The 268,727-nt window shown below is 53.2% G+C and overlaps 4 protein-coding genes across 20 annotated transcripts; 2 read left to right on the top strand and 2 right to left on the bottom strand.

Moving 5' to 3' along the window:
• Positions 1-8,921: 8,921 nt before the first annotated feature.
• PRKAB2 (protein kinase AMP-activated non-catalytic subunit beta 2) lies at positions 8,922-29,110 on the top strand. The gene is made up of 8 exons (XM_074960883.1): positions 8,922-9,139; positions 13,866-14,044; positions 14,894-15,060; positions 16,333-16,426; positions 17,643-17,763; positions 23,471-23,604; positions 24,378-24,446; positions 26,383-29,110. The coding sequence occupies exons 2-8, from the start codon at positions 13,883-13,885 to the stop codon at positions 26,458-26,460; spliced, it is 825 nt and encodes a 274-aa protein (XP_074816984.1). The 5' UTR covers positions 8,922-9,139; positions 13,866-13,882; the 3' UTR covers positions 26,461-29,110.
• Positions 29,111-29,769: 659 nt separating this feature from the next.
• PDE4DIP (phosphodiesterase 4D interacting protein) lies at positions 29,770-183,297 on the bottom strand. Of its 16 annotated transcripts, none has more exons than XM_074960872.1 (49): positions 183,037-183,297; positions 165,174-165,229; positions 159,659-159,879; positions 155,401-155,511; positions 136,380-136,456; positions 124,987-125,110; positions 122,821-122,993; positions 122,016-122,133; positions 101,603-101,722; positions 98,838-98,957; positions 98,504-98,596; positions 98,122-98,337; positions 96,610-96,768; positions 96,122-96,235; positions 95,689-95,826; positions 94,660-94,839; positions 93,807-94,001; positions 92,543-92,689; positions 89,687-89,768; positions 88,938-89,029; positions 87,474-87,590; positions 86,635-86,772; positions 86,157-86,269; positions 85,117-85,244; positions 72,182-72,264; positions 71,610-71,833; positions 58,559-58,946; positions 57,536-57,713; positions 56,979-57,098; positions 56,121-56,553; positions 55,218-55,453; positions 54,394-54,445; positions 53,551-53,783; positions 50,513-50,653; positions 44,483-44,674; positions 42,324-42,572; positions 41,876-42,007; positions 40,957-41,076; positions 39,487-39,634; positions 39,060-39,184; positions 36,998-37,207; positions 36,776-36,883; positions 35,257-35,483; positions 34,563-34,706; positions 33,818-33,956; positions 33,125-33,171; positions 32,608-32,659; positions 32,115-32,147; positions 29,774-30,934 (listed from the first exon to the last, which is right to left on the bottom strand). In XM_074960872.1, exons 1-49 carry the CDS (start codon positions 183,267-183,269, stop codon positions 30,789-30,791), a joined length of 7,425 nt encoding a protein of 2,474 aa, XP_074816973.1. In that variant the 5' UTR covers positions 183,270-183,297; the 3' UTR covers positions 29,774-30,788. The 16 variants fall into 16 exon arrangements, with proteins under 16 accessions (XP_074816968.1, XP_074816970.1, XP_074816969.1 ...); XM_074960880.1 differs by having other exon boundaries at positions 56,979-57,095; XM_074960877.1 differs by lacking the exon at positions 183,037-183,297 and adding an exon at positions 174,537-174,725 and having other exon boundaries at positions 29,775-30,934.
• Positions 183,298-197,328: 14,031 nt separating this feature from the next.
• Positions 197,329-208,376, top strand: PHGDH (phosphoglycerate dehydrogenase). The gene is made up of 12 exons (XM_074960866.1): positions 197,329-197,584; positions 198,426-198,577; positions 199,784-199,849; positions 200,999-201,053; positions 201,147-201,245; positions 202,180-202,312; positions 203,038-203,186; positions 204,102-204,254; positions 204,682-204,814; positions 206,254-206,381; positions 206,920-207,148; positions 208,033-208,376. Exons 1-12 carry the CDS (start codon positions 197,447-197,449, stop codon positions 208,185-208,187), a joined length of 1,590 nt encoding a protein of 529 aa, XP_074816967.1. The 5' UTR covers positions 197,329-197,446; the 3' UTR covers positions 208,188-208,376.
• Positions 208,377-211,604: 3,228 nt separating this feature from the next.
• HMGCS2 (3-hydroxy-3-methylglutaryl-CoA synthase 2) lies at positions 211,605-244,166 on the bottom strand. Of its 2 annotated transcripts, XM_074960864.1 has the most exons (10): positions 243,951-244,164; positions 241,824-242,278; positions 239,084-239,209; positions 226,284-226,448; positions 224,969-225,137; positions 219,474-219,644; positions 217,417-217,523; positions 216,465-216,590; positions 215,189-215,313; positions 211,606-212,340 (listed from the first exon to the last, which is right to left on the bottom strand). In XM_074960864.1, exons 1-9 carry the CDS (start codon positions 244,061-244,063, stop codon positions 215,207-215,209), a joined length of 1,539 nt encoding a protein of 512 aa, XP_074816965.1. In that variant the 5' UTR covers positions 244,064-244,164; the 3' UTR covers positions 211,606-212,340; positions 215,189-215,206. The 2 variants fall into 2 exon arrangements, with proteins under 2 accessions (XP_074816966.1, XP_074816965.1); XM_074960865.1 differs by lacking the exon at positions 219,474-219,644 and having other exon boundaries at positions 211,605-212,340; positions 243,951-244,166.
• Positions 244,167-268,727: the final 24,561 nt, after the last annotated feature.

The following is a 268,727-nucleotide window of genomic DNA, read 5'->3' as shown; positions in this document are numbered from 1 at the left end:
GAATGGTACTGGATGACATCATTAAGGCCATGTCTACACTTACAAGCTTACATTGCCGCAGATGTACCGATACAGCTGTGCCGCTGTAAGATCACTCACGTAGCCGCATTATCCCGATGGGAGACAGCTCTCCCATTGATATAGTAAAACGAGCTCAATGAACAGCAGTAACTATGTCGGCAGGAGACGCCCTCACGCCCAGCATGAGTGCTTATGCTGGCAAGACTTACATTGCTCAGGGTGTTTTTTCACACCCCTGAGCGATAAAAGTTTTGCCAACATAGGTGCTAGTGTAGACATGGTCTAAGAAAGAGATAATTTAAGCTGAATACCTGAAAGAACTTGCAAATGGCAAGCTGTTAGACCAGGGAATTGTTTGTTGTTATTTATTCATTGATTTATGGTAGCACCAAGGAGGCCTACTCATGGACCAGGATCCCATGGTGCAAGATGCTGGAGAAACACAGAACAAAAAGAGTTTATCAGAGGAAGTGATGAATGCATAGACTGGACAAAGCAATAGAATTCCTTACATGGAGTGATCCTGCACGTGCAGCAGGATGGACTGAATAACCTGAAGTGTCCTTCCCACAACTTCCAGTTGCAGTGCTAGCACATTCTGTGTGAGAGGAAATAGTTCTCTTTTCTCCTGGCAGCCTACTGCCCTGAGGAAGGTCATCTCCTGCCCAAAGAGATCTTCACATTTCTTGTATTTCCCTTGTGCCATTCAGGTTTTTCAGCCAGCACCCAACCTTCAACGACGACCTGCCAAACCGCATTATCTCAGGCAAGGTGCTAGTAAAACCAAACGTCAGGGAGTTCACCGAAACCAGCGCCATCTTTGAAGACGGCACCAGAGAGGAGGACATTGATGTGGTTATCTTTGCTACGGGATACCGCTTCTCTTTCCCCTTCCTCGGGGATTGTGCCAAAGTGGTCAAAAACCAGGTCTCCCTGTATAAATTTGTCTTCCCTCCTCAGCTGGAGAAGCCAACTCTGGCTTTCATTGGCCTCATCCAGGCTTTGGGAGCCGTCATGCCCATTGCTGAACTCCAGGGTCGCTGGGCCACACGTGTGTTCAAGGGTACGTGAACAAAAATGCAGGAAATAGTCTAGTGCCTGCTAGACAGAGAAAGCACAGACATTTCCAAGGAAATCCTAAAGCCAGTGCTGTTCAGGTGGACAACCTGCCATCTTGCAACATTTCCGCTGCTCTCCCTCTTTCGTCTGCTGTCTTCCTACTGAAAGGTGGTCTGGTTATGTTTTTTGCTTCTTTGTGACGCATAGAGGCCAGTTTATTTTATTTTGGAAACTTTCTGTGAAAACTGTCACCTCCCCCCAAAAGATCATTTCCAGCTCTGCTCTCTGTGTACTCCTGCACCCTTCCTCTTTGTTGGTGCTGGAGTCTGGCTAGCTTTCTCTTACCCTCTGGCTGCAGTTACTTTGCACTTTTCTCGCGCCCTCTCCTTTGCACACCTACTCCCAGCTCCCTGCCTTTTGAAGTCCAACACAGCCTTGATGGGGGCAGGAGGTGCTGCTGAGGGTTCAAGAGCCATTACTCTCTAGGGTTTATTTGGGGGCAGGGGAAGAGGGAGGAGGCACAAACAACTCTTTTTTTCCTCTGGGGCTCTTTATCTTTTCTTTGTTCCTCTTATTGCCCAGGAGCTGTTGCCTCTGTGTCTGAGAGCACTTCATGGATCTCCCTTCTGACTTGGGCTTCTCTTTCCTAGGGCTGAACAGATTGCCTTCAGCAAGTGACATGCTGGCTGATATTGCCCAGAAGAGAGAGGAAATGGCAAAACGGTAGGAACTATGACGTGAATCAGTAACAGCTGGGCATGCTGGGAAGGCACCAGGGCAGTCAGCTCTCCACCCACTTCTGCCTATTTCCCTGCTTCACTTTTTGCTTCCCTTTATCCCCATGAGGACCTTTAGCCAACAAACATTGCATTTCATGCACCCATCCTCGAGGTCTCCCGGGGAAGTATGTCCCATCACAGAGTGAGTAAGAAGCGGGGTCCTACTGAGCCCCAAACAAGGAGAAATGATCTGTGTGAGTAGGTTTATCCATCTGCCCCAAATATTCTTCCCTCTTTCTTGTTAGAGAATTCTATCCCTCACATTCTGCCTTGCTGCCACCACCTATTCCTCTCTCTCTCTCCCTCCTGCATCCCACATTCCCCTGCCTCCCTATAGTTTTCCTATTTGTTGCCCTTTCAGCACAGAGGCAGCTGTCTTCACTTAGGACACTATATGGCTTCCATTGTTCCCAGTGGGATTGGACCTGCTGACCCTCTTTACTGGGAGCAGCCTGTACCTCTTGAGAAATCTGTAAGGGGAATGATGGCCATCTTGACTGAGGGCATTCTTTGGCTTCAGTCACACTGAAAATAATGGGAGAAGGCAGATATATTGAATATATATTGAAAATTGCTCACATCAAACTCTCAGTCATGAGGTCATAAAAACCTTTAAACCCCAATTTCCTAAGAATATTACACACCTCATGCTAAATTTGCAAGTGTTGACAACTCTGTGGGTGGCTGGGTGTTAATTTCCAGCCCTTTTACTTTGCTGTTAAGCAGTCCTCAGGATTGTGCAGCAACTTAACTTTTAGGAGGGTTGGCCCTTCAGCTCTACTTAAACACAGAGGGTTGAATAATTTGGGGAAGCTCCAGGTAAAGATTTTAAGTAGAAGGCCGTGTAAGGTCTGAGGCCAAAGTTGCTTTAGAGAATGTATCCAGCTCTTCTAAGGAGAATGAAGTACAACTCATCCCTATCCCACACAGAAGATCAATGTGCCACTTGTGTCCCAATTACGGCCCAAGAGATCTCTGTGCAGGGGTGAATTTCTCTGTCAATGAACAGAAAGCAGTTCTAATCTTTGTAATGAATGGGAGTCATCCAAAGGAGCAAGAGTACATCAGCATCTCCTTCTCCTCACATTTTAGAGAGGGATAGAAGCTCCTTACCCCTCAGGAATGTCATTTCCTGGTCAGTGCAGTTTCCATTTGACCACACTCCAGAGACACTTGCACTTCTTTCTCATTTCAGGTATGTGAAAAGCCAGCGCTATACCATCCAGGCGTATTACATCCCGTACATGGATGAAGTGGCCTGCCTGGCAGGGGTCAAGCCCAAACTCCTGTCTCTCTTCCTCATGGATCCAAAGCTCGCCATGGAGGTTTTCTTTGGCCCCTGCACCTCATACCAGTATCGCCTGAGAAGGCCAGGGAAGTGGGACGGAGCCAGGGAAGCCATCTTGACCCAGAGAGAACGGATCATTAAACCTCTGAAAACAAGAGTCCTAGATGATTATACAGGTACCTTGGTGCCTTACTACCTTCAGATTTTTCTCATTGTTGCTTTAGTTGCTGTAACTTTTGCTTATTTTCCTTGGTCCTTTTTTCCCTTCTGACAAGTGTCATTTTTCAAGCTGCGAGTCCAGTTCATGGTTTCCCTTCTTTCCTTTGCATTCATATGGGCAGACTGGACTATGGTGGGCACCTCTGAATCTGTCTTCTGTGTAGGGTAAACTTGCTCTAATGCAAATGCAAAGTCTGCAGTAAGGGTGCACAAGGCCTGTTAAGTCCCATTCAAGCCCTGTTTTGGAACCCCACAACAAGTGACATAATAAGAGGAAATCCCTGACCATTCCCAAAGTCTCCAGTGGCCTGGTTCAGGCAGTGTGACTGGAGATCAAGGGGCAGGCTGACATCTTTGCTGGCAGATTCATAGTTGGCTGGTTGGTGTCCATGGTGAATCGAGTCATGGCTGATTCCCAGCCTCAAGTGCAGGAGGGGCTTGTGGGCTCTGTTGTCTTCTAGTTCTTATGCTTGCTACAGCTTCTGGGTGCTTAAGCATCCTGGATCAGAGCAGGGCTCCAAGTCAATTTCAAGCGTCTGCCTGAGAGAACCAGAAAATGGCTTCCTCTCCATGTAGCTGAGAAAAACAACTCCCCCTCAGGTGCTCTCTTGGGTCCCATTGTCCCTCCACAGAGCAACCCACAGCCCAGTCCACCCATCACTGTTGTGTGTGCTCTCCAGCAGGCAGGCAGACTCAGTCGCTATGCTGTGCTTCTCCCTGAAGGAGCTGCATCTACAGTCCCATGCTGGCAGGGGCTACAGGTCACTTTAGGGTGGAATTAGGGACAAGGGTGTCATGGAAGGCAGCAGCCCTCAGGCCCTGGGGGAGCAGGAGAAGCTCTTGGAGCCTGGCCTGAGTTAAGGCTCAGTAAAGACTCGGTGCCTCACACATGGAAGAGATGGAGCCCTGAGTAGAGGGAAGGGTCTGAGCTCTATAGACCACAGAATCCGTCTAGGAAGGACCTTGGCTCAGAGTAGGTTTGTCCCAGCAGCACACAGTTATTCAAGCAAAGCTAAAGCAAAAGTCTTGCTGTTGTTGTTATCTGGATCTGTTAAGTGTGTTTAATTTGGTCAGTCTGCTTTTCTGAACACACTTCCATTACTTCAGCCTGACCAAGTAAATCTCTCTGTTTATGTGTGATCCTTGCATGTGCCCTTCCTAGGGAAGCCCATAAAGTGTCGGGCTCGAATAGTTGGTGTGTCTACAATGCTTGTCATGTGGTGGTCACAGCTACTAACCATATACTTTGTGTGTGATGGCTCATGCAACCCTCATTCATGCCTATCTGGGACAAAGGAGGGATGATAGTGAGATTTTTTTGAGGAAACGAAATGGCTCATTGCCATCATCAAACACGCTTAGTCTACTAAGGACCATTGCCAGCCAGAGTGATCTCACTAGACAGTGTCCTATCAGGTGTTGTGAGGTTCCCAGCTCAGGTGCAATCCTGTCGATCCACAAATCGCTGGGGCTGCCCCATGGGTGGCACTAGTTAGGGGCAGCGCATGCATCCTTTGGCACATCGATGGACAGCAAGGGAAGCTTTTGTCCATCTTGGCAATGCTGCTTTTGCATATAATGAGCAACTAAAGAAAAGACAGATCTTTGCGAGATTGTGCCATTTCCCACAAAGCCAAACCACTTTATGCTCAGGCTGAAGCTCAAATAAGAACATTTGTGTTTTTTGACCTTTTTGATAAATGATCTTCACAAAGACACCTTGAAACCCACTCAGAAGTCCCAGCCTTTGAAGTTCCTGGTTTCATTCCTCTTCAACTATCTTGTCCCAGATTGATACAAAGTACAAGTGTGGGAACTGTGGGAATATTCTTATGAACAATAGGTGTGACTCAGCTTACCCAATCATTTTGCATTGCTTCTTACTGAGTATGAAGGGGTTAATTTCTCCCTGGGGACAAGGTTGTAGATCACATCAGCCTGCCTAGAATGGATTGGAATCAACACAGGTGAATGGAGGTCCCTGGAGAGGCAGCAGAAGCCCCAACAACTGAACATTAACTTTCAATGGCTGGCATCCAAGGAAGCTGAACATATGACCACAGCACAGCTGCTTCTGGAGCCACAGGGGCCAGGTGTTAACAGTGTGTGTCTTAGTTTGCTGCTGCCCAGGCCAGACACACATGACACAGAGGCTGAGACAGACTCCAGGAGGCCTTGGAACAGTAGGGCAATTGCTTTGGCCAATATATACTGGGACTTAAACTTTGCTTTACCCTTCTAATGTGGACTCTTAATTGCTGTTCTCCAGTTGACTAATAAATGCTTTCTTGGTTTTGGTAAAAGGCGACCCTGCAGATACTTACTAGCTATATTGCTGCCTGAAGATGTAACATCTCTAACAGGCGTCTGAACTATTTTGGAATCACTAGAGAGCCAGGGTGAGAAACAAGAATGCTGTAGCCTTAAGTTTCAGGGTCATGGGGTTGTCCTTGTAAAAAGCTGTGGCTAGGGCCTAGCAAATAATAGGGATACTCCCACAGAGACTGTATAATGGCTGAGGCATCAAATCCCCTGTAAACCCAGGACTATAAACTAGGCCAGGTCTCGAGGGTGAGGTGGCATCCCTGTCAGGGACCTGATTTAAAAAAAAGTCTGCCAGGAAGGGTCTTAGGCCAGGTCTACAGTAAAAAGTATACATCGGCATAGCTACATCTCTCAGGGTGTGAAAAATCCACCCCCCCCCACCCCCCGAGCAATGTAGCTATGTTGCTCTAAGGCCTGATGTAGACACCACCTGTCAGGGAGGTTGACTAACCACAGTGATGGAAGAACCACTCCCAATGCTGTGGTGAGTGGCTACATTGAAGTGCTATAGCAGCCCAGCCATGACTATGCCACTGTAGCAGTTAAGTGTAGTAAGAGCTATCTGGCTGGCAGAGGCTTGATCCAGATCCAAGAGTTTAATGTGGGTAGGCCATGGGGAAACAACAAGAGGTGATGCCAGAGTGAGTGACCTTGCCTGTCTTGTTACACAGGTTCACGCTTTGAGGGTCTTACTAGGTCCTCAGCTCCATCTGGATACACACATAGCAGTGGTGACTAGGAGCACTCTTCCATCTTTGACTGCCCTGGAGGTTGAGACCATAAGTCTTATAAGCAAACCTTGCCACACACTTCTTCCTCCAGAATGGGTTACTGCCATGAACTTTACTTGGGGATTGTACTTGAAGACCACTCATACTTCACCTCTTCCAGAAGGGTCCATTTAGTGAAACTTCTCACAGATTACATATCTCTGCAGATTACGGTTGATTTCCAAGTGCACATCAAGGCGTTCACAGCTCGAAACAGACCTCCTCTTTGGGTGGCTGGCTACCTCGGAGTGTGAGTCTGAGGACCTGGAGCCGACAGGGTGCCGTTCTCAGGCAGGTTTCCCCCATGTTAGAACACATGGCTCCCTGCCGGAGGTGGCAGAAGGTGACTGTGTTCACCTAGGGGGCACACTACCAAACCTATCTTCTCATGCTATGCCCAGGGAGGGCGGGGTGTGGAAGAGAGAGGAAGGCTCAGCCATGGGGATGATGCCCCGAAGCGCTCAGTGGTGCTGGAGACTGCAAGCTGCTGCAGCAGCGCACAGCGTCTAGGGCCCAAAGGGATGATGGCCACCATCTAGTCTGACCTCCTGTGCGGCACGCACCAGAGAGCGTTCCCCAAGGCAATGGCTAGTGCCAATTGGCAGAGAAACACTGTCCCTTGGCTGTACTGAGAGGTGGGCTGGCAATTCCAGGCAGCCCTGAGGGAGCAGGTCAGTGCAGGGCTGTCCCTAGCCATTTTGGTGCCTGCTGTGCGGGGCCCCAGGCCTCTGCGGGGCGGGGGAGAGGGGGAAGGCCGGCCACTTCCTGTGGGAAGTGGAGTGACCCGGCCCCAGCCTGCTCCGCTCCCCTGGCTCCCAGGCTTGGGGGGGGAGGGGGGAACTGGCCCCCAGCACTCGCCAGTGGCGCGGCTGGGAGCCAGGGAAGCAGAGTGGGCTAGGGCCGGGTCACCCTACTTACCACCACCGGTGAGTGAGGGAGCCCAACCCCAGCTGCAGTCCTCAAGGGAAGAGCTGGCTGGAGTGGGGGTGGCACAGGGGCGGGAAGAGGCGGGGTGAGGGCAGAGCAGGGGTGGGGGCTTTGGGGAAGGGGTGAAGTGGAGGCGGGGCGGGGGCAGAGCAGAGACGGGAAGAGGCGGGATGGGGGCGGAGTAGGCATGGGGGCCATGGGGAAAAGGCGGAGTGGGGTCGGAGGCTTTGGGGAAGGGGTGAAGTGGAGGTGGGGCAGGGACAGAGCAGGGGTGGGAAGAGGCGGGGTGGGTGCAGAGCAGGGGCGATGGCTTTGGGGAAGGGGTGAAGTGGAGGCGGGGTGGGCGCAGAGCAGGGACGGGGGGTTTGGGGAAGGGGTGAAGTGGAGGTGGGACGGGGGCAGAGCAGGGGTGGGAAGAGGCGGGGTGGTGGCAGGGGCTTTGAAGAAGGGGTGAAGTGGAGGTGGGGCGGGGGTGGAGCAGGGACGGGGAGAGGCAGGGTGGGGTGGAGCAGAGACGGGGGTTTTAGGGAAGGGGTGAAGTGGAGGCGGGGCGGGGGGCAGAGCAGGGACGGGAAGAGGCGGGGCAGGGGCGGGGGTTTGGGGAAGGGGTGAAGTGGGGGCGGAGCAGGGGTGGGAAGAGGTGGGGTGCTGGCGGGGCAGGGGGTTTGGGGAAGGGGTGAAGTGGAGGTGGGGTGGGGGCAGAGCAGGGATGGGAAGAGGCGGGGCAGGGGCGGGGATCTGGGGAAGGGGTGAAGTGGAGGTGGGGTGGGGGCAGAGCAGGGACGGGAAGAGGCAGGGCAGGGGCGGGGATTTGGGGAAGGGGTGAAGTGGAGGCAGGGTGGGGGTGGAGCAGGGGCGGGGGTTTGGGGAAGGGGTGAAGTGGAGGTGGGCCGGGGGCGGAGCAGGGACGGGAAGAGGCGGGGTGGGGGCGGAGCACGGGCGGGGGTTTGGGGAAGGGGTGAAGTGGAGGTGGGCCGGGGGCGGAGCAGGGGTGGGCAGAAGCAGGGTGGGGGCCATGGGGAAGGGGTGGAGCAGGGGCCGGAGCAGGACGCAGCTGCGTTGGGCACCAGGAATTTCTTGGTGCCCGACACGGCTGCATACTCTGCGTATGGGTCCGGACAGCCCTGAGTCAGAGCGAGTGCGGACAGGGGGTCTGCCCCCTCACACCTGGCCCAAATGCCTGACTCTTCCCTTAACCGCAATGGCCGCCCTCGCCCGTTCGTCACCTCACCCATTATTTTCAATCGGGGTGAAGCCACGTTGCCCCCGGTTAAGATGGCCGCCCTTTCCCGCGAGCGTCTCCAGGGTAAGAGGGCGGCCGCCCCCGCCCTAGTAAAGATGGCTGCCATCTGCCATGGGTTGCAATGTGACTGAAGCCTCAAAGAAGATGGCGGCTGCCCCAGGGGGTGGACTCCGAAAGTCTTTCCTCTCCAGCGCCGCCCTCGGGCTGAAGCGCAGACCGCCCCGGAGGGGGGCGGGGGGGCACCCGCACGCCTTACTCTCCGCTCGTAGAGCCATAGAGATGCCCCCCCCCCCGGGCAGATAGAGTGTCCGTTCCAAGAAGTAGCGCGAGCGGCCGTCCAAGGTTATCGGCGTAGAGCCAAGTCCCGCTTCCTGCCCTGGCCATAGAGGAGCCGGTGGAGTCGGACAGAGCGTCTCCCAGCCCGGCCATAGAGTGGCTGCCGGCCGTCGCCGGCTCGGGGGCGTCTCGCCATTTTAGAGGAGAGAGGCGGAGGCCGAGCCGAGGCCAGGTACTGGGGAGACTGGGCCCCCGGGGGGGGCCGCGGAGCCTGGTGCCGGGCGGTGGGGCGGAGCCGCGTTGGCGGGCGGCTGTGAAGCTGCTGTGCCCGGGGGGTGGGGGAAGCCCCCCGCCTGCCCTCCCGTGTTGGCGGGGGTGGGAACAGGCCCCCGGGGTGTCACATTGCGAACAGGTGCAGATGAAGCCTTGTGAGGGAGCCGCCCCTCACCTCCCTGGTGGCCAGGCCTGGAGGAGGGAGGTTGGCTGGTTGATGAAGCTCTGACCTGGGGTATGAGATAAGAATCAATTCTCTGCTCTACTCCAGACTGGGTGTGTGATCTGGGGCCAGTCCTTCAGTCTCTCTGGGCCTCCATGCCCCACCTGGGATTGCCTTTCCTCACCTCACAGGGGGGTAAACTCATTAATAACAATCCCTAGCCCTTATCTAGCATTCTTCATCACCTCAGAGCACTTTGCAAAAGTGGTCAGTAGCTTTTACAGATGGGGAAACTGAAGCAGAGAGTGGGGAGGTGACTTGCCCAAGGTCACCCAGCAGGCCTTCAGCAGAACTGGGACTTGAACCCAGGTCTCCTGAGTGCTTGTGCTGCTTAGATACCAGTGTGATCGGGGCTGTAAAAGCAGGTAAATGGAAGGAAGCTCATCCATCGATATAGGGCAAAGGGGCAGGTAAACGGGTGTATGGGGTGGGACAGTGCTGCAACCACCTCCTGCTACTTTTGGGTGCTCAAACTGAGATACCTTGAGCCTGACTTTAAGAAGTGCTGCACTTGTACAGATGCCTCTGGGAGCTGCAGGTGCTCAGCATCTGAGCATCCAGCCATGTTTCAAATTAGAAACCCAAATTTAGGCCTGGTCTACACTTCAAAGTTTTGTTGGCATAACTATGTCAGTCAGGGGTGTGGTGGTTTTGGTTTGTTTTGCTGACATAGTTATGCTGGCAAAAGCTTTTGAATAGATGCAGTTATAGATGCCGAAAAGTCCTTTTGAAAGTATAGCATGTTTCATTTGAGGAATCACGATAAGATATAGCTACAGAAGAACTTTTGCTAGGATAAACTGCACTAGGAGGGCTGGCCAGTATAACTGTACCTGTATAATTACACTAGCAAACCCTTTCTAGTGTAGACAAAGCCGCAGTTGATATGTCTGGAAATGTTGGCCTTAAGCTTTCTGAGTCATTCCTGTCTGGTAATTGTGGTTCATGGTAGTTAACCTTTACTTTTATCACAGCAACTGGTGCTCCATAAAACATTCATTCATCTACTTCTGGGCACTATAGTGAGATCTAAGTAAATAGTGTTTGTAAGGTGGTATATAAGGGTAAATAGTATTAGGACTAGTCAGGGGAAGAGATGGAAATAGAATTCAGGACATACTTAGGAACTCTGCACAAGCTTGTCCTCTGTGTGAGCTTTATAACCTGCAGGTCAGGGCTACATATGCTTCCTAGATCCCTGAAATTGGTATGTGTTCAGAACACCAAGAAATGTCCTTACACTGTAAATACCTGAAAACAGCACTTGAGAACTAAATAGTCCTCACCAAAACAGGCTGGAGGCAGTTGTATGTAGAGACTATTAATAACAAAGAAGGGATGGACTGACTATTAGAACAAATGTGGCTTTACTAATCTGAACTGTTTTGAAGTTATGCGGAGTCAAAAAAATAAAACATTTCCATCTTGGACCCTGTATCTCCTGAAAAATTCTGCCTTCCTATAAATTAATTCCTGTGAAATTTCCAGTAGGATTAGATAGATTTGATGAAGTTACTGTCAAAATCTAGTTTGGTGGAAGTCTTGCTTCAGTCTTAATCCTGGAGAGACTAGAATTTCTCCCTAAATTGCAATTCATTGATTGGCTTTTTGGTTTGTTCCCCCCTTTAAAAGCTTTGTAATATCAAAGTGAGAGTTAATGTCCAAGGATGCTCTTAGGATGCTTGAACGTGGCGAGTGCATATTGTTTCTGTGTACAATATCCTATTACAGCTGCTTGTTCCTGAATTGTCTTGACGTGTGTTTGACTACAGGTCTATGTTCTCTCATTGCTATTTGTTGTTGTTGTTGTTATTGTTTGTTACATCAAGTCATGTAATTGTTGTTTACCAGCTATGTAGGTAACAAAATTCACTTGCTCTGTAGGATGATTCAGCTAAGTCTCTTAAAGATAATAATAATATCAGTGTTAGTCTGTACCTTGTCACTTTCTATAAAACTACATAGTAAAGTGGGTGGGGGTTTTTTGCTTTGTGAAGAAATTTAAAGATTTTTGTTTTTAAAAGATAGTTTTCCCTAACAACTTAAATGTAGCTTCTCTTCAAAAACTCCAGTGTCAACGTGTAACTTTGTCTTTTCTGCAAAGCTCTCTCCAAATAGTGAAGATTTTAATTTTGTGAGGAAAGCAACTATTCACTACAGGTTTCAGAGTAGCAGCCGTGTTAGTGTGTATCCGCAAAAGAAAAGGAGTACTTGTGGCACCTTAGAGACTAAGTACTCCTTTTCTATTCACTACAGTAACACCAGTAATAATACAGTATTCCTTGCTTGCTGTCCCCATGACTTGCTCTGCAGGTCTGTGATTGTCAACATAGTAGAATTCAAGGCATGTGAATGACACTGTAAAATTAACTAGGTAAAGCAAAAATTCTGTAGTAATTAGCTGTTGGGAATCTGTGTGATGATTGTCAGAGAACGGAAGAGATCTGTGCAACTTGCTGAGCCTGCTGGGTTTCTTACAAGAAGATGTGTTCCCCTCATGTTATCTGGACTGGTGATCAGTTAGGTCATGCCAATCCTCGACTCCGGGAGCCATCCTTACCCTGCTCCACTGTGAGAACCCCCACTCCCACGCTGTTCCACGCACAGCCTCTAGCATGTAAGCTGCTCCCAGCTATGTGAGTGATCACTTTTGGCCAGCCACTGCTTGGATTGTGCAACCGAATGACACTAGCCAATATCTCCGGTCCCAGACACAACCCTAGGAACCTCCATCTTGCAGTGTCCAGTTATGCCCGCTGAATGCTGCAAGCTTATATGAGTTTGTCAATTTAACAAAGGCTTGTTATCCCAAGTGGAGTCTCTGACATGCTTCAAACCAAACACACTGCTTCAGGTAGAACAAACAAACTTATTAACTACTGTCAAGGCTGATTCCCCACTCTGGCACTTCGAGTGCAGAAGGTGGAGGCCCACAAGGATTCTAAAAATTAATACTGGCCACTCCAGGCTTGTATTAAACTCCCAAGGTTACAACTTCTGTCTGACCTTGGACTGGTAAATGCTGCCACCACCCAAGCGCAGAACCCCTTTGAGAGCCCAGGAAGGCGCACTTGAGAATTCCTTCCTGTGGGGTACTCTCAAGCCCTTTCTCTCTCTCTCTCTCTCTCTCTCTCTCTCTCTCACACACACACCCCCACCCACCCACCCCCAAGTCCAGGGAAGAGCTGAGAAAGAAAAACAAAGGAAATCAGCTGTTGCCACTAGCTAATTAAACAACATGTGCACAAACCTCGTAGGACACAAAAATCCAATTCTGTTCTTAAAAAAGGTAAATTTTATTAAAAGAAAATACGTCTGGGTACTCAGACTATTGCGGTTAGCACAGAGGAATCCTCAAGCTGTAAAGAAATAAAAGAGATAAACCTAATCACGTCTTCCTAGACTTTTCCTGATCTACTTACATATCTGGGGTTTCAAATTAGTAGTTTCTAGGTATGATACTGATGGGTTTTCATACCTGGCCCAAGCTTCTTACAACATAACTGCTGCTCTGTCCCCTTCTCCCTGGGAGAACAACCACAGACGGACAAAAGGGAAGTTTTTTCTCAATTTAAAAAAAGTTCTAACCTTCCCATTGGCTCTTTTGGTCAGGTGCCCACTCACTTCCTTTACCTGTGCATAGCAGCGAGACTTTTAACCCTTTACAGGTAAAGCAAGTAGAGAACAGCTGCTAAGAAGGATTTTATAGCTGGCTGGGTGTCCATAAAAGGGAGCTGTCCTGTCCCCCCCTTCATTTATCATGAATACAAAAGAGAGATTTTAAGTGATTATAAGTCAAAACAGTCAATTTTGCAAACCGCTTTTTGCTGTGGTTCAGCTCCTGTCCTGAAACTGATGTTGGTGTGGCTGGTAAATGATTAGTAAATGCCCATGGTGTATCAGCATCCCCATCCTTTTATAGTAAAGCTTCTCATAGGCACCACGGTGTTGGCCAGGACATTGCAGCTAAATTCCATCTTGGGTAATTCCATTCTGTCTCCTTAAAGTCTCCTTGTAATTTCAATTAGGCACAGGATTCTTCTTCCCTACACAACAGTTTATAATGAGAAGTGTTGCTGCGGGCTGTCAAACAGCTGCTACCTTCACTCTGTGTGGCTGTGTTTTCTTGCTGGGTGTAGGGTTTCTATGTGCAGTCTGCAGAGCCCTTTGGAATCCTTCAGGGTGAAAGATGCTCTAAAAATACATCTCTGTTGGCTGTGGTACATAATTATTTTCAATTAATGCAAAACTATTCTAGTATTCTGGCTGGAAATTCCACTAACCATCATGCAAATAATTCATTTGGCGGAAGTGTTTTGTTGCTTGAAAAACTTAAATGATGGATTGAAATCAATCTACGCTGACATGGGGGGTGGGGGGTTGGAAAACCAAGAGATCTCCCTTCGCGCCTGTGGGTGTGTAGTGGGCACTGGGGCATTGTGTTTTCTCCCCTCTCCTTCAGTCAGGTGCAGAGCTGCCATGGGAAACACCACCAGTGATCGACTGTCTGGGGAACGCCATGGTTCCAAATCTCACCGCTCCGATGGAGCCAGTAGCACCCATTCCACGAAGGATCATCCCCACAAGATCATGGTGGGCAGCACTGATGACCCCAATGTTTTCAACACCCTTGACTCCAAGGTATGGGCTGGCCTTTCTGTCCTATTCCCCATCCTTACAGGATTATAACCAATGATACAGGTCACCATATTGGCAGCTCTGCTGAGCTCATTTTCTAGCAGATCTGAGTCAATGACATTTGTCTTTTTTTTTTTTTTTTTTGGTAAGTGCCTAATTACCTTGCGATGTGTACAATACACCCCACTACAGTTAGTGCCTAGGGGTGATACAGTGTGTATAGAATGCTCTTAGTCAAAGGGTAGCAGGAAAAGGGGCCCATTTAGAAGAAGGTCCAGAGAATAGAGTGAGAAGAGGACACAACGCAAAGGCTGTCATTTAGCTTGGACAGAGAAACCAGGAAATTACTTGGGCACGTCCTCAGCTGGGGTAAATTCTCTCAGCTCTATCGTCTGAAGTGGAGCAATAATAATGTAATGCCAGGTGCAGTGCTGCATCTCAGACTCCAGAGTCTAGGGGAGAAGGGGGTCATCCTCATATTGAAGACAGTGCATAGATCAAGGAATGTGGGAACGGAAGCATTTGGATTCTACAGCAAGGAGGGCTGTGTAAGTGCCTAGATCCATGAGGTGGCAAAGGGGTCTTGTGACTTGGACACAGAGGTTGTTGGTGAGGGCAGTGGAGAGGAGGGGTGAAGTGGAGAGGAAGTCAAAGCACTGGAGTAGATGTTGGGGGAGGCAACAAATGGGGTAATCTGTGGTGCATTTTGGAGCTGGAAAATCTGCGCTGCTCCTGCTCTGATGTGTGCTGAAGGGCTATGGGGAAACAATGTGACTGGAGAGCCAGCCCTGATCCCTGCTGTATCTGCACCTTGGCTAGGCTGTGGGATGGCTCTTTGTTTCCTTCATGCAGCTTGCTGGGGAGAAGGAGTTTATGTCATGGCAGCATGATCTGGAAGAGTCAGTAAAGCCTTCACAGCAGGCTCGTCCCACTGTCATCCGCTGGGCTGATGGAGGCAAGGAGGTCTTCATCTCTGGGTCCTTCAACAACTGGAGTGCCAAGATCCCACTCATCAAAAGGTATTTCCTCTCTCTGGGAAGCCTTTGCATGTGCAAGTCACAATAACTTGAGGAAGAGGGGTGATAAATTATTTAACCAAAGTGTTTTATATTTAACCAGTTCCCTCTACTAGATTTCTCACTGTTCTTTGGGGCTGTGTTCCTTAGCTGAAGTATGGACTGGTGAATTTTTATGGTTTTATTAGCCAAAATAGCTTTGAAAACCAACAAAATTACAGCAAGTGAAATAAAGTTGGTTATAACGTCTACAGTGTCAAAAACTGAACTCCACTTGAGACGTTGCTATCTTCAAGAAGTAATAAATCAGTTCAATTAATTCAAGGACTTAGTCTTGGTAACAAAACCGTGCTAACTTCCCCAGTTCTATACCAATCTGGGCAGATGATTTTTCAACATGGAACTACAGATCGTTGAATATGGATTCTTCCAAGTATATCTTCCAGTGGCATTATGGGACTGCTTGGGGCAGTCCAAGCGAAACAATTCTAAGGTAGAATTTAGAAATTTTGGCAAGTTCCTTAATTATCCAAGCTGTGCCACAAGCATGCCCTCATCCAGTGCATACATTTGTATGTGTGTGGTGTTGGTTCAGGTTGTGTGTGAATGTACAGGGTTAGCATGGGGCAGGTGTGGGTGGGTGGGGTAGGATTGGTCTGTGATGTGTTGAGATGTCTCTCAATGCGGAGTGTCTCTTAGCACAATGGTTCTCAACCAGGAGTACACATACCCCTGAAGGTACAGAGAGGTCTTCCAGGGGGTACATCAACTCATCCAGATATTTGTCTAGTTTCACAACAGGCTACATAAAAAGCACTAGTGAAGTCAGTGCAAACTAAAATTTCATACAGACAGTGACTTGTTTCTACTGCTCTATATACTATACACTGAAATGTAAGTATGATATTTATATTCTAATTGATTTATTTTATAATTTTTGTAAAACTGAGAATGTAAGCATTTTTTCAGTAACAGTGTGCTGTGACACTTGTGTATTTTTATGTCTGATTTTGTAAGCAAGTAGTTTTTAAGTGAGGTGAAACTTGGGGGTACTCAAGGAAAATCAGACTCTGGAAGGTTGAGAGCCACTGTCTTTGCACTGCAGGAATTCTGTCTGTGCTCTCCAAATCAGTATTGTGTGAGCTGAGCTCAGGCACTAGGAGGCTCGAACTATCTGGGACCGTTGCTGTGTCCGGTGACCCTGTGGAAGAGCAATTTCTGCGGTGCTATTTCTGTAACAACACTGTGTCTTGTTCTTCTCCTCTCTCCTTTCAGCCACAATGACTTTGTTGCTATTCTGGACCTGCCCGAGGGTGAGCACCAGTACAAGTTTTTTGTGGATGGCCAGTGGGTTCATGACCCTTCAGAGGTAACTCTCAGCTGTTTTCTCTCCCCAGAGACAAAGTGAGTGCTCCTCTTAGGCTCAGTATGCTGCCTCAGCGCTGCGGAAATGTAGTGTGCACCCCATGCCCTAGGCTAGTTCAGCCTCTCCTCCCTGCTTCTGCTGTAACATTTTCTTTCATTGGCTAGGATGGTACAGTACCAGCAGCCCTCACCCTGCTTTGACTCGTGCGGCACTGATTGTCCCTCTCTATACTCTGGTAACACGTTGAGGCTTTTTCACCCCATAAGCATTTCTGTGCATGTAGCTAATGGAATAGCTTTGTGAGCCTCTCTGCATCCATCGCTTGATTCCATGTCCCAGCCCCTTGCTTCTTAGGACTAGCATTACACCAGATTCCTCCCTGTGGCCTTGAGTCCCTCATGCAGCAGTCTGGGTTTGAAATTAAAATTAAGGCATTTTTCTTTAACATTGCCTGGGCAGAGGTGCAGAGAGCAGGAAGGGATTGGGGGACATTGTAGGGTGAGGAGGCGTAGGGATGGGAAATAAGATACCAGTTCCACTGATTTATTCCTGCTGGGGCCTAGCTCCATGCTCAAACAGATCATGTAACCCTACTCTAGATCATCTGGTGACTCTCAACAGTGTTAAAAGGGGCAGTTGGGGACCAGAATTCCTTTCAACCAGTTTCAGTGTAACCATCCAGACTAGGGCATCTGGTTCCCTTAGTCTTCTCACTCAGAGGTGATGCCTGCAGCTGATAAAGGGGCAATGTGACAAGCATAGTAATCTAGTTATCTGCTGGTAGGAGGATGGGCCTACAGAAGAGGATTATTAAAGCAGAGTGTGGGGGTGGAGTTGCATAGATTGCCTAAAATTGAGAGTAATTGGAAAGCGAAAGGGTGTGAACAGTGAGAAAATGCTAATGAGGCATGCCTGTGAGCCCCTGTATTTAGATAAGAGTCTGAAACTTCTGCATCCCGGAGTCTAGCAGGGCATTCTTCAACATAGTGTCTCTTGAACCTTGGGCAGCTCTTGTGGGTTATCTGCTCTACCTCTGCCTCTTGGTTTGACACACGGATGGGTGATGTATGTGCTACTGTAGCAGGGGGATAGATAAATGAGATGTATGATTGTCCATGTGCAGGTGGGGGAGAGAGGGCTGGGAAGAGTGTGAGTGTGTCAGTGGGAAGGGGATGTAGGTAGGTAGGAGGTAGATCACTGTCTTCACTTTTCATTTCAGCCTGTGGTCACCAGCCAAATGGGCACCATTAACAATCTGATTCACGTCAAGAAGTCTGACTTCGAGGTATTTGATGCATTAAAGGTGGATTCTCTGGAGAGCTCAGAGACTTCGTGTCGAGGTAAATTTCTCATGGCACTCCGTGCATGCTGACATTGACTGTGACACTGCCTCTCTCCTCCTTCGAGACTTGCTCAGAGCTCCTATGACACTGATTTCACCGAAGGGGAATGAGCCCCTTGAGTTGGAACTCCAGCTGACAGCTGCGTGGGTGCCTGACATGCAGCTGTGAGGAGTAGTGTTTGTTGTTATATTGCACCATTTCCCAAGGACCCAATGCTGTGCAATGCACACACTCTGAAGAGCTTGCTGCCTGAGTGCCTTGTAAGTGCGAGTGATTTAGTTGTCTGATCTGAGCCTTATAAGTGTGAATGGGGAGGTCAGTTGTGTGAAGGTGCTGAGGTGCCAGAGTTTTTTAAAACTGAAATCTAACACACTAGATTTGCCAATTTTAAGCATTATGGCAGTGTTGGAATGGAATTTAATTAAGATAACCCCTTTTTAGTGAGTCCAAGGAGCACTGGCTTACTAATTTTATCACTTTTACCTTGGACAGGGTTTCTCCAACCAGGACACCTGGTGCTTTTAACCAATTGGTAGTTTATTAATTCACCCAGAGCCACATAAATGGACAATCAACAGTTTATCAACCAAATGTAGATACAAGCAATAATTTAGGCATGTACTGAACACAAAATACGCATGCAGTCATGTAATTAACATAAACCAGTGTGAGGAACAATACAAATCACCAAAATTTCTTCTGATATTTTCTGACAATCATCAGTTATCAATTCTTTAGTCTCTGTAATACATAGATATTAAGGTCAGAAGGGACCATTATGATCATCTAGTCTGACCTCCTGCACAATGCAGGCCACATGATCATGCTTCCGGGACTTCTCCAAGGAGTAAGGGTGCACTGGTCCTAGGGCACACTGTGGTCACTGCTATTGGAATTGTTTGGTATGAGGGGTTCTAGTTTAAAATATCAAGCGCAATTGCCTAAAGTTGTTTTAAGTCTCTTAGGCCAATTTGTGGAGTTGACAAATGGGAAAATACATATCACATTAGCTCATTAAATGCCAAAATATAGTTACTTGAGGTCTCACTAAAAAGAGTGTGGACCTAACAAGGTAACTCTGTTATTTATGCTAACAAGCAGAAAGAAATACAATCCCTGAAATACAATCTCATCATTTCTTAGTCCGGTAACCCTGGGGTCGGGGGGAGTCTTTTCCATGCTGTCGGTCCAAGCATCAGTAGCACTTCTGAATTCTGCAGCTTCTTTGTGGGTTTAGTCAACTGCTTTGTCCTGTAACCCTGGAGAGGGGGGTGGGAGAGAGTGTCTACAGGGGTACAGCTAGCTTTGGGTACTGTGACCGGGGCCCTAGTGGGGGCCACCTATGGTCACTCAGTTAGGGTGAACGGCAAAAAACGGGGCAGCCAAACCCCAAAAAGCTGGTGGATATTCCAGTACTTAGATTTACCAAGCCAGCATAAAACAGCTTTTTTATTACCTTACTAGTTACTCAGATGTCCAAACAACACAGTTCCATTAAAGTGATCCAGCCTCAGGCCTCCATCCAGGTACCCACGTCAAATATGATGGAAATTTCTTTAAATCTTATTTCATCATATAAAAGAAAAGGTTCTACCAATCCCAAAGGATTGGACACATTACCTCCCAGATTAATGAATGTTTCAGATCTTGCCCAAATACACGCTACGGCCAATTCTTATTAACTAAACTAAAATTTATTAAAAAACGAGAGAGAGAGAGAGAGAAAGTATGGTTAAAAGATCAACATACATACAGACATGAGTTCAATTCACTGAAATGCAGATTCATTGCAAAGATGGTGAGCTTTGTAGTTGCAAATAGTTCATAGGTTATAGTCCAATGTCCAAATCTCACATTCAGGGCATACCAGCATAACTGGGACCTCAGTCTTGCGACTCGAACTTCCCCTGACGAAGCCTAAGTAGATCTGAGATCACAGAATCAGGACCCAAGGATCTTTTATACAATTTCATGTCCTCTTTGACAAGTTGGGATTTTCTCGGGGAACAAAAGGTAATTAGGATGACTTTGAAGGAGGTCCATCACCAGTACTTAGCTATATGAATTAATATAAGGCCATTTGCTTGTTCCTCCACCATTCACAGTACATTTCAAAGAGAGATGAATACCAGGATATCCCGTGTTTACAATTCATTTAAATGATAGGATCTTCTTTTGACCTCTGAATGATCAGAATACAGCATAGACAGGAACTGTTGATTACATTGTTGACCCTACTCATACAAAAACACAAACATTATCTTCCCCACATGTCTTCTATGGGTTATTTATTTGGCAGGATCATAGAATCATAGAATATCAGGGTTGGAAGGGACCCCAGAAGGTCATCTAGTCCAACCCCCTGCTCGAAGCAGGACCAATTCCCAGTTAAATCATCCCAGCCAGGGCTTTGTCAAGCCTGACCTTAAAAACCTCTAAGGAAGGAGATTCTACCACCTCCCTAGGTAACGCATTCCAGTGTTTCACCACCCTCTTAGTGAAAAAGTTTTTCCTAATATCCAATCTAAACCTCCCCCATTGCAACTTGAGACCATTACTCCTCGTTCTGTCATCTGCTACCATTGAGAACAGTCTAGAGCCATCCTCTTTGGAACCCCCTTTCAGGTAGTTGAAAGCAGCTATCAAATCCCCCCTCATTCTTCTCTTCTGCAGACTAAACAATCCCAGCTCCCTCAGCCTCTCTTCATAAGTCATGTGCTCTAGACCCCTAATCATTTTTGTTGCCCTTCGCTGGACTCTCTCCAATTTATCCACATCCTTCTTGTAGTGTGGGGCCCAAAACTGGACACAGTACTCCAGATGAGGCCTCACCAGTGTCGAATAGAGGGGAACGATCACATCCCTCGATCTGCTCGCTATGCCCCTACTTATACATCCCAAAATGCCATTGGCCTTCTTGGCAACAAGGGCACACTGTTTAACCCTTTCTAGCCATGCGTCACAGGTACATACAGTAGCCTCAGGTTTATATGCCTTGTTTTGGGGTCCACTGGAGGAGGCCAAAACTTTTTTTTTTTTTTTTTTTTTGACACTGGCCAGTCTTAGTGCTCAGATTTCAGCTTTTGGTTTCTCTGCCTCTGTTGGTATCCAGTAGATGGTGCCTGTATATAACAAATATCTTCAATCTCTTTCTTATTGGAGGCTTTTTATGTTTGATTCATTTCAAATAATGCATTTCTGTACTAACCCAGACTATTAACTGGAATTTCTCCCTCTTCAAGCGATTTCTTTTAATATTCCAAAGTTACACGTTGGGGAGTTGCTATCTACTTTTTTGGTCACAAGCTTCCTAGCTGATCTCAATTTGTGTTCTACACGCGTCTCTGGTTCTTAATTTCCAGTCAGATGGGAATTCTCACCACATGCAAATCATGAGAATTTCCTGTCTAGGAACTCTCCTTTCCTGGGAACTGTGCAATTCAACCTTTAGTTTAATTGAAACTCCCAACAAGATGTCCCCCTGTGGTGATGTGCATATTGATTTCCATGCTCTATTGCTCCATGAGGAGGCTCCAGTTTGGGATGTGCATGGGGGTGCATGGTGGTAATCCTGGTCACTGTGGAGATGAGGGAGAATAGGGTGATTGCTTCCTGGGTAGGTAAGCAGAGAGAGGGCTATAATAATAACCTATTATCAATATATATCTAAGGCATATTTGACATCTATACATCTTACAGGCCTGCTGGGACCAGAAGCTTCCATTGTGCATCAGCGTCTGGCTGGTTTAGGATTAGAGTTAATTGTTTTAGTAGTAATCTGTGTAGAAAACCTCCCACTTTCTTTGTGCTCACATTGCAGCAAAGATCACTGGGTTACCTCTCCAGATGCCAGCTGTGCTAGGTTGACCCAGGATCACTGACTGGTAGTTCAGTCGTGCGTCAGGGAGTCCTGCAGCAGCGAATCATGTAGATTAGGGGTAGGCAAACTTTTTGGAAACCTGATGTGGTTTCCAAAATTGTATGGAGAGCCAGTTAGGGAAGGCAGTGTCTCCCCAAACAGCCAGGCGTGGCCTGACCCTCCCCCCCCCCCCCACTTCTCGGCCCCTAATGGCTCCCCCAGGACTCCTGCCCCATCCACCACTCCCTGTCCCCTGACCACCCCCAGACTCCCCGCCCTAACTTCCCCCTGCCGCCCCATCCAAGCCCTCCTCTTCTTCCTGACTGCCCCCCCACCTCTGGGATCCCTGCCCCATCGAACCCCCCTGTTCCCTGCCCTCTGACCGCCCCGACCCCGGATCACCACCTCGAACTTCCCTGCTCTCTATCCAGCCCCCCTGTTCCCCGCCCTCTGACTGCCCCAACCCCAATGCACAGCCCTGACCACCACCTCGAACTCCCCTGCTCCCTGCCCTCTTACTGCGCTCCCTGGAGCACTGGTGGCTGGCGGCGCTACAGCCGTGCCGCCCAGAGCACCGGCTCAGGCCGCAGCTCTGCAACTGCGCTGCCAGGTCGCCCAGAGCGTTGCGCCAGCGGTGCTGCACGCTGAGCCTGCAGGGGAGGGAACAGCAGGGAAGGGGCCGGGAACTAGCCTCCCGGGCCAGGAGTTCAGGGGCCGGGCAGGAGGGTCCCACGGGCTGTAGTTTGCCCACCTCCGATGTAGATCATTTGAGAAGCCCATCTGCTGCTGCTGATACATCTTATACAGCAGTGGTTTTCAAACTCTTTTTTCTGGGGACCCAGTTGAAGAAAATTGTTATGCCCGCAACCCAACAGAGCTGGGGATGAGAGGTTTGGGGTGCTTGGGGGGGCTGGGGCAGGGTGTTGGGGTGCGGGAGGGGGTAAGGGCTCTGGGCTGGGGATGGGGGGTTTGGGGTGCAGGAGGGGCTCTGGGTTTGGGGGAAGCCTCAGGCCTGGGGCAGGGGATTGGGGTGTGGACTTATCTCCGGTGGCTCCTGGTCAGCAGTGCAGCGGGGGGGCTAAGGCAGGCTTCCCGCCTGTCCTGGCACCATGGACTGCACTGCACCCTGGAAGTGGCCAGCAGCAGGTCTGGCTCCTAGGCAGAGGTGCGTGAGCCTCTCCACGCAACTCTCGCCTGCCGGTGCCTCACCCTCACCCCTCCCCTGGCCAATGGGAGTGTGGAGCCGGTGCTCGGGGCAGGGTCAGCGTGTGGAGCCCCATAGCCCCCCTGCCTAGAAGCCGAACCCGCTGCTGGCTGTTTCCGGGGCACAGCGCAGTGTTGGAAAAGGTAGGCACTAGCCTGCCTCAACTGGGCAGCACCCCCGATGGGACTCTTAACGTCCCGGTTGGTGGTGCTGACCAGAGCAAGGCAACCCAGCGTGTTACATGCTGCAACGCATGATTTGAAAAACACTGTTATAAAGAGGCTTGTGCTAGAATGGGAAATAAGTGCAGTGTGACTCTCAAATAACCCCGTCAGTGCAGCCCCTTAGTATGGTCCTGGCACCTAGATATATCCCCATTGGAAGCCACTGCTTGCAGAAGGTGTTGCCAAGGCCATGGAGTTGAGATGTTCTGTTGCACGTCTGCTCTCTTGGACTTGCAGCCCAGTGCCAATCCAGGGTTAATTAAAGAAGCCAGTGCTAGAAAGACCCTGCTGCGTCCCTCTAGTCCATGCCTGGGGGCCTCAGCAGGTGTCACTAGAGCTTTGTCCAGACTCACTTAAATTCATTTCAAGTGATGAAGCTTCTGACACTTCCCTTCACATCTCCTTGGTGTTTTGTAGACCTGTCTAGCTCCCCACCAGGACTCTATGGCCAGGAAATGTATGTGTATCGACCGGAGGAGCGCTTCAAATCCCCACCCATCCTCCCTCCTCACCTCCTCCAAGTCATTCTCAACAAGGACACCAACATCTCTGTGAGTAGCAGCCTCGCCCTCTGAGTGGGCGCATAGCTGGGTGTGGAGCAAGCAGGGGAGTTTGTGCTGAGCGCTAAGAGGCTCTGCAGTAAGAGCGAAGGTGGCCAAAGGGTGCCCCCCCAAAGTTTTGCAACATGTCCTGCTGCAGTCCTCCTACCTGTACAGCCTGAGGGCATCATGGATCTCAGCATGCAATACTCCACGGGTTCTCAAACTTCATTGCACTGCAACCACCTTCTGACAAAAAAAATTAGTACACGACCCCAGGATGGGGGACCGAAGCCTGAGCCCGGCCCCCCCCAGCTGGGGGGGCCAAAGCCCAAGGGCTTCAGCCCCAGGTGGGGGGCCTGTAAACTGAGCCCCGCCACCTAGGGTGGTGGGGCTTGGACTCGGGCTTTGGCCGTGGGCCCCAGCAAGTCTAATGCCAGCCCTGGTGACCCAATGAAACGGGGTTGTGACCCACTTTGGGGTCTTCTATCTCAATCCAAGCAGACAGCCCTCGCTGTGTACTGGTCAAAGCAGGCTGTACCTCTGCTCTGTGTTGGCTCCTTGTTCTCTCTGGTGCAAAGCCTGGGCTCCATCCTTGCTCTAGACAGTAGAACATTGGTAAAATCCAGAGTGTAAGTCTAATGTCCACTGAAATGACTGATTCCTGCACACCCTAAAATGGCCTGGGGTTGGTGTTTGCGAGTTGTTTCCGCATGGAGAGCCTGTCTGGCTGCTGCTCCCAGTTCCCATTCGCCTCTGTAAACTGACCCTTCTTCTTGTTCCAGTGTGACCCAGCTCTTCTACCAGAGCCCAACCATGTCATGCTCAACCACCTCTACGCACTCTCCATTAAGGTAAGTGGTGGTCACACAGCGGGGTACCTACTTCACCTGTGAGGGCCTAGGAGAGGCTCCTGCTTTTATGATCTTCCCCTGCTGCTACAGGGTGTTGTGATGTGTGGCCCGGAAGTCTACACGGCAATGAAACGGATGCACAGCCTGAGCTGGCTGCAGTGGGCCAGCCGCAGGTTTGTCTTTGCTGTGTAGAGAAATCCCGGAGCGCTTCTTCAGGTCTGGGAAAGGTACTCGGAGCGTCACTGCTAAATGCAAAGTGGAAGAGATTGTTTAGCATAGGTAGCATATATTGTAAGGGACCATACCAGATAGAGTGGCCTGTTAATATCCCTGCAGTCATAGGACAAAAAGAGGGGGTTAAGTGGGCTACAGATTGTTGTAGTAAGTCCCTCTGTTGAGGGAGCCAGGGGGCACTGAAGCAGTTGGCATTGGCAAACTTTAGTGGTTCAAGGTGGACCAGGGTGTAGGACCGTGGAGACTGATCATGGGGGCTGGAGAGGCAGTGGGGCTCCCTAGCCTGCTGTCTAGTCCAGTTCCAGCCTGGCTCCCTCGTTCCACATTGGCCTCTAACCTTGTTCTACTCTGTCCTTCCTATTAAAATCCACTTTTCAGAGTGTGTAACTGTCTGAATCCTGCTTACGTACAAATCGCATCGCAGCCTGAGTTATGGAGCTTCTGGGGTAGCTGGCATCTGCCCACCAGCCAAAGGGATTGTCAATTACAGGTTAATTTTGTGGGTTTGTTTAATGGGCAGACACCCCTGGCAATACAGAAACTGGCAAACAGGCAGAGTGCCAGCCCAGAGCTGAGTGACTGAGGCAGGGCAGGAAGCTGCAAGGCTCACTCTGGGATTGATGGTGAGGTGCGTGCGGCTTTGGCTTCCCAAAGTCTGTCCCTGCAGCTGGCCTAGCTGCTGTTGCTGCGCCATAGGAGGGGAGGAGGCGAGGCGGCTGGGCTGGGGTCTCTGCCGTCACCCTGGGTGGCTGGGGTTGGAAGGGCTGGAAGACCCTGACTGCTCCCTGCTTGCCTTGTGGAAGGTTTTCACTATTGCCTCTGAGAACAGCACTTCTCTGGGGCAAGAGCAGCAGCTTCAAACACGGCTCTGTCGGTCTGCCCAGCTCAGTCTCACATGGGCTCCACTGTCTTCCTGAACTCCCCAGCCCCTCCCACTGGTCCCAAGTGCCTGTTGACCCCTGCTCATCACAGCTTGCAGGTGCCGTGCTTCGCTGTCACTTCCATTGATACAAGGCACAAGGTATTTCCAGAGACTCCATTTGGGGTGAACCGATGCAGAACGTTTTGGGCAGCTCTCAGGGAAGGTTCTCACCTGTCCCACCCTCACCGGCGCTTGGGGGCAGGGAGGCAGAGCAGCCTGGCACTCTGCCTTTGCACCCCCTGCGGGGGAGTAGGGAGACCTGCCTGTGTTTAGTTAAATAGGTAACCGATTCAGCGAGACTCACTGTGCCGATAGGCATTTTCCCAGGATGTGTAGTTTTTGTCAGAAAACTTCCAACAGCTCTAGTGCCAGATGCTGCTGCCTTCCAGCTTGCCCAGAGCACTGCTACCAGACCCTCCTGTCATCCACAGCCTCCTTGCATGGCCATCAGGGTCTAGCTTGGAATTTACCTCCAGGGACTTGTCTCTGCTCGTCTTTCTGTGCCGCTCTCGGATTCCTCTGCTCCTCTAGCACTGACCTTTCTCTCTGCCTTCTTGCAGTCTAGACAGCACAAGAGCAGTCTCTGCAACTGCTGGTGCTAGCAACAGCTCCCTGTTCTCTGTCTCAGTGACTCTCCTCATCTCGGATCTTGGCTAGGAGCTGTCTCTCCGTCCCTTCCCCTTACTACATCTGTGTAACTGTCCCGGCACTGTGATGTATCCTGGGGCCGTGGTGCATCTATGATCCACACAACTAGCACTCAGCTCTGTTCTCTTGCAGGATGGCGTAATGGTGCTCAGTGCCACTCACCGCTACAAGAAGAAGTATGTCACCACTCTGCTGTACAAGCCCATCTGATCATGTGCCTCGCTGCGTAGCACACGAGGAATGCCACGTTGTCTGCACACACTGGGCCATAGGCCTACGAAGAACTGGTGGTTGGCTCTAGCTGAACCTGGCAGGGGTAGAAGGGGATGAGCCCAGCTCTGCTGGGTGTCTGAGCTATTCCCTCTGTATTCTGTTGGTGAGATTTGATTTGACCCTTTCATAGCCTCCCTCTGTGGGGTCCTCTGGCTTTGCTGAGTTCCCTGGCTTGGCCTGCTGCCTGGCTCCCTGCGGGGGAGTCACAGCAGGGAAGGAGCTGCTGAAAGCTCTTCCCCAGCCCCTCTGCCTGTAAAGGCTTTGGCCAGTTCCTCCAGCAGTTGCCTGCGGTGGGGCAGAGCCATGTCACTCTCCCTTTGTACCCCATGCCAAGGCCCTCCAGAATGGCCTGCCTCGGGGCAGAGTGCGGGGGGTGTCTGCACCTGAGCTCTGCAGGCCTGGGCTGGCTTCCTACCTCCCTGCACTCAGCTGATGGGACTGGAACGTGCACCTGGCTCCCCTGAGCAGAGACCAGGGTTAGTTCCAACACCACACACACACTGCATCAGAGGATTCGTTCCAACCCCCCTTCCTCCCTCCCCTCCCCCCACCACATACACACACTATCCTGCCTGCCTCAGGCATCACCACCCCTCTCGAGCTGTGGGCCTAGGCCCCAGAATGCTGAGCCTTGACTTCTGTGGGGCCAAGAGGTGAGAATTTCCCAGGTTTAGGCCACAGCAGAATGGCTCAGTGCTGCCCTCCCCTGGCCAGTGTAGCACAGGAACTGCAGCTGTGACAGAGCAATTAGTGCCCCTGAAAGGAAGAGCCTGAGCTGCTGAGATGTCTGTCGGCTGGAGCCTGGGAGCTCTCGCTCCTGCTGGGTCCATGGCCTTTGCACAAGCTCTCACATATGTTTCCCAAGTGCCAGTCTGGATATTTTGTGGGAAGAACTGCAGTGCTAGTGCCCAGAAGCTGCCAGGGCTGCTCTGTCTGGGCAGGAGGCTCTCACATGCACCGGGGTTCTTGGCCTGGAAGCTGATCTCACTGTTGGGACAATAGTCTCCTGCCCCATTGCGCTGAAGTGGCTGGTTCCATCTGGGCTAAGAGCTTTCCCAGTGCAGCCTGCCCCCCACTGAGCCCCTTCTCTCGCTCCTCAGTGCAAGGTTCTGCCACTGCCTCAGGCTGGTCTCCACAGAGCTCACTGGCTCTGCAGCCCTTCTTTCTGGGGGGAGCACTGGCGGCTGAGCTCAGCCTCCCTGGTTCACTTATCCTGAGGAGTGTTTAGTGAGTGTCATTGTCACAAGCCCTTTGGGTGAAGCCTCTGCCAGGTTCAGCTATAAGCTTGCGGGTGTGGGGGGGGAGAGGGCATTGCCATTGTATGCAGTTGCACTTTACCAGTCACAAGGAGAGCACTGGCTCCCAGTCCTCTTGGAGTACCTCCAGGGGAGGGGGGGGTTGCTTTGTGTGATGGTGAGATGCACCGTAGCAGCTTCCAGCGGGGCCACAGCTCTGCTGGACCCTGGAAGGGCCACAGATGCCTGTGTGGGAGGCCAAGCTGGACACGCAGTAGCAGCTTCTGCCCAGCCCAGTCACACCAGCGTGGCCATAGTGCTCACTGACCAAGAGGGAAATTTCTGCTTAGAGGGGAAAAGGAGGCAGGGCCAAGCCTGTCCTTCTGGGGCGGCTGCCTCTTCCCCCTTTGGGGCGGGGAGGACGTGGCAGTAAGGGCTCGCTGACAGGTCAGCCCAGCACTGCTCCAGTGCTGGGAAGGGCAGGCACTGGCTCTAGGCTATTGATTGATTAATTATTGCTCTCTGTGCTGCGGGGCCTGGTCATTGTTAGGGCTGGTGCTACCGCTCATGGGTAGGAGAGATGCTGGCTGCCTCAGACCACACCAAGAGCCAGACGGTCAGCTTGCTCCCTGATAACTGTCCTTGTGAGCACCTGTCAGCTGCAGGGGGCAGAGGGCCAAGCTGAGGCAATGCTGCCAAGCTGTATGGGGCTGCTGCTTTCAAGGTGGAAAGCCCAGAGTCTGGGTGTTGTGGCCACTTAGCTGCCACTCTGCAGCGAGGCATTGGGGTTTGGCTAAAGGAAAGGGCTTGGACCAGGACATGCTGGCACTGGCTCCAATTGCCAGCCCCTCACAGTCCCCTGTCCTGGAGGCAGTCCCCAGTCCTGGTGCTAGGGTCACACACCCAGGAGAGCTCAACCTACCACAAGGGGGAAGCAGCTGAGCCCCTTCTCTTGGCCCAGGCCTGTAGCACAGCAAAGGAATGCAGAGTGGCTGAAACAGCTGGGGGCTGGTGGTGGAATCCCCAGCATCGAGCTGAAGGCACCCCCTGGTCCCGGTCCTGCCCGGCCCTGCTGTCAGTGCCTGTGCTGTAGCTCCCGGCTGTGCTTTCCCGCGGGAGCTGCAGCAGATGCACAGGGCTAGTGACGCTGTAGGGGGGGAGGTTCACCTCAGCCCTTTCTGATAACAGCCCGGAGAGCTGTTTACTGCTGAACACAACGGCTGGTAGCTGGGGCAAGGGGGCTGTCAGACCTGGGGGTGCTCTCATGCCCTGGGTTTGGCCTGCTGCTGGCTCTGGGATGGGGGTGCAAGCCTGGGTTTGGGGTGGGAGGGACACTACATGTGCCAGGCTCCCTTGCTGATTTGATGTAACTCGTAAAGCCAGGCTAAGGCGTTGGCCCAAAAATGTGACTAATAAAGTTTGTTGCAGAGGTTGGAGGGACCTCCTCTGTGCTGTGTCTGCGTGTCAAGGAAAAGGGGCTGCACCAAGGACCCAGGCTGGCCATTTGTGTGGTTTGAGATGGCTGGCCCCTGGCCTGTACTAAGCCAAAACTGGCTGTGGGTGTGTCCAGTATCAGGGCTGGGGCTGCCCCTGTGAGCACATGCCACACACTCCCCTCTTCCTGCCAGCATAGCCTTATGCAGGTGCTGCAGGGAGGCCGTGCTTATGCAGGGCAGGTCACTGCAGGGGAAACTCAGCCAGACTGGGGCAGGAGGGCAAGCTCTTCACACTGGTGTCCTTGTCACTGTGCTGATAGTGCACCCCTCTCCCTGTGGGAATGGCTAGGTGTGCGGGGATGTGACAGCACCCTTGAGGCTGCCTGCCCCTCAGCAGCCTTAACTGGCAAAGCTGTGGGAGCAGCCTGGGCTCCAGTGGAAGGGGAGTTGGGTTGGGTTGGGGGGGAGGCAGCATCACTGACATGCCACTATTCATTAAGATCCTTGAAGGCCAAAATCTACAGTAGCCAATGGGCAAAAAAAGTTTATTGGGGACTCCCCTTGAGAGGGAGCCCTGCATTTCTTACAACTTCATTTCTTCTCAAAGTTGGAGCCACTTTGGCCACATGGGGGGCCTGCCTTAGCCCATTCCCCCCAGGTTACACTCAGTCACTATATACATATCCTACAGCAGAGACTCACCCCAGACAAGGTTGGCCAAGCTGGGGGGGGCCCTTTCCAATGGTGCTTTACAAATGGTTCCCACCAAAGCAGGCCTAAGCTGGGTGTGTCTCCCATCAGTGCCCCTGGGGGGCAGCAGCAGCAGCAGCAGTTCAGCTCTGGCTAACAGGGATTTCACACTTTGGTCATGTTGCCTCAGAAATTGCTTATCACCAAATGAATGGGTGAAGGTCCCAGCACAGAAGTGTGAAAGCACCCTGACATCCCTGCTACGAACTGGTTCCAGTATGAAAGCCCTGCAGGCAAAGCTATGCTGTACTGCCAAGCAGCAGAAACAAGCGCTGCTCTCTAGGGCTTGTTTTCCTCAGAGCAGGGTGGATGGAGCCTCCCACCCCTACAACAACAGTTGCATCAATAACCCGGCTTGGGAGGAAAACAGCTCACAAGCAAAATGCTCCAGGCCACATGAGCAGCACCCTGCACCATCTGCTGCTTGCATGGACTCAGCAGCTGGCTGGAGGCCACCTGCCCTGTCTCCCTGGCACAGGCAGTGGCAGAGTACCGGTCTAACACACACGCATGGCTGTGAGGTTCCACAACAGAGGGAGTGTGGCAGCAGGATGATAGGCCATGCTGGGGGAAGAGCGAAATCACAGGGAAAGCAGCTTCGCCAGTTACCCCAGATACATTTCCTAGCAGTTTAACAGTGATTAATCAAACGAGCATGGCTCGCTGGCCGTGCGGTACGAGACAGGTCTGGTGGTAGCCCAGGGGCCAAGCCTAATACAGTCTACGGCTCGCTTCCATGCAGAGGGGTTCAGCGCCAGAGCCACACACCAATGTGGGCTCGCTGTGGGGGCACAGCAGTTCTTGCTGGGCCCTGCCCGGGAGCCATCTCAGCCAGGCTTGGTGCTCAGGAGCTGGGAAGGTGAACAAAGCAGGGCCAGCTCTGGTCCTCCTGCCGCTTTAGGGTGTCTGGGTGGTTCCTCTTCCTTCTATGTTCCCGGCGGGCCAGGATCACGTGGCTGGGGTGCTGGGACAAGCCCACCGGGATTTCCCCTGGAGAGAAAGTACAAGCCAGGCTGAGGATAGGGAGCGGTCAGCCATCAGACGCTACCCTCCCCCGCCACATGGGGCTAGGAGCCCAGACAGGCTGGCACATCAAACCAGCACCACTGTAGCAGCTGGCATCACTGGGCCTGCTGCAGCATCATGGGTGCAGGAGGAAGGGGTGCCAGACTGGACAGAGGGATGGCAGGGACAAGCCTGCAGAGCAGCACTCAGGACGCTCTTGCAAGCTGACTATGCTTCCCCAGGCAGCCCCCCAGCCGTGAATGCCCTGCCAGCTCTCCCCTGCATCCAGCCACACTCTCTGCTGCAGCCAGCACTCCCCACAGCCCGGCAAGTGCTGCCATTTCGGGACAGTGGGCAGCTCTGCACCCGGTGGCCACAGAGGAGCAGCAGCACCAGCATCAGGCTGAGCTGCCTCCAATTCCACAGCCAGCCACTCAGCTATTTGCGCAGCGGGCAAAAAGCCTCCCCTCCCTTCCTTTCCTCCCTCCCCAGTTCCCTGCAGGAGCATGGGCGCATATGTGAGGCAGGGGTGCCCACACCCCAGACACAGCCCGCACACAAGAGGGGCAGGACCCTTCCCCCTAGGAGCTCCGCAATCGGAGGCTCGAGGTGGGCCGTAGGGGCTCCGCGCATGCCAAGCCAGGCCTCACCCACAGCCCTGTCGGTGCTGGCACTGTATATTTGCCGGAGCTAGAATTTTGGGGTCTGTTTGACTGTTATTCTTATGTCCTTACTAACAGATGTGAACAAAGCCATTGTGTGTTGCATCTGCCCATAGCCAGATGCAGTTTATAGCATAATGGGCAAAGATAAGGCCTAGAGGTAAAGCGTTGGTGGGAGCTCACTCCTCTCCCAAGCCAGGGTCAAACAACCAGGCAGGAGGAGAGGTGGGGGAGGAAGGGGTAAGAAACACTAAAAGCCAAAGAAATGGTGACCCTGGCCGGTGCACCACCTCACTCCCTACCCCTCCCATGGGGTACAGAAGAGGTGGTACCGAAGGCCCCAGACTCACGACCCTCCAAAACGGAACATGACCATAAATTGTAAGGGGTGGGACCAGGGGTGCGCACTAAGCCTGCTAGGGCAGGGGGCACAAGGGCAAAGCCTTACTGGTGGACACAGTGTGGATAGGCTTGCTTGGTAACCCCAACAAACATCACATTACCTGCACTTTGGACTCTGGCCTTCTGCTTTCTCTCTGCGTGAGAAGAACCAAGGGAGGGTGAGGGGAGGCCCTAATAGCCCCCACCCACTCGTCACATGGCACCTCAATCCAGCCCCTCCCTGGCCCAAAGAGACCCACCACCAGTGTGTGTGGGGGGGGGGGGACACACCTCCCAGGGGAACAGGCCTTCCTCTAGCGCTTCCAGCAGCTGCTAGGCTCTGGGCCCTGCCCACGGCAGAGCTGGGCTGGGGCTGCAGGCATCCTCACCATGGGAGCTGGGCAAGGCCAGAGGCTCTGCCCAGCCAGGGCGGTTCAGCGCTGCACTGACAGTGCTTCTTGCTCCTCTGCCTCGGCCCTGCTCCCATCCCACAGCCCTGGATGGCACCTGCCAGACCCCGCTCCCTGCCCGCGTGCCACACAAGGAGGACAGGCCCCTCCATCACTCTGCAGAGCGGCCCTGCTGCTCACGGGGTGCACCAGCCTGGGCCGTTACCTGTGCTGATGGAGGGAGGAGATTTGACAGAGGAGCCCTGGGGCTTGCTCTTCTGGAGAGACTCAGGAGAAAGAGAGAAATGGGGTGAGAGACCCCCCTGGGGATGGGCTGAGACCCCACCCCCAGGGACAGGGCAAGAGAACGAACCCACCTGGGGATGGGGTGAGAGAGAGAGAGACCCCTGGGATGGGGGAGGGGGAGGGACCCACTGCAGGGGTTGAGGGAAAGGATGGGACGGAAACGCAAGGCCCCTGCACCCCGCTCAGGCTCCTCCCCCTCAGTCTACACACCACCCCCACCAGAGCCAGAGCTCTCATTCCCCCCCATTGGCTCTGCTCCCTTCTCCCTCCCCTCCTGCCTCCCTCCTCCCGCTCAGCCTGAGCTCAGCCCTACCGCACTCCCCAGAGTCAGCTCAGAGCTAGGACCCTTCTCCCCGCAGTCAGGCACCCCCCTGCCAGCCTCAGTCCCCTTGCCTTGGCGTTGCTGCCTCCCCTGAGGAGCCCTGGCCCTAACTCACCTCCAGGTTTGTCCTTGCTTTCCTCAGCACGGCATGAGTTTGGGTCACTGTAACAGAAAGCGGGTGGGGGGATCAGAGAGGACACCGCTCCCTCCCGACCCCAGGGAGGGGCTGTCAGGGTTGGCACCGCTGCAGGGTGCGGGGGCACGGTCGTTGCAGGATCCGCCAGCGCAGCAAACCCCAGCTGGCTCCAGCTACCTGAGCAGAGAGCAGCGTAGCCAGGCTTGGCCCATGCTGGGCCCATCTACTTACTGTGCTCCCCTGCTCCAGCCCTATGGCCGGGGGCTCCAGGGCAGACAGGACCCCAGCAATGCCAGGCTATACCTGATGATAACAGCGGGTGGGCGGGGACAGAGGGATGATGGGGCCAGCTGGCTACCAGGCACTGGTGGGGCCACCCTGCAGTGTCTGTTCATTATATTTGGTTTGCATTGGAGCCATGGCCCCTGCCACAGGATGGGGATGCCGGCCTGCTATGACTGACCCGTGTCAGGTGGCTGGGTGAAGGCAGGATGCTCCCAGCCCTCCAGTTGCAGACTCCATGCAGGGCCATGTTCTGGGCCCCTTCGGTGGCAGGTGCTGGTGTGTAATGACGGACGCCGAGGGGAGTGGGGACACTCTCTGTGCCCACCATCGCCATGGCTATGCCCACATCCCGCCCCACCCCCAGGCCCGTCCCACCAGGGCACCTACAGTGGCTGACGATGAAGTGCTCCATGTTGTCCTTCAGGCGGCAGGTGTCCTGCAGGCGCTCAGCTGCATTTCGGAGCAGATTCTCCTGCTCAGCTAACCTGGCCCTGAGCGCCAGGAGCTCGTCCTTCATTGCCTGCTCCTGGGCAGAGATAGGGGCACAGTCAGCAGGGGCCATGTGCCTCTGCAAACCACAGCCTGGCTCCCAGACACCCTGGGGCAGGCGCTTGCCCCCTCCCCTGCTGCCCAGGGCCGTGGCTCAGCATCCCAAACAAGGTGGGTTAGTGTGAACTACCGCAGCCTCTGCTGGAGGACAGACCCTGCTCGAGGAGCCACGCGCAGGGAGCCGGGGCTAGCCCCTTGCTCCAGCAGGACAACAATGCGCAAGCCTCCCATACCTATGCAGACAGAGCAGTCCCCTAGCAGCTGGCAGCAGCAGGCCCTATGCCCTGTCTGGGCTGGCCCGCAGTGTGCCAGACTGGGCAGAGCGATGTGTGATTGGGATGGTACCGCCCGGGCAAGGAGAAACATCACCCAGCCCTCCCATAGGAGCACCCAGTGGAGGGCTCCCCGCACCCAGGAGTGCCCCATCACCCAGGCAGGCTCCTAATCCCCATCGGCTCACAAGCTGCCTGGACAAGCCCTACCCTCCCATCTGTGGGAGCCTCTGACTCTTGGGGGCTGCCTGGGCAACCATGGGGGAGACATTGGCATGATCTACGAGGGCTGCCAGGAAGGTGCCACTCACTGCGGTCTGGTGCTGGGCCAGGCTGGGGGCTGCTGGCAGGGCTCCTCTCCAGAAGGTGGCAAGAAGGGAGGCGCACCGCTCCAGGAGCTGACGCAGGGCACTCGTGGCACTCAGGAGCTGCCGGACGCTGCCCCGCTCCAGGGCCTGGCGGAGGAGAGAAGACTTGTTGCAGACACTGCCCTGCAGCACAGTGGTCACAACAAATGCAGAGCCCCGATGCACCTGGCTTTCACAGGAGGGCACTGCCCAGCACAACGGCCCAGGTTCCCAATAGCCCGTTGCCAGGCTGGCCCCCTCTGCGCCAAAATAGCTCTGAAATCAGTCCCAGAAGTGATGGAGACAGGTCCCATCTGGCCCCCTTCCCTGGGGCCAGTGCCTCCACCGCCCTCGCGCTCTGGCCAGCCTAGCAGTAAATGCCCCGTCTCGGGGCACCCAGCTGAGTCCATCAGGCAGGTGATGGTCTCTCGTGCACACAGGTCGGGACAGAGCCCCATGATCCTTTCCAGCCATCTCCAGTGCCCCCCAGAGCCAGCGTTCCCCAGGAGAGCTGGAGGGAGCAGCCTGAAACGCTAGCTCCCTGGCCAGGACCACGAGCGGCGTTATGCAGGGCTGTGCCCGCGTCTCCCCTGATCCTTCCCTTCTCGACAGAGGGCTCAGAGCAGCCTGGCCCTTCCCAATGTCCAGGGAGAATTACCTCAGTGCCACGGGGCTCCAGGCTGGGCATGGTTAGAGCTGGCCGCAGGAGAGAGGCCATCTGGTGGACCATCGTTTTGCCCTCCAGGATCTGCTGCTTCAGGGCACAATAGTCATCAACGTGGCCAATGACCTGGCACCCGCCTTTGCTGGCAGACCAACCGCTTGTGGTGTCTCCCGCCGGTGCAGGGCCACTCCTCCTTGCCAGAGGGTCGTCCATGGGCAGCTCTGGAGCAAAGAGGGGTCAGCACTGCTGGTGTCCCTGAGAGCCCATCAGGGCTGCATTAGCCCAGCACCAAGAAGGGGGTTAGCACCAGCATGTACATGGCCTAGGCTGGCACTTCCCTAGCCCCTCACTCCCCATGTGCCCCCAAACAGCTTGTTCTGTTTGTCCAGGCTGTCCTAGGAGCAGCAGGCCACAATTTCCAGACATCACGAGGGAGGCTGGGTGCCCCCAGTTTTGGGAGCCCAACCTGAGCCACCTTAGGGGGGCTGATTCCAAGCAGTGCTGGGCCCCCGTCCTCCCAAACCCATGACCCTTTAATGTAGCTCAGGCTGGACTCCTGCAGTCACTAGCCATCTCTGAAGCTCTCGACCATGACCTTTCCCGAACATGCAACCCGCAGCTCTACATCGCCCCAGCCCTCACATCGCTACTTCTCCAGGCGGCGCGGGGCCAGCTCTCCTAGCCTCCTCCGAGCTCAGCCCCCCGCTCGGATCCCGCCACACGCCCAGCTCTGATGGGCCACCAGAACGCCATGCTGTAGGGCTCCCACCGAGAACCTGCCACCTGCAGATTCAGCCTCTCTGTGGGGAGGGAGGGGTGCCCGCTGTGGCTCTGTACTCCCCTGGTTCCCTGCTGGCATCCCAGCAGCAGGGCACAGCTCGAGATGCCCCGTGAGACATGGGCACAATGCAGCGTTCACCCAGGGGAGGGGATAAAGAGAAACACTTTCGTGCCTTGGCCTCATGACAAGGGGAGTGTGAAACTCAGATCCAGGGAACAGGGGGTTGGGATGCCGCTTGCAAAATGGGCCCTGCATGCTCTTCAAATCCAAGGCTCCCAGAGCCATCTCCCCAGGAGGTGCTGGCCTCTCTCTGCTCCCTGAGGAGTCTCTGCCTCAGGCCTGGAAGGTCTCTCTAGCTCAGTGGGTTTCAACCTCTGGCCCGTGGACCCCTGGGAGCCACAGACTATGGCTAAGATTTCCAAAGAGGTCCATATCACCATTCAAAACATTTCAGGAGTCCATAAAGGGTGAAAATCACTGGGCTAGCTCAAGCAGGAATCCCTGGGGGAGGGTCTCCGGCCCATGCTATGCAGGAGGTGGGACAAGATGGTCCCTCCCAGCCTTAACACCTTGAGTGTGACCAACCAACTCCCTCCTTTGGGCTCCCAGCCCCAGAGCGCTCCAAGCGTCCCGCCCTCACTGCCCATGGGGCCCAGCCCGAGCCGCCCGCACTCCAGGACCCTCCACAGCGGTGGCCCCGCTCTTCCCCAGGTGAGGGTGTGCATCCGTTACCTTTCATCTGGTGGGTGAGCGGGGCCGGAGCGCTAAGCAGGGCTGGCGGGGAGAGGGGAGCTGGGGAGCTCATGCCAACATCCCGAACTGGAGGAGAAGAGCTGGAGTCTGCAAAGGCGAGATGACAAAGGGGCCATTTACCAGGTTAATGGCACTTCGGCCAGGCATCAGGGCACCCGAGGGGCCAGCGGGGTCCAGAGGGGCTGGTGCAGCCTCTTTTACCTTGGAAGGGCTGCCAGTCGGGTGTAGCCTGGTGTGCAGCGCAGAGAGGGGCAGCGCTCCCCTCCGGCTGCTGCCGTGCCAGCTGCTGCCTCAAGGCGCTGTTCACCTGGATGCCACGCAGCAGCTGCCTGCGCAGAGTTCGCACCTCTGCCAGGAGGGCGTCCAGCTCGCTGCTGGGAGGTGGTCTGCGATACACGTCTCTGCTGCAAGCTGCCAACACACACAGCTGCTCTGTCACCAGCCGCGCCTTCCGCTCCCTGCATGCTGCCCCCCACTGCACCTGCACCCCCATGGATCCTCTCATCCCTAGCCACCAAGGGTAGTGAAGGGCAGCCCTCAACCAGCCCCGGCTTAGCATGGCGACACGCTGGGGGCACGAAAAGGCTGCTCAGTGTGCTTGGCGCCTGGCCACATCAGCATGGGGTTGAGAACCACCAGGGCGGTGAGAAACATGGCAGGGATGGGGTCACTAGCCCAACCCAGCCCAGTCACTGTCCGGGGGACAGAAATCCCAACACGCTGAGGTCTGGAGATGCACAGCCAGGCCCCCAAAGGACCCGAGCTCTGCCCCGCAGGTCCCGGCTTGCACCTCAAGGGTTCAAGGTGTTAATGACCATCCCCCCCACCCCCGCATATTCCACAAAGTTCCCAGCAGAAACCTCAGCTTTGTGCTCAACACCACACGGGGGTGGGGAGCACAAAACCCCATGGGTCTGGAAATCAGCTGTAGGTCCATGAGCCTGGCCCTGGCGGGGTCCCCAATGTAGGGCCTGTGCTGGGACCCCTACACCAGCTAGCAGGTGAGTGACATCAGCTATCGGGGCACTCGACCTCAGATCCATTGTAGCTGTCTGGGCATCAACCCACAGGCCAGTGGCTGCTGTAATGTCTGGTAGGCGCAGAGGCTGTTTGCCAGGGCAGCTTCTGGACAGTGTGGAGTGGGGAGGGCGGGGCAGATCCTGGACAGCATGGAGTGGGGAGGGCAGGGCAGATCGTGAACAGGGTTGGGGTGGGGCAGAATCTGGACAGTGTGGAGTGGAACAGGTGGGGCAGGGCAGATCCTGGACTGTGTGGGGGTGCGAGAGGTGGCACAGATCCTGGACAGGATCGGGGAGGGGAGATCCTGGACTAGGTAGGACGGGGAGGGTGGGGAGTCCCTGGCTCACAGGTGATCTGGGTGGCAGGTGTGGGGTGGGGGAAACCCCGGGGGAGCTGAGCTCAGGCCCAAGCAGTGCAGGAAGCAGCTTCCCTCCCCGCACCTCCTGCGCCTGGTATGGGGCATTCTGCTCCCCACCTGAGGGACCATCTCTGGGGGCTCCCCACTGTAGGCAGGTGGGACCTCACCACCACGGGGGACAGAGCATGGGGCCCTAGGGAGCTCAGGGGACAGGGATGGAGCTGGCTACGCCCACCATGGCCTGACCCCATCCCATGTCCCTGTCCCTGCCCAGAGTCTGGCAGCTGGCTGGCAGCACAACAGAGCCCACAGAAGCCTGAGGAGGGCAGCCAGGACACCCACCCCAGCACCAAACATGGTGCCTCCCACAAGGGGACAGCGGGCAGGACAAACCGACCCATGGACAGAGCTGGTTATAAATCCATGGGGTTGCTATGATGGCCAGGCCCGTGGATTCCCAAGACAAGCCAGCCCTGCAGTGCCACCAGGCGTGCCGCCCTGCCGCTGGGGCAAGGCTGGGTGTGTGCCCCCTACCGTCAGTGCCGCAGAGCGGGCCTGAGATGGCGCTGTGGGGCTTGTTTGGGAGGAGGACAGTTGGTCAATTCAAGCACACTGAGACATTGGGCCGCGCTCTAACCAGTAGGAGGTGCTGCCCCCGCTCCGGAGTCAAGGGCTGCACTGAGCTGCTCCAGATGGGCTTCCCAGTGCAGAGGGGGGCCTGGGCGGCAAGGGGGACAGCAGGGCCCTCCGGAAGCAGGGCTCTGAGGCACTTGAGATTCATAGATATTTAGGCCAGAAGGGACCACCATGATCTAGTCTGACCGCCTGCACAATGGCAGAGCTGGCCCCAGCGCAGCAGACCGGGCAGGACAGGCTGGCACGTACCTGAGGGAGCCGCCTGGGAGGAGCCGGAGAGGGTCTCGTGGACACGCAGCTCGGCGCAGAGGGCCTGGCAGAGCCGCTGGTTCTCCTCACACTGCTGCTGAAGGCGTGGCACCGTGTGCGCCAGCCTGCGGGGACAGAACAGCCGGGGTCAGAGGCACAGCCACCCGGCCCCCCCCACACACACACACGCGCCCCTCTCCTGCTGACCCCCCCGTGATGTCACAGAGCGGGGCAGTGACATCACAGCCCTTAGCAATGGTGTCATGACAGGCCCCAGTGGGCCGGGACCCCGTGCCCCCGGGATGCTGCTCAGCTGGCCAGGGGGCCAGCCTGCGCGCGGTGTGATCGTGGCCACACCCCTTACAGTGCCACGCCTCAGGGCTCCGAGAGGATGGGTCCCAGGGCTTCACTCCCACCATCACCTCACCTGCGGTTGTTCTCCTGGAGAGCCAGCCGCTCCTCCTGCAGCTGACAGCTGCTCTGTCGCTGCTCTGCCAGCTCCTCTGCCAGCATCCGGTTCTCCGCCTCAGCCTCCTGCAGCCTACAGCGCGTGGCCTCATGCAGCCGCTCCAGCTCTGGGGGGAGAGCCCTGTTACCCACTGCCCCAGGGGAGGGAAGAGCCCCATTACCCGCCACCCCGGGTGGGGAGGAGAGACCCCCGTTACCCAGGGAAGGGGGAAGAGGGGTGTGATGAAGTGGGACTGTTCTTAATGTTTCCTCTGAATAGTGTGGGGGTGCCTCAGTTTCCCCTATGCAGTTCTTAAGTATCTAGGGGGTGGGATAAGGGTGTATGATCCTTGCAGAGCCCTAGAGAGCAGGTGTGTGCAGGGGTCTGGACACAGAGAATGGCCGACACCCTGTTTCCTGGCAACTGATGGCCTGGCCCTTCCCCCCTGCAAGGCGAGAGCTAAATGGTTGGAGAACAAAGGAATCAGGTGACCTCCTGGCCCGGGAAAGGGACAAAGCCCAGAGGAGGAGGGGCTGGAAGGGGAGTCAGTTTGGGGCAGTCAGTGGAGACATGGAGTGAAGTGCAGACATGGTTGTCTGGCTCACTGCCCCCCAAAATGGACCAGGCTGAGGGGTCCTGCTCTCTGCACCTACAAGCTCTGTTTTAGACCGTGTTCCTGTCGTCTAATAAACCTTCTGTTTTACTGGCTGGCTGAGAGTCATGTCTGACTGCGAAGTTGGGGTGCAGGACCCTCTGGCTTCCCCAGGAGCCCCGCCTGAGCGGACTCACTGAGGGAAGCGCACGGAGGGGCAGAGGATGCTGAATGCTCCGAGGTCAGACCCAGGAAGGTGGAAGTTGTGTGAGCTGGGTGTCCTGAAGACAGTCTGCTCATAGAAAGAAGACTTCCCCAGAGTCCTGACTGGCTTCACAGGGAGCAGTTCCAGAGCATCGCCTGGGGACTCCGTGACAAGGGGAGAGCCGCATTACCTGGCAGCTGGGGGGCAAAGCCCAACAGTAACAGCTAAGGTGGTGAACGGGGAGGGGAGGGGCCACGTGCCTGGAGTAGGCAGGGCCCAGTGCCACATGGCAGCACATCTAGGGCGCTTGATGCCCACAGAGGTAGGACTGTGCCCAAGGGGATGGCACCTGCCCATGCATCAGGCCTGCTCTCCAATCTGCATCTGCAGAGCGAGAAGCTGTAGGAGCCGCAGCCGCCAACAGGCCCTGATGGGGGGGCGGATCAGGGAGGCCCCTACCAAAGAAGCAAGGCCCAGCTGGGTCTGGGGGTCTCCTGCGGTTCTGGGCCCCCAGGAGCAGGGTCTGCTCCACACGTAGAGAGAGCCCAGATCTAGAGCCGGGGCTGGCACTGAGCGAGCTGTCCTTGGGCTGCACCTCCTGCAGAGGTGCTTGTGCCAGGCAGCGTGCAGCTGGCCACCCTCTGCCCCCTACCTCTGGAGAGGTGAGCGAGCTGGAGCTGCAGGCTCTGGTTCTCCTCCCGCAGGGCTCGGGTCTCGCTGCTCAGTGGGGACGCAGACTCCAGCCCCTGGATGTAGATGTTGGTGGGAGACCCTGGAACAGGAGCAACCGTGACATCCGGGGCAATGCTGCCAATGCTCCCTGCCGGAGCCCCTGGGCCTCTCCCAGGGTCTGCACCAACTGCCCACTGCTGTGTCCCGAGGCTGGCCATGGCCAGCCCTCTGGGAAGCCCTGGGCACTCCACCCCAAGGCTGGCCACCCACCCGCCCACGCTGAGCAGGAGGAGAGAGGATGGAGCGGCTGTGGAGAAGAGGCAGCTCGGCCCCATGAGGGTTCCCCCGCCAGGATCAGGCCCTGGGAAATGGGGGCAGGGAGCGGGGTACAGAGAGCTGAGCCCCAGCCAGATCCCTCCCTCCCAGGGAAGCAGGTGTGCCCGCCCACCTGGGGGTTTGCGTTCTAGAGACTTGAGCGGACAACAGCGCCCTTGAGCCCCTCCCTGCCCCACACCCTTTGGGTACTGGGGTTGCCAGGTACCCCACCCAGATCCGCATCCTGTGATTTTTGGGTACAGGGGTTGATGGGTTCCCCTCCCAGGATCCCTGCCCTAAACTCTCTGGGCACGGGGGTTCTGGGTTCTCCCCCCTCCAGATCCCTGCCCCACACCCACAAGGGGGGGTGCTGGGTTCCTCCCCCCGCCCCGGTCACTCCCCCACACTCTCTGGGCACAGGGGGTGCTGGGTTCCCCCACCACCTGTCACTCCCCCACACCTTCTGGGCACAAGGGGTGCTGGGTTTCCCCCCCCACATCTTTCCCCCACACCCTCTGGGCACAGAGTGTGCTGTGCCCTGCCAACCCTGGGGGAATGGAGCACCCTGAAGTCCCGTCCCGTACCATTGCCCTTGGCGGTGGCAGCGAGGCGGTTCTCCAGCTGCTCCCGCAGCCGATCGTTGATGCAGATGGACTCCTCCAGGCGCTGGCGCAGGCTGCGGATCTCTGCCAGGTGTCCTTCCAGCAAGTCAGCACCTGCAGCCGCCAGGGGAACAGAGAGCTGGGTGGGACGCCAGGGCTCAGTCGGGAGCAGGCCAGGAGGGCACGATGCTTCCTGAGCACCAGGGTCACCTCCCTGCATGGGCTGGCCCCTGTCCCCCGCGGCCCAGGGAGCAGGACGAGGGTAAAGGAAGCTGGTTACAGAGACAGGCTGGGGCTGCTACAGGACAGAAGGCACACGGCCCCTTTCACACCTCCCTCAGGACACCCACCAGACCATGCTCCCTACGAAGGCACAGTTCTGCCCTCCCCCAGCCCATGGTTCCTCCCATCCCCGCGGCACGGCTCTTACCAGTCAGCTTGTGGCTGGCCGGATACCCAGAGGGTAAGTGCCCATAGAGGGCCCCCGTGTGAAGCCGGGCCCAGAGGGGGTTGTTCTCCGGGAAGGCAGCCCCTGCTTTCCTGTCCAGCTGGGCGGAGCTCTGCAGCGGGCGAGACTGTGGGGCAAGATGGGGAACGTGGAGACAGCGGGAGGTGCTGGCTTCCCCAAAGTCGCTGGCCAGTGGCACTGGTTTGACTGGTGGTGCGGCAAGAGGTCCCCCTAGATAGATGTGGGCAGAGGTGGGTCCGGGGCCCACAGAAGGGCAGGGCTGGGTGCCACCCCAGGGATGAAGGCAGGACCTACCCCAGAGAAACTGCCCAGAGGAAGTGCCCGGACAGGAAGACTCCGAGTGCACATGCCCAGCTTAGAGCCACTCATGGCTCTGCTGAGCGCCACCCAGGGACGCCTTCCCCACTTGCCCCAGGCCCTGGCTCGTCCTGGCAGCCCAAAACACTCCCAATGAGACACCCCAGGGAGTCCCCCAGTGCTCACAGCCTCCCCACTGATGCAGGACCCCAGACAGACAAGTGTGGGTCAGAGCAGTGCATCCATCTCCCCTGTGCTGCCAGCCAGGGCCTGGACTCCCAGGTTGGGGGTTGAAGTATTTGCTCTTCTTGCAGGCTCTTTGTTGGCCCACTGGCCATAATCCCAGGGGCAACCTCAGCAGCCCAGATGGTCAGTGTCTCTGCCCAGAGGCCTGTCTGCAGACCAGGGCACACTCACAGATACAAAGGCCAGAGGGGACGATTGCTACTGTCCGTTCTGCACTGCTCCATAGCCAGGCCAGAGAGCCCCCACGCCACCCCTGCATGAAGCCCAGAAGCCGGAGGAGTGCTGTGCCCGCTAGGCCCCGTTCTCAGTACAGCCCACTGGCATCCAACAGCAGCGCCCACGTCACACCAGTTGGGGCAGCCGACATCCCCGCTGTGAAGTACAATGCCTCGTGACACGCATGCCGCAAAGCGCCGCAAGCTGGAGCAAGCCGTGGCACCGACCCACAGGGCACTGGCAGGCACCAAGTTGAGCCAACACACTGCCATGCATCGGCGAGGGCTGGGGACGAGCAGCAAGAGACAGAGGCCAGGGTATCGGGCCAACAAGCCAAGAGCACGCAGGGAGCCCGGCGCCTTCCCAGCCAGCCAGCCAAGCGCCAGCCTGCATTGGGGTGGCATCAGCATGGGGCTGGGCAGCTTGGAGGAATCGGGGAAAAGGGAGACACCCAGGGTCAGTCCGATCCAGGCCGGCTCAGCTGGGATATGCCCCTGCAGTGCCTGTTAGGTGAAATGAGTCAGGGGGTCTCAGCGCAGATCCTAGTGACCCTAGCCAGCCACCCCACCTCAGCCAGCACCAGCTGGCCCCACCACTGGCTGTCTTGGCAGAGGAGCCAGCTGCTGAGCTGAGCCCTGCCAGAGCCAGGCTGGGCACACGGGCTGGGGCTCCTTGGCAGACACCAGGCATCCCTGGGCTCTAGCATCTCCAGGAGGGTTTCTCACGTCCTGCCGCTCCCTAGCCTGAAACCCACTCTGCCCAGCTACATTCAGGCCTGGCATGATTCCTCCATGCACTATGGGGCTGGAGGATCCCTCTCTCAGCTCCCCCCCCCCCCCCCCCAGTCTCTGCACTATGGATCTGTAAGGGGGGAGGTCCCTCTCTCAGGTCCTATCCCCGCTACCCAGTCTCTGCACTATGAATCTGTAAGGGGGGGGGGAGGTCCCCCTGTTAGCTCCTATCCCCCCCCCCAGTCTCCACAGTATGCAGGAGGGATCTCCCCTCCAAGTTCCCAGCCCTGCTCCCCCAGTCCCTCTGCATAAGCAGCTTCTCCCTTGCTTGTCCTGGAGCTGGGAATGACTATTTCTCCAGTCTCCTCCCCTCTGCAGTGCCCACCCCCCAGACACCTGCCCCCTCCCACCTCAGCCTTGCTGGTGCCAGTGGGCCCAGGCCAGCTGATGTCTCTCTCCTGCTTCCTCCCTTGGGTGGCTCCCTGGGAACGGGGCTGCAGCAGGAGCAGCTGGTTGGGTGAGGACAACGTGTGCCCAGGACAGACAGACAGAGCAGGCATGGGGGGCTGCGAAAGCCATGCAGAGCCACATGTCAGGGGGAGGCAGAAGAATCAAGCCAGAGGCGCTCACTTTCTCCCAGCTGCTTCTGCAGCATGTGCAGCTCCTGCTGCACCTCGGCCAAGGAGAAGACAGGCGACCCGCAGCAGCCCAGGAGAGCAGGGGGGGCGGGAGGAGGAGGGCCGAAAGGCAGGAAGGAGGACGGCCCAGGGGCAGGCGTCAGAGGGACGCTCAGTGGCTTGGACAAGGAGTCAAAATGCAACCCTAGAGATGGGAGAGAGAGCAGAGATGGGGAGAGAGATTAGCCAGCCTAGGGGTGCAGCTGGCACTGGGGGTGCCTGGAAAATCCAGCCACTTGGGTGAGGCAGCAGTGCACCCCCCAGGACCGTACCGGCCCCCCGACAACTGGGGCCAGGCCGCACCGCGGCCCCCAGGACCGTACCGGCCCCCCGACAACTGGGGCCAGGCCTAGGATTGCCAAATTTCTGATCGCACAAAACCGAACTCCCTAACCTCACCCCTTCCCCAAGACCCCTCCCCCTTCCTCGCCTGCTCAGTATATTCCCCTTCCTTTGGTGGCTCGCTCTCCCCCACCCTCACTCACTTTCACTGGGCTGGGGCAGGGGGTGAGGACTCTAACTGGGGGTGTGGGCTCTGGGGTGGGACCAGAAATGAGGGGTTCAGGGTGCGGGAGAGGGCTCTGGGCTGGGGCAGGGAGTTGGGGCAGGGGAGTGAGGGCTCTGGGATGGGGGTTCAGGTTCTGGGGTGTGGCCGGGGATTGGGGCACGAGGTTGGGGCGCAGGCTTACCTCCAGCAGCTCTCAGTCAGCGGTGCAGCGGGGGGGGCTAAGGCAGGCTTCCTGCCTGTCCCGGCACCGTGGACCGCACTGCACCCCGGAAGCAGCAGGTCTGACTCCTAGGCAGAGGTGCGCAGGCAGCTCTGTGCGCTGTTTTCACCCACAAGCACCGCCCACCCCAGCTCCCATTGGCCGGAAACCAGCCAATCGGAGTGTGGAGCCAATGCTCGGGGCGGGGGCAGCGCACAGAGCCCCATGGCCTCCATCCTAGGAGCCAAATCTGCTGCTGGCCGCTTCCGGGGCGCAGTGCAGTGTCAGAACAGGTAGGAACTAGCCTGCCCTAGCGAGGCAGCACTGCTGATGGGACTTTCAAAGGCCTGGCTGGCAGCGCTGACCGGAGCTGCCAGGGCAGTGGCGGATTTAGAGTTAGTGGGGTCCTGTGCTCACCTTCATTTTGGGGGCCCCTCCTTGGGACCCAGCCAAGAAAAAGAACATTTTCTCATTTCCCGCCAGCCCCCGTTTTTCATTCTTTTTTTCTTCGTCTGGCCAGAAGTTAGGATGCAGGAGGGGGCTCAAGGTTGGGGCAGGAGGTTGGGGTGTGGAGCACTTACCTGGGGCAGCTCCCATTTGATGTGAGGGGTGCAGGTGGGAATGTGGGGGGGGGGGTGTAGGAGCTCCCATTTGGTGCTCAGGGTGGAGATGTGGGGATGGGTGTGCAGGAGTCAGGGCATGGGGTGTGGGGGGACTGGGTATATGTGGTGGGTGCAGGAGTCAGGGGGGGCAGGGTGCCAGAGATGTGAGGGGGTGCAGGATCAGGGCAGGGGGCTGGGGGTGCTCCCAGCCCCCTGCCCTGAGCGTCTCATGGCAGAGGGTTGGGGGGGTATGTGTAGGGGGAGTGGGGGGGTCCTGCCTTTGCTCCGCCCTGCCCCGATTCCACCCCCTTCCCCAAGGCCCTGCTCCCGCCTCTTCTCCACCTCCTTCTCTGTGCAGGGTCCCTTTTCGACCGGCTGTTCTGGTCAAAAAACGGACACCTGGTCACCTTAGCCAGGCCGCACTGCACCCACCAGGGCCCTAACGGGGCCTGGACGCATTGCACCCACCAGGGCCGTACTAGCCACTCAATGACTGAGGCCAGCCCACACCGCACCCCCCAGGACCCTACCTGTGCCCCGACAACTGGGGCCAGACCGCACCATGCCCACCAGGGCTGTTCCAGCCCCCCGACAACTGGTGCTAGGACACACCATGTCCACCGCAGTCAGACTGGCCCCCCAACTACTGGAGCTGGCCACACTGTGCCTCCTAGGGCTGTACTGGCCCCTGACACCTGAGGCAAGGCCAGGCCATGCCATGCCCCCCTGGCCATACCGGCCCCTCAACTCTCAGGGCCATACTGGCCCCCCAACAACTGGGGCCAGGCCGTGCTATTCACTCCACAGCCATACTGGGCCCCTGACAACTGGGGTGAGGCCGCACCATGCTTCTTGTGGCCATCCTGGCAACCAGGGGGAGGCCATGCCGTGCATCCCATGGTCATCACAGCCCCCCAACAGGGCAAAAACACTCCATACATCCCGTGGCCATCTCATTCCCTCCCGCCACCCCAACCAGGGGAGGCCGCTTTAGATTTGGTTTTGATGAGTAGTGAGGACCTCATAGAAGAAATGGTTGTAGGGGATAATCTTGGCTCAAGTGATCATGAGCTAATTCAGTTCAAACTGAACGGAAGGATTAATAAAAATAAATCTGCAGCTAGGGTTTTTGATTTCAAAAGGGCTGACTTTCAATAATTAAGGAAATTAGTTAGGGAAGTGGATTGGACTGAAGAATTTATGGATCTAAAGGTAGAGGAGGCCTGGGATTATTTTAAATCAAAGATGCAGAAGCTATCGGAAGCCTGCATCCCAAGTAAGGGGGAACAAATCATAGGCAGGAGTTGTAGACCAAGCTGGATGAGCAAGCATCTCAGAGAGGTGATTAAGAAAAAGCAGAAAGCATACAGGGAGTGGAAGAAGGGAGGGATCAGCAAGGAAAGCTACCTTATTGAGGTCAGAACATGTAGGGATAAAGTGAGACAGGCTAGAAGTCAAGTAGAGTTGGACCTTGCAAAGGGAATTAAAACCAACAGTAAAAGGTTCTACAGTCATATAAATAAGAAGAAAACAAAGAAAGAAGAAGTGGGACCGCTAAACACTGAGGATGGAGTGGAGGTCAAGGATAATCTAGGCATGGCCCAATATCTAAACAAATACTTTGCCTCAGTCTTTAATAAGACTAAAGAGGATCTTAGGGATAATGGTAGCATGACAAAGGGGAATGAGGATATGGACTTAGATATTACCATATCTGAGGTAAAAGCGAAACTCAAACAGCTTAATGGGACTAAATCGGGGGGCCCAGATAATCTTCATCCAAGAATATTAAAGGAATTGGCACAAGAAATTGCAAGCCCGTTAGCAAGAATTTTTAATGAATCTGTAAACTCAGGGGTTGTACCGTATGATTGGAGAATTGCTAACATAGTTCCTATTTTTAAGAAAGGGAAAAAAAGTGATCCGGGTAATTATAGGCCTGTTAGTTTGACATCTGTAGCATGCAAGGTCTTGGAAAAAATTTTGAAGGCGAAGGGAGTTAAGGACATTGAAGTCAATGGTAAATGGGACAAAATACAACATGGTTTTACAAAAGGTAGATCGTGCCAAACCAATCTGATCTCCTTCTTTGAGAAAGTAACAGATTTTTTAGACAATGGAAACGCAGTGGATCTAATTTACCTGGATTTTAGTAAGGCATTTGATACCATGCCACATGGGGAATTATTAGTTAAATTTGGATAAGATGGGGATCAATAGGAAAATTGAAAGGTGGATAAGGAATTGGTTAAAGGGGAGACTACAACAGGTCCTACTGAAAGGTGAACTGTCAGGCTGGAGGGAGGTTACCAGTGGAGTTCCTCAAGGATCGGCTTTGGGACCAATCTTATTTAATCTTATTACTGACCTTGGCACAAAAAGTGGGAGTGTGCTAATAAAGTTTGCAGATGATACAAAGCTGGGAGGTATTGCCAATTTAGAGAAGGACAGGGATACCCTACAGGAGGATCTGGATGACCTTGTAAACTGGAGTAATAGTAATAGGATGAAATTTAATAGTGAGAAGTGTAAGGTCATGCATTTAGGGATTAATAACAAGAATTTTAGTTATAAGCTAGGGACGCATCAATTAGAAGTAACGGAGGAGGAAAAGGACCTTGGAGTATTGGTTGATCATAGGATGACTATGAGCCGCCAATGTGATATGGCTGTGAAAAAAGCTAATGCGGTCTTGGGATGCATCAGGAGAGGTATTTCCAGTAGGGATAAGGAGGTTTTAGTACCGTTATACAAGGCACTGGTGAGACCTCACCTGGAATACTGTGTGCAGTTCTGGTCTCCCATGTTTAAGAAGGATGAATTCAAACTGGAATAGGTACAGAGAAGGGCTACTAGGATGATCCGAGGAATGGAAAACTTGTGTTATGAAAGGAGACTCAGGGAGTTTGGCTTGTTTAGCCTAACTAAAAGAAGGTTGAGGGGAGATATGATTGCTCTGTACAAATATATCAGAGGGATAAATACCAGAGAGGGAGAGGAATTATTTAAGCTCAATACCAATGTGGACACAAGAACAAATGGATATAAACTGGCCACTAGGAAATTTAGACTAGAAATTAGATGAAGGTTTTTAACCATCAGAGGAGTGATGTTTTGGAATAGCCTTCCAAGGGAAGCAGTGGGGGCAAAAGATCTATCTGGCTTTAAGATTAAACTTGATAAGTTTATGGAGGAGATGGTATGATGGGATAACATGGTTTTGGTAATTAAATATTCATAAATAGGCCCAATGGCCTGTGATGGGCTATTAGATGGGGTGAGATCCGAGTTACCCAGGAAAGAATTTTCTGTAGTATCTGGCTGATGAATCTTGCCCATATGCTCAGGGTTTAGCTGATCGCCATATTTGGGGTCGGGAAGGAATTTTCCTCCAGGGCAGATTGGAGGAGGCCCTGGAGGTTTTTCGCCTTCCTCTGTAGCATGGGGCACGGGTCACTTGCTGGAGGATTCTCTGCTCCTTGAAATCTTTAAACTACGATTTGAGGACTTCAGTAGCACAGGTGTGAGGTTTTTTTTGTAGGAGTGGTGGGTGAAATTCTGTGGCCTGCATTATGCAGGAGGTCAGACTAGATGATCATAATGGTCCCTTCTGACCTAAATATCTATGAACCCCATGCTGCATCTCCCACGGCCTCCTCAGCCCCATGACAACCAGGGGACAGCCACACTGCACCTCCAGCAGCTGTCCCTGCCCCTACCGCCTGCGGCCATCAGGGCTGGCCCTGGTGCCCAGGTAAATCCGAGCAGCTGCCCTGCAGGAAATGGAGCTCTTATACCGGGGGCCAATCGGCTGTGACCCCTGCCCGAGAGGGAACATGGCCCTAAGCTAAACTGAAGCCGTCCCTCATCACACATCCCCCCATCGGTCCCAAGCTGCCACCCGCACTCCCGCAGGTTCACACCTTGGCATGGGGCGGCCTGGCAGGAACGCCAGCTCTGACAGAGCCCTGCAGCTCTCACACTCTCTGCACCCACCTAGCAATCCCCTACTGCTTTTCCCCAGCAATGGGCCAGGCCCAGTCCATCCAGGGTTGGGACGCTGCTTCCGAACAGCCGCGCAGAAATCCCACAGACGCAAACTCCTGCTTGTCCAGCCAAGGTGCAAACCACAGCTGGTATCTGCTCCCGCCGTGGGCTCCAGCTAAGCCCCTGCCCCAGCTCCTGCTGCAGACGGCAGCCTGCTAGCAAATGGGGCACCAAGCGCCACCTGTGCCAGGCAGAGCCTGGCCAGGGCGCCAGTTACAGCCAGACTGGGCTAGAGCCACGATCACCTCTCAGGGTGACCAGCCCCCAGCCACTCTGTCCGTGCCCCCAACCATCTGCAAGGCACATTCTCACCCACAGACACTCCCACAGCCTGGCTCCCTGCCCCCATGCCTTCCAGCGCTGTTACACCCCAGCCCTGAGAAGGGCACGGCAGCAGGGGAACCCCCAGCAAGATGCCACCAAGTTAAAATTCTCCACTCATGGTGGGCCAATGATGCCAAGGAGCCAGCCATGGTGGAGCCAGCTTCCACCCCTCTGTGAATGAGAGGTGGTTGGAGGGGAGCAGCTTCCACCCCTCGGGACAGCCCCTCCAGGACTGGCCTCTGAGCTCTGCTATCCCCGCCCGCAAAGCCATTATCCCTGCTGCAGCCCTGTGGCGGCCCGTACCTGTGCGTGTCTGGCCACCGTCCATGGGATGGTGCTGTGAAGATGGCCCGGTGGGGAAGCCTCTGATGGACTCTGCTGGAGCCTGGTGGGGTGCAGCGGCAGGGGATGGGTTGGATGCCAGAGCAGCGGGGTGAGTGACGTCTAGAGACCCACAGGTGAAAGAGAAAGGGTCATGTCAGAGAGCCGACACCACAGTGCAGGCTCATGCACCAGCGCCCAGCCGCATCCCTGGTGGCTGGGGCAATAGCCACTGCAGCGAAGGCAGGCATAGTACCTCGACGGGACCCTCGCCCTGGGGAGGAAGCGCGTGACCCAAGCTCTCTAAAGCAGGTGCAGAGAGAGGAGACCGGACATAACACAGCCCCCGGGCCAGCCAGCCGGCGTCTCTGCACTCTCCATAGAACAGCCCCTTGCTGACCTGAATCTGAATGGGCTGGGGAAGTGGGGTATTTCCCCGAATTCCTACGGCACCCCAGCACAGATGGGAGATGCACACGCATGGCCAGAGCCTGCCTCATAGACACCCGCTTGCTGGCCACAGGGAGCGGGGCACATTGGACAGCCTGGGCACCGCGCCGAGAGAGGTTCTGCGTGGAACCCTGCAGTGGCTTCCTGGTGACACTGGGCAGGCTGCTCAGAATCTCTGGGCCGGATCCTGATCCCAGTTACACTGGTGTAAACCTACAGCAAGCCCCCTAGCTCCAGCAGAGCCATTTCAGAGTCACACTAAAGTCCAAATCAGGCCCTCCGTGCCTCAGTTTCATAATATGCAAAAAGGAGACCACATAGCAGTACACCTCTCCGCGGTGTGTATCTCTGATCTATAGGGCTTCCCCCCACCCCGAGCCTGGCTATGGAAAAGGGGCCGGTGCTTCAGCTACGAACCCCCCACAGCAGGCCCCTGTCGACCGACTCAGGCTGCGGGGCTCTAACACTGCGGTGTAGATGTCTGAGTGTGGGTGGGGTGGGCCCCAGACTCCTCCCCACTTGCGGGGTTTCCATTTTACAGCCCCACAGCCTGAGCCCCATGGGCCAGCTGCGCGCATCTGCAGCCTGGACATCCCCACTGGTACGCAGAGCACAGTCCCTTTCGCAGGGGAGGGGGGAAGAGGACTCAGCTATGCCTAATGGGGCGTGGCTATCAAGAGGCCCAGCAATTGGGAGGCAGCTGTGGGTAATCAGTGTCCCAGCAGCTACTGCCAGGGGATGGGCCATCTAGGTGCCACCAGCCAAGTGCGCCATTGGGGTGTGGCTTGTGAAGCCCTCTAGCTGTCCTGCACAGCCCCTGCTGGTGTGCTCCAAAAGGTGCCTAGTGCATGCAGCCAGAGGCCCCTTTAACGCGCACTAGGTACCTTTTGGAGCACACCAGCAGGGTCTAGGCAGGGCAGTCGGAGTGCAACGCCTTTTAAAAGTCACAAACCCTCTGGCCTGCTTTGCCGTGCCACATAGACAAGCCCCAAGAACTCCTCCATCCCCTTTGCTGGCTTTGCAACTGCCGACAGCCCAGCCTGTCCAGCGTGCTCCCTCTCCTAGCGATACCAGTAACCCCTGAAATTCTGAGAACCAGACAAAACTACCATGGAGAGAGCCAGCTCTCCAGGCTTTCTGTGTCCCACTCTCTGTCCACTCTGTGTCCTGCCGCATGATGGAACCCAGGCTGGGCTCTCAAAGCTGGAGTGCGCTGGTAATCAGTTCACTCAAGCTATTTATCACATTTGTAAAGGCTACAGGAGTTCCTCCCACAGCTCTAGCCAGCCTGCAAAGTTTGGTGGCTCCCCCAAGATGTTAAGTACCTCGTGTTAATTGGCAGTCAATTAATCATCGCCAGGTCCAGAAGTCACTGAAGACAAGTGCCACCTCCTTCCCTCCCAGCCAGCTTCCCTGGTGTTTGGGGGCAGCTCTTCACACAACCACACGGGAGAAAAACAGTATTTTATAGGATAACGTGGTTGAGTGGCAGGGGACTCCGGGGCCAGAGGCAGCCAGGGAACAACTTCAAACAGCCTCGATTCCAAGCTGGCAGCATCCCGAGAATTCACAGACGTCTGACAGCACCTTAAGGTGCTTCAGAGGAAGGAGCTGGAAGGGTCATTATGAGTGAGGCGGTGCAGCTGTGTCACTGTCGTGCTTACGCGGGAGAGCACGCTCTCCCGTCAGCATAGCTAATCCACCTCCCCAAGAGGCGGTAGCTGTGTCGGTGGGAGACACTGCGCTGTCTACACGGGAGGCTAAGGTCAGTATCACGACGCTGCGCAGAGGCGTGAAGAATCCATGTATTTATACCAACAGTGTCTGTACATAGACCTGGCCTGAGCCAAGCGTCAGTCCTGCCCAGAAGCACAGAAACCCCCCTAGAGGGAACATCTGAGAGCGTAAGTAACAGAGAACCCAGAGAATGATATGCAGGGATTGGGGCAGAGTGAGGGAAAACCCCAATAAGTGCCATCAGCCTTCAAGGGCCACACACCTGCACGTGGCTCCCTTGGGCTGGCAGTGAGACAGTGCCCGTGCGCTCTTGCTACGTACATACAGCCTCAGGAAGGGTTCTAGTTCCTTCCCCAGGATCAGTCCCTCTCAGGGGGTGCAGGGGAGGAGTGAAGAGGGCTCAGCTGTGCCCAATGGGGCGTGGCTGTGACATTATCCAAGAGGCCCAGCCAATTGGGAGGCAGCTGTGGGGTACCCCAGGTACCCCCGTTGCTCTCAGCGGCCCTGCACATGCCTGGATCCTTTGTGACCCACTGGCCTGGTGGGGAAGGGCTAGTGTGCTGCGGGGTGTTATTTTTGCAGAGGCCAGTGGCAGATGGACTAGCTGGGATGGAAGTGTCATGGGGCTGCCAGAATCAAAGACTCATCCCCTGTGGCCTGGAGGTGAGCCCTGAGACACTGTGGGGAAGGGACCAGGCTCGGGACACTAGAGACCGTTCCTGTTGCATGCCTTGGTCAGCCCGGAGAGTGCACAGAGGGCTCGGGGCAGTCTCCCCATTCTGTCAGCCCCTGCCTGGACACAGTCCATGGGATACAGAATCGCCCAACTTTACCTGTGAGGCGCTGGGACGGCCGCTCGCTGCGATCCCCCTGGAGCTGGCTGTACTCGCTGGTGGCATCCCCGTCGGAGCAGGCCTCTGGGCCGTCAGACAGGAAGGAGGTGCTGCTGTTGGAGCGGGGTGACTCAGAGAGGGCACGGCTGCTGGATGGGGTCTCGCAGCGCTCCTGGAGCTTGGCCTGAAGGGTCTCAATCATCCTCTCCTTCTCCCGGAGCTCCTTGCTCAGCCTGGGAGTGAGCACACGTCAGCCCCACATCTACACGTGCGCACAATGCACATGTCCCATAGTAGGGATGGCCTCGCACAGTGCACTGAGCCTGTGCGTTCCCCTGCCCCCTTTCTCTACAGGGTCTTATGGCCTTGTCTTCAGCACACCTGGCTTCCCACTCACTCTCAAGTATCTGGGCCATCCGCCCACATGGGCCCCTTCCTGCTCTCATGAGGGTGTTCCTCACTAGAGACCCCCGCACCCTGGAGTGAAAGTCTTCAGATGCCCTGTCCCAGAGTCCTGGGCATGGCCAGGCCCGTGCACATAGGGGCGCAAAGGAGACAGCTTTGCAGGTATTAGCCTACGTGCCACTAGCCAATGTCTCCCTTGGGCTGGGAATGGGCTCCACCGGCCTATCTGCTCAGTCTTACAGGGCTAGTAGAGGAGGGGCAGCCCTGCACAGCTGGAGAGCCCCAGGAGGCCCTCAGACTCCCCTTTGCCAGCAGCTGGTCAGCGAAAGAGAGGCCGGTGCCCTTTGCTCTGCAAGGCAGCCTGAGCCTCATGCAGTGTGGCAGGCATCCTGCCAGAGCAGACATCCCAGGGCTCCCTGGAATCACCCGTGTGGTTACCTGAGCACCACGAATTCATGTCCAGTTTTATCCTCCACGTCAGAGCGATCCCCTGAAAGCAAAGCCAGAGGTTCTTGTCAGGGGTGGAGGGCGGCACAGCACCAGCTCCCCTTCGGCCCCCATGCCAGAGCACAGCACCCTCCCTCTGTGACACCGAGAGACCATGCCCCCGTCACCCAGAGACCATGCCCCCCTCCGCCCAGCACCACCGATGAGGACAAGGGCTGGCAGTCTGACGGTGTTGGGGCCTTCTGCCCCCTGCGCTCCAAGCCAGCCATCCTCGGAGGAGTGGCCAGGCAGCTACGCTGGACCAGGGCAGCACTCCATGCCAGGGGGTAACCCCCCTCTCTGTGGGACCCTGGCCCCCAGCCAACTCTCAGCATCTCAGGCCTCACCCTCCGGCTCTGCCCAGCAACACCCTGACATGGGTGGGGCGCTGGAGAGATACAAAGGGACCTTCCCTGGCATGTGCAGGGAAATGCTGTTGTCAGCCAACCATGAAGACAGCAATTGCCGGAGGAGGGCAGATGGGGCTAGCGCAGTCTCCGACCATGGGACACACTAGTTGCTGCAGTGGGCAATTATGAGATAACATGCCCTTGAGGGACTTTCCTTCCAACCCCGGTCATTCCCCAAGGTAGGCAGGCCTATGTCCCATCTCATGTAGTCTTAAGATTAGCCCTGTAGCTGCGGCTGTTCTCTCTCCATATAAACATTCATCCTTTGGGGAATCCTCCTAAGCTCCTGGCCTCAATGAGATCTAGTGGCAGTGAGTTCCGCCAGCTAGTGGTGCCCCCAGATCGGCATGTTACTCAGCCACGCACTGCTGTTCAGCTTGCTGCTCAGCCTCTCGGCCAGCTGGCCACCTTGGGCCAGGTGCTCCCGAAAGCTCTGGCCCATGTAGTAGTCGATGTCAGTGCCTCGGAGAAGCTCCTCGAAGGATTTGACGGTGTCCCTGAGGTGCTGGGTGAGCAGGTGACAGACGCTGTGCCCCTCCCGCATCTTCTGGCGCAGGTGAGAGAGCTCCCGTGCTTGGGCCTGGATCAGCGAGTCATATTTCCTGCCAGGGGAGAGGGCAGGAGAGTTAGCCAGCCAGAGGGGGAAGTTAGCTGGGCAGAGAGGGCGTGGGGAGGGACGGCACCCCAGCTTGGCTGCTCTCAGACCGTCTCTCCCCAGGGCAAGCAAGCTGTCAGAAGAGGCGCCGGCCTCATCTCCAGACAGCTGAAGCCTCCACAGCCTCTGGCCTGTGCAGCAAAGGCAGGCAAAGCAAGGCCGAGAACAGTGCCCTGCCCGCCCAGACACTCAGCCTCCTGCTGGCAAAGGGCCAGGCCCTGAGGTCCCTAACCCTGAGACACAGGCCCAGGCGGGCGGGGGGCAGGTTCTGAAGGATCCCTCAGCGGCTGCCCGAGGGCACTCGCTCCGGGCATGGCTGTGGAGAGCAGAGCCCATCGCCCGGAGATGCTCTCACCGCCCCAGTGGTTCTAGCCATGCTGAGTCCGTGCCAGGTTGTGCCTCCCCTTTCTGGGCCTTTCACCCGCTGCCTGCTGGAGGGGAGGATGCCAGAGTTAACTGACACCTGCCCTGGGTGCATGGCCCACATGGCCAAAGTCTCAGCTGCTGTAACTCAGCATCACTGCCTGGAAGCCATGGCCAGCTCCCTCCAGCTGAGGGTCTGGCCCGGCAGGCCTGTCCCCCTCCACCTGCTCTGGAGTCTATCTCCTCCCTACCCTGGCCAGATGGCAGAGCGCAGCTCCTCAGGCAGCACCCCTCCTGCCCGGGGCCCAGGCAGCTGGGCCTCCAACAGGGACACCCTGTGGACGAGCCATTTGAGATCTCTGCTAGCCTGGAGCGCAGGGGGGCAGAAGGCCCCAACACCATCAGACTGCCAGCCCTCGTCCTCGTCGGTGGCGCTGGGCACCAGCTTGCGGAGTCGCTCAGCACCCGAGGCGTAGTCACTGGTGCTGGAGAAGGAGCGGGCGCGGCGCTGCAGCCTCTGGAGTGCCTTGTTTGAGTTCTGCAGCTGCACCTTGAGCTCCCGCACATGCTGTTGCAGAACAGCAACATCTTCCGACTGGCCCCAGCACAGGCCCTCCCGCGGCCCCAGCTGGCTCAGCTCCTCCATCAGGCCGGCCTTGCTGAACACATCCGGTTCCTCGCACTCTGGGGAGGGAAAGGAAGGCCTGAGGTCTCAGGGTGCCTAGCCCCTGCTGCTGGGGATCTAAGCCCCATGGAGAGATGGGCCAGAGGGATTTGGGGGAGCAGCTTTGGCCGTAGGGCTCCTAGGAGAGCAGGAGAGCCACACACAGGCCTCTGGCGGGGGGACTGCCTGGCACCGGGGAGCCCCGGGCAGCACTGGGCTTAGGGCTGGGTAGCATCACTGCCACTGCAGAGCACCAGAGAGATTTTCTGTAGGTCCCACAAAATGAGCAGCTTGTTTTAAAGCAAACTGCCAGTAACCAAGTGGTGAGGGTGACTGTGCCGGTGGGCTGCTGGGCACGGGATGGCACCAGGGGCAGAGCTCCAGGGACTGGGCCCAAAGGCTGCCATCTCCCCCGAGCCCTGCCCCCTCCCCACTTGCTCCTTACCAGGGCTGGGGGTCTCCTCCCGGTCGGCCTCATTTTCACTCCTCCCACACGTCTCGTAGCCCAGATCCTGGAGGTCCACCTGCACCTGCTTGTTGTCCTGCTGCACCGAGGGCTCGCCTGCTGGGGCAAAGAGCCAACATGGCAGCCTTGGCCTCTGGCATGAGTCCAGCGGGCCTAGGACCCCATAGGGGCTCTGCTGCCTGCTGGGAACACGCTGCCTCCTATCTGGGGCAGGGGCTGCGTTTGTTCAGTGTTTGTGCAGCGCCCAGCATAGCAGGGCCCCAGCCCAGGGATAGATAACTATAGTGGAGTCCCACAGACCAAGGGCCCCACTTGTTCTCCCTTGGCCCCAGACAGGCGACTGCCGCTCCACACAGTACGGCTCCATTCCAGACTTCGTCTGTGGTTCTGGATTTTCTCGCCCGCCTGGCCTCAGACCAGCTCCCTGGGATGCAGGAAGGACAGGACCCTGACTGTCCCCGGTGCAGAGGGAGAGGGGACCCCAGTGCAGCTCTCCCGCCACCCACCCGCCAGCACCAGGCGTGAGACCGACTCACTGAGCAGGGTCCTGTACTGCTCCAGCTGCTCCGCCTGGGCCCGCACTGTGGCCTCTGACACGGCCAGCTTGTCCTGCAGCTCCTGGTTGCGCTGCCGGCACTGAACCAGCTGCCCCGACGGCCCTACCCCGGGCTCCACCAACCGTTGCCAGCTGCCCGCAGGGCTGCCCTCCATCTGCTGGGAAGGAAGGAAGCAGTGACACGGCCGCTGGCCAGCCCCCTCAGCTGATGCAGCTGGAACAATGAGTGTGAGTCACCTTACTAACCCCTGGCCTTTCCCTCCATCGCCTTCCTGCCCCACCCATTCCCTCAGGCTGCAATGGGGTGGCGAGCAGCCCCAAACACAGTACAGGCACCCAGGACCCACTGCCTCCCCTCACCCGCCCGGTGAGAGCTTGGGGTCCAGAGCCAAAGCTGGGGGCAGAGTCACTGGCAATGAGACAGAAGAACAGAGTGCACAGACAGACAGGGGACAGGGCACAGAGGCAGCAGACAGACACATGGACAGGGGAGGGGGCACAGAGGAGGCAGACAAATACACAGACTGAGGACAGGGCACAGAGGCAGCAGACAGACACAGGGCATGGGGCACAGAGGCAGCAGACAGACAGACGGGACAGGGCAGAGAGATGGCCCACGGGGGCAGCCTCTCCTGAAAAGCCGGCTGCCCTGGCAGATGCAGACGGGGAGCAGGCTCTGTGGCAGGTTTGAGCTCTGCAAGCCAGGGGGAGTGAAGGCAGCTCTGCTGCGTCATTCTGATCACTGGGAAGGAGCCTGGGCTGCACCAGGTGCTCGTATTGCTCTCCCTTTCCCCCAGCTCGGCTGGCCAGGGAAGGTGGCATCAGGTTCCCTTTTACTGCAATGGCTTCTAGTTCAGGGGCACCCAGGGCTGGCTCCATCCCTTTCCTGGCATGGGAAGCCAACAGGCAACCAGAGAAGGCTGCCCCCTGCTGGCCAGGGTGAGGCTCCTTGCTGAGGGCTGAACCCTCTCCCACTCCCAGCCCCCTCAGCCAAGGGAGTTACCTGGCTTATGCCCCTGGGGGCTTGGGGTGGTCCCAGTTCCACCGCCTGGGACCCAGGGCAGGGCCTCTTTGCTGGGTCCTCCTGGAGCTGCCCCTCCAGGGCTGGGCGCTTCCCGGGTGCCACCCCCATCTCTGCCCGGAGCTGGTCGATCTCCGTGGCCATGCCGGTGATGAGCTGGGGCGGAAACTTGCTCTCGCCCTCCAGGCAGTTCAGCACCAGCTGGTCCTTGAGGAGGGTGACGACAGTCTCTGAGCTCTGCAGCTTCTTGCTCTGGGTGTGCAGGGCCTCCCTGGTCTCCGCCTCGTCCTCCCAACCCTCTGACAACGGGGCTTCCCCCAGCCGCTCCTTCAGCTCGGCGGTCTCCAGGCACAGACTCAGCAGGGCTTTCCTGCAGGGGACACAGGGGCTATCGTCAGCATGGGGAGCCTGAAATGACCCAATCCCAGAGCAGCTCCCCACGTCTCCTCCCCACAGATCCCCCAGCCCAGAGAGGGCTGGAGAGTTCCTCTTGCCCTGTTCTCTCCAGACCATTGATTGCCCTCCATGCTGCGTTGGGAGGGGCACTGGGCAGCTGCACGCCAGGCCAAGTGGCTGGCAGGACTCCTGGCCATTCCCAATGCCCCTGCAATGATCATTGCCTGGCCTGGCACCTGACCGTATCCCCATTCTCTTCGCATCTCTCCATTGGTTCCCCCGTCTCCATCACACACAAACCATGGTCCTCCTTTTCGCAGCCTCTCCCCAGCCACCCCATCATCCCAGTCAGCAGCGAACCGTCGCCTCCCAGCTCTGCTGTGCCCAGGGCAGCAGCCGCCATCGCCCACGTGTTACATCTGTGCTGCCCCTCGCCTGGGAGACGCTTCCTCCTGACCACCTGCAAAATCCCCCCCCAGCTGCTTTTGAACCCTCCCTTCAGGATCCGCACTGCCGTGACCCCTGCAAAGAGCCGACTAGCCAGGTCAGCGATGAGTGGAGCCCACTGCCCAGTTTTGTCTCACTGGCTCCTGGTTCTCCCCAGTCTGTGTCCAGCTCGTGTCTCCTGTCTGATATGTAGCTTTGCCGCTCCGAGGGGCAGGCACTGACTCTGTCTGTGTCTGGACAGTGCCAGCACCATGGGGGCCTGGGCCACCACTGAGCTCCTAGGTGCTAGCACAATACAGATAGTAATGAAGGGGAGCCACATGGTGCCCGACAGGGAGCAGCTGGAATCCCTCCCCAGGATGCACCCCAGGCACAGACTCTGGCCCCTCCGCACTCCACTGAGGGCCCCACCCTCCTCCCAGCAGCACAGCTGGCTCTTGGGTGCAGACCAGCCCCAGCCCCTCCCAGCCCCAGCCCACCTCTGCCCCCACATGCCTTTTGCCACGGGGACGTGCTAGGTAGGAGAGCGAGGTTGCCACACAGAGGGGTGGCGCAGTGCATGGAACCACTTCCTTTCTCCACTGGCAGCGAGAGGTGGAGCACAACCAGGTCGGAGCCAGGAGAGAGGCCCATGCCCTCTGGAAACTTCTTCAGGATCAGGAGGCTGTAGTGCAAACTATGGCCCAGGCCCGCAGGCACCGGAAGAGAGATGCGCTGTGCAGACGTCCACATCGCCCTCTTCTCTGCAGCCACTGCCCTGGGCCTCAGCCCATATTGCCCTGCCAGCTCCCTGTGTCTCCCCTGCCCACAGATCCTCCCATTTAAATTGTGATTCATCCCCACCTCCCTCCCCAGCTGGCCAGGGCTCTACGGCTGTCAGCTGGACATTGCAGGACACTCTCTGCCAAGTCCTTGGGGGTTTCTGTGACCCGGGACATGCTCTGCCAGGCCCCTGTAGGTTCTGTGACCCAGAATGCCTTCTGCGGTTCTGTGATTTAGGCCATGCCATGTTTGGAAAGCTTTAGCCCATAGCTAAGTCAGGGAAGGGGGAGGTTTCGCTGATATAGGGGATGTCTACACTGCAGTCAGACACCCATGGCTGGCCCGTGCCCGCTGATTCAGGCTAAGGGGCAGTTTAATTGTGGTGTAGAGGCTCAGGCTGCAGTCCAAGCTCCTAGACCGTCCCACCTCGCTGGGTCCTAGAGCCCAGGCTCCAGCTCAAGCCCAAATGTCTACACTGCAATTAAACAGCCCCTTCGCCCCAGCCCCTTCACCTGCATCAGCTGGCATGGGCCAGCCTGGGGTGTCTAATTGCAGTGTAGACATCCCCTAGTTAAAGCAGTGAAACCCCTCTAACATGGAAAAAGAAAAGGAGTACTTGTGGCATGGGCGCAGTTATCCAAGGACAACAGGAACACAGTCCAAAACAGAGCTTGTGGGTACAACCAGGACCCCTCAGTCAAGTCCTTCTGGGGGAGCAGGGAGCTTAGACCCCAGCCCTGGGGTTCCCTGCGTTCCTCCACCCAGCCCCAAACTGAAAACTAAACCCCCCCAGCAGGCTCCCTTCTGCAGCCTCTGTTCACATTCCTGGGCAGAGGTGTTACCTCCCCCTCCACCTCCTGGCTCAGGTTACAGGCTCTCAGGTCTCCCATCCCCAGGGCACATTCCCAGGTCAACACTCCCCCCTCCCTGCTGCGTCACATCTCTCCCCCCTTCGAGACTGAACTGAGGGGGGTCACTGTGACCAGTGACCTGGGGAAGTTCGGGGCCCCCTCTCCGGGACAGTGCGTCCGCTATCAGGTTGGCACTTCCCTTCACGTGGACCACGTCCATGTCGTAATCCTGCAGGAGCAGGCTCCATCTCAGGAGTTTGGCATTGGCTCCTTTCATCTGGTGCAGCCAGGTCGGGGAGAGTGGTCGGTGTACACGGTGAAGTGTTGCCCGAAGAGATAGGGCTCTAGTTTCTTGAGGGCCCACACCATGGCCAGGCACTCCTTCTCGATGGCCGCATAGTGTTGCTCCCGGACTGGCAACTTCTTGCTCAGGTACACGATGGGGTGTTTCTCCCCCTTTTCATCCTCCTGCATTAACACCGCCCCCAGTCCCGTGTCTGAGGCGTCGGTGAACACCACAAAGGGCTTGTCAAAGTCTGGGTTTCCCAGAACTGGGCCACTGACCAGAGCCTCCTTCAGCGCCCGGAAAGCCTCCTGGCACTGCTCGGTCCAGATCACCTTGTCTGGCTTCCCCTTCTTGCATAGCTCAGTGATGGCGGTGGCTATGGTGCTAAAGTGGGGCACAAATCTTCGGTAGTATCCTGCCAACCCAATAAAGGCTTGGACCTGCTTTTTGGTGTGGGGAGCAGGCCAGTCTCTGATCACCTCCACCTTGGCTGGTTCCAGCTTTAGGCGGCCGCTCCCCACCCGATGGCCCAGGTAAGATACTTCAGCCATCCCCACCTTGCACTTCTCCGCTTTTACAGTCAGCCCAGCCCCCTGGAGTCGGTCCAGCACTTGTCTAACCTGGGACACATGGTCCTCCCAGGTCTGGCTAAAGACACAGATGTCATCAATATACGCCACGGCAAAACTCTCCATTCCCCTCAGTAGCTGGTCCACCAGGCGCTGGAAGGTGGCCAGTGCTCCCTTGAGGCTGAAAGGCAGGGTCAGGAACTCATAGAGCCAGAGGGGTGATAAAGGCCGATTTCAGCCAGGCATCTGCATCCAATGGCACTTGCCAGTAGCCCTTTGTAAGGTCCATGGTGGTAAGGTACCGAGCTCCTCCCAGCTTGTCTAGGAGCTTGTCAGTCCTGGGCATGGGGTAGGCATCAGATACAGTGATGGCACTGAGCTTCCGATAGTCCACACAGAACCTGACTGACCCGTCCTTTTTGGGGACCAGCACCACCAGCGAGACCCAAGGGCTGGCAGATGGCTGGATCACCCCCAAAGCCAGCATGTCCCGGACCTCTCTTTCCAGGTCCTGAGCAGTTTTCCCTGTGACTCGGAAGGGGGAGCATCTTATCGGGGGGTGCGACCCTGTCTGCACCCGGTGGACAGTCAGATTAGTGCGTCCAGGCTAGTTGGAAAACAGCTGTCGGTACGGATGCAGCACCCCCCTGACCTCAGCTTCCTGGGCAGGGGTTAGCTGATCAGAGAGGGGAATTGTTTTCAGGGGGAACCAGCTCTGGTCCCAGGGAATAGATCTACTAAAGGGTCATCTCCCTGCTCCTCCCACTGTCCACACACGGCCAACACCACATTCCCCCTGGCATAATATGGCTTCATCATAGTCACATGGTACACCCGGCGGTGGTGCGCCCGGTTCGACAGCTCCACCACATAGTTTACCTCATTGAGCTGCTTGACAACCTTGAAAGGGCCCTCCCAGGCAGCCTGTAGTTTGTTCTTTCTCACAGGGATGAGAACCATCACCTATCCCCGGTGGTGTAGGCACGGGCCCGCACCGTGCGGTCATAGCAGACCTTCTGCTTCTTCTGGGCTCTGGCCAGATTCTCCCTGGCTAGGCCCATGAGTTCAGCCAGTCTCTCTCGGAAGATCAGGACATACTCCACCACTGACTCTCCATTGGGAGTGGCCTTCCCCTCCCACTCGTCTCTCATCAGGTCCAGGGGGCCCCTTGCCCTCCTTCCATATAACCGTTCGAAAGGTGAAAATCCGGTAGACTCCTGGGGCACCTCCCTGTACGCGAACAGCAGGTGAGGTAAGTACTTGTCCCAGTCCTGCAGGTGCTGGTTCATAAAGGTTTTCAGCATCATCTTTAGCGTCCCATTGAACCTCTCCACCAGCCCATTGGACTGGGGGTGATAAGCTGAGGCCCAGTTGTGCCAGACCCCACATTTCTCCCACAAGCACCGGAGCAGGGCCGACATGAAGTTGGACCCTTGGTCTGTCAAGACTTCCTTGGGGAACCCCACTCGGCTGAAAATGGTCAGGAACGCATCTGCCACAGTGTCGGCTTCAATGGAAGCTAAGGGCACTGCCTTGGGGTAGCGGGTGGCAAAATCTACCACCACCAGAATGTATTTCTTCCCCGACTGGGTCGTCTTGCTGAGAGGCCCCATGATGTCCATGGCCACCTTCTGGAAAGGCTCCTCTATGATGGGCAAAGGTCTCAAAGCCGCTTTCCCCTTGTCCAGGGCCTTCCCCACCCTCTGACAGGGGTCACAGGATCGGCAATACTGCCAGACCGTGGTAAAGACCCCGGGCCAGTAAAAGTTCTGCAGCAGCCTCTGCCGGGTGCGCCGGATTCCCTGGTGCCCTGAGAGGGGGATGTCATGGGCCAGGTACAGGAGCTTGCAGCAATACTTCTGGGGGACCACCAGCTGCCTCTTGATCCCACAGGACTCTAATTCCCTTGTGGGATCCCATTCTCGGTACAGGAACCCTTTCTCCCACAGGAACCTCTCCTGGCAACCTCTCTTCATGGTCCGTACCACACTGAGGTCGGCCAGGTCCCTGAGCTTCCGCAAGGAGGGGTCTTTCCTCAACTCGGCCTGGAACTCAGCGGCTGGGGAAGGGATGGGGACCGGTTCCCTTTCATTGGCCGGGTCTGAGGCCACAGCCTCTCTGAGCCGTGCCCCTCGACGCTCCCTCCCCCACCAGGGTAGGGTCCTGCACCTCCGGTGTGGTACCCTCCCCAAGGTCAGGGTGCAGTGCCCCTCGCTGGCTCTGGCTACGGGTCACAACCAGGGCGGTCTGGGGCTTGCTTGGCCAGTCCTCTAGGTCTCCCCCCATCAAAACCTCAGTGGGCAAATGGTGGAGTACCCCCACATCCTTAGGGCCCTCCTTGGTCCCCCATTTCAGGTGTACCCTTGCCACGGGCACCTTAAATGGGGTCCCACCCATCCCCGTCAGGGTCAGGTAGGTGTTGGGCACCACCCGATCTGGGGCCACCACCTCGGGCCGGGCCAGCGTCACCTCTGCGCCCGTATCCCAGTATCCATTGACCTTCCTCCCATCCACCTCCAGGGGAACAAGGCACTCTCTCCGGAGGGACAGCCCCGCGCCCACCCTGTAAACCGAGCACCCTGAGTCCCGAGCATCCAGCCCTCTGGCTGAGCTGGCCGGGGGTACTCTTCCCTCCTGAGCAGGTGGTAAACTGGCAGCCCCCTTGCCTGGGTCGTCTTCCCCTCGTCCAGCTGGGTCCCTACCCAGTTAACCCTGGGTAGGTTGGGTCTGCTCAGTCTGTCCCTGAGCCTGGGGCACTGGGTCCGTACGTGGCCTCTCTGGCCACAGTGATAGCAGCTCAGGTCACGTTGGTCCCGAGCGGGTCGGAGGGGCCCGATGCCAGGCGTTCCCCTTTGGAGGGGTTCTCCCTATTTCCCCGCTGGGAGGTCCCATGGTGACTCTCTCCCTGCATCGGGGGTGGGGGGGCTGTTCTTTTGGGACTCCTCCCTGCTACCCCCTGACCGACTGTTCACAAACTCGTTGGCCAGCTGCCCTGCATGCTGCGGGTTCTCTAGCTTTTTGTCCACCCACCACAGCCTCAGGTCGGATGAGTACTGTTCATACAGTTGCTCCAGTACAATTAGGTCAAGCAGGTCCTCTTTAGCTTGGGCCCCAGCTGTCCACTTGCAGGCATATCCCTGCATTCGGTTGACCAGTTGTAGGTATGTGACCTCAGGCATTTTACGCTGACTCCGGAACCCTCTCCGGTACATCTCGGGGGTCAGCCCAAACTCACGGAGCAGGGCCTGTTTGAACAGTTCATAGTCCCCTGCCTCCGACCCTGTCATTCGGCTGTACACCTCCACGGCTTTGGGGTCCAGTAAGGGGGTGAGAAACTGGAGCCTGTCTGCAGGGTCAACCCTGTGCAGCTCGCAGGCATTCTCAAAGGCCGTCAGGAAGCTATCTATGTCCTCCCCCTCATTACGCTGGGACAGGAAGCACTTATCAAAGCTCCTTGCAGTCTTGGGTCCCCCCGCACTCACCACAGCCGGGGCCCCACTGCTCCTCAGCCTGGCCAGCTCCAGTTCATGCTGTCTTTGTTTCTCCTTCTCCTCCTGCTCATGCCTACGTTGCCTCTCCTTCTCCTGACGTTCCCTCTCCTTCTCCTCCTGCTCATGGTGACGTTGTTTTTCATGATCCTCCAGCTCCCTCATTTTCATCTCCCTCTCCCATTCCAGCAGCATCCGCTCCAGCGATGGGGAGCTCCGCCGGGAGGATCCCCTGCTGGCTGCCGGGGTCAGGGTGCCCTCGGTATTCGCCGGGCTTCCCCCAACCCCTCCCCCAGGCATAGGTAGGAAGGGTCTCTGGATGTCCTCGGCAGCAGTCTGACCTTTCCCAGCCCGGTCAGGCCCCAGGGCCCACGCTGCGTCCGCCGGGCAGCTTCCCTCCGGGACAGGGATTGGGTCATCCAAGCGATCCCTCTCCTCCAACTGGGCAATCAGCTGTTCCTTGGTGGACCTCCCAATGCGCAGCCCCCTCTGCCTGCACAGCTCCACCAGGTCACTCTTAAGGCGTTTAGCATACATCTCCCTGCTGGCCACTCGCAGGCCTGGGCAGCTTTCTACAGTTTCCAGGAAAAACCCCTCATGTGCCAGTCCTTCTTGAGGTCACCACCTCTTTGCTAGGGTCGAGCTGCAGACTCCTCCACCCCGGGACCGCTCACTGCAATCCCCCGGGGGACGCTGTTACTGCAAAAGTCCTTCTCTCTGGTCACACACTCCCAGGGGTTAACCGCCCCCTGAAACCGTCTCTCTCTGAATCTTCAGCACGCCTGGTCCCTGTCAATCCCCCTTCGTTTTACTGTTCCCCAGTCACTTACTGCAGGAAGCGCTGTTCATGGTTTGCAGTAAATCCCACCTCTACCACCAGTTGTCACGGAGTGTGGGGGGGTCCAGGCCCTGCACCCCTCTTCCTGGGATTCACTGAGACTCTCAGCCAGCCAGTAAAACAGAAGGTTTATTGGACAACAGGAACATGGTCCAAAACAGAGGTTGTGGGTACAACCAGGACCCCTCAGTCAAGTCCTTCTGGGGGAGCAGGGAGCTTAGACCCCAGTCCTGGGGTTCCCTGCGTTCCTCCACCCAGCCCCAAACTGAAAACTAAACCCCCCCAGCAGGCTCCCTTCTGCAGCCTCTGTTCACATTCCTGGGCAGATATGTTACCTCCCCCTCCCCCTCCTGGCTCAGGTTCTCAGGTCTCCCATCCCCAGGGCATGTTCCCAGGTCAACACTCCCCTGTCCCTGCTGCGTCACATCCTCACAGACATCCCCTAGTTAAAGCAGTGAAACCCCTCTAACATGGGCGCAGTTATCCAAGGATAAGGAGCTGTGTAGCTTATTTCACTTGGCTTATTTCACTGAACCAGAACACACCACGCCAGTGTAAGCACAGGATAACTGTGGCCATGCTGGACAAGAAGAGGGCATTATAACATCTTCCCTGACTACTACAAGGGGCAGTACAGTAAAGGCCCAGTGAAAGTATAGCTGCCCTACTACTGCCTCAGTGTGAACTACTGAAGGTTACTGGTTTCAGAGTAACAGCCGTGTTAGTCTGTATTCGCAAAAAGAAAAGGAGCTGTAGCTCACGAAAGCTCATGCTCAAATAAATTGGTTAGTCTCTAAGGTGCCACAAGTCCTCCTTTTCTTAAAGGTTATTGGATATGCTTGGCAGCCAGGAGGGGTAGCAAGCCTAAAGAAAAGGCTCCTAAGGGGTGCATTGGAAACTGCTTTGGGTGGAACTGGATTAGGAGTTGGAATACTGGATGCTACTAACCTAGAGGTATTGGCAAACAATGGAAATCCCATCAGTGCATCCTTATCAAAATTAGGAATGGGGCAACAATTATTTTCTAAAATACAGCCAGTATGGCAACAGCAAGGTAAAACGGATTTATTACTTTTAGCAGAGGCTATGGGAACTGTGATAAATGAAGTGGGGGGAGCTCCCTTTTATCAACACCCAGCCAGCAGCTGTAAAATCCCTCTTTGTAGCTGTTCTCTAATTGCTCTACCTGTAAAGGGTTAAAAAGTCTCACTGCGATGCATACATAAAAGGAAGTGAGTGGGCACCTGGCCAGAAGAGCCGATGGGAAGGCTAGAACTTTTTAAAACTGAAACAAGACTCCCCTTTTGTCTGTCTGTGGTTGTTCTCCTGGAGAGGCAGACAGGGAGCAGCTATGCTGTGAGAAGCTTGGGCCAGGTATGAAAAATCATCAGTATCTTACCTAGAAACTATTCATCTAAAACCCCAGATATGTAAATGGATCAGGAAATGTCTAGGACAGAGGAGGGGGCAAACTATGGCCCGCGGGCCACATCCAGCCCACAGGACCCTTCCCTCTGGCCCCCAGGCAGCGTGGTGAGCGGGGCGGAGGCTAGCCCCTGGCCCCTCCCCTTCTGCTTCCTTCCCTCCCTTGTAGTCACAGTTCCCCCAGCACCTGGGCAGCGTGGCTGCAGCTCCGGCTGGGCGGCAGGGCTATAGCGGGGCCAGACCTTGTGCTCCAGGGCAGCGCGGTCAGGGAAAGTTCCAGCGGGGAGGCGAGGAGCAGGGGAGGGTTACAGGGGGGTGGTCAAGGGGCCTGGGCCCTGCTGCCAGGGACAGGGGCAGAGCAAACCAGGGCCCACCTCCACCTCCAGCAAGCTTGGCCCCTGTCCCCAGCAGCCAAGCCGAGACAGGGAGCGAGCCCTGCCTGACTGCCAGGGAGAGCAGCCAAACGAGCAGGGGAAATGCACTGGGAGAGGACTGAGCCCCCCTTTCCCCTACCCCACAGGTAACATGGGGCGGGGAGAGTAGGGAAGTTTGGACAGGGGGCGGGGGACCCCAGAGGGGCGATTGGATGGAGAGGTCCCAGGGGGGATGGTCAAGGGGCAGAGAGCAGGGGGTTTGGATAGGATGCAGGAGTCCCAGGGGACAGTCAGGGGTGGGGAGCAGGGGGGGTTGGAGTTCCAGGTGGCTGGGATGGGGGCGGGGGCCTTCCCTACCCGGCCCTCCATACAATTTCTGTACCCGATGTGGCCCTAGGGCCAAAAAGTTTGCCCACCCCTGATCTAGGAAGACACAGTTAGGTTTCTCCCTTTTATTTCTTTATGGCTCGTGGATTCCTCTGTGCTAACCCCAGGTGCTTTCGTTTTGCTTTTAACCTTTAAGCTGGACTTCAAGAAAGCGATTCTTGATGCTTAATCCTTGGGAGTTTTTTTTTTTAAATCTAGCAAAAGCCTAAATTCCCAGATGTATTTTCTTCTTTTTTTTATTAATAAAATTTACCTTTAAGAACAGAGTTGGATTTTTGTGTCTTAAGAGGTCTGTGCACATGTTGTTTAATTAGCTGGTGGCAACAGCCAATTTCCTTTTTTTTTCCTTCTTCTTCCCCAGCTCTTCCCTGGAGTGGGGGTGAAAGGGCTTGAGGGTACCCCACAGAAAGGAATTCCCAAGTGCGCCTTCCTGGGTTCTCAAAGGGGTTTTGCCAGGGCCGCCCATATTGGGGGGGGAGAAGGGGGGCAATCTGCCCCAGGCCTTGGGCCCCGCAGACAGGGTGGGGGCAATTTCGGCAACAATTCGGCGGCGGGTCTTTCAGTCCCTCTCTTCCTCAGCAGCGGCACTTCGGCGGCAGCTCAATCGCTCCGCTTCAGCCTTCTGAGGCAATTCGGCGGCGGGTCCTCCTGTTCTCTTCTTTCTTTGGCGGCACGACTTGGGTTTTTCTTTTTTTTTTTCTTTGCTGCTTGGGGTGGCAAAAACTAACTTTTTTTTAATGGAAATTGCTTTGGCCCAGGCCCTCTGAATCCTCTGGGCGGCATGGGTTTTGCACTTGGGTGGTGGCAGCATCTACCAATCCAAGGTCAGAGAAAAGCTGTAGCCTTGGGGGTTTAATACAAGCCTGGAGTGGCAAGTATTAATTTTTAGAGTCCTTCAGGGCCCTCACCATCTGCACTCGAAGTGCCGGAGTGGGGAATCAGCCTTGACAGGAACAATTCAAGAAAATGTGTCCTTAGCATTAGCCTGTACACAGGCCCAAGGAATAAGTCAGCAATTGGTTGTCCAAATGATTCGGGAAGGCAAGCAAGGAAATTTGCTTTTGGAAATAAAAAAGTTGTTGTTAGAAAAATGTTACAGGATGGGAAAGACAATTAATGGTATGGTGCAAATTGGTAAACTTTACACTGAATAAAGACCAAATGGTTCTAAGAACACCCCTGTCTAACTACTGATATATATCCGGCGGTCTAACTACTGATATATATCCGGCGGTACCTGTAGGAATCCCGCTAACAAAAAAATTTGGTTATGTATTCCGCTGATCATCATTCCTGGGCATATAAAGAACATCAACAATGGAAAACCATTGACATGTTTCAGTGTGTGGCCCATGAAAATTTGGGATGTGTGTGTGAGGATCAAAATTTACAAAAAAGAGATCAATGTTTTTATGCTCAAACCAAAGGGACCCAAAGATGTACATTTGATATATTCATTGAACAAAAGTCAGCTGTTATATATGCAGGAAGGGGATGTGTTTGTGTTAGGAATCACTGTGCAACAGTAGTAGCATAGTATAAGGAATTGTATTTTATGACTTATTTAGTTAATAGATGTTTTTGCACTATTACAAAAATTGTAAGTTGTGATTTTGAATACTATGTTTCCTTGTGGACTGTAAACTACTTAAAGTTTAAACCACAGTTGTATCACAATGTAACACACCTGTAACCTTAGAATTGAGGTTCATATAGCCATGAATAAGACCATGATAAGGAAACTGTTGGCCCATCCTATGTTATATTCACATCTACAACATGTTGCGCAGACAGGAAAGCAAATATGTATTGAAGTACCGCATGATAATACAAAAGTCATCCAGGTGCTGAAAACTATTGTAGATGCAGGAGATCACTCTTGCTGGGAAACACTGTTAGGGTGGTTGCCTTCTGCAACTGGTATGCTAAATATAATGGTTCACCCCATTGTGGTGATCATTGGAATCCAGTTGGCTCGAATAGTGAGCATAATAGCTTTGGCTTGCTGGATGAAGAGAACTGTTCAGAGAATACAGGAAGCTGGCATACAAAGTCAAATAAGGCCCTTGTTAATTATACCCAGGAGGCAAGATCAAGCTCAACAGGTCTGAGTGCTGGACTCCTGTAATAGTAATGATGACTTTGGTAAAAGTGTCATTAAGGGGAGGATTGTAAGGTCCAAGGCCTTCTTCTACAGTAAGCAGCAGCAGCCACATTAGGAGAGCAGCAGCCATGAGCTAAGAAGCAGAGAGTCACATCTAAATTACATAAAAACAATGTGAAGGGCTGTTAAGGAGGCTCCTATCCTAATAGTACCAACCATCACCAGACGAAGAAACAGATCTTAAGAAAACTTTGTTTGATGCATTCTGCCTGGCAAGGAATCACTTATCAACAGCTGTGATTGTGAAATCTCTATTTCTTTATTGTTTGACTTTACAGTCCCCACTTCTCTATTGTTTATCTGTAGGGTCCCTGTCTGGTTCTTTGATTGTTTCTGTCTGTTGCATAACTAATTTTACAAGATTTAAATCAACTAAGGTGGTGGGGTCTGATTGGGTAAAGAACTGTTTTGTAATGGGCTAGGATGGGTGAAAAACACTGTTCTGTGGGACTTCAGTTTAAAATGATTGGTTAAGGCAGAGCTAAGCAGGACTCAAATGTAACTATATAAACTGGGGTCCAAACAGAAGTTCTCTCGAACCTAACCCCAAGACACAGCCCAAGATCAGAGCTGCCACACTCCAACACCCTGCCAATCACACTGTGCAGAAGCTGGAGTCCCCGGATGACCTGATCCTGACTGGCCACCAGGAAAAGTTTGTCTGCCTTATTGGGAGTGGTGAGCATTGTATGCTTAGCATGTGCATTCTGTTTTGGTGACTGTTAATAAATAGAGGTTAAGGCTATTACTGTGTAAGGCTCTTTCACTGGCAACAGGCCGCACAAACCCACAGAAGATTAGGCCCTGAGCCCTAGGAAATGGTTATAGGCAGGTGCCTTTTGCCGGGAGCCCTAGGAAATGGATAAGGGTGGGGGTGCCAAAATTAACTAGGTTATGCCTTGAGCCCACAGAAGGGTAACAGTGAAGTGCCCTAAAGTGTGAGGGTAACACAGAGTCTGTACTCCCTCCTTGCTCTGCAGCCTGATGCCCTCACATGCTCTCGTGACCCCAGGCTCTCATGCCCAAATTGCATCGGCCTGTCCTACCTGATGGGAGAGAGAGATGAGAAACCAGCTTCCTCCATCAGAGTCTTCAGTTCCCACAGCTCCCCTACCACCTTCGCCTTCTGCTCCAGGAGCTGCTGGTTCTTGGCTCTGACGCGGAGGAGCTCTGCCTGCAGGCTGCTCTCCCTCTCCAGGGGAGCCAGGGTGAGGAGATTGGGTTGCGCTGCCTTGGCCACCGGGCTCTTCTCAGGAAGCCCTTGGCTGGTCTGGAGGGGAAGCATGGTGCCATAGGACAGGTTATTGTGAAGGGCTAATGTATCACTGAGCTGCCTGGGGCAGGGCTGGACGGTGCCCAGGGAGGCCTTTAAAGCACTGACCCTGGAAGCTGCACCCAAAGGCCTTTGGTTCCTGCTGGATTTCTTCACCAGGCCCTGGTTCTCAGCTGGTCAAAGCAGCCAACCTGACTCCCAGCTGTTTAGCAATGAGCAAGTCTCACGTCAGCTGCACAGCTCCAAGACAATCTGCCCTGGGTCCTTCCAGGAGCTCCCCTGGCCACCCCACTCTGGCCGAGCTCTGGCAGCACCTCAGCAGAGCGGCGCATCTCTTGGACTCACCTGCTGGCTTGCGGCTCTGGGCGGCGCCTCCCCCTTGATGCCTTCAGCACTGACGTCCCCGGCGTACTCCCGTCCAGGCTGACCTAGCAGAGACACCAGGCTGTGAAGCACTCAGAGTGAGAACAACCCAGGCTCTTCCAACCTCATCAGCGTTCCCGCTAGCCCAGCCGCTCTGCAGGCACCCAGTGTGGGGAACGCCGCCAAGACCCCACAGTGGCTAGAAACAAAGGACTGAGCCAGGCCACTTGCTCCCACCCTGGGACATGGCCCCACTCCCTCCCTGCGCCAGGCACCCCCACATGGCTCTGGAGGCCAGTCCCTGTCCCTGTGGGGATGCTGCAGGGAAGTCTACCTGCACTTCCCGAACTGCCTCTGGGCCTGGAGCAGCAGTATGTGAGGCTGACCCAGCCCTGCCCAGGAAAATACCCACCCCAGCAATCTGCACCCCATGGTGCCCTCTGACACAGCCAGCCACCGGCAAGCTAGGCCCAATTCCTGGCTTCCCAGAGACTCAGGACCACGGGCCCTTCTGCAGGAGATGCCCTGTGCGCATTCCTGCCCTTTCCCAGCAAACAAGAGCTACATGCATTCCCGCCCCGCCCCCACACAATGCCATGCATGAGGCCCATTCCCACCCAGCTCCCTGCAGTTCCCCCCATGCCTGGATGGCCTCTCCTTGCTCCAGGGAGCCTGAGAGGGAAGGCATGCAGCTCCCAAGCTAAGTTCCCTGTAAGCTGCATGGCCGTGCTGCCACACAGCAGCCTATTTAGCACCATGCAGGTGCTCAGGGAACCCTCCCAGGGACCCGCCGTGGCTGGGAGAGGGGCACCCTTCCCCGGTCCAAACCTAGCCCGACCCCCAACCTGCCATGGCTGGGGCGGCACTCCAGCCCCAACTATGCCACAGCCTGGACCTGCCCTACCCTGGTCCGAATGTGGCTGGGGTGGCGCGGCCCGGATCCAGCCATGGCCAGGGTGGTGTTTCGTGGCCCGGACCCAAATGTAGCTGGGGCAGTGCGGTGTGAACCCGGGTGGCTGTGCCCAGATCCAGCCGCAGCGGCCCAGCCCAAAACTGTCACAGGGCACCCTTCCCAAACCCAGCCCCGGCCCAGACCTGCCGCTGCTGGGGCACCCCACTCTGAACCTAGCCCCGGCCAGACCTGCGGGGGCCAAGGGAGGGGCACCTATCCTGCAGCCCCAGGCCCAGAGCTGCCGTGGTGGGGAGAGGCAACTTCCCCCCCCCCAGCCCAGGTGCACCCCAAACTCCTCATCCCCAGCCCCACCCCAGAGCCTGCACCCCCAGCCACAGCCCTCACCCCTAAACCCAACCCTCTACCCCAGCCCTGAGTCCCTCACCCCCAGCCCCACCCAAGAGCCCATTCCCCCAGCCGGAGTCCTCACAGCCCTGTACCGCAACCCTCTGCCTCAGCTCTGAGCCCCTCACTCCGGGCCCCACCCCAGAGCCCGCACCCCTAGTTGGAGCCCTCACACCCCTGAATCCCAACCCTCTGCCCTAGCCCTGAGCCCCCTCCCACACTTGGAACTCCTCGGCCCCACCACATGAATTTTGTTATGTGTCACACATCACCTCCACACTGGAGCACATCACAAAATTCATTCCACACATGGGTGGGAAAAATTAGAGGGAACACTGCTCCCAAGGCCCTGGGGAGGGTGCTAGACAGGCAAGGACTCCAGTGTAGCACACGCTGCGGTGCTGCAGACCCAGGGACACTGCATGCCCTCATTACAGTGCAATGACAAGCAGAATAAAACTGCAGGCACAGTGATCGGCCAAGAGGGGTCTGGTCCAAAAGGCAGAGGGGAAGTGATGAAGGTGGGACCCAGTGGGACCCCAACCGAACAAGCTTTCCAATAACCCTCTGGGTCAGGACTGGAGCTATCAGGTGCTACTGCAGTACTAATAGAGGATAATAATAGTGTTACAAGCTCTCTGCTCCCTGGTGCCCTCACCCCAGACAGCTTACCACACAGCCAAGGGCTTCTCTCAGCCTCCAGGCACTCTTCTGCCCAAGAGCACCAAGCCTCACAACCACCAAGGCTCCGCCAGACTCTGCTCTGCCTGTCAATTGTGGTTCCTGACACCGGCTGCCTAGAGCTTGGCAAGACCCATCAGGACAGGAAGGGAAAAGCCAGGAACTGACAGGTCACCGGCTGGTCCCAGGGCAGCAGGAGCCCAGCAACAGGCCATTGCTGGGAGTGAACATCTCAGAGAGGTCTGGCGTCAGCCACAGGAAAGAGCAGCGCTGCGCCTGGTCCTCAACCGGTGCAAATTAACACCACTCCACTGCGTTTGACAGATCAACACCGACTCCCACATGCCGTGGACCTGGCTCCGCCTGCTCCAATTTCAGCAGCAAAGAGAGAGATTACAGGGCAGAGTGAATCACCCCAGCACATACCCAGCCATCTGAGCATCAGTGCTGCAGGCCGTCCATCGCCCCAGGCCGGATCGCCCACAGCACCAACAGCACTGAGGGCAGAGCGCTGGAGGGGAGTGCTGTCCTTGCCATGCGGCTGACAGGGCTCTCTTCCATCCACAGGCTGGCAGAGCAGGGTGCTGGCAGCAGAGCGTGGTATGGTTGCTCTGCTTTAGTCCTATTGACTCAGGCAGAGCCAGGCTGCCTCTGGCCTATCCCAGGGTCACGGCAACCCCAGCCTCTCATGGGGTATCACTGCGAGGGGGTCAGGGTCCTCAGCCTCCCCCAGTCCCTGGCTGTTTCTCAAGTTACAAGGTGGGGAGCCCCGGTTTCTTGTATTGGAGGCTCTCGTTCACCAGGGCTCACTCCCGGGGTCTTTGCTTTTGGAAAGGGGGGTGCAGCTGCTCCAAGGTTGGCTGGAGATGGTTGTGCCCCTCACCCACCTGCCCTTCCTAGCCCACCCAGCAGAGTCCCCAGCTTCTCAGGGGGTTGCACCCAATAGCTGGACCGGGGGGCAAACACACAGAGTAGTCTCCAGGCTCTGACTCCCTCTGCCCCACTGCCCGCCCTGGCTCTCAGCATGGGTGCGGGGAAGTGGCCCCAGATTCTTCTATGGATTGTGAGGAGGGCGCAGCAGGCACTTCCAGCCCCAGAACCGGGAGGTCAGACACAGGGCAGTGTACAGCCCCACACCACAGAGGGTGCTGAGGGAGACACCCTTGTCTGTCCCACAAGGAGGGCCCAGGGCTTTATCTGAGCCTAGTCAGGGAATATGTTAATGGGACAGGAGACCCTGCGACCTGGGCGAAGCACTGCGGCTATCGGGAGTGGCCTGGTGGGCAGCAGGGCAGAGCCACCCCCAATGGCTGGAGCAGGGTGGGACAGTTACCTCTGCTGACCATGGTATGCCAAGCGCTCTCCATTCCTTCCCACTCCCACTGGACCAGAGCTGGCCAGTGGGCTGCCAAGTCTGGGATCCACCCTCTGTCATTAAAGCAACACTGGGGATTTCAGGGGAAGACAACTCCTCTCACACAGCACCTGGCTAATTGTCAGTGCCACACATGGTGAGAACTGCTGCCTGGCCACGGCAGAAGCTAAATTGATGCCCTGAAGCATGAGATTTGATTACATTTATTTTAGCTCCTTGTCCATAAACTCACAGATTCTAGACTCTGACATACAGGCAGTGAATTCAGACACTGTGTGAACAGAGCTGTTCTTTGCTCTGAATTTAACACCATTTATGCAAGAACCAGGGTTTTTTCCTGCTATGTGAGGCAGAATGAGCAGAGGGACCAGTCGAGCTTCTAAATTTCCCTTCACGATGTTCAGTATCTCAATCGAGTCTTTTCCAATCCTCCATTTTCTCCCCACCCAGCCGTCTTTGCAACCTGTCTTGGGACGGGCACCATTTCAGTTAATCTTTTTCTTACAAGTCTATCAAAGCTGAGCCCAGTTCTGTCCCTGTTCCAAGGTACTCATGCATCCTAGTTCACTGTACACTGGCCAGGTGCCCTCTGGAGCCACCTCTGACAGCTTCTCCATTCCTATCCTCAGAGGATCCCATCAATTCAGAGACCATCAATAGAGCTGAAAAATCCAGTCTATTTCGTTAACATGCCTTGCCAGGCACTTCCCTTCTGCCTTCTAGTGTTATTAGCGAACTCCCCCAACTCAGTGCTCTGCTGCCTTTTCCAATCAGTCTATTTCAATGGTTTGCACTCCTTTGCTTCCGCTAGAGTTACAGTTGCAAAAGTTTCCACAGAGCTCCCGGTTTTCACATGCCCAGAACTTTCTGCAGCAGCCATTCTTCATGCTGATGGAGAAATCCTGGCTCTGCTGAACTCAAAACTGACTTCAACAGCATCAAGATTGCACCATTGGTCTTGGCATTGGACTATCCTCTCCCCCCATGTTTTAATGTGGGCAGAGCCCCAGAGGGAGCTTTTCCATATAAGAGTGTAAGTAAAATACACTTTTCAGACTTCAAGGCAAACATAAAGAACAGCCGTAGCAGCTCAGACCAGAGGTCCATCTAGCCTAGTATCCTGTCTTCCAATATTGAGGGAGTGAACAGAACAGGACAATTTACTGAGTGATCCATCCCCAGTCAGCTAGTCCCAGTTTCTGGCAGGCAGATTTAGGGATTATTTAGGGAAAATTCAGATGGCTCTTGTTTGAATCAGGGCTCCAGCAGCCAGTGCTGAGCACTGTCCAGTTGAGGATGGACTTGCCATGTATTCTGGATAGGCCAAGTATTTCACAGACAGCCTATATTTAGAAATGGTAGAGAGAGGTTTTATTACAAAACATTCAGTGCTATTTTTATCCTTCCATGCTAAGGCACTTGATTCAGACCTGCTGCCCTCTGCACTAACTTGCCTATATACTTGTTTGGAGGGATCCATACACAGCAGGACAGACACCCAGGAAGGTACATGTGGGTGCCAGTGAGTTTAATCTGTCTCCCCACAGCTCCGATTTATGCAGTCTCTCTCAGCTGGCTGTGGGCTGCTGTGCAGATCAAACCTGCCTGAGCTCAGAGTATTCTGACCGCCACATCCCTTCTTGCTCCTCACATACCCCTAGGCTGGGGGATGAGAGGGGAGAGCAAAGGTCCATAGCTGGCCCTGCACTGGGGGAAGCCCCTGGGGGCTTCCCCCCCGACTTGCCTTCAGACCCCCATGTCCCACTGGAGTGGCACACAGGAGCTGTAGCAGCCAGGGCCCTAAACCTGTCCCAGGATTCCTGCTGCTGTTTCAGTGGAGCAGTGAGGGACCATCTCCTCTGTTCCATCACAGTCATATAGGCAGCGCCTATTCTCACTGGTGCTTTCCAGCCATTTCAGATACAAACCTGTCTGTCTGCCCACTCAAGTCCCCCACTCTTTTTTTGGCATTACACTTTCCCCATGGCTCACTCCCATGAAATAGGCGGGACTTAGTTTGCCCAAGATGCATTAGAGTTGCATTTTCCAGATCAAGTCTTTGTTTAAAATGGCCTGTGTGCCATTCTAACAGCAGCTGATTTTCACACAGCCTGCCAGTACAGTATCACTGCAAATTTCAGGGTCATTTCCTGCTAGTCCAGCTCATTCATAAAACCAGCCCTAACACTGATCATTGCAGCACCCTACTAAGAACCACCTCCCAGCCCCACGTGCTGCCGTTTCTACCTTTTGGTTCTCTCTGTGCTAGGGTCCGACCCATGCCAGCTACTACAGTTTAGACGTAGTTGTTACCAGCAGGACTCTGCTGCAGTTTCTTTGAGCAGTGAGAACTCTCTCTCTCCCTCTCATACCATATAAGTACAGCCTGCTGCAGTCTACCTGGGGTATCGGACGTCTCTAAACAAAGTGCTATACCGGCATTCTGAGGATTCATTGCTTGAAATCCCCCCTGCTGCTTATTGCTCTTGGTTTCAATATCCCTTCCATCTCTACAGATCTTTTTTCTCTTAATATCTGGTCCAACATTTTGCTATGGAAAGAAGTTGAACTTACCAGCTGGTAATTGGCAGGGCTGCTCTCCTTTTCCTGACTTGGAGATTGGATCCACACTGGCTTTTCACCATGCTTGTTCAAATAGTTAGCCGTGATTCAGTAAACTCGCTAATTTCCCTGTTAGTCTAGGTTGCAGGTGACTTGGACTCACTGGCATATTCTGCAAAGCATTCCCTCTCTGCTCTGCAGCGATCACTAATTATCAGAAGGGTTTCCTTTACTGCCTAATGGGCCAAACAAGTTTACATAGTGAGATTTTAAAAAGCAGTTTCCTAGTGCCAACATTTTCCTTCCCCTTCTCAATACTTACTCTAATTTATTTGCTCCCCTAGTGTATTAGCAAAGCCCTCTTTTGGCTAGCCTGACATTGCTCTGCCCTTCTGCAAGCCGTGAACAAGCCCCACCCAGCATCTCTTTGAACTTCACATCCTGGAGCAGCCCTTTGCAAAGCTGGGGGGGGGGGGGGGGGGGGACACGTCCTGTTCCTTGCACTCTCCTGCACGGGGACAAGCATCATTTGCACTCTGCCAGGTTCCCCTTCTGCAGTGTCCCTATGTTTGCTCTCCTGCCCAGCCGCACTCAGGGAGCCTGATCCTCCTCAGGGCCCTCCTGTAGCCAAACCTGAGAGAAAGAGCCTCTGAATCAGCTGCATTACCAGGGTCTCCCCAGTAATTTCCTCTGGGACCCCAAGCAGGTGGGGAGCATACAAGGCCCTCAGTGTAGTCTCCCTGGCTCCTGGGCCTTAGGAAAAGGTGAGAGCTCTCCCCAGCTCAGCGCATTTCAGGATCAAGCCCCACAGTGAATATTCGTATCTTCACACATCATTCCCTTCTGACCCTCAGCCAATACCAGCCAGCCCTGACGATTTACTGCACTCAAGCTTCCCCTTTAGTGGCTTCAGTCTTTGGCAAGGCCGCACTGGGATGATTTTCACTATCATTGTCTGAAGAGTCATGCCAATAAATGCACCTAATTGCGATGCTTTCCCCATTTCCACGACCCTTGGGAACGTGGGGTCCCGCACCCAGGCAGCCTGCTGGCTTCCTACCACTATGACGGCTGTTTCTGGCGAAGAGCAAAGGGGCAGTATCCTGCTGCTGGGGCTAGCGAGGTGCTAATTTGGCCCCACTCTTAGAGCAACCTCAAGCCTCTCCTAAGCTGCTCCCCACTGTCCACATCCTCCAGGGGCCACTCAGTAGCCAGGAATAGCTGGAGGAATACGCTGCTTTGGTCACACCCACTTTAGCACAGGGGAGGGGGGGCTGCAAGAGGGCACCTGAGTGAGCTGCTACATAGGTTCTCTGCACATTGGGTTTTCCTCCTGCACAGAGGGGAATGCCCAGGTAGCCAATTAAACCAGCTTTATGAGCCTTCGGCACCTCCACCGCACCCATGAGTCAGGCCCGTAGATTTTACTGGTTTTCCTGTGCTTCTGCAAACTCTCTGCACCTCTATTACAGTGTCTTAGCTAGCCTCCCCGCAGAGCTCACCACCTGTCCAGGCAGGCACAAATATGGGGGTCTAAAAAGCAGGCAGACAGGGTACCAAATTGCTTTGCAAAACCTTGCCCAGCTGAGATTGCACTTGTAGCACCTAACAGAAGAGGACTTAGAGCGGTAGTAGCACAAGGCTTGTTCTGCTCCCATCCATGTCAAAGGCAGCAGGAGCAGGCCCAGTTTTGTGATTTCCCTCATCTCTTAACATATTTGGACCCTTAGAGCAGTTTTAGCTGGTGCACATCAACACAGCTCCCCTGAGGACAATGGGGCTGCATGGAGGCACACCAGCCAAGCTGGCCCCTTGTTGCCAACACACCCTGGAAACCTGCAGTGCACCAGTTGTGTCCTTCTGAAATTAATAGGCAGCAGGTTTAAAAACAAACAAAAGGAAGTATTTTTTCACACAACACAGTCAACCTGTGGAACTCCTTGCCAGGGAATGTTGTAAAGGCCAAGACTATAAAAGGGTTCAAAAAAGAACTAGATAAGTTAATGGAGGATAGGTCCATCAATGGCTATTAGCCAGGATGGGCAGGGATGGTGTCCCTAGCCTCTGTTTGCCAGAAACTGGAAACAGGCGACAGGGAACGGATCACTTGATGATTACCTGCTCTGTTCATTCCCTCTGGGGCACCTAACATTGGCCACTGTTGGAAGACAGGATACTGGGCTAGATGGATCTTTGGTCTGATGCAGTATGGCCGTTCTTATGTTCTGGCCCCTGGGATTTTTAAAGCAATAGACCTTGGTCATCTCCAGTATGGAGCAATCTTTCCATACCATGTATGGCTGCTTTTTATATAGCACAGCTCATCCTCTCCAGCAGCCTAACCTAGCTCTCTCACACAGCCGGGAGTCAGGGTCACCCAATGGCATGAAATACTAACACCACTCACCTCCTTTTACCAAGCCAAGTATTTCAGCTGACTCAGTTGAAGTTTTAAGCTTCCAGCATTAGCATAAAGACACTTCATACCGAATATTGCCACCGCCTTAGTCTGAACCCCATTGAGTTGCAACCCTGCTTTTGGGGGGAGGGGATGGCTGGGGACAGATGGGTGGACACCAATGCTTGTCTCAGAATATCCTTCAGATTCACTCTCTCTGACACGCGCTGAGACCCACCCATACTCCAGTGAAGTGCTCCTTGGTTGGGACTCTGTCTGCTCTTATTTAGCACATCCATGAATGACTAGGGAAGAGCAAACAGAGCTGTGACAGACCCCCCCAAATGACAGCAACTGGGGGGGGGGGGGGAGATGTGGCCTACGCTCCAGAAGAAACAGAAATTACTCAAGAGGTCCCTTCTGAGGTTAAAAACATTGTCAGGAAATAACTCAAGGGGAGTCAGTTCTGAGAAATGAAAAACAAAGACAGCTGGAAGGGAGAAAAGTATCTAGTGGGAGATTATGGCAATAGGAACACAAAGATGTGACAGGACAGCAAGCCAGCGATGAGCGTGCGATGGGGCTGCAAAGGAAAACCCAATGGGATTGGGAGCTGCATGTGCAGAGCAGGGAGGTATGGGACCCTGGTGTGCATGAAACTAGCCTATTGTGTTTGACAGAAAGTGGTGAGTCATTAACAGGCAATCATAGGAGAGAACTGGAGCAAGGAGACAAGGAATGCAGCTGAGCAGGGCGCTGGAGACATCTCTGCAGCTGGGGCTGCCTGATGCCCAGAATAATGGGGCCTGAGCCTGCTGTAAAGGATTCTTTGTACCAGAAGAGCCCAATATGCACTGCTTATTTAGATGACAAAAAAAGGGGTAACTTGGTAGAAGTCTACCAACACCTAAAGGGTGCAAAAACCCTGCGGAGAGGGGAATTATCCAGGCCGGGGGAGAAGCAACAGTTTTTTAAAAAGGAGAATTGAAACAATCAGGAAGACAGGTCTGCCAGGGAGATCTGTCCTTAGACCATGGAACAGACTTCCTGGGACAGCAGTCCCATCACTGCTGGTATTTACACTGGCCTGGACAAAGCGCTGACACTACGTCACAGGGAAGAACTCCAGAGAGGCTCCAGAGGGAGAGTGGCAGTGGATGGGCTAAAAATAACCTACCAGGTAACTGTTAGGTCACATATTTGGTCCCTTCTGGCCTTGGAATCTATTAATCTCACCATCTTTGCCATCTCTGGACCTAATTCCCGTTGCCTTGCACCAGTGTAGCAAGTGTAAATGCTGCCTGAGTGCGAAGCATGGTACCCCCATTCTGGCTGGCACAAGAGACTTTAAGAGCAGTATGTACTGATAGGGGTGGCTACAGGTAACAGACAGACAGACTCTGGAGAGAGCACCTTTTAACAAGGAGACGGCTTCTCTGGGCCAGTGGGTGAGCTAGTCAATGGACAAACTGTTTATTTGCAGCTACACAGGAATGTTTAGACTCCACCGTCTACCTTTGCAATGGCTTCTGGGATAACCAGGGAACCAGGACTGGCACAAGAATCAGGGCCTGCATACTCTGCTCCCCCCTGCCCTTAGGAGATCACTGTTGGCTGCTGGGAATTCAATTTTTGATCCAAAAAATGGGGAAGGATCAGAAGATTGGAGAAAAGCAAATGCTCCACCATGTCCCCCCAAGGAAAGAAAAGGGATCTGGCCATTCTCCTTCTGTACCCAGAGAGTAAAATAATGAAGGATGGGGGAAACCACTACACATCTCTCAGCTATCAGAATCATGAGCAAGCAGGAACCGTGCATTGGTACATCAAGATTTTGCCACACAAAGCCGAGTGCTTTTTTCACTAGGCTCAGTGGCTGAAGGGGATGTAGCAGACATGCTATATTTGGACTTTATAAAGCATGCAATACTCTCTCACATCATCATACTCTTAGAACTGAAGTCAGCTTTGGTGTAAATACTAGCATGTGGATAGAAAGTGGTCAGAAGGGCCATCCAGAAAGGTTAATGACAGATTATGCTAACCCACACAATAGCAGTGCTGGACGGAGGGTGCAATGGGTAGGCTTAGCTACAGCCTATCTTTATTTATGCTGGGAAGGGGGGCACAGGCAGCACCGGAATGAAATTCAGATGAAACTAAAATGTGGGAGGGGCAGGAGGGAGACATACTCCAGGCAGAAAATACACGGTTCAGAGGATTGACGACCTAGTGGTTAGGGGACTAGCCCAGGACTGAGAGAACCCTAGTTCAGTCCCCTGCTCTGCAACAGACTTCCTGCATGACCTTGGGCAAGTCACTTAATCTTTGTCAGTTCCCTAGCTGTAGAATGGGGCTAACAGTAGTGCCTGACCTCCCAGGGAGTTATGAGGACAACTATGCTAAAAGGGTTTGTAAAAAAATCCTTTACATAGAGCTAGGAAAGAACTAAACTCATACATCTGGGGGAAATAGTCCAAACCCCAGATCCAGGGTGTGCTGGGAGGCCAGGATGCTGAAAGAAGCAAATCAGACACAAGGCTGCAGTGTGACAAAACTGGAAAAAGAAAATGCAGACACAGCTCAGGGCTGCATATGTAAAAACATCATCACAGCACTGTCCATGAGGCCATGCTGATTCAACTTCATTCTGTTCCTGGGCACATTACCAGATACCGACAAAGTGGAGAGAGTCAGTTCAGAGAGGGGTGACAGAGTTAGCAGGGTACTGGATTGATAAGGAAAGATTAAAAGAGCTAAATCTGTCTGAGATGGCTAAGGGGGAACACAACAGTAACATCTGCAGGGTGTAAACAGCAGAGAGAGAGGGGAGACAGCGTGATACACAGATATATCTAGGATTGATGGGATGAAATTAAGAAAGGGAAAATCTAGATTAAATACTAAGATAAACCTTCTTGGCAATGAAATGTATTAGGCTGCGAAAGCAGCCACCAGAGTAGCAATGGAATAGCTCTCTATCAGCACATTCAAGCAGTAGTAAACACGCATTGGAAAAGTCCTGAATTGGCCGGTGGCAGATGGCCCGGACACACTTAACCAGGGCTTTTCCATCCCTGCCTAGACTCAAAGGTGGAAAGCACAAAGTAGGGAAGAGGGTTAAGACACATGAATGGTTTTATCTCCTCCTGACAGAAGCACGAGAGCTGCTCTATCCCTTCTACATGAATGAGGCAGTGTGCAGGGAACAACGACACTGAAGGGAACTGCAGCTCCTCAGCCCTGGCTGTTATTGCTCACTGTTGAGAAGATGGTCCATATCAACGTGTAAGAGAGGGAAAGTGGGTGATTAAGTGATGTACTGGATCTCATCCCACCCCTGCTCACAGAGAACATAAGAAGTGGTAGATTTCCCCTCTGCCACTCATAAGAGATGACCACTGAAAAGCTGGTGTGGGAAATACCTGCTGGTTTGGCTCTCCTGGTTTAGAGCAGTAGGAATACCTTTATGAAAGAGAAACGGAGACCCTGGAATAAACACTGCATTCATACCCACTTGCAAAACAGCACAGAGCCGCATGAGCCCAAAGGGGTCCTGCAGCTTGACCTCAAGTTTTCAAAGCAGTGGACTGGAGGGACCGCACAAGCTGAGAACATGGAGCAGAGGCATCATGTCCCATGCCACCCTGATAGGAACATGCCCTGCCAGGTCAGACTGGGCTTTATCACCCTAACCCCCCCCCCTCAGCCCTTTTGTCTTGAGGGCTGGGAACTCTTTCCTTTTGCTGCACAGAGGAGCTTGCGGACCATTACAACCCACGGAGCAAAGCTTAGCCCAGGAGGAATGAGTCACGTTTCAAGGCTGGCAGAGAGACTGTCTCAACCACAGAAACGGAAAAGATTCCAGTCAAGGGTTCCACATGAGCTGGATCTGACTGTAGCCTAAAATGGGTCATTTCTTTGTTAGGCCAAGAGACAACATCAGTGATATAGCAACTACCAAAAAAGGCCCTGGTTGGCCAGGTAATCGGTGACAAAACAACCATTTCCCCCCTCTCTGGCTGCCACTGTCCTTGTCAAAGGGCCCAGCTCTGTCTGCAAGGGAGAACATGCTTCTCCCCAGACACTTTGCTTTCTCTTTACTCTGCCATGCGGTTGCAGAGGTAGCTGTTGTCCTATGAGCAGCACTTAACTGACTGGGAAAGATTAGGGGGAAAAAACAAACCAAAAAAAACACCCATGCATTTGTGAGATAGCACAAAACATTTAAAATCGCTTTCTTAGGGAGGGAATCTTTATTTGGCCCATGGGGAGAGGAACGAAGGGAGGAGTAGGAGAAAGATGGAGGAGGATCAACTAAAATGGAATGACTCAAATGTGCAAATACATTTCATAACCTCCCCTGAAGGGCCAGAAACAAGTACATAGACGAGACACACGTGGGTTGCATAGATCGCCATTTCCAAGGCAGCTCTAAATGCACCACTCCTATCGTATCATTAGTAACAAGTCAACCCTCCCAGAGTCAGTCAGCCAGGCTTGCTCTGTTAGTGACCAGTTTCCATCCAGGGCAGGTGGCAGGGTGAAGGCCAGAGCTCAGAAGGCATGCTGGGGTAGGACTCTCACACTCTGCTGTTCCCCACCTCCAAAGGCGCCTAGGGTCTCCAGCCTGCGCAAATGCTCCATGCTTCTGCCAAGAGCCTCTTCCAGTCGTCCACGGAGTGCCTGGGCCCTCTCCAGCTCAGCCTGCAGAGTCTGGCCTCTCTCAGGGCTAATTAGACATGTCATACAGAAAGGGAAGAGGGTTAGACAGGCTTCACAAAATGTCCACATCAGTAAGGATGCAGAGCAGTGGTGGTTAGACGTGAGCTAACACTTACTCAGAGCACTGCTCATCAGTGCTCCAAAGGTAGATCCAGCATCGGCCTCTTCTGCTTCTCTTCTAACTTTTACCAGAACCAGCTGCAGGTGCCGGGCCCCAGCACCTCCCTCCCACATGGGTCAGGCACAGACTCCTACACCCACGGAGCAGTTCCCCCAGACTCACTCCCAATCCTCTGGGAAGCAGGGCAGGGACGGTGGCTTCCTGGCCATCGCTATTTATCACCACTGACCCAGGTACCAATAGAAACTCTATGTGCACGTGGCTCCTTCAGCCCCGCAAACTGCTCAGCTCCCCACCACCACCTTGGAAGGCACAGGGTTTGCACGGTGGAGGGTAGCAACGTCAGTTACGCTGTTATGGAGGGGAATGACCTGGACAAACCACTAGAAGCCCCAAGCAATTTTCAGATCAATGATTTAACAAAAGGGACATGTAGCCTCTCAGATGTCAGGAGACAAGGCCAAAGGAGCAGGAAGAAATCAAGAGGAGAGAAGAGAGAATCTGAAAGGAGCATTAGAGCTCTGGGGTGTGATTAACTCCTGCTGTCTCGCCTGCCTCGTGTGATCTCCTCTGCCATGGGAAGGATGCTGCCTTTAAATCAGCCACTCCCCAGCAGCAGCCCACCGAATAGTTCCCTGCTCACACCGGGTCAGCCCTTCTGCAGCCTACACAGGCTCACGGACATGCTAGTGCTTCAACTTTTCCCATTGAACAAGTCCTCCGGAGGGAGTGCAGCTCCAACACCTCGCAGGACCACATGGGCAGCGACAGCACAAGAGCAGCCCGAGGGCCCCCTACCTGTTTGGGTGAGTGTGGAACTTCACCAGACTGCTGTACAGCTGCCTTTCTGCTTGCAGAGCTTCATTCAAACGACTCCTCTCTGCCACCAGCCCTTCCAGCATCAGCAACAGCTGGGGAGAACGGAGGCAAAAAGCAACAGGCAGAGGTAGGAGCTCAGCAAGGCCTTCACCCCCACCTAGACACATGTGAGAGGCAGAGTCCAGCCAAGAGACTGGAGTTGGTCATGTCAGGGACATGGAAATGAGATGCTGACCTCTGCCCTTGAGGGGGATCCAAACCACCTCTCTGTGCCACAAAGAGGGTCTGAGCCCCTCTTACACCTGCACGTACACTGGCACACTCCCTCCCAGGCAAAAGCATTACAGTGCAGAACTGGCAATAGAGAATTAACTAACTGCAGGAACTGGAAACAGGCCTCAGCCTGCGGCCCATGAGATATCCCCTCTGCGGGAGATTCCATCAGAGCACATGCTACCTGTTGCCTTCTGTTCCCTGTAGCCTCCTGTCCTCGTGACTCTGCTGTGACTACTTTCTCCCGAAGCACCAGGACTTCTTGGGTCAGTCGCTCCACAGCTGGGATTTCTTCAGGGTCAACCAGCTGCATCTGCAGGTCCTGAAAGCCAAGGAGAGCAGAGCTGGCTGGAGATCAACAGGAGACACCTCTTGAACTTCATACAAATCAGTGGGAGCTGGAGTTACAAAGGTCCCTAGAGACACTGGAGATTAGGGTCTCTAACAAGGGGAACTCCTATCCCTTCCAAGGGTGAGCCAGATAATTCAGAAAAAAACCACATTCAGGCGGTGTGCGGCACCAACGTCCCAGAGCAAACCTTACTGTTGCTTTGTGCTAACAGGAGCCTGGCTCAAGACTCCAGACAGGATGCAAGGCACCCTGCATGCTCCAGAACTCCTAAACAAGGTCCAGGATGCACAGCAAGGGTACTCCAGGAGAAATGAGATCACCAAATGAGCATCTGGGCAGAATGCTGGGAGACTCCTCAATAATGAGATGTCATAACGAGCCCTGGGTTCCCAACTCTTCGTGTTTTACAGGAACCATGGAGCGAGGCCCAGGATGCCAAGCCCAAGATGTTACAAGATCCATGCACGAGACCTCGACTACAGCTCAGGAGTCTCCTCATGCATCCACCTCATTGCTGATCTCTATGGAAACCTTGCTTCCTGGTTCTGACATTTTACAGTACACTGGAAACCAGCTAGAGGGCTCGAGGTGGGGGGAACTGGAGGTTCTTCACTAGCATCCCTGGGCAGAGATGATCAGAGAGTATGTCAGGAGAACTGTAGCGATCCCACCTTTATAAGGTCCTCTTTGCTCTGGATCTTCCTGGTCAGGGACTCAATATCTGAGGCCTGCACCTGCAGCTCCTCCTCCTGTGCTGTCACCACAGACTGAAGAGAAGAGAGCTCCAACTACAGAGCAGAGACCACAGGGTCAGTGAAAGCTCCGCAACCCAGACACATGCCATAAACCCTCCATGTCACTGCTCCAATCATCCCACCCCCATGCCCCTAAGCTGTGGTGCTGGCCAGAGTCGTGAGTGACCTTTACTCAGTGCAACACTACTACACGCTGTACAATGTCTCTGAGTCTAAAGACAACATTTCTGAGAAAGGCAGAGGAGGGCCAAACTGGCCCAGGAAGGAAACTTACTTTCAGTCTCATCAAGTCAGCACTGCAACCCCATAACCAGACCCTTTGTTCACCCCTCTATCAAGAGACGTGCCTGTGGAGTTGATGGTCCCATTGCCATGGAGATTAAGGACCAGCGTCAATCTGTCAGTTTCATGACTATGACACCACGTGGGGACAATCCCTAGTCCAGTGGTTCTCAACCTATTTATCATTGTGGACTGTGCTGGGCTGCAGGTTGAGAACCACAACGTGCTCTCCCACAAACCTCCCTCCACAGATCCCTAGGTCTAGTGCCTCCCGCCCAGAGATCCCTTCACAGAGTGGGGCCAAGAGTGGAGCCCTGGGCAGGATGGCAGTGATGCCAGACCCCGCTGTGCAGGACCGGGCATCAGCCCCAACCCTGGACTCGGCCACGCGGGGCTGGGTTGTAGGGCAGCTGGTGGCAGCCCGGACCCCAGCCCTCCCCAAGCCAGCCAGCAGCCCCAGGCCCTGGACCCCACCAGGCTGGTGGGCAGCTCCGGACCAGCTGGACCACTGCGCTGGGTGGCCAGGCAGCCAGGAACCTGGACCCCATGTGGACCGGCAGCCCGCTGGTTGAGAACCGCTGCCTTAGTCAGTAGTGAGGCATAAAGGTCGCTACACCGGAAACCAGAGCGTCCCCAGGATAAAGCATGGGCCAGCTACTCACAAATGTAATGATCTAGATGGTTTCAGTTTAGGAAATAAGCTACCTCTGGGGTGGAACACAGCAGCAGTTTAACAGTACACTGCTCGTGACAGGACGTGAAAAAGAAACCTATATCCAACAAAAATACAAGAGGACATAGGGAGGCTGAATGTAATAGCCAGAGATGGAATCTGACTAGGACAGCAGGGCTAGCACCTTCCATTCCCACGCAGGGTGCTACAGGGTCCTCACCAGAAACCAAATAATAATTAAGACTCCGTGCTTCCAGGCTCCTTTGTGCTGGGCACTGTACAAACACTGAGCGAGAGACAGCCCGTTCCCCACAGGGTGGGAGTATGAACACAGCATGGCTGTTCGAAAGCAGACCAGGCTGGATTTGGTCTTGAGTGAAATAAGCCTCAGACTCCAGACGCTCAGGGTCTCTCCACATACTCACCCGGCTTTCCCTTTCCTTTCTTGCCATTAGCTCCAGTTCCTCTCTGGCATTAACAAGCTCCTTCTCCAGCTCGGCAGCTGTCTCCAACAGGCCTGGAGAGGAAACCACAGCCCAAAAAGTTACACTAACATAGGGCTTGAATCATTTACCAGACACACCCTGGTTTTCTAACTGCAAGCGTTAGAAACGGAATCGCTTTCCAAATTAGAGCTCAAATCCTTAACAGAACTGGATGGAGATGGATTTTTCAGCCTTTTCTAATGCTCCTGCTCCCATAGTGATCCTCAACTACCAGCCGCCCCAGACAGAGTCCATTCCCATTCCCGATGCCCTCCCCTCCGGAGTCCAGTGGCCCCAGCCCTGGGAAAATTCCAAGTATCCCCTACCACCCTCCCAGATTAACTGCACTCCTCCCAGTCAAGGAGGGCAGGACATTCTGATTAGCCCAGTGATCAGAAAACACCAGCTCCCACTCCCACACCAACTTCCTCCACTCAGCACTGGAGTCCAGAACCCGTCAGTGATTCCTGAGCACCAGTCTCCCATCCCAAATCCAAGCCACAGTCATCGAGTGCCTCAAGTTTTATTCCCAGTATCACACCCCTGGGGAAGGACGACTCCAGTCAGTACTCCTGGTTAGAGTTCTTTGGTGTCTTTACAGACTGTTTGTCACATGAGACAGTTCTCCCCATAGCAAAAGCCTTGTGTCATCTTCGTATGGACTGGAGAGAAGCTGCCGCTGTACTGACCTTTCTCCATCCTGAATTTGCTGTCCTCTCCCTTGGAAATTCCGGTAGTGGTAGCATTCCCACAACCTCCTGGCAGTAATTCCTGAAAACACAAAGCGATTCCTGGTTTTACCCCCTCAGAGATCACGCTGTGCACCCTGCACAGTTCAGGACCCCCCCCCCCCCCCTCCAGACCTCACCATCCAGTGCTAAGACCAAACACGACACATGCTCACTGGTGTCACAAAGACCATTGGCCAAATGGGGTTTTCAGTTATGAGGGAGCTGACCAGAGGACTGCAAGTTTTTGGGGATCCCAGAACCCAGAGGAATGGAGGGAGACAAGCACAAACGGAAAGCTTAAATCTGGTGTGACAAACAAGCCTGGGAAGTCAGGAAAGGGACTCCAAAGAGAGGCGTCCAGAGCAGGAAAAGGAAGAGAGGTTCTTCGCCACTGTGTTTGGGTTAAACCAAGGGGGACTACGTAGCAGGGACACCAGAGAAGCAGCTGCAGCAACAGTGCAAGAGATGATCTGAGAAAGCACTACGGCTTTAATAGCTAGAATGAAGAGGAAAGGATGAACCAAAGCTGCTGTCATGAAAAAGCAGCAGGATTTAGCAATGGTCTGGTTGCAGGAGGCACACAGAGGAATCAAATATGCCCACAGGCTGCATGCATGGGCAACAGTGCCGGACCGGGGGATTTTCCATGATGGGTAGCATTCTTCCAAACACCTGCTAAATCGGACACTCTGGAGGTGCTGACAGTGAGCATGACAGTAAAGGTTACAAAGCCACTCCCAAGTCAGCCCTGTTTACGCTCCCCCAGAGCCCTCTGAGGAACTTCTCTGGGCTGAGCCATACTAGCTAGCTACGTAGCAGAGATATTTCTCTGTGCAACGCAGCATCGAGAATTCAGAGGTTAACAGTGGAGCTCAGCCCAGAGGCACAATTCTGGAAAGGTTAAGGAAAGTCTTTCCAGCTCATTGTGAGATACTGGGGAGTGGAGACAAACCACCAATTGCCTACTAGCCCCTTCTGGCCTAAACTCCATGATTCTAAACTCTATGACATGTTTTACAACTTTAAACAAAAAGTAGATGTTTGTTCACCAAGAAACAACTGAAATGGTTCCAACAAAAGCAGCCTGGCTCATGCTCAGTGACAAAGAGTATGACGTTGCTCTCCATAATGTTGTATGGAAATATGCTTATGAGTATAAATATGATGTAACTGGAATATGCTTTATGCAAAAAGTCTCTTGTAAAGTGTCATTGCAAAGGTTATAATTTACTGTGTGTTACTGAGTGTGTTCATCCTATTTGTTTGCATGTATTATTTCTATGTCTGGAGTTAAGAGAATAAGATATAAACTTGTATTACTGATGTAAACACATTAAGTGGAAGCCTTTAAGGGTGCTTCAGAATCAAAGCCTTCCTGTGTTCATGTAAGCCAGCCCAGGAAGAATGGTGGAATCCATCTTAAACCTGGTGCTTTTCCATTTAGAAGGAGGGGTGGGGATCCAGAGACACAAAAGATTCTCGCCTTGTGCCAAAGCTATAAAAGGGGGTGGAAGAGAACAAAGGAGACGGCCAGTCATGAGAAATCCCCTAGTTACTACCTGAGCTGGAACGAACAAGGACTGTACCAAGGGAAAGGACTGGGCCCAGACTAGGAAGGAGTCTAGTCTGTGAAAGTAGCTTATTGGAACATCTTTGAGGGTGAGATTTTACCTGTAAAGAGTTTCTTAATGCATTAGGCTTAGGCTTGCATGTTTTTGCTTTATTTTGCTTGGTGACTTACTTTGTTCTGTCTGTTACTACTTGAAACCACTTTAATCCTACTTTTTATACTTAATAAAAATCACTTTTGTTTATTAATTAACCCAGAGTAAGTGATTAATATCTGGGGGAGCAAACAGCTGTGCATCTTTCAGTGTTATAGAGGGCGGACAATTTATGAGTTTACCTTGTATAAGCTTTATACAGAGTAAAACAGATTCATTTGGGGTTTGGATCCCATTGGGAGCTGGGTGTCTGATGCTGGAGGCAGGTGACCTGCTGAGCAGTTTTTGGTTAAAGCCTGCAGCTTTGGGGGCATGGACCAGACCTGGGTCTGTGCTGCAGCAGGCTAGCGTGTCTGGCTCAACAAGGCAGGATTCTGGAGTCCCAAGCTGGCAGGGAAAACGGGCTCAGAGGTAACTTCAGCTTGTCAGGGGACAGTCCCAAGGGGGTCTCTGTGAGAGAACCCATCACAAAGGGGTTCCTAGCAAAGCGGATTTAAAAACACTTGACAATTGAGGATGAAATAATTAAATGTGGGTACATGCGACAGGCTCTGCTAAGAATTAGCAGGCTTAAAATTAGTTCTTCCTGCTCCCAGCCAAGGCTGGACCATGATTTTCTGGGAGGTAGATTCCCCCCCCCCCCCCAGCATCCTTTTTGGGGCTCCAATACTGCCCACACCAGCAGTGTCTGCTCTCAGCAGATCTGTGGAGAAGGGGCTGCTGAGTAACTGAGAAAAAGCTGTGGGATTCAGATCAGGATGTTCTGATCTCAGCTGGCCTCCCCTTAGCAGGGAGGGTCTTTTTTGTTTGTGCCTAGCACAACGGGGTCCAGGTCTATGAGTGGACTCCTAGGCACTATAGCAATACAAATAGTAAATATCAACAGCTGCCAAGGGCCTCCATGTGACACGCCCAGTGCTCAATCACTCCTCCCCCCCCAAGTGCATCTCATCACCCCCTTCTGTTATCTCTCTGCATTTGCTTTCTTCCCACAGGCCTCTCTCTCCCCTCTGCTGCTACAGCAATCACTTCTCTTCCCCATCCTGAGGCAGCACGCAAAGGACAGAACAATCCAGTGCACAATTCCTACTTGAAAGGGCTGCTTGTCTTTCTGGAGGAGGAGCCTGCTATCAGCTGCTAGGTTCTTCCCCAGCTCCTTCTCCACCAGCCGCTGGCGCAGGAATTGTACTTCACCACTCTTTTCTGTCAGAGCCTTCACCATCTTCTCGGCAGCCACCTGACGCAGCGGGAAAGCAAGGTGAGAGAAGAGAAGCAGAGGTGACAAAGAGTTAGGTCTCAGGTGGCTACTGGCACAAATCGTGGCCCTGACTCCTTGCTCTGGCAACATAAGGACAGATTTACCGATCACTTGCTGCTGGACGGAGATCAGGAGTCCCAAGCCAACCCTAACTGGAGACTTTGCTATGGGCTTTGTGGCAGCACACACAACAATCAATGCTACAGCACTGCCATCACAGCCCCCTGCTTTCACTGACCCAGCCTTTGCTGCATAACTTTTCAGCAGTGCTACCAAACCTTTGACTGGGATGGTGAAAACTCACCCATGGCATGGGGGCTGTGGAGTGCAGCAATATGGGAGGAGGCCTGGAAGGACAGAGGGGATGAGGATAGAAGCTGGAGGAGAAAAGGGAGGCAAATGCTGTGAGGAGATAGCTGGGAGCTTGGCTTTTTAATCCTGTTGTTAAAAAGGGAAATTCAATGCAAAACTCCACTGACATTTAAAACTGACCACAATGCACAGAACGCAGGCAATGCGGAGGGTAGTGCACACAATAGTCCTGAGTACTAGTTTGACTGTTAAATACAGCTAATATACAATGGCCAGAGCTCCCCCCATGCTGCCCCTCCACCCTTCTGATTCTATGCAGGGCAGATGGCTCCACCCAGCTCTGGGGAAGGGCTCCAGGGTTCATCCTTCCCATGACTACTGGCCAGGCAGTGATGGTACGTGTGCACACAATGCCCTGTGAATGTGTACAAGCCGAAATGTGCACACCTTCCTCTCCCCAACCCCACAATATGCACATGCAAACCCTGATCTGGGTGCACAAGAAGTGCCCCCAGTTTTCACAACGTAGGTCTGTGGGGCACATGGACAAGCAAATGCTGCTCTATGGTAATAATTCTGAGAATTTCCCACAGACAACACGTTGATATTTTTAACCTTACTCTGCATTAACATGGGCAAGTGGGGTGTTTTCACTGTTATGTGGTTCTGAAACATAAGACACTTCCTGCAGCTCCCCGAATGGCATCATAGACTGCAGACCAGTTTCCACACAACAGACCCATCACAGCCACGTTGGTCGGCGGCTGCTCTGAGCACAACTCACTCGGCTTCGCTGCTCCCGGGCGCTCACGGCTTGAAGCAGCTCCCGAAGTTCAGTCTCATGCTCTCCAGCCTGTCTGTTCCTGTCACTCAGGAGATCCTGCAGCATCCTCTCCTTACGCTGGAGACGCAAGCACAGCTCCTCCACAATCTCGCCCTGCCCTGGGCCCAGCTTGCAGAGCAAGGTTGCTGTGAGCTCCTAGGGGAAAAGGAGGGAGAAAGGGGTTGAAATGTTCCATCTCCATGCTCAGAGAAGCCTGGCACTTTGGGATGAATGGCTGTGCGGCCTGGGAGCACCCCTCTGATCACGTGTAGTCACCTTCAGAGAATCTACGCACAGCAAGCATTTATGCCAACGCAACATTGCGAGGGCCTGCCAGGATTCCAGGGAGCAGCTTTCCTGGCTCGCCCCCGCTCTTCCTGCAGCACATATGGAAGGGGCTGGGCCATGCATGTCACTCAGAGGCCGATGTGCCTCTGTGCTTCCATTCTGTAGGGAGAGCCTTTGCTTCCACAAGCTGGCAATTGCTGGTGCTCTCAAATTGAGGACTATGCTAGTTTAGATATTTTTACATCGCCTCTGATGTGCTCCCTCCTCTGCACTGCGGCCGAGAGCACAGAGATTTAAAAAGGTGACACACTGGGGAATCTCCAAGAGGAGCAGAGCAGGGCTAAGCGTCCCACCCACACACACACCCCCCACCAAATCAGGGTAATGAGTCTGACACCCCCTCCAAGGGGAGCAGGATGACACAGTGGCATTGAGTGAGTGGCCCAGAGGCCTGGCAGTAGTGCTCAGGGATCCCACCCGAAGACGGAATGGATGGAGGCACTGCAGCAGGGAGCATGGGCCTTACTTCCACTTCCTTGTTCCTGTCATGCAGAGAGGTCTGCAGCTGCTGTATTATCCCCTCCTGCTCCTTCTGCCAGCAGCTGGATTTCACCTCGACTTCCTCTTTCAGCCACTGGAGGTTCTGGCAGGTTGCCGACATCTGCTCTAGTTCCAGCGCCTTGGCTTTCAGCAGGCTCTCCATGCTCTAGGGACCAGAAAGAAAACCAGGAACACACTGAGGCCCAAGTAGTTTCTTGTGTACTTAAGTAAACAGGATTGAAACTATTCAGTCTCTTCTACCCTTTTGTGCAGCCCCAAACAGCCATTACATTCACTCCCTAAGGAAAGTTTCCACCTCAGCATCCAGCTGAGAAATGCCACATGGAACAATTAGTTTAACCACTTCCTTCCCCAGATGCAGGAGGCCATCAGAAAACTGCCTCGTGTGGAGGGATGAGGATGTATGCCAGCTAGTATGCTAAGCAAACACTCACCAGAGAAAAGCCAGGAGAATGAATAAAGGATTAGCAAACATGCCTTATAGTGACAGACCCAAGGAGATCTATTTAGTTTAACAGAGAAAGTTAAGGCGTGACTTGACCACAGTCTATAAGTATCTACGTGGGAACAAATATTTAATAATGGGCTCTTCGACCTAGCCAAGAAAGGTCTAACACCATCCAATGGCTGGAAACTGAAGCTAGACACATTTAACCTCGAAATAAGGCATAAATCTTTAACAGTGAAGCTAATTAACCATTGGAATGATTTCCCAAGGGTCATGGTAGATTCTCCATCACCGACCATTTTAAATCAAGATCTTTTCTAAAATTGTGGGGCAGGTCTCTGGCCTGTTTTATGCAGATCAGACTAGATGATCACAGTGGTCTCTTCTGGCCGTGGAATCGATGAGGCAGCGAAAGCACTAACATAAGGGGCTGGCCACACCAATGGAATGAATGCTGTGGCAAGCTGAGTCAGGAGCTCTGGTGATCACCGACACCATACGTGCACTGCACAGGGGACACTACGCCAGGGAGGGGCTCACACTTACATGAATGGTGGCCTCATTGCTGGACAGGACGCTGCGCAGTCTCTCCAAGTCGTGCTCCCGCTCTCTCTCAGAGAGATGGAGCTGTCTCAGCTCTTGCTCTCTCTCTTCCACAGCAAAAAATTTTTGATCTATTGCTCGCTACAGGGAGAGAAAAGGAGACGTAGAGGTCATAGAGAAAGACTCCCTTGCGTGGGGACAGCATCCTGAATTCTCTCGCCATGCAGTCTACTTCACACTAGGTGGGAGAACTCAGCTCACTCTATGGGGGTGGGAAAGTGGGGACAGCCCCAGGGAAAGGGAGAAGAGGGGATACCAACCCGGGCAAGGGAGGTCAAAGCACAAGGGATGCTGTGCCTACCCACCCCCACAGGACCCCAGGGACTGAGCTCAGGGAAAGGACAGGGAAGATTGTGCTGGAATGTCCTGTGCTTACCTCTAGAGCAGCATCTCGGTCTTTGATTCGCTGCTGCAACTTCTCCAACATAGCGTCAGTCACCACAGGGTTCTTCTCCAAGCTCTGCCAACACTGCAGAAGTTCCCGGGATTCCTGAAAGGGCCCCATAAGCACACATCAGCACAGACACCAACATTACTGAGCCAGTGCAGGGATTTCTGAGGTCAGAGCAAGGAAAGGTCAGAGAACGTCTCTCTGACCTCACTCTCCTCTCCCCATACTCAAAGGATGGCAGAGTCCACAGGTCAGGTCAATGTTATTCTGTCTGATTCCCTCCCCAGTTAGGGCTCGCTAGTACGACTCAGCCCCAGGTACAGGTCCCTCCCTGTGGCTGTAGCCAGAGGGTCGCCCTCAGACTCCAATCTCTCTGAGGACAGGCCCTGGAGAGCTGCGCATGGTCACATGGTTGCCAGCACTCAAATACCAAGGTGAGCCTAATCCCTGATTCGCATCATTTTTCACCTCACCTGCAGAAGCTGTTCTTTGTGAGCCAGCCTCTGGCTCAAACGCTGAACACGCTGCTCCTGGGCCCGGATGTCACAGCACCTCTCCCCCTCCAGGGTCCGCAGCTGCTGAGCCTTGTGCTGCAGCTCTGCTTGTACCTGCTGCACAACACCGCGCAGCTCCTGAAAGGAAACACACTTCTCATTTCTTTGCCATAAGATGCTCACTTCCCCACTAGAAGCCAAAAGGCTAACAGGAAGCCCTGTCAGTCAGTCACACCAAAGATGGAGACAGCCTCAGGAGCTGCTGTTATCCTGTTAAAAATAAGGAGTCTGGTGGCACCTTAAAGACTAACAGATTTATTTGGGCATAAGCTTTCGTGGGTAAAAAACCCACTTCTTCAGAAGCATGTTATCCTGTTGAATCTCACACGGTAAAGGGCAGGCTGGGCTGCAGGAGAGGATACCACAGGTTCAGTAGAGTTCAGATGTTATAGGCTGCTGTCATTCAGATCAGAAAACTGAGAGCCTGACCTCCTTCCACAGGAGATGGGGATGCTAACCCTTCAGCAAGCATATGGATGGAGCACCGATGAATATCTCCACGTGGTTCGGCTTATGGAAGCTAGGCTCAGTACATGTGTAGCACACATATAGATGGAGATAGGATTTCCACAGCTGCATGGACAGATGTCAGTGTGGACCGTGGCTGAGTATGTCTCAAATTGGGGGTTCCGATTCCCTACCTCCATTGCTATGGAGTTTTATACATTTCCACATAGACACATCTGATTACTTACCTACATGCTGAGTAGGAGTTTTGTACAGCACAGCCACCAAAGCAAACTTTCAAATATTTATTACTTCTTTGAAATTACACAGAGACATTTAGTGATTTTTAAACTCTAAATCCGTCCATCTCACCAAAGTGACCAGCCACATGCCTCTTTAGTTCTACGTATTATTTTGTGCCCAGCGCAAGAACAGTGCAACTCTTAACTTCTTCAGAAAGTCACTATCAAAGCGGGTCCAACCACATGAAGTTTGGTAGTGAAACTGACAAGCAATTGGAATTAGGGTTCTGCACTCAATTCCCTAACTGCACTTTTTTTCCCCCGCAAAGTGAAAATTTGTTGGTGACTGCACAACTTTAAAACTGATGAAAACTTTCAACCTCAACTCTGGCTAGAAGAGGGGATTTAAAAAATGGTTTTTAAGTCTACCCCAGCTAATCCACTGAAGAAAGAGGAATACAGCATCACAAAAAGAAACAGGACATTTGTACCAGTTAAAACATACCAGTAAGTGCCACTACTGATCCACTGTATTCAGTCTCTGCACTGATTGTGTGCACGTACTATTGAATGTAAGCTAACACAAATTAGACAGAGAATGCACAGCACAGTACCCACTTAAGACATTCAGCTAATATAAGCATCATGAAGGTCATTGGTTTGCGTTCTTCATATGCAAAAACGCTTTACTGTCATTTGCATGTGGCATCAGGCCATGCTCAACTGCTGAAGCATGCCATACCTGATTGTGTTTCCACGACACCTCTTTCAGCTGCTGTTCCTCCTGCACAGCAGCCTCTAGAAGCTGGGTAGCTCTCCTGGCTTCAGCCAGTTGGTGTTCTTTCTGCCGCTGACCCCTCTTCAGCTGCTGTATCTCCAGCTGGGTGCAGAAGAGCGTGTTCTGCAGATCTAGCAGTGCCATGTGCTGCTGCTGGGAAGGGGATAGGCCCTCCGAGGTCTGACAAGAGAGAACAGAAACGTGAGAGTGTTTAAGCGTGAGCTCACAAGAGCTGTTCAGAACAATGAAGGAGCCTGTGACAGTGAAACACCCAAGGCTTTCCAATTTTCTTTTAAAGGCAAAGGCCCCTCACTTCTGGGGGATGGAGGGGCCCACAGGGAAGTACCTGCAAATGTCCAAGCTGGCTTCTATGTAACATGTCTCGTAGTTTGGCCATGGTCTCATTCTGCCCTTCAATCACATGATACAGCTCCTCTGTCTGCAAGATAGGGGATAGGACACCCAACCGTTAGCAAGCCCCACACCCCAAGGAGTCTTGGGCACAGATTGCCTCTGCCTGTTGTAAGTGCTTTGACAGAAACAAGTCACAGGAGAAATGAGCAAGGTCCAAGGATGACTGAAGGGTTCCTTCTGAATTGCCGCTAGAATAGCATGCTTCCCTGCATCCACATTTCCTATACAAGGGCACAGCACCGGCCCTCCCCAGCAGTGCTAGTTACCTCACTTTCTTTGCTCTTCAGGGCCTCATTCAGACTCTGGATTGTACGATCTTGTCTCTGGGATGCTTCCTGGACAGATTTTAATTCAAAATTCATCTCATTTAGCTTTTCCTGCAGCAACTGAACACACAGAACACAACGGTTTAGTTACCAAGCCCAAAAGGTCCTCAAATTGCCCCCAAGAATCCCTCCACACCATACTGAGTCCACAGAGCCCAGAGGTTCCTCTTTATTTCCCCAGACCAAGACCAAAGTGGCTCCCTCTGAAGTCTGGCTCTGCTGCTCCTGATCTGGGTGGAGAGAGTAGCAACAAGGCAATGCAAGGCCTTCCCTTCTTTCACAGGGACTGAGGCCAACTTCCAGCCACAGCTGCTGACTCTGGGGCTAGAGCACCCATGGGGGAAAAAAATAGTGGGTGCTGAGCTCCCACTGGCAGCCTCCCCATCAGCTTCCTCCCACCACCCCAGTGCGCCCTGTGGATCAGTGCCTCCCCCTCGCTCCCCATGCCTCCCCCCGCCGCAATCAGCTGCTTTGCAGCATGCAGGAGGCTGGGAGGGAGGGGGAGGAGCGAGGACATGGCGTGCTCGGGGGAGGGGACTGAACTGGGCAGGAAGAGGTGGGGCAGCGTGGAGCAGGGGTGGGAAGAGGCGGGGTGGGGATGGAGCCTTGGGGGAAGGGTGGAGTGGGGGCGAGGCCTGGGATAGAGCTGGGGTCACGCAGCCTCCGGCACTTTGGAAAGTCAGAACCTGTGCTTCCAGCCCCCAGTGATCCAGTCTGAGGGAGGGGCTGGAATCCTGGCCTCCAACCCCATGCATCTCAACACCTTGCGCATCCTCCCGGAGAGCCCTGCTTACTTTGTCTGATACAGTCTCCAACACTCAGCTGCCTAATGCCATTCCCAGTTTCGATTGCTCATTTCCCCAACCCTTTCAAAAGGGGAGGAGAGGTTCCAGCCCTTGGTACTCCTAGAGATCTGGAACCTCCAAACAGAACCCACATATCCCAGAGGCCACTTCCTTTCCCTCCAACTCACCCAGTACCGCTAGAGCATTACAGCTACATATTTACACTCTTCCTCCCTTTCTCCAGGTAGCACCCTCCATCCAGCCACTCACTCTTGCAGCAACTGCCTGGATTTAGGTAACACGATACTCGAGCAAATGCATGGTCCATCCAGCCCAGTGTCCTAGCTTCAACACAGTGAAATCCTCCCCAATGAGTCAGGACCACCTCAAGCTGGTGCAACACCCATGCTCTTTATTCCTGTGTCTGGTCCCCACCACCAAGCTCCAACTATTTACAGAGTATTTACAGGTTTGGCCTAGCACAGGCCTCCGTGGCAACAGGGTAGCAGGCTCCTGGCTCCTTCTGAGCCTACTCTCCCCTCTTGGCCTCCGCCCTGCCCTCCGGACTCACGGCCTCCCAAGCATTTAGCCCCTGTTAATGAGGCTGGCAGGTGGGGCCAGTTTCCAGGCCAGTCCTAGCTAGTTACCCAGCCCCAACCCATTTCCCTGATTGGGGCTGGAGTGGCAGGTGCTGATTAGCGGTTCCCCTGCCACACAGAAGTTTTGCAACATCATGGCTGGAGGGGAAGGTTGGTTTATGCCCTGAAACATGAGTGCCAAAGCACCTCCTATGTTTTCATCCTCACTAGTGTAATAGAAGATAAATCTTTCTCAATCCTGCTCAATTGCTTCCATAACAGCATGTGGAAGTGACTTCCACAGATTAAGTTGCTTAATAAAAGTGTTTATTTTAATCAGTTTTAAATGTTGCCTTTTAAACATCTTTTATTATGAGAAGGTAAATATCTATAATGGCCTTGATACCACACTCATTCTCAAATACTCCCAAATGACCATCTCTATACTGCTCATTAATTTATACACCTAGCACATTACCTCTTATTTGGCTTCTTTTGAAACTAAATTGCCCTTGTCTTTTTAATTTCACACCCCTAATCATTTTCACTGCTGTTCTCCAGACCTTTCTCTTTTGGAGTTATTCTTCCTGAGCGAGGCTGGCCAAACTGAACTTAAGTGTTCCAGCTATGGACGACAACGGATTTATACAAGGGCACCGTAACAGACTATATTTAGCAGTGTTAAGAAAGGGGTGGTAAAACACTTTGCAATTTTGCCTGCTGCTGCATGCTGAGCAGAAGTTTGCATGGAGCTGTTCACAATGACTTCTGTGGTGTTTTCCTGATCAGTTACAGTTAATTTACAGCACCACAGTGGGCATATATAAAACCAGCTATGCCTTCCCATGTGTATTCATTTAACCTGGCCATCTTCTTGTTCAGCTAATTTTTAATTCATGCCCTTTAAAGGACGCTAGGGTGGGCCCGTCTGCAGGCTGACCTCCTTCACCCCACACCAAAAGGAGGCCAGCTGTCTCCATGGCAGTTTCCCTCTCTTTGCCTGCAGAAGGCTCACCACAGAGAAGCAGTAGCCAAGAAGCCAGAGTGGGAGGGGCAGGCAGTGGGTGGAGCTCAGGGATGTAGGCATCTTTCTTCCAATGGCTCTATGGAGTCCCCCTGGCATGGGGGAAGGTCTTTCAAACACTGCTTTAGAACTGGCATAAGGAAGGAAGCTGCATAGCATAGCTATAGGAAAGGAAGCACATCCTAGCCTTGTTGAAGGCCAATAGCACCATCTCAGTTTGTGCAACTTCCAGTGCCTGCGATGACCCTTCATGGCTATTGCTAATTAAGGTAAACGAGAATCCTCAAGAAGCTGAACATGCTGCCAGTGAACAAATACCTTGTTGGTGGAATTGTACTGCTGGATTTTGTCCTGCAGCTCAGCAGCGTGCGATTCAGACACATGCCCACTCGCCACAGAGTCACACTGAGTCAGCTGCTGATGGTCCTCAGGCAGATTCTGGAGAGACAGAAGAGAGGATGGGTGGCCTGAGTCCTTTCTTGGTTTCTATTGAGTGCTCAGAGTGGTGGTGGCCCTCCTAACCATAGGCACCAACTCTGTGGGTGCTCCGGGACTGGAGCACCCATGGGGAAAAATTGGTGGGTGCTCTCCACCCACCAGCAGCTCCCCGCCCCACTACCCCAGCTCACCTCCACCTCCTCCCCTGAGTGCACCTTCCCCACTTCTCCCTGTAGCGCCCAACGCTTGCTGCTGCAAAAGAGCTGTTTCGCAGCGGCAAGCGTTGGGAGGGAGCAGGAACGCAGCGCGCTTGGGGAAGAGGCGGGGCCAGGGCGGGGATTTGGGGAAGGAGTCCAATAGGGGCAGGGAGGAGGCTGAGTTGGGACAGGGACTTTGGGGACAGGGTTGGAATGGGGGCGGGGCAGGGGTGGAGTCGGGGCGGGGCCAGGGTCAAGCACCCAACAGCGCCGGAAAAAGTTGGCGCCTATGCTCCTAATGTGGATTTCAAAACATCTGCTCCTTATAGCCACCTTCTCAACATCCTGCCACCTGCACCTCCACCCTCTCTTGCTGCATGTCTGGCTGATCCTTCAGGGACCTCCTCCCCTTCTAAGGGTCTGTTCTTGGCCCACCGTTCTCACTTTACACCCTCTCACTGGGTGATCTCATCTGTTCATACAGCTTCAACTACCATCTCCAGCCAGCAACTCACCAGTCTACTTCCCCCACTCCAATCCCGTCCCTCCCGTGTGCCTAGCGGTCAGCTTAACATGGCCGGAGGTGAATTTAGCTTCATTCTGAAACTCCCTTCACCTTAGACCACCACCAGTTCCTCAGCATATAACCCAGGATAATCGCTGCCTCCTCCCTTGCCGTCACACCCAGCCAGTCCTGACACTTCATCATCAGGACCTGACCTTTTCTGTCCGACCTAACAGCAAACACTCTTGTTCAGGTCCTTACCTCCTGTCCCTATTACTGTAATCTCCTTCTCAGGGGCCTCCCTGGCACCCACATCACCCCCCTCAATCCATCCAAAATGCTGCTGCTACTAAGATCACCTTCCTCACCACCAGACTGGAACCTATTTCCCACCCTCTTTGAATCACTAAACTGGCTCCTGTCTACACAATGTCCAGCCCAAGATTCTTGTAATCACCCTTCACGATTCTCCATAACTTAGCTGATCTCCTTCTGCACTCCCCATGCACTGCACTGATCTCCTCCTTCCACTCCCCGTGATGCCAACCTCAATGCCCTACTTTATCCACAAATATCATTGCCTGCTCCCACAACATGCATGGAATGCCCTTTCTAAGATGATTTGTGAGGCCAACACTTCTTGTTCGGGTCTCCCCACTTGCTTCTGCCACTAGGCCTGAAAAAGTTAGCCAAGACAGACATCAATTTACTTGGAAAGCAAAGAAAAAAAAAAAATCACACCTTCCTTGTCGCAGCATTCTGTGTGCCAGCCAGCACCCGCTGAGTAATCACATAACAATCTGATTGACACTTCTGTCATCGCCCTCCTTAGTGTCTCACTCCTTCACATCAAATTAGGCCTGTAAGCTCTCTAGGGCTGAGTTCAGACCCATTCTGTCTGGAAGGTGAGAAGCACGCTTTTGGCTATCAGCAGCAATAGTAAACAATGGTTATCAGGGAAAATGCAGCCGCTGCCCAGATTCACTATTGCCTTCCTGCTGAAGATTTGAGAATGCCTTGGCCAGACTTTCTGGACTAGGAGCAAGGAGACAACAAAGCCAGCTCCAGGCATCCCTACACACAGCTCACATGGCAGCTCACTTTAACTAGCTCTATTTCACTGAGTTTTCCTCTCCTATAACCATAGGAGATGGGTCGCTCAAAGGAGCGGGTGCTTCCCCAGCAACAGCAAGCATACAGAAGCCCTGAATGCCTGGGGGCAGCACACCGCTCTTCAGCCTTTGAACACTGGGTATTGTTTTCTCTCTGCTGACTGATTTTTGGTTCCAACCTTCTCCTGCTCCCCCCCCCCCCCCCCACCGCAGCCCCGTTCCTTCTCACCCTCCTGGTCCAGTCTGATATTCTTCTTTGCCTTCCTCCTTTATTCCCCACTCCCCGCCTCATATTCTCACCCTCCCCCTCAATGACCCTCTTCCCCTTCTTTCATCCCCCTCTTCCACTTTTCTGCTCCTGTTTTCTGCTCCTGCACCCCATCCTCTCATTTGCTCTCCCTCCATTCTTCTATAATAAGCTAAAGGGGGACAAAAACTGTACCAACAAGTCTATGACTAGCACCACCCTGACCACTTTGCTTCAATGCGATATTCCTTCCCCTCCCAAGCCTTTAATTTTTCCCAGTTTCAGATGTAAACTCTTCAGGGCTGGGAGGCTGGACCCTGTGTTTGTACAGCAAACAACATGGTGGGGAAATGATCCTGATACATGGCAATATAAATAAATCAAATAGCAAGAGCTGCAGAGGCACTGCTGCATTCTGTCTCTGGGTTGCAGTGAGATACTAAGCACCAACATCTCTGGTAGATTGGTGAGAGTGTACATGACCTCTGAAGGATGGAACAGCACGGACTGTGGGCTGAAGAGCAGAAAAGGGGGGAAGGAACCTTAAGGCAGCTCTGACAGCCAGAGATGACCCATATTCTACGAGGAGGCTGTTAACAAGAGTCACGCTGCTGGGAAAGCAATACAAGGAGCCCTCTGCATTTGAATAATAAAAACCTAAAAGTGGCCCAAAGCACTGACTGCAGTCATAGCTAGATGAGATCAGCTAGCTGCTGTGTCACAGCTAGTTACTGGTTAGAAAATCAAGAATTACTGGCCACTTGTTCTTCAGTCCCTCTGCTTTTGTAAGAGCCTAACATCAGGCCCCAAATAATAGATGTGAAAGGTTTAAAACAGATCATTTTGGCTGAGCTTTGAAATTTGGTCTAGATCTAGTCCTCAGGAGGGACAAGAGCCTTTGCTTGGTTGACAGCATATTTAATGCTGTAAGCAATGGGGCCAGCAATCACTTCTGAACAAGTGCCAGGGACTTAAGGTTTTAATAAAGCTCTGCACTCTGACAACCCTGCACATTGTTCTACCTGGCCTGATCAGGAGCCCCTGAGCACAGACAGAGGCTGCTGCTAGCACATCTTACAGGAGGCAAACTGTAACTTTTTAGTTAGGCTGCTGAAAAGGCACAAGGAAAAGCATAAATTCTCCTTCCTCCCCAATTACATTATTTTTAAAAATTAAAATATTTGAATAATTGATACACACTAGGAAATTTAAAAAAAAGAGAGAGAGAGCCATGACCAACTTAGAAGAGCCAAGTCGTGGCACTTAGGATCTGCCATCCTTAATTCTTCATTACTGGGGCACTACTGTACCAAAAACAGAATCTCTGCACCCCAGAATTTTTCTACATTGGCATTTTCTAAGTTCTCCCCCACAGTGCACCTGCAGCAGGGGCAGCAGCAATAGCAGCGTTAGCATAGATTGCCCACTTGCTTTTCATAACCACCATGTTGTCTAACCCTGCCAAGAGCAGGTTTGCACAGAACAAGGGTGAAAGCACTGGCAGCCAGTTTATGCCAGCATTGTTGCTACTGCCTCTGGAGCTGCAAGGCTGAAAGCGGTTTGACATTTTGCAGAAAATGCCAGTGCCAACCAGGCTTAAGAAGTCATCTGCCTATCAGCTCTTAATGCTCCGAGACATCCTAATTGCGATGAATGAACCTAAAAAGATTGCTATTCTAGGCAAGGAACAAAGACAAGAAGCCTATCAGCTTCTTAGGGCAATGCAACTCCTGTGATCAGCAGACTTCCATGTTAATGGAATGAACACAATATCTGGTTCTTGAAGAGTTGTTTTCATACTGGGGAAAAGAAGAAAAAAAACATTTATACAACAACTATTTACTTTGCTGGCAACTGACTTTCCATTTCTAGCATAAAAGCCATCTAGAGTGTGAGTAAGAGCTTTCTCCTTCTGCCAGATCCAGCACTGAATCCTTGAGTGTTGGTGATACCATGGCAACAAAATGTTAAGAAATTGGAAGTTGCAAATTCAACATGATGAATCACTGCAGAAACAGACATGTGACAAAGGCTAGAGTTTAGAAAAACCTTTGTAAATAACTCTGAGATGTAACAAAGATGATAAGACACGAGAGAAAGCCAAGCCATTTAAATCCATATACAAATTAACGTTTGTTCCACTCTTTAAAGATGTGCATTAAGAAAAAAAAATCTTATTAATACTGTACAAATGTCCCCAGTAATGAAAAATGACCAGTCAGGGATATAGAGACTATAGAATAGGGCAGAAGCTGCAGCACCGTTCCTCACTAGAAGGTTTTTCAGGTGGTGTCAGCAGGTCTTCAATCATGAGCTACAAGTGGATTGGCACTGAATTTGTTGCTTTTGTCAGTTTGTGTTCCTGCATAGCACAATTTCTACCCTGTCAATAAAGGCACGTCATAGCTGATGCAGAAAGAGTACAGGTCTCTGGAAAATGTCAGACTAGAAAAAGAATCAGCAGTGCTCTCTGAATAGGAAATGTATCCACTGGCTACAGTTGCCATAGTAATAAACAAGCATCTTTCTAGTCCCAGAGGCTAGCTGGCACATTAGACAGCACTAAGACTGCTAATGTGAATGCAATTAGACTGACATGGATATTCCTGAATTGAAGCTGACTAGGGCTTTCTATTCATTAACACAGTAGTAAAGTAGTTACAGGTGTAGTTTTCTGGCCACATACTAATCAGGATTTTAAAGCCTGGCAAAACAGAGAAAATCCAGAGCTATATGTGGACTGGAATCTACACAGCGGGCAAGACACCTGGAATTCCTCTGAAAGCAGAGTCTTCAACTCACAGGCTTTTGGTGGCATCTGCCACTAATCACTTGAACTTTTTAAAGGATCAGGAGGCAAACCAACTATCTAGAATGCCAGCCCTAAAATCATCCACTGAAGCAAATCCATCTCAAAGATGACAGTCTCTGTAGGTAACATACCAGTGTACTCCTGTGTGCTGTGTACATTTGAGGACTGATCCTTAGAGGGAGGATTATAGTTTAGGACTCTGTCTGAGAGGAGGAAAATTCCTGATACATCAGAACAGAGCAGTTATAAAGGCCAAAAGAAATCAGCACTTAGAAGAGGTCTCTGGCAGCTTACAATTCCCTTTAGTGGAACTTACAAATTTAAACCAAGTTATAGAGAGTAGCAAGGGAAAATAAAGTAGCAGTATTTGTTTGGTAGGAAACTAAAGGCAAACTAAAACTCAGACCCACACTAGTATACAGTCTTTGGAAGCAGCAGTAGAGAGAGATGTGAAGACATCAAGCCCCAGAGGGCTCACTTCTTCAAAACACAGCAGGGAGACAATACCTGATCATGGAAAAGGAACAGACTGCATAGAGGGGGTACAGTTAAATAGTTAATAGGCAGCGACCTATTCCTAACCTGAGTTTGGCTACACTTAGCTATCCATATGATCTCAGCACATCTGAATCCACAGTGGTCTCAGGATCAGTATTTTTTTTAAACTAATGTTGTACATTGACCTCTACCTGTACCCGAAGTGGCAGATAATCGTCACAGAGATCGTCCCACAGCTCCTGCAGGTCAGAAAGCTCCAAGGGAAAGTGTTTTGTGGCTGTACTGAGGAAACCAGAACCAGCATTCACTGAGCCAGGAAGAGCACTTCCATCCACCAGGTCACGGCTAGGCTTGGAACATGGCATGATGGATTTCACTGGGATAGGTAACCTGCTCCCTCTGGGACTCTGAACAGGCTTGTAGTCAAAAGCTTTGATCAGGCTAAGGGCTAGCTCCAACCTATTCCCATACAATGACGAGTTTGGAGTAGTACGGGCATCTGAGGAATCATCACACTTCTCACTCCCTTTTACACCTTTGTCTGCTTCCTCATCCTTCTGTCGTGGAGGGCTGACCTCCACTGTTGCGTCCAAGGATTCAACAGAGGACCCAGGAGTCCCCTCCTCCATGCTTTCTTCTTCCACAGGCACCTTGGCATTTCCTGAGTCAGCAGTTATAGGTTCACAAACAGAGGATTCCTCATTGCATATGCTAGCTGGCCACCTGGTGGAAGGCCCACAAGAGATACTCCTGGCCACCTTTCGTGGGACTCTGCAAATCGCTTCATAGTCAGCATCTGCAACACGTAACACAGCACAGCCATGGCATCGCCTTGGGCGGTTACCCACACTCTCCGAAGCGTGACAGCTATGCGATTCTAGGATATGTTCGTCATGCTCTGTCCAGCATTCAAATCCAGAATAGGCAAAGTCCTCCTGAAGAAGGGCCGTGTATCTGATATCAGGCAGGCCAGAAATGTCCACAGTCACATCCCCAACAACTTTGTCATCAATACCAGAGTTTTCATTATTCCTCCTGTACATGCTGGCAATGCAAAACTTGAGGCGATCCTTCTCCACCAGCAGCTTCTGTAAACGCTCAATGGAGAGGGCTTCGATGCGAGCGATGACCGTGTCAAACCTGTAGATGCGGTCCAGCATGAACGCACATTTGCTGCAGGCAAATTCAGCTTTGCCATCTCGGCAGAGCTCCTTGCCCAGGACATGGGAGAGAAGCACCTGCAAGTTGAGCTTGGCAGCCGTGTGGAATATCCAGCGTCTCTGGTTGCCACAGAGCTCCCGGGCGCAAATCCGGCAGATCTCCCTCATCTTCCTCCTTAGCACCCAGACCCACACCCAGGCCTGCTGGGGGAGTCCTCCCTGCTCACGCAGTAGATCTCCTGGGGGCATTCACTGGGACCCCCATATCTCATAGGCTCCCCCCACCTTGGGGATCCCCCTCACCTCACAGGCTGACTCCAGGGATCCCTGACCCCACAGGCTGCCCCCCACCCTGGAGATCCCCAATCTCACAAGCTGACACCAGGGACCCCTGACCCCACCTTAGGCTCCCCCTGGCCCCCCAGGCTGACCCCCTTAGGGAACACCCTGATCCCTCAGGCTGTCTCAGGGACCCCTCAGGCTTCCCCCAGAGTCCCCCTGACCCCACAGCCCTTCCCTTGGCGATCCCTGACCCACCCCGCCTGTGGCTCGGGGCGCGGCCCGAAGCGGGGCTGGGCAGGGCGCGGCCGGCCGTGAGGAGGCAGCAGCCCGCCACGACACCTCCCGCCGCCCGCGAGGCGCCTCCTGCCACTGAGGCTCTTTGATTACGGCTCAGATTTCAAGATGGCTCCGCCGCGCATGCGCGCCCGGCCGGGATTTCTGGGAGTTGTAGTTTCTATCCTCCGCTCACAGCCTAGTAGCGCCTGCGCAGAGGGAGCCGCGCTGTAAAGCGGGTCAAAGGATGGTACAGTCTCCCCCTACCATCCGCCCCCCGCCCCAGTTCTCATGGGAGATTCAGCACAAAACCCAGCAGCCAAGAGGATCCTCAGTGCCACACAGAGAACCCTCCCTCCCCACAGCGCTCCCCCGCCTGAGCAATGCCCTCTGCAAACCAGTGACCCCACTGCACACCCAGCCAGTGACCATGCCATGCAGTGCCACCTGCCCTACCTTCCTGCAGCCAGGGCCTCTCACCACCTGCTGTGCCAGCCACCCACAACTCACCAAGTGTCCTCACCCGCTGCCAGCCACCAGCCACTGTGTGCCGCGGCACTTCCCACCTGTCGCCCAGGTACACGCACATCACCAGCCTCCTGCTACCAGCAGGCCCTGGTACCACTCAACCCACACGTCAGTGCCAGCCACATGTTCCACCATTGCGCACACCCCCAGCACCAGCCATACTTACCAATGGGCTCCTCACTCTACCCAGCATCACATGCGGACAGGAGTTGCCCAACACTCAATCCTATGGGCTGCTGACCACTACCTACCAACCAAGCCCAACCAGTACCAGCCCCCTCCTGCCAGGGCTCCAGCCAACACATCCAACACCCTGCAGCACCTATATCCACCTGCCATGTACCCCCCACCTGCTCACACAGCTCCCTGTGCCACTATCCCAAAGCCCTGCACAATAGTAGCACCCACTCTATCCAGTACACTGCCACTTTCAGAGCTAAAACTTTAGTCGTTCAGGGATGTGAAAAAACACACCCCTGAGCGACAAAAGTTTTAGTGCTGAAAAGCACCAGTATAGACAGCGCTTTATCACTGGGAGCACCACAGTGCCATCACGGGGGGGTGAGAGTGGGGGAGAGAGGACCACTGCTGCAGACGCGCAAGCCGCATAGGTGCCAGGGCGGAAGCCGCAGTCTTGGAGAAGTCCCTCCCTTGATTCCCTGCTGACCCTCAGCAGCGAGATATCTTCTATAATGATCACATCCTGTGGAAAGGATGGGGACAGGAATGATTATCAGCCCCTCCCCCCCCCGCCCCAGTGCTGGATCTCCCCAAGAGCCACGTGCCCAGTGTACAGAAGGGTCTGGGAAGACTGATTTATCCTGCCCCTGCGGCTACTCACCATTTGGGGGGTCTTGTGGCTCATGTGTGCTTCCCTGGGGTCAGCCAGTTAGTGACAGGTGTGTGAGTACTTGCTGTGTTTTAAATCACTGAATCAGTGTTCTCTGTGTTGTAAAAAATACTGCTTCTGTAATATGTTGTGTTTAAACTTCACAGAGATGACCTTGGGAGCCTAGCCTCCCTCTTTGTTACCAGTGGCTGAACGGCTGCACAGAATTAGAAAGCAGCCAAGAACTAAGGAGGACTTTCTGCATGATGTTACAATGCACTCCACAGGAATTGAAGGAGTGGCAGGACAGCAAGAAGAGGGACTGAAAGGAGAATGACAGGTTTCAGAGTAGCAGCCGTGTTAGTCTGTATCTGCAAAAAGAAAAGGAGGACTTGTGGCACCTTTGTTAATCTCTAAGGTGCCACAAGTCCTCCTTTTTTTTTTTTTTTTTTTTTGAAAGGAGAATGCGGAACACCAGAATGAAGCCACGGAGCCGCTCTTAAAGGTTATGGAGCTACAAGCAGACATGCTCCAGGTGATACTAGCTCTTCAAACCGAGCAGCTCTGCGCCCACCCTCCCCTGCAGCCGCTGTCACAACTCTCTTTCCCATGCACCCCCCAGACACCGCTAACACACTCTTATCAACCTCCTGGCTCCAGTCTATATCCCTGGCATTCCACTCCTCCCCCATCACAGTCCAGCATTGCGGACTCCCACTATTCACTGCACTCAACACCCATCCCTCTGCAGTTTGGCCCTGAAAAAGTACAGTACCCGCTGCATTGTACTCCAAAGGAGAAGGTTGGATATGATCCCTGGACATACACAAATCTTTAGCCATCCTGGGACACCCCTTCCCCCATCCTCCTCACTGATGATGGGTTTTTTTGGTTTGCTTCTCTCCTCCAGTTGTTGTTTTTTAATAAAAGAATTGTGTTGGTTTGAAAGCAATCATTATTTTATTAATTAAAAGCAAAAAGAGCCCTGCAAAGCAACATACAATTATGTTAAACCCACATATTGCATCGTCGGCACCAATCACCTCCTAGCATTACAAGCACTGCACTCCCGAGCACAGCAACAAATATTAGTGCCTTTCAGCTTCAAATTGCTGCCTCAAGGCATCCCTGATCCTTGTGGCCCCGTGCTGCGCCGCTCTAATAGCCCTGGTCTCTGGCTGTTCAAACTCAGCCTCCAGGCGCTGAGCCTCTACAGTCCAGCCCTGAGTGAAGCTTTCACCCTTCCTTTCACAAATATGATGGAGCGTACAGCATGCGGCTATAAGCATAGGAATATTGTCATCTGCCAGGTCCAGCTTCCCATAGAGGCAGTGCCAGCAGGCTTTTAAACAGCCAAAACCACATTCAACAGTCATTCTGCACTTGCTCAGCCTGTTGTTGAACCTCTCCTTGCTTCTGTCATGTTGCCCCATGTATGGCTTAATAAGCCACGGCATTAAGGGGTAGGCAGGGTCTCCCAGGATCAAAACGGGCATTTCGACTTCCCCTATGGCGATCTTCTGGTCCGGGAAGAAAGTCCCTGCTTGCAGCTTCTTGAACAGGCCAGTGTTCCGAAAGATGTGTGCGTCATGCACCTTCATGGACCAGCCTGTGTTAATGTCTATGAAACGCCCACGGTGATCCACAAGCGCCCAGTGAACAATTGAGAAATACCCCTTGCGATTAATGTACTCAGTAGCTAGGCGGTCTGGTGCCAGAATTGTAATATGCGTGCCATCTATCTCCCCTCTGCAGTTAGGGAAGCCCATTTGTGCAAAGCCATCTACAATGTCACGCACATTGCCCAGAGTCACGGTCTTTCAGAGAAGGATGCAATTAATGGCCCTGCAGATTCCCGTCAACATGAGTCCAATGGTAGACTTTCCCACTCTGAACTGATAAGTGACGATCGGTAGCAGTCTGGAGTTGCCAGCTTCCACAGTGCAATCGCCACGCGCTTCTCCAACGGTAGTGCAGCTCTCATTCTCGTGTCTTTGCACCGCAGGTCTGGGGCGAGCCCATCACACAGTCCCATGAATGTGGCTTTCCTCATCCAAAAGTTCTGCAGCCACTGCTCGTCATCCCAGACATGCATCACGATGTGATCCCACCGCTCAGTGCTTCTTTCCCGAGCCCACAAGCAATCTCATGGTACAGCTACTACGCGTGGTGAGATCAATGTCACACTCCTCTTGCCTTTGTAGTTTAAGGAATAACTCCACTGCCACTCGTGACGTGTTGGTCAGAGCAAGCAGCATACTGGTCAACAAAAAGAAAAGGAGTACTTGTGGCACCTTAGAGACAAACCAATTTATTTGAGCATAAGCTTTCGTGAGCTACAGCTCACTTCATCGGATGCATAAAAGTGGAAAATGCAGTGAGGATGTTTTTATACACACAGACCGTGAAAAAATGGGTGTTTATCACTTCAAAAGGTTTTCTTTCCCCCCAGCCCACTCTTCTGCTGGTAATAGCTTATCTAAAGTGATCACTCTCCTTACAATGTGTATGATAATCAAGGTGGGCCATTTCCAGCACAAATCCAGGGTGATTAAAGTCACTATGGAAGCAAAGAGAAAAGGAGTACTTGTGGCACCTTAGAGACTAACCAATTTATTTGAGCATAAGCTTTCGTGAGCTACAGCTCACTTCATCGGATGCATACTGTGGAAAGTGTAGAAGATCTTTTTATACACACAAAGCTTGAAAAAATACCTCCCACCACCCCACTCTCCTGCTGGTAATAGCTTATCTAAAGTGATCACTCTCCTTACAATGTGTATGATAATCAAGTCGGGCCATTTCCAGCACAAACCCAGGTTTTCTCTCCCCCCCCCACTCCCCCCCCCACACAAACCCACTCTCCTGTTGGTAATAGCTTATCTAAAGTGACCACTCTCCTTACAATGCGTATGATAATCAAGGTGGGCCATGTCCAGCACAAATCCAGGGTTTAACAAGAACGTCTGGGGGGGGGGGTAGGAAAAAACAAGGGGAAATAGGTTACCTTGCATAATGACTTAGTCACTCCCAGTCTCTATTCAAGCCTAAGTTAATTGTATCCAATTTGCAAATGAATTCCAATTCAGCAGTCTCTCGCTGGAGTCTGGATTTGAAGTTTTTTTGTTGTAATATCGCAACTTTCATGTCTGTAATCGCGTGACCAGAGAGATTGAAGTGTTCTCTGACTGGTTTATGAATGTTATAATTCTTGACATCTGATTTGTGTCCATTTGTGTAGCTCAGGAAAGCTTATGCTCAAATAAATTGATTAGTCTCTAAGGTGCCACAAGTACTCCTTTTCTTTTTGCGAATACAGACTAACACGGCTGCTACTCTGAAACCTGTCATACTGGTCAACAGTTTGGGATCCATTCCTGCTGCCCAAAGAGGCAGGGTGCGCAGTACACAAACCGTTGACAGATGGCGCCAAATGTGGAAGCACAGGGATTGCTAGGATGCGAAGCAATGCATCAGGGGGCATTGGGACAGGACCCAGGATGCCTTGCAACCCCCTCCGCCTTCTCACAACTCTTAGCAGCAGAAGAGAAATAGATGCTCTGTGGGATAGCTGCCCAGAGTGCACCGCTCTGAATACCGCTGCAAGTGCCACAAATGTGAACACGCTATTGCAGGCAGCTGACACACAACAGCGGTTTCCCGTCAATGCTCTCTGAGCGGCGCTGTAACTCCCAGTGCTGTAACTCTGCCAGTGTAGATGTGCCGTAAATGTAAGACAACAAGCAGATGGATACAGCAGACAAAGGGGAGAGTGTGACCCAGGGATCTCTTGATGCCAACTGGCAGTGGACACAGGCGATGCACTGGATTCTACAGGGATCCCTGTGTCAGACACATGCACAATAATTCACTAAGGGGTGGTATGTGAGGTCTCTCTTTCTCCCCAAGAGCCCACGGGTCATCATAATCATTGCAAAATGTGTGTACGGATAATGTTTAAGGAGTTAGATAACTGTACTGAAAACTGTTCTTAAAATCTGGGAGGTGAGGCAGGTCATCAGAAGGTGACAAACCTCAGACATGTTTGTTACAGGCAGGAAGTGACAGATGCTTATCTCTGCGTCTGATCAGGTATGCCTGTTCACCTACTGAACCAAATGCCAATCAAGAGATTGTGAAATCTTCATGAAAGGAAACATATAGGAAGAGAATGGATTGTGGGGGTATAGCTGAGGGTGCAGAGACACAACCTGGATCTTTCATATGGGAGGCAAGCTGACAGCATGACATCCTATGAATGGAAGATCACAGCCAGTGCTAGCTGTAAAATGTAGGAAAAATGCCTTTTGCTCTGTAAGGCATGACAGTAACTAGCTAAGCATCAGGGGGTAGCTGTGTTAGTCTGTATGCACAAAAACAGCAAGGATTTATTTGGGCATAAGCTTTCGAGGGTAAAAAACCACTTCTTCAGATGCATGGAGTGAAAATTACTGATGCAGGCATATATATACTGACACATGAAGAGAAGGGAGTTACCTCACAAGTGGAGAACCAGTGTTGACAGGGCCAATTCGATCAGGGTGGATATAGTCCACTCCCAATAATTGATGAGGAGGTGTCAATTCCAGGAGAGGCAAAGCTGCTTTTGTAGTGAGCCAGCCACTCCCAGTCCCTATTCAAGCCCAAATTCATGGTGTTAAATTTGAAAATGAATTTTAGTTCTGCAGTTTCTCTTTGAAGTCTGTTTCTGAAGTTTTTTTGTCCAAGTATGGCTACTTTTAAATCTGTTATAGAATGTCCAGGAAGACTGAGGTGTTCTCCTACTGGCTTTTGTATGTGACCATTCCTGATGTCCGATTTGTGTCCATTTATTCTTTTACACAGAGACTGTCCTGTTTGGCCAATGTACATGGCAGAGGGGCATTGTTGGCATATGATGGTATACATAACATTAGTAGATTCGGATTTGATAGCTGCTTTCAGGATTTGATAGCTGCTTTCAACTACCTGAAAGGGGATTCCAAAGAGGATGGCTCTAGACTGTTCTCAGTGGTAGCAGATGACAGAACAAGGAGTAATGGTCTGAAGTTGCAGTGGGAGAAATTTAGGTTGGATATTAGGAAAAACGTTTTCACGAGGAGGGTGGTGAAACACTGGAATGCGTTACCTAGGGAGGTGGTGGAATCTCCTTCCTTAGAAGTTTTTAAGGTCAGGCTTGACAAAGCCCTGACTGGGATGATTTAGTTGGGGATTGGTCCTGCTTTGAGCAGGGGGTTGGACTAGATGACCTCCTGAGGTCCCTTCCAACCCTGATATTCTATGATTCTATGATTCTAGATGTGCAGGTGAATGAGCCCCTGATGATGTGGCTGATGTGGTTGGGTCCTCTGATGGTGTTGCTAGAGTAGATATGGGGACAGAGTAGGCAACGAATTTTGCTACAGGGATTGGTTCCTGGGTTAGTGTTTCTGTGGTGTGGTGTGTGGTTGCTGGTGAGTATTTGCTTCAGGTTGAGGAGCTGTCTGTAAGCGAGGACTCGCCTGCCTCCCAAGGTCTGGGAGAGTGAGGGATTGTTTTCCAGGATAGGTTGTAGATCATTGATGATGCGCTGGAGAGGTTTTAACTGGGGGCTGTACGTGATCGCCAGTGGTGTTCTGTTATTTTCCTTGTTGGGCCTGTCCTGTAGTAGGTGACTTCTGGGTACCCATCTCGCTCTGTCAATCTGTTTCCTCACTTCCCCAGGTGGGTATTGCAGTTTTAAGAATGCTTGATAAAGATCTTGTAGGTGTTTGTCTCTGTCTGAGGGATTGGAGCAAATCTGGTTGTATCTTAGGGCTTGGCTCTAGACAATGGATTGTGTGATGTATCCTGGATGGAAGCTGGAGGCATGTAGGTAAGTATAGAGGTCAGTAGGTTTCCGGTATAGGGTGGTGTTTATGTGACCATCACTTATTTGCACTGTAGTGTCCAGGAAGTGGATCTCTTGTGTGGACTGGACCAGGCTGAGGTTGATGGTGAGGTGGAAATTGTTGAAATCCAGGTGAAATTCTTCTATAGCCTCCTTCCCGTGTGTCCATATGATGAAGACGTCATCAGTGTAGCACAAGTAGAGGAGGGGCTCTAGGGGACGAGAGCTGAGGAAGTGTTGTTCTAAGTCAGCCATAAAAATGTTGGCATACTGTGGGGCCATGTGGGTACCCATAGCAGTGGAACTGACTTGAAGGTATAAGTTGTCCCCAAATCTGAAATGGTTGTGGGTGAAAACAAAGTCACAAAGCACAGCCACCAGGTGTGCCGTGACCTTAGCAGAGATACTGTTCTTGACAGCTTGTAGTCCATCCTTGTGTGGACTATTGATGTAAAGAGCTTCTACATCCATGGTTTCCAGGATGGTGTTTTCAGGAAGATCACCAATGCATTGTAGTTTTCTCAGGAAGTCGGTGGTGTCTCAAAGATAGCTAGGAGTGCTGGTAGCATAGAGTCTGAGGACAGAGTCCAAATATCCAGATAATCCTGCTGTAAGAAATGCCTGAGATGATGGGGCGTCCAGGGTTTCCAGGTTTATGGATCTTGGGTAGCAGACAGAATACCCTTGGTCGGGGCTCTGGGGGTGTGTCCATGTAGATTTGTTCCTGTGCTATAGCAGAGAGTTTCTTGAGCAGATGGTGTAGTTTCTTTTGGTAACCCTCAGTGGGATCAGAGGATAGTGGCCTTTAGAATGTGGTGTTGGAGAGTTGCCTGGCAGCCTCCTGTTCATAATCTGACCTGTTCATTATGACTACAGCATCTCCTTTCTCAGCCCCTTTGATTATGTCATCAGAGTTGTTTCTGAGGCTGTGGATGGCGTTGCGTTCTGTACGGCTGAGGTTATGGGGCAGGTGATGCTATTTGTTCACAATTTCAGCCTGTGCACGTCTGCAGAAGCACTCTATGTACAAGTCCAGTCTGTGATTTTGACTGTCAGGAGGAGTCCAAGCAGAATCCTTCTTCTTGTAGTGTTGGTAGGAGGGTTCCTGTGGGTCAGCGCACTGTTCAGTGGTGTGTTGAAAATATTCCTTGATTCGGAGATGACGAAAGTAGGCTTCCAGATCAGCGCAAAACTGTATCATGTTTGTGGGGGTGGTGGGGCAGAAAGAGAGTCCCCAAGATAGGACAGTCTCTTCTGCCAGGCTAAGTGTGTGGTTGGATAGATTAACAATATTGTTAGGTGAGTTGAGGGTACCACTGTTGTACCCCCTGTGGCATGTAGGAGTTTAGATAGTTTACTGTCCTTTTTCCTCTGTAGAGAAGTGAAGTGTGCATTGTAAATGGCTTGTCACATTTTTGTAAAGACCAGCCATGTGGAAGTTTGTGTGGAAGGTTGGTTTTGTGTGAGAGTCTCCAGTTTTGAGAGCCCATTCTTGATCTTCTCCTGTCTGCTGTACAGGATGCTGATCAGGTAACTAGCTAAGTACATCTAGGTTCTAGAATGCGTGTTATTATTTTATATATAACCAGAATACTCCAATACTTCTACTTGCTGTCACTTGAATCTCTAGCCTTTGTTAAATAAAACCTGTACCTGTTTTCACTCTAATCATGTCTAAGTGCTGGGTGTGAAGCGGCATGGTGATCTGAGGTGGGACTGGTAAGCTGGGGTACACTGCTTCTTTGGGAGCAGCGCATCGGTAAATCCTGTGAGGGGCCAGTGAATCAGGGGCTGGACATTCCAGGGAGATGCTCGGGGGTTGGAGTGTGCCCACCGCTAACCTGGAGAGAGAGATCAGGGCCTGTGTAGGCCTAGAGGGCGTTACTTGTGTTGCTGTGGAAGGTGGAGTTGGGGAGCTGGCCTATGGCAGGTAAAGACAAGGCCTCCTCACACTAATGGTAGGTGGTAGCCAGGTATCTCAAAGCCCTGGATACTTCTGGGGAAGCATGATAGGGAGCATAAGGAAACAGTGAGACAATACTGGTCAGCATGAGATAGAAAGGCCTCAGCACACCGGCTGCCTAACCCCTGTTGGGTTTCTCGGAGGCCGTGGCAGAGTGGAGTTTGACGGAGGGGTTTGGAGGACAGTGAGTGGGATGCTCCTCCCAAGCGGAAGGGTCAGTGCGGGAGAAAGCATAGAGGAGCCTGTTGAAAATGTTTGAAATGGGCAATGGAGATGGGCCCCGCTCCTGGCACAAAGGCTGGGAATTGGTCTCTCAGTTCTGTGTAACATAGGGGTGTTGTGATGTGGACTCTGGCTATGCACCTCCAGACTCATGCCAAAAAGGCCACTGCAGAGCACACATGAGCTGATGCAGGCAGGGTTCAGGCTGAACAACTTAGTGAAAATTAGAAAAAAAAGTTTGATAAAAAACAATTAACGGCAGAGTAACAAATCAGCAACCCCACAAACCCGAGTACGCAGCCATGGAGGAGACAGGAATCCAAATGAGGGCCCAGTGATTCCAGCCTTTTGTGTACAGAGAGGAGGAGGAGGTGGGGTAATGGACTGCCTCACCTGCTGAGGGAAGAGGCAAGCACAGGGACCCAGATTGGTTGCCCTTCCGCAGTAGGTGGGGTAATGGATCGGTCAGGGTCGAGTCCCCTCGAGGTAGGCACGGATTTCCCCTGGGGGCCCATAAACAGCTCAGAGAACTTGTAATCTACGGGGAAGACCCATGGAGTTGGCAGATCAGTGTGCCAGCTGCCAAGGCACAACCTGTGCTCTGGGGCACCAAGCTGCTCCCACACTGTGCGACCCAGCAGGACAGGTGGCGCCTCACTGCAGAGCACGGAAGCGGAGCTGCCAAAGGGAGGCTTTTTCATGCCGTGTTTTTAGCAGGCAGAGGTATTGCCTGCCTGGGGTCTGGCAGAGGAGGTGCAGCCTGCACCCTGCTGTAGCTCCCCAGCTCGTGATTGTGCTCCAGGCTCGAAGCTTTCATAGGCCCTTTTGTTTGCAAAGAAACACTCCACATGTAAACACAGCAAAATAGAGATGCTGAACTGATACAGGTTTATCCACACAGCAGGAGCCCTTAGCTCAGAGAGCTGAGCTTTCGGGCCTGTAGTTGGTGTCAGGTCCTGGGCCAGCTGGAACCAAAGATCTCAATGCAAGAGAGGCCTTGAGGCATGGACCCCTACCTATCTATAGAGTTTTCTACAGCACCCATCACCTTCCTAATGAGTGCACCACCATCAGCAGCACCAAACACCCACAGACTCATCTTAGAAACTGGAAGTGCCAGAGGATTAGCGAACAACAATGTTGCTATTAAGAGATAAGAAGAAGCTACATGGTTCAAGCTGACCCCAGTAGCCCTGGGGCCAGTGGTAGCCAATACAGCGATCCTGGGGAAGCAATATCCCTGACAAGGACAGGCTGCTGGAGCAACAGGGGGAGCTAATGTTCCACAGCAAGAACTGGTGTGAGACCCCAGCTGCCAATCACTCACTCACACACACTCACTCACTGACTCACTCACACACACACACACACACACACACACACGGAACCACAGTTGGGGGACCTGCACCAGCCATATGCAACAGCCCAGGCCCAAGACAAGGGATCTGTTGCAATTAGGATCTCCAATATGTCCATTTCCTTACAAGCAGCATTTCAGCTGCCATTATTAAAGGGCTGCGCCTCCTGGTATTTTGACATCAGCAGGAATACCTCAAACTGAAGAACCACAGGTGAGTTAATTCCTAATATCAGAGTCTTGTATTTGTGCATTTGCCAAAAGATTTCTGAGTACCACTGTCAAACCCTTTCCAGGAACACAGGTCAATCAGGATGGAGAGTGTGGAGCCCTCCCAGGTGTTCCATATGTCCAAGGTTGTTAAATCCCAATTCAGCTCCAAGTCTGATATAAAATATAAACACGTCCCTTTCCCCCAGGCACCACCAACAGAAATCTACATCACTGATCAGTAATAGTTCTGTGCATATGCCACATCCGCAAACCCAGGTTCATTTTCCCTCCATCCTTGCTGCTTTGGTGTCTCTGTATCCTCGAGAGAGCCTGGGCCCTCTTCACTGATGTTGGGGCTCATTCTCTGTTGCCCTTCCCACAGTCTCTGTACCTTAGGATGCAGGCAGTGAAGTTTGCCTAGGAGTAACTGCCCAGCATAAGCCTCCAAGAATGTGGCTTTGAGGAGGCAATATATTCAGAGAACCCCATCAGCTGCTGGTTAGTAATCTAGTTTGATCCCTTCATGGCACTGAAAGCCTTACTGATGCTTGGAGCTAGCTTTTCAGAGGGTATTTTAAGACCTCAGTTTAAAACTGCACATGTAGGCAATAATTAGGAAGAGCAAGAAACATTACAGGATTAGACCATAATTCTCTACACATTATGGTCTAATTCTGTAATTTTTCTCTTTTTTTTTTCTTTTCATAATTGTAAACAAGCCACAATGCAGCAAGACAACCCCAGATATACCAGGGATTGGAAAATACAAAGTTATTACAGGCTTATTAGCAGTTGCCTGGCTACAGTTATTATCAAGGTCTTCTGATTGAAGCTCAGCAGTTTAAAGACTGAATTCTGCCCTCAGTGACACTTGAGCAATGTTAGACGGAGGGTACCGGAGGACAGAAGGCACAGCTGCCCTCGGACCGAATTCCCATCTTTTAGGGAAAGGCACCATTCGCTGCCAAGCAGGGGAATCTAAAGATTTCCTTTGAGGCGGTCAGGAGGCAACTTCCAAACCAGACTATTACATGCATTTCACTTCAGCACTGGAGCGACGAGGTTTGGTTGGGCGTGACATATTTACCAAATTGTCTTGTTTTTCCCTCTACTTGTCAGTTTCAACAGGGTTGGTTTTTGGGTGGGTGAGTCATTTGTTGCCTAAATATGCCAGGCAAGGATTAACCCCCCCAGAAAGCAGGTGTCCTTAGAAACTGGCTCCAGCCTTCCCACTAGGAAGTCTCAGAGTGCTGCTACCCTAGAACTTGCACCGGGGCTCCCTAAGGTGTAGCTATAGGAGAGTCACTGGTGTGGCCTTTGCTACCGCTGGCTCCAGGCAGCAGGAATTACAGCTTGGAGTGTTTGTTCATCAAAACGCAAGGCAAGAACTGCCAGCCCCAGGCTCCATCTAGTTCAGCCTCTGACAGTAGCCAGGAGCAGAAAATTCAGCAGAAGGTGCAGAGAACCATGGGGAGGAGAATTATGGACTCGCTCAGCACCGGGGAAGTTCCCTAGCTGTGTCAGTTAGAGGCTGGTTTATGTTACGAAGCAGGAGGGTTTGTATCCTTTGTACAGCCCATTGTAAGAGGGTTAGAAAACAATTCTACCCTGCTGCCTGGTCCACACTTACCAGACAAACTGAGCCAGTTCACTTCTGGTGCCACTCCACTGCGGTCACAGAGGGACAACTGGCCCAGTGCCTCCACCCAGGTCAGTGGGAACTGGTTTTAAAGCAGTCTCCTAAAAGGGGACTTGTGGACAGGGAGGGACTGGAAGAAAAGGCCCCCAAATCATGGCTACTCTCCCCCACCCCCCGCATGCGCGCGCGTGCGCACACACACACACACACAGCCTTATGAGTTAAATCCAACCTACTGAGTGATTTGCTAATTGATGCACAAAGTGTGACCGGGGCCCCAGTGCCAGGTTTCCACTGGCAGAAAATAGATTTGGCTTCAATGGGCTGAGAATAACAATAAAGAACACAGTGCCACCCAGCTCTTATCAGCCCAAGATTGCAAAGCCCTTTACAAAGGAGGCCAACACCATTACCACCATTTTACAGATGGGGAAACTAAGGTACAGGGCAGGGAAATGACTTGCCCCAGGTCACCCAGCAGGCCGGTGGCAGAGCTGGGTCTAGAGCCCAGGAAATGGCCCAGCTACATGTGTAGCAGGGACACGCTGGGAGGCCTCAGATTATCCCCTGCACAGCTCCCATCTCACCTGCACCTCCATTTCTCTGGGCTCCTCCAGACGCTGCAGCAGGTTCTGCTTCTCTGTGGCCAGCAGCTCAATGAGCTGCTCTCTGGCACTTAGCTCCTGGATCAGCTCTTCAATGCATCTGCCAAGGAGAAAATGGCTTAGTTACCTTGGTTAGAAGAGGAGGATCTCCACTAAAGGGCTCTGTGCTCAGCACAGGACCCAAGGCGGCTTCACATCACATTTGCAGAACTGATTCTGGGGCCAGCCAGGGTGTGGGCCAGTCCCCAGAGTAAATTAGAGCAGCCTCAGGGTTGCTCTAACTTACAGCTGACAGCTCCCAGGCCAAGGGGCTGTTCCTGGAACAGTCTGGAGTGTAGCGACCTGCCGGCTACACACCTTCCCCCATCCATGCCTCTGTGCTGGAGGTGCTGCGAGGAGCCGGGGAGTGCACAATCACTATGCTCTCTGTACAGCACCCAGGGAGTCCCCTTATGTGGCCTAACCCATCCCACCCAGCCAGTACCACCTGCTCTGCGACCACCTGGGTCAGCCAGACTCTGCCCCCTAGCAGGATCCACCCGGGGGCTCACTGAGCCCTGACTCTGCTGGATGCCAACCCCCACCCCATCCTGTGACCCTGCTCACCCAGGCAGTGACTGGTCCTGCTGCCATGCGGCCCAGTGTGGCGCAGCAAGCTCCACTCTGGGGTCTCCGAGACAAGGATCGCTCTTCTGAACCCCCCAGCTGGGCTGCCTGCTCTGTGGGCAAGGGGGCACGAGCCAGGAAGCAGCAGAGGCAAGTCAATGGAGTGACCACAGCTACCTACTTGTCCTTCTGGGCCAGCGCAGCACAGTGATCATCATGCAGAACCTGGGCTCCTCTCTTCTCCTCCTCCTTGGTGAGCTTCTTCAGCTTCTCGGTTAGCTCCAGGCAGTGTCCCTTCTCAGCCTCCGCCAGTGCTGCCGTCCTCTCCGCCTCGCTCTTTGCTAATCTGGCCTCCTGGGGATGGAACGTGACATGAGCAGGGATACTTGCGCCACCCCAGGCAGAGAGCCACAACCCCACTGGCTTGTGAGCGGAAGGAAAAGCAGCAATACCAGTGGGTGGCTGCTGCATCCAGTGAGACCAGACGTGCTCCCTCCTGTAAGCTGCAGCGTTTGGGCGGAGGATGAAGGGCTGGGCCTATTGACCTGAGCTGCTGTAAGTGATGACTGAATGGGGGCCACGCTACAGTCGCTAACAAGTGATGCATCAGTGCTAGCATTCATGGGACCTGCAGCTGACATTAACGTTCAAGTCCCACCAGGACCTGCACTACAACCCATCCTCTTCAAAGTCAGCTTCAGACTGTCTCTGCGAGGAAGGGGCTCCCTGCTGAACTGGGACTAAAACCCAACAACTGCATGCCCTGGAAAAACCCAACAGCTGCGTGTTCACTCGGAGTAGGCTTACTGGGCATCTGCTAGGGCTCTGGGACTCTGCAACTCGCTCCCCACCTCCCCTCTGAAACAGCCTGAATTAGATGACATGCTGCAAATGACACCTCTTAGAGAGGATGTGAGCTCACGGCTGGGGTACGAGTGCTTCCCACAATGATGGAGGGCTTTCTGGAGGTGGCTGTAATGCCACTGGGATACAGCTGTGTTGCTAATAACGTGTTAGGGTGCCCAGAGCTGGGGCTGGGCAGCTTTTTGTTGTTATTTCATTCTAAAGAAATAATGAAGCCCCGCTTACAATGTACCATCCCTATGGGGCCACATGGGGAAGAGCGGGGGATACTGAGCGCAGGCTGCTGGTGAGACAAGTGCAAATTCCTCCCTGCAAAACACCATCAACTCCTCCCAGGACACTCGCTGCCTTAAATCCAAGAGAAGAGAAAAATCACAAGAATACAAAAAAGATTTAAAATCCCTCCCCTGTGATTTTAGGTGCCTCTATCCTTTTCACTGCAGCCATGATCCCCTGCCTTCATTTACAAAACCTCTTCACTCCAGTTCTTTGTTTTAAAACACAAGGAAATTAAGTGAAAAATAAAAAGCCCTATGTGACTATGATGGGAAGGTTAAATGCAAACAATGCCATAACAGCAACAAGGAAGGTTCTCCTAGGGCCAGCTGCGCTCCCATGGTATGGATTACATCATGGCCAAGATGTTCAAATATAGGGTGGCTCCTAAACCTAGATGTAGGCTCCTAAAGAGGTGGCCTAATTTGCAGAAGTGCCAAGCGCTCAGCAGCTCCCATGGACTTCAGCTGCATCTGTGTAATTATTGTATGAAGGAGGAAGCTGCGTATCTTCACTAGAACTGATGGAGTCATCACAAGTCTGTGTCCATGACCCAGGGGAGCCTCCCAGAGATGCCAATCTCTGCTCCTGTCGAAGGAGACAAGAGCAAGGACAACACCAAGCTAGGAGGGGGAGGCTACGCTGACAGGCTCTCTTGTACCAGGACGGCAGAGCTGCCCTTCCAATGGAAAGAACAGGAGGTAAGGGTCAAGGGCCATGGAGCCTTGCGACTGGTTTCTAATACCCTGCAGATAGCCACCCTGGGGGCCTGGCTCCCTTACCCATACGCTGTGGGAAAAGAGAGAACCAGCCGGAGGGCTCAGAGCTCTGTCTGCTGTAGATACAGAGGGAATAACCAGCGGGAAGGAGAGCAGCTGGGGCCTCGGATTTGTTCCCAGTTTCCCGTGGGCTAAGGGGAGTCCCAGGGGACCCTGAGCTCCATTCCCCATAAGCAAAGAGAAGTCACAGGGGCCAAGAGTCCTGCTCCTCATGTCCCGTGGGGGCCTTGCTGTGGGGCCCAAAGCCCATCCCATATGGCAGGCCCAGAAAAACTGAGCCCCCTGGGATTTGGGGAAGAAACTGAGACTCCAGAATGGGCAGAGGGGGCTGGCAAAGAGAGACGGGTCCCACTTGGCCCTGGGCGGCTCTGTACTCCTCTTCCATGGCCGATGCCGCACAGCTGGGGCGCATGCCCCACCCCACTCACCTCCTGCAGGAGCTGGATCTTGTTCTCCAGTAGCTCCGACACATGCTCCGTCTCCTGCTGCCTCTCCTCATACCGGCGCTGGAGCTCTGCTTCATTGCGACTGGTCACGTTCTCGGCAGCTGCCCTGCAAGACATGGCACCCACCTGTCAGAGCAAGGGGCAGCCCTGGACCGCCCAGCGGGGGCTGGGCTGCAAGTCAGGCTGTCACCTCGGCTCATTCCACTCTGTCAGTGTCACAAATGGGGCTCAGATCTGGTTCCACCCAGCACGGCTCTGGGAGGCCCCACCTGGTGCTAGCAGCACAGGGAGAGCTAGGGCAGACCAGCATGTACAGCCACACACCCACTGCTGCGCTGAGTGGGGTGAGCATGGGAGGAATAGCAGGGGCTGCTCTATTCCGTCGCTGCACCAGGGCCACAGCAACAGCTGCAGACTGCAGAGAGCTGAGCGTGGCCTGCTGGTCCCCAGCATCTAGAGAGGGACTGGGGGGAGGATGGGACACTAAGCCAGCTCCCAAAGGATCTGGGCCTGATTCCGCTCTGCACCAATTTGATGGCACAGAATCAGGCCCCGTAGGCTCACCTCTCCCCAGGTGGGGAGCCAGGTTCCGGATCTGAGCCTGGTTCCAGCTTCAGGCAGTCAGGTCTGGGGCACGCTACACAGACACCAGACGATGTACCAACCCCTCTGACCCATTCCACTCTGGCCCCCACAGTGCAGGCAGTAGGAACAAGGAAGGTGTGAGGAAGCAGGAACACTGAGGCCCCAAGCAGAGTGGATGGGCCTCCTGAGCATCACACCAGCTAGCCCTGGCTGGGGAGTGGCGAAGAAGAAGAGGAGCAGGGGAAGGACCCTAGCATTCTGGAAAGGCACCTGTGAACCAGAGGGGACACACTTTCCCCGACTCTGCTGCTGCCGATCATAGCAGGGAACTAATTCTGTTCTGGGTGGGGGCAGCCTCCCCTCACTGTGCAATGCTCCTGGCATCCCAGGTACTGCATGCTGCCGGGCTGTCTCTCCATCCCTCTTCCCTGCCATTCCAGCCAGGTTCCCCTACGGCCCCCACTGCTGCAGTATCCTTCTGCCAAGAGCAGCAGTACGACCTGTGCACTCCCCTCCTGCAAGCTTAAAAGGAAATCCAGTGTAAGCTTTCTGGGGCAGAGGCTGTCTTTCCATTCTGTGATTGCCCAGCATATAGCACCATGGGGCCTTGGTCCCTGACTACAGCTCTGGGATGCTACTAGGTTTCCATTCAGTTGCCTGCCAGGCTGGGATAGAAGGGGTGCAAACATTGGATCTATTTGATTGCCTCCCTTTTCCGATACTCTGCCTAGATCACTTGTCTTTCCGGACTGTTCAGAGCCATGTCTTCATATGTGTAGTACCTAGCATGACAGGGCCTCGCATTCAGATTGGTGTCTCTGGACTCCACTGTAATATGAATATTCAATGGAAACAAAACGTTTCCTTCTCTTCACCCACCTAGATCTGAATTCAGAATTTCTTGTTGTCCCCTGTTATCTCCGTCACCAGACTGAGTCACCCCTCCCCATCCTGCTCACAGTGACTGCGACATCAACCGTTCTCCTGGGGGCACAGCGCTCAGGACATGGCAGGTCACAAATGGAAAGGGCATATTTTAAAATGGAAAGGTGACTGTCATGTGAGCAGCTCCTCATCCGTGGGTTCTATTCCTGCTTTGGTGACTTCTATGACACTGACTTTTATTTTTAAATACAAAAGCTTTGCGAAGTAGCAGGGGTGGGGGAGAGAGTCACAAGCTGAAAAGCCCATGGGATCCCATCCTGTTTGCAAACAGACTGTGCTCCTGTCCTATGCGCAGAGTCAGGGATGTGCCCCCAGCCAGCACAGGAATCTCCCTGCCCTCTGGGAAACAGGTGGTGCCCGATTATTTTTAGTTTACAAACAGCTGTGCTTGCTCATGCTGCGTCTAGAATGTTAAACAATATCAGCCTCTAAGCCTGCGTCTCCCTGCCTCCATTGAGACGTACAGCACATATTCAAACCCTCTCCAGTGCTGACAACTCTTGGGATTTTGGAATGAGCATGGGGAGGGGATCTTCAAGCCCCAGCTCCTGGAGTCAGGTGATTACATGAGACCCTCAGCTTTCATGCAGAAAACAAAGTAAGTTATGTGTCCTCCTGGTTGCAGAGAAAAACACAAAAATGTGGCCTGAGTCAACCCTGAAGACTCAGAAACTAGAAGACAAAGAAACCCAACCCAATATTTGTTATTGTGAAAATATCATGATTTCTAAGCCAACTGCGTGATTTTTGCGGGGGAGGGGGAGGAGTGACTCATGATTTTTCAGTGCTTGGAGCTGGCACTACTGCCTCACTCTGCCGGTTCTCCTAGTCCTAGTCCTTCCTGGCTGGGGATGGGCTGAGAAAGGGGCCTGCAGGGAGCCTGGGAAACACTCTTTCAGGGACAAAGGCCCCGCTTACCCAGGGCAGGGAGATTAGCAGGATGCCTGATGCACTGAAAAGCAAATCTCTGTTAAACAAACTGCTTGGAACACAAGCCCACGGAGCTGCTCTTACAGGATCTAAGCCTGGACGTTATTTCTGGGTGCCTGAGGGTCCTTTGCCTGTGTTATTCAAAGAGCACGTCCAGTCATGGGGGAAAAAACTAGACCTGAACGTAAAAGACTCCTCTGCGTGATGCTGTGCAAAAACCACCTCCAACAGGGGCACGAGAGCAGCTCTCCTGCAGCTGAGCTCCCCTTGGACAGCTTCCCAGCTCAACAGGCCCCTTGCTGGGATGTGTCGTTACCCCCGCACACCCCTCCATGCGACCTCATTGGTAGTTTTAATTCCACATGGATGCCTGCACTCTTCAGACTGAGCTACTGTCATCAGCGAATCTCCCTGTCTGTACAGCAGAGCACAGGCTCTTGGAAAGCAAGGCCTCCATCTCAGAGAACGAGATCCAAACTCTAACCCAGGAAACTGGCTGGGGTGTGAGCAGGGCCCTAGAAGCACCAGCCAGGTCTCCCTGGACAGCCCTTCCAGGCGTCAAGAGCGCGCTGCTCTAACAGCATGACCGAATCCTGCCTGACCCTAGAGGGATAGAGCAGGGCTCTCAAACAGCAGCACCTCTCCCTCTGCAGGAGCCAGAGACATTCCCTCTTGGCTCCTCGCAGCTGAAGAAAAGCCCCCAACCCTCCCAGCAAGGGCAGGGGCACGGGGGAGAAGCCAGGAGTGTGCACCCTGGGCTTCCCACCAGGCAGCTGCCCTTGGACCTCTTGGCCACCTGTCTTGGCTAGTGGGTGTAGTCCTTTGGCTAGCAGGCATCTGGTCGAACCAGTAAAGGTTACAGACTGAGATCTGGCCCACGTGTGGTGAACAAGGGGTTAAGACAAAGAGCGATAGCTCAAGTGAGGGGGAGGGGTCTATGGAGGTGCCAAAGCCCCAGGGATCAGTCCTGTGCAATTTGACGCTGGAGACCCAGATGGCACTGAATGGAGTCGGGCTGGGGCAGGGATAATGCAGAGGCTAGAAACATGAGCTGACAATCAAAGCACAGATTTGGCTGGCACAAGGCAGCTAATGCACCGAGGGGAAATGATCGGGAAATGATCGGTGGGAAGAGACCGCGGCTGAGCACAGAGAGCAGGGGAGAGGGCCGCAAGGGAGACTGAGGTTGCAATGTGATATGGCTCCAAAAAGCCAGCGCTGGAGACAGCCTGTCCCTCAGGACTCTGGCACCACCACACCCAGAACAGCACACCCGCCTCTAGGCTAGCCAGCCCAGGACGTGTCTCAGGTCTCCAACAGGCTTTGACTCGTGGGGGCTTACCCACTCCCTCCCCTCACAGCCACACCGCTTTCCAGGCACTACTTCAAGCAGAGCTGGGGGTGGGGTGTCACACCTCCAGCCGCGGTGCAGACCTGCCCTATGGGGGTCAGTCTCCAGCTGCGAGGGGCTCCTAAGGTTGGGCACAAGGGGCGTTACCTGATGATGATCTGAGTGTTAGTGCTAACAGCTGGTGGGGGCCCCATTTCCAGCTGGACCGGAGAGGGCAGAGTGGGAAACCTCTCTGAACCGGCAGGAGGCCGGCCTAGCTGGCTCGCTCGCTGTAAGGCTCAGCACATTCTGCCACCCAGTCAAAGTATTTCCATTTTCAGAGCAAAGTAATCGTCGCTAATCAGATACTGTGAAAAATCTCCTTGATGTTCCTGCCTGGATGGTGTTTCTATAGCCCCCTTTTCCCCCCTCCCCCACTTCTCTGCTTTGCCCACCCTGCACACTTAGCTCCATCCACCCCCCTTCACGTATCTGATGCACCAGTCTCACACGTACCGCTCCAGCTGCCAATGCATGTCTACACTACGAAAGTACTCTGATTTTACAGAAGTCAATTTTGGGGAACAGATTGTATAAAGTGGAGTGCATGCGTTCACACGAAGCACATTAATTCGGCGGTGTGCATCGTTGACATTCCAAGCGGTGCACTGTGGGTAGCTATCCCACAGTTCCCGCAGTCCCCGCTGCCTACTGGAATTCTGGGCTGAGCTCCCAATGCCTGATGGGGCCAAAAATTTGTCATGGGTGGTTATGGGTAAATGTCGTCAGTCAACCCTCCCTCCCGCCGTGAAAGCAACAGCAGACAATCATTTCACGCCCTTTCCCCTGGATTGCCCGAGCAGACGCCAGAGCACGACAAGCATAGAGCCCGTTCAGCTCACCGCAGCAGTTATGACCATTGTAAACACCTCGCGCATTATCGTTCAGTTTATGCAGAACCAGCACCTGAAAAACCAGGCGAGGAGGCAACAGCAGTGTGGTGATGAGGACATGAACACAGATTTCTCTAAAACCGCGGTCCCCAGCAATTTGGAGATCATGGTGTTACTGGGGCAGGCTCATGCCGTGGAACGCTGATTCTGGGCCCAGGAAACAAGCACAGAGTGGTGGGACCGCATAGTGTTGCAGGTTTGGGATGATTCCCAATGGCTCCAAAACTTTCGCATGTGTAAGGGCACTTTCATGGAACTTTGTGACTTGCTTTCCCCTGCCCTGAAGCGCAAGAATACCAAGATGAGAGCAGCCCTCACAGTTCACAAGCGAGTGGCAATAGCCCTGTGGAAGCTTGCAACTCCAAACAGATACTGGTCAGTCGGGAATCAATTTGGAGTGGGCAAATCTACTGTGGGGGCTGCTGTGATGCAAGTAGCCAACGCAATCATTGAGCTGCTGCTATCAAAGGTAGTGACTCTGGGAAATGTGCAGGTCATACTAGATGGCTTTGCTGCAATGGGATTCCCAAACTGTGGTGGGGCTATAGACAGAACGCATATCCCTATCTTGGTACCGGACAACCAGGGCAACCAGTACATAAACTGAAAGGGGTACTTTTCAATGGTGCTGCAAGCGCTGGTGGATCACAAGTCCCTGGGCGATGCTCTGGAACTGCTCCCCATGAAGCCAGTCAGGACTCTGGGGCAGTCGCCTTTCTGTGAGCAGACTGTCTTCAGGACACACAGCTCACACAGCTTCCACCTTCCTGGGTCTGACCTCGGAGCATTCAGCATCCTCTGCCCCTGCCCACAGCGAGTCCACTCAGGTGGGGCTCCTGGGGAAGCCAGAGGGTCCTGCACTCCAACTTCGCAGTCAGATGTGACTCTCAGCCAGCCAGTAAAACAGAGGTTTATTAGACGACAGGAACATGGTCTAACACAGAGCTTGTAGGTGCAGAGGACACGACCTCTCAGCTGGGTCCATTTTGAGGGGCAGTGAGCCAGACAACCACGTCTGCCCTTCACTCCATGTCCCAGCCAGCCCCCAACTGAAAAACCCTCCAGCCGCTCCTCCCCTGGGTTTTGCCCCTTTCCCGGGCCAGGAGGTCACCTGATTCCTTTGTTCTCCAACCCTTTAGCTCTCACCTTGCAGGGGGGAAGGGCCCAGGCCATCAGTTGCCAGGAAACTGGGTGTTGGCCATTCTCTGTGTCTAGACCCCTGCACACACCTGCCCTCTAGGGCTCTGCAATGATCATACACCCTTACCCCACCACCTAGATACTTAAGAACCGCATAGGGGAAACTGAGGCACCCCCACACTATTCAGAGGAAACATTAAGAACAGTCCCACTTCGTCACACAAGGGACGTTTCACCAACATCAACATGGGATGGCCGGGAAAGGTTCATGACGCTTGCATCTTCAGGAACTCTGGTCTGTTTAAACGGCTGCAGGAAGAGATTTACTTCCCAGACCAGAAAATAACCTTTGGGGATGTTGAAATGCCTATAGTTATCCTTGGGGACCCAGACTACCCCTTACTTCCCTGGCTCAAGAAGCCGTACACAGGCACCCTGGACAGTAGTAAGGAGCTGTTCAACTATAGGCTGAGCAAGTGCAGAATGGTGGTAGAGTGTGCATTTGGACATTTAAAGGGTCGCAGGTGCAGTTTACTGACTTGCTCAGACCTCAGCAAAACCAATATTCCCATTGTTATTGATACTTGCTGTGTGCTCACAATCTCTGTGAGAGTAATGGGGAGACGTTTATGGCAGGATGGGAAGTTGAGGCAAATCGCCTAGCCACTGAATACGCGCAGCCAGACACCAGGGCGGTTAGAAGAGCACAGCAGGAAGCGCTGCGCATCAGAGAAGCTTTGAAAACCAGTTTCATGACTGGCCAGGGTACTGTGTGACACTTCTGTTTGTTTCTCCTTCATGAAAACCTGCTCACTTGGGGGGGGGGGGGTTGCCTCTAAATTCCTCTTAATGCCTCTAAAACCTGCCACCCGCCCTCCCCCCTTTGATCACAGCTTGCTTGCAAAGGAAATAAAGTCACTATCATTTAAAAAACATGTATTCTTTATTAATTGATTATAAAAATAGGGAGATAATTCACAAGGTAGCCCGGGTAGAGTGTGGGAGTTGGGTAGGAGGGAAGGAAAAGGCCACTTTAAAACTTCTTGAATGACAGCCTTCCATTGCTTGGGCTGTCCACCGGGGTGGAGTGGTTGGGTGCCCGGAGCCTCTCCCCCACGTCCTTGGGCGTCTGGGTGAGGAGGCTATGGAACTTGGGGAGGAGGGAGGGCAGTTAAACAGGGGCTGCAGCGGCAGTCTGTGATCCTGCTGCCATTCATGAACCTCCACCAGACGCCGGCGCATGTCCGTTTGATCCCGCAGTAGCCCCAGCGTTGCCTCACGCCTCCTCTGATCTTCCTGCCACCACCTCTCCTCACGTTCATCGGCCACTTTCCTGTACTCTGCTGTTGTGTCCCTCCACACATTCTGCTGAGCTCTGTCAGTGCCGGACAACTGCATGAGCTCAGAGAACATTTCATCGTGTGTGCGTTTTTTTTGCCGCCTTTGGGACGGAGGAGGGAGGCTTGAAACATTTGCAGCTGCTGGAGGAAAAAAAGGGAGTGAAGTATTTAAAAAGATACATTTTATAGAACAATGGCTATACTCTTTCACCGTGGTCGCATTTTGCATCTTATATTGAGTGCCTGCGGCTTTGGTGTTAGAGATCACACACGCAGTGCTGGGCAACAGAATTCGGTTTGCAGGCGGCCATGGTAAGCCATAGTCTTTCGGCTTCTGCAACCGTCATAACAGCAGCGCCCTCCTCTCCATACCAAGCAAAGCACGTTGAGTTGGCCATTTAGTGCCGCTGTTTTCCTGTTAACGTGCAGCAGCAGAAACCAAACTAACCCCCATCCCATCCAATTCTCTGGGATGATTGCTTTACCCCTCACCCCACCGCGTGGCTGGTATCAGGGAAGATCCCTGCTAGCCAAACGCGAACAGCTCAGCATCAATGCCCCTCCCCACCCCCAACCCCCGCCATACCACGTAGCTGACTGCGGGCAGGATTTCTTTTCAGCCACAGGCAAACAGCCCAGTAGGAACGGCCACCTCTGAATGTCCCCTTAATTAAATTCCCCTATTTTAACCAGGTTACCATGAACGATATCACTCTCCTGAGGATAACACAGAGAGATAAAGAACGGATGTTGCTTGAATGCCAGCAAACACCGGGACCATACGCTGCCAGGCTTTGTCATGCAATGATACCAGATTATTTGCTACTAGCATGGCGTGGTAAAGTGTCCTACCATGGAGGACGGAATAAGGCTGCTCTCCCCAGAAACCTTCTGCAAAGGCTTTTAGAGTACCTCCAGGAAAGCTTCATGGAGATGTCCCTTGAGGATTTCCGCTCCATCCCCAGACACGTTAACAGACTTTTCCAGTAGCTGTACTGGCCACAAATGCATCCCAAGTCCTCAGGGCTACTTAATCATTAAAAAACGCTTGCTTTTATAACATGTATTATATTTTAAAAGGTACACTCACCAGAGGTCCCTTTTCCGGCTTCGTTGGGTTGGGAGGGTATTTCAGTCAGGGTGATAAAAAGATCCTGGCTGTCGGGGAGAACGGTGTGCTGTGTGCTCTCCTCAAGCTCGTCCTCCTCCTCCTATTCTTCCCCGTCCGCAAAATCCTCAGGCATGACGGAGAGTACCCCATCATCGGAGTCCACGGACAGGGTGGGGTAGTGGTGGTGGCCCCCCCTAGAATTGCATGCAGCTCAGTGTAGAAACGGCATGTCTGGGGCACTGTCCCGGAGCGTCCGTTTGATTCTTTGGTTTTCTGGTATGCTTGTCTGAGCTCCTTAAGTTTCACATGGCACTGTGTTGCGTCCCTGCTATAGCCTCTGTCCCTCATGGCCTCGGAGATTTTTTGAAATGTTTTGGCATTTCATCTTTTGGAACGGAGTTCTGATAGCACGGATTCCTCTCCCCATACAGCAATCAGATCCAGTACCTCCCGTTCGGTCCATGCTGGAGCTCTTTTTCGATTCTGGGACTGCAGGGTCACCTGTGCTGATGAGCTCGCCTGGCCAAACTGGAAATGAGATTCAAAAGTTCCCGGGGCTTTTCCTGTACACCTGGCCAGTGCATCTGAGTTCAGAGTGCTGTCCAGAGTGGTCATAATGGTGCACTGTGGGATAGCTCCCGGAGGCCAATACCTTCGAATTGCGTCCACGCTAACCCTAATTCAAAACGGCAATGTCGATTTCAGCGCTAATTCCCTCGTTGGGGAGGAGTACAGAAATCGGTTTTAAGAGCCCTTTATGTCGGAAAAAATGGCTTCGTTGTGTGGACGGGTGCAGGGTTAATTCAATTTAATGCTGCTAAATCTGACATAAACTCATAGTGTAGACCAGGCCTGAGTTGCTATTAACTCTCCCCTCGAGTGCTGCAGGCCTAGCTCTCACTGCATAGAGCTTTACGCCCCAGGACAATGGAAAGGGCTTTCATCAGCTGGGAGGCAGAGCCAGGTCAGCGGGGAACCGGGGCTGTCCACCAGGATCCCTTTCCCTTCCCCTGTGCCCTGCTCCCACAGTGGTGGTGGGCTGGTGGCCCAGTGCAGGGCCCAGGGGAGCGCTACGCTGAGAGTCTGCTGAGCAGGTGGCTCAGAAAGATCCACAAGGCACGTAGGCTCTGTCCTTGCAGGTGGGGGCCATGCTGGGGGGTGCTGTTGCTTCATGCAAAGAACAAGCATTCGGGCTGCACAACGGCGTTATTTATGTTTTCCGATTGCACAGCTGGAACCAACAGCAGCCAGAGCCCAGAGGACAGTGTGGCCTGCCCTGCCCCGGCACTGCCTTGCCTCCCAAGACATAGGGTGACCACTGGGTCCTGCAGCCTTACACAGCACCAGCGGCCGCTCTGGGCACAGGACTGGGGAATGGTCTGGCTGCTGCACAGGAGGAGGGCAGAGAGCAGGTTGGAGCTGGGTTTGCTTGTCTCCCCCTCTCAGCATCATGCCCTGAACAGGGGCGGCAGGTTTGTAGAACGCTCAGAGCAACCCCCCCCCTCCGCCCCCGCCTAAGGCTCTGTGAGGGAGTTTGGGTTGGGGGAGGAGGTCTGGGGTGCAGGCCCTGGGTTGGGGCAGGGAATTGGGGTGTAGGACGGTTGAGAGGTTGGGCTCTGGGATGGAGTCTGGGGTGCAGGCTCTGGGATGGAGTGTGGGTGCTGGGTGCAGGCTCCGGGCTGGGGCACAGGATGGGGGTGCAGGATGGGTGGAGGGGTGCAGGCTCTGGGAAGGAGTTTGGGGATGGGAGGGACTGCGGAGGGAGGGGATGCAGGCTCTGGAACGGAGTTTGGTTGTAGACTCTGGGCTGGGGTAAGGGGTGGGGGTGTAGGAGGGAGTTTGGGTACAGGCTCTGGGAGGGAGTTTGGGTGCAGGAGGGGGGTGTGGGAAGGGGGTGGGGGTGCAGGCTCTGGGATGGAGTTTGGGTGCTGGGTGCAGGCTCTGGGCTGGGGCAGGGCCTGGGGGTGCAGGAAGGGGTGAAGGGTGCAGGCTCTGGAACAGAGTTTGGGTGCAGGCTCTGGGCTGGGGCAGGGCCTGGGAGTGCAGGAGGGAGTGAAGGGTGCAGGGTCTGGGAGGGCGTTTGGGTGCAGGAGGGGGTGTGTGGGAAAGGAGTGGGGGTGCAGGCTCTGGGACGGAGTTTGGGTGCTGGGTGCAGGCTCCGGGCTGGGGCACAGGGTGGGGTGCAGGATGGGTGGAGGGGTGCACGCTCTGGGAGGGAGTGCGGAGGGCTGGGTGCAGGCTCTGGGACGGAGTTTGGGTGCTGGGTGCAGGCTCCGGGCTGGGGCACAAGGTGGGGTGCAGGATGGGTGGAGGGGTGCACGCTCTGGGAGGGAGTGTGGAGGGCTGGGTGCAGGCTCTGGGACGGAGTTTGGGTGCTGGGTGCAGGCTCTGGCCAGGGGCTGGGGGGGAGTTTGGGGGCCGGAGAGCGGGTGTGGGCTCGGGGAGGGGACTGCCATCACATGTGGCTTCCTTCCTCCCCTGCTCCCCCACGCCATAGCCTCACTGGGGCTGGGGGATGGGGCTGCCCTTTGCCCAGTGTTTGCAGGAGTGGTGGCGGGGGGGTGGGGTGGGGGGGTGGATCACAGGGTCAAACACTGCCGAAGCCCCAGCAGCTGCTCAGGTGAGTCAAGGAGGTTCACTCCAGATGTCTCCTGCCTGGTGCCAGGAGAGGGCTGCCAAGCACGTGTGGGTGCCTCCTCCCCCTCCCGAGGTGCAGTAGCAGCAGCAGCTGCCTCAGCCTGCTGCTGGCGTTGCTCTTGTGCTGTGCTGTAGCTTTAGGGCAGCGGAGGCCAGGGAGAACCGCGCTGCTTTCACTCAGACAGGGGTGCTCCCGGGGCGGACCCTCTGGACCCGGGGCTGCTCCAGGCAGGGCCGGGGGAGAGACCCTGCTCCAAACATTGGTGGAGCAGGGCCTCCAGCCCTGAATATTGCTGGAGCCCGGGCACCACAAGGGAATATAACTCACCGCCCCTGGCCCTGAGGATGAGCATCTTTGCAGGGCTACAAGGCTTTGCCGGCTGCTTATGGACAGTGTCACTTACCAAGCCTTATCTAGGGCCTGCTGCTTCTCCTGGAGCTCTTGCTTCAGACTCTCCACTTCCACCTTCAGCTCGATGTTCTGGGAGGAGGAACAGACAGGCAGTTACCCTCACACCCCCGGTGCTCCCTGGCCCTGCCACTTAACCTCCAACCCTGCCCAGGGCCTAGGGACCCCCAGCTCCCATCCCTTCCTGCACACAGAATCATAGAATATCAGGGCTGGAAGGGACCTCAGGAGGTCATCTAGTCCAACCCCCTGCTCAAAGCAGGACCAATCCCCAACTAAATCATACCAGCCAGGGCTTTGTCAAACTGGGCCTTAAAAACCTCTGAAGAAGGAGATTCCACCACCTCCATAGAAAACAAATTCCAGTGCTTCACCACCCTCCTAGTGAAAAAGTTTTTCCTAGTTTCCAACCTAAACCTCCCCCACTCCCCAACTTGAGACCATTACTCCTTGTTCTGTCATCTGCTGAGCCATTTACTCCATCCCACATGTAAGCAGTTCCTGTCAGAGATGCTCCATCACCCTGTTCCTGGACAGCCAGGTCACCCGCAGAGCAAAGGGCCTGGGTTAAGCATCTCCTCTCAGCCCCTTGTCTCCCAGTCACAGAAGCTGGTTGCCTGGAGGGGAGGTTCTCCCCTGCAAGTCTCCTGGCTACCAGACACAGCCATTGGGAGACTGTAACAAATCTCCCACCTTCTTCCTTGGTTGGTCCCACGGAGGCTGCTTTGGGGTTTGTCCAAATCCAGCAAACCAGCAATCCCAAAACGCTGACTTTCCCAGCACCCCAGCTGGCTCTTCAAGACCAAAACATCTCTGCAAGCATTTATACCAGGCTCCTTGCTACCTCCGCTGAGCAGCTAACCCCACCACCACATGGGCCTGATCCAATACAACTATGCCCACTGACTTCGAGAGGCCTGGATCAGGCCCCCTCTAGGTAAAATAGGGCCTAGTGTCTCCCGATCCCCAGCAGCTGGGCTGTTGTCCCCAGCACAGCTGTCTCCAGAAATGGAAGCTGAAGGAGTAAGTTTCATGTTTACTACAAAGCAGCAAAACCTGTGGTCTAAACACCACGTGAGCAGTTTCTGCTGCACCTAGCTACACTGACTGCACGTGGATCCCCTGCAAGAAGGGTGGACAGCTGCTGTCGCTCTCCTGCCCAGCCCTGGAAGGAGCTCTGTCCACACCCCCGCTCCTGGCGAGTGGGTCAGACTTCTTCGGGGGTTGGACAGGAGACCGGTACAGTAGCTGCAGGCGACTCAGTATGCAGCACTCTTCCCCTGAGTCAGAGCGTCCTGTAGCATGGCGCTAGGTGGCTCCGTGCAGCCGGAGGGGCTGGCTTTAACGAGAGACAGCATACAAAACTCTTTCCATTTATGGTCACGGGGGGGTTGGTTGTTTTTCTTATAGCCAGGGGAAGGGGTGAACCCCAGCATCCTGGCCAGTCTCCATTAGGGACCCTTATGTCCTGCTTCCCTAAATCCACCCAGCAATTCTCACTCGATCAGGGGTCCTCAGGACAATTTTTTTGGTGGCCTCAGAGGGCAGCCACCAACTCTTGCTGGTGGCAGCTCTCACACTTTTTCCTAAAATACTTAATTAGCTTTAGGAAAAACAAATAAATACGCACATGTACACGTCCAAATCATTGTAGTTTATTTATTGCTCGCTAGTAAGTCTGCTGTGAAAAGTGATACTGGTATGTTTGTTAATATCACTTTTCACAGCAGACTTACAAGCTAGCAGTAAACATCTTACTTTTCACAACAGACTTACTCAGCCCCAGCAAGCCTGGGGACAAATTAAGCCCTGGATGCGGGGTCGGGATAGGCAGCAGGGGCCAGGGGCGATGGAATTGGGAGGGGCTGGAGGAGACAATGCGGGGCCAGAGCCCGAAGCCCCGCAGCCAGAGCCCGAAGCTCCGTGGCTGGGGGATGGGGATGGAGCCTGAAGCCACACGGCCAGAGCCCGGGGCCCGCTAACATGCAACCAGAGCCTAAAACCCTGTGGCCAGAGCCTGCTGCACTGCCACCCCAGGGGTGAAGCCCAGAGCCTGAGCCCCACTGCCTCCAGCACTGTGCCCACCTGTCTCCAGAGGGGGGGCAGGTCCCAACCCCTGCTTGCAGCCCCAGCAGCCAACACCAAGGCAGCTGATCCAGGAACAACAAAGAAGGGGAGTGGCCGCTGCCTTTCCCCCACCCCCAATCACAGCCCAGGAGACTGTGGCCACAAGAAAAGCTCATGGTGGCTGCATGCAGCCACAGTGGCCACATTTGAGAAATGCTGCACTAGACACCCCAGTGCCTCACTTTTGAAGATGGAGATTTGTCTGGGACACCTCCCCTCCCCATGCCAGACCCACACGGTCCCAGATGAGCTGGACAGGCTGGTTACAAGAGACAGAAGGTGCAGTACAGAAAAAGGCCCCTGCAGTGCGCTGGGAGCAGCCTGCCCCATTGGGTGTCTGTGCTGTTTAGTTAATTTCCTCCCACAGGGGCAGGTCCCTACATTCCCTGGGAGTGAAGCTCCCCTTGTTACCTGCAGTTCCCGCGGCTCTGTTCTCTCCAGTCCCTGCTCTCATAGTGCCTCATCCTGCCCTGCTCCCACCTGTTCCCTGCAGCTGCACCCCGGGCCCTGCGCCCTGGAGCTGGTGTGGTGCATGCAGCGAAAGACTTGACGTTCTCATGGATTCTAGGCATAGCTGGGGGGAGAACATGGGGGTGCAGTGCACTAGCTGGCATGGAGCTATGCTACTTGGTCTTGGAACGGGGTCTGGAAAGGGGACAGGAAGAGGGAGTCGGGGAGAGGTTCGATAAGTGTTTCGCATGGATGAATGCGTGCAACACATCCACACCCCTCCAGTGACTGGGGGGAATCCAGAGCAGGGGCCCAGACTGCACTGTCAGCCTGACTTTCCACCCTTTCACACCACAACAAATTTTTTCAAGGTGCTACATGACCCAGTTGCTTTTGAGCTGCTGGTCTTGGGGAGGGGAGCAGCACGGATGGGGGCAGCTGGGCCTGGGTTTGGCCCACAGGTGGGTGGTGACAGGCCCCGCCACTCACGGAGAGCACGAGTGGGTATTCATGGTGCTAGTAGAAAACACTTGGCCCATCCCCAAGTTCAGAGTAAGGCAGGTTTGGCTGTAGACGAGCATTCACAGCAACACAAAGGGCCTCTGCTCTGACAGCTGGGTGCGGGCAGTGTGGGGATCTTCTCGCCCAGCCACTCTGGTTCCCATCCCCTCCACAGCACTATCCTCGCTGCCTGCACCACGGCCCACCCTCCCGCACCACACTGGGAACACACATTGAGCCAGAGCCATCAGCTGTCACAGGGCTCCAGTGTTCCCGCGCTACGCCCTCACTTGCTCTGCAAGGCCAGGTCAGGACGAATGACTCAGCCCTCCAGTATGGGGCTCTGTCTTCCCATAGGGGGTGCCTGTGTTAGGGCCAGAGCTCCCCCGCTTCTCCCAGCTCCTGAAACACTAAAACAGCCCCCAGGCAGCCAGGGCACTGGATTAGTGGTTGCTGGGAGTCTGCTACCTGCTTCCCTTGCTCAGAAGCCCCCAGGCTATAGTGCGCAACTAGCTAACAAAGGGCAGGAGAGGAAATTTTTGCCTCTGTCCCTTGTTCACACCCTGCCTTGCTTCCTGGTAATTCCAGTCAAGCCACTTTTCTTTCCTCACCTAACAACGCCAAAAGCAGCAGCCAGGCACAGAAACTTTTGACCCAGTGGTATCTGAACCCTATATCACATGGATGAATGATGCCACCACATGGATGAATGATGCCACTCCTCCAGTGTGTTGCACCCTCTGCTCAGTCCCAGACTCGCAGCATCCCCACTTATCCAGCAGGCACCAACTGGGCCCAAGAACCAGACAAGTGATCAAAGAGATACAGGTTTCAGAGTAGCAGCTGTGTTAGTCTGTATCAGCAAAAAGAAAAGGAGGACTTGTGGCACCTTAGAGACTAACCAATTTATTTGAGCACAAGCTTTCATGAGCTACAGCTCACTTCTTCGGATGCAGAGATACAGGCTCTCAAGTGGTTTAGTAATGTAATGACCAGACAACGCAGGGAACCAGCACTGCCAGATCACTATCTCAGAGCCAACCCAAGTCAGTGTTAAAAGAAAATTATCCCCCTTTGACAGCCAACATCCAGATTGGACTACTACCACCCATGTTGCAGTGCCAAGGCAGGGCATACACTCTCCAGTCCTGACCGTTAGCTAAATAGCCAATCACAAAGAGACAAACACATGGTTTAGCTCCAAGTCACCCCTTCTGGGCAGGGTTTAGCATCTACGAGGCTGCTTTAACCCACCTGGGCAATAATCTCTGGCTACACTCTCTGGCCTGGCAGTTTTGCAGGCAGCAACCTTACAGCCATAAGAACAAAGGCTACAAGCCCCAGAGGATTTTGTGAGAGCCCCTCCCTGGGCTCTCTGAGCAGCACCGAGCCCTTGTCACTCTCCCTAGGAGGCGCTGAGTCCCTGATTCAGCTGCAGCAAGTCAGCTCCCAGCTGGGAGCAGCCTTTGAGCCCAGGCTGTTGTCTGGTGCAGCAGGGCCTCCTCCTAGCATACTGCTGGAGAGGGGGGCGGTCTGGGAGGCTCCCCTCCTGGAGGGGCCAAAGGATTGCACACCCAGAATCTACTCTCCCTTTACACTGGTATAAATCAGGAGCAGCTCCATTAAAGTCAGTGCAGTTACCCAGTGTAAACCTGGGAGAAGAGGTTCAGGACCCTAATCAATCCCATTATAAGTGGGAAATCAGTGCGGCAGGGTGTGAGGCTATCCACACACTGCACAGCAGCCCCTTGCCCAGAGACGCCTGGCCTAACCCAGTGCCCAGGGACTGCTTCCTCCCCCGTCTACCTTTCCTCCCATTTCGCTGGGTACTACCGGAGCTGCTACGATTCGGTGGCTCTGGGGCAATATCAGAGGACAGTGTCAGCAGCCACGTGCAGAGTCAGCAGGCTCCCCCGAGGTGCAGTGACCTTGTAGGAAGGAATCACCCTCCTCCCTGTATTCCCCGGCCGGCCAGGGGAATATGCTGCAGCCTGGCAGCGTGCTGTCACTCAGTATTTCCTACGCCCAGGCCTTACTCAGTCTCTCCAGCAGCCAAGGCCCCCAGGGCCCCGCCTGGAACCAAGCTGCAATAAATGAAGGTGGGGAGCTCCCTTTTATGGACACCCAGCCAGCCAGTAGCTGTAAAATCCCTCTTAGTAGCTGTTCTTTAATTGCTCTACCTGTAAAGGGTTAAAAAGTCTCACTGCGATGCATACATAAAAGGAAGTGAGTGGGTACCTGGCCAGAAGAGCCGATGGGAAGGCTAGAACTTTTTAAAATTGAAACAAGACTCCCCTTTTGTCTGTCTGAGGTTGTTCTTCTGGAGAGGCAGACAGGTAGCAGCTATGCTGTGAGAAGCTTGGGCTAGGTGTGAAAAATCATCGGTATCATATCTAGAAACTACTCATCTAAAACCCCAGATGTGTAAGTAGATCAGGAAATGTCTAGGAAGATGTGATTAGGTTTCTCCCTTTTATTTCTTTACGGCTTGTGGATTCCTCTGTGCTAATCCCAGATGCTTTTGTTTTGCTTGTAACCTTTAAGCTGGACCTCAAGAAAGCTATTCTTGATGCTTAATCTTTGTAGTTTTTTTTTAATCTAGCAAAAGCCTAAATTCCCAGATGTATTTTCTTCTTTTTTTTAATTAATAAAATTTACCTTTTTTAAGAACAGAATTGGATTTTTGTGTCTTAAGAGATTTGTGCATGTGTTGTTTAATTAGCTGGTGGCAACAGCTGATTTTTTTTTTTTCTTTCTCAGCTCTTCCCCAGAGGGGATGGGGGTGAAAGAGCTTGAGAGTACCCCACAGGAAGGAATTCTCAAGTGCACCTTCCTGGCTTCTCAAAGGGGTTCTACACTTGGGTGGTGGCAGCATTTACCAATCCAAGGTCAGAGAAAAGCTGTAAGCTTGCGAGTTTAATACAAGCCTGGAGTGGCAAGTATTAATTTTTAGAGTCCTTGCGGGCCCCCACCTTCTGCACTTGAAGTGCCAGCGTGGGGAATCAGCCTTGACACAAGCACTTTGTCGTACACCGGCCCTGGTAAAAATAATGTAGAGCGGCTAGTCTGTCCGAGAGAAACCCTGAGTGCTGCAGTGGGCCAGTCGTTTCTCTCTCCCCCCTGCGGCTGGGGTTGGGCAATTCATCTCAGCAAGAATGGGCACTATCCCAGGCTGCAGTGGGAGGCTCCGGCAGAAAGAGCTAAGGAGGGGTATTGGCTCTTCATCACAGCCTCCAGCTCACTGACACGGTGGTATCACACTGCCTCAGGCAAGAGCGAGAGCAATCCCAAGCTGCCGTCCTTCAGAGACGATGAGCTGGCTCTGCCCCGGGAGAGGACTGAGTCTAGCCCAGGTTTTAAATAGCAAAGGGGGATAAACACAGGCTGTAACGCCCCACCACAAACAGGGATGGACAGCCAGGGCCGTGGGGGAGCTGTTGGGCAACGCAGACCCGCTGCAATGCCCTGCAGGGGTGAATCCCCGCTGAGCTGAGTGCTCTGGGGCACACAGGCAGGAAAAGGGCTGAAAGCAAGCAGACACCATGGCAAGTTATTAAGCCACCAGTCTGCTGCCCAGCCAGGATGCCTGCTTTGGAAAAGATACATTTCTCACTCTGCCTCCATGTACAGCACATGGATATGGCAAGACTCTGCGACACCCAGCCGCAGTCCTGCACAAGGGGATCTACACCCGAGAGGGTTTATTATGGCACGTGGCTCACATTCATCTGTCCCCACAGAGATTGCTGAGCATCTGCAACTCCCTAGGGACCCAGATAGTTCTGTGCCCCACGTGCCTGTGCACAGCGGCCTGCATCTCCCTTTTCCCAAATGCAGCAACCCCTTGCTAGCCCCCCCGGCCCAAGCTAGACAGCTCCGCTTCCTCCTTGACACTTTCCACCTTTCAGACCCTCACAGCTGTCTAGTTCTCCCTCAGCCACCATAAGCCAAGCCCTGCCAACCCCAGCATCCTTTTGGTGGCTCCTCTCCGAGCCCCTTAGATTTTGCATGTACCTCTCCAGCATTAGAGTGGAACATACCACTCAGAGGGCACTGCTGCCAGGGTGAGCTAGCCCCTTTATGGGGGTGAGAGGGGTGTGGCTCTGGTTTTGCTCACCTCCCCAGGTGAAGGGGATGAGAGTACAGGGGTCACGTGATGGGGGAGCATGTGGCTGAGACCAGGGCTGCCATGGGAGATAGAAGGACAGCCTGCAGGGGCAGGGGAGACAGCAGATTTAGGAGTGCTACTAAAGAGCAGGGGGAGCTGCTTCAAATGGGCTAGAGAGAGGCCCAGGCTGGCTAGGAAGGCCAGGAAAGGGAAACAGGGTGGTTTGGGCTCGAGGGCGGACAGCCCAATGGTTTAGGATGCCATTGCAGGCACCACAGCAGAGGGAGGGGTCTCCTGCTGCTGCCAGTCCATGAAGTAGGGCAGACACTTCTACCAATGAGGGGCAGGAGGAGCTGACGGGAGTCCAAAGCTCACCCCAGCAGACAGGCCCCAGGCTGTCATGGAAGAGGGCAGACCCTGGGAAGATGGGCTGTTCCTGAAGAGCATGTTTGTGCTACGACTGGATTCCCTTTGTTCACTCCTAAGAAGTAAGCTCCACCTTGGCTGGGACACCACAGTGCTGCTGCTAGAGAGCTGCACCTCCCCTCAGAGCCCCACAACAGCTACAAGCCTCTGAGTGACTGACAGGGGATGCCGGACCTGATACCACTGCTTCAAGGAGCGTCAATAGCTATACTTTTTTAGTCCAGTTTTGTACCAGGCAGCTCTCTGCCTCGGTTAGCAGCATCTAGATTGGCCAATGCTGTGCGATAACCACCTTGGGGAGCAGTATTACAGCCTTGGTCTCATCTAGCCACAGCCAACAGCCATGTGCATCTGAATGTTCAGTGGGAACCTATTACGTGAGTTCATTCACTGTTCCTTTATGTGCTTCCCCCCGAATCTGTTTGTCACATCCACCTGGGAGCTCTCTGGGGTGGCCCCGTCTCTTCATAGAATGCCAGCACATGAGAAGCCCGGCCCCTAGACACCACCACCATTCTGCTAAGGAGAGACTGGCTGCCCTTGGTTCCTTTCAGCTGTCTGGTGTCTGACGGAGTAGTGAAATGCTCACATCAGCAGAGCACGCGGAAAGTCAGCTCTGGATCTGAGACGCTCTCAGCGGAGCATAGTAACACACAAAGCTGGCTCATGAGCCATTGAAGCCAGTGAGCAGGATTGGGCTCCATGTGCCCCAAAACAGATCGGGGCAGATGTATTTCACCCCATCCCACCATGCTCCAAAGCAGCTGAAGTTGTCAGAGACAGGGCTAGCTGGGCTTCGGGTCTGAGCAAATCTGGTACCTCTGAGGTTCCAAAACAGCTTGTTATCCAGCTTGGGACAAATGCAGGGGCTGCCACTTAAAGCAATGGCAGAACCACTCACACTTGCCATGAGTTACTGGCTTATCTAGGATGCTCATCACCATGGTATCGGGCCACTTCAGGCTTAGCGAGCTAATCCTCTGGAGGCTAGGAAAGGGTTATTATTCCTACTCAGAAGATGGGAGGCAGAGAGATGGGTGACTTGCCCAGGATCACAGCCCTGTAGCATGGCTGGGAATAAATCCCAGACTGTCATAGGGCAGGGCCCTTTCTCAAGCTCACCCTCCATAGGTGTCTTAGCCATGCTAATGGCGAGATGGGGTGTCACCAGGGGCCACTGAGTCAAACTTGCCCCTGTCTGCAAGCCCAGCACTGTAGCTACATGTAGTTCTGTCTCTGGCTGAAGATTTAGACTAGCCTGTCCTAACTGAACAGGTGATGGTCAGGGTGCAGCCGCCCAAGGGAAGAACAGAGGGTCCAAACCCCAAAGAATAAGCAATTGAGTCAACTGGCTGTATACAATGTTGCTGTGTATAAAAATGTCAAGGAAGGTCTCTTCTGAAAGCTGGTCAAGTTCTGCACTTGACAGCCCCAGAGATGCATAGACGGCCTGTGGTCATGAATCCATGTATCTGGTAGATATCAAACCATGCTCCTAACCTGTGCTGCAACGTTCAGCCCCACCTCTCCATGGGAGGTAGTCAGCCTGGCAGCGAGGGGCTGCATCCCCAAACAGATGAGACTAGCTCCTAGCACCAATGTCAAGGCTAAATCCCCACTCTGGCACGTCGAGTGCAGAAGGTGGGAGCCCGCAAGAATTCTAAAAATGAATACTGGCCACTCCAGGCTTGTATTAAACTCCCAAGGTCACAGCTTTTCTCTGACCTTGGATGGGTAGATGCTGCCACCACCCAGTGCAAAACCCCTTTGAGAACCCAGGAAGGCGCACTTGGGATTCCTTCCTGTGAGGTACCCTCAAGCCCTTTCACCCACCCTCGGGGGAAGAGCTGAGAAAGAAAAAACAAAGGAAATCAGCTGTTGCCACCAGGTAATTAAACAACGTGCACAAACCTCTTAGGATACAAGAATTCAATCCTGTTCTTAAAAAAAGGTAAATTTTATTTAAAAAAAGAGAGAGAGAGAAGGACAATACTTCTGGAAACTCAGGCTATTGCTAGATTTTTTTTTTTTAACGGGAAACTACAAGGATTAAACACCAAGAATAACTTTCTTGAGGTCCAGCTTAAAGGTTACAAGCAGAATAACAGCACCTAGGGTTAGCACAGAGGAGTCCATAAGCCATAAAGAACTAAAAAGAGATAAACCTAATCACGTCTTCCTAGACATTTCCTGATCTACTTACTTATCTGAGGTTTTAAATGAGTAGTTTCTAGGTATGATACCGATGATTTTTCATACCTGGCCCCAAGCTTCTTACAGCGTAATTGCTGCCCTGTTCCCTCTCTCTGGGAGAACAACCTCAGACAGACAAAAGGGGAGTCTTGTTTCAATTTTAAAAAGTTCTAGCCTTCCCATTGGCTCTTCTGGCCAGCTGCCCACTCACTTCCTTTTACCTATGCATCACAGTGGGACTTTTAACCCTTTACAGATAAAGCAAATAGAGAACAGCTACTAAGAGGGATTTTATAGCTAACTGGCTGTCTGGGTCCATAAAAGGGAGCTCCCCCCCACCCCCACACACACCTTCGTTTATCACAACTAAGAATTGTACGACCCAGGAAAAGACAAGTGATGTCCCATTAAAGCTGATGGGAAAACACTGACAAACTCTGACACTGAAGGTCTTGGAAAACTAAGACAGGAGGGAATTGCCCCCACCATGAATCACCACACAGTGTGTGAGAAAGGCCAGGGAGTGGGTGGAGGGGGAAAGGGACATGCAAACCCTGTTAAAAGGAAAGGGGTGGAAGTAAAAGGTAACCAGCACTGAGGGCCAGACTCAAAGGAGGGGCTGTCTGTGAACAGTGGGATCCCTCCTTAGGACTCGGGGGCATGCTGAGAAGCTCAGCAAAGGTAACTTGTATGAGAAAAGAGAGTTTTATCTACTGTGAAGTAGAGTTTTATCTACTGTGACACCTGAGGCTGCAGCTTTGGTTGTTTTCTGTGTAGCCTGTCTGTGTTCTTGTCCCCTATCTATTTCAGCTCTGAATCCGGGGCTGTTCTATTAAATAACCCTTGTGTTTATTTTAACCCAAGCAGGTCTCTGTTGTGCAAACTGTGTGGTGTGTGCCAAAGTGAACTGATAACTGGGGGCCAGTTTCACTCCTGCCGGGGTGACGATCTAGAAGGGAAAAGGCCGTGTGTCTGCTAGTTAAGAACTCAGGGTGGATGGATCTGGGGGGACTGGGGACCAGAAGGGCTGTTGGAGGGAACTAGGCTGCTGGAAGATCAGGTGGTGAGACCCTCATGCCTGGCAGCCAGCTACTGGTATCAGGCTCTGAGCCAGAGCAGCACAGCATTAAGGCACCCAGGGTTACAGGGCAGGTGGACAGAGACCCCCTGACTGCTCAGGGTGATCCCCAAACTGTCCCAGCATGAATGGGACTCATGCCAGCATTGTCAAAGCTGGATGTCTAAATTTAGGCATCTAAGTGACTGACTTAACAGAGGAGCCCAGCCACCCCCACATTCAGTCAGGTCACTGATATGTGTCTAAATTTAGTCGCCGCTGTTCAGACCAATGACTTAAGGGCCTGATCTCGGCTGTGAGCCCCCGGCTGCGTCCCAAGACACGGAGACAGGCAACACAAAAGATCTCCAGGAGCAGTGGGAGGGAGACACCAGGCTCTGTCCTCAGTCTGCTTCCTGCCTGCTGCCCACCCAGTCCACCCCCGAAAAGCTCTCCAGTGGGGCTGTGAGGGGAGGGAAATGGGGTGACACCCCAACTCCACCTGGACCAAGGGCAATCACACCCACAGCCCCCCTCTGGCTACAGCTCTCGGGGGCAAAATCTCAGCCACACTTATGCATTTAACAGTTACAATGAAGAAGTGATTACACAGATTACAGATCACTGTCACAGATGCCTGGGACCACATGCGGGGTGATGGGGAAGGGGGTGTAAACTACACCCAGCAGGCCCCTGAGTCTAAATGGGTGTCACGTCTTCACCTGCCCCCCCCACCAGTGTAAGGCCCCCTAAACACTCACTTGGACTTAAACTCACAAACATCACAGGGTGTAACCTACACTCCGCCTCGACACATCACTGCTGGATTTAGCCCACTGGGTGTAAAGCAGCAGCCTGGAGCCTCCATTAGTGACTCACGTGCCAAGGCGCCAGCAGAGAGGAATGTGGCAAGAAAAGCAACTAACAGAAGGGGACAAGAATGTGTGAGCTCACCCAGCGCAGCCTCTCCGTACACTTCCTCCTGGCTCCATGAAGGGCAAGTGACAGGCTCCCTTGAACATTCTCAGCACTACCAGGGGCATACGCAGGGCTAAGAGAGTTTGAGCTTGAGCATGTCCAACTCACATCCCCACCTCTCTCAATGGGTGACCCTTTTAGAGAGTTCAGTGGTTAACTTGCCAACAGCATTACAATTTGGATTCCCTCCTGCCCTCTACTGCTCTGACTGAGCTACATTATGTTAAGAATATAAGAATGGCCCTACTGGGTCAGACCAAAGGTACATCCAGCCCAGCATCCTGTCTTCCAACAATGGCCAGTGCCAGGTCCCCAAGAAGGAATGAACAGAATAGGTAATCATAGAATATCAGGGCTGGAAGGGACCTCAGGAGGTCATCTAGTCTAACACCCTGCTCAAAGCAGGACCAATCCCCAATTTTTTCCCCAGATCCCTAAATGGCCACCTCAAGGATTGAACTCACAACCCTGGGTTTAATAGGCCAATGCTCAAACCACTGAGCTATCCCTCCCCCACCAGGGGATGGATCATCAAGTGATCCATCTCCTGTCTTTCATTCCCAGCGTCTGGCAAACAGAGGCTAGGGACACCATTTCTGCCTATCCTGGCTAATAGCCATTGATGGACCTATACTCCATGAACTTATCTAGTTCTTTTTTGAACCCTGTAATGATCTTGGCCTTCACAACATCCTCTGGCAAGGAGTTCCACAGGTTGACTGTGCGTTCTGTAGAGAAATACTTCCTTTTATTTGTTTTAAACCTGCTGCCTATTAATTTCATTCGGTGACCCCTAGTTCTTGTGTTATGAGAAGTAGTAAACAACACTTCCTTATCTACTTTCTCTACACCAGTCATGATTTTATAGACCTCAATCATATCTCCCCTTAGCCTTCTCTTTTCCAAGCTGAAAAGTCCTAGCCTTATTAATCTCTCCTCATACAGAAGCCATTCCATACCCCTAATAATCTTTGTTGCCCTTTTCTGAACTTTTTCCAATTCCAATATACCTTTTTTGAGATGGGGCAACCACATCTGCACACAGTATTCAAGATGTGGGCGTACCATGAATTTATATAGAGGACACATATTTTCTGTCCTATTATCTATCCCTTTTTTAATTATTCCCAGCATTCTGTTAGCTGTTTTAACTGCCACTGCACATTGAGTGGATGTTTTCAGAGAATTATCCACAGTGACTCCAAGATCTGTTTCCTGAGTGGTAACAGCTAAATTAGACCCCATCATTTTATATGTACAGTTGGGATTATGTTCACATCATACACACACACAGAAGCTAGATAAAACCATCAAATACTCTTGCTGGAAAGCCGTGATGCAACACGACCTTATTTCTTAGAATTCAGAACAAGAACACACAAGAACTCAAAAACAGAGAGCAACAAAGCAGGCTGCTCCCTACAGCAGAGAGGCACAACTCACCCCACCTTGCTCAAAGCTTACTTCTGGGGGAATTCTGCACCACTGCGCATGCACAGAATTCATGTACCCAGCAGATTTCTTTTCTTCCTGCAGAAAAATTACTTTTGACAGGGAAGAAAAGGGACGCTGCAAGAGTGGTCAAGCGCCCCTCCCCAGCAATACAGGTACATTGTTTCAGGTGCCCAGAGAATCTGGCAGATAAGTAAATCACTGCGGGGGAGAAGGGGGGCTGGGGATGCCCCAGCCCTGTCTCTTATCCTGCATCAGGCTCAGCTGGTAGTCCCGGCTGGGCTGAGGAGGATGAGGAGAAGCAGCTGGGGCTGGGTCAGAGCCACCCACAGAAACCTCCCTTGGGTGCAGGAAGCTCTGCAGTCCATTCCCACCCCCCGCTGCTTCCTGCTCCTATCACTCCTCAGCTGTGGGGGGAGGGGTCACTGTACCGGGAGCTGCTTCCTGATCCGCCCAACCCCCATGCATCTGAACTCCCCCATATCCAGACTCCCCCCACCAAGCCTCTCCCCCACACACCCAGAACCCCCGTACTGAGCCCCACACACCCGAACCCTCACCCCACTGAGCCTCAACCCCCACACCCAGACTCTCCTGCTGAGCCCCATCGCCCTCTGCATCTGGACCCCCATGAAGCCCCACCCCCCTCATCTGGACCGCCCACCCCTGCACACAGACCACCACCCCTCAGCCCCCCACTGAAAACCCCACCCCAATAAGACCCCCCCCGCGCCTGGATCCCCACCTCACTAGGCCCCAACCAGCTGCATCTGAATCCCCACCCCACCAACTTCCATTCCCCCAGCATCCAAATCCCCCCACTGAGCGCTCCACACCCAGATGCTTGCTGCCAAGCCCCATCCCCCCAGACCTTCCCGCTGAGCCCCTACCGCCTTCACCTAGACCCCCCTGCAGAGTCCTTCTGTCCCTGCACCTGGAACCCCCCAACAAGATCCTGTGCATCCAGATTCCCCACATACCAGGAACCCCCACTGAGCCACCCGCACCCAGATTGCCCCACGCAGAACCCTCTCACTCCACACCTGTGTCCCCCCACACTAAGCCACTCCACACTTGGATCCTGCCCGGCTGAGCGTGCCTGACCCACACCTGGTTTGGGGGCCAGGGCTGGACATGCATGCAAGACTCTGTCCTTCTCACTCACTATCTTGGTGCTCTTGGAACAGAAGGGCAGGGCCCAGGGGTGTATCTGCGGCAGGCCTGGCTTTTGCACTGTATCAGGGTTGGATGCAGGCTCACCACTGAGTCCATGTCCCGGGGGGTAGGGGCTTCAGGGTGATCTCCCACCTCTCTGTGCTCCCCACTACAATGCTAGAGCCTCCATATTTATTTAATGACAAATAAAATATGCAGAATTTTAAAATATCGTGGGCAGAATTTTTATTTTTTTGGTGCGTAATTCCCTCAGGAGTAGAAGCTGCAAACTAACTGCAGCTAGGCTCAGATCGCACGCTTCCCTGCAGAGCGTCCAAGCCTGCACGCGTGACTGGAAACTTGCCCAAACCCCAGCTTTGCAAACCCACACAAAGTGACAGCTTGATATTCCAGCATGGTCCCCAACACACCGTAAGCCAGTCCTAAGTTGTGCAGACCCTGTGGTTACTACAAACCAACTCTCTACCACTGGGTCCCTGATGGTTGCTGTAGTAGAGACAGGAGCTGCCCAGAGCAGTGTGCTCTTCCCTGCCATAGCCACTGCTTAGTTCTCTACCTTAAATGTGAAGCCCAGGAGCAGCAGTTAGCATACCCTGAGCTGCCTGGCTGAACACCCCAGCAACACTTACTGCCTTGGGAACAGAATGTACGACTCCAGCTGCCTGCCCTCCAGAGCAGAGATCAGCTGTTCCCTGCACAAAGCCCAGTGTCTCCTATCCGCCTTGGCCTCCTCCTGGTTTTTGGCCACATAGGCCAATCTTCTACCTGCTGAGTGGGGTCTGTTGGAAGGGGGCCAAGGTGGGCTGACCAGAGCTGGGTGGGAAATGGCTTTCCTGTCTCACAACAGTTTGAGATTTCAAAAGAGTTCCTGTCCTGTAACAGGACAAACCTGGGACCTTTTGAAGTTTTTTGATAATAAAAACAGAACAGTCCAGGGTCAAGTCCCTGTTCCAAATTAGGCAGAGCAGGGATTTGAACTTAGGTCTCCCATATTCATGCTTTAACCCCTGGGCTACTATCTATTCCAGGGTAGGTGACTATTCCTCTCCCCTCCAAAAAACCCCCATCTCTCCTGGCCCTGGGAAACCTTTCCCCCATGAACGTTTTCTCAAAACTGGTACATTCCAGTGGACAGTTTAGGTTTTGACAAATTGCCATTTTCCAACGTGTCATTAATAAATTCCTGACCCACTCTAGCTGAGCTGGGCTAACGCCAAACGTACTTAGCACAGGTTTGGAGCGCTGCTGCTGAAGGTGTCCCATACAGCGTTAAATGTCCCACATTTGCTACATCGCATTAAAGGTCAGAAAATGTAATTGCATGGGAGGCAACTCAAGGGACTTCCTGGCACGATCCCACCTGAACAAGGGCACAGCCTGCTCCTGGAGAGTGCCTGGGTGTGCAGTGAGGTTCTGCACACTCCAAACATCAGATGAGCTACTGTGCACTGTCGAACTTGGACCCATCTTCCTGCCCTCTGGGCAGAGCAATGCGCTGGCACTCAAAGCCCAGATCACACCGCGTTCTACCAGCTGCCATGCTGCAGGCTGTGGGTAATGCTCCAGCCAGTTAGCTCCACACATCCTCCCAGTAACCAATCTATTTATAACTCCAGCTACCTGGGAACAGCAGGCGGCTCCCTCGCCATTGGCTGGCAGCGCCTGGCCCATTTTGCCTTCACTGTGCTTTTCACACACTGGAGGCAGAGGAGAGCTGTCAGCACTTTGCCTAGGTCTCCCACAGTGCAGTGCACATCCGCTCACATGCAGGGATGTATGTGCATGCACATGAAAATATGTGTGCAAGGGTGTGAGAATGATGGCACTGACACACCTCAGTGCAAGTATGCAAAGACTTAACGGCAGTGTTTGTGTGCACAGGGTGTGGCTGCATACAGACAGGCAGGAGTGTGTGGATGCATGTGTGAAGGTAGCCCTTTGTGTGTCTAAATGTACTTATGCATCTGCGCATACTCGAATGCACACGCACAACGGGTAAGCGTGTGAGCAGATGTATGTGTGTGAAATCAGAATAACTACAGCTGGCTGCAGTGCAGAATGCGCTAGCTAAGCATGAGTCTGTTTGCGTTCTCACCCCCTTTTCCAGTGGCTCACAGCTTTCTCAGCCAAATTCCTTTGAGCTGAATTTTGCCACACTTCCCCCTCCCCCATCTCAGATCCCCTGATCACTGTACCTGGCTTTGAGCTTGTGCATACAGCGCCCAATCGTGACTTCTTTACCTGGGGCAAAGTGGGGGTTGTGGGAGTGACCAACACTGGCCTCCTGAAATGAAAGCGTGTTCTAACCTTCACCATGGAGAAACTAGCATTCTTCCCTAATGCCAGGAAATACCCGATATAACAACATGGCCAAGTTCATGCTGCTGCAAAAACCTTCCTTTCCTACATGTCTTAGCTTCAAGGAGCTTGATTTTTCAACCATAATGATTAAGTGAGAGTGGGACTTGCCTTACCAGGCACGCTTCATTTTCTTCTTTCCTTCTGCTCTTGTCACTTAAATGTGATGCGGGGCCCGGGGGGGAGAGTATGGATGGATTAGACTAAGTATGAAACAGTGGGCTGGCTTGGTAGGGCTGCACAAGGGTTAACAAGGTGAGGGATCACCCATACTGTAACGCCCAGGTCTGGGTTATCTTCCCATCCGAGTCAAGGATTTGTCTCTGTCCTGCAAGGGGCCACCAGGGGAGGGGAAGGGAGCCCAGAGTTGGGAAAGTCCCTGTGTCATACTGGGGGATCAGTGTGTACCTGCCTCACACACCCGTGTTGTCCCAGGACCTAGCCAAGGCTGCAGTGAAGGAAGCTGAGGAATGTTTACCCCAGATAAAAGGAGGGGTCACTGCGGGGATGAGAGAAACCATCTGCTGTCTTTTACTGCGCTTCTCCCCATGGCATCGGAGCACCCAGAGGGAGTCTCTCGACTGGCGAGGACTCTATCTCTGATCACCCAACCACTCTGATCCGTGGGGCCAGAGCAGAGTCAAAAGGCTTCTCTTCCGTGCACCAACAGCTCCTGTTACACTGACCCTCTCCCTGCCTAATTACACAAACAGCTGCTCCTTATTTTTCTTGTCAGCGAGAGCAGGGAGGGGACATCCTGGGTAAGGACATTATCAGCGACAATGGTAGGGCCGGCCAGCACAGGGGCCTGGGGCCCAGCACAGAGACACCGACTCTCGCCATACGTGGTGTTACTCTTAAAGCCCCAGCTCCTGGAGTCGTGTGAATAGGTGAGACTCTCAGCTTTTGCTCTTAGAAATAAGACTCTAGCCCTGGTGCTTGTGGAGAAACACAAAGAATCGGCAAATTTTTTAAAATCCCAATTCCTAATTTTTAAAAAAATCAGGATTAAGCCACTGGTGGATTTTTGGGGGGCCTGGCTCATGACTTGGAAACCCTTGGGATGGGCAATACCGACAGTATGAACTGCATGGGGGGAGCAGTGAAGGATGGCTCAGGAGCCGGGGCAGCATGGACCAGTGATAGACGTGGAGCAGAGAATCAGTGGGGTGGGGGCTAAATGGGGACAGATCATGGTGAGAGGAACAAGGGGGCTCTGGATAGAGGTTGGGGGAGGGTGGGTCTGTGCCTGCTTTCCTCCCATCAGGCCCCCACCAGAGACAGCTGTGGATGGAGCTGTGGAGAGGGGCTGTTGGGGGGAGGGAGCTGGCCCTCGGGGTGTGGGGGGATCCTCCACTGGCTCACAGAAGCACCCAACTCCCTGAACCTTCAGCCGCATCCCCTGTATTTGGTGGCTCCCCCATCGCTAGTTTATGGGGATTTTTGCAGAAGCCCAGAAAGGGCTGATGGGTGTATCAGTGCTGAGTCCCTGACATCTCCAATTCCCACCCCAGTGCCCAGGCCAAGACACAGCCTGACACCACCCTCCTGCTCCCCCAGCGCACGCACACACCATACCCTGGCACTGATCTGAGGGACTGGCTAAATAAACCCCTCAACCAGCGCCACCCCCACCCCTCTGCTTAGCGCCAGAAGCCCCCCAGGATGCAGGTGCTGAATCCCCATAAACTACACCTCCAGCCTCGGATCCCCTTAAAGACATGGTCCCTGAACCCCTACCCCTGTAAGTGACAAACTGCTCCACCTGGTGACTGAACTCCTCTGACTGATTCACCCGAGCCCAGCCCAAAGTCTGTTTACTGAAGAAGTCCTCTCTTCACCCCACTGGGTCCCAGTGCCTCGGAGACACCAATCCACCCGCTGGGCTGGATCCCATTAACCGAGACCCCTGTGATTCCCTCCCTCCCCACATAGCACACTGCTGACACGCCCTCGCCCCAGCTCCTACGACGCCTCCTCTCCACCCTCACCCCAAATCCCTTCCAGTGAGACCCCATCCCACTAACAATGCTCTGGAGGTTCAGACCCTCCCTGGCAGTGCCGGCCAGGACCCAGACCCTGCTGACCACTCCCCACCAGGCCTACCCCAAGGCACCCAAGCCCCCGCAGTGCCCTGTGGGGCCTGAAGACGCCGCGGCTGCACCATCCATCCCAGCCTGCCGTACTCACCCGCTTGTAGACGTCCTCCCGGCTGGCCTCATACTTCTGCTGCATGCGCTCCTCCAGGAAGTAGATGCGCAGCTTGAGGCTGAAGTTCTCCTTCTTCAGATCATTGAGGTGCTGGGACAGAGTACGGTAGCCGTTAGACATGGCGGGTGACCCATGGAGGGGGGCATCTCCGCATCACCCCCCTCACTCAGGGGACATTGCCAAGGGAAGGGAATGAGCCAAGCCCCCGGGAAGCTGCCCCAGCCCACGGCGGCCTACGGAGACATGGTGGGGAGGCTGCAGCACTCCCGGTTGGAGCCTCCCCACAGCTCAGCAGCTCCCACTGGGTGCAAGAGTGCAGCTCGCTTTCCTTTTTTACCTCCAGGAGATATCTGTGGAATCCCTGGCAGGGGAACATCCTGCATGGACAGACACAAGTGGTGTAACCTGATCCGGACAGCGGCCCTAGCGACTCCACGTCCACCTCCCAGCCAACTGCAAGCCATTAATGGGAGCCTGGGGCCTGGCCAGCAGAGACCCGCACAGGAGGGGAGAGGGCAGCTAGGAAACGTGATGAGGACGCAGCAGGGAAGGGAGAAGAGAGAATATTCCCCACCGATCCCTCAACACCCCAGTGTCCACCAGCTGAATCTCCCAAGGGTCTCCCCTCCCCCCTCCCAGAGCCTGGCCCCAGCCGATCCCATGGGAGACACAGGTAAAGGCCCAGGGCAGGTTCTAATTGGTGTCCTGCTGACCTCTCTTGTGCAAGGTGCATAATGCAAGGAAGGGATGGAAGAGAAAAGAGCCATTTACCCCAACTGCAGGACGCAGGCCAGTGAGAGGTAGGATGACAGCCACCCAGAGGGCACCACAACGTGTGACACGCGATAGGCCTGGCCAAGAGAGAGCTCTCGGAGCTGCTGGATAGCAGCAAGGCTAATTCCCACTCGGTGAGAGTCCCTAGGGAACTGCCTTGCCCCGCGCCCTGTGTGTGCAGACTCAGATCTTCCAGCGCAGCACTGAAAGGGCACCAAGGGCTCCCACAGAGCTGCAGCCAGGGATGTCCCTAAACACCGAGCCTGTGTGTCTGTCTGCCATTTTCCAGGAAGGAAGGTATAAAGAAAAGGCTTTTCTCCAGTGTGGAAATACTGAAACACCCCCCATTCACCCACCCCGTGGCTGAAAGGCAGAAGATTAAGGCTCCTATTTTGAGCCTCCAGTGAGGAATGCAATCAGAGCCAGGTTTAGCCAAAACACAGGGCAGGAGTTTAAAGTTCAAAGCCTTGATATTACAATCTGTAATTCTTAATTGGCCCCTAAACAATGATATGAAGTAACTATGCATAGTCACACTGCAGCGAAAACCCCTGTGCAGGGCTGCAGAGAAGTGTAAGGGGGCACTGGGGCGCCGCACAGAAACGGGATATGCTCCCTGACAGGGCTGCGCTTTGCCCCTCCCTCTGCCGGAGACGTCACTGTGCACAGACAATGGCATTTCATTCAGAGAAGGGCGAAAGTCATCCCTCTGCAGGGGGCTGGCCCGAGCTTTCTGCAGAGGGCAGATGATTTGGGGGTCATTGCTTCAATGCAGGTGGCAAAGAGAGTGATTTGTTTTATTGCTGCTTTGGGGTCAAATTGGGCATTTCCCCTGAACACAACTGAAGTGTGATAGCACCCTAAGAAAGACACAGCGGATGCAACCCATCTCATGTGTTAACAACAGCCCTCCTTTGAAGGTTCTATGACTGTTTTCACAAGACATGCAGTGTTGCCAACGATTGTTATTGAGTCTCACAATATTTGGGGTTTCCCTTCAAGCCCCAGCCCCCAGAGCCCAAGTGACTTACTGAGAAGCTCAGCTGTCTTTTTGTTTTTTTACATATAAGTTTCCAGTGCTCCTGGCTGCAGAGAAAAAGTGAGCCGAGTACTCCCCGAAGGCACAGAAGCCAGAAGGCAAATAAAGAGAACTCCATTTTCTTTTTAATTTCATAAATTTTTTAAAACAGTCTCAGTCCAGGAGTGGGGACAGACTCCATTCTTCAGCAGTTGGGGTTGGCACAAACATGACATGTGCCTGCTCCATTATCTCCAAGTCACTCACGCACTGGAATCTCGCTTTTCTTTCACCAAGAAGTGCTCTGTGCCCGTGTTACTCTAATCTAACACAGTTCCAGGAGGAAAGTGACCGGCTTCCTAAACCAGCTCCCTATCTCCAGGTCTGGAAAGCCTGTGGCTGGGGACTTTGCTTTGCCTTCTCTCACCGAATGAAAATAATATGCAAGGAACCCAGTCATCCTGCTGCTGCACCACTCTGTGCCATGGCTAGAAACTAGTGCACGCAACTAGTTGTTGACTGGTCCGCCCCTCAATATAGTCCAGTATTGCACTGAATAAAAGTCTTCTGGATTAGTTAACCCTATATTCCAGCAAATGGAACTAGAGGGTAACGGGGTTGGTGAAGCAGCTCTGCGTTAGATCTAACCTATTTTCATGTGCTCCCTCAGCCCTTGGAGCCTCAGCCCCTGCAGGGCCCGAGCGAGGGTACTGCTTCCTCCCCCAGCCCTCCCCAAAGAAAAAGAACAGAAATATTTATTGAACCCTTCAGCCTTTTCTGCATTATTGATAATTCTACCATTTCCATCTAGTAATGGACCAATACTATAGTCAGGATTCTTTTTGTTCCTAATATGCTTGCAAAACTCCTTCTTATTGTCCTTAACTCTGCTGGCCATAAAGGTCTCCTTGTGTCCCTTTGTTTGCCTTATCAATTTTCTACTTGTGGTGGGACGGTCACCCCACCCCTGAGAAAAGGGCTGGAACAGGCCTTTTGAGGCTGCACAGACCAGCAGCCAATCAATAAAGGCCTGTGGAGGGCCAATCAGGGGAAGGAAGAGGCAGCCAGTCAGGGCTGGGGGAGGTTTTATATAAAGGCGGCCTAGCAGCAAAGAAGGCAGTCTTTCCCTGACTAGTGAGGGAGAAGGACAGGCTCCTGAAGCAAGGAGCCGCCAGGGCCAGGGCCAGGGCCAGGGCCAGGGCCAGGGCCAGGCTGCAGACCCTGCTACAAAGGGCCTAGAAGGTACACAGGACCAAAGGGAAAGTGGCCCAGGGAAGAATAGGCGGACAAGAGGGGAACAAAGGAGGGCAGAAAGAGGCTGCCACTAGAGGGTCCCTGGGTTGGGACCCAGAGTAGTGGGCGGGCCTGGGTCCTCCCCTTACACTGCACCTGGCCACAGAAGACAGTGGCCAATACAGACTGCAACTTGCCCCTGAGCTAAGGGGCTAGACTTTGGGTTGTGGTTGGCCACTGAGGCAGGTGCAAGTCCCAAAGACTGCTGTTAACCTGCCACCCGGAAGGGGGTGTGTCTGGAGTAGTGGGCACTGTCAGAGGGCAGTGTCCTGAAGCAGACACCGCTGAGTGGGGAGCAACGCAGGTCCCAGGGCAGCAGAACGGGCAAGACACCATCTGCTGAGGATGCTCTGCAGCAGACAGAGCTATTCCTGGAACAACCAGTGGGAGGCGCCAGCGGTGGTGAGTCTTGGCCCTGTCACACTACTATTCCTAGTTTGTTATTTATATCTCTATCAACTTCCCCCTTAGTCTGGGTGGGATTGGAGCACAGAGCAGTTTTGTGGGAGTTCTGAAAGGGATGCTATTTCTGCAAGCTAGAGTGTGTCCTCTGCTCCCTGTCCAAGAGGAGTATGTCCATCTCAACTCCTTCTCCCCTAGTAAGGAAATAACCCACTCCTGTACCCCAGTCTCTTCTGGTCATTTGGAAGCCACAACACTGCTCATTGAGCTGGCACAGGCCAAAGGCAAAAAAGGCTACAGGCTCCAGAGAAGATCAAAGAGCGCTGAGAGTTGAAGCCTCAGTCCCAACCAACCCATCAAATCACTCTCCACCCTGCAAGCTTCATGTGGGTCCAGGAGGCACTTCAGTGCAAACAGAGGCTGCACAGGGCTGTGAAGATGAGGCTCAGCATGGTTGGGACTCCTCAGAACCACTATTATATGCTTCCAGCAATGGATGATGCCAGAAAGCAACAGGAGCTCACAGAGATGCAAAGGGAATTGGGACAGACCTTGATGGGAAAAATAACACAAGGCCCTAAACAAATAACCTGAGCCAGCAGACAAAAGAGCAAGGTAAACATCACATTAACTGTCCTGTTTGCAATAGGAATAACAGGCTGGGTCTGCAATCCCCCATGTTATCCAGCCCTTGCACCTGCAAAGTTCCTATCGACATCAGGACAAGTTTGGCCCCAGGGTGGGACTTACCTTCTCAAAATCTCGCAGGGTTTGGGTCTGCACTACAGGGCCCATCTCCAGGCCAGTGAGGACATGAGTCTGCATTGGAGGGCTCTTCTCAAGGCCTGGCGGAGTCTGAGCCGGCACTGGGTGACGGGCTGTCTCAAAGTCTCCCGACATAGGTGTCTGCCTCAGGGGATTCTCAGTGGAGATGTCTAGGGTCCCCTGCTCTGGGGCATTGCAGAGAACAGCTGGAAAGGGAGCACAGAGGAAACGCAGGTGAAGTGTCTGTTTCATACACATGCTTAGCGAGCAAACTGGATCATACCTCCAGGTAAAAACTGCATCAAGCCGGAGTTAAAGCACCTATCAGTAATTTAAAAGTAAATAGCCATCATCTGAGGGTAACATTGCCTTACAGGAATGCTGAAACTTTCCCACTTAATCACTGGAAATTCAGAGTCAAGGTTAAATTACAAAGCGAGGCTAATATATGAAATTATGGAAATGCACTAGTTAGGCACCCAAACAACCTTTACTCTTCCCTGGAGCGAGCCACAGATTTTAAGGTTAGAAGGGACCATTGCACTCATCCACTCTGACCTCCTCCATCATGCAGGCCAGAGAACCTCACCCTGGGATTCCTGCATCAGGAATACCAGCCTCTAAACCTCCCTTGCTACATCCCTCACACATCTAGGCTTAGAGCTGTTTTGTTCACGCCATTGTTCACGCCAGCAGGTGTTTGCAGCATCACATCGGTACAACAAACTGGGTTATTTTGGGATCCAAGAGCTTTTCGTGTGGGCTCGGAGAAGTTCCTAGATAACGGTCATGGCCATTTTAATTCTCTGAGGTTGGTGTACTGGTACAGTGGTCATGCCATGCCCATCTCCCAGTTACCCCATCAGTTTTTCATAAGGGCTTTAAAAAGCCAACAGTCTTTTGCTGCAAAAACACCTACAATTTAGAGTAGACCCTGTCCTGGCACCTCCAATCTCTGTCACTCAACTAATCCCTTTATTCTCATCATGCAAGTGCTATAATATCATGATTGGGGTCTGGGAGTATTGTCTCTGTAGATACAGTAAATACTGTGTATAACTGGTGCCTTAGTGAAGAACAGGGAATTACAGCCTGCAGGACTAATCAGGAATTTAGAAAGTCCAGCTTTTTCTGCACCCAGATTTTGCAAGCTGTACAACTAAGAGTAATTTATTGTTATGCTCGAGGATGTTGGTAGCTGCCAAAAAGCAGGTCTTTGATCTATGGACACTCGCAGACTTTGCTGAAGTTGATGGGTATGCTAGCTGTCCTCCATTCTGGCCAAATGGAAGAAGCATTTAACTTCTTTATGGAGAAAGATAGCTGAACTAGACACGGAAGACCTGAGCAAGAACTAACTCAGGGAATATAGGAGGAGTTTCCCTGGGAACTGATGGCAAATGCCAAGGGCTGGGGCAGTAGCAGATTTAGAGTTCGAGGGGCCCTGCGTGCAACTTCAATTCCCCCCTCCAAGAAAAAGAACATTCTCTCATCTCCTTCTTACCCCCCATTTTTCATACTTTTTCATTTACTTCCCATTACTTATAATATAGGAGGACAAAGGAAAAAAAAAGATACCTTATTGGGGCAGGGGGATGGGGTGCAGGTGCAGGCTCTAGGAGGAAGTTTGGGTGCAGGCTCTGGGCTGGGGGGGGAGGGAGGCAGGCAGGCAGGGGGGCAGTGCTTACCTTGGGCAGCATGGCTCCCAAACCGACCGGCACACCCCTCTGGCAGTGGTCCCTAGGCAGAGGGAGGCAGGGAGTCTCCATGCGCCACTGCCCGCAGGCACTGCCCACACAGCTCCCATTGGCCGCAGTTCCCGGCCAATGGGAGCTGCGGAGTCAGCGCTTGGGGTGGGGGCAGCGTGCAGAGACACCCGCCCCCACCCCCTCCAGGGGCTGCAGGAACATGCCGGCTGCTTCCAGGAGTGAAGCAGCACGGAGGAAGGGAGGCAGAGCAGGCAGGGAACCACCTTAGCCCTGCTGTGCTGCTGCTGGCACATCTCTGCGCACCCCTTGGTGGGAGGGGGACAGCAGGTCTCCATGCACTGCCCGAGGTAGGGGCAGAGCATGGATCCACCTCCCCGCCCCCGGCCCGGGGCACGCAGAGACCTGCTAGCAGCCGGCCGCTTCCAGGAGCGGTGTGGGGCCACAGCATGCAGGCATCCACCAGCTGGGACTCAGGGGCAGGTTGTCAGATATTTGTCCTGCATTTTGGGGGCTCCCCTGTCATTGGGGGGCCCCGTGCCACTGCACAGTCTGTTTCATGGTAAATCCGCTCCTGGGCTGGGGCACTAATTGAATGGCAGAGGTGGGTGTGAGAAGCCAGGAGAAAGTCAGAGAAGCAGGGGTCATGTGTCCCCGAAAGGAAGCCAAAAGAACTTCTTTGGCACAAAGTGCTGGCTGGCAGCAGGCTTAGTATTGTCAGCCAGTAACTCCCTGCTGTTGGTTGGCCCTACCATGCATTCTTTGTAAATAAACAGGGTTGCACCAAGGAAACATTTGATTTGTATCATCAGTTTCTCCTCCTAAGGGAAACAACCCGACAAGACCCCATATATTGACTAACCACTCACGCTAAAAGGGCCAATATTATCTAGCCTTTGTGCTCACCCAGGAGTTGAAATGCTTTGTGATGGATGGATAAGGTTGTCTCAGAGTTCCTGGGTGGTTTCTCAGGGCATCACTATAGGGGTCAGTTAAGGCTGTTTACTTGACCTTCTCTGGATTTCATGGGCTTGTTTTGTTTATAACTACAGTATAGAACAGAATTACCGGACACATAGATAAACACAATATGTTGGGGAAGAGACAGCATGGCTTTTGTAAAGGGAAATCATGCTTCACCAATCTATTAGAATTCTTTGAGAGAGTCAAACAAGCACATGGACAAGGGTGATCAGGAGGATATAGTGTACTTGGACTTTCAGAAAGCCTTTGACAAGGTCCTTCACCAAGCCTCTTAAACAAAGTAAGCAGTCATGGAATAAGAGGAAAGGTCCATTCATGGATCAGTAACTGGTCAAAAGATAGGAAACAAAGGGTAGGAATAAATGGAGAGAGGTAAATAGTTGGGTCCCCCAAGGATCTGTACTGAGACCAGTACTGTTCAACATACTCATAAGTGATTTGGAAAAGGGGGTGAGCAATGAGGTGGCAAAATTGTAGATAATACAAAATTACTCAGAATAGTTAAGTTCAAAGCTGACTGCAAAGAGTTATAAAGGGATCTCACAAAACTGGGTGACAAAATGGCAGATGCAATTCAGTGTTCAAAAGTGCAAAGCAATGCTCATTGGAAAAAATAATCCCAATTATACATACAAAATGATGGGGTCTAAGCTAGCTGTTACCACTCAAGAAAAAGATCTTTTGAGTTATTGTGAATACTTCTCAGAAAACATCCACTCAATCTGCAGCAGCAGTCAAAGTGAACAGAACGTTGAAAATCCTTAAGAAAGGGATAGATAATAAAACAGAAAATTCATAATGCCAAAACTGAAATCCCTGGTATGCCCACACCTTGCATACTGCCTGCAGTTCTGGTCACCCCTTTCTCAAAAAAAATCTATTAGAACTGGAAAAGGTACAGAGAAGGGAAACAAATTTGATTAGGCGTATGGAACAGCTTTCTTTTGAGAAGAGATTAAAAGACTGGAACTGTTCATCTTAGAAAAAAGAGATGCCTAAGGGGGAGATACGACAGATCTATAAAAATCATAAATGTTATGGAGAAAATAAATAGGGAAGTGTTATTTAGCACATCACAAACACAGGAACTAGGGGTCACCTGATGAAATTAATAGTCAGCAAATTAAAAACATACATAAGGAAGTAGTTCTTCACAGAACACATAGTTAACCTGTGGAACTCTTCATGGATGTTGTGAAGGCCAAAAGTATAACTTGTTCAAAACAGAACTAGATAAATTCATGGAGGATAGGTCCATCAATGGCTATTAGCCAAGATGGTCAGGGACACGACCCCATGCTCTGAGTGTCCCTAAACCTCTGACTGCCAGAAGCTGGGACTGGACAATGGGAGGGATCACTCCATAAATTGCCCTGTTCTGTTAACTCCCTCAGAAGCATCTGGCACTGGTCATTGTCAGAAGGCAGGATACTAGGCTAGCTGAACCATTGGTCAGACCCGCTATGGCCATTCTGATGTGATTACAGCACTGTTTCAGAGTTTTTTATCCTGAACTCACTGATAGGAACCCTCAGCCTTACCCAAAGCGTCAAGTGTTTTGTCTGAAGTCATCCTCATGTCCTTGGCAGTTTGAATTGTCTGACATGTACCGGAAACAGATCAGCTTGGGGAGCCCCTGAGCTCTGCTGTCCAATGGGACCAGCTGAGCCAGGCTGCTCTGCAAGTCACTGGTACCAGAGAGCCACGAAGCACGGACACCTATGAAGCGTCAGGGGTTGGCATGGTACTCAGCCAGCTTCTTATTGCACGTCCCTGCTTCCTCAGGCGCCATACCTTGACTCCAGCCCCCGCCCCTGTGGCACCCCTGAAGCCCACCGGCCCTGCTGCAGGCCTCAGTGGGCCAGCAGGAACCATATGCACAACACAGACAGTACTAGGGTCCCTGGCAGCTCCTAGGGACTTTCAGGAGCCCACAGGGAAAGAAGCCTGGGCCTGGGCCTGGGCCTGGAATCAAGGTCTGGACAGGGAGCCGGGAAGCTGGGGAAATGGTTGTGCGAAGTGCACTCGTTCCCAAGCCCAAGAAAGAGAACGTGGGCAAGAACTCTCTCTTACGTACCAGAGCACCTCACACTCGGATATATTTCCCTGGGGGGCAGGGTGAAAATCCCCATTGTGCAGATGGGAACCGAGGCACAGAGACACTAAATGACTTGGCCAAGTCACACAGGAAGTCTTTGGTGGGGCAGGGTGGATCAAGGTCTCTCAAGCCTCCTGCTAGCACCCTAAACCACTGAGCCACCCTTGCTCTCCTATCTCATAAGGGTTATAATGGAAGATTGGTCACTACGCAGAGACAGAGTCTGCATGATCACATGACAACACATTAAGAGGAAAAGAGATCTAAAAACAGCTGGAGGGTAATGGAAGCATGAGTAATCTGCTGGAGTCTGTAACTAACTAGCTATCCCAGACCAACTGGATTGCTTTGCTGAGGGAATTACAAAGTTAGTGGATCAAGGCTACAGCGTACTCAAAAGAATAACACGAATTAGCTAGAATACATGTGCTGCCAGATGGGGTGGAGGCTGGCAGAATAACCACAGCGGAAGGGTCATTATAAATGGCCACGAATTGCGCTGGAGAGAGGTGACCAGTGGGGTACACCAAAGTTTGCTGCTAGACCTCCAGTGCTAACTGGGATGGGGGACACACAGCACACTCCTGACATTTACAAGGGTCTTGAGAGTGGGCGGAGCGAAGAACACAGATCAGAGGCGCCCACACAGACAGCAGGGCCATGCCCGACCTGGGAGCAGGCCAGCTCTTCAATACAGGGCAGTGCTCCTTACCTGTCAAGTGACTGGCTCTGGGCACCATCTCCTTCCCATCACCATCACAGTAAGCCCTGCAGAGAAGAACACATGGGGCGATGTCAATAGACAGCACTGCACAGCAGGGCTGGGTTCCCAAGGCAGAAAGCTTCCCTTCTTTTACTGACCGAGACCCCAATAATGACCTGTGGCACTGTCCCCTATCCACAGAAACCACCCCGCCGGCCACAGATCCAGAGAGAGCCCGATACAGAATCCCAACATCACCATTCAGAGTGTCCCCAGCACCGTCCTCCCCAAGTATCTCAATACGGGGAGTTCCAAGCACTCAATGCATTCCCCATCCCACAGCACTATTAGAGCAGTTCTGTGCCCACAGCTCACTCTAGGGTTGTTCACGTCATGTTCAAGTAGTCCTGCTAGCAACACTGCCCAGTTGTTTATTTCTGACTTTGGTTTAGTGTCTCATTGACGCTGGGAGCTCTGGCTGGGTTCACTGACAACAGACTCATCAGCCACTTTCTCTAGGCCTGTCCCGATGTGGGGCTTGGGGAAGCTCCAGCATGTGGCATAAATAGGATGGCTCCCCGAGGAGAGAAGCCTGACATCTCCTAAAGGGTTTAGGTGCTGTGACAGAAATGGAGTGATACACAATGTTGTGGACACCGTAGGAGCTGCAATGTACAAATCTTAGAATATTTATACTTGGAGACATGCTGGGACCCGCCAGACCACAGGGCTACAAACAGTTTCGAAGTGCTGTGATTACTGCAGAGAGGAGGCACTGTCAGCAGCTGTCTAGGGGTTCAAGCTGGCACAAAGGGATGCAAAGGTTACATCTGCACAGCAGTCGGAGGGGTGACTGCAGCCTAGGGCACACTTGTGCTAGCTTTGCTCTAGGTAGCATGGCTAAAAATGGCAGTGAAAACGTGGCAGCCTGGACCCCAGCAGAGGCTGCACAAGCCTCCCTGGAACTCCGGGTACGTACTCACATTGCCCCACGTGGTGATGGGCTAGACCCCCCATCTTCACTGCTGCTTATAGCCATGCTAGCTAGATTCCAGCTCATGCAGGTGTGCCTACCCAAGCTGGAGTCACCCTGCTCCGAGCTGCAATGTGGACATACCCACATCCCATGGAATGGTGCTTTCCCAGTCAAGGGAATGGCAAGCATCAGGGGAAAACACCCATTGCATTGAGCCTGCTCCATTATTTTAAGATCTGTTCTCTCTCAAATGCTTTTGTTCTAAACAAATGCTAATTAAAGGAAGCTGTTGGGTCACTAATTCTCACTGTTTGGTCCTGGAGGGACAGAATTGCAGAGTCTGGGCATATACCAGACCTGCTGAGGTACTCACAGTGGGCTGAACCCAGCTCCTGCTCTGAGAGTGGCAGGATCGCCTGACCCCACCCTGAGAGGTGATGGCCAGAGCCCCCATGGGGTGCTCTCGGAGACACCAGGAGGGCTCAGAGGTGCGGTCCACCTGATAACCGGGACAGGCACTACAATTAAGGTAAGAGCTGCTGCAGTTGAGGCTGTCATGCAAGAGGAAGAAATTCAGGTCCTGATCCCACACTGAGTGCTGTGCGGGCAGACCCCTGAGCCCATGCAGTGTTCACTGCAAAATGAGGGCCTTGGCGCATGGGGCTGGGTCACGCATTATGGACTGGCTGCGATTCACGGAGATTCCTCCTCCATGAGCCGGCTGAACGCCCAGGGCTGCTGAGTTTGCAGCCTGCCTAGTCCTGTGCATGGCAAGAACCTTCTGTCTTCAGTTGCTTATAACTTTGCTCAACTATAACCTTGGGGGCTGAAATGTGCCACATTTCGGCTCTGCTGCAGCTTTCCATTTATTGCTGATACGTTTCATTTTCCAGCAGCTCTGCCAGTTTTGAGAACTGAGATAGAGGGGCAGACGGGAGGCAGCACTGCCAGTCTTTATAAAGGTTATCTGCAACCTTTCCTCAGAGCAGCTCAGAGGTTGACAGCAGGAAGTTAGAAACCTGGCAGGGGTAGGAGGACAGGTCTGGGATCAGAGCCGCCCAGACCTTTTGCTGCTCCAGGAAAGTCTGTCCAGACCTGGCCAAATTACAAGCCACAGAAAAGTGTTTGTGTGTGTGGTCCCTAATCCCATGAGGGGCCCTGTTTGGTGCCAGACAATAAGTGTAAGGACAGCGAAGCCATTGCAGGTGGATGGCAGAGTCGAGATGGAAATGGAGGTGCCCTCGGGACAGAGTCACTCTAGACCCATGAGCAGCTCAGATTCCCTCAACTCAGACTTGAGTGGGTCTGTGTGAGCTGCTGGCAAAGAGAAGAGAAATCCAAGCCCCCCTTGGGAGGGGAGGGAGGTAGAGGGCTCCTCCTGAGCAGGGCCGGCTCTAGGATTTTTGCCGCCCCAAGCGAAAATTTTTTTGGCAGCTCCCACCTTTTTTTGTGCCCCTCCCCCCCCCCCGGCTCCACCCCAACTCTACCCCTTCCCAACCCCTTCCCCAAATCCCCGGTCCCACCTCCTCCCCCAGGCGTGCCGCATTTCCCCCCCCATTGCTTCCTGCGGCTCCCCCCCCACAAGCCCCCGCCCTAGCTCACCTCCGCTCCGCCTGCTCCCCTGAACACGCCGCTGCTCTGCTTCTCCCCCCTCCCTCTCAGGCGAGGGAGAGGCCGCGCGTTCAGGGGAGCAGGCAGAGAGGAGGTGAGCAAAGGTGGGGGGAGCATAGGAAGTAATGGGGGGGGTAGAGGAACCACTCCCCGCCCCAGCTTGCTTCCGCTCCACCACTGTCACCTCCCCCGAGCTTGCCGCTGCTCGGCTTCTCCTCCCTCCCTCCCAGGCTTGCAGCACGAAACAGCTGTTCTGCATGCAGCAAGCCTGGGAGGGAGCGGGGAGAAGCGGAGAGGCGGCAGCGCGCTCAGGGGAGCAGGCGGAGGCGGGGCGGAGGCGAGCTGGGGCGGCGGGGGCACATTTCTAGGGGTGGCATGGCCAGCGCCGGAATGACACCCCTAGAAATGTGCCGCCCCAAGCACCTGCTTGTTTTGCTGGTGCCTAGAGCCAGCCCTGCTCCTGAGCAGAAACTCCTGCTACCCATCGGACTCAGCCTTCTGTCTTTTCTGCACCACTGCATTAACCTCTTCTGGCAGCACGCCCCACCTGCATGGTGAGCTCTGCTCCTTCCTCATTTGAGGGGCCCTGCTCAGATGCTATGCGAGCACTAACACAGAGCACGGTGCTGGCCCAACCCCGCAGCGGGGCGCTTGTGCCCAAGGCAGTCGAGCCCAGTGGAGGTGCATGTGTCCCGGTGAGCAGAGCTCATGCACCCAGGAGCATAAGGCTGGGCTTGTGGCCCAGCTTTGATACAGAACCAAACACTGCACTGGCAAACTTTTCTGCAGGAGGAATCTTCCAAAGAAAACACGGCAGGCTCCAGGTGGAGCTACCAGTGACCTGATGTCCCGGGACAGAGACACACGGGAGTCACTAACTTCCTGTCTGTTTGCATATTCCTTTAACAAGCCCTGTGCCCCCAGGGCTGGGTGGGATCGCTGGGTGGGCAGTGGAAGGCGATGGCGTCTATTACAGCTGGAAGGGCAGCAGCTCCTCCTGGCGCTCAGGATTCCTGCCTCGGCCAGGCCGGTCATTGCATCAATAAGCGGTGAGTTACGGGATGGGAAGAATGAATACACTTGGGGGATGGATTTCTTGGGGGCAGTGAGGATTGGACAGTTGGGGACACAGGGGAACCCTCCCTCCCCAATTTATGGTGGGGGACACACAGAGCTGCTGCCTCCTCCATGGAAAGAGCTGGGGAGATCCCCCAACCATGCCCTACTCCCCAGTGGAGAGAGAGGTCAGTAGATGCTGGGGAAGTGGGCCTGCTGCTCCCCCTGGAGACTGCAGGGTGCAGGACAGAGAAATCTCAAGCCACTGGCCTCCCACCAGGAACAGGGCATGCCCCTTCATGCAGCCTGACTCTGCAACTCCACTGCAGAAAGACAGACTGAGACCCAGCGCTAGAGACAGCAGCAACCTGCATGGAACTGGGAGGGTGGAGCCCGAGTTGCAGGAGGGAAAGGTTAGGAGGAATCAGTCCGCGTGCACATGGTTGGCAGGCGGGCTGCAGTTGCAGCACCTCTGTAAATAGGTCTCTTGACAAAGAGCCAGTTTCATTTCAGAAACAAGGAGTCCTTTCATGCTATTGCCTAGTCGGCAGGACGTCAAAGAGTGCCTGTGCCTGCATGCAGCCACAGACACACCCCACTCCTGGCTCGTCCCTACCTTTGACTGCTTTAACTTTGCAGCCCTCACAGTCTCCTAACACAGCGTCACCACATCTCTTAGGCTAGATTGGTTTTGGAGAGAAGAAAGGAAATTCCGTGATGTGGACTCATTGGCCCAGCCACCCCCAGACCGCCCTTCTCTACATAGGCTGAGCTCCCCTCCCATGAGGTCACCATCCATGCCTATGCAAAGCCAACAAGGGACATGGCTCTGACCTGGTAGCATCTTAACTTCCCTTTGCACAGGTGTAAGTGACTCTGCAAAATGCAGGGCAGTGGGGCCCGTTAGGAGCTGCCTTGTGTACCTCCGGAAGTCACAGGAGAGCTCTTCTCCCCCATGAGTTAGGAGCTACGAGGCAGGAGCTTACGCAGGGCACTGCTTCCCCTGTCAGACACACACACACGCAGTGTGACCTTCCCCAGTTCATGTACAATTCATGAGCTGAGGAAGAAAGCTCCATACCAGAGGTACTGCACATGCACAACTCTTATAAATCCCACAGCAAGGGTATACACAGGAAATCAATGTAATCGATTATTTACCAATTAAATAAATACACACACACCCCCAACAGAGAGAAGGGAATGCTCATCACTTTACACGGCAATAGACAAGTACATACGCAATGAGCTCCCAAAAGGAGAAACAGCATTACAATTTACTAAGCTAAAGCACATTAGTAGGGGAATAAAGAGAAAAACTATCTGCCTGGCAGCTGCAGAAGGAAGAAATTCAAAATGAAACTAGGATGAAATTTACCCTCATGTCCAAGCAGCTGATCCATGCACCTCCTCTCAAGCCAGGGCTGACGCAGTGGGGTCCCTGAATTGGGGTGAACTGTCTTTCATTCACCACACACAAAGAGAAGTTAGCATATTTTATGTTTTTACGTTTCAGGAAGGTTTCCATGATTTCACTGCTTTGCATCCAGAAACTTAACACGCAGGAACCAAAAACACAAAGAGACAAAGCAGGCTGCTCCCTAAGGCAGAGCAACACAACTCACCCCCCTTGCTCTTTGCAGACTGCCTGCTGAAGGCCCAGATTACATGCTTCTCTACAGAGCCTCTTAGCCTGCAAGCAGGCCTGGGAAACACCTTACGCTTAAAGTGGTAGCTAGTCATTTTAACCCGATTCTCAATACACCACAAACTGCACCTTAATGAACTATTAGACGAATCAAGAAATTAACACCACATCCCCCTCACATGGTTTGAAACGTTTTATCACACTGTCCAAACTGTAACACAAGAACCTATACAGAAGTAGAGAGCATACTTAGCTGAGACCAGTTCTCTTCCACTGTAAGAGAGGATAACTGGAACTAGGTAAAATGCTAACTGTAGTGGGGCAGTTACCCCGCTCCGGTGGAAAAAGCTAGGCTGAGTGGGGAAGCAGCCACAGCTGGGGCCATGCCCAATCAGGCCACAGCTGGCCCTATAAAAGGGCTGTGAGCTAGGAGCTGGACTAGTCTGTCTTCAGCCTGGGAGGGAGAAGGACCTAGCTGCCTGGAATTAGGGTACCTGAAGCAAGGCAAGGCAAGGCAAGGCAAGAGGAGCTGGGGAGCTCCACCCTGGCAACTTCCCAGGCTGTAGGCCTTGTTAAAGGCCAAAGGCAGGTACTGGGGCTAAAGAGGTGTAGCCCGGGGATAGCTAGAGACAGCTGGTCCAACCCCCTTGCCGACAATGAGTGGCCATTACAGACTGCAGTTTGTCCCAGTGAGAGGGGCTGGATGACGACTGGCAGTAGCCACTGAGGCAAGGTGGGTGTAGAGGGTTGGGTGTTCCCTTGGGAGCGGAGACCCAGAGTGTGGGGGCACTGCGGGGAGGCAGCACCCTGAGGAGAGGGACATGGGGGCCTGAGGCAGGTGAGACATCGGCCAGAAGCAGGCGCTCCAAAGCTGGAAAGAGCTAATGCCCAGAACGGCCAGCAGGAGGCGCCACACCAGTGAGTCAAACAACCTGCTTCACTAACGTTTGTATGTTTCCAAAGCTACATTCCTCTTCACTTGGGGAAGCTCCTGGGGAGCTAACCCGAACATTAGGAGGTTCCTAGATCTAGATCACTCCTGCATTCACCAAAGCATCAAGCTCTGTGATTAAAACACCAGGAAGAAATGAAGCACACAAATCAAGGGATTTCAAGAGTTAAGCTGTGACAGCAATATTCCATTTTTGGTACTTTTTATTCCTATTAGCCCTGCGGAGCCAATGCACTGAGGGTCTGTCTTTGTGGCAAAAAAAGGTGTAAGGTGTAGAGCTGGGGAGAGCTCAATTGCTGTGAAATCCTACTGGAGACAATTACCAGGCACAGGTAATTCTTCTCAGCGTAGCTAGTTGCGCTCAGTCTAACTCCTCCATGTGGCATTTATCTCAACTAGCTATGTCAAAGTAAGCACTACCAGTGCCTTATCTCCACTAGGATTTTACATGGAGTTAGGTTTTAGGGGCGGAGAAGACACAGGGTACATCAACACTGCAAGTTCAGGGTCCTATTTCCAGCTCAAGGAGACATACTCAGCTAGCCCTCATCGAGCTAGTGTGGTAAAAATACAGAGCAGCCACTGAAGCGCAAGCAGTGGGGGCGGGTAGCCACCCTGAGGATGTACCTAGCGTCTCCGCTGGGCACACACTTGCCATCTGTGAGGATGTGACGCAGCAGGGAGGGGGGAGTGTTGACCTGGGAATGTGCCCTGGGGATGGGAGACCTAGAGCCTGTAACCTGAGCCAGGAGGGGGAGGGGGCAGTAACGCCTCTGCCCAGGACTGTGAACAGAGGCTGCAGAAGGGAACCTGCTGGGGGGGGGGGGTTTAGTTTCAGTTTGGTGCTGGGTGGTGGAACGCAGAGAACCCCAGGGCTGGGGTCTAAGCTCCCTGCTCCCCCAGAAGGACTTGACTGAGGGGTCCTGGTTGTACCCACAAGCTCTGTCTTGGACTGTGTTCCTGTTGTCCAATAAACCTTCTGTTTTACTGGCTGGCTGAGAGTCTCAGTGAATCCCAGGAAGAGGGGTGCAGGGCCCGGACTCCCCACACTCCGTGACACCATCTCACCGCTTGTGCTCCATAGCTACAGTTTAGTTTTAGCACCCGAGCTCCAGGAGCATTAGCGTGATTCTGTCTCCTCACGGGGCATTGCCCACCCAGCTCCAAGGATAGATACAGTGTATATCCATAGGTGCCAACTCCATGGGTACTCCAAGGCTCAAGCACCCACTGAAAAAAATAGGGGGTGCTCAGCACCCGCAGGGCCAGATTAATCTTTTGTGGGCCCTGCGCTCTGCCCCAAGGCCCTTCCCCCACTCAGCCTCTTTCCCCCAAGGCCCCGCCCACCACTCTGCCCCGAGACCCCACCCAAACTGTTCACCATATCTCCGTCAGACAGCCCCACTGACGGCACTGGGGCTCCGCAGGGAACTGATGGGCTCATTCAAAGACAGCGGGGTTGCACAGATGTCCCCGAGGGGCTGGCGTGGCCCTGCCGAGCTACACTTCACCTGGGACTCTGCTGAAGGAAGGAAGGATCCCATTCAGCTCACAGCCTTTGCTACATGGGGTCTTTCTGGTCAAACATTTCCCATCATTGCTGCCTTGGGCTCAGATCCCTCCAATGGTCGCAACAGCGAGAGCTCCAGCGGTGACAAGGCAACAGAGGCTGGAGGGTGGAGACCTGCTCTAAGCAGGGTCAGACAAGGTAGGGAGAGATTCCCGACCGGGGCAGGGGAGAATTCCCCCAGTGCAGGAGCAGCACATGGCACGGGAGCCAGGAGGGCAGGGGCTAGTCAGCACAACTGATGTGGCTGGAGTGTTTCCACCCATCTTCCGCTCTAGGTGCAATACAGAGCACTGGACACAGAGGATGCAGCTGAGAGACACGCAAAAACAGCTTCCTCCCGCTCCATCCCCAGCGCCCCACCAATGCAAGCCTCCAGCCCAACTCCTCCCCCATTCTCTCTCCCATGCAAAGGCTAGCAGAAGAGGGGGCTGGGACAAGCATGGTCTCAAGGTTACAATCGAGGCTCCAGTGAGGCCAGGTGGGAAGCCCGTTTGACAGCCACGCACCCCTTCCCAAGAACGTCCTGCACCAGAGGATTAAATGGGCAATGCTTAGCTTACTGGTAGTGCAATTGTCTATGGCACTCAAGCTGAGGCACAACCAGACCTAAACATGACATGTCTGGTCTCATTTCCTCACGTCACCTTCACCCCTACAAATCCACCTTCTTAAGAGCCCTCTCCCCCGCAGCTTTCACGCCTGCTCCCACTCCTCCTGGGAGCACATAACGGATCAGTGCCAGCCTCGGACACTACCTCAGTGCAATGCTACGGCTCTCACTGAAACAGAGAATTAATGCTTTCCTGGGAACTTTCCCGTGCCCACCTTGTCTGCCTTGGAAAGGTCCCAAAACAGCTACGCGGGAATAAGAGTAAACCCACACAGGGCTTACAATGAAATAACTATTCCAGTCAATGCTCAAGCGTATGCCAGCGCTTAGAAACTAATCCACAAACTTTATACAAGGACGGCTACACCCGCCACTGAAACAGCAGCCAGGGCTCTGAAATGGAACCTGCCAGATGTCAGCCAGCCCAGCACTTCCTGAAGCATCTAGGTGTTCCTTCGGTCACCCATCCACCAGCTGAGAGCGCCCCCTTCCAACTACTGATCCCGACCAGCCCAGGTAGCCAGTGAGATCTGGCAGCCTCACAGCTTCAAGTATGGCTTCAGGACACCAAGCGCTACCTTATCTGACTTGTCTATGGATTGGCCTGGGGTACAATGCTGCGTTAGCAGGAGAGGAGCTTTGCTGGTGACACAAATGGTTCTAACGGGCCTGCCGTGCTAGCCCTCTGTCCAGTGCACATGGACTAGAGCTAAGGTGCGCGTGAGCTGCCACGGGGAGTGTGTGCTGCAGCCAGCAATGGGGCTCCCACCCACATGGCATGCTGTAGGGGGCAGCACAGCCCGGGATGGCAGCGTGAGGCAGAGAGGGATCCCAAGAGCCGCTCTGGGAGGCAGCCTGCATGGGGTTTGCACAGGAAAGTCACATTTACAGCCCGTCTGTGCTAAGTCAGCTTAGGAGGCGAGAGGGAGAAGTCAGACCCAGCACTTACTTTTTCCTTGTCGCAGCCCCTTCCATCTTGCAGCCCCTCTGCTTGCTCCTGGGGACAGCACCTCACCGACCCGCATAGGGAGGAGAAGGGCCCAGGTGTTTCTAGCTAAAAGCACAGCATCTCCCTGCAGAGGAGCCAGTCTCCTTCCTGCCTGGTTTGGCGCAGAGAGTCTCTATCCGAATCACAGAGCACAGGCTGTCCCAAAGCAGCACACCTTGGAGCAGGCAGGCCGGGAGAGCAGCTGAGCACAGAGGACTCACACAGACTCCCAGATGACTGGCTGGCACGGGTTTCTCAGCACAGGCTGAGCTGTCAGCTCTGCCGGAGGTGGAGCCTCAGACAGTCATCAAACAACTGCACTAGCGCCCTGTGTGCTGTGCACAGCTACCCCCCCAACCGGCGCAGAGCAACAAGGATTCCATTGAAGGGGAGCAGGACCCGAGGCGCCTGGAGCCCACAGCATTATGCAAGCTCCTGGGGTGGAAAGCACAGCCTCCAGCCCCACGAGTGCAGAGCTGCGAATGCTGCCACACTGATGAGCAAGAGAGCCAGCCTGCTTTCTAAGCCCCCTGCCCACATACATCAGATGCCCAGAAAGGAGAATCTTGGGTCCCCCAGTGGGTCCCTGCTGGATCCGCCACCCTCCCAGCCTTCTTTTCCCCCCTTGCCGTGCAGGATCCTGTCTGAAGACGCCATGCACCCATGACATGTGCACACTAGGTTCCGAGGGTAAATGGACAGCATTACCCAGAGAAGCCCAGCTGATTATTACACCTGTGTCACAGCTCCATGGAAACGGTCTCCAGTGGCGGGGTCACGTCTCAGCAGCACGTTGTTTCGAAGCAGGCTGCCCCCCCATAACACCCCATGCTGCACATTCCAGCACTCCGGGCAGGCTATTCTTGGTCTGGTCTCAGCCTGTGGTCTGGACAGGAACTGGGCCTGCAGCAGTCTGGAATTATCCGAAGGACGGCCACAAATCCTGCCGCCCACAGAGGGGGGACGGTGAAAACGCACTCCGAATGGTGGAGACGCAGAGAGCAAGACAGCCAGACGTCGGCTTTGTTACACAGCTGCTTTCTCTGCATCCCCAGCCTCCCTGCTGGTGCATCGCTGGCTGCAAACGACAGAGGCTTCTGTCCAATGCCATCACCCCTGAACAAACGCAGCTCACACTCCAAGTCAGCCGGACTGATTAGTAGGCTATGGCGGCTGTACATTCCCATCCCGGGGCTACCACGTCCATCTCCACAAGCAGTACACGCGGAAGAGATGCAGGCCTATGTCTGCACACTCGGGTTCCCAGAGTTCGGCACCTCAGCATCAGGGGCGCGGTGAGCAGAGATGCTGGCACCTGCAGCTCCCCCAGCTCAGATGGGAGCTGTGGGTCCCAGCACCTCAGAGATCACGCTGCTTCTGTTCTGATGCCTAAATGCAGGGCAAAGGGCCTAGGCTTAGCCCTCACATTTGAAAGGTCTTGGGGAAGTGACTTGTCCTAGGTCACTGTCAGAGGGCAGAGGAGCCCCCAGCCAGGTTCCTGGCCTCCAGCTCCAAGAGCACCAAGCTGTCTCCAGGGGGAAGGGGCAGGCCACATAGCGCTGTGCCCCTGCACTAGTGGATCCCACCAGCCTGTCACTGGGTGCAAACCCCAAGGGCCTGAACTTGGGTCACCTAAGCATAGGAAGCCACGTGGCTGACTGAGCCCAAATAGAGGCCTGGGGAGCAGGCACCCTGGGACCCTTTTAACAGGGGCTGGGCCAGGAGAGTTGCACTCGCCTGGAGCATCGTGGCCAGAAAGAAACTAACCTCCCTTCCCCCAGCACAGCTGGGCCTGAGGAGGTGGCAAGAGAGGCCCAACGCCAGCAAGGAGCCAAGCAGAGAGGTGTAACAATGCTGCTGAAGGGAGGCTGGGTGGCCGGGCTGGGGGAACCCACCCAGCAGCTGTAAGGGGCAGACACGGGTCCAAGCGGGAGGTGGGAATTCAAGGCAATAGAAGCAGTGGGAGCAGTGGATGAGTCACTGCTGCAGAGAACCCAGGGAGGGGCTACCAGGGAACCGTGCCATTCTGTGACAGGCCAAGGGCAGCGCCCAGGCTCCGAGGGGCAGCTCCAGACATGGGTCACAGCAGGCAGCTGGGCAGCCGTGGGGCTGTAGCTCAGGGAATCAGGGGAAATCACCAGGAGGGGAAGGACTTGGGGGAGGCAGCCCAGCTGCTGCAACAGGATAAGTCTGGTCCCGCAGATCCCTCTGGGGGAGTCAGATCAGTGGCAGGGTAGCAGTGGCCTCTGCCATCAGCAGCTGCAGGGGGACCCTTGGAGGAAGCAGAAGAAGGAGTTGAGCAGCTACTGCGGGACCGAGTTTCAATACAAACCCCAGAGCAGCTGGCCTGAGCTTTTCACAGGGGGAGGGCAGCAGCGGGGGCTGGAGGAAGAGTTGGACTCATGTCCTCAAGGCGGGGAGAGATGAGAGGAGTTGGTCATGGAGTCAGCGCAGCTTGGAAGAACCCGTCTAGCAGGCCAGGGTAGCCAGAGTCCCGTCTGGACAAGCCAGACATCATCATGTACGGCTGCCAGACAAGCTACTGAGCTACACCTGTCCAGGATATCAGACAACCCTACTAGCCCCACAAGCCAGAAGATTTCTGCCCTCAGAGAGAGGCCCATGCTGTCTGTATAGGGGCAGCACAGGCCTGTAGGACAAGCTCACCCTTATATTCACCATTGAACCTCTACTCAATAACCGGACTGGCATGTGTGTGACTCTGGTTCAGAGCCAGTTATACCTGTCAGAGAATCATAGAAGTGTAGGACTGGAAGAGACCTCGAGAGGTCATCTAGTCCAGTCCCTTGCACTCAAGGCAGGACTAAGTATTATCAGATTCTAGATCATTTCTGATAGGTGTTTGTCTACCCTGCTCTTAAAAATCCACCACTTTCCCACCCATCTACAAGGCTTGTTATCATGTCAAAGAAAGCTATTAGGTTGGTTTGACATGATTTGTTCTTGATAAATCCATGCTGACTGTTACTTATCTTCTTATTATCTTCTAGGTGTTTGCAAATTGATTGCTTTATCTTTCCGGGTACTGCAGTTAAGCTAAATTCCCTGGGTTGTCCTTATTTCCCTTTTTATAGATGGGCACTATATTTGCCCTCTTCCAGTCCTCGGGAATCTCTCCCATCTTCCATGATTTTTCAAAGATAATCATTAATGGGATATCGCCTCAGTCAGCTCCTTGAGTATTCTAGGCTGCATTTCATCAGGCCCTGCTGCCTTGAAAACATCTAATTTATCTAAGTAATTTTTAACATGTTCTTTCCCTATTTTAGCATCAGATCATACCTAATTTTCACTGACGTTCATTATGTTAATCGCTTCTAACCTTTTTGGTGAAAACTGAAACAAAAAAAGTCATTTAGCACTTCTGCCATTTCCACATTTTCTGTTATTGTCTTCCCCCCTCATTGAATAATGGGCCTACCCTGACCTTTGTCTTCCTCTTGCTTCTAATGTATTTGTAGACAAATGTCTACAAATGTCTTTATGTCTCTAGCTAGTTTAATTTCGTGTTGTGTTTAGGCTTTCTAATTTTGTTCCTACATGATCGTGTTGTTTATTTATATTCATCCTTCAAAATTTGACCTAGTTCCCACTTTTTATAAAAGACTCTCTTTTTGAGTTTCAGATCACTGGAGATCTCCTGGTTAAGCCAGGGTATTCTCTTGCCATACTTCCTATCTTTCCTACGCAGTGGGCTAGTTTGCTCTTGTGCCTTTAATAAAGTCTCTTTGAAAACTGCCAACTTTCTTGAGCTGTTTTTCCCCTTTGACTTGCTTCCCATGGGATCTTATCTACCGACTCCCTGAGTTTGCTAAAGTCTGCCTTCTTGAAATCCATTATCTTTATTGGGCTGTTTTCCCTCCTACCATTCCTTAGAATCATGAACTCGATCATTTCATGATCACTTTCACCCAAGGTGCCTTCCACTTCCAAATTCTCAGCCAGTTCCTCCCTGTTTGTCAAAATTAAATATAGAACAAATTGACTCCAACACATTCCAAGAACTTGTTGGATAATCTGTGCCTTGCTGTATTATTTTCCCCAAGAGATGGCTGGGTAGCTGAAGTCCCCCATCTCCACCAAATCCTGTGCTTTGGATGATTTTATTAGTTGTTTAAAAAGAGCCTCATTCACCTTCTCTTCCTGGTTAGGTGGTCTGTAGTAGACCCCCCACCATGACATCACCCTTGTTTTTTACCCCTTTTATCCTTACCCAGAGACTTTCAGAGACTGTCCTAGCAGCCTGCCCCTAAGAAAAGCACCTGCATTGTAAGACCATGGGTACCACTACGAGGGCTTGCGTTGTTATCACGCCAGCTGTGGCAGGAGCCATGTACCCCGAGGGGGTTCCCAGAGGGGGTTCCCATGTACCCAGAGGGCGGTATACACCACAGCACTGAGAGCAGCTTATGCCCCGAGGCCGGGGGTGTCACCGTCACTGAGCCTGTAAGGAACACTGGCATTCACCATTGGCCTGCTCCCATTGCCTCTCATGGTAAAGGATCGAGCCACATGTGCAGCTATGGGAGCAGAGAAAGAAAAGGCTGGCTGTGAGAGTGACCCCACCCGCCTGCACTCCTCTGAGCAAGGAGGCCAACCACCGCAGAGATGGGTTCTCAAGGGCAGAACAAGGAAACCTTGCCAGTCCCAGCCTGAGCTCACTCACCCTTCACACACACCAGGAGAGCGCCTTGGCCAAGGAGGCATGGAATCAGGCAGGTAGTTTGGTCAGGAGCGGTACAGAAAGAACACCGGGCTCGTGGCACCAGCTCCAGTTATTGGCCCAGCTTACGTGGTATCCTGTCTGCAATGCTGTACATGGGTGCTGGGGGAGGGGAATTCCTCTCTGACCCCCACAAGGGGCAGCTGATGCATCGAGGTGTGCATAGGAAACAGTCCACCACAGAGTGAGAACCTAGTGCCAGCACTCTCCCTGCTTCCCAGCCGGGGAGAGTGATCTGCCAACGGCCTCAGAGCCACAGCAGCTGCTTCGGCCTTTCTAGGCGTGGGTGACAGCCAGCGGCATGGAACTGGGTGCGTGTCAGAGATCAAATCCACTGGCAAACCCCAGAGCAATGCAACCAGACAGGTGTTCCACACAGCCAGTCTTTGAAGAGCTCACCCCACCACCCCCAGAGATAGAGCTCTCCTCTCTAGGCTCAGCTCCATCATGTGGCAACCGCAGAGAGTCACAGAAAGAAGCCTGTGGTGCTAACACTGAGCCAGGTACTCTGCTTGTTTCCCTTATTCCAGTGACATTTCAACACATTGATTTTAAACATCCGTGAATCTCCTGAAACTATTTTGTTCAGTCTGGGCTTGACTCTGCTGTCAGGGAAACAGTCACAAAACACACAAAGCCTAAAGGAAATGGGCTCTGGAGTTTTGAAGCCAGGAGTGGTTGAAGTTGACATGCCAGTTGTCATGCTGGCCACGAAGGCACTGCAGACCTCTCTGTAGGCACGCATCTACTGACAGTGAAAAACGTACACCGCATGCTCCGTAAGTAACTTTCAGACTGTAACCAGGCCAGCTACCTCCCGTGTGCCTCCTCGTGGCCCTGGGTCATGCTACAGGCAGCCTGCCTCAGTTTCCCCTCTTGGACTGTTCAAATAAACTTTAATTGAGGCTTTTTCCTGGTCAAAAAATACCCCTCCTTGGGGACTGGGCTTATGAATACACAATAAACCATAAATAAAACTCAAAACACCAAAACCAAGTCCACGCATAGATCCATACAACCTAAGATGTCTCTTCCTCTTCCCAGGACTTTCTGTCTGGGGCTTCTGCAGCCTCCGCTCTGCTTGGTCAGGGTATCTCCCAGGCCACTGTACCTAGAGAGCTTTCCTCCCTCTCCACAGGCTCTGCCACAGCTGCCAGGAGCTTTTTCCCCTTCAGTGCAACTTCCAGCTGCTTTTACGTTGGAATCCCTGATTCCCCCCAGATGGGGCTCATCCTCCTTGTCAAGGTTGGCTCAGCCCCAGGCTCTCCAGCCCTGGGGAGGCCACCCTGTTGCACAGACCTTCAGCCAGTGTTTTTTAAACCAAGCTAGTCTTCAACAGTGTCACATGTCATCTGTTTTTTCAGCATGCCCTTCCCTAAAGTGTGACTATTTTGAAACAGAGAAGTGTTTTCTTCTCCCCCTCATTCAACTCAAAAACAGCGGAAGAGGAATTTTGCTCAAACTGTGCAGGAAAAAAAGAAGCAGCACTTTTGGCAAGAAATTGAGCATGACAATTTTCAGCCCCAAAAGGTGAATGTCTCCAAAAACGAAGCATGTAACAGCAGGGAGAATCGAACAGAGCCAAAACTCTTCTGTAACCTTAACTATAGCAAAGGCCACTGAGCATTCCCTGAAATCAGAACCATCCCTTTGCCACCTCCTGACTTTGGGTGCAGTGGAAATGCTCATCCTTCCTCTTACATTACCCTAGTTCCTTGCGGAGATATAGCTAGACAGGCAAGTGTGGGAGCTGTGCTGGGGGGACAGGAGACAATCAACTAGGGCATGGGGAGTTGCTGTTCTCCCCTGCAACGTTTTGAGAGGCCAGGTGCAATCTGCTGCCTTTTAGAGGACCAAGGCATTTCAAAATACTAATGCTACGCAAATCAAAAGCCAGGATCTAATGCTCTGAGCTAGCATAACTTGCCAGTGGCACATTACGTCCTGTTAAACCCAGCAGCAAGCTTTGCACACCCCATCACAGGCCTTCAGACGCCCTCATGCTTTCCCCAAAATACCCGCACACATTCAACTAGCCAACACAGGGGTGCTGGAGCCAATGCCCATGCCCCATTCACAAGCAGAGTAGTCTGAGGAACTTGAAGACGCACTCGCACCGGGAACTTGAAGCCCAGACAGAACGATGTTACCAATATTGCTTCCTCGGCAAAACCTTACAGCGTCTGACCCCAAGCCTATTCAGAGGGTGAGGGAGGGACTCTGCAGCAGGGACAGCGCTGACGGTTGCTGCAAGGAGGGAGGCAGGAGGAGGGTCCCTGTGAGTGGCAGTGGGCCACTGGGATCAGGAAGATGCAGCTGGCAGTTCTTGGAGGGCAGGTGGAGGAGTCCTGGGAGCTGAGTGAGGTGGAGCAGGGCTCTGAGGTGGTGCAGCAATGAGGGAGGGAGGCGGGGTGCTGTGAACCACATGCTGCCCTAGCTGGCTGAGAAGAGAACCCACAGGTGGGTCCCAGCAGCAAAGGGCCCGCTTTTCTGCCTGCACACTATGCATCAATGAGCTCAGCTCCTGAGCTTTGGGGGCCAGCTGTGGGGAGGTCTGAGAGCGGTCACAGTGGCACTATGTTGGGGCACTTGGTTACAACCCAGCAATCCCCTCCTGCCCAGCCACTGAGACCAAGCCCCCCACACCTTTGCAGGCTGCAGCCCAGTGGAGTGACATGGTGATCCCGCAGCGTGGGCTCACACCGATAGGGGAGCAGGGAGATTGTGCTAGAGCCAGCATAGCACCAGCCCTGCCGAGGACAGAGCGGGAATCCAAGGAGAAACGGGTCAGCAGCTGTGGCACGAACTAGCCCCCTGCAGGGCAGGAGGCCTCAGAGGTGCAAAAATGGACTTTGCCCTTATCCCAGCCTGCAGGGCAGCAGCAGAGGGCCCCGTTTGTGCAGCCCCAGCACAGAGCACGTCCCTGACAGTAAGAGCTGACACAGGCACTCGGGCCTCCCAACACAGCTGCCTAGGAAAGGGCCCAACGTGCAGAAAGGCTGGTTGGCTCTGCCTGCAGGGATGACAGCTGCATGGGATCCCCAGATCACACCCCCACTGGGAGCCAATAGTCCTTCTGTGGCTTCCTCCAGCACATCAGCCCTCTCCCATCTGCTGCAATGCCCGTCTGCTCCGGTCACCTCCGGCCTTGGCCCCAATTGCCACCCGCCAGCCCCTCCGCTGGCTCCCTCTGGCCCTCCTTATACTATGGCCCATCGCAGCCCCATCCTCATCTCTGGACCCTGCCCTGCTCCCCCACCAGTGATGCCAGCCTCTTGGTCGCCATCCCACCTTGGGCCACCCTTCCTGCCCGTGCTGAACCCTCTCCCCAGCTCCTGGAGGGCAGTGCCCCCACTCCTGTTACTAGAGGGGGAGAGTAGGGGGAAGCAGACACCTGCAAATTAGATATCATCCTGACAGTGCACCCCCATACTGCCCCTCTGCCCCCACCATGTCACCCTGCCCCCATCGCACTGACTGTCCCCCAGTCTGGATCACCCTGCCCCCCATTGCACTGACTGCACCCCATCGCACTGACTGCACCCCAGTCCAGATCACTCTGCTCCCATCATACTGACTGCCCCCCAGTTCGGATCACCCTGCCCCACATCATACTGACTGCACCCCATCGCACTGACTGCCCCCCAATCCAGATCACTCTGCCCCCCATCACACTAACTGCCCCCCAGGCCGAATCACCCCGAGCCCATAGCTCACCTGCGGCCCGGAGTCCACATCTCGGCTAGATCCAGCCCAGGCGCTTCCCGGGAGCAGCAGCAGCAGCAGCCGGGGCCACGCGAGGCAGGAGCCCAGGCTGTGCCGGCCCCGGCTGGGCTCCTCATGGGCTGCTCCGGGAGCCGGGCTCCGCTTCCGCGTCCCCGGGGAAGGCGGCTCCGCAGCCGGCGCCCTCGGCTCGGCCCAGCATCCTCCAGCCCGGCATCCCCCAGCATCCGCCCGGCATCCTCCAGCCGGCATCCCCTCCTCACCCCTCCCCCGGCAGCTCTCACCCGTTCCCCCGCCCCCCCCGCCCCGGCCCAACATCCCCCCTCCCCCTGCCTCCTACTCCTCAGGGTCCCTCTGCCCCCTTCTCCCCATCCCGCATCCCCCGGCTCCGGCCCAGCATCCCCTCCCCACCGCATCCCTCTTCCCCCCCTTCCCCCCAGCATCCCTCCTCCCCGCCGCCTAGCCCAGCATCCCCCACTCCCACGGTCCCCAGAATCTTCTCCAACGCCTCTCCCTGCCCCCCCCCAGCATCCCCTTCCCCCACCCCTCTCCCCTGCACCCAGGCATCCCACATCCCCACTTTCCCTGGCCTCCCCAGCATCCTGCATCCTCCTGGCATCACCAACCCCTCCCCCACCCAGGAGCCTGCCCGCATGCCCCTTCCCCCATGCCCCTTCCCCCACCCCCGGCATCCTGCATCCCCCCCACTCCCTTCTCCCACCCTGTTCCAGCATCCCCCATCCCTTTCCCTCCCCCATCATCCCCCATCATCCTGTCCCTACTGTCTTCCCCTACCATCCCCCTCAGCATCCCCCACCACATCTTCATTTCTCTTACCATCCCCACCCAGCATCCCACCCTACCAGTCCCCCAGAACATCCTGCCCTCCGCATCCCCCTTCCCCATATGTCTTCCACCCCTCACAGCATCCGCTTCCATCCCCTGCCCAGCATACCTCCCCCTACCATCCTCTGCCCCCATCCCACCGGGCCCTCACTTCCCAGGCACACTGAGCCATGCATGGCCCAGGCCAGACCCCATTATAGGCATCTGCACTGCAGCTCGCAGAAGACACCGCTCCCCTGGTCTTACAGCTTGGAAGGGATGGCAAGGGACAGCTCAGGGAAACACCCAGCTTTCTGGCACCAGGTGCCTTAGGGGCATGGGAAGCTGCCCAGGCTCCTGCAGGGTCTGCACTGTGATGAGTCCCATGCAGCCCAGCCAAGGGCAGTACTGAGCCTGCAGGATCCTCAGTTCTGCTAGTGACCCAGCTATCCCTGCCAGCTCCTGGCTATAGAACGGGGGTCCTTGCTCAGGGATGCTGAGGATGCCCTGGGTGGGGAGGCCTCATCCTCTCACATCACTTTCCCTTGTACAAGATGCTCCCAGAAGGCTGTGCAACAGGAAGGGCAGAGGTTTGGGGACTCACCATCCCTATCCTCTCCTGTGAAACCTAGGGAAGCCAAATTCTGTAATCTCCAGGCTTTTCCACCCCTGGCCAGAAAGGGGAGAGGATCTGCAGCAGTACGAACCAGGGTGACATCCGGAGTGGCCTGCTATTCCCCCAGCCCACAGAGGGTGGTGTGGAGTCAGGGCCTTTGCTCGCAGGCCATCCCAGTGGAAACTCTCCTCCAGCAGCAGGACAAGCAGCAGTGATGGCATTCCCACCCTGCGTGTTAGTGATCTCTCTCTCTCTCTCTCTCTCTCTCCTTCTCTCTGATATTTCTGGGGCCTTTGGGCTCTACCATCTTCTGGACTGAAATCCAAGCCCCCAGCCTCCAAAGCACTGTATTAGCCAGAGTGGCAAAGCAGACAGTTAAACAACATTTTCAGATGTGGTCTCTGGTTTTGGAGTGCCCAGTGCAAGATCCCCAAGGGCTGCTTTCCAGCAGTGCTGACCACCCCTCTTCTGTCCCGCACAGAATCACACACACCAGAGGCCTCTGTTGCAAGCGTTGGCCTTCCAGCTGAATTGCACGGCTGCGACTGAGGGTCTGGCCATGCTCCCTGCCATCCAGGGCTGCCCTGGGGGAGAGCGCCGCCACATGGAGAGAGCACTCTTCCCTTCACTATGAGAGGGGAGGCTAGCTGAAGCACAAGGGATGCGATTGTGTTTTGTTAGTGCTGGGTTAAATGCAGCATCCTAACACAGTTTGAATGTGGCCAAATGCCAAGGGAACTGTACATTGTTATAGGGGCCAAAGACATTTCAGACCAACCCAGCATTTAAACAACAGGGACACAGCATAGCAAGCTATAAATCTCTGACCACATGCTAGTACAGTGCCATGTGACCACAATTTCAGCATGGGGCTCCCTAGCATGAGGTCTGCCCCACAGTGACATGACAGTCCCCATTCAGAACACACATCCATCAATCCAGTACTCTCCCCTACCCCCAAAGGCCCATCTGTCCTTCCAGCATCAGCCCCTTGGGGAAGTTTCCAGGCTGGGAGCCAGCAGAGGAGGTGCGTACAGATGCGACATCCCCTCGGGGGCAACAGGCAGATGATCGTGCAGCAACAGACGCAGCTGGGGACTGAGCCCTATGCCTGTGATGGGTCTGCAAAGCAGCCTGCAGGGTTATGGTGCTGTAGCCACATTGACATTAACTGCTGTGTAAGTGAGCTGATGTTTTGCTCTAGGAGCATGACCTCAGCATCCGAGGCTGGTTAGAATCTAGCCCTGGTCAAGAAATGCCAAACCTTTTCCATGGGAAATTCATGTTCATCTACATTTCCAATGAAAACTGATCTTTTTTTCCAATGAAAAAAAGGAAATAAAAAAGGAAAAATTGGGGGGTTTGAAAATGATTTTCTTACAATTTGGGAAAAAAATTCAATAAAAACTTAATATAATAAAAATGAAATTTTATTGCAAAAAAGGATGAATTTTCAAAGAAAAGCCAATGTACATTGCAGTTACATTTTGACAGAAAAACTTCAGCCAACTCCCACAGAGTCTGAGGGAGACCCTTGTAATAATAACATCCCGTCGCTTGTTTCAGCTGTAGATCTCCAAGCACTTCCCAGAGCAGGGGAGTATCATTAACTCCATTTTACAATAGTGGCTGGCCCAGGGCCACGCAGCAGGCCAGTGACAGAGCAGGGACTAGCATCCAGATTGCTGGGTCCCTGGTCAGTAACACCTAAGGCTAGTGTAAGCAGAGTCAGAATGAGCTCTACCCTGACATCTGGTGGTGAGCTGTGGAAAAGGACTTCAGGGGCTGATCTCGTTTGCATGGGCACACCCACACTGCCTAGACTGCTTGCCCAAATGGTCACTTTGGCTGCTGTGGGATCCCCAGTCTCTCTGTTATTGGGGCAGGAGTAGTAAAGGGTTGTTATCCTGGTTATGTGAATCAAGGACAGTAGAACTGTACTTGGCATTTTATAACGGAGGGACTCGCCCTCAACGAAGTAGCACTTGCTAGGCAAGGGACATGGGTTCCAAAACGCCAGAGAATTGAAAGAGGTTGGGAACAAGTATGTGTACCTGGTAGTCCTCTCCCTCTGAAAATCCTAAACACTATTTTGACCCCTTTTTTCCTTTCTCTCTCCCCAAAGCATAATAACTAGAGCTAATTTTGGCTCTATTAGGAGTCTTGTTATGTGCTACAGAGCTGAAATTGCTGATACCTAGGTCTAAGCATTAGACTTACTTTGGGCGAGTGGTGCACTAGCACTGATAGTTCCCCATACTACCAGCTAAAATTCACTGAGAGCTGAATTCACTAAAGAGCTGAAGTTGCTGGGGCAGGGGTTGAAGATAAGTTGGTGACTGGATGACTGGCGAGTGGAGCTGGGCAGCTGGTGGAGAGGCGCGACTGGTGGTGAAGACTGCAGCAGAACCCCATGGAGAGGTGTGGCACTTGGCCGTTGACCCAAGAGCAGTGGAGCATGTAGGATGCCCCCCATACCTCCCTCCACTTCCACCCAGGCTGAGAGGTAAACTCTGCAAATGAACTTCTGAATTCTGGGGGGGCTGCACTGACCAAGGACAGAAACTGGGGTGGAGGGGAATTGGGTTGCTGGACTTAAGATCCTGAGGGGAAAAGGACACTGCCAAACTTACTTGGGGTGGGTCTTTTGCTCATGGTTGGTGTTATGAATCCTGTTTGTGGTGTTTCCCCAACATAATGCTGCATTGTTTCCCTCCTTTATTAAAAGGCTTTTGCTACACTCAGACTCTGTGCTTGCAAGAGGGGAAGTATTGCCTCTTAGAGGCGCCCAGTGGGGTGGTATGTAATTGTCCCAGGTCATTGGGTGGGGGCTCGAGCCGGTTTTGCATTGTGTTATTGAAACAGAACCCCTAGATACTGAATCCGGCCCTTGTAGCTGCCAACTCTGACGGGCAGAAGGGTTACACTAGATTGCAGCACATCTGACATCCCTGGCCAGGGAGAGTTCTCCAGATAACCCAGGGCCCAGGAAAACCCCACTCCACCCACCCACAGAGCTGCACCCCTCCCCTTCTGCCTTTTCCCTTGCACCCAACGCAGATGCTACTGTGGAGGGAACAGGACCAAGTAGCACCCGTGTCCCCCAGATTGAGGGAAGCATTCCCACCAGCGCTCCCTGCACAGGGGACTGAAGAGTGAGGAAGAAGATGCCTGCTCTATAATGTGCCCCACTATTGAGGGCACCTGCCCTCAGCTCAGCCGCTCCATCTCCCTTCTGGGCCCTTCAGTGCCACTGCCCATGTAGCTATGGCAACAAGGGACCCATGTCCCTCTGCTACCTGCCAGAAGGTGGCGCCCAGTCCTAGCAGACACAGACCCGGCCTCAGTGACCCATGCATGTGTACCTGAGCTCCGGGCACCCATTATGGCAACTCAGCTGCCCTAGGAATGAAGCCTCATGCCCCCAGCTAATCTGCCTAGCTACACAGAGATCCCCCCAGTGCTGCACTGCCTCCCAAGCTAGGGTAATCACAGCCCCCATGGACTTGGCGCTAGCTCCCAGGCATCAGCTCTCCCTGCATAAGCATGACCTCCCCCAAATATTACCTTCCACCAGAACGATGCCACTAGCAGCCAGTGGGAGAGTCTGGCGCATGTGGGACACAGAGCAGTGGACTGTGGAAGTCACGGACACAAGAGAGAAGAGACCACAGGCCTCAATGCATACAGAACTAAATGCAACAGTCAGCTCTGAGACTTAGCTCTCCACACACTGCACCACAAATACACACACACACAAACCCGTGAAATGAATCTACCTATTTCTGCTAGAGGTGGGGAAGGCAGAGAAAGAGATTGCTGTTGTTATTTCTGGTTTATAAGGCTTGAGCGGTGTCCAGTACTATGTGGGGGTGGGGGGGATCGTGGCAGACAGACAGAGGGATAGACAGACATTTAATCCACAAGCACTGGCCAGTGAATGCAGTCAGGGGCCTGGGCAGCCATACAGGGCCAAAGCAGGAACTGCCCAGGAGGTACCTGTAACAATAATGTGGTTTTATGGCTGTAACGTTAAACCAAACAGTTATTTACCCTGCTAACTCCCACCCATGGGACTGCTGGTCTCAAAGTCCTGCACTGAACACATTCCCCTGTGGGCTGAGCAGCAGGGTCAACAAGAGAAGTTTAATATTAACCACTGCAGCCAGCTCCTGCACAAGTGTCCAAGGAGCTGTGTAATTTGGCTGGGGTATTCGTTCAAATGTCAGGCAAGAGGGAGCTGCTAGCTTGAGAAGCACAGCCCAGTGGTTAGGGCACGAGCCTGGGACATTGGAGTGCTGGGTTCAAGTCTCTGCTCTGCCATAGACTCTCTGGGTGACCTTGGGCAAGTCAATTAGCCTGTCTGTGCCTCAGTTTCCCCTCTGTACAATGGGGCTAATAGCACTGCCCTCCCTCTCAGAGGGGTTGTGTTGAGGATAAATACAGATACTATTCAGACACTACAGTGATGCAGGCCAGATAAATACCTAAAACAGAGCAGCAGTCTCAGGTTCAATCCTGCAGATAGACTCCCCTGTCACTGGTCAGCGATGTGAAGGCACATCCTGGTGCTCAGGCTGAGATGCCTTAGCCCAGGGAGCTGTAACCCACATTAACCTGGTCTGTGCCCCCCTCTAGTGGCTAGACAACACAAAGCAGTGAGGTCACTACAGCCTCAGTGCTACCAGACCCGCTCCTATATCTGGGAGGAGTGGTAGATACACTGGAGGGTCGGGATAGGATACAGAGGGACCTAGAAAAATTAGAGGATTGAGCCAAAAGAAATGTGATGAGGTTCAACAAGGACAAGTGCAGAGTACTGCACTTAGGAAGGAAGAATCCCATGCACCGCTACAGACTAGGGACCGAATGGCTCAGCAGCAGTTCTGCAGAAAAGGATCTAGGGGTTACAGTGGACGAGAAGCTGGATACGAGTCAACAGTGTGCCCTTGTTGCCAAGAAGGCCAATGTCATTTTGGGATGTATAAGTAGGGGCATTGCCAGCAGATTGAGGGACATGATCGTTCCCCTCTATTCGGCATTGGTGAGGCCTCATCTGGAGTATTGCGTCCAGTTTTGGGGCCCCCCCACTACAAGAAGGATGCGGAAAAATTGGAAAGAGTCCAACGGAGGGCAACAAAAATGATCAGGGGGCTGGAGCACGTCTTATGAGGAGAGGCTGAGGGAACTGGGATTATTTAGTCTGCAGAAGAGAAGAATGAGGGAGGATTTGATAGCTGCTTTCAACTACCTGAAAGGGGGTTCCAAAGAGGATGGATCTAGGCTGTTCTCAGTGGTAGCTGATGACAGAACAAGGAGTAATGGTCTCAAGTTGCAGTGGGGGAGGTTTAGGTTGGATATTAGGAAAAACTTTTTCACTAGGAGGGTGGTGAAGCACTGCAATGGGTTACCTAGGGAGGTGGTGGAATCTCCTTCCTTAGAAGTTTTTAAGGTCAGGCTTGACAAAGCCCTGGCTGGGATGATTTAGTTGGGGATTGGTCCTGCTTTGAGCAGGGGGTTGGACTAGATGACCTCCTGAGGTCCCTTCCAACCCTGATATTCTATGATTCTATGATCTCCTGCAGCAACAGCAGCTTCTATTTGGAGACCCACAGCTGCTGGCATTCCAGCAAGGGAGGGGAGCAGAGCCCCCCTTGCCCCATCGATCAGGCCAGAGGGCAGCACCCAAACCCTGTGTGGATTGCCAGGACCATTTGCACAGAGGATCCCTGGAGTCTTCCTTTGCTGCTGCCAGGGAGGGCCCTGTTAAAGGGGCATTTCCCCATCCTGGGGCTGGTGGCAGGGCAACTTGCATCCTGACCCCCTCACCCCACCCCCAGCTCACAGCCCTGCAGGGCACCCTCTGCGGAAGGGGAGAGAGTAGGGAGATGCACTGCCCGCAGGGCGATTTCCTGTGGGATGGGGAGAGTGGTGCCATGGAGGTAGGTGTCAAGAGGGATGGGGGAAGGATCCCATGTGGAAGGCCTCTTCCCCTGAAGGAGGCAAGAGGGTGGTGAAACACTGGAATGCGTTACCTAGGGAGGTGGTAGAATCTCCTTCCTTAGAGGTTTTTAAGGTCAGGCTTGACAAAGCCCTGGCTGGGATGATTTAACTGGGAATTGGTCCTGCTTCGAGCAGGGCGTTGGACTAGATGACCTTCTGGGGTCCCTTCCAACCCTGATATTCTATGATTCTATGATTCTATGAGAGTTACACCCTCTATGCGCTGTCCACCCTTTGCACAGCTGGGCTGGCTCACCTCACTGGTGCACCAGCATGAATTCAGTGCAAGGCTGTCTCCTGCTGTGGGCTTGCTCTGAATTCACACACCTGGAGCACTGCAAACAGCATTGAACCAAGCAGGAGGCATAGAACCGCACAGCCCCTGCTTTTTCACTACAGACCCTTGTGCCACTCGCTGAGTACTGTCCTGCCTGCACCCTGGATGAGGCTGGCACCTGTGGAAACAATGGCATGAGATCCTCCAACTGGGCACTGGATCCTAATGCCCATAAGAAAGTGCAGAGTGAAGATTGCGAGTGCCACCTTAACTGCAGCATTTCCTGGCTTGGCAGGCTCCCCCCCTCCCCCCCCAGGATGTTCCTAGCAGAGTCTTTTTTAAACATACTTTGCTTGCTTTTGCTTAAAAAACATTGACAGAGAAAGGAACGACATGTGCCATGACCTGCACTGGAGCAGAATTCACCCAATGCAGAAAGGCAACACCACACAAGGCCTGTGCACCTCCGGCATCCTGCTTCAGCCCATAGGACACTCACAGCCTTCAACGGGAGTTGGATCACGTCTATAGTCCCTAGTGAGGACTGTGCCCAGGCCAGGATTCCAGCCTCAGTTTCACTTTTTGCAGGAGTCCTGTTGGAAAGGGATTGGTTAGAATTGTTTTCATCATTATAAAAGCAGATTCCCTTCCCCTGCCACCCCCCACACTCTCCCTTAAGTCAAAAGTGGGTCAAACTCTAAAAACCAGTCCCTAGGGGTCGAGCCCTAGCATGGGAAATTACACCTTGAATGGTGAATTACTTGGAAAGCACAAATGTGGGGAAACAGGCATTTATCACTGGAACTGCTCTGCAGTTCTAACTGTGGCTGGGCATGGTCTTTTTATACCTAGTCACCTCCAGTGGTTGATTAAAACTCCTGGAGCCTTTCTTCACTGAGCGACTGAACTTTGGAGTCAACAGACAAGGGCCAAACTTTCCTTTCAGTTACTCCTGATTTCTACCATTAGGAGAGCACAATTTCCACAGCTCCCCCCACCCCCGCTCCTCAGCCAACAGATTGGAGCAGGAACTGTGGTTATTTCAGGCAAATCTGGGCTGGGTCTCCTCAGCAAGATATCTGAACTGGGCTTTGAAGTTAAACCTTCCCTGGATTAAACGAGTACTTCTTTGTTGTGTCTTCAGTGTTTCCAAGGAAAGGGCTAGGACAGAAGACACTTAAAAGCAGCAATGTCATTGCCAGACACAAGTAGTTTAGTTTGGTTTCCCCACTCCCTCAGGAGCAGCTTCCTCCCCCATGTAGGTCAAGGGGTCAAGCCTCCTCTCACTGAGGGTAGCCAGCCCTAGCTGCTTCTGAGGTCAGGGAGGGAATAACCTGCCCAAAGGGTCAGTTTACTCCTGACCCCTATCGTCTAGTGGTTGGTTTATAGCCTGCACGGGAGGGTCTATGGCCCTGGTGGTTTTGTCTCCTGGTCAGTGTAGCTGTGGATGTTCTCATTAGCCGTATAAAAGTCTAAATCTATTTTGAATATTCCTAAGCGCTTGGTCTCAATGAGATCTAGTGGCAATGAGTTCCACAGACAATGCTTGGTGTAAAATGTATTTCCTTGTATCAATTTCACATTTGTTGCCTTTCAATTTTTTGACTTTCCCCTTGTTCCTGGATTGTGACTGTGGGTGATCAGGAGCGTGTCATTTGCCTTCTCTGAGTTGCTGCGCACACCTCTAGCGTCTCCTCTGGAACCTGCATGGGGCCAGCCTTTTCAGTCTCTCCACAGGAAAGTCATTCCAGGCCTCTGTCCATTTTTGCCAGCTGCCTATGAACCCCTCTATTTCTGCTCTCTTCTTTTGGACAACAGGAGTTGAGTACTGTACTGCACTCGTGTCCAGGAGAGTGCGTCCCATTGGTTTCTATAATGGCATTGTTCTCGTCTCAGTCTTATTCTCCATCCCATTCATTCTGTGTTCAGCCTGTTCTCCCTCCCAGCTGGGACACAGTCCAGCCCCAGATTGTACCGCTGCACCACATCCAAGAGAAGGCTGCGGAGGGACCTGATAACAGTCTTCAGACATGTTATAAAAGACAGTGATCAGCTGCTCTCCACGTCCACTGAAGGGAGGACAAGAAGTGATGGGCTTTATCTGCAGCCAGGGAGATTCAGGCTAGATAACAGGAAAAACCTCCTGACTTTAAGGATGTGTCATGGGGTGCTCCACTCACTGCTGGTCTGGTGCCTCCTCCTGGTCACTCTGGGGATTAGCTCTCGAGGCAGACGCCCCCCCTGCAGTTTGCACATCATCACTCTGACTCAGGTCTGCGGCTCCTCTCACTCCAGGATCCTCAGCATCCTCTTCGTGATTTAGCCCTCTTGCTAGGTCACTCAGCATTCCCCCTTCCAGGTTTCAGACCATCAGCAGTCCTAGGCAGTCAGCCCATTCACTGTCCCAGTGTCACTCCCTCAGTGGCTGGCCTGCCCCCTCCAGGTTCCGGTCCTGGGACCCTCAGCTCAGCAGTTCTGGGCTCTACCCTCTCTGCTCCTTCTCTGGACTGCTTCCTCCCACACCTGGTTCCCCTTCTCTCTGGGAGTACCAGCTCCAAGAATCCTCCTCCCAGCGAGGGACTGCCCTTTCTCTGCAGCCCGCTACCTGGCTTTATACGCCCTGCCTGTCCCTACACACCTGAGCCTGTTCTCTAAGTAGCTGTCTCCAGCCAAAAGCTCCCCTGTTTACAGCCTAATTAGCTGCTGGCCCCATCTGGCCCAATTCCATTCTTGGAGAGCCAGTGTGGGGATTTCACCCATCACAGGATGATTAAGATCTGGACTAGGCTCCCAAAGGAGATTGTGGAATCCCCATCATGGGAGGTTTTTAAGAACCAACAGCTGCCAGAGATGGTCTACGGCTAGGTTTACTCAGCCCTGCCTCAGCGCAGGGGGCTGGACTTGATGACCTCCCAAGGTCCCTTCCAGCCCAACATTTCTATGATTCTACAATACACCCAGCTAATCCCAGGTCCAATCCTGCTCCTGTTGGTGTCACAGGAGAAACCCCCATTGAGTTATCTGGGAGCAGGGGCAGGCCCCATGTATTTAGACACTGGGAGTGGCTGCTACATTGAGAATCTGACAGGGGGACCTGTTTGGCCTCTGCCATCATGACCCAAGTGTATAAACTACCAGGCATTGCTCAACATGTGTAGCTCACCAGCCCCACTCTACAGCCGGGTGAAGAATGCCACTGCAAGAGTCTTTATCCAAAGCTGACATAACAGCCGCGGAGACTCAACAATTACCCCCGCTGCGGAAGCAAGTCAGTCTGCACCCAGGGATTACCCCTTGGGATTAGCAACTAGTCCTGCCGTGGTCCTGCCTTTACATACTTTCTAGCAGGCGCTAAAGGCTAGCTCACAGCAGGCTTGCAGGTAGTTACACAGCATGGGAAGGGAGCGGGGTGCAAGGCAAGTACAGCAGTAGGATCTCACGGCCGAGGCTGGTTCTGCAATTGTAGCTGTAAAGACACATTTTCTGGGAAGGGAAGGCAGAGCTGAAAGGGTTGCAAGACATTTCCTGGGCTTGCCCTGGGAAGCCATCTCCTCCAGTGCGCAGCACCCCTGCTCAGTGGGCAGGAGAGCTCCCGGGGAACAGTGGAGGGTGGCTGGCCCATTCTACCCTGCCCTTTGCTCAGCAGCTCTGCTCCTCGCAGCATTCCAGGGCAGCGCTGTTACACCAGTGTCCGAGACAGGCCAGCATTTCTAAACTCAACAGTCCAAAGTCCAGCTCCTCAGTCCACGTGCAGACACCTGGCTTAGTGGCCTAACTCCTATGGGGCTGTCAGTGACAGCAGCAGAAAGTACTGCACTCAGCATTTCTGGAATCCCATCCGCATGGTCGGGTGCCCAAATACCCATGAGCTGAGCTTTAGGCACCTGCATCTGGCAGTGCTGGCCTCGTTTTGCACTCCTGTCAGCCCTTCAGCCCCATACAGCTCGGGGAGAGCAAACAGGACCCCTCACAGGGCCTGCACCAGTGACAGAATTGTTAACTCAGGCCACCTACGTGACCCCATTGTCGTCAACTCCTGCCCCCAGTTACACAGCTACACCCCCCCTGGAGGCAAAGGGTTGCCCCTGTGTGCCTGGCAGCCGCACGTGAACTTAGATTGCAAATTCTTTGCCCCGATGCACAAGCTGCTGATGGCAAGAAAACAGAGGATGGGAACTGGGCAGTAGCTGGGTCACAGTTTGCTCTAAACAAATGGTGACAACAGCTGCATCGGAACTTCTCACCCTACAACCAGGAAATGGGGCAGCAGAGTTGCCAACCCGAAACATTCAATAAATCATGAGCCAGGCTCAAAATAATTGTGAGACTGGCTTAGAAAATCATGAGATTTGAAAGTAAATCTTTCTGTATTGGCCCTCTGACATCTGAGCCTCTGGCATCACATTTTCAAGCTTCTCTCTGCAACCAGCAGGGCCAGCAACTTTTTTGAAAAACAAAAGCCAAGATTCACTCACGTGGCTGTGGGCTTTCAGACAAACACCAACTATTGTGTGAAACTTGTAATCAGATTCACAAGTCAGTAACACAGAGCATCCCATCTAAATATGTTCCAATTAATATACATTAAAAAAAAGACACACAGTGAAGGTTTTACTATTAGGATCCAGATCTGATTGTTAGAAGTTGTATTGGGTAAAAAAGCCACATTGCAGCCATTCAGCAGGCAGATTTGAGCTCACTTTAAAAGCCATCAATGACCTACAGATGCTCCCCCCTGCCCCACTCCCAAAGCGTCACTTCCCAGTGAACCAGCCACAGGCTCTGATCCTTCAAATGCCTTATGCATGTGAGTAACTTTACACAGGTGAGCAATCCAACTGGAACAGGACTGTGCCCACTGACTTCAAATGGGACCCACTCAGTGCTTGCAGGATCAGGGCCTGGGCATCCGGATCTGCTCCCACTGAAGTCAGTAGGGCCCAGATCCTCCTGGGAATTACACACTCCAATGCTTTTGAGGATCTGAGCCTGGGTGTTTTACCACTGGTTTCCACTGGTGCAGGACTGGACCCGACATGTAAATATACCATGTAACTGGCTGCAGTCTGGTTAAAGAAACAGACATTTGAATCCTAATGAATAATGTTCTTGTCTGTTCATAGATTCCAAGGCCAGAAGGGACCATTGTGATCAACTAGTCTGAGCTCCTGGGTAACAGTCTGTTGAAAACCCTCTTTCCTCCTGGCTAGCCCCGCATGGGCCATAGGGAAGCTCATGACCTGTAGATATCAAAGGGGGCTTTGTTTTTTCCTGAGTGGCCGGTGGGCATGACTGGCAGGTCATGTGGATGTCTAACTGGGGAGATTGGACTGTGCATGCCCTGCCCAATTGGAAGCTTGTGATGGGAGATATTAGAACTGGCCTTGATTTTACAAATGGGTCAGTGGTGGCCAATGATGGGAGGGACGAATCATGTGGATCCTTATCTGGAAGGCAGCGTGTTTTCTTTGTGCAACTCACCCATCCCGGACAAGAGTTTCCTTGGCAATGGCAGAGATGATGGACAAATCACCTTTACTGGGGATTCCTTCTTGCCGTTCCTTTTGTTCACAGCATTCGACCTTGTCACAAGCACGAGGAGCCAAGAATGACGACTCTTCTATGGCATGGAGGAGAAAATGGAGCTTTGGACAATCTACTCTGGCCCTTCAATTTTTAAGACGAGAGGCAGAGAAGGCCGTCCAGCCACAAAATAGAAATTCCTAACAGCATGCTTTGCCTCAAATCACAGCAAAAGTGATTGGGAGGAATACGAGTTCCTAATCTAGAGGGATCCTGATCTCAGTTACACCCACGTACCGCTGGAGGGACACTGGTGACCTCAGTGGAGTGACTCCAGATTTACCCCAGCATCACTGAGGACAGAATCTGGCCCTGGTTGCCAACTGTCAGATGCTTGCCCCTCTCCTGAGCGGTTTTCCAACTCACTTTGCAAGAACAGGCAAGCGATGGGTGTGCTGCACTTGAAAGGGGGAGGGTTTCGCTAGTGTGAAGCTACACACCCACCCCAATGAGCTTTGCATAAGCCCAAATCCTGCCAGGACCTGAATCCCGACTGGCCTCCGGGGGCTGGTTTTCAGCAAGAGGAACCAAGTCCCAGAGGCCTGCAGTGAGACTGAGAGTAATAACACTCCTACCATAGCACTGATCTCACAGCCCTTCCATGGGAGGCTCTCTCTGCAGACACGGGATGTGTAGGCCCCTGCCAGGGAGGGAGACCTTATTAACCCCACTTTGCAGACAGACCAACTGAGGCCTGGGGGAGCTGAGCTGCTGCCCGGGTCTCCCTTCCTCCCCAGGGCACAGACCATCTCCAGGGGAAGGGCCCCTCCCCGTTGTAAGGAGGCAGAGTCTGGGTCCTGCTGTGCAGGGCAGCCCCAGCCCAGGTGCAGGGCAGGCAGCGGGCTCCTGTGCGCTCTTACAGGTCCCGAACGCCTGCTCCCGGGCCCGGGGCGGGACGATGTGCCCGCGGCTGGCAGGGCAGCGCTGTCCCGCTTGCTGGGCTGGGGGAGGCAGGGGCGGGGGTGCTGCGGAGCCGGGGAGTGACAGACCGGGGCGGGGCTAGCCGGGTTTAGGGAGAGCTGTGGAGCTGAAGGCGCAGCTCTCGGGTTGCCAGGCGTGCCGCCGCCCGTCCCTGGCTGGCCGCAGCCGTTGCGCTCGCCATGGCCTTCGCCACGCTGAGCAAGGTGCTGCTGAGCGACAGCCTGGACCCCTGCTGCAAGCAGCTGCTGCAGGCCGGCGGCATCCAGGCGCTGGACAAGCCCAACCTCAGCCGGGAGCAGCTGCTGGCGGAGATCCAGGTGGGGGCTGCCGGGGCGCTGCCTTGCTCGGTGGGGTGCAGGCTGGGCAGAGGACGCGGGCTGCTCCCGGGTGCCAGCTGGCCCGTGCCCGGCACAGGGCCCCCCGAGTCCTGGCTGGCTCGGGCTCCGGGCCGCGCTCCCCGCCCCGCGCCTGATGCAACAGCCGTGGGTTTTGCGCGGCGCGGGGACTCGGGGCCTGGGCCGGGAGGTGCCGCGGGCAGGAGCTGAGGCGACCGTCCAGCCAAGGGCTGCACGTGCGGGGTCGGGTCCAGCCTCTGCTGGGGAGCCCTGCTCCCCCCCGCACCGCCCCAGCCAGAACCCCCCAGAGCCAGTGGGCCCCCCAGCTCCCGTGCCCGGGGTGGGGGCTAGGCACGCTCAGCGGGCATGGGCGGGGAGAGGGGCTCCAGGAGAGAGGCAGGGCCCCAGCTGGGGGCAGAGCAGAGGCTTTGGTGTGACCCGGGGCAGGAGGAACCGGGGCTCCTGCAGGCAGGACAGCCAAGGCTCCCCCGTGTTGGGACGTGTGGGTCTCTGCCCCTGGGGCAGCAAAACCCTGGGGGAGGGGGCAGAGTCAGACTGGAACCAGTGCTGGAACCTCACCCAGGGACGGGGTAGAGTCTCTGACACTTTGCACCCGGCTTGGGGCGTCTCTGTCTAAACCCCAGGCTCTGGGCTGGAACGCCTGGGGGTGGCTCCTGGGGGCCTGCTATACTGGGGTCAGGCTGGCTAGGGGCCCTTCTGGCCTTAAGACGCACACCAGGGGGTGGGGGGAGCAGTGGTTTATGGAAGCGGGGGGAGGGCTCTGGCCTCCTCTTCCCATCCGCTCCGGCACTCACCCCTTCAGGACTGCGATGGACTCATCGTCCGCTCGGCGACCAAAGTGACTGCAGACATCATCCAGGCCGCTGAGAAGCTGCGGGTGATTGGTCGGGCCGGCACCGGTGTCGACAACGTGGATGTGGAGGCAGCTACGAGGAAGGGCATCCTGGTGATGAAGTAAGAGCAGTCTGACTCCAGGACAGAGCTGCTTCTTCCCGCACAATGGCTGTGCTGGCCTTGGCAACGTGTGTCCAGTTTCTGGACACGTGTGTCCGAGGTCAGCGCTTGTGTGCATGGGAGGGGGGCAGCATCTGAGCAGATCCAGGGTGCATACCTGCAGATGTGTGGGCATGTGGTACCCCTGCTGCCACGCCATTACTTAGAAAAGGCTCCAGGGACTAGACAGGAGTTGAAAGGGGCACGGTTCCATTCCCATTCTCTCTGAGCATGTCTCGTGGGGGGCACAGGGCTCTGGGTCAGGTCCCAAAGGTTTAGCAGCACAGCTGGCTCTGAGGGCGCTCCTGGGTGGTCTGCCTAGGGCCACGTACCTTTTTTTTTATACTTAGTTTTCTGCTGAAAATGCAGTTTGGGGCCAAATTCAGCAAATTGATTCAGCCAAAAATGGAGTGAAACTTTGAAAACGTTTTGTTTTGACTTTTGCAATGGAGCCTTTTGACTTTCTGTTTTGAAAGAACTTCTGAAATCCAGCTGAACTTGGTTAAAAAGCAAAAGTTAAAAAAACCCTTGAATATTAAATGACGAATTCATTTTTGAGTCAAACAAAATGTTTTGTTCTTCTGGGTTTTTCATGTTGGCCACCAGACTGACAGATTGGTTATTCACTCATGCTCCAGCCCCCCCTTGCTCTGATGGGCCGCTTGGGGGAGGGGGCAGTGTCCCCCAGGGCAGATCCCCCAATGTGAGTAGGCTGTGGGAAGCCCCCAAGAACCGATCCCAGCTGCAGAGCCTATGCAATGGGGCATGGGAACAGAACGAGATGCAGCTGGGGAAACACAGCTACCATGGGGATGGCAGGGGTTAGAATTGACCCAACCCAGCTGTTCAGCAGGAGGGAGAAAGTGGGGGGCAGCACGGCTGGAAGAGACTAGATGTTGCAGGCTGACGTGACAGCGGCAGACGGAGCCAGCGAAGCACTGAGTTGTGTGCCCGGGGGCCCCTGCCTTGGGGTGACAGTATAGTCAGTGCTGCCAGTTCAGAGCCATCATGGCTAGGAATGTTGGCAAGTCTCATTCAGGCTGAGTGTCCGCAAGCCCTGGGAAAGTGACTGCAAGGAGCACTCCCAGGCCTGCCCCATGGGGCCCACCAGGGCTCCCCTGTCCCCAATGTCTGTGCTAACCCCAGTGTGCTCTGCTCTGCCCTCAGCACGCCCACCGGGAACAGCCTGAGTGCAGCGGAGCTCACCTGCGGGATGATCCTGAGCCTGGCTAGGTGAGCACGTCTGCCCCCGGGGGCAACCGTCACCCCCTGTCACTGCTTGGGGATCTCAGGAATAGCACACAGCCCAAGTCCCGCACACAGTGCACTGTGCTCGGCTCATCTGTGCTCGGCCCCAGCATGTGCCTCTTCCCCATGGCCCCTGCCCTCAGCATCCAGCTCCCACCCCACCCCTGCCTCGGAGCCCTGGGACGTCCCCTCTGACCTGCCCCAGGCACAAAGCCAGAGCACCGACTCCCCATCTCCTCCACTGATCCATAAGCCCTGTCTCCCCATCACCCCTGCCAGCACGGAGCCTCCGAACCCACTGCCCCCAGCACAGGGCCCTGGGTACTTGGCTCCCACCCACTCCCTGGCACTGCCAGCCACCCTGCAGAGAGCACCAGACATCCAGAAGTCACTGGCTCCCCATCCCCAGCCATGTGGCTCTGAGCTCCACACCCAGCAGGGAGCCACGGGACCCTGCCTGTGTCCCACTGGCATGCTCCTCCCCACCACTGAAAGGCAGCTTCGAGTCCCTTTGCACTGCCCACTTCGGTCACGCTGGCATGCAGCCACCATTACCTGCTCCTCATCATTGCACCCACCCACCCCTTCGCTGCACCTATCTTCCCCCGCCAAGAGCCCCCAGGACATCCACCCCCCCATCACTGCTCTTACCCCTCCCGCACAGAGCCCCCAGGGCACCCCCTAGTCCCTACCATTGATTCAGCCCCTACCTAGAGCCCTGGCACCTGGCTGTCCCCTGCTCACAATCACTGCCACTGGCCCCCAACTCCAAACTACCCACCCATGTGCCAGGTCCTTCCACAGCCCGCGACCCCCACACACCAGCTGGGGAAGGGTGGAAAGGAACAAAGCCACCGCCCTGTAGCCCTGCAGAGCATGGACACTGGGGTGTGTCGACACCCACAAAGCACCTCTCTTCCCCCCCACACACCTCCCCCTGGGGCTCATATGCTCTGCAGGGCACTAACCCCACAGTGGGCATGCCCCATGCCGGGGGCACAGACACAAGAAGCTCCCCCTACCAGGCCCCAGGGCCCCCTGGGGTGCTGGAAGCCCTCATGGAGTGTGGATTGCCCCGGGTGGCTCAGCCAGGGGCTGCAGGCTCTGCTGACCATGAGGCTGTTGGTGTTTCAGGCAAATCCCCCAAGCAGCTGCCTCGATGAAGGAGGGGAAGTGGGACCGTAAGAAGGTAAGAGTCCGGTGCCATCTCCGTGGCAGTGCTGGGGGAGGTGGGTTGCCCTGGAGCCTCTAGTCACAGCCCTGTCTGCGTTCTTTGCTCTAGTTCATGGGAATGGAGCTTTACGGGAAAACCCTGGGCATCCTGGGCCTGGGCCGCATCGGGAGAGAAGTGGCCACCAGGATGCAGGCCTTCGGGATGAAGGTAAGGGAGGGAGCAGGGAAGGGAAAGGGTTAACCTGCCCAGAGGCTCGGTTGGGTTCGTGAGGCGCAAGGCAGGTCGTGCCCAGGGAGGGGGAGAGTGAGGGTTAATGTGCCCCATGCTCCTCCCGCAGTACACACAGGGAGTGGGGGGAGGAGGGGATTAATTCTCCCTCCAGCCAGGGCAATGGAGGAGAAAGGGTTAATCTGCTTCTCCGTGCAGCTGCAGCCGCTGGGGGGCGCTAAGGAGGGGGCTGCTCTGTCTGTACCTGCCCAGAGCCTCTCTGGGGACATGGGCATCTCTTGTGCCTCAGACTGATGTGACTATGGAGCAGTGCCCAGCCAGGAAAGGCAATGGGGGAAGCTCCCCTTAACTCTGCCCCTTGCACTCCTACGCCACAGCGCATCCGTGGGCGCCTGGGAAGGCAGAGACTTGCCCTGTTAGCCAGCAGTGTGCGATGGGAAGGCTGGGAGCACGGTGCTGACGCTGTGGGGGACGCTCCCTGTGCCTGGGTGCTGTGTGGATTCTCTGGCGAGAGCAAAGAGACATTAGTTACTACGTGGGGCGGGCGCCGCTTCAGGCAGCAAAGGCAGCCTCCAGCCAGGATGCAGCCGTGGCCCAAGTTGGACTAGAGCCCAGCCAGCCGGGACAGGGCTCTGGGTCTGCTCAGTAAGGAGTGCTGGGTCGGGGCTGCCCCTTGCCCCCTGTGCTTTGGTAGCTCTTCCCCCTTCCACCCCCAGCGGGGGCCCTACCGAGCCCCCTCCCCCCGGCCTTTTGCCCACTGGGCTTTTTCCCTGCTGCACCTCGGAAAAGACGGGGCAGCCCTCAGGACGGGCCCCCTACTGCCCAAGGTCCCCTCCCCCAGGGCTTGGGGGGCCTGTCACCCAAAGCTGAGGAGGTCAGCTTGGGCTGTGCGAGTGGCTGTGGCTGTGCTTAGACCATAGGGTACGATCCCATCATCACACCCGAGGACTCGGCTGCCTTCGGTGTGCAGCAGCTACCCTTGGAGCAGATCTGGCCCCTGTGCGACTTCATCACGGTACACACGCCGCTCCTGCCCTCCACCACAGGTAGGGGAGCAGGGCCCAGAGCAGCCACGCCAGCCTCTGCCTCTCCCCTCTGAAGGCCGTGGGATTAACAGGGCTTGGGGGCTGGAGGGGAAAACAGGCCTAGGGGGAGAGTCAGATACAACCCCATGCAGGACAAGATGAGGTCCCCATAGCAGGAGATCTGGATAACAGTGGTCATGGGAGCGGCGGGCTGGCAGAGCTGTGCCAGAGGGATGGGGGGCAGCAGTAAGGGGGCTGGCGCATTGGCAGAGCCATGCCGAGGGGCAGGGCTGGAATGGCAGGGGCAGCAGTCAGGAGGGTGGCAGGTTGGCAGAACCATGGTAGCCCAGTGCACAAGCTCCCATCCTCCTTCTGCCAATAGCGGAGCCCAGCCAGGGTGAAGGGGGGTCCTGTCATGCTGACTGCGGGCTCACAGCTAGGCCCTCCAAGGAGAACGCCCCAGCAGTGAAGGGAGATGGAGGCAGGGGGATGCTGAGGCGGAGGATGGGATCGCAGAAGAGAGGACTCTAAGGGACACTCCCCTAGAGCACTCCCTCTGGCCTGGACTGGGGTGTGTCCCTCCCAGGGCTCAGGCCAGTAGGTGTGTGCTCTGCTGCCAGCCAGGACCAGCTGCACGCAGTTAACTGGGATTCCCTGGGGGGTGTGGGTGGGTCCAGGGCAGCCCACGCTGGGAGGAGAGCCAGCTAGCTTGTTGTCAGACTCTACCCCCCACTATCTCTCCCCAGGGTTACTGAACGACAGCACCTTTGCCAAGTGCCGGCGGGGGGTGCAGGTGGTGAACTGTGCTCGAGGGGGCATTGTGGATGAGGGGGCGCTGCTCCGGGCGCTGCAGTCTGGCCAGTGTGGGGGAGCCGGCCTCGACGTCTTCACCGAGGTAGGTATATGGGGCCTTGGGCGGAGGCGGGACCCAGAGCACATTCCCCCATGGAACTGCCACAGCAGATGGGGGCCCTGGCCCCAAGCCAAGGCCTGCTGCCCTAGGAGGGGGGTGGGCACAGAAGCAGAGGGTCCGTCCCAGCTGCAGGACCTTGGGCCAGGCCTGGGAGGTGCAGAGGAGCCTGCCCCTTGTTCATCCCCACTCTGCTGCCCAGGGTGGGTCACTCCTGGTCCATGTAATGGTCTTGTAGCTCCTTGGGGGTAGTGGGTGCAGAGCCCTGGCCCCATACCCTGGCTCGTTCACTGGCCATGGGCTCCGCTCCGCCAGGGCTCGGGGCCCTGTGCCTGCTGTTGGGTTTGACACCAGGGTTTAGCTGCTTGGAGAGCATTACATTCCAGCCCTCGCAGCCACCCTTGCTGTTGTAGCCCTGAGCCCAAGGCCTGGGCTGACTCTGCTTCCCCCTACCCAGCTGTGACACTCACTTCCCTGCCCCCTGGCAGTCAGCCCCCACCATGCAGAGGCAGCCCGCCTGCTCATCTGCACCCGGCTCTGGGGAGGAGCTGGGGCCCAGCCTTGCCAGGCCCTCAGAAATGGCCCATCGGAAACTCCGTAACATTCCCAAATCAGCCTTAATTCTGTCCTCTGCGTGGGAGCGAAGTCTCCCCCACCCTGTGCAGGCCATAGGGATGGGACACCCCCCCTCATGCTGGGTGCTATACCAATGCTGTGCGCCAGCTGTACCCTCCCCACCGGTATCAGCCATTGGGACTGAAATGCCACTCAGGCTACTCAACCAGCCTGCAGCCCAGGAGCTGTGCCCACGTCTCCACCGTGCTTCGCTGCAATGCCCCTTCAGGCAGGGCCACTCACCTGGAGGGTGGCTCGGGCTAATGGGACAGGCTGTGTCTGCAGGAGCCACCCCAGGACCGCACCCTGGTGAACCATCCCAATGTGATCAGCTGCCCCCACCTGGGCGCCAGCACCCGGGAAGCACAGAGCCGCTGTGGCAAAGAAATCGCCCTTCAGTTTGTGGACCTGGCCCAGGGGAAGGTGCTGGCTGGCGTGGTGAGTGAGGGGGCACGGGGAGGGACGCAGGCTGCGGGCGAGGATGGGCGCTGCCTCAGCAGAGCTCTGAGCAAGCAGATAGCCCTGCCAACAGTTAACTGAGCATCTCATGCTGCCTCAGGTCCTGCCTCTGCTCCAGGACTCAGATTGTGTGTGGCCTAGTTGCTAGAGCACTGGACTGGGATTCAGGAGAACTGGGTTCAATTACTGGCTCTGCCAGCTGGCTGACCTTGGGCAAGTCGCAGCCCTGCTGTGTGCCTCAGTTTCCCCATCTGTGCAGTGGGGGTAATGCTATTGCCCTCCTCTGTAAAGTGCTGGCAGATCACTGGGTAAAAAGCACTTTACAGGAGCTAGCGAGTGGCGTTCTCCCTTCCCATCAGCCCACTATGTATTCAGCCCCCTTTCCTCTTCCTCCCCCTGCCCACAGGTAAACGGCCAGGCTCTCAGCAGCGCCTTGGAACCTCAAACTAAGCCCTGGATCGCCCTGGCTAAAGCCCTGGGTGTGCTGCTGCAGACATTGGCCAGCCCAGTGAAGGGAAGCGTGCAGGTCTCCACACTGGGTGAGCTCGCAGGGCTGGGTGGCAGAGCTGGGTTGCTCCTCTCAAGCAGTGGTGCTCTCCAAGAGCTGGGTGGGCAGCATGCTGGCCCTGTGTCTCTGCCCTTGTGCTGACACGGCAGTGCCGCAGAGAGGGGGTGCTGTGCAGTGCCAGGGCTGCCCTGGGCGGGGCAGGACAAGGCATGTGGCAGCTGAAGGTATGTCTACACTGCATTGTGGTCCCGGGCTTAGCGTTTCCAAGTCCATGCTTGAGCATCCAGTCCACCCTGCACTGTAAACCTGCATTTACAATTGCTGGAGCCAGGTCTCACCTGGCCATACTGCACTACACAAACCTTCTGGCTTGACCTGCGTCCTCACTGCAAAATGTCGGTTTTACAATGCAGTGTAGACATCCCCTAAGGGCCCAGGCCAGGGACAAACCAGCAATATCCTGGCTGCTCACCCCTCTGTCTCCCCTTTGAGGGAGAAGAGGAGAGCGGGCTGGAAACTTTTCATCAACTCGTTTTGAGGGGGAAAATTCCACTTTTGTCTAAATTAAACATTTTTTTAAAATATCACTTTCAACAAGTTCTCACACGGGGAAAAATTTTCATTTTGTAACATTTCCAAATTTTATTTGTTAACTTCAAAACCTCTTCGAACGTTACTGGATGGGGTTTTTGATCGTTATATTTGTACATCATGCACTACTGCTCCAGCCCCATCGTGAAATGATGTACAAACGTAACAATCAAAAACCCCATCCAGTAAAACTGGAAGAGGTTTGGAAGTCATGTTGTGAAATAATGCACAAACAAAACACTTCAAATTCCCCGGACACTCTTCCCAAACCTGTTTGAAATTCACATTTCATGGGAAATGTTGAAAACGTTTGTTTTCGGTCAGATTTGGAACACAAATACATTTAGAAATGTCAAAACTTCCTGCAAAATGGAAATTCCAAGTGTCCACCAGCTCTAGGAAGGAGCAGAGTGGGGTTTGGTGGGGGGCGGCTGGGCCTGCCCTGGCTTCACACAGTGCGGTGGAGGAACAGCAGCAGGAAAGGGGAAGCCAAGCTGGGGAATAGTCTCCAGGGGAAATGGCAGACACCCACTTGCTCTGGAGTTATGAAACCAGGTTGGCCAAAACTCTGAAGCAGAGGCTCCCAAGCTGGGAGGCAGTGAGCGCGGGTGGACCTATGGTGCTGGCTGCTCATTTACATTTGTTACTCTGCTCCTGTCACTTCTCCAGGGGAGCAGCTGCTGGAGCTGATGGGATGGGAGGTGATGGCGATCAGCAGGGCTGGGCCACACGAGTGGGAGCGGGACAGCAGAGTCCTTCTATTAAAACGTGGCCTCTGGCAGGAAGCAGTGAGAGGAGCCTGGCATGGGGTGGGGATCTACTGCGGCTGGGGCTCTGCTAGCATGTCTGTGTAACCCTCATGGCTCCCTGCACCCTCAGGAGTGCCCTTGCAGAAGGCCGGGAGTTACCTGAGCCCTGCTGTGGCTACCGGCCTGCTAGAAGGAGCAACACAGAAGGATGTGAACCTGGTGAATGGGCTGCTGCTGGTCCAGGAGGCTGGACTGAAGGTACACGGCTTGCCTGGGACCCCAGTCACACAGCCAGGAGTCAGTGCACATGGAGTCTCCTCCCTAGGTCTCTTCACTGGGCCTGCCTGGTGTGGGGCAAACTCTCCACTGGCCCGTCTGCCAACACCAGAGCCCACCTCTATTTCATCATATCCCCCAGCAGGCACTCCCTGCCCCTGCACTAGCAGGGCACCCTCCCACCTCCCCCCTTACACGTAGGCAAGGACACCTGGCATCTGCTGGATGGTCTCCCCCTGTAGGACCCCTAGAGGGGGCCCTGACAAGCCCCAGCCCCTGGCTAGCACCAGCTGGGTGTTCTCTGGCCTGCAGCCCCTTCAGAGGGTGAGAGGGAAAGGATGGTCCAGGGCTAGGGCTTCAGAGACCCGGGTTCAATTCCCTGCACTGCCACAGATTCCCAGGGAGACCATGGGCAAGTCACTTTGCTGTACCCTGGGGATAGCTGTACCTCCTGGGGGTGTGGAAGTACCACCGCGATGACATGAGGCTGCTGAGCGGTCATCTCCCCTCTCCCCTTCAGGTCACAACCACTCACAGCAACGCAGTGCCGGAACTGTACAGCGGTGACAGCCTCCTGCAGGTCACCTTACAGGGGACCCCCTCCAGTCTAGTGGGCTCAGTCCAAGGCAGCATCCCCGTCCTGCAGGAGCTCAACGGAGCCAACTTCAAGCAGCCGGTTCCTCTCACTGGCCACCTGCTGCTCTACAGAGCCAAAGCTGCCAACGCCGGCACACTGCCTGCAGTGATCGGTGAGGAAGGAGCCTGCCCGTGCCACCCCCAGTCCATGAGTTACAGTTAGGCCCTGAATGTCCCACCTCACAAAAGGGGAGGGGTGAGATCCCACCGTGACTGCTGCTGCCTCTCTGGGGCCAGCATTGTGCCGGGCTGAGTTAAGAGGCTGTAGGGCCTTAGGCAGCTGTCGGAGTTACCAGGGGGAGCAGTGTGCCCCGGCGGGGAGTCCTGGCTCAGACAAAGCCTCAGTCCTGAGAAGCAGGAACGTAGGGGGCTACAGGTCCATGATCCACCTGCACCAGTGATGGGCTCCCAGTCTCTTGGACCCCACCCTGTGCTCCTCATCCAAGGCACTCGGTTGGGAAGATACAGGGGAAAGGGTACAGTGGGGGGATTACAGGGGAGTTCCCGGCAGTCGTTTGGGAATGGGGACGGGAGGGGAGCATGATGGGAACTGAGGGCCAGGGGTTGTGAGAAGACAACCTACGGCTGTAATGAGGCCACCTGCCTCTGGCAGGCAATGGCTGCAGCAGGGGGTGGGGGAGCGACGGGGAAGGCAGGGGCCAGGTGTTGCTTTGCCATTAAACATCCCCTACTCCTGAAACAGGTTTGACAGACAATGGGCCTGGTGTCCCAGAGGACCTGTCTGCACCAGCCCGGGCTGCTTGGCCATGCTGGCCAGAGGGCAGGCTGAGTTTTCCATTGATTGTGAGGGAAGGCTCAGGGGCTGCCAGCCCGATAGCCACAAGGGACTGCTGCTCTCAGCCTTGTCCTGCCCCCGCAGGAATGTTCAGTGGGGTGCTAAGTCACGGCAGGGCAGAGCCAAGGCCTGTGTTGCAGCTTGGTGCCCTTGTCCCAGCAGGCACACAGCGTGAGCTCTCTGTGCTGTTCCCATCTGCAGGGCTGCTGGGGAAGGCTCGGGTACAGCTCCAGTCCTACCACAGCTCCTGTGCTGTGGCGGGAGAAGAGTGGAGCATCTTGGGAATCTCTTCAGCAGTCGGGGCCCTCGGTGACGTGAAGCAGCATGTGACAGAGGCCTTCCAGCTCACACTCTAGCCCTTTACAGTGAGCTTGCAGCCGCTTCCCAGGGGAGCTGTTCTCCCACCAAAGCCAGGCCGGGTTCAAGACCAGCATGCAACCCCTCCCCTGGCAGCACTGTGCCAGCCAGCAAGCTCAGCTGGGGCCAGGCACAGCATTGGTTGTAGTTAGGAAATCCCAGCACAGTCAATACAGCATTTGGGAGGAGAGCGTGTGCTTGTGTCTTGTGTTCAGTGTCCCGCAGCGGCCCAGGGCGGGAGGGGAAGAGGTCACAGGGTATGCTGGGGTGAAGCAGGAGTTTGCCCGCAGCAGGGAGAATGTCTTTGCTCGCTCCTGTTCCCCTGGCAAGGTCACTGTTACACTGGCACCACAGCATGCCCACGGTGCAGGCTGGCACTTTACAGCCCTGCCCTGGCAGCACAGACTCCAGCCTCTCTCCAGCTGCTTAGATGCACCCAAAGGAGAGGGGCCAGGAACACCTCCAGCCTTGGCCCCAGCCCCTGCATGTGGGACTGTAAAAGGGGCAGTTGCCTCCCAAGTGACCCTTCCTGGTCGCTATAGAGCAGCCCTGCATCAGTTTACCCGCTGCAGGGCTCCTTAAATAAACTCCAGACCTCAGCCCTTAATACATTCCCCTTCTGGGTCTCATTGGTTTATGTAGAATTCATACCACCACTCAGTGCTGGGGCTTCCCAACCTTCTAGCTGCACCCTAGTTCTTCCCTACATTTGGCAGGCCCCTACTTGGCTGGAGTCTGACGTCACACATGTTCCTGCAGCCTTCTGCTCTCTGCAGCTTCCTCTTCTGCTGCTGTAGACCCCAGGTGCCTTGTCTTAAGACTGACTGGACAGCAGGTAATCAGCCACAGGTGCACTGGACACCACCCCCACCCACTCTTAAAGGGACCAGTCAGCCTGTGACAAGGATTCAGCCACCAGTCCCAAACTGGAACAGATGCTTTGCTGGACTGACATGCCAACATTCGCAAGACCCCTGCCCTTGCCGATTTTGGTTCAGACACTCTGTAAGTCAAACTCCTGTGCCAGTTTTCTTCAAAAGTGGTTTGGTTGGAGATGTGGTTGAGATTTAAAAACCAAGCCCTGCTTGAAGTCTAGGTGAGGCTGGCTAGAAGTGCTTGTTTATACTACAGGCTGAGCTGGTGCAAGTGCCAGAGTTAAGGTTACAGAAACTGTTTCTATTAGAATCCTATTTGCATGTCCTTGTGCTTTTTGCAATGCTCATGTTATGGGGCTGAAATATTCTAGACTTGACCTCAGGGCCACGCTTGATTGTAGGAGACTAACCTACATCTCTCCAGCCATATTCAAGTTAAGAAGGGGGGAGTTGGAAAAAAGTTTTGCCCATTTTTAACATGCTGAGAGGGCCTTGGCACCTCCTCTCTCTCCCTGAAAGAGAGCTGGTGCAAAAACAACTGGCCCTTTCCATAGCAAATTTGTCACTCGGCTCTTCCCTGTCAAGTCCACGCTTTGCTGGACTTTAGCATATTCTACTGTAAAATGAGAGTTCGGACCATTAGAAAACCTAGCGAGTGCATATACTGCAGAACACATGCGTAAGGTGACCTGCAAGAGGGGCTGAGCTCTCGTTTTCTGGTTCCATAGAGAAGGCCTGACAGCGTTTCTGCCTCTCCCATCCCTAAAAAGGGGAGATGTTCTGCAGCGGTACACCTTTTTGTGTATTAGACTGCAAGGAGGAGCAAGCCTGCACAAGCCCTAGAACAAGGGTGGGCAAACTACGGCCTGAGGGCCAGATACAGCCCACGAGCCGCACCACACTGCTCAGCCCCGCTGTGTCTGGGGGCTGGACCACTCGGCTCGGCCCCGCTCCGGCCGAGACGCTGGGTCGGGGGCCACAAAACGCGGCTCTTGGAAGCCGCGGCATGGCGCTACTCCAGCTCCTACGTGCTCTAATGGGAGCTGCAGTGGATGGGGCAGTGTGCAGAACCGCCTGGCCGTGCCTCTGTGTAGGAGCTGGAGAAGGGACTGCCCCGGGAGCTATTTGAGGTAAGCGCCGCTCAGAGCCTGCACCCCTCAGCCTCTCCCCACACCCCAACCCCCTGCCCCAGTCCTGATCCTCCTCCCGCTCTCCACTATCCTCGATTCCAGCCCAAATCACCCTCCTGCAGCCCAAATCCACCCCAGAACCCGCACCCCCTCCTGCACCCCAACCCCAATTTTGTGAGTATTCATGGCCCACCATACAATTTGTATTGCCCAATCTGGCCCTCGGGCCAAAAAGTTTGTCCACCCTTGCCCTAGAGATTAAGCTGTGTAATGCTTTCCATTATACCTCTTGTTTTCATTTGTTTAGAATGTCATCAAACTAACCCCTCAGGCTGAAGTTTCCCCAACTGGTCACTGCCACTAGTTATTTTTTTGAGAAAAAATTAGGTCATTCTTTCAGAATTAGGTTTAAAAATCTTCTCATTTCCTCTTAATATATGTATAAGTTTTAAACCCAGTTGAGCATCACCATCCTTGGCGCAGGAGCGTGACAATTTGGCTAGGGGCAAGTCATGCGCTCAGAGGTGCTGCTTCATATCCTCATGAACAGCTGTGATCAAGTTAGAGGCTGCAGAAATTTACCATTTGCACGTGCTCAGTAGAACTTGCTAGACACTTGCTCTTAGTCTCCTGGGCATTCTAAGTGCACTGAGCTGGCTCCCAAGCCCCAGGCAGCCTCCTGCATCATTACCAAGCCGTTGCACAGACAAGTGCAGAATTATTTTTCCACCATCGAAGTATTCTTTGGCTAAGGGAAAGGTGGGCAAGGTTGCGAGCCTGGAGAAGACTGAGTTCTAATCACAGCTCTTCCAGTGACTGGAATTAGTTGTCTGCACTGCACAGCCTAGCCCTTATTACAGAGCAAGATCTCCTAGTGCTTGCTGAAGTGGCAGGGCAGGAACATTCTCCTCCATACCCATTTTGCAAGCCTGGGAAATCCAGATCTCAAATATGGCAGATCCCAGAATCCTTCACTTAGCCATACTGTCTCTCAGATGGAATGTGCCAAATCTGTGTGCTGGACTATGACGTCTACAATAAGACTGACTCCTGCATAGCAAAATGCTGGAGGATGCAATAATGAATGGCCACCATATAAATGCAAAGAATAGTTAAACACAGCACTTAGCCGCCCCATCTCCTTCCAGAGCCAGGAATAGAAGTCAGGAGTTCTGATTCCCAGCATCCTACTGTCTAGCAAAGAGCTGTGCAGCCCACTGGTCCAGCATGTTGCCTCCCCTTTAGGGGCTCACACACACAACCTGAGACTCCATAGCACTGTCTGAAGAACAGCCTTACCAGCATGACCAGATCATTGCACCACCTGGTGGCAGTAACGCTGTCACACCCTCCACACAGATGAAGGCCTCTCATTTAACTCTGGCTTATAGGTTTCCCTTCAGTGTGATGTCGCTGTGTTTGCCTCCGCTATTCATAATGGCTTTATTTCTGTATGCAATATAAAAGCATATGGAATACAAAGTACTACAGCACTATGCAAAGTGACATCGTCTGAGCCATTCTTCGTAGGCCAGTTCAGCCAAAGGACAGCTAGCACCACCTCTGGAGGGAGGAGCTAAGGGCTGCTAGGGGAAAGCTCTGAAGAAAGGAAGAGAACAAAAAAATCTATTGAATTTTAAGCCACCCTAGAGGAGAATTTCAAACAAAACCTGCGGACAGGCTCTGGCTCTGTTCAGCCTAGATCAGCATTGCTCTGAAGGCTTATGGAATTTATTTCTTTTCAATAGCACCCTGTGGTTTGCTCCCATTGAGTCTATTGGAGCTGGCCAAAGGGCAGGGAGGCGATCCACACACACCCAGGTTATCACCCTGCCACTGCAGAAATGTACTCCTCCAGCAAAGGGGTGCCAAACGGGAGGGACAGAATGAGCGCCTGGCATCAGAAAACATCCTAAACCAGGCACTGACATGGCCGAATGGTGTGAAGCTCTCAGCCACGCACGCAGGGCTGCATTAGCTCTACGGGGCCCTTCAGCCAGGTATGCAGTCCTTGGAAAAAGCAACCAGTCTTTCCGTTTGCGATAATGGAGCCAGGGTGTTTGCAGTTGGTGCGGTGGGAGCCTGTGGGCTCTGTGTTGGTGGTTCAGCCATTGCCTTGGGATCTGCTCTGACGAGGCTGGGCAGGTCTACAGGGACAGAGCAATAAGACTGGATTAATTTGCTGTCTCTCTCCCGCCCCTGATGGTAGCTCACAGCCTTGGTGCAGACCCCAGCTCCCCACCTAGGACACCAGCCCAATAACTGCAGCCTGGGGAGGGACGGGGGGCGCTCTTTCCTCCTTCAGAACCCGCCCAACCCCAGCCACTTCAACAGACAGGAGCTGGCCCATGTTCTGGACACTTGACAGTTTGCTCCCCCCTTTGGGGAAGGCGTTAGCCCCTCCCACAGCTCACAGTGCACAGCAACAGTTTGTTTGTAGCACACTTGCTCCAGGAGAGCTAGTGCAGATATGTCTCTTCCAGCTGGGAATCGCCCCCCCAGCTCCAAGTGCAAATAGACATGCAGCATGTGCGGGTAGAGGGACCAGAGAACCAGAGTCCTGCTGCCCCAAAGTGCCAGCTAAGCCCCTCCCCCAGGGTCCGTCAGCCCCACCCAATTGCTAAGCCCCTCCCCCAGGGTCTGTCAGCCCCACCTAGCTGCTAAGCCTCTCCCTCTGAGCAGTTCTGTTGAGTCCTGGCACTGAGTCCTACCATCCTCCTAGAGCTGGTTGGGAATTTGTCTGCATGATTTTCCAATGGAAAATACAGTTCTGGAAACTTTTCAGTTTTCCCTTGTGAAAATCTAAGCAAAATATTTCATTTCAGGTTGGTTCGAACCAAATCAGAATATTTCAGTTTTGAACTGACCCAAAATATTTAATTCTGTAGCAGTTCAATAAAACATAAAACTGTATTTACATGTCGTGGCACGTTGCCTTATGGGAGTGGTAGTTCTGGCCCCTTTCTCTCCCATGGGCTGGGCCCCTGGAGCACTACATCTCCCATAAGGCATGAATTTCACACTGACCAAGCTATGTGGTGGCTCATGGGAATCACATGCTGTTATGGGAGATGTAATCTGACCAGGGAGCCTGGCCCCCAAGTGAGGACAGGTGACCCCCACAAGGCAATGTGCCACTGTAAGGAAATACAGTTTAATGTTGAAATGACTCAGAATAGAAGCATTTTGATGTGAGGAACGTTGAAAAGTTTTGCTTTGTTCAATAACGCTGAAATGCAATGTTTAGACTGGGGTGGGCAAACTTTTTGGCCCGAGGGCCACATCTGGATGGGGAAATTGCAATGCAGGGCCATGAATGTAGGGCTGGGGCAGGGGGTTGGGGTGCAGGAGGGAGTGCGAGATGTGGGAGGGGGTGCAGTGTGCAGGAAGGGGCTCAGGGCAAGGCGGTGCAGAGTGCAGGAGGGGACTTAAGGCAGGGGATTGGGGTGCAGGAGGGGTGTGGGGTACGGCAGGGGGCTCGGCGCAGGAGGGGTGTGGCGGGGGCTCAGGGCAGGGGGTTGAGGTGCAAGAGGGGTGCAGGGTGTGGCGGGGGCTCAAGGCAGGGGGTTGGAGTGCAGGGTGCAGGAGGGGTTCGAGCTGCGGGCTCTGGCCCAGCGCAGCTTACCTTACCTTGAGTGGCTCCGGGGTGGCAGCAGCATTTAGCCTGCCTGCCCTGGCCCCACGCCACTCCCAAAAGTGGCCGGCACCACATCCCTGCAGCCCCTGCAGGAGGAGGGCGGGGGCAGAGGGCTCCGCACGCTGCCCTCGCCTGCGGGTACCTCCCCCGAAGCTCCCATTGGCTGCAGTTCCCCGTTCCCGGCCAATGGGGGCTTCAGGGGGTGGTGCCTGCAGGAGAGGGCAGTGTGCAGAGCCCTCTGCTCCCTCTCCCCCAGGGGCCGCAGGGATGTGGTGCCGGCCGCTTCCGGAAGCTGGGCCAGGGCAGGCAGGGAGCCTGCCTCAGCCCCGCAGCGCCACGGGGGTGGCAATCCCGCAAGCTAGATCCAAAGCCCTGATGGGCCGGATCCGGCCCGCGGGCCATAGTTTGCCCACTCCTGATTTAGACCTTGCTGTTCAATGGGAAATTCTAACCTTTTGTCCCATTTCAGGACCAAACCAAAGGTTGAAATGTCAAGATGGAAATTCCCAATTTCACTCAGCTCCCCTCTGTGAGCTCCTCTCTCCAAGGGCATTTTCCCCCTGCTAAACCCTGCCCGGATTTAAAACAGTGTTGCATGTTGCTGGGTGAGGAGTGAGAAACTCAGGCTCTATGCTGGCAGCAGCTGCTGGATCACTAGCACTGAGTAAGGCAGCAGGTGGAGCTGCCCTCAAAGAGCAGGTGAAGACCGAGAGGTGTTAATGCACTGAAGTGTCTACACACACATGCAAGGAACATATGAAACGAGGAAGAAGAACTAGAAGAGCCCAGACTGACCAACAGCCAGTCCCTTTTTGCATCTTGCCAAGGATTTCACAGAACTCAAAGAGGGACTAGACCTTTATCTGGCTATCGGGGGTATCCAGACATATCATCAGCAATGACAAACATTTGGGATGGGACACCAAACCTCCTGCCTCAGGGCGTAAGCCAATCTCCAACTGCTGGAGACCAGGATGAGACCCAGTATGGTGGGGAGATTACATGACCTCTGCCTGTTGTGAGGTTCTTACACCTTCCTCTGAAGCAACTGGCTCTGGCCACTGTCCAAGACAGGAGATTGGGCTAGCTGGACCAGGGGTCTGGCCATTCCTAATGTTCTGATGAGCACCCAGCTGCTGGATGGTCCCAGACCTTCCTTGTTCCCACTGGAACCATCCTTGCCTTGTGGAAATCTCCAGAGTCCCTGTTCTTCCCATGCCCCAGGAGAAATGGACTCAGAAAGGAAGTTCCTCCAAGTACTGCCTTGATCCCTTGTTCCTCCACCCCACTCACCCAACTCCCCATCTGCCTTTGCTTGTCTTGCAATCACCAGGCCCCCAAGGAGGATTCAGACCCACCTGGCAGCCTGTCCCCCCCTAGAGTGGCCTCCTGGCATACTGCCGGCGGTGTTTGTCATCAACTCGCTCCAGGTACCAGGTGCCAGGGAACAGGTCGTCCTTAGAGCCCTGGGGAGTGTGGCTTACTGCAGAGAGAGGAACGGGATTGAAGCGTGGCTGCTCCAGGGTGCTGCAGCTGTGGGGCAGGATCCCCTGGTGCTGGGGCTGTAAACAACCTGGCAGCATTGCCACGGAGAGAGGGGCAGCTGCTGGAGGCGTGACCCTGAGGTCTGGATCTCCCTGCAGGCTCCCAGCGCAGTTCTGGCTGGGCAGCCCTGGCAGGGATGAGATGATATGAAAGCTACAACTGGGAACAGTTGCCAGGTCTCCTGACTTCCAGGCCTGGGCTCCAGCTACTGGCCCCCGCTGCCTGCAAATACACTACTGGGGAGCCAGAAGGTGCTCTGGCCAGACTGGCTCCAGAAAGCTCCAGCCAGCCAGCTCTCCAGCACAGACACTAGATGATGGATGCAGCACATCTGAGCTCAGTGAGGCTCCTGTCAGGTGAGGGCCTCAAATGATCCTCCAAAGGCCTGCACCTCCACTCAGGCTGCGGGAGAGAGGGGGGTCCCAGGCTTCCCCAGCAGGGAAGAAGGGTACCTAGGGAAGAAGAGACCTTGTTTCCCTGGACTTAGTTTGTACAGAATCAAAAGAAGAAGGAGGGCCTGTGGTAAGGGAGCATTGCCAGGTAATTAACGAAGGGATGTGTGTGTCCAGCTGTTCATGGCGGTTTAGCAAGGGGGCCAGTGTCTATTGCAGGATTAGGATGTCAGTAGGAATTTCTCCATCTTGCCTGGGACACTGAATCTGAGGCCAGGCTGGGTGAAGAGACACCTGCCCTTTTTCTGTTACCCCAAGGGTTTTCAGGCATGTCCCTAGAGGGGACCATGTGCGGTTCCATGTGTATTGTCTGCCAGTGACTTGCAGCTGCCGGAGTTCACTGATATGCACTGATGTTTCCTGGATGGCCATCACGCAGACTCCACTCGGATTCAGCCCCCCAAGCAGCAGCAGGGGCTTCCCAGTAATAGTCGCCATGGGCAGGGGTCGCAGGCCCAAACCTGCACCCTCCTCCACTCCCACCCACCCTTTGAGAGGAGCTGGAGGTGCTCAGAATGACTGAAAATCGGGCCCCTTCCTGAGGATTTAGAGGCCCAACATTAGGAAGTCCAGCCCCACTGAGGTGTCAGCACCAGAGTGCTGGCTGCAGCTGGGCCCTCTGACTGTACTTCCTCACCCAGGTGATGGCTTTCCTCTCTCTGCTTCATGATCTCTGCAAACTCCTCTGGGGGGACCTGCTTCCGGGCATCCAGGCGAGTCTGCAGGTCGGAGAGGCTGGAGAGCAGCTTGTCCAGGGGGGAACCTGGCAAAGAGAGAGTCTCCTGGTGAGAGAGCGAGCAAATCAGGGCTAGGGAAGCCGAGAGTACCCAAGGGATCCATAACCAATGAACACTGCCCCATCAGGTCGCAGATCCCCTGCAGGGGACGGGTGTCCAGGTAATTCCCCCTGCAGACCAAGGCTGTCCCCACAGGCCCTGTACACCATCTGTCTCCTTCCCCAGGTGGGCAAAGCCATTCAGAAGCAGACAAAGAATCCCTAATGAATCTCACCTCACCACCTGAGGTGGCCTGAGCGCCGATCCCAGCACCCAGCTTGGGATGAGGGTGGGAGCCCAGCTGGGACAGTGTCCCTCCCTAGGGCTTTCTGAAGTCACACTGTGAGTCAGGTCACATTCCAATCTTAGCCAGCTGCTGAGGGGCCTGCCCACACCCACACCATGGACAAGCAACCCCTTAACTGCCCCCCGGGTTTGTGCACCTGCCTCTGGAGCAGTGGGTGCTGGCCGCTATCACAGTCAAGACTGGCTGGATTCTGGATCAGGTTTGCTGTGGCAGTTCCAGGGTCCCCCTTTACTGCCGCCCACTGGAAGGCGACCCCCCAAAACCCATTCAACACGGGGGTCGTCCAGGCCCACTCTCCGGCCCCCACCCTGCACTATCTGCTCCTGCACTCCGGATATTTACAACCATGCCCAGGCTGGGGACTCAGGAGCTCCCCAGACTTAGAGCTGGGCTGGGAACCGAAGCCTCATCCCCAGGCCAGAGCAGGCAGGATGACCCTCCACAGCCATCACTGCCACCTAAGGCGTCCGATGACAAGCGAGGGGAGGAAATAGGAAGGGACTCACCCGGGGCAGCATCCTGCGAGACACGCATGGAAAACAAGCTTGCAGCCAATCCCGAGCCATAGGAGAAGGCCCCGATCCTGGAGCCAGCCAGCTGCTGAGCAGAGTATCTGTGGCAATTCAAACCAAGCTGTCAGTGGAGAACATCCGTGCTAAAGGGCAGACGCCTCAAATCCTGGGCGCTACCCACACGGCCTGGCAAGCTGACGTCCCAGGGGGCAGTGTGTGGGCTGTAGGTGAGCTGCTCTGACCCGGGACACGCTGGAAATCAGAGATTTTATTTTAAATCAGTAAGGGGCAACCAGAAACGGCCCCCAGGTTGAACCTAGGCTGTACCTCCATAAAATAGAAAAGATCCCCCTGCATGACAGCAGGTAACCCCAGGAAGCGGGCAGAGAAGGGCAGCGGAGTTTTGCCTCCTGCTCCTGTCACTGGCGTTAAGGACTGTGGGATCCAGGCGGGGAGCAGAAGCAGGCTTTGGACTTGCAAGTGGGCACCACTGTGGGCTGATTTGGTGATGACGAGTGAGGTAAAGGAGCGTCACCTGCGTCTAAGCCGCCAGGAAACCGGATCTGCAGTTACTGCAGGGAGAAACTGTCTCCAGGCTTTCCATACCAGCAGGCTCCCTGAAGTGGGGCCTAGAAGGATCAGGTTCAGACATGCCTCAAGACAGCAGCTGGGAGAGCATGCCTGAGGAGCCAAGATACCCTGGTGATGGGCGTGATATAAAAACCAGAGGCTAGATGAGCAGCACTGTGGGGAGCATTAGTGTGCATGGCAGTCACTACTGAGAGCAGGAGACCAGGGGACGCTGCTGTGTCTCGGGCAGAACTAGGAGCTGTGGGGGAGAGAGTGCGCTAAGGGCCAGGCACAGGCAGGCTCTGCAAAGCACAGTTAGCACCATCATCCTTGGAGTGCACGATTGCCAACCTGCAGGAGCAGGGTCTACCCCACCCTCAGAGGGGCTGAGTCTTTTCTTTCCCCTCTGCCTCTGACACACACTGGGTCTGGTTAAATGGCACCGATAACTTGGATTTAATTGAAACTCCTGTGGCTGCCCTCGCTGCTGGGAGAGAAAACCTCTGCTCTCTGAGGGGGGCAGGGAGCAAGCAGATGGAGCCACCCATCTAGCTGCATGAAGCCCACCCAAGGAGGGTGTCTTTGGGGGGTGGTCTCCCTCCCCTGACAGGTGCACAGAGCTGGGCATGCAGTTCCAGGCAACTCTATGCAAGGAATGAAATAAAAAGACTTTTAAAGTTGCAAAGTGAAGCACTGAAAGGGAAAAACCCACAGACAGGTCATGGCAGAGAAAAGGTCACTGTGCAACCCTGCAATGTGCCCCCTTCTCGGGCTGAGCTCTCCTGATGGGGAGTAACTGCAAGTCTGCAGAAGGCTGCAAGAACAAATATTTTATAATGGCAAACCGCCCCCCCTCCCCCCACACACACCTGCTCATGTGTACACACATACCCATTCACACACACATGCATGCACACAAGCATCTGCCCACTCACATGCACACACATGAACGGTTGAGCACACACACCCCGCTACACACACCCTGCCTGCTTGCATGCATGCACACACATGCTCACGCACACACACATACACGCGCGCATGCGCACACACCACACAAATGCCCACTCACACACACAAATACATCCACATGTGCACACATACTCTTGCTTGTGTGCACACACATGCCCAACCACTCCAACATGCACGCGCGCGCACACACACACACAGAGCTTTGGTACTCAAATGGCCGAGTCATTTTTGCTCCAGTTTTTAAAAAAATGTAACTTCAGGCAGAGACCTGGAAAAATCACAGCTCTTCTTTCAGACTTCCCCGCATTGCGGCTCAGTAGCTGAGAAAGACCCTTTAGACGAGGCGTAACTGCTGCTCAGCACAAAGGCTGCAGGCTCAGACCCCAACTGAAAGTCGGCTTTGTGCCCAACCCTTTGGCTTGTTCTCTGCCGGGCTGTGAGAGTCCCAAGGCCTGGGGACGCGGGGGTGGGGCAGGGCTCGGCGGAAAGGGATGCTTGGAGCTGGCACTCACTGTGCGAGGAGGGAGGCGAGGCAGCCATACATAGACGGGGTGTACATGTTGCCATTGCGAGAGGAGAGGAGCAGTGAGGGCTTGGTTTTCTGGCTGAACATTTCCAAGCTAGCTTTCTGAAAGGCCTTCTCCACATCCTTGTCAGAGTAGGTGTCTTCCAGCTTCACCCCCCTGGGAAGAGGGAGGAGGAGGTTCACTCGTGGGTTCAGCAGTCAAGGGGACCCACTGCACTGGGAAAATGCACCAGCTGCCCAGCACGAATCCCCTCTGGCTATCCGTCTCCCCACAGCGGACTGTGTGGATAACAGCAAGGGTTGATGGCTGGCAGCTCTGCAAATATCAGCTACTGAGGTGCCGCCAGCCTGAAGTCCTGCAGCCCAGTCTACTCACATTGCACCCTGCTTGAATTTGCATAGTCCCTACTGGGGAATCGCTCCCCTTCCTGGACAGTCGCTGCCCCCGGAAGAGAATCTCACCTGCCTGATGGGCCATGGCACCAGCTAGGGAAATCTCACACTCCCCGGAGCCCGGCTAGAAAGTCTTGAGCCCCTCGAACAGCTGCTGCTCCCACACCCGCTTTGTGTTTCCATTTTTAACAATCGAGCTGGGTGACATGATACTCATCATGCCTTTGCTGCCAGTGCAGACATGGACCTGCTGTGTTCAGCCTCATGCCAGTCACTCAGTAGGGATGCAGAGTAGCAAGGAGCGCTCGGCATTATCTGGGGAGACGCCTGCAGCTGGCATTAGAGAAACCTCAATACCCCCGACACAGAACTGTCATTCACCAAACAGCTACCATCCCCCCATGGAAATCTGACCTGCTGCAAAAGCCCACGTGCCCTTTAGGGACACCTCTGTGCCCCACATGGTCGTGGTCATGGCCTCCGTGGGAAATCTCACCTGCCGTAGCAGTAGTACAGCTCCCAGACAGCAAACAATTCCATCAAGGCTGGGAGTGCAGACCTGTTACTTGGGGTGAAATACAATTGGGATGGTGGCGTTCTCCCAAACCCAGGAAATTCAGAAGGTAGGGTAAAGTCAAACAAATCCAAACACGTTACAGTCTGGAAATGCAGCTAGGCACCCAAACAGCCTGAACTTTGCCCTGTCTTGGCCTCTCCCCGGACAGTGAACTCTTGGACACAGGGTGTACTTGAATGTGTTTTTTTTAACAGCGGAACTAAATCTCTCTGCGGCAGCAAAAAGCTGAACTCTGCCCCATGCTGACAACACAAGAACCGTAGGTGACAGATGTGGCAATTACCTGCGTATCCTCACCAAGCTTGACTGAAGCAGGTTGAAGCATTTTAGGAGTTCACTGTATTAAAAATGAAAATGTTCATGTATTCCTGGGGGGTTGTCTGGAATGTCTCTAGTAGGGAGCCAGGACTAATGCAAACCCTGGCAGTGTTCTGATCTTCAAGGGACTCTTTGAAACAATGGGCCTGTCATAAATATAAAGGGAAGGGTAACCACCTTTCTGTATACAGTGCTATAAAATCCCTCCTGGCCAGAGGCAAAACCCCTTCACCTGTAAAGGGTTAAGAAGCTAAGGTAACCTCACTGGCACCTGACCCAAAATGACCAATGAGGGGACAAGATACTTTCAAATCTGGATGGGGGGGGGGGACAAAGGATCTGTCTGTGTGATGCTTTTGCCAGGAACAGATCAAGAATGAAGCCTTACAACTCCTGTTAAATTAGTAAGTAATCCAGCTAGAAATGCGTTAGATTTCCTTTTGTTTAGTGGCTGGTAAAATAAGCTGTGCTGGATGGAATGTATATTCCTGTTTTTGTGTCTTTTTGTAACTTAAGGTTTTGCCTAGAGGGATTCTCTATGTTTTGAATCTGATTACCCTCTAAGGTATTTACCATCCTGATTTTACAGAGGTGATTCTTTTACTTTTTCTTTAATTAAAATTCTTCTTTTAAGAACCTGATTGCTTTTTCATTGTTCTTAAGATCCAAGGGTTTGGGTCTGTGTTCTTCTGTACAAATTGGTGAGGATTCTTATCAAGCCTTCCCCAGGAAAGGGGGTGTAGGGCTTGGGGGGATATTTTGGGGGAAGTCGTCTCCAGTTGGCTCTTTCCCTATTCTTTGTTTAAAACACTTGGTGGTAGCAGCATGGGGTTCAAGGACAAGGCAAAGTTTGTACCCTGGGGAAGTTTTTAACCTAAGCTGGTAAGAATAAGCTTAGGGGGTCTTTCATGCAGGTCCCCACATCTGTACCCAGAGTTCAGAGTGGGGAAGGAAACTTGACAGGGCCAGACAAGGCTGAACTTTTAGTTGAGTAGGTTTCCCAGGAAATACTTGTGGGGGGAGGCAACTTCTCATCTCTGGCCTTTCTCTTAACTGTGCCCTCAGGAGTAACCTATTGTCTGCAGCTCACCTGTTATAGGAGGACAAGATGAGAGGTCCCAGCTGGATAAAAGAGGGACTCACAGATTCACTGGTGGGCTTGCTCTCAGCCAAGGTGGTTATGGACTTATAACCACAGAAAAGCCACTTGGAGGCGCTTGAATGACTGTTTGCCTGCTAGAGCCCTTGCTAGAGACAGGGGGTGATCTCTGGTGAGCTTATTAGCTTGAGCGTAGGTTCCTTTATTGTTTGCAATGTTTTCTCTGTAACACTTTTATCTTAAGAATAAATGTGCTTGCTTAGAAAGAGCTAGGTGGTAACTCCGCTGTGAACAATTACACTGTTCAGAGCCTTTGAGGAGAAAAACAAAGCAGGTGTGTTTAGGCCGCCTGACTTGCTGGGGGATTCACAGTGTAGGCAGGGAATGATGCAGCCAGAAAAGACAGGAGGGAGAGAAACACATGTCTCTGCCCCAGAGAGGTGACGGCTGAGGAGCAAGAAGCCTGAGAGTGAGTGCCCTGGCTGGACCATGGAAGGGGAATACAGGTGCAATTGCCCTTAACTGTGAGATCACACAAGTATGATTGAGGCTTTTTCATGTTTATTGACTCGGATAAGATTAAACTGATTTTAAAAGGCATATAGTGTCCTTGTAGCTGTGTCGGTCCCGGGATATCAGAGAGACAAGGTGATTGAAGTCATATCTTTTATTGGACCAGCTTCCAAAAGATATTACCTCCCCCACCTTGTCTCTTTAAAAGCCTTATTGTTGTTTTTTCCCCCATTTTTGGCATCCCTTATGTGGGATTGGGATGGTCTCAGCTGCACATACACACAAATGCCCTAGTTCCCGCCCCCGAAATCTGACCTTTCTGTTGAGTAGAGCTGATGCAATGGGCAGTTTTTGAAAAGCTATTTAGACTGATGGCCATGTTTTGCCCCTATTTTTCATAACTGAAAGATTGTCACAAAGAATTTGCCCCATTTCAAAATGGCTCCCATCTCCCATTGTTCTCCATAGGACTGAAACTACAGCAACGCTCAGGGAAGATGGCACCCCCCAGGGTGTGCGGAGGCGGAGGCACTTCCGTCCTACTGAGGACAATAGGAGATAGCAGCCATTTTGAAAAAGGGTAGTTGATGGACTTCTCTAGTAGACCTCTAACCTTCAGCTAGGGTGGCCAGATATCCCAATTTTATAGGGACAGTTCCGATATTTGGGGCTTTGTCTTATATAGTTTCCTATTTCCTGCCCCCGGTCCTGATTTTTCACATGTGCTACCTGGTCACCCTACCTTCAGCCTCTGCAGAAGGAGGAACCTTCAGTTATGAAGAATGATGGGGGGGAAATTATCATGAATCCAATTATTTACCTTCCTCTGCAGCATGGGGCATGGGTCTCTTGCAGGTTTAAGCTAGTGTAAATGGTGGATTCCCTGTAACCTGAAGTCTTTAAACCATGATTTGAGGACTTCAGTAACTCAGCCAGAGGTTAGGGATCTGTTACAGGAGTGGGTGGGCAAGGTTCTGTGGCCTGCCATGTGCAGGAGGTCAGACTAAATGATCACCATGGTCCCTCCTGGCCTTAAAGTCTATAAGCTGGAGCCTGTGCACAAGATTCCAGGGCGTTTTAACTCCATGGGAAGTTTGAAGAGTCAGTGTTATTCTGTTACTGAGATTATTAGGGGCAAAAAAAGAGTCTGGTGTAAAATTAAAAATACCTCCTTTAAGAAATGCGATTCCTAAACTAATAGATTGCCTTGTAAATTCTCTGAAAGTTCATTCTGCTCTCAGAGAGCAGCTGCTCCAGGGATGGGAGGAGCTGCTGTATTTTCATACATAACAAAGAGGTTGAATCCCTGCTTTCAGTGCACAGCTCCGCTCAGGCTTCATTACTGAGTTGCTACCAATGTTTCCTCGGCAAACAACAATCTGTAGCTCTTCGATAACAATCCTCGTCTCTCAAGAGAAAAACGATTCTCCCAAAGAATCGTTAGCCCCGACCCCGATCCAGCCAGGATAGCCAATTTGCCACAATGCCTGCAAAACACCTGACGCAGCTAGGCAGTCGGTGTGCTGAGACCCCTGCCCACCACACTGACCAGCACTGTCTCACTGTTTCCTTCTGCTCCCCGACTGTATCCACCTCTTGTCCTTTGTCTCATACTTAGACTGGAAACTCTTTGGAGCAGCTCTTTGTTCCATGTCTGTGTGGTACCTAGCACAGTGGGGTCCTGGTCCATGACTGGGGATCTCTCGCTGCTGCTGCTACATTCCTGTCCACTGACTCTGGCTCTATGGTCACATGCACTCAGCGCTCCCCCAAACCTCAACACAGCAAATAACAGAGAGCCACGTCCCACCTGACCGCAGGCATCCCCTGAGGTAGGAGCTCTACTCGTCCCAACATCCACTAGCTAGAGGGCTCAGACCCCTCTGAATGCCTGCAGCTCCCATGCGAGCCTTGCCCCAGCCCCACCCTCCATGTGCCAGCCTCCCCAGCTTACAGAGCCGAGTGCCCGCAGACCCACACACCGAAATGCTGCCTGCCATAATGCATCAGCCCCTACCAGAGGAGTAAGACGTACTCTGACGCCCAACACCCTGCCAGGGCACCCTTTGCCTCCCCATCACCTGCTGCCCTCGCTAAGGAAATCACACACTCACCCCAAAAATCTTCCTGCAATAACCTCCCCGCTGAGCGTCCGCAGTGCCCCAAGGAAAAAACAGTTCCCACCAAGATGCTCCTAACATGGCCTAGTGGATGGAGCATGAGACTGGAACTCAGGGGACCAGGTTCTATTCCTGGCCCTGCCACTGGCCTGCTGGTTAAGTCACTTCCCCTCTCGGAGCCTCAGTTTCACCATCTGTAAAATTGGGAGAATGCTGCTGAACTGCTTTGTACAGCTCTGCAGATGACAAGTGCTAACTTAAAGCTGGGTATCGTTATCAACAGACATTGAAAAAGAATCTTTCCCTGCACAGTCCCTATGGGGGATGTACCACAGATGTGTGGACCCCACTCCAATTTTCTGCAGCTCCCACTAGTGGAATTGCCCCTCCATGGACGTCGGCAGCCCAGGGACTCCCACACCCCTGGCAGAGGCCACTCCTGCTCTGTAGCGCTCACCCACCTGAAGGCTTGCAGCCCTTTGTAGAGGCCGCTCTGCGTGTCGGGGTTGGGAGCTGCTAGGAAGTCGTTGAGCATCATTCGCCCCACAGACTTCTGCACCAATTTGCAGAAGGGCGTGTGGAAGATCATGAACTGGAAGTCTTCCAGGGTAAAAGGTTTGTCCACCCCCACTGCAGCAGAACAGGAGACAGAAGCCACCCATTAGAGACCCATCAACCCCACTCTGCACAGAGAGCCGCAGCACTTGCAGCAGGCACTGAAGGCAAAGACCCATAGACCTGCCCCACAGAAGGCAATGGGGTGGGTGGGTGGGTGGGTGGGTGGGTGGGTGGGGAAGAGACCCACAGCCTTCCAATGCTGCATAAGGAGACACCGACAACCCCATTGATGCCAGAAATGGGGACAATATGGGGAGATATATTCACCCTCATAGTAAACTAGGGCAGGAGAGTTCCTCTCAGCTCTCTGGCACAGAGTCTCACCCTTCCTGCTGCAGGAGCTACCTTGAAAAGGGACTGGCCCCTGGAGCTGGAAGGGCTCTCTCGATCCAGCAAACTATGAGTGCTGCAGACTCAGCTACCACTACCTGGGCTCAGCCTAGGGGCCTGTTCTGTTCTGGGGCAGTGGGCTGGTTACAATGGCTATTCAGCACAAGCCCATGCAGCCAGGCGCTCACACTTTTGTCCGATGGGGAAGGCCCTCATGGCTCTGGCATGCTGCCGCCAGCGAGCTCCCCGGGCACAGAGCCCTGGATGGGTCACAGCAGGGAAACATGGGTTTTAAACTCTCCTCAGATGGAGGAAACAGCACCCACCATTTCAACATGTGCTGTCTGTCTGATCACCCAGCCAGGCCTGGCCCCTAGCCTCGCATTAACTAGTTTCTTTCCAACGGCTCTCCCACCACTTTGTCTACCAGCCTGGTCAGAGGCCAACAAATTACAGGTTCATGGACTTCTGGTGTCTCCACTTCCTATCCCCACCAATGCATTCCCATCACTCTTGGCCCCTCCAGTCTCTGACCCCTTTGTCCTCTTACCCAGAAATCCACAGGCCCTACAACATGGGGTGGGGTGGGGAAGACAGACACGGTGGGGGTGCCAGAGAGACATACTGTGAGCTCCACAGAGGCAGAGGAGCAGGTACCCCAGCTGACATGGAATAATAGAAATGTCCAGCGGGAAGGGACCTTGAGAGGCCACCTAATCCAGCCCCCTGCACTGAGACAGGACGAAGGAAACCTAGACCATCCCTTACAGGTGTTTGTCTAACCTGTGGCACACACAAGATTTCCCACTTCACTTGTAGGCTCTGTACCTTTCTGCCATTGGCTCTGGATTTTCTTGCGGTAGATAGAATAGCATTGATCCAGGGCCCGGAAATAGCACTGGATAGAGAGTTTCCCATCCACCATGGGATACTCTGAAGCTAGGTCTGGTTTGTAGAAATCATATACATGTTCCATGTGGGTTCCCCGAACACCTTGGAGGAGAGAAAACAGGCTCACCATTGCGTATTGGAGACAGCAGGGGAACAGAACCTCAAACCCTCTCCATACCAGCCCCCCACCTGCAACAAACCTCTCAGCCAAAACCCACCACAGCCCTTTACACACAAAATATTCATCCCGTAAAATTCACAAAATTACATTTCATGAGCCACTTTTCCACCTCCTCTTCCTGCTCTGACCTCATTCTATAGCCTGCATATTTGAGATCTTTTCTATGAAGAGAACCTTCTCAGGATACACTGGAAAGGTAGGTAGATTCTTCTACCATCCCTGTCCGTGTAGTATCTGAGCACCTTCCAGTTGTGCATAACGCAACACGACTAACATCTTGTGCGTGTGGCCCCCTTTCTCTTAGCCTCCCTCTAAAGGGGAAATTCTGAGTGTGGCAGAGTGCTTGGAGTGTTTTTATATAAATATGTACGTGCTGCTCTGTGCTTATAACAGAGAAGACAGATCAAAGAAATGTGTTGGGCACTGGGAAGGGAAGGTGGTGAAGGATGGGATGGTCCTGGGTTCCTAGGGGAGTTCATTCCAGCCCAGCCCCCAAGAAAGCTCAGTCTCCAACACACACACGAGCTTTTCCCTTATGGTAGGGAGGTCCATTCTGCCTGAGGTGCAAAGTTGTCGACCACAGTCCTCATCCTGGAGCTTTAAGCCTGGCCTCTTAGATACCCTGGGACAAAGCAGAGATCGAGCACCTGGAAGGTAAGGACTGAGGCAGTGTCATAAATATAAAGGGAAGGGTAACCACCTTTCTGTATACAGAACTATAAAATCCCTCCCAGCCAGAGGCAAAACCCTTTCACCTGTAAAGGGTTAAGAAGCTAAGATAACCTCACTGGCACCTGACCAAAATGACCAATGAGGAGACAAGATACTTTTAAAGCTGGGGGGGGACAAAGGGTCTGGCTGGCTGTGTGATATTTTTTCCGGGAACAGATCAGGAATGCTCTTCATAACTCCTTAAGTTAGTAAGTAATCTAGCTAGAAATGTGTTAGATTTCCTTTTGTTTAATGGCTGGTAAAATAGCTGTGCTGAATGGAATGTATATTCCTGTTTTTGTGTCTTTTTGTAACTTAAGGTTTTGCCTAGAGGGATTCTCTATGTTTTGGATCTGATTACCCTGTAAGGTATTTACCATCCTGATTTTACAGAGGTGATTCTTTTACTTTAATTAAAATTCTTCTTTTAAGAACCTGATTGCTTTTTCATTGTTCTTAAGATCCAAGGGTTTGGGTCTGTGTTCACCTATGCAAATTGGTGAGGATTTTTAATCAAGCCTTCCCCAGGAAAGGGGGTAAAGGGTTTGGGGGGATATTTTGGGGAAAGACGTCTCCAAGTGGGCTCTTTCCCTGTTCTTTGTTTAACACGCTTGGTGGTGGCAGCATAGGGTTCAAGGACAAGGCAAAGTTTGTACCCTGAGGAAGTTTTTAACCTAAGCTGGCAAGAATAAGTTTAGGGGGTCTTTCATGCAGGTCCCCACATCTGTACCCTAGAGTTCAGAGTGGGGAAGGAACCTTGACATGGTGGCAGAGCGGTGGGATCATTTTGAGATTTTTTATTTTTTTTTAGATCATTTTGAACCAGAAGCACAGCAGGCTTTTAAAAGGGTTTTGTAAAAGGGGATAGCAGCAAGCATAACAAAGGGATCTTCCTTTTGTGAGCTGGAGTTTTCTCTACCTAAAGGCAGGGTAGTTAACCTCCTGCAGGGAAATTCACAAGTTTTTCCCAGACCTGAAGAGGTTTTTTTTTTTAGCTAAGAGCAGCTAGAGGATTTTTCTGTAGGCTGAGAATAGCTATCACAGAACATAGGTATCAGGTTACAGCACAACTAAATTTTACAAGCCAGGTTTTTTTTGTTGTTTTTTTTTTAAACTCTCGGGTGTAAAGTTAGTTAAAAACAGAGAGGCTAAGATGACAGAACCCAAGGCAGAAAAAGCCAAAGAGGCTGCCCACAGGAGAGAAATGGAGGCAAAGGAAAATTAAATGCAGGCTGCCCACAGGAGAGCTATGGAGGTAAAGGAAAAAGAGAGGAAGCATGCTGAGGAGGAAAAGGAAAAAGAGAGGAAGCATGCTGAGGAGGAAAAGGAAAAAGAGAGGAAGCATGCACTGGAGATGGAGAAGGCAAAGGCTCAGCAGAATATACCAACAAACCCTAGCACTCCTTCTCCAGGTACCGCTTCACATCCCAGGAAGTTCCCCACCTACAAAGCAGGCGATGGTACCGAGGCCTTCTTAGAAAACTTCGAAAGGGCCTGCCTTGGGTACAGCATCTCTACAGACCAGTACATGGTAGAGCTGAGGCCGCAGCTCAGTGGACCCTTAGCAGAGGTGGCGGCTGAAATGCCTAAGGAACACATGAACAAGTATGAACTGTTTAAAACCAAGGCAAGAGTCAGAATGGGGCTAACACCCGAGCATTCCCGTTGGCGGTTCAGAGCCATAAGGTGGAAACCAGACCTCTCATTTACCCGACATGCCTACTACATTGGGAAACATTGGGATGTCTGGATATCAGGAGCAAGTGTTAAATCTCCAGAAGAGTTGCCCTTCCTAATGCAAATGGGGCAGTTCTTACAGGGTGTTCCTGAGGATATAGAAAGATACATCCTAGACGGGAAGCCCAAAACTGTAATCGAGGTGGGGGAGATTGGAGCCAAATTGGTGGAGGTGGCAGAAAAGAAAAAAACTAGTAGCAGTTGGGGCGAATATCAGAAGGGGCAAACTGGAACAAAACGGGTGGAGGGAGGAGAGAGGAACAATCCTGGTTGCAGTTGGAGTGTAGATCAGAAGGGACAACCTCCGAACTCACCCTACTACCGGGGACAACCCAAGACCCCAACTAAACACCGAGCAATGCTCCAGACACCTTATTGTCCTGCCACACCGTTCTCCAGCAACCCACCTCGCCCCAATGACCCGTCAGCTGGACGATGTTTAAATGTAACAAGTCGGGGCATGTAAAGGCCAACTGCCCCAAGAACCCCAACAGATTACAGTTCATTGCACCGGAATCACACCAGAGGTCCTCAGGCCCAGATGCCTCCCAGATACCCTCGGAGCAGAGGGAAACTGTGAGTGTGGGTGGAAAGAAGGTCACTGCGTGGAGGGACACCGGAGCGCAAGTGTCGGCTATCCATGCTTCCTTACTGGACCCCAATTTAACTAACCCAGAGATCCAAGTGACAATTCAACCTTTCAAGTCCAACTCTTTCAATTTGCCTACAGCCAAGTTGCCTGTCCAGTACAAGGGCTGGTCAGGAACATGGACTTTTGCCGTCTGTGATGATTATCCCATCCCCATGCTGTTGGGGGAAGACTTGGCCAATCATGTGAAGCTAGCCAAGAGGGTGGGAATGGTCACCCGCAGCCAGGCTAAGCAAGCTGACATGCCTAGCTCTGTTCCAGAAACTTCTACCAGGACCTGGCCAGAGGTAATGGAACCAGACCCCATGCCAATGTCTGCAATGGCAGTAGTGGATCCAGTCCCAGAGACCCAGACAGAGCCAGTCCCAGAACCGGAACTGGCGGAACAACCAGCACCAGAACCATTGCCAGCACTGAATCCATTACTTGCAACCCCAACACCAGAGGGCCCCACCGAACCTGCACTGGCAGCAGCAGATAACCCTACACAAGAGGCTCAGCCAGAGCCTGAACCTCAACATAGTGCACCAGCGGAAAGTGGTTCACAGTCAATGGAAACAGCCCCATCCCCTACATCGCTTCCAGAGGGACCAAGCCCAAATCCACAATCCAATGAGGAACTGATGTCTCCAGCCTCAAGGGAACAGTTCCAGAGCAAACAGGAAGCAGATGAAAGCCTCCTAAGAGCTTGGACGATGGCACAGAGCAACCCACCGCCTCTCAGCTCTTCTAATTGATCCAGGTTTGATGTAGAAAGAGGACTTTTATGCAAGGAAACTCTTTCTGGTGGACACCAGGAAGACTGGCATCCTCAAAGACAGTTGGTAGTTCCAACTAAGTACTGGGTAAAGCTATTAAGCTTAGCCCACGATCATCCTAGTGGCCATGCCGGGGTGAACAGAACCAAAGACCATTTGGGAAAGTTGTTCCACTGGGAGGGAATGAGCAAGGATTTTTCTACCTATGTCCGGTCTTGTGAGGTGTGTCAAAGAGTGGGAAAACCCCAAGACCAGGTCAAAGCCCCTCTCCAGCCACTCCCCATCACTGAGGTTCCATTTCAGCGAGTAGCTGTGGATATTCTGGGTCGTTTTCTGAAAAAGACACCCAGAGGAAAGCAGCACATACTGACTTTCATAGATTTTGCCACCCGATGGCCAGAAGCAGTAGCTCTAAGCAACACTAGGGCTAAAAGTGTGTGCCAGGCACTAACAGACATTTTTGCCAGGGTAGGTTGGCCCTCCGACATCCTCACAGATGCAGGAACTAATTTCCTGGCAGGAACTATGGAAAGCCTTTGGGAAGCTCATGGGGTAAATCACTTGGTTGCCACTCCTTACCACCATCAAACAAATGGCATGGTGGAGAAGTTTAATGGAACTTTGGGGGCCATGATAAGTAAATTCGTAAATGAGCACTCCAATGTTTGGGACCTAGTGTTGCAACAGTTGCTCTTTGCCTACAGAGTTGTACCACATCCCAGTTTAGGGTTTTCACCATTTGAACTTGTATATGGCCGCGAGGTTAAGGGGCCATTACAGTTGGTGAAGCAGCAATGGGAGGGGTTTACACCTTCTCCAGGAACTAACATTCTGGACTTTGTAACCAACCTACAAAACACCCTCTGAACCTCTCTAGCCCTTGCTAAAGAAAACCTACAGGATGCTCAAAAAGAGCAAAAAGCATGGTATGATAAACATGCCAGAGAGCGTTCCTTCAAAGTAGGGGACCAGGTCATGGTCTTAAAGGCGCTCCAGGCCCATAAAATGGAAGCGTCGTGGGAAGGGCCATTCACAGTCCAAGAGTGCTTGGGAGCTGTTAATTATCTCATAGCATTCACCACCTCCAACCAAAAATCTAAGGTGTATCATATTAATTCTCTAAAGCCCTTTTATTCTGGAGAATTAAAGGTTTGTTATTTTACATCCCAGGGAAGAGATGACGCTGAGTGGCCTGAAGGCGTCTACTATGAAGGGAAAAGTGCTGGTGGCATGGAAGAGGTGAACCTCTCCATGACCCTTGGGCGTATGCAGTGACAGCAGATCAAGGAGCTGTGCACTAGCTATGCGCCGACATTCTCAGCCACCCCGGGACTGACTGAACGGGCATACCACTCCATTGACACAGGTAATGCTCACCCAATTAAAGTCCAACCTTACCGGGTGTCTCTTCAAGCTAAAACTGCTATACAACGGGAGATCCAGGATATGTTACAGATGGGTGTAATCCACCCCTCTGGCAGTGCATGGGTATCTCCAGTGGTTTTAGTTCCCAAGACAGATGGGGAGATACATTTTTGCGTGGACTACCGTAAGCTAAATGCTGTAACTCGCCCAGACAACTATCCAGTGCCACGCACAGATGAACTATTAGAGAAACTGGGATGGGCCCAGTTCATCTCTACCTTGGACTTAACCAAGGGGTACTGGCAGGTACCGCTAGATGAATCCGCCAAGGAAAGATCAGCCTTCACCACACATGTCAAGCTGTATGAATTTAATGTGCTCCCTTTCAGGCTGCGGAATGCACCCGCCATCTTCCGAAGACTTGTAGATGGTCTCCTAGCAGGACTGGGAGACTATGCAGTCGCCTACCTTGATGATGTGGCCATATTTTCGGATTCCTGGGCAGAACACCTGGAACATCTACAAAAAGTCTTTAAGCGCAGAAGGGAGGCAGGACTAACTGTTAAGGCTAAGAAGTGTCAAACAGGCCTAAAAAGAGTGACTTACCTTGGACACCATGTGGGTCAAGGAACTATCAACCCCCTTCAGGCCAAAGTGGATGCTATCCAAAAGTGGCCTGTCCCAAAGTCAAAGAAACAGGTCCAATCCTTCTTAGGCTTGGCTGGATATTACAGGCGATTTGTACCGCAATACAGCCAAATCACCGCCCCACTGACAGACCTAACCAAAAAGAAACAGCCAAATGCTGTTCAGTGGACCGAAGAGTGTCAGAAAGCCTTTACCCAGCTTAAAGCGACACTCATGTCTGACCCTGTGCTAAGGGCCCCAGACTTTGACAAACCATTCCTAGTAACCACAGATGCGTCCAAGCGTGGTGTGGGAGCAGTTTTAATGCAGGAAGGACCAGATCAAGAATTCCATCCTGTCGTGTTTCTCAGCAAGAAGCTGTCTGAGAGGGAAAGCGACTGGTCAATCAGTGAAAAGGAATGTTATGCCATTGTCTACGCTCTGGAAAAGCTACTCCCATACGTTTGGGGATGGTGTTTCCACCTGCAAACTGACTATGCTGCGCTACAGTGGCTTCATACAGCCACGGGAAATAACAAAAAACTTATTCGGTGGAGTTTAGCTCTCCAAGATTTTGATTTTGACATGCAAAACATCTCAGGAGCTTCTAACAAAGTGGCTGATGCACTCTCCCATGAAAGTTTCCCAGAATCAACTGGTTAAAATCGTCCTTGAGATGTGGAAAATATTGTTAGTCTTTATATACTTGGTTGTATATTTAGAGGTGCACGTGTCTTGTTAACTCTGTTTTCTCCTAGAGCTCCAAGAAGAAATCACAGCCAGTGTTTCACCATAGCTATGATTTGGGGGGCGTGTCATAAATATAAAGGGAAGGGTAACCACCTTTCTGTATACAGAACTATAAAATCCCTCCCAGCCAGAGGCAAAACCCTTTCACCTGTAAAGGGTTAAGAAGCTAAGATAACCTCACTGGCACCTGACCAAAATGACCAATGAGGAGACAAGATACTTTTAAAGCTGGGGGGGGGGACAAAGGGTCTGGCTGGCTGTGTGATATTTTTTCCGGGAACAGATCAGGAATGCTCTTCATAACTCCTTAAGTTAGTAAGTAATCTAGCTAGAAATGTGTTAGATTTCCTTTTGTTTAATGGCTGGTAAAATAGCTGTGCTGAATGGAATGTATATTCCTGTTTTTGTGTCTTTTTGTAACTTAAGGTTTTGCCTAGAGGGATTCTCTATGTTTTGGATCTGATTACCCTGTAAGGTATTTACCATCCTGATTTTACAGAGGTGATTCTTTTACTTTTTCTTTAATTAAAATTCTTCTTTTAAGAACCTGATTGCTTTTTCATTGTTCTTAAGATCCAAGGGTTTGGGTCTGTGTTCACCTATGCAAATTGGTGAGGATTTTTAATCAAGCCTTCCCCAGGAAAGGGGGTAAAGGGTTTGGGGGGATATTTTGGGGAAAGACGTCTCCAAGTGGGCTCTTTCCCTGTTCTTTGTTTAACACGCTTGGTGGTGGCAGCATAGGGTTCAAGGACAAGGCAAAGTTTGTACCTTGAGGAAGTTTTTAACCTAAGCTGGTAAGAATAAGCTTAGGGGGTCTTTCATGTAGGTCCCCACATCCGTACCCTAGAGTTCAGAGTGGGGAAGGAACCTTGACAGGCAGTGAACCCGATATTCTATGGGAAGCTGGCATAGGGGACAGAGGATGGTTTGTTGGGCCCATGGCATCCCATGTTGCTAAGGAGATGTGCTGCCCTATCCTATATTAGCTTGAGTTTACTAAGTGCTGCCGGTTTCATGGCCAGGTGTACCACACTGCTGCAGCCCATCCGAGAGGTGACGAAGGTGTGTACAACTGGGGCCAGGCTGTCATCTGCCAGCATGGGGCAGAGTTCCCCAGCCAGATGGAGATAGCAGAAAGTGTTTCTCGTGGACACTGCCACAGGAGAGCTCAGCGTCAGCAAGGAATTCAGGAGCCTCCTAAGCTATGGACTAAACTGACCAGCTGACCAGTTGTGCCACCATGGCTGCAAACTCCTCAAAGTGCTTCCTCCGGCCGCCAGCACTGGCCATCCTGGTGACAGTGGTGTGATTGTATGTGGTGAAGGAGAGGTAGAGCGGTGTGTCATCTGCATATCGCTGCACTTGAGTCTATGTCCTCTGACCAGTTCACCTAGGGGCTGCATGTAGATGCTGACTTAGGATCAGGGACTCCACCAGCGATGGGTTCAGAGGCAGAAGTGCAGTTTCCTATCACTGCTGCTTGAGTGTGTCCCTACCGGATGAATTTAAACCATTTTACTGCGCTCCCCGGGACCTGTCACCTCTCAGAGGCAGGACAGCTGTACCTCATGGCTGACCGTGGGGAATGCTGCAGAGAAATCAAGGAGGCTGAGATTGGATGTCTGCCCTCTATCCACTGACAGCAGGAGTTCATCCAGCAGTGCCACTGAAGCAATTTCAGGCCCATATCCTGCCCCGAATCCAGATTATGCCAGGTCTGGAATATTAGCTTCAGTTAGATGGGCATATAGTTGGCCTTTGGTTAATGACTCTGCGAGCTTGCTCAGGAGTGGGAGATTGATACTAGACAGTGCTCAGCTAGAACCGATGTGTCCAGGGCAGGTTTCTTCAGTGCTGCTTGGACAGTTGCATGTTTGAAGGGGGAAGGGAAGATTCCTTCCCTGAATGAGGCTGGTTGCTCAGGACTCTCCTTCACTAGCCAGGAAGGGCCTGGGGTGGATTCAAGCTGCTGTAGGGTTTCCAGTCTTCCCTGAGGAGTGAATATGCTGAACTCCAGGAATGGGCTGCTGGTAGCTGGATACAGGCAGAGAGGGCCCTGTTTTGAAGCCTTCCTGAACGGGCATTAACCTTTCAGTGCAGCAGGACAATGGTTCTTTGCAGTCCTTGGTGTTGGGCTCTGGTGCAGGCTGTAGGCCCTCAGGATTGAGGAAGCTGTTTACCATCCTGGACAGCTCCTTAGGGCAGCTACGACAGTTCAGGGCCTGTAATACAGCCTCAGCTTAGGCCTGGGGCAGCTGTGTGTTTCAGTCTGCTTCAGCCTTCATTTTCTGCCATCCACACTCGAGATTCCGACCCCCCATCCAGCTCAGAGTTGGGAACAGCTGGGTGACAGAGATGGAGGGGCTGTGGGGGTGGGGAGACAGTGTGTCAGAGGTCAAGGCGGAAGTACCAGGATGATGATTCACCGGTTCCTCGACTCCCCATTCTGTGCTGGGCGGGCGGCTGTGCTGGAATTCAATAGCATCTAAGAGGCTGTGTGGTCAGGTCAGACTCACGGGCCTTGTCAGAGCTCTCACAGCTCCCAGGTCGCTGCCTGACGGAGGTGAAGGTCCAGCCCAGCCAGTGACTGGGCTGTGATGTGATCAGCAGCGAATCGACTCCAAAGACCTAGGTGTGACCCACTGTGTGGGTTGGACCAGAGACAGCCTGTGAGATCCGAGGGCTGCAAGTGAGGACTTTAGGCTTTAGCATTGGAGGCCTTGTCAGCACGCATGTTAACGTCTCCCAGGACACCAAGTCTGGGGCATGCGCCAGCATTGCTAACAAGGGTCAGTGTAGTGAACCCGTAGTCTGTCTGTGAACGTGAGCTCTAGGTTAGCAATGGCTCCTGGTTCTAGCATCCGGTAAGACAAGGTCATCTAAAGCCATTCACCAGAGGCACCTCATTCGAACTTGACCTTTGCAGAGAAGACAAATGAAGTGCCACCTGGTTCCTGGCCCTGAGACAGGCTGGGGGAGACAGTGAGCCAGCTGTGAGGAAGTGGAGATTCTCTTGGGTTTTTCTTGGTTTTTCAATGGTTTGCAATGCAGACAGGGTGGGACTCAGTTTCCCTGGGTGTTACTGGTTTAACGAGATGATGGGAGAGGGAGTTTGTTGTTACAGAGGACCAGCAACGGAACTTGGGACCCAAGCCAATGGCCTGGAGGACGGATACCCCAGCGACTGGTGACCAGGAGGCCCAGCTTGGGAATCACAGCCAGTTCTGGCCAGTGGGAGGTCAATGGGCTGCAGAGAGAGAACCCCGGTGACCTGACCAGTCAGTTCCAGCCAGTGGGGAGCAAAGGACGGCTGAGAGGAGAGGAGGCCCAGGCCACACTGTTTACCATGACAGAAGACAAAGGACAGAGGCAGGACCTGGAGGAGGTGATATTGGATGCCCAGCTGGAAAGCACGGGGGCTCAGGACTGGAGGGAGAGAGTAGGCAGAGCCCACCTGGATGCAGGGGAGACTTAGATGTACTGTGCTGAGGGAGGCCAGGCCTCAGGGCCCTGAGAGTTTCCTATGCTGCGTTCAGATGCTCAATAAACTCTCCTGTTTTACACTGGCTGAGAGTCGCTCCGGTCTAGAGAACAGAGTTGCATTATTCCCTCTGGGAGCGGAGGCCCCGGGGGTCCAGAGCGAGCGGACTCCCTGAGGGGGCCCACGGTGAGAGACAGGCGTGCTAAGGCTCAGAGAGGTGTGGTTCCAGGAGGCGGAGGGGTTTAACCCCGGAGAGAGAGTGGACCCCCGAGAAGGGCTGTCACACTGAAGGGGGTTCCCCCCAGGGACCGTACGGGGCCCAGAGTGGGCACGACCTGTGAGTCCGTGACACCAGCGCGCCCACCCAACCTGGTCTCTGTGACACAGGCGGTCTCTGGGACTACATCACTGATAAGGACATGCATTGTTTGCTGGCAGTGGATCTCACACAGATCAACATCAGTCTGAGTTCATATAGCTTCGCGCTGCCTGCTTCAGGCCTGCGGCTAGGAACCTTCCTGAGCTGTGCACAGGCAGCAGGAGTCTGATATCCGTGCTCTTAGATTGCTCTGTTTTCTTGTATGATTCATCCCAGCTTGGACAGTGATGGGTAAGACAGAGGGCTGTGTAGTGCCTGCTCCATTTGCCAGATGTCAGGGAAAAGGTGTGTTTGAACCATAACACACTTGAGTCCTGGGAATGGGCACAGCTAAAGTAGCCTGTTCCTGGATCAGTCATGTTGGCCAGATTATGGAAAGATCTCAGCTTCTCTGGATCTTTGTATTTATTTATTTTATATCTCTTGTATACTTCCAGTCCTTTGTTGTTAATTAGGTCAAGCCACATGTGTACTGGGCCTGGGACAGTTGTGTCCATGGTTTGTAATTTGGCAAGATCTTCCAAAAAACCCTTTATTTGTTTTTGCAAATTTAGTGTCTCTTAGTAAAATCCTTTGTTGCCTAAACCATGTGCTCTGTTTCCATCAAAGTCCTTGTGCTTATGACAAGTTTCACCACACTTATGCTAGCTGGATGGAAATGCACAGACACAGGGCCAGAGTCTCAGCTGGTGAAAGGTGACATAGCTACACTGCCCTCAGTGCAGCCAGGCCAATTCACACTTGACACATAGTTTCTTTGAGACTGCCACCACATATTGTTGAAGCTGGGGCTTCAATCATTCTCTCTTTATTTAGCCAACCACGAGGCTGATGGCGGCTGTGAAAATTCAGCAATTCTTCGCAATTAGCTTTAAGACCATGTTACATGTTGCATCATGTCATGGGGCGTGTAGATCCCATGTGGACCTGGCAACCAAGGAGTTACTAGAGGAACTGCTGATCAACCTTGATCAGCAGCCTCACAGCAGCTAGGAGAATAACAGAGCTGAAAAGCAGAGCGGTTGGTGGCTGCCAGAGAAGGCAAGCAGGCCAGGGACCGAGGGTCCTGCCAGGAAGCTAGTGAGAGGCTGCCCCAGAATGACAATGACCCAGAGACAAAATAGCCAGAGCCACAGGCTGCAGAAACCGACAGACCCAAGGGATATAGGAAGAAGCTCAGGGCACAGCAGGAGAATTGTGGAGGACTGATTCTGCCTGCCTGGATTCAGGGCCCTAAGTTGGACCCAGCGGACTGGGTGGGCCCGGGTTCCCACACTTACCCCTTAACAGCCAAAGGGGGTTCTCGGCCCCTTGAGGACAAGGCCCAGCTAACCCCCGCCAAGCATAAGGGGAAGTCCATAAACCCCAGTGGGATGGAAATTAACATCTTTGACCCCAGAACAGGACTACAGAGAGTCAGAGAAGAAGAGTGGACTGACCACCCCGCTGATCCAAGCGGACTTTGTGCAGTGCCCTGTCTGGCCAAAGGGAAGCACTGACGCACTGGGGCACCACTCCAAATGTCTCTTTCCATGAGGTTTAAGTAGTTCTGAGGAGCCAGACATCAGGCTTGTAAGATGACTGCATCTGAGAAGTTCTTTCCTCTTTTACATTTTATTTTCATGAAGGCCTCCTTTGCACAATTCACCTCTGCATGGAGGAGACTGCAGCAGCTTGGACTTGGTACTCGACAATTTTCTTTTCATACACAGACTTAGTGGCCAAGATTTTGAAAAAAGGAGCCTAGAATTAGGCTCTTAGGTGCCTACTTATGAATTAACCCAAGTTGAGTGGGTGCTGAGCACACAGCAGCTCCCACTGACTTCAGACCAAAACCATAGCCCTTACTCATTACTGATCATCTTATTAAGAGCCATGAAGTGCCCCATGTGCCTCCCTCATCCTGAAATATGAATTCCACAGGAGACCAATTGCTGCAAGGCTCAGGAAGGATTGATGTCCAGAGACACAACCTGGGACCATGTGTCTCCAGGGCTAAGCTGCCCCTGGACAGTGGCCTATTCCTAGAACCTGGGCAGCTCTGGCCAAGCACCAAACATTCCTAGGAAAGACAAAGTCATTCTATTAACAGTACCAACCTCTCTCTAGCACCAGAGGGGCCCCTGGTCCAACCAGCATCGCTACAGCTCCTGCCCCTCCTGTGGGACGGGCATTGCCAGTGGCATAGACTGCAATGTCACCACAGACCACCACTGCATAGCGCCCTAGGATAGGATGAGAACACAGAATGGTTAGGCATAAACATGAAAAAAATCACATACAAGTCTAAAACTCTGTTTATCCCTCTGCCAAAAGTTACACTGTGGTTAAGTTTGCATATATGTAAGGTGGAAAAATCCCTTGAGACTTGTGACCTGCAAGGGAAACAAAACTGAGCATGTGCCCTTTTCACCACCACCGCCTTGCTTTGATGGATAGACCCTTTGATGGATAAAGGGAGCCTGACATGTTTAAGCTTTTTATTTAAAAAGGTTTCTTCCTCCTTGTTTGTATGTTAGAAATTCAGAGCGGCCTAGCCAGGAAGCCTGGGATGCTGCCAGACAACTCGTGCAGTCAGGACATTACAAGACTCAAAAAAGTGGCACCCAAGGTGAGATGAAGGCTTTAGTCCATGTTTGCTTTTGTTAGCATCGACTTCACTTCAGCAAGTAACGTGTCGGTGGGAGGAAGCCTTTGCTAAATATGCAACATCCCTGTAAGAGAGAACAACAGACATCCTCTGAAATAGCCAAGAGGTCCTACAACTAAACCAGGGAAGCCCAGAGCCAGCACTGAATCTGGATCCTTTTAAGGCAAGGACACAAGGATAACTTTAGAAGCCTTTCCAGCCCTCTTTACATCCTAAAAATCAAGAAAAGGGCACAAGTGCAATTTTGCGGGGGAAGAAAGCTTTGAAAGTCACCTTTAAAGTCCCAATCTGCCAAGCAGACGTTTACAGGGTCCCCTGTGCAGAAAGGGGCATGGCCAAACTGCCATGGTGACATGGTTTCAGATGTCGCCTGCTGCCTTACTGTCACAGATGTGCATCTACCTACCCCACAAAAAGGGGGCAGGGGTTAGGACTATGGAGACAGGACTGTGGAGCTCTGGGACTACAGAGGCCAGGCTGCTTGCCTGGGGCTTGGCCATGTTCCTCATTATGGGAGACAACAGGACTCAACTCTTTCAGCCTGAGGGCTGAACATGCTTAAAAAACATCAAGTGGCCCCAACCAGCACAGAGCGGCCCATCCCCTGCTATTGCACTGCTTGGGATGTCTGCTCCGCATTAAAGCAACTAGAACTTGTACTGAACAACTCTGCTTCCATCTGACACTGATTTAACGGCAACAGAAGCCGGAGCCTGCTGTTCCCTGCAGCACCCTCTGAGGCTGCAGGCCGGGCTGGCATCCCCGCCGCAAGACAGAGTTGGACCTTTGATCTCTGCAGACACTCCCCAAGTCCTTAGGTAACAGTAGCTGCTCCACACCCAGGGAGCAGAAACCCTGGGCAAGCACCTTGCTGGGGATTCCCCGACCATGAGGAGAATTCCCCAGTGAGTGTAGCTAGTTCCTGTGCCTCCCTCCTTGCAGCTCCTGGTGCAGCCAAGCTCCCAGCCTGCTCTCCCTATAGCTCCAATGCAGCAAAATCAGAGCTGCTTTCCTCCCTCCTGTGATACTGCAGGTAGCCAGCGGGGGAGCTGCTGAGCAGCTGCACCAGGCGAGGCCCAGTGGCCGCTCAGGGGGCTCCCAGCAAGGCTGCTGTAAGGGAAGCCATGGGGAGACAGACAGGGAGGCCAGACACAGCACCAGACCTGATTCAGACACTTCAGTTCCAGTGTAGCAGGTCCAGCCCAGAGAGCACACTGCCAATTTGTAACCAAACTAGGGTTGCCAACTTTCTGATGGCAGAAACCAGAACATCCTTGCCCCGCCCCTTCCCTGAGGCCCTGCCCCTGCTCCACCCCTTCTCCAATGCCCACCCCCACTCACTCCATCACCCCTCCCTCTCCTCCTCCCTTGCTCGTTCGCTCATTTTCACCCGGCTGGGGCAGGGCGTTGGGGTGCGGAAGGAAGTGAGGGCTCCGGCTGGGAGTGGGGGCTCTGGGGTGGGGCTAGGGATGAGGGCTTTGGGGTTCAGGAGGGGGTTCAGGGCTGGGGAGGAGGTTGGGGTGTAGGAAGGGATGAGGATCCAGCTGGGGGTACGGGCTCTGGGGTGGGGCCAGAAATGAGGGGTTCAGGGTGCGGGAGGAGGCTCCAGGCTGAGGTGGGGGTTGGGGTGTGGGCTCTGGCTCCGGGTGCGAGCTTTGCAGTGGGGCCAGGGTTGAGGGGTTTGGGGTGCAGGAGGGGATGTGGGCTATGGGCTATGGGCTACGGCCAGGCAGGGCTTACCTCAGATGGCTCCCTGAAGCGGCAGCATGTCTGGCAGCTGTGGAGCAGTGCTCGGGATGGGGGCAGCGCGCAGAGCCTCCCTCACCGCCCCTGCGCCTTGGGGTCAGACATGCCACCACTTCTGGGAGCCACGCAGAGCCACGGCAGGCAGGGAGCCTGCCTTAGCCCCGCTGTGCCACCAACTGGACTTTTAACATTCCGGTCAAAAATTAGACACCTGGCAACCCTAAACCAAACCCCCACTATCTTCTAAACACTGTCTCCCTCAAGGCCTCAGTTCAGAGCCTGGAAGGCCACCAGTTTGGGGTATCAACCACTATGAAGCCGGGGCAGCCATTCCCCCAAGAACCTGCCCTACTGCCGCTGGCCATCTCTCACTGGCAGCCCTGGCTGGGCCCTGGGTGGCAGAGCAGTGTCATCTACACCCATGCTAGCTGGATGTCACTCACCGTCCCAGGAGCTGGACTCCACCCAGTCAGCAGAGTTGAAGAGGGAGGCTGTCCCTCCATAGCAGGCGTTGGTGGTGTCGATGCCTTCAACGTCCGTGTTCCCCGAGTCCTGGAAGAGCTGCATTAGGACAGTCTTGACAGCCTTAGACTTGTCAATGATGGTCTCTGTGCCGACCTCCAGCCGTCCAATGGAGTCCCAGGAGAGGCGGCTGCGTTCCACAAGGCGCTGCACCACGGTCAGGCATAGGGAGTTAATGTCCTCGTGGGCTGAGCAGAAGCCCATCTGCTTCTGGCCCAGGCCCAGGGTGTACTTCCCGGCTTCCACACCATCATACTTCTCCAGCTCCACTTGTTCTACGTACTGCGAAGGGAAGTAAACCTCCAGCGCGAGAATCCCCACGTCCTTCGGCCATGAGTCCGACCGAGACAAGTGCTCCACAGAAGCAGTGGAGAAACTGAAAGAGAAGGAGAGTGCTGAGCGTCCTCCAACATGTGGTGGGAGGAGATCACAGACTCCCCAGGGCCACAGCCAGCTGAATGTGTGCACGCACAGACCTAGTGCAGGCCACGGAGGCCATACCAGACACCTGAGACTGTGACAGCATATAACACACGCTGTCCCAAGACAGACCCCAGAGGAGACAGCAGACCCCTCACGAGCGGTGATATCTGGCTGCACACCCTCACCCAACACAGACTGGAGAGCCAAGAGAGGGCACAGCAGCCTCCTTGCAGGCAGCAAGCTGTTAACTACACAGCCCATCTCAGAGATGTCCCCATTTGCAGATGTCTGCAAAGCAGCAGCAGGGGCCCCTCTCCACACATGCACAGAGCTGCTTTGATTCATGCTCCAGAAGGGAATCTGCATGCTATAGAACTTGTCCCCCTCCCACCCCCAAGGCAGTGTTTGTTTAATTCCAAGTCACCCCTTGTTTTCAGTTACAGCTAACTAGGGTTGCCAACCCTCCAGGATTGGCCTGGAGTCTCCAGGAATTAAAGATTATGTCATGCAATGAAATCTCCAGGAATACATCCAATCAAACTTGGCAACCCTATTACTAACAGCTCTGTTTGTTACTCTACTTGGAGAAGAACAAGCTTTTTTGCAGCTCTGAGTAGTCCGTTCCCCCAGCTGGTGAAGGATTGTTCCCTCCAGTCCTCTTGCCAGTCATGTGTTAAATGGACAAACTCAGGGGGCTCCCTTCTGCTCCTTGGGGTGTTATTCCACGGCCTAACAGATCTCCTGATACTCCATTACATTGCCTTTACCTACATTCCCTACCACTACTCCCAGCTCTCTAGTCCTCTCCTGCTCTGTTGTTTACACCCTAATTAGTTCATGTATAAAAGGGATCAATTCATAGGCCATGGTCAATGGAGAGGCTCCCATTGTCTTCACTGGCTTGGCATCAGGCCCAAAGTGCTCTGTACAGTGAGTGCTCCATGTTACTATTCAAATCACGTCACTATTCAAATAATCTTCGCAGCTTTCTCTCAGCTCCAGCCTGTTGCTGCCCTTCTCTGAAATGCTTCCAAAAATCGTCATCCTTCTCTTTGGGGTCCAGCTGGATGCCCCTCTGCACCGGATACTCCAGATGTAGCTGCACCACAGCTGCAGAGAGAGGCTCTCTCCCCGCTCTGATGTGGGACAGGGTGGCTTTGCATGTGCAGCCAACCCAGACTGCAAACTTGGGTCTAGTTAGCTGCCACCCTCCCGCTCAGGTCTTCCACCCGTACTCTCCCTCCCCCTGCATATCTGCCTTTGGGATTATGTCCCTCCACTCTGTTATTGTCAAACCCCGGGCCCTTTGTATTACTGCTCTGTCCTCACCCTGCTCACATCCCCTCCTAATGCAGTACCAGCTTTGCACTGCGCTCCCTTCTGCCAGATCCCAGATCTCAGTGTGGCTGTTGTGTCAGACCCCCATTCCCTGGCAGTGCCAAAGCCTCCCTCACGCTGGAGTGCAGAGTACAGCAAGTCAGGTCACTCCCCAGCAGAGAGCTATTCAAACACACTCCCAGCTGACTGGGACTGAGCTGCCAGGATTCCCAGAGCGTCCCAGCAGGGGCGAAGGAGAGTGCCCCATGTCCCGACCCTCAGGCCTAGCTCCCCAATCTGCCCCTCACCTGGCCTGCTGTGCGGCAGCTGTGAGGTGTGCTGGCCGAAGAGGCCACTCCTGCCTCTTCAGCGCTCGCTTCACTTGCAAACAGCGCCTGGTTTGACTGAAGAGGCGGAACATTTTCCCCAGGCTGATGGGCAAGTAGCAGCAGCGAGGTCTCTTCCCCGGCCCCACCAGCACTTATATAGATTCCCTGCAGCAGGGCCAGGCAAAGTCCCTCCCTGCACTTATCAAGGGAGCGAACTGTGTGCGCTTCACTCATTGCTCAACCAAAGGTCACCGCACACTGGCCAACACGACAAAACAGGAGCACCCTTTCCCCACAGCCCCCAGGCCCTCCTTCACCACTGCCTCCTGCATGGCCTTGCTCCCCTCCTCACCTCCTTTCCCAGCGCTGCATCTCCCTGCAGGGCTCGCCTCATGCCCCGTGAGGCCTGCCTCCACCACAACTCCCTCGTCACCACCGCTGCCCACCCCACGCTCTGGGGGGGGGGGGGGCTGCTGAAGGTTCCAGTCTGCACCTGTTACCCCCCCCAAAAAAGCTCCCCCAGCACCTGAGAGAGGGTCAGGTACCTCAGGGGATGGGACACACCAGTGAAAGCTGCATGCTCCATGGTGCCCAACTCAAACTCATCCAGCTGAATGTTTGCCAGAGGGTCTCTTTCCCCAGCGTGTTCTCTGGCACACGGAGAGGTCCAGGGGCAGCGGCTGGGGAACTGTCAGTGGAGAAAGACAAAGCTAGACACTTTTCCAGAAGGAAAAAATCTGTCCAATTTCTCCATCCCGGCTCTGAGAACCAGCTTGTCGAGTCTCCCCAGCCTACAGCTAAGCAGGGGCCTGTTACACAAGGAGGCAGTGCCTGTGTCAATTGGTTGTGTCTGAAACACTGTGGGTCTTCGCATGGAAACAGCCTTAGGTCTCCAGACCCCCTGACCGCTGAGTCATGGTCGCAGCTTGGCACCCCTTTGTACTGTACATGGCATCCTGCCTATGGCCCAGCCCCACAGGAGGATTCAGGCTCCTAATTCCTACTGATTCCAATGGGAGTTAAGAACCTGGATCTGGGCCTGTGTCCCCAGCCGAACTGAACCTGTCCCATCCAGGGCCCTGCATGGAGTGTAACTGTGCAGCCACCAAGATGGTCGCATCATTCCCGCCTCTTTGGAATTGCTGGTTAAGAGCCTCCTGGTCCTCCACACCAGGCTGGTGTTCTGTGACCTCCCACTCCAGCACCCTCACGCCCTCTGGCTACCCAGGGTCTCCCTGCCCAGGGACTGTCTGAGGTGGGTGGGAGGCAAGGAGGTGTAAGAGATGAGGAGTTGCTTGCTCCAGGGTTCTCCCCTAGAGCCCTCGGGCGGGTGGCCAGCCAGGGGGGCTGGGAAACCCAAGGGGCTATGTGTGAAGTGGTAGCTGGGGTGATGTGCAGGGGAGGCAGGTGGCCCTGTGGAGATCCGGCCCTGCAGACGGATAAGGGCTGGCCTGGGACTTAGCCACATTCCTCATATATTGTCTGTTATAGCAGTGCCCTCCAGCCTCCCGCTGCCCCCCGAGATCAGGGCCCCACTTAGGACATCTGTTTTACGATCCAGCAAGGGAGCACCACCTGCAGGGGGAGAAGCAGCCGGGGGAGAGGGCAACAGATGGGCCAGCAGAGCGCCCCATCTGAGCACTAGCAATCATTGTAAACATGGAGTGACCGGTGCTTATGTCAGGGTGTGTGTGTGACCCCTGTCTATGCTGGGAGGAGGGGAGGGGAGTTGCTTGTAGAATCTTAGCCTGTTTCAATTATTCTGGTTAACGTGCTTCCTCCCTTCCCTCCCCCCGCACCCTTCCAGATCTCTGCCTGGTGCATTTCCAAGGCTTTGGCCCAGGTATGGCCTGCTCTAGAGCTCCTTGAAGTCCAGGCGAGCCTTTCCATTGCCTTACAGGTGCCAGGTCCTCAGGGCAGAGGACTAAGCTCCCCTTTGTACTGCAGTGGGAGCCAGGCCGTAACTGCACTCCCCTGTCATGGTTGTAATTCTAGCTCTCACTGTGCATTAATCTGTAACCACGCTAGCAGCTCTCCCAGGTCTTGTGTCCAGGTGATGACCCTTCCTATCACGGCAGCTTGTCTTCCTGCTACTTCTACGCTTGGGAGCTCCCGAGCCGTCAGCCACTCATCTTCGCTCCCTAGTTGGGGGGTTGGCAGGGAGGGGGCTGTGGGCACATGCAGCACGGGGAAGTGGTGCCCGGCAGGCCAGTCTGTGAGGGAAGCCTGCACACCCCCACAGCAGCGCTGACCGGCTCTGGGAGGGGAGGGGTTGTTTTGCTGCTGGGGATTCTGTTGACAGCAGAGTTCAGGCCAAAGGTCTCCTTTTGACGTCTCACAGTCCCCAGGTGGATGTTTACAACAGGCAGCCTCAGCGCTGGCATTTCTGAATTTCTGAGGGGATGGCTTTGCCACCGGCATGTTTCCTACCTCAGGCCGGTGGCTATAATGCGTTCGCATACACATCTCACAGCTGAAGAAACACGTGATTATGTTTGCAAAGCCAAGCATGCAAAAGTTAGGAAATGCCACAGTTACGGATACTTGTGCAACCTTAATTCAGCCCCTTTGTGCATATTCATTATGACACGGTCTTTAATTACATGACCACATGCTGTCTTCCCCACAGTCAGTAGATGGGCAGTTATTCAGTATTTCCTTATTCTCTCCTCAGGCTTTATTTGCCACATACCATCCAAACCTTGCTCAGACAAAGAATTATTCATTTCCTTCCCGGTGCTCTCCCCACAGCATCTGAGTGCTTCAGAGTCAGCACTGGAGCTATCTTCACAACAGCCCTGTGAAGGGGTGGGGAGGGTGATATTACCCCACTGTACAAAAGGGGAACCGAGGCACGGAGAGAGTAAAGCCAAAATTGTCAAAAGTGGCCACTAATTTTGGGTGCCGACCTTGAGACGCTTTGGGCCTGATTTTCCAAGGGACTAGCTGTTTGAGAGCCCTTTATATGTTCAAAGTGCAACTGCCATTGATGTCATTGAGTGCTCAGCTATTCTGCAAACCTGGCCTCAGGGACCCACACCACTAGAAAGTGAAGAACACACACTGAGTGGACACCTGTGAACATTTTGGTTTAAGTGACTTGCCCAGCACCACACAGGAACTCTGTGGCAGAGGCAGGGATAGACTCCAAATTTCCAGGGCAGCATTTGACTGCCTAACCCATGAAACAACCTGCAACCCCCTGCCTTGTGTGTGACACCCCTGCCAAATTCTACAACAAATGAGGCAGGAGTGCTGCAGACAACAGCCCCCTTCACGACACAGCCCTGATTCATCCCCAGAGCAGGTCCATGCAGGAACAAGGCAGGGTTCCCTGGAAAAGATAGTATGTGATCCTGTAATTACAGACTGCATCAATATGCATATGTACAAGAGGTCAAATTAAGGTCAAATGGGCAACCCTAATACTGACATTCCCTGACTTTTGAGTGCTTGGGCTTTGCAACCTTAATAGTTTTTAATGTAGTCTCCTAATTTTAAAAGCCTGAAATTCAAACATGTCAAACCAGACTGACCCCCAGCTTAGGTCGTCAGAGGGGTTCGGCCCTTTGGATCCATACCACAGATTTCTACCACTTGATCTAATGGAGTAATCAGCAGCAGTAGACTGTTATCCTCTCTAGGCATCAGGCAGTATAGGGGGATGATACACACTTTGCCAGGAGTTTCACAGATGTTTGAAAAGTAGTGTAGACACTCAGGGTTCCTGGGTTCAGTTCCAGGTTCTGGAGGGGAATGTGCTTTAGCGGATAGACTCCCCTGCCCCTATCCTTCCCCACATCTCGCCTTCTGTCCTGCTATCGGCCCCCAACGTTCTCCTGCTCCATCCCTCTGCTCCTGTACTCCCCCTATCTGCCTATGTAGCCCCGAGATGCTGACTCCTCTCTTGGCTCCTATCCAATCCCCTGGCTCCTGCCCCTCTCCTGCCCCACCAGCTCCAGCTTCCCGCTGTTCTCCCCCAACCTTCCAGCCAGTGTCCCCCAGCCCCCTCTGGCTTCAGCAACCTCCTCTCCCCAGGTCATTCCACTCATTTCTCACCCTGCATTCTAAGTGAGACTGCACCCTCCCCATCCTCACTGCTTTGGCACCAGTAGGGGGAAAGCACTGCACCCAGGAGAGAGTCTCCCTGCTTCCAGTTCTGGCGCTCAGCACCACAGTGGCTCACAGCAGCAATTGCAGAGAAAGTCCTGCTCAGCCCATGCGACCCTGGGCTGGAGCGTGCTCAGTCGCTCTGTGGGGATAGCACCTGCGCAGCCTGGTCACACATAGGAGCTATGAGGGGCTGGAGCATGCTCAGTGCAGATGGAACATTCAGAGACTTCAGCTCCCAAGCGCGAACCAATCTCTGCTGAGCATGTGACTGAGACCTTGCTGATGTTGGCAACTTGGTCACATATGGGCGGCTTTTGATGGGAACCCCAGACGGCACCTTCCAGACACACAGGCTACACCCTGCCAAGAAAAATCTCACTACCCATTTGCAGTTAACATGGGCAAAACAACATATTCTCACCTCCTCTACCCCTTGGAAATGGCTGAACCTTCCCCAAACTATTCTGCTCGAGGCAGGCACCTGGCACAGGAAATATCACTTTCAAGTTTGGTAAAGTTACAAGCCACTGAAAACCGAGGGTTATAATGGGAAGTGTTGGGCAAACGAATAGCTAGGCATTGCCACCTGTGGCACCTAAAATATGGGACCCACTCGTACATTAACACTTCCTGGGGCACACCCGTGCCTGACAAATGGGCTGCGGAGCCTTGAACCTCTAAGTGACCAGTTTGGATCCAGTCAGGAGGGTGGGTGGCTGTCAACTCCAGCTCCCACATCACCAATTCACCGCCATGCTTAGCACTCATTGGCAGACCCAGCAGAGTGGCCAAGAACCGCATGGCCCATGGAGACTGAACTACTCCATTCCCAGGACAGCTGCTCAGACCAGGGACCAGGCCTGCTGGCAGGGCAGCATGTGGGGGATGGATGCTTGCTCTGTAGCTAAATCTCAGCTAGCTCCGCCAGTACAAACCTCCCTGCATGTCTTTGTTTATGCTCAGGAATCAGCACCAGTACAGCTACAGGGATCCCTGACTTGGGGCTAATCTCCTGCCTAGGCAAGGCTGCAGCCGCAGAGAGGAATATCAGCATTCCATTCCACAGACTGCTCATCAGCAAGTGCTAGCAGAGCCACTGAGAAATAAACTGGCTTCACAGCACACACCACTGCACTCCAGTTTCCCGACACAAATCCAAAACTCTAGGCTCACATTGTTATTGGCAGCACAAGAAACCCATTTTCAAAAGACATGCCCCGCTAGAAGGTGGAAGTATTTAGGATTCCTGAATACCACAGCTGTCCAGAGAGCAGATTTTACTGGAACTGAACAAAAGCAGATCAATTCTAGATATCTTACAGTTTGCTCCATTAAATGTGTGGTTCAGGCTCACCTCAAGAAAGTAATGGATTATGGTGCCATTCCTTTTTGCAAAACATTTGTGATATTAAAGATGTCCACAGCTATTGCATATTGTGGTGTATTGAAAAGTGTGTTAAAATTACAAGCGATCACTTTGGGGTTTCCTGATCATGCTTGCTGGTGAGGGGGCTTTGTAGGGAAGCGAGCCACCTGGGTCTTCAGCAGACACTCTGCAAAGATTTCCAGGAAGGGCATGTTCGTAACCCTGTTCGGCGAAAGGACAGCTGCCTGTGAAAGGGTATTGTGACAGGGTTCTGGAAACCGCTCCCTCCATCCAGCCCCAGCTGCTAATGTTTCACTTCCCAGCAAACCCGGAGAAATGTTACTTTCACAGGGAGCTGTTTTCCCGAGGTCACAGCTGCAGGCCAGCCCATGAATGTACAAGGGGAAAACACAAGGGCTCACTCTCCCGCCAGTGAGCCAACGAGTTGCCATAGAAACCCAGGCAGGGCTCTGACGAAAGGCCACGCTGGCATGGCCCTGGAACCTTTGAAAGGTTCTTGTCTGGTTTGGAGTACTGCCGAGTTCCCTGAAAGGGAGTGCCCATTTGCTGCTCACCCTCATGCACGGCCCCTGAGCCTTAGAACCACACTTACGCTCAGATGGATATATTTTGCATGCGTGCACACAACTACACCCACACCCACCCACCTCTCACTGAGGTGTACCAATCGTTTCACCCACAGGTTCCTATGCTCAGAAATGCAGAACCCTGGAGCCAAGGTTAGAGAGCTAGTTACAATCCCCAGCCTGGTCAGTTTCCTGATGAACAGATTGCATGCCTCCGTTTGGCTCCTTGTAAAATCTTCACCCCACCTTTAGCCCTTTGCAGGTTGAACGCCATGAATGCCTGAGATCAGATTGGGATCTAACACTAGTAAAGCCAGCCTGATTCACTCCCAAACTCCACAGCCTAGCTGCTCCACAAGGGACTCTGTGCCCATTACAAATTTCAACAGCCAAACTTTCTTTGTAACCCCGTTTGGCGAAAGGACTGTGTGGATTTAACAAAACCAAAACCAAGGAAAGGGGCTTTCGCTTCCTAAGGCAGCAGACCCATTTCATTTCAAAGAGTGCCCTTCAGCCCATGACCCAGCAATTCCAGCCCAGAAGGGGCCTTGCTTGGAAAGCTCTGCGGCATTCATCGTGGACCTGGCTGCTCATCATGGCTTGGTGCATACTAGGGACAAAGGGTCTCAGGCTTCTGGCCTGATGGGAGGAGCCAATTCCAAGCTCTGTGGCTGTGCTGGGACAATGCTGGAGAACGTGATAGCAAATGCTTTCAGTAGCTTTTCCTGGGTAAATGCTGCCTGTGAGGCTTCCAGGAACATGTGCCCCGTTTCCAGAGTGACAGGCACAGCAGCACACATCAGCTGACATCTGAGCGTGCCTGGCTTCCCATCAGGGGAGGACCAAGTCCAGCACTGTTCCAGGCGTGGTGCAGTAGTCACGCATTGCTTCTTTGGCCAGGCACACGCCTATAATCAAGCTCCTGTTCACTGGTTGCACCCAGCAATTGTGGGCCCAGCTTCTCCATGGCTGTTGAGATCTTTCAAGTTAAGCCAGGTGGCGAAATGCAACTCTGGGAGCCCTCCATCCCATTTCAACCCAGGTGAGAGACATACTGGGGAAAAGGACGTGATGGGAGACACATACACACCTGCATCTGCTCTGAAGGCCCCAGCATTCCTGGGTCACATATGCCATGGGGCTGACTTTTTCACCCTTACAATGACAGCACCAACACAACCATAGCAAAGGAAGCTGATGAGGCTACCAAAAAAGGTGATCGGGAACAGTCAACATGGATTCACCAAGGGCAAGTCATGCCTGACCAACCTGATTGCCTTCTATGATGAGATAACTGGCTCTGTGGATATGGGGAAAGCGGTGGTTGTGATAGATCTTGACTATAGCTAAGCTTTTGATACGGTCTCCCAAAGTATTCTTGCCAGCAAGTTAAAAAAGTATGGATTGGATGAATGGACTATAAGGTGGACAGAAAGCTGGCTAGATTGTCGGGCTCAATGGGTAATGACCTACGGCTCGATGTCTAGTTGGCAGACGGTATCAAGCAGAGTGCCCCAGGGGTCGGTCCTGGGGCCGATTTTGTTCAACATCTTTATTAATGATCTAGATAACGGGATTAATTGCACCCTCAGCAAGTTTGCAGATGACACTAAGGTGTGGGGAGAGGTAGATACGATGAAGGGTAGGGATAGGGTCCAGAGTGACCTAGACAAATTGGAGGATTGGGCCAAAAGAAATCTGATGAGGTTCAACAAGGACAAGTGCAGAGTTCTACACTTAGGAAGGAAGAATCCCATGCACTGCTACAGGCTGGGGACCGACTGGCTAAGCAGCAGTTCTGCAGAAAAGGACCTGGGGATTACAGTGGACGAGAAGCTGGATATGAGTCAGCAGTGTGCCCTTGTTGCCAAGAAGGCTAACGGCATATTGGGCTGCATTAGTAGGAGCGTTGCCAGCAGATCGAGGGAAGTGATTATTCCCCTCGATTCGGCACTGGTGAGGCCACACCTGGAGTATTGCATCCAGTTTTGGTCCCCCCACTACAGAAGGGATGTGGACAAATTGGAGAGAGTTCAGCGGAGGGCAACCAAAATGATTAGGGGGCTGGAGCACATGACCTACGAGGAGAGGCTGAAGGAACTTGGGTTATTTAGTCTGCTGACGAGAAGAGCAAGGGGGGATTTGATAGCAGCCTTCAGTTACCTGAAGGGGGGTTCCAAAGAGGATGGAGCTCGGCTGTTCTCAGTGGTGGCAGATGACAGAACAAGGAGCAATGGTCTCAAGCTGCAGTGGGGGAGGTCTAGGTTGGATATTAGGAAACACTATTTCACTAGCAGGGTGGTGAAGCACTGGAATGGGTTATCTAGGAAGGCGGTAGAATTTTCATCTTTAGAGGTTTTTAAGGCCCGGTTTGACAAAGCCTTGGCTGGGATGATTTAGTGGGTGTTGGTCCTGCTTTGAGCAGGGGGTTGAACTAGATGACCTCCTGAGGTCTCTTCCAACCCTAATATTCTATGATTCTATGAAAATAGAGAGAACTAGAAAGAGCACGTGCAGTCCCTGCAAGGGTCCCATGGCCCATACCCCACAGGCTTAGACAGAAGCGCTAAGTGTCTGCATGTTGGTGCTGGTGCAGCCCAGAGGGTTGATCTGCAGGGTGAGGAGGAACCAGTCTGCGCAGCTCTGAGCCCTGTTGCAATGTAGGTGAGAGGCCACAGAGAAATGTGGGCAAAAGGGCAAGGCCTGAGGGAAAGACTCATTGAAAGCCTTGGAATGAAACTAAGCTGGGGCCTGGAGGGTTCAGGGGATTTGGAAGGCAGGCAGGCTGCTGTAGGCATGACGTTATGGAATTTCACCCTAGCTCCAGCATGCAGACCCTGGCTCGACTGAAAGCAGGGAGAAAAGGTTGGCGTTAAGGTTTTCCTAGGAATATTGACTGAGTCATGTTGCACCTCTGGAGGATTTTCCAGCCTCCTCTGTCTTGTTACATGCAGTTTAATATATTTCTGTATCTATTCTAGTAGTAGGATTTTATGTTTGTATTTTGTATAATTTAGAATGAAGGATAAAGAATAATAATGTAGCATGTGTTAAATGTATTGGTGTATGATTTGACCATATCCCACCAGCAACCCTTTCTGAAAGCAGAAAGGAATGGCCTAATACGCCATTGGTAGAGATGCATCAGCCAGAATCTGTCTCTGAGCTGATTTCAAGGCAGTGTCAGTCCTTTAAGGGTCACCACTTAGTCGTAGGTTTAGCATTTTCAAATAAATAAAAGAATGCAATGGTTGTTTATCTCTTGCATTGCAATTTGATGTTCCTGTTCAAATGTTCTGTGTGTGAATGAGGAATATGTGTGTTAAGAGCTAAGTGTGAAGGCCATCACCAGACCAGATGTTCTAGGGAGGAACCGAAGACAGATGTAAAAGGTGCCAGGAGGTTGCAAACACCCCTATTGAAATGTCAGAGGAGGGCAGATTAACAACTTTAAAGATGAGACAGGCACCTATCAATGGGGACAAGAGAGCTGTGATCAAAACCAGCATGGGGTAACTCCCTGAGAGACTTTATGAAAGAACGAGATAAAGGATGAGAAGAACAATTTAAGAAAACAAGCACTCATCAAACAACAATTGATTACAGCATGACGGTGCAAAACTCACTGATCCCAGTGAAGGAAAATCACTATATAAACAGGGTACCTTGCCATGAAACTTTGGGTTCATCCTGCCAAGACTTCCCCGGACCATTGTGTCACGACCAACAGAACCCGGCTCCCTCCTATCCGTGCATAGGCGCCAACTCCGTGGGTGCTCCGGGGTGGAGCACCCACAGGGAAAAATTGGTGGGTGCTCAGCACCCACCGGCAGCTCCTCGCCCCAGCTCACTGCCGCCTCCTCCCTTGAGCGCGCCGTCCCTGCCTCTCCTCCCAGTGCTTGCCACCACAAAACAGCATCACAAGCTGTGGGAGGGAGAGGGGAAGAGAGGGAAAATGGCACGCTCAGGGAAGGAGGTGGGGAAATGGCAGGGCCAGGGCGGGGATTTGGGGAAGGAGTCCAGTAGGGGCAGGGACGGGGACTTTGGGGAAGGGGTTGGAATGGGGGCGGGGCAGTGGGGGGGGCGGGGCAGGGTGGAGTTGGGGTGGGGCCGGGGGGGGTGCAAGTACCCACCGGCGCCAGAAGAAGTTGGTGCCTATGTACCTGTGATCAACCTAGCTGGCCACTAAATTAATCTGGACTCTGGACTGGTAACTATAACATCGACTGGCGGGACAGTGTGTGTGTAATTGAATACATATGCTAATTGTTGTATCTTCAATAAACGCAGCGTATTGCCTTTTCCCCTGAAAAAGATCCTATGTGCTTCTTATAAGCATAACATTTTTGGTGGAGAATTGCGAAAGGGGGAAGACATGCACTGTGATGGTTGAAAATACTGCTAAAAGGTATACCATATGTATAAAGTGATTGATCATTCTGGCGTGCACATCCCCAGCTGTAGAAGTGCCAGGCAATAGGGGGAGGATTAGAGTCCTCACTCCGACCTGTCTGTCAGGGAAAACTATATATAAACTGTTTGTACAAACTCTCTAGGTTTATAAACCTCTGGTCGTAGAGAGGGAGGATTAGGTTTCTTTGCTCCTACCCGTCTGTTGGGGAAAAATAGCATAGGTGAATATACCCTCAGTTGTAGCAGGGTCGAGCCCAAAAGGTAGGGGGCTTAGCATTCCCCCCTTCTGCTCTGTCAGGCAGAGATTTTAGTGGGTAGAGACAATTTGTGTCGTCTAAGTCCCAGCACGAGCACGGGCATGGAAAAGAGATTCATAAAGAAAATATGCTCAAGTAGTATTTTCTATGTGAGACCCAACTCGGAAGGATATAGGAGTTTTGGGCAAATACTTTTTGTGAGACCCTGAACTCTGAAGGATATAGGAGTGTGGACAGATAGTGATAGCACCTGTGTACAAATGTTTAAAAGGAAGCAATCCAAAGGCAATACCTCCAAGGGAGAACAAGGATCACTACCTTTTGTTCAAGAGATTGCTCCTTTTAAACAGATCTTGCTGTGTTAAACCAAACTCTGAAGGATATAGGAGTTTGGGTAGGGTAGGTTTAAGTAATATTGTTGTGATTTTACAATTTTAAGAAAATTGTTTAAGAAAAGGGACGAGGAGGTGCGGGGGCTAGTTGAGGAGCCCACCCTCCTTGCTAAATGGTTAGTGGGACAAAGCTTGTGACCATCGGAAGGGGCGGTTCAGCGAGGAAAGCAGGATCGAACCCAGACAAACAGGCAGGCAACAGATAAAAAGATTGGAAAACAGGTTGGGAGCCCTGAGGGGCCCAGTGGCAGGAGTAAGTACTGGCGTGAGGATTTCAGATCCTTGGGACAATACTTGGAACTGATGTCTGGGCTGATGGAGGGGTCATTTTGGGAGCTAAGGAAGTGATTTAAGGAAAGAGAGCAAGACATTAACTCTGCAGAAGCTGGAGGGAACTGAGCAGTTGAACGTTGTATGTTAAAAAAGAAAAGTGTTATAGGAAGAGAATTCTTGGTTTCTTTGCAGACATTCTGAAGAAAAAATGGGCCGGCCCTTTTCTGAAGAAATGTCTGTAAATAATTCAGGCAAAGAGACAGTCTGATTTAAATAATTTGACTATGGACAATTTAGTCAAATTCACTAAAAGAACATAAGGGGTTTCTATTGAAACTTAATTACCCCCAAATGTATACAAATGTAATCTATGTACAGCTATGTAAAAAATTAAAGCAGTGTAAGAAATGTTAAGCAAAAGAGTATGTATGCATCTCTCTCTGTGTGTATAAATATGTGAGGTTTTAAGAACCTAAATCAACACTCCTGGTTTCTAGCTTTAAAATAAATTGGTTTTGTTTTGAAATAATACCATTAAAATCCATTTGAATCTTTCATTCAAGGTTGCAAAACTGAGAAATACTTTTTGCCAGACACAGGTAACCAGTGTTGTTTGGCTTTGGCATTTAGCATTTAACCCTTAAGGTACCTTAATGCTTTATAATGTTAAATGTCTTTTTAAAGACCAAAGTCGTGGCTGCAGCAGGGCAGTCAAAACCAGAAGAATGGGAAGAAATTCTGGATTTGTTTTTTGGTAATGAAATAGCAGATAAGAGCTGAAGTAAAAGAATACAAAATTTAAAAAGACAGTGTCCCTTTGGAACAACACCAAGGGTGAGGTGCACACAAAAAAAGCAATGTTAGAAACACTGAGCCTTAAGGTGGCTCTGAGTAATCAGACTGTCACTTTAATAAAGGTACATAAAAACTCTGTGAGCACAAAAGAAACAGTTACACCTTATGTAAAAATTGATATGGCTAATATAATATTATGGAAGTTGAACTATGAAAGGAATGTGCACTTTTCCCAGGACATGTGCAGTGTATATTGTAGAAGGGGTAAAATAAATGCAAACAAAATATGCTACTTAATTAAAATCCTCTTAGGGCTCCAAAGGGAGCCACAATAGGTTGTGTTTTCTTTTTCAGATCGCTGTGTGTTTTGGAAGCAGGAGTTGAAAGTGGAAAGAAATCAAAACTCTGGTGGAAGTTGATTGTGTCCCCTTTAAGACAGAGTCTCTGAGCTGCTGATGGCTTTAGATCCAAAAGCAAGCCAGAAAGCACCTGTGTTGATGCAAATTAACTAACTGAGAGAATTGCCCATAAAGGGCAGCACAAAGGAGTAGCAGATAAAGGACATACCTGCTCAGCAAACAAAGTACCTGAAACCAAAAGGCTCAAATTACGATCCTCCAAAGGGAGGTGGAAAAAGGAGTCAAACCTAAAAATAAGAGAGGGACAGGTTAACCCTAAGTGTGTGTGTATATATATATATATATATATATATATATATATATACACACACACATACACACACACACACATACATACACACACACTTTGTGTATGCAGTGCTAAAATCTGAAGACAGGTACTAAAGGGGTCTGTTTATCTGCATGACACCCCTACCTTTTAATTCACCAAAAACCCAAGGCTATAATTAAATTTAAAAGCCTATGCAAAGATTTCAAGAGGACATTGAACACACTGGCTTCAAAAACAAATTGTCTAAATAAAAGGCATGGTATAACAAGATACTTTTAATAGATTTCTTGTTAATATTAAGCATTAGTAAGCATAATACTATTACACAGGCACCACATCTGACATACACCTGCCAGGCAGGCATGCTAACATTGCTACAAAACCCTGCACTTTTGCATCCTTTCCATTGAATATGCTGTTGCCACTGCACAGTTAAAATGTGACAGGGCTGGCCTAGAAACCCATATCTGAACCCCATACACACCATTTGGCTGAGTTCATCTTCACAGCTCAGCCCCATCTCCAGCACAATCACAGATCGTTGGGAGGGGGAAGGGGTTGCTCACAAGTAAAGTGTTATACCTTCGTTCCAGTTATACTTCAGTGAATGGGGTTAGGCACACAGGGTTTCCCACATTGCCCCCTGCCAACCAATAGCAGCAGTGGTTTACTGCAAAGCAGGATTAGCAACACATTGGTTTCTGCTGTGAGGTTGTCAATTATCTGTTTGCAAGTCATGTGCTATTCAGCCACTAAAGCCCTATGCACTGTAGAGTTTCAAGCAGGACATGGTTCTTGGTAAACAAAAGGAAACAAAGCAGGAACTCAAGCTGTGTGGAAGCCTGTTTGTTTGCAGCTGTAGTAATTTTCCTCTAACTTCATCCCACATAAGGTGGGGCCTTGTCCACATATAAAAGTTGTACTACTTTAACTATAGTGTGGACTCAGGCTATGTCTATGCTACAGACCTTTTGCCACCTTACCTCTGTCAGCTTAGCTATGTTGGCATAGCCCCCAGCATCAGTACAGCCTTCACCGCCAGGAGTTTTTCTGATGATGTGCATCTGAAGAAGTGGGGTTTTTACCCACGAAAGCTTATGCTCAAATAAATCTGTTGGTCTTTAAGATGCCACCAGACTCCTTGTTGTTTTTTTGGATACAGACTAACACGGCTACCTCCTGATATCTGATGATGTAGGAACCCTCCTGCCCCGAACGATGTTAGCTATGTTTATAGAAGCACTCTTTTGCTGACATAGCTCCATCTACACTGGGGCTTTTGCCAGCATAACTGTCTCACTAAGGGATGTGTTTTTTCACCCCCTGACTGTCACAGAGTCCCTGGGCGATGCTCTGGAACTGCTCCCTATGAAGCCAGGCAGGACTCTGGGGAAGTCTCCTTTCTGTGAGCAGACTGTCTTAAGGACACACAGCTCACACAGCTTCCACCTTCCTGGGTCTGACCTCGGAGCATTCAGCATCCTCTGCCCCTCCGTGCGCTTCCTACAGCAAGTCCGCCCAGGTGGGCTCCTGGGGAAGCCAGAGGGTCCTGCACCCCAACTTCGCAGTCAGACTTGACTCTCAGCCAGCCAGTAAAACAGAAGGTTTATTAGACGACAGGAACACAGTCTAAAACAGAGCTTGTAGGTGCAGAGAGCAGGACCCCTCAGATGGGTTCATTTTGGGGGGCAGTGAGCCCTCCTCCTCTGGGCTTTGTCCCTTTCCCGGGCCAGGAGATCACCTGATTCCTTTGTTCTCCAACCCTTTAGCTACCACCTTGCAGGGGGGAAGGGCCAGGCCATCAGTTGCCAGGAAACCGGGTGTCGGCCATTCTCTGTGTCCAGACCCCTGCACACACCTGCCCTCTAGGGCTCTGCAACAATCATACACCCTTATCCCACCCCCTAGATACTTAAGAACTGCATAGGAGAAACTGAGGCACCCCCACAATATTCAGAGGAAACATTAAGAACAGTCCCGCTTCGTCACACTGACCAACAGAGCTATGCCAGTACCAGTTTTACAGTGTAGCCCAAGCTTCAGTTATATCAGTATACGGGTGCTTTATAGCAGTATAGCTATTCCTTTATAGAAAAGCAAATGAGCCAGCATGGCATAAATGTGTCCACATTAGGGCTGTTACTAGCATATTTCAGGGGGGAGGTGGGGAATTACCCTCTTAATGCCCTTTGAGGGACTGATCCCAGCTGTCACAATGAGGGCTGTATCTTTACAGCCCTTTTTTGTTTTTTTAAATGAGAGCTCAGAATTTGCAGAGCATCATTAAAATTGCAGACGTGATTTTTTTGTAATTCCTCCAATTCTCTCTCCCCCTGCTGCTATTTTGTTGCAGAGGAGTCTGCAACTGCGTGTTTCAATGTGACATTGACAATCTCCTTCCTGCGAACTATCTCAGCAGCAGCTCACAGAGGGAATATGTAGGGACAGGGAAAATATATGGGGGTGTGACTGAAAGATCCAGAGCAAAAGCCTCTAAATAAAGAGGACTGACCTCTGGAAAAAAAGCCAGGGTGTACAGAAAACCAATCACTGGCTCAGCCCTGGCTAATCCAGCTCACACCTTGGTGGGGGAGAAGGGTGGATTGAAATTGTTGGGCTGATGAAAACATTTCCAGTGGAATATTGTTCCAGTGGAAATGCTGTTCCGTGTATTTGTCTTGGGAATGCATGAGTTTCATTTAGCTAAAATGAAAAGAGCATTCCGATTGGGGCAAAACTTCCCATTTTGACAGTTTTGAAACAGAATGGTTTGACTTTTTATTTCAAAAAGACTGGTCATTTTGCAATTTATTTTATATTATAAAATATGTATTTGATGTGGAAATCAAATCTAAATATGAAATGAATCAAACACCATTTTGGGGAAATTTTATTTCACAAGAAATTTTGAAATTCTTTGGTTTTGTTCCAGATTTGGAACTAAACACATTTTGAAATCCTTGAATTGCCCATGAAATGGAAATTCCAGTTCCTGCCCTGCTCTATTTCTATATTTACCCAGAAGAGAGAATTCCAGGTGCAGCGACATTTTACTGCTTAAAATCCATTGTACCCAGGTCCGCAGGGGACGAACAGCCCTGTGGTCTGGCAGTCAGTTGGAATATGGGAGCTTGTATCCTGGAGGCAGACCCATGGGGTGCTGGTCACCCAAGTCAACTCTGCAGTGACAACACAGCCTTAGAACATTTCCTCAAAGAGCCCCACCTGGACCTCTGCAGCAATGACGGACTCCGTTTACTTTTCCAAGCTACTCTACGTACCACCCAGCAGGAGTTGCTGGGCCCTATCCCTCTGCTCCAGGGACACAGGGGGTACCGCTGCAATGCCCAGGCTCTTTGGTCTGAGCCACACGGTGCCTCCCACAGCCCACCCCAGATAAATTTGGTCCTAACAGTTTTCAAGCCGGACATGCACACCCAACCATTGGTGAAAGCCAAAGTTTCCCCTCTGCTCCCTGACCACTTCACCCCCACACCAGACCCAAAGCAGTATGCCTCCCGGCTAGCCCGGACACTGGCTGACCCACAACTCCTCCCTCACTCTGATCCACCCCAGCCGTTAGGGGGCTTATTCCTTCACCCACTTACTTCCCTGGTCCTTCTTGCATGAACAGAGAGCAACAATACCCGAAGTCCAAAGGTGCAAACAATTCAATGTTTATTGGGGTGAACTTCCAGCAAGCATGATTCCAGTTTCCTTCCTTAGTGTCCCCCTTCCCAGCTCTGACACCACAGAGGCTTACCTGTGTCCCTGTTCCCATTTCCCCCTTTAGCTAAACATGATTCCAATTTCCCCACCCCCATTCCCTGTTCCCATTTCCCCCACCCACTTCCTGATTGACTGCAGACCATATAGTAAAACTTGAGTTCTGCTTAGCTATACCTTAACCAATCATTTTCCTGAAATTTAACTAACCAATCCTAACATACTGTAATATGATTATTTAACCAGTTATATCCCCCCACCCAGCAAAATTAATTATACAGCAGACAGAAACAATCACAGAACCAGACAGAGATTATGCAGACAAACAATAGGGAAATGGGGACTACAATGATAGAACAAACACAGAAATGGGGATTTCACATCCCAGCTATCGATAAGTGAGTTCTTGCCAGATAGGATGCTATCAAACTAAGTTTCCTTTTACATCTTCTAGGCTCTTCCCTTTCTCTGGAGCCGATAGGCACTATCAGGACAGGACTGTCTTCCTAACAGCCCAATAGCACCTTATTTCAATGTGACCGGTCGCTTCCCAGCTTATGGCTGCCTCTGTTGCTTAGCCAAAGGCCTTAGCCTAAGAACAGGGCCTCAGACTGTCACAGTAAGAGAAGGCCCTTACACCAGCAGACAGTGATTTTAATTCTTTCTTTTATACCTTTAACTAGCCAAGTGATAAGAATACATCTAAATTCTTAGAGTGTAGACCTTTACAGACAGGCCTGAATATCTATATCCTAACACTCCACCGCTTTTTTTCCTTTTTCTTTTGGGATCCTCCTGCCCAGGTATCCCTGGAAAAGCATAGGACATATGGCGACACATTTCCTGATAGGGCCAGGCACCAAGGCGGAAGGTGTAGATATTCCATTTGTCCCACTGCCCCTTGTGTAGTATAGTGCCCTGGACCTTCTCTCATACGGGCATACCACACCTATTCCAATTAATGTTCCAGACTTCCCATTATAGTGGGCCCGAGAAGGTTGGGTCCGGGTTGTCTAGTACAACTGTAGGGTTTGGAGGGCTTATTACTTATAGGTTATCTCCATATGCAACGTAACACAAGCACAGTTAACAATACAAAATCCACAGCAACACCGAGTCCTGACCGCTGCAGTATGGTCCAACATCTGAGACACCCCCAAAACACTGCCTCTCCTCCTTCGACAGGGTCATGATCTTATGTGTCCAGTTGCTGGCCGTTGCAACAAGCTGCCCCTACAGGTTTTGCTTGCTTTTATCCATATCATAAGTCCATTGAATGTTCACAGAGAAATGGGATATTGTCCAAACCAGCTTGACCACTTGGTATGGAATCAGGCCGTATGCCCTGGTTTGATTATTCAAAGCAATAAGATTCACAGATTCATTTGTGCACCAAAGTCCAGATAGCAGCGTATAGATGGGTGTATTTTGGTTATGGGCTGGTGTAATTGTGCCCCCAGTAATATGTACATTCCCAGCAAAACACCTTATACACAGTACACCCAATTGTCCACCCCTTGCATAGGCCATTGATCCTGCTCCTCCATAGTCATAGGAAAGGGACACATCCAAACATCTTCTGTTGATTTACACTATTTTACACACCCCTCCATTGATTCCCAGTGAGCTCCTCCCCTTCTCATTATTTCCACAGGGCTTGTGGGGGCCACCTTAGTTGCCGTTCCATTTCCAGGTACCACGGTAGCTATTACACAGGTGCTGGCCTCCTAGTTGAGCATTTTGCATTCCCATACACATCTTCCTCCCCCACCCCCAGGTCAGCCTTTTGAAGCCATCCCCCACCCATGTCATGAGGTTTTCTGTTCATTAAAACACAACAATGCGAGCAACAAGACAAATACAAAACACAGATCAATGGTATTCTGGGTTATTTTTCCCGCTGGCGCCAGCTTGCTTGTAGTGTGTCTGAAAAACAAAAGAAACAATTTCCATCCCCCTGGTGGGGACAGATTATTGCTTATTAATAATAATACCACCACTTTCTTTTACAAATTTCCTTGCTAATTGCAGGAAAAACAGAAGAATTACCTCCAGGCTGTCCTTATTTTGTTCTATAGTCAGGCTAGTGAATTACCCCACTTACTGGTCATTTATGAAATTCATGAGGTGGTGTACCTCAGTTTCCCCTCTTGTACAACAGACCATGTTTGCAATAGTTTCTCTGCTGTACGAAGCTTTCAGTTTATTCTCAGGTAATAGCTGAGACACAGCTTCAGATTTTAGCACTGTACGTACACACACACACACACCTCCACCCACCCACCCACCCCTTAAGGTTAACCTGTCCCCCTTATTTTCAGGCTTGACTTGTTTTTTCACCTCCCTTTCCTGGAGGGCCATAATCTGAGTCTTCTAGTAGCTTGCAAAAAGAAAAGGAGTACTTGTGGCACCTTAGAGACTAACCAATTTATTTAAGCATAAGCATAAGCTCACGAAAGCTCACGAAAGCTTATGCTTAAATAAATTGGTTAGTCTCTAAGGTGCCACAAGTACTCCTTTTCTTTTTGCTAATACAGACTAACACGGCTGTTACTCTGAAACCTTCTAGTAGCTTGTTTGCTGACCACATGTATTCATTATTTGCAGCTCCTTTGTGCCCATCAGCTAGGTAATTTGCATTTACACAGAGGCTTACTAGCTTGCTTTTGGATCCAAAGCTATTAGCAGCTCAGAGACTGTCTTAAAAGGGAAACATTCCACTTCCACTAGAGTTCTGATTACTTTCCACTTTTATCTCCTGCTCCAAAACACACAGAGATCCGAAAAAGAAAGCACAACTTATTATGGCCCCTTTTGGAGCCCTAATAGGATTTTAATGAAGTACCATGTTTTGTTTGCATTTCTTTTACCCCTTCTCCAATATACACTGCATACATCCTGGGAAAATGCACTTTTCTTCCATATAGTTTAACCTCCATAACATTATATTAGCCATATTAATTTTACACAAGGTGTAACTGTCTCCCCCATGCCCACAGAGTTTTCATGCACACCTACCAAAGCAACAATCTGATCCCCCAGAGCCACTCCAAGGCTCAGTGTTCCCATCATTCCTCCCCTTTTCCTTTTCTTTTTCCTGTGCACACACACAAAGTTCTCTTTTGCCTAACATCCCTTGCACTGTGATTAGTGAAAGCCAAAGTTCCCCCTCTGCTACCTGACCACCTCACCCCCACACCAGACCCAAAGCAGTATGCCTCCCGGCTAGCCCTGACACTGGCTGACCCACAACTCCTCCCTCACTCTGATCCACCCCAGCCACCAGAGGGGCTCCCCTCCAGCTTCAGAAACCCTCTGCAGCAGGGACTGGCACATTCGCCGGACCAGCTGCCAGCTAACCCTGATTTCAGATCAAGCACCCACAGCTGCAGAAAGTGTCCCCACCTTCCGGAGCAGAGGGGCCCAACACACACAGCCGAAGTCAGAACTGAGGGGACTCAGGGCTGGCTCTCACACTGCTGGCAGCCTGGGGCTCTCAAATTCTTCAGGGCTCTGCGTGGAGCTCTGCCTGCTGCAAGCCTGAGCTGCCCAGTGCCTGCCTTTCAGCAGCTGCTGGGCCCGGGTGCCCACCCCTGTGTGGAAGGGAGTCTGCTGCCATCTCATGGGCACCCTCAAGATTTCGTGGGATATTATTTCTAGGACAAGACAGCCCGGGGGCCAGGGGAGGTCCAGACACCCAGCACTTCTGCAGCATCCTGCGCATGGCGCGTCATGTTCGGGGAACACCTCTGGCCACAGTGCCATACAGGAGATCAGTCGAGATAGCCCAGTGGCCCCTTCTGGCCTTGGAATCTAGGAATCTGTAAGTTGGGCAGCCAAAACTTGAGGCCCCTGAAAATCAGTAGCTACTTTTGGAAACCTGGCTTTTATTTTTGAAAGAGCTTGGTGAGTGATTATTCCCCGGCCTTCCTCACAGAACCAGGAGCGCAAACGCTGCTCCCTCTCAGGGCTTCTGGCTGTGAACTGGCTAGGTCACAAGCGATAGCCAGAAAAACTCTTGGAACAATTCTAGGAAAAGTCAGGATGTAGATAAGAGCCTGCAGTGAAGCCAGACCCCCCAGGCTCCGTCCTTCAGAGCCCAAGCAACACCTGCAATATCCAGTGTCTGCACCGCTCTGTTCAGTGCGTGAACCCAAGCCTGTCGAGCCAGGCTGGGTGGCTCGCTTCCGCTGGCTCCAAAGCTTTCGAAAAATGTGCAAGCCTGTGGCGGAGGTCATAAGTAACTGAAAAAAACAGGGGCTTACAATGGGAAGTGCCAGGCCACATCGAGACGAGACCATTCCACCAGCGCTGCCTATCATTAGCCAGAATAATTCCCTCCCTGCATGTATTTGAAGCCAGGGAAGTCTGTGCAAATCTAACCCACATCCTGCCCCACAGGTGCTCTGATATGAGAGCCATGGACACAGCAGAGAGTCCTGGATTTGGGGAACGGTCTGTTCTGGGGCACCGGGTGGGATCCCTCCTCAGGCACGTGTGGGATGTGACTGAATTGGGACGCTCTTCTGGGTCTATTGATAGTGGGATGGCCAGTGGGACCTTGCCGGAGTAGCTGCCCTTGGATGGAGAGAGTCCTTACCTCAGCGCCAGCCCACCTCCGGAGCACCCGGATGTATGTGTAGCAGCTGGACTTTTGGGAGACCCATCCGGCAGGACAGTCGGTTAAGTGTACAGCTTCTGCGTACGAAAACAGCAATAGAGGGTTACCTATGGCAACTGCCTCCTCCCGATCACTGAGCGTGCTGTGTGTGGCGGAGTTAATCGCCAAGTGTCAACCTGAGCAAAGCAGAGCTGGACGTCAGGCCCCCACTCCTGGATTACACCTATGCTCTGCTCTACAGTTACACACTGAAAGGAGCGCTGCAGAACTTGCTTCCTCCAACAGGCCCCAACGACTGACACTATATACCCCCCTCTCAAATTCAAGTAGCTCCTGACTCCGATGGCCATTGAAGCATTAACTGATGCCCACCCTGCAGCAGTGGCCACAAATACTTCCTAGCTCAGCTGGCCAGAAACCCAAGCCCATTCCTCTTGGATGCAGACTTGGCCACGGAGACCCATGCTTGTGTCACCTCTGGATACCCCTGAAGGCTGTCCAGACAAGGCAGCCTGTTTACTGTCCATTACTTCAGATCCAGGAAGAGTTCACGATTCTGGGCCTTTATCTTCAAAACTGACAAGGGCTGAGCTCTGTCAAAACTCAGCTCTCCCTACCCTTCTCCACAGCAGCTGTGCCTCTTGGGAAGAAAATGACTGGGGGAGCCCAGCCACTATGAGAGGGATGGCAAAGGGCATTGTTTGTGGCTTGCACCATGCTGTGGAGTGAACTCCCATCCAAGGACAGGCATAGTAAATCTGTACTGCGGGGCAGGATTAGACTCTATTGGGCGACATTCCTTTAACAGGAAGTGAGAAAGACTCTGCAACCTGTCTTTTGGGCAGTAGGGTTTATGTGGTGTATTCCAGGACACTCTGCTTAGAAGCATGGGGAAGGGAGCAGGAGTTTGAACACAAGCTCTCCACTGCAGGACTGTTGTGGTTTCTTTGTCAACCTTGCTCCGGAAATGTGCAATAACCCAATTTGATGATGTGATCTCTTGTTGCCTATAATGACCAGGAATGTTCTCCCTTGAGTACCCCATTAAGGAGGCACTCCATGAATTTTGCATAGTTCCTTTTCCAGGAAATACAGAGCTGTGCAATAACTCAATCACTCATTAACTGTAAGGCTTGGAGCAGATCTCCAAATATTTTAATATTAACTCTGTGTCTTGTTACTCTGTTTTGGAGTAATTCCCACTTCCCCTCTAGATGAACTAGCCCATTTTCCTAGATGAACCTTGACCATGTATGGAGTGTATGGTTACTGACAAGATCTGGTTCCATCGAGTACCTCAGATAAAACTTCCTCCCCTAATTCAGAGCTTTGCCATGAGGGGGAACTCGCTGACAAGGCCAACTCCTGCCCCCAAGTGGAATGGGTCAGAGTGCTGGAGTGCTCTGCATGGGGCTAAGGGAAGGACTCTTCTACCCTGAGCCATGGTCCCATCTGTGACTGTTGCAGCCTGGGCCAGCAGCATTCCCTACAGCTGCTGCACTCTGCAGGGCAGTGGAGCGGGGACTGTGTCCTTGTGTATTCACCAGCCCAGGACCACCCCTACCCCATCCCCAAATCCACCCTCTGACTGCAGGCAGAAAGCCTCCTACCCCAGCACTGTGGGCCTCATTCCCCTTCAGATCATGGTGCTTTATCCTCTCCCAGATCTATCCTCCCTCCACTGCACAAACCCCCATCCTCTCCCATGGGTCACACAGCTCAGATCTTCTCTTGCTCTAGAGGAATGTGCAGGAAGCAGCTTGTTCTCGTTGGGGGGACCTCACCACTATGAGGCCAGATCTACACTAAAGAGCCTATGCCAGAAGAGCCCTCTGGTGGAAAGGGGATTCACAGGGAGTGGAGTGCGGGCCGCCCAACAGGAGACTGAGACCCAGGCCCCAGAAGCTGCGGAGCAGCCCCACCAGGTACCAGTGGGAAGTAGCCCAGGGAAAAGAGACACTGGTCCTGTTGTGTTGCCAGGAGGTGAGGCAGTGACCCCACATTTCCCCGCCAACCCTGAGACGGGATCACCTGTCATGTCTAGGGCCCCGGGCTGGGACACAGTGGAGCAGGGTGGGCCCAGGTCCTCCTGCTCCCAGCCCTGCACGAGCGCTAGCCCCTTAGGTCAGAAAGCCTGGGCCACTACTCAGCCGTCTTTGCTCAGCCCTCAGCCAAGAGGCCTGAGCTACTACTTGTTCAGTTGTCCAGCCACAAGCCAGGATGCTCGATAGAATAACCCAGCGTGAGCGCTGATTCCCTGACACCGCAAAAGGGGGAGCCCCTGGCTCTGTGACACTGGAACTTTACAGAGATCTGAACCGATCAGGGGACCAACATGTTGTCAAAACTGATGAAGGCGCTATAGACTTTAAAGACATCATTCTATCACCCTCAGATGGACAGGCTAGTGGAGTGCTTCAATAAAACCCTAAAAGGGATGCTGCAGAAGTTCGACGCTGAGAACTCGTGGCATTGGGATCGGTTGCTCCCACCCCTCCTTTCTGCTTTCCGTGAGGTGCTGCAAGCCTCCACGGGGTTCTCACCATTTGAGCTTCTGCACAGGAGACAACCCTGGGGGTGAAGGACATGCTCTGGGAGATGTGGGAAGAGCAGCTACCCCTTAAGCCCAATGTGGTCCAGTATGTAATCCACCTGTGAGAGGATGTGGAGAGGCTAGGGACATTTGCCCAGGCAAACTTGCTGCAGGCCCAACAGAACCAAGAACGAACCTAAAACAGAGGGGCCCAGATGAGAGTGTTCAGGCCTGGGGATAGGATTCTGTAGCTTCTTCCGACCTTGGAGTTGAAACTGATGACTTGATGGCAAGGCCCATTCGAGGTAGTGAGGAAGGTAGGGGCAGTTAATTATGAGCTACACCAGTCGGAAAATGAAGGAAGACACAAATTTATCACTTCAACCTGCTAAAAGCCTAGTGTGAGCAGGAGGGACTCCTCACATCTCTACCTGAGTCGGAACTTGGCCCACACATGACCCCAGGACAAGACCCTGGACCAGTTTCCACTGGGAGAGAACCTCCAGCTGGAGAAAGAGTGCCAGTTGCAGCTGTTGACAGAAGTCTATCCCTGGGCGTTCACGGTGCTGAACGTTCACCTGAGAACGCCCAGCCCCTGCTGAGGAAGATGTGGGAGGTGGTCCACCAGGAACTACAGACTATGTTGAAGATGGGTGTAGTCAAGGAGTCCCGTAATGAGTGGTCAATCCACTTCTGCATTGATTTCCGGAGGGTGAACACTATATCAAAGTTTGACATGTACCCTATGCTCCAGGTCAATGAGCTACTAGCCAGACTGGGGGACACCAAGTATATATCTACCCTTGACGTAACAAAAGGTTACTGGCAGATTCCCCTAACTGCCAAGTTGCAAGAAAAGACTCTCTTCTCCATGGTTATTCCAATTTAAGACCATGCCCTTCGGCCTACATGAGGTTATGGCCACCTTTCAGTGCCTAATGGATAAAGTGCTCCACCTGCATGGGCATTACACTATCACATACACTGACA

This window comes from Natator depressus, chromosome 8, assembly GCF_965152275.1.
Source record: "Natator depressus isolate rNatDep1 chromosome 8, rNatDep2.hap1, whole genome shotgun sequence".
Classification (NCBI taxonomy): domain Eukaryota; kingdom Metazoa; phylum Chordata; order Testudines; family Cheloniidae; genus Natator; species Natator depressus.
The sequence above is the reverse complement of the archived record's forward strand: the minus strand, read 5'-3'. Positions and strand labels throughout refer to the sequence as shown.

Coding starts and splice junctions, on each gene's coding strand:
- PRKAB2 (XM_074960883.1), top strand. CDS start 13,883: ATGGGAAACACCACCAGTGATCGACTGTCTGGGGAACGCCATGGTTCC. Junction 15,061..16,332: donor AAGATCCCACTCATCAAAAG/GTATTTCCTCTC, acceptor CTCTCCTTTCAG/CCACAATGACTTTGTTGCTA. Junction 16,427..17,642: donor GGGTTCATGACCCTTCAGAG/GTAACTCTCAGC, acceptor TTTTCATTTCAG/CCTGTGGTCACCAGCCAAAT.
- PDE4DIP (XM_074960867.1), bottom strand. CDS start 108,502: ATGCCCCCAGGAGATCTACTGCGTGAGCAGGGAGGACTCCCCCAGCAG. Junction 101,723..107,284: donor ATCTGCCACTTCGGGTACAG/GTAGAGGTCAAT, acceptor CTGTCTCTCCAG/AATCTGCCTGAGGACCATCA. Junction 98,338..98,503: donor GCCAGCTTGGACATTTGCAG/GTACTTCCCTGT, acceptor CTCTCTTGTCAG/ACCTCGGAGGGCCTATCCCC.
- PHGDH (XM_074960866.1), top strand. CDS start 197,447: ATGGCCTTCGCCACGCTGAGCAAGGTGCTGCTGAGCGACAGCCTGGAC. Junction 201,054..201,146: donor GGAAGTGGGACCGTAAGAAG/GTAAGAGTCCGG, acceptor TCTTTGCTCTAG/TTCATGGGAATGGAGCTTTA. Junction 204,815..206,253: donor CGTGCAGGTCTCCACACTGG/GTGAGCTCGCAG, acceptor CTGCACCCTCAG/GAGTGCCCTTGCAGAAGGCC.
- HMGCS2 (XM_074960864.1), bottom strand. CDS start 244,063: ATGTTCCGCCTCTTCAGTCAAACCAGGCGCTGTTTGCAAGTGAAGCGA. Junction 225,138..226,283: donor CCAGAGCCAATGGCAGAAAG/GTACAGAGCCTA, acceptor GTTCTGCTGCAG/TGGGGGTGGACAAACCTTTT. Junction 219,645..224,968: donor AAAGGGCTGCAAGCCTTCAG/GTGGGTGAGCGC, acceptor CCCTCTTCCCAG/GGGGGTGAAGCTGGAAGACA.